Raw genomic sequence first — 275,122 nt, 5'->3', positions numbered from 1 at the left:
TTATGGCCCCTGAAATAGTAAAAAAATGCACTTTTTCACCTAATTATGTGCCTAGCTCAAAAAGTATTAGATGTAAATTCAGGAAACCTTGCTGGAATCTTTATCGTGATGTGACCTTGCAAACTTGGCTTTCTTCTTGAGAATCTTAGCTCTTATTACAGAGTTATGGCCCTTGAAATAGCCAAAATAGTGGATTTTTTGTTTTGTGATGCTCATAGCTCAAAAAGTGTAGGGCCTAGAATAATGAGTCCTTTTCATAAAATGTTTGTTGAGGCTGTACCCCATTTAGACTGCAAACATTTGAATTATTGCCCCTTATTTGTGACAAATGTACCAATGTGGGGGGCACACCCTGTGTCCTACAGACACATTCTAGTTGTTGATTTTGCTCCCTTGTGTAATTTGTCAGTCAATGAAAGCCACTGATACAAATTACTGGTTCCTATTCTGCGTTTAGCACATATAAAGACTGGTTACAGGCACACACTGGTCAAACTGCGCCTTTGGGCAATTCGAACACGTGTGAAGCAACTAGGCCAACACATGTACTTCAATGTCTGCAATTGTCCAGCAGCTTTACAACTAAGCTGCAGTCAAAGGAGATCAAGTTTGTTTTGGGTCAGGTACCCAAAGGTCAAATACTGTAATAGTCCTGTATATGGTGTGTTAAGGTTTATGGTAATTTCATCTTCTTAACTATTACCTTTATCATCATCAATAAAATCTGTAAGATGATCGTTTGGAAGCAATTAGCAACCAACCAAGCAAAATAATAGCAGACTCGGTTTGATCGAGACTGTTCTTGAGAGGTAATATAATGTGCAACACCCCTCAAGCCCCCTAGCACTGTCTTAAGCCTTGCACTAGGTGTGGAAGACATCTGCTAAAGGTCACTGAGGACAGATATTTTAATAGTGTTTGTTAAAGCTTCATAGCATAGTTCTCATTTTCTTTGTCAAGCACCTAGACTGTGTCAAGCAATACTTGTGGTCCTACATATGTCATGTGAGTTGGCCTTAAATATTTGGGTCATTTGAAACCCTAGATCAACTGCATTTTACTTATTTCTTTGCAACCTTGAGTGAACAGTGTTTTCTTATCTTGTTTACTTCTATCTAACTGTTGTCATTTTTTTTCTCACATGGGACTGGTCTTAGTGAGTGGGAAGAGATTTTGTTTGTTTTAGAACTATTTATATAACTACATATTACTTCTTATTATAATATATCCATCCCTTCTACCATTCAGCTGCACACTCAGCCACTGACGCATCTTGGTTTAAGTTTTGCCTGCTTGGTAACTGTTGCATCATTGCATGTATTTAGTCACCAAAGCTTCTGAAGTACCCTGGTAAGATGACTTTTGCTTTAGTTTTAATTACACAGGTTTTTTTAGCTCACCTGTCACAAAGTGACAAGGTGAGCTTTTGTGATCGCGCGGTGTCCGTCGTCCGTCCGTCCGTGCGTCCGTCCGTCCGTCCGTCCGTAAACTTTTGCTTGTGACCACTCTAGAGGTCACATTTTTCATGGGATCTTTATGAAAGTTGGTCAGAATGTTCATCTTGATGATATCTAGGTCAAGTTCGAAACTGGGTCACGTGCCATCAAAAACTAGGTCAGTAGGTCTAAAAATAGAAAAACCTTGTGACCTCTCTAGAGGCCATATATTTCACAAGATCTTCATGAAAATTGGACAGAATGTTCACTTTCATGATATCTAGGTCAAGTTCGAAACTGGGCCACGTGCCGTCAAAAACTAGGTCAGTAGGTCTAAAAATAGAAAAACCTTGTGACCTCTCTAGAGGCCATATATTTCACAAGATCTTCATGAAAATTGGTCAGAACGTTCATCTTGATGATATCTAGGTCAAGTTCGAAACTGGGTCACATGCCATCAAAAACTAGGTCAGTAGGTCAAATAATAGAAAAACCTTGTGACCTCTCTAAAGGCCATATTTTTCATGGGATCTGTATGAAAGTTGGTCTGAATGTTCATCTTGATGATATCTAGGTCAAGTTCAAAACTGGGTCATGTGCGGTCAAAAACTAGGTCAGTAGGTCTAAAAATAGAAAAACCTTGTGTCCTCTCTAGAGGCCATATATTTCATGAGATCTTCATGAAAATTAATCAGAATGTTTACCTTGATGATATCTAGGTCAAGTTCGAAAGTGGGTCACGTGCCATCAAAAACTAGGTCAGTAGGTCAAATAATAGAAAAACCTTGTGACCTCTCTAGAGGCCATATTTTTCATGGGATCTGTATGAAAGTTGGTCTGAATGTTCATCTTGGTGATATCTAGGTCAAGTTCGAAAGTGGGTCACATGCCATCAAAAACTAGGTCAGTAGGTCAAATAATAGAAAAACCTTGTGACCTCTCTAGAGGCCATATTTTTCATGGGATCTGTATGAAAATTGGTCTGAATGTTCATCTTGATGATATCTAGGTCAGGTTTGAGACAGGGTCATGTGCGGTCAAAAACTAGGTCAGTAGGTCTAAAAATAGAAAAACCTTGTGACCTCTCTAGAGGCCATCCTTGTGAATGGATCTCCATAAAAATTGGTCAGAATGTACATCTTGATAATATCTAGGTCAAGTTTGAAACTGGGTCACGTGCCATAAAAAACTAGGTCAGTAGGTCAAATAATAAAAAAACCTTGTGACCTCTCTAGAGGCCATATTTTTCATGGGATCTGTATGCAAGTTGGTCTGAATGTTCATGTTGATGATATCTAGGTCAAGTTTGAAACTGGGTCAACTGCGGTCAAAAACTAGGTCAGTAGGTCTAAAATTATTAAAATTTTTTGACCTCTCTAGAGGCCATATTTTTCAATGGATCTTCATGAAAATTGACCTGAATGTTCACCTTGATAATATCTAGGTCAATTTTAAAACTGGGTCACATGCGGTCAAAAACTAGGCCAGTAGGTATAAAAATAGAAAAACCTTGTGACCTCTCTAGAGGCCATATTTTTCATGAGATCTTCATGAAAATTAGTGAGAATGTTCACCTTGATGATATCTAGATAAAGTTCAAAACAGGGTCACATACCTTCGAAAACTAGGTCAATAGGTCAAATAATAGAAAAACCTTGTGACCTCTCTAGAGACCATATTTTTAAATGGATCTTCATGAAAATTGGTCAGAATTTTTATCTTGATAATATCTAGGTTAAGTTCAAAACTGGGTCACATGAGCTCAAAAACTAGGTCACTATGTCAGATAAGAGAAAAGACGACGTCATACTCAAAACTGGGTCATGTGGGAAGAGGTGAGCGATTCAGGACCATCATGGTCCTCTTGTTTGTTTTTAGCACGGCTCAGGTGAGTTATTGTAATCGCTCAATGTCCAGCATCTGTCGTCAACATTTAGCTTGTGTATGCAATAGAGGCTGTATTTTTCAACTGATCTTCATAAAATTTAGTCAGAATGATTACCTTGATGAAATCTAGGTCGAGTTTGTGAATGGGTCATCTGGGGTCAAAAACTAGGTCACTAGGTCAAATCAAAGAATAACCTTGTGTATGCGATAGAGGCTGTATTTTTCAATCGATCTTCATGAAATTTGGTCAGAATGATTGCCTTGAAGAAATCTAAGTCAAGTTTGAATATGGATTATCTGGGGTCAAAATTTAGGTCACTAGGTCAAATCAAAGAAAACCCTTGTGTATGAGATAGAGGCTGTATTTTTCAATTGATCTTCATGAAATTTGGTCAGAATGATTGCCTTGATGAAATCTAGGTCAAGTTTGATAATGGGTCATCTGGGCAAAAAACTAGGTCACAAGGTCATATCAAAGAAAATACTTGTTTAAACTCAAGAGACCACATTTTTGGTCAAGTCCTAATGAAAATTGGCCAGAATATTAATTTTGTTTCCATGAAATCACTCGGTCAAACATGTTTACACTGTTAGGGTGTGTTTCTCAGGTGAGCGACCTAGGGCCATCTTGGCCCGCTTGTTTGTTTTTGTGCACCCCCCCCCCCTCCCCATGAGTGGTGGGGGCATATAGATTTGGTCTTGTCCGTTCATACGTCCGTGCCTCTAAACTGGGTTTTGGGGCCATTTTAGTAGCCCAAAGGTGAATAGGGGCCTTTTATAAACAAGGGGCCATGGCCGTTTGATTTTTGCTGTAAATGAATAAGGGCCTCAGGGGAGGTAAAAAATGTGTTTTCAAGATATGGCCCATTACACAATGTGTCTGAAACTAGGGGGCGGGGGGTATCCTTAAGGGGCCTTTTTGGTTGTTCAGCAGGTTATTTGGGGCCGTTGTTGGCCCCTTAAAAATGGCTTTTTGGCTGTTGGCCCACAAACCTAAAGAAGTGGACCGTCCGTCCGTCTGAAGTTCATGACGCACCTAGCTCAAAAAGTATTTGATATAAATTGATGAAACCTTGCATGAGTCTTTATCATGATATGAACTTGCTCACCTCCTATTTTTCCTCTGGCTCCGCCCCCTATTTTCAGTTATGGCCCCTGAAATAGTCAAAAATGCACATTTTTTCACCTTGTGATGCACCTAGTTCAAACAGTATTTAATATAAATGATTGAAAACTTGCATCAATCTTTATCATGATATAAATTTGCACACCTCTATTTTTTGGTTGGCTCCACCCCCTATTTTTAAAGTTATGGCCCCTGAAATAGTAAAAAAATGCACATTTTCACCTAATTATGTGCCTAGCTCAAAAAGTATTTGATGTAAATTTATGAAACCTTGCTTTGGTCTTTATCATTATGTGTCCTTGCACACTCTGCATTCTTCCTGAGAATCTTGGCATTTATTACAACGTTATGGCCCTTGAAATAGCCAAAATAGTGGATTTTTTGTTTGTGATGCTCATAGCTCAAAAAGTATATGGCCTATTAGAATAATGAATCCTTTTCATAAAATGTTTGTTGAGGCTATACCCCATTAGGACTGCAAACATTTGAATTATTTCCCCATATTTGTGACAAATGTATCAGTGGGGGGCACATTCTGTGTCCTACAGACACATTCTAGTTTGTTGTTTTTTTGTTTGTTTTTAGCTCACCTGTCACATAGTGACAAGGTGAGCTTTTGTGATCACGCAGCGTCCGTTGTCCGTGCCTCCGTCCGTCTGTAAACTTTTGCTTGTGACCACTCTAGAGGTCACATTTTTCATGGGATCTTTATGAAAATTGGTCAGAATGTTCATCTTGATGATATCTAGTTCAAGTTCGAAACTGGGTCATGTGCCATCAAAAACTAGGTCAGTAGGTCTAAAAATAGAAAAACCTTGTGACTTCTCTAGAGGCCATATATTTCAAAAGATCTTCATGAAAATTGGTCAGAATGTTAAACTTGATGATATCTAGGTCAAGTTCGAAACTGGGTCACGTGCCATCAAAAACTAGGTCAGTAGGTCTAAAAAAAGAAAAACCTTGTGACCTCTCTAGAGGCCATATATTTCACAAGATCTTCATGAAAATTGGTCAGAACATTCTCCTTGATGATATCTAGGCCATGTTCGAAACTGGGTCATGTGCCGTCAAAAACTAGGTCAGTAGGTTTAAAAATAGAAAAACCTTGTGACCTCTCTAGAGGCCATATATTTCAAAAGATCTTCATGAAAATTGGTCAGAATGTTCATCTTGATGATATCTAGGTCAAGTTCGAAACTGGGTCACGTGCCATCAAAAACTAGGTCAGTAGGTCTAAAAATAGAAAAACCTTGTGACCTCTCTAGAGGCCATATATTTCACAAGATCTTCATGAAAATTGGTCAGAACATTCTCCTTGTTGATATCTAGGCCAAGTTCGAAACTGGGTCATGTGCCGTCAAAAACTAGGTCAGTAGGTCTTAAAATAGAAAAACCTTGTGACCTCTCTAGAGGCCATATATTTCAAAAGATCTTCATGATAATTGGTCAGAATGTTCATCTTGATGATATCTAGGTCAAGTTCGAAACTGGGTCACGTGCCATCAAAAACTAGGTCAGTAGGTCTAAAAATAGGAAAACCTTGTGACCTCTCTAGAGGCCATATATTTCACAAGATCCTCATGAAAATTGGTCAGAACATTCTCCTTGATGATATCTAGGCCAAGTTCGAAACTGGGTCACGTGTCATCAAAACCTAGGTCAGTAGGTCAAATAATAGAAAAACCTTGTGACCTCTCTAAAGGCCATATTTTTCATGGGATTTGTATGAAAGATGGTCTGAATGTTCATCTTGATCATATCTAGGCCAAGTTTGAAACTGGGTCACGTGCGTTCAAAAACTAGGTCAGTAGGTCTAAAAATAGAAAAACCTTGTGACCTCTCTAAAGGCCATATATTTCATGAGATCTTCATGAAAATTGGTCAGAATGTTCACCTTGATGATATCTAGGTCAAGTTCGAAAGTGTGTCACGTGCCATCAAAAACTAGGCCAGTATGTCAAAAAATAGAAAAACATTGTGACCTCTCTAGAGGCCATATTTTTCATGGGATCTGTATGAAAGTTGGTCTGAATTTTCATCTTGATGATATCCAGGTCAAATTCAAAAGTGGGTCACGTGCCTTCAAAAACTAGGTCAGTAGGTCAAATAATAGAAAAACCTTGTGACCTCTCTAAAGGCCATATTTCTCATGGGATCTGTATGGAAGTTAATCTGAATGTTCATCTTGATGATATCTAGGTCAAGTTCGAAAGTGGGTCATGTGCGGTCAAAAACTAGGTCAGTAGGTCTAAAAATAGAAAAACCTTGTGGCCTCTCTAGAGGCCATACTTGTGAATGGATCTCCATAAATATTGGTCAGAATGTTCATCTGATGATTTCTAGATCAAGTTCGAAAGTGGGTCACATGCCATCAAAAAGTAGGTCAGATAATGAAAAAAAACGCTGTGACCTCTCTAGAGGCCATGTTTTTCGTGGGATCTGTATGAAAGTTGGTCTGAATGTTTATCTTGATGATATATAGGTCAAGTTTGAAACTGGGTCAACTGCGATCAAAAACTAGGTCAGTAGGTCTTGAAATAGAAAAACGTTGTGACCTCTCTAAAGGCCATACCCTAGAATGGATCTTCATGAAAATTGGTCAGAATGTTCACCTTGATGATGTCTAGGTCAAGTTTGAAACTGGGTCACGTGCCTTAAAAAACTAGGTCAGTAGGTCAAATAATAAAAAAACCTTGTGACCTCTCTGGGGCCATACTTTTCATGGGATCTGTATGAAAGTTGGTCTGAATGTTCACCTTGATGATATCTAGGTCAAGTTTGAAACTGGGTCACGTGCGGTCAAAAACTAGGCCAGTAGGTATAAAAATAGAAAAACCTTGTGACCTCTCTAGAGGCCATATTTTTCATGAGATCTTCATGAAAATTAGTGAGAATGTTCATCTTGATGATATCTAGATAAAATTCAAAACAGGGTCACGTACCGTCGAAAACTAGGTCAATAGGTCAAATAATAGAAAAACCTTGTGACCTCTCTAGAGACCATATTTTTCAATGGATCTTCATGAAAATTGGTCAGAATTTTTATCTTGATAATATCTAGGTCAGATTCAAAACTGGGTCACATTAGCTCAAAAACTAGGTCACTATGTCAAATAATAGAAAAAAATACGTCATACTCAAAAGTGGGTCATGTGGGAAGAGGTGAGCGATTCAGGACCATCATGGTCCTCTTGTTTTTATTTAGAGAATTGGTATACATTTTTAGTTGTATATTTGGTATATGTTTTAAATGCAACTAACTATCAGGCTGTATCTCAGTAAAAATAGTATATATTGGATTGAAACTTTATTAAGGTAATTCTGCACATTTGGATCAAATTTTTTCTACAATGTAGAATTTGATTATTATGGCCTTCGAATTTTCAGAACTTCAGAATATACTTAGAAAATTTGGCAAATGAAAAAGATAGTGTCGTGTGCTAGATTTTAAGATCACCTAAGCACATAGTGCTCATGGTGAGCTATTGTGATTAGGCTGTGTCCGTCGTGCGTGCATCCATCTGTCATTAACAATGACATCTCCTCCAAAACCACTGAATGGATTTTCATGAAAGTTGGCGTGGATGTTCCTTGGTTGGTCCACTACCAAAGTTTTTCAAATGGTTCCATTGGGTTGCACAATCATATAGGGGCCGCCAGAGCTAAAAATAGAAAAATCTTCGAACGACATCTCCTAAACCAATGGTCCGATTTTGAAATAATTTCACACAAATGGTCATTATGTCACCCTCTACCGAGATGATTCAAATTATACTGCTTCGTCAAAAAAACATGGCCGCCAGGGGGCGTGGTCACTTTTCCCTATATGTATATAGTTGAAATTTAAAAAGCTTCTTGTATAAGACTGTTAGCCCGATTTTAAAATAATTTATACATATTGCCCTTGTGTGACCTTCTACAAATAGTGTTTAAAGTTTTCTTATTCGTCAAAAAACATGGCCGCCAGAGGTCATTTTAATCAACAATTTCTATAAACAACTTCTCCAAAACCACTGAATGGATTTTGATGAAACTTGACACAAATGATCTCTGGATAGGCGTCTTTCAAAGTTGTTCAAAGGGTTCTGTTTCGTTGTACATTATGGGTATTTTTGGGTAAAAATAGGTTGTCAGCTATCAGACTTTAAAAGTATTTTTCTCTAGAGGTTTGATATTTGCCATGTGATATAAGGGTTTGACTCTCTACAATAGTTGTCCAAAACTGGCCACACCCCAGTGATATTTGGCATGTGATATCAGAGTTGAACTGTCTACCGTAATTGTTCAAATTATTGCCGTAGCATCAGAAATGTGTGTGACATGCATATAATATAGGCTAACATAGAAGAAACCTAACTCTGTACTTGTATAAACTCAAGAGACAACATTTTTTTTCCAATCTTAATGAAAATTGGCCAGAATATTTGTTTCCATGAAATCACTAGGTCAAACATGTTTACACTGCTATGGTGTGTTTCTCAGGTGAGCGACCTAGGGCCATGTTGGCCCTCTTGTTTAATAATCTCCCTTTTTAGCTTACCTGAGCAATGCTCAGGTGAGCTTTTCTGATCGCTTGATGTCCGGCGTCTGTCGTCTGTCAACATTTAGCTTGTGTATATGATAGAGGCTGTATTTTTCAACTGATCTTCATGAAATTTGGTCAGAATTATTACCTTGATGAAATCTAGCCGATTTCGAAAATGGGTCATCTGGGGTCAAAAACTAGGTCACTAGGTCAAGTCAAGGAAAAACCTTGTGTATGCGATAGAGGCTGTATTTTTCAATTTATCTCATGAATTTTGGCCAGAATGATTACCTGGATGAAATCTAGGCCGAGTTCGAAAATGGGTCATCTGGGATCAAAAACTAGGTCACTAGGTCAAATCAAAGAAAAATCTTGTGTATGCAATAGAGGCTGTACTTTTCAACTGATCTTCATGAATTTTAGTCAGAATGATTGCCTTGATGAAATCTAGGTAAATTTTGAATATGGGTCATCTGGGATCAAAAAGTAGGTCACTAGGTCAAATCAAAGAAAAACATTGTGTATGCAGTAGGGGCTGCATTTTACACCGGATCTTTATGAAATTTTATCAGAATGTTTGTCTGTATGAAATCTAGGTCAAGTTTGTGTATGGGTCATCTAGGTTCAAAAATTAGGTCACCTGGTCAAATTAAAGAAAAACCTTGTGTACGCAATAGGGGCTGCATTTTACACTGGATATTCATAAAATTTAGTCAGATTGATTGCCTTGATAAAATCTAGTTCAAATAAGAATATGGGTCATCTGGGGTCAAAGACTAGTTCACAAGGTCAAATCAAAGAAAAACCTTGTGTATGCAATAGAGACTGTATTTTTCGTATTTTTCAATTGATCTTCATGAAATTTGGTCAGAATGATAGCTTTGATGAAATGAAGGTCAATGGTTTATCTGGGGTCAAAAACTAGGTCGCTAGGACAAATCAAAGAAAAACGTTTTGTATGTGATAGAGGCTATATTTTTCAACTGAGGTTCATGAAATCTGGTCAGAATGATTGCCGTGATCAAATCTAGATCAAGTTCGAATGTAGGTCATCTTGGCTCAGAAACAAGGTCACTAGGTCAAATTGAAGAAAATACTTGTTTACATTTAAGAGACCACATTTTTGGTCCAATCTTAATGCAAATTGTCCAGAATATTTGTTTCCATGAAATCATTAGGTCAAACATGTTTACACTGTTACGGTGTGTTTCTCAGGTGAGCGGCCTAGGGCCATCTTGGCCCTCTTGTTTGAAAACCTTGTCCGAGGCATAACTCGAATACCATGTTAGGAATTGACAACCTCAGTGACTGAAAAGCACCTTATGCAACAGTAATTTCGGTGAGCGTCCATTGGTGTTACCGATCGCCTTGCTTCCGGTGCGAGCAATAGCATTAGAAAGCTGACTCGAACAAATTAATGTAATATATACACCCAGAGATTCTTCCTAAATGAAAGTTGTTTGTCTTTGCGTACATATAACTGGTTGATGATGTACCAGTAACATGTGTGGCAACGTTAAATGTCGCAACGCCGCTAAATGTCGCAACCACCGTTAAATGTCGCAAGGTTGACGTTAAATGTCGCAACCACCGCTAAATGTCGCAAAATCGTCTGCCGCTAAATGTCGCACCTTTAACATTAAATGTCGCAAAAATTTGCCCACCGTTATATGTCGCAACACCAACGCTAAATGTCGCACAGTATAATAAGGTAAGTTAAACAGTCTTTACAACTTAGAGATAAGACTGGGTAATGCATGCTTGATTTGGGAAGGGCTGAATTGACCTTTCACTCTAATCTGCACGTTTGCTTTTCAGTGGTTCCGCATCATACATACGTTATATATTTCATATCTAAAGGTTTGAGCACTAAGATGGTACTCGCCACAGTACTAGATTTATTTCAGGTCTGAACTATGTAATTCTGTGTAGTCCTGTTTAGCTCATGAGACATTAAGCTCGCGCTCCGTATTGTCGCGCGTTGTATCGCATGTCTTTAGTCGACCTGAATTTCGTTACACAGGCCGGGGACCAGAAATTGTTGATGGAGGGAGGGAGGGAGTGTGTGTGTGTGGGGGGGGGGGGGGGGGGGGGGGGCACCAGTTTAAAACAAAAGCATCACCGGCGACGTGCGGTAGGTACGGGGTTCCTCTGTCCGTATTTGTGGGAAAGTTTTTTTATATACAGGTATGAAATGTTGGCCTGTGGTGCATTTTTGTCTATTTTTTAGGTACGTACTAGAGGGGCACTCCTCTTATTTTAGGTGGTTAGGATCTATTCGCATTAACAATTTTGAAATACAAGTATGGAATGCCGGACTTTAATTGCATGTTTTGTTCAAAATTTCGGTGTATGGGAGGGATTATCCCTGTCATTTTCGAGGGCTCAGGGTTTCTCCCCGGGAAAGTTTGAAAAACAAGTATAAAATGGTTGCCTCTGGTGCATTTTTTTCTTAATTTTAAGGTACTGGAGGGGTACTCCCCCCCCCCCCCCCCCCCCCATTTTAAGAGGTCAATGGTTCTTCCCCCTGGGGAATTTTGAAATATAAGTATAATTTTTTTGGGGTCTACATTTTGTGAAAATATTATTTCCAAAATAGTTGTGTGCAGCTTTGATGAGTATAAGTCACTAGTAAGTCAACAAGGGTTGGGTTTGGGGTGGGGGGAATCGGCTCGGGCAACAATCCAGGCCTGTTATACAACTGGATGTTCAACTACGCGACAGGAAGACTGTGTGTTGTACCAGCTGTAGAAAACGAAGATTTTCTATTAATCAGCCATGGGTTCTATTTCTTTGTTTGGAGGTTTACATTTAAAGTCATAAGGTAACTATCAAGCTTCAATGGCAGAGAAAGATCCAATGTGGCCCTCTGTACATTCTTTCAGGTAAAGCGGGAATTTTGATATTATTTTACTTTTAGTCTCTTAAGATTGTTTGGTTTAGTCTCATTCCCCTCATTATCCTACTTTTCCGCCTACCCACACATAACCCCTTCTCTCCCCCTCCCCCCTTCAAAAATGTAAATATTTATATTTTCTATTAATTGTCTTGGTGCTGTGTGTTTGTGTCTTAGATTTCTGTGTCGTTATTCACCCCGTTCCCCACCCATACACAACCCCCACAAATATACAACAGTATTACCAAATCGTATTTAGTTAGAAGAAACCTCAGAATATTTCTGTCCTAAAACACTGGCCCTATTACAAAATAATTTCACAAATAGTTTTCTTGCGCGACTGTTCAAGCAAGGTGTGGAACTCAGGTGAGCGATCTAGGGCCAACAAGGCCCTCTTGTTGCTATACGTAACAGCACTTATCATTAAAATAATTATTTGTATTACATAAACCTGTTAATTTTACTTCCCTCAGAAAAGTAAATATACACAAGGAATTGAATAGTGTCAAAAAGGAAGTGCGACATTTAGCGTTGGTGTTGCGACATATAACGGTGGGCAAATTTTTGCGACATTTAACGTTAAAAGTGCGACATTTAGCGGCAGACGATTTTGCGACATTTAGCGGTGGTTGCGACATTTAACGTCAACCTTGCGACATTTAACGGTGGTTGCGACATTTAGCGGCGTTGCGACATTTAACGTTGCCACAAAGTGTACTTCACAGATCTTTCAGTCTCTGTTATGTTGAAAATTGGCATAATAAACGAGCCGCTGACTAGCTTTTTCTAGTGTAAAATATACGGTGTTCCGTCTGGACCATCGATAGTTTTAATCCCGAACCCCATATCTCGAAACTACGGTGATGAGAGCCGAAAACACGATGGTGACAGTCGAAATAACAATAGTGAAAACGCAAAACTACGGTGGTTGTAGGGTAGTAAAGCTTTAGGTGTAATGACTCAAAAGACCAAATTCTCGGGCTACATTGCAGTGCTAACCCCTAAAATATTTTGTTTTTTTCTTCATCATCAATGATGATTATTACATTCCTAGACTTACTCTGGTTCCCGTCGTACTATGCATTTTAGTACGAAAGTGATCCAGAATAGAGCAGATACTGTAGGCATGAAAGTAGTCTTTATGTATCAATCCAACTCGCCCCCCCCCCCCCCCCCAGTCAACTCGTCCCTATTTAGGTCATTTCGTCCCTCAAATTTGGTCATTTCGCGGCCCCTCCCCCACCTCCCTTGAAATATTCGATCAACTCGACCCCGTTTTGGTCCTCTTATGTAACCCTAGCGAAGATGATAAACAATATTTAACTGCCGTTCTGATAATTTTAATTTTAACCAGAGAACAACTTATTACCTGTTATCCATTTATTCTTTGTTGTACTTTTGTCTTAATGATTTGTTTTGCTTTATTCCAATTTCAGTGATTCTTCTATTGTTTACTAATGACTGCCCTGGGTCGGATTTTATACTCTCATACATTACTTACCAAAACTGCAGATTCATTTTGTTTATGAAAAGGAAGATGTATATGCAAATGTATGGACTGCAGCCGAATCTGATGCTTATTTTAAGTAAATTGGACCAATTGATGGTCTGAAACGACAGTTACGGCGTATAATTTGCATCTAAAAACATTCTTCTTTGCATTATCGGTGCAATCAATCCAATTGTACTGCAAAATTACTCTTAAAACCGTCAATTTTATAGCAAGTTTGACAAGTTCTTTTGCTGAATGAGTGAATTTAGGGTTACAGGGGATAGGTTTGAAACGTTTCCGTCCTGATTTAAAGTACAAATGGGACAAATTCTTTGTATCTTTGGAACCTTGACAGATACTATTTCCTGCCCAAAGTGTGCACTAAGAAAAATCCATTATTAATAATACCATGTACATCCATTGATATCGTCTAATACTTTTATTAAGTCAGTTATCAGTTGCAATATTTACGCTTGTAAAATTATTGGCACATCTTAAAACATCTAGAACAGTTGTGAAAACCTTGGTGTCAAGCCCCGATCTCACATTCCCGGTGACAGCCCCGGTTCCTCCCGGTAAACATTAGCCGGTATACCTGGACGAACATTGACTTTTTTTTGCAAAAATGTAAGTTGGACCTCATATCTCCGACTGTGTCCCGGTAAACTCCCGATAATGAAGCAGAATCTACACTTTGATCCGGATTTAGTCCCGGTTTGACACCAGATATCCACGGTGATTGTCCGGCGTAAACCCGATTGATCCCGGTGTAATCCCGAGTGCCCCGATGATCGCAGGTAGCATTCCGCCATAGCCCAGCTGTGAGCCGGTGACACACCGGCTCCTACCGGTGCTTACTCGGTAGCATATAAAACAGGACGCAAGTCGATCCCGAAAAGTTATCTTGTAGTCACTTGAAGCCAAACATCATAGATCTACCGAAGACAAAGAAACCTGCCAGAAAACTGCCACCAGTGAGAAGCCAAGCTGACGACGACTCTACTGAGAAGCAAACACAGAGCCCAACGAACGAAGACTGCTGGAAGGCAAAAACCTCCCTCCCCAAATAGGATTTTCACAGTGTTTTTATATAGGCTACTATATAGAGGATATTTGTTTGTTTTGAGTGAATATGGAATATATCTCGCTGAGAAGTGAGAAAATTTCAAATATTTTCACGTGTGAAAATTTTCAGTTCGAGGTGAGATATATTCCATATTCACGAAAAACAAACAAATTTTCTTTTTATTTTATGCTTAATTACGTTGAGAGTTGCATTTTGCAAAAAATTTTAATCTCGGCGCGGAAAACAGACGCGCGTAAACAGACATGACGTCAGACGTGTTGTGACGTTAGAAAGACGCACACAACATAAAGTTCCATTTTATTTTATTTTTTGCTGCATAACGTGAAATTCTCATTAAATTAAATAATTTGAATCGAGAAACATACTATAAAGAACGAAGTGCGACTACAATTTTCATCCTGTTCAAAGTTTAAGCAAATAATTTAAAATTTATACACAATGTACAAGTAGATCAGTATTTGATATGCAGTGAGTGATATGGATTATATCTCACTGATAAAACAGTATTTCATCAGTTAGCATAAAATAAATCATCATATTACATAATGTCACCGCAACTTCACCGTCTGTTACCATCTTAGATCCGTGACCTCACCTTCTGTCACCGTCGTGTGGCCGGAATTAGCCGGCACACACCTGGTTTAACCCGGACAGTCCGTTGTGGAAAGGGGTTCTACCGGACTCAGCCGGCGGTTTGCCGGCATTTTCCGGCTATAACCGGGAGTTAATCAGCGAATAAACCTGGGCTTACCGTAACTTTCCCTAACCCCACCGGTACAAGACGTAATCTGGTTCCCTGTCCAATATTGGTTCCCATTCAAAATGGCTTCCAATTATTCGAAGTTCGCAGGGGACCAGTCTATACAAGACGGAGCCATACCGTGCTTTGCCTGCGCCATGCCGTCCAGGGGCCGGAGTTCGCCTCAGCTCTACCGTGTATAAAGTGATTGCCAGTGACCCCGGATTACTACGGAATATCACGGTAGACACACGGTGGATATCCGGTGTTACCCCGGAAATTGCCGGCATTACGCCGATGTTGCACGGAATATGCCGGTTTTGGCCATCGTTCCCGGTGATTCCCGGTTGCATTTAACATTTTAAAACAACCGGGGCCGTTTGCCGGTTCAACAAGGTTCATCAAGGATCTTCCCGGACGTTCACGGAATCGTCAAGGTTGTACGCCGGTTGAACAAGGTTTATCCTGGACCACTGAACCGGGATAAACCGGGAGACCAAACCGTGACAGTTAGATGAACAAATTAATTAATTGTAAGTTACTTCCGTAAACGAATTGACATCACAGTTAGGATATCGCCACGGAGACCAATGGCATATTCTTGGAATCATAGCTATTGTTGGCAAAATCTGTTGTCAGCTATGCAAGGCGCGGGTTTTACCAATGGTCACACTGATAATATCAATTTTTTTTAAGATGTCTTAAAATGTTTCAGTCAAAACACATTGAATTACGGACCTGAACCACAAACAAGTGCTTTCTCTGTTGTTTCTATTTCAAGGCATCTGTATGGTATTTAAAGCGGTCAGTTTTTTGTTCTTGATTTATTCATGGATTACCCTCAAGGGTATTCTGACATGAAAATTAAATGCTTCTTTCATATATTTCAAGTCTTATTAATTCGGCCATAAAGCTAGTGTCGTCATAGCATATAATAAAGTAATACTAAAATGGAAGTATTTATTACAAATTCAAATTGATTTATTTTCTAGGATATCATAGTCTGTCTGGCGTAAATGATATATGATAAAAATGTAAAGCAGATGACAGTTAAATCTTAAATTGTCATGTCAGCTTTCAAAATATATATATGTATGTCTAATGCTGACCCCTTGAGAATGGATTTTATGATCAACTTAAAATGACAGAATAAAAGCTAAATCTTAGAAGGCGAATATGCTAGAAAGGTCTAACTTACAAAATAGACAGTCTGGATTGGGTAGCTAACTGCTGAAATATGCTGTACAGATGAGTGCATTTTACTAATAAATAATAAACTGAGGAGATGAGAAAAATGGGAATATGCACTATCTTGAAATTACTGTTATGGTAGGGTTTTGAGACGCACTGAACTTAAAATAGAAAAGGCAGCTATTAACATCTTCAAAAAAAAAAGGTGTTTTTATATGTTTTTACTGTTTATACCCTGGTTATAATTATGTTGTTTTTTTTTTTACTTTTGACAATTGCCATGTACGTAGGGCCTACACTTCAGGGTCATATTTCAGTATCTTTGCTCGTTCATGTCTTTGTACAGAATATCTAAAAACGACACACAATACTAATGGATTCTGTCGTACATATATGTACATTTTTATAATCCACCAAAACTGAGAATTAATATATAAAGATGAAATATCTGGTTTGGAATGTTTTGAGGTTGTATTATTTGTTTTGTTTTAAGTATTCGATTTATCTTCTGCCAACAGGTTAGCTGTTTATATCCGGAGAAAATGCAATCTTGGCTATTTATATCCACACGAGTTTATTTATTTGAGTGAAATATTTATTTGGTACTGCAATATAACACTATTTTACCATTTTAGAAACATCTTCTTTTGGATAAACATAAAGCCAGACATAACATTTTAAATGATAAATTTTAATTAGAACACTATGGTGATTTTAGCGAGGGAAGAGTCCAGGGACGCAGAGTTTCTAGTGAGTGGATGGTGGTGGCAGTGGCATGCTCACCCACAACCACTCGGAAAACTGTATGCAAGTATTCCTCATTTGGTTAATTCTAAGGTATTTTCGAGACTGTTCAAACAATATCATCAGATAAAGAATCAATTTTATCAAGTTGATAGCTTTTTAACTGGCAATTAATTCTACTACTGATGTAAAGTTCTCCTCGTGAAGCGAGTAACTTATATGTTTCTATAAAAAGTGTATGGTCGCAAAGACACAAAAAATCAGCATACTGAATTCTAGTTTTCTGCAGTTTTGTCTCGTTTTTTCTAATGATTTGATTGTCTGCTATATAACCAGCAATATCAATGCTTCAAGTTTGAGTTATTTTGCCTTATACATGTATATATATGCATGTTACATTATATATTATGCATGTGATAAAACAGTTTGAACTCGTGTAACATTTGTCTGGAGAGGACTGACCGCTAATGAAAGAACTTTGGGCCTAACCCATTTGCCTTTGTTATCTCGGACCTGTTTTCTCTCAGTGTTTTCATGTATATATAGCAAGAAGCTATGATTTTAAGTTAATGACCTCTCTTCCTTACCTATCACCTAGTATATAATATAATCATACAGGTAGTTCATTTTTACTTTCAATCTGTGTAATACAAGTAGATTAGAGATACTTTTGTGCTTTTAATAACGGACTGGTCACTAGACCCAGACCGGAAAGAAAATGCTATTTTACATTTTATACACTACATCCCCACCAGTGCATTTTCTACGAGAACCGTTGCATCCAACGGGAAAAAATACTAACCCATGCCTTAAGAGTTAGGCCAATGGGTACTATGCGTATCAAACATGGGTAATTTATCTTCGATTTTTGTGCACCAGTCATATTTTCTCAATGTTTCTTATCGCAGAGACATTCCATGTAATTTATTACGTTAGAGAAGAAAACTTGAATATAACCTTCCATTATGACATCATTGGGACAAAGTGCGAAACGTTTGCAGTCCCTTTATCAAAAAGGCATCTTGGGGTATAAAGTCAGCTTTCATAGTTGTTCAAACTTGTTCTAGTTGGCTCTGTTTTTAGCTCACCTGAGCAATGCTCAAAATGCTCAGGTGAGTTTTTGTGACCGCTCAATGTCCGGTGTCCGTCGTCTGTCTGTCAACATTTAGCTTGTGTATGCGATAGAGGCTGTATTTTTCAATTGATCTTCATGAAATTTGGTCAGAATGATTGCCTTGATGAAATCTAGGTCAGGTTCGAATATGAGTTATCTGGAGTCAAAAACTAGGTGACTAGGTCGTATCAAAGAAAAACCTTGTGTATGCAATAGGGACTGCATTTTACGCCAGATATTCATGAAATTTGATCCGAATGTTTGTCTGGATGAAATTTAGGTAAAGTTTGAATATGGGTCATCTAGGGTCAGAACTAGGTCATCCGGTCAAATTGTGTACGCAATAGGGGCTGCATTTTACACTAGATACTCATAAAACTTAGTCAGAATAATTGCCTTGATGAAATTAGGTCAAATTTGAACATTGGTCATCTTGGGTCAAAAACTAGGTCACTAGGTTAAATCAAGGAAAACGTTGTGTATGCGATAGACGCATATTTTGCAAATGATCTTAATGAAATTTGTCAGAATGATTGCCTCGATGAAATCTAGGGCAATTCGAATATTGGTCATCTTGGGTCAAAAACTAGGTCACTAGGTCAAATCAAAGAAAAACATTGTGTATGCAACAGGGACTGCATTTTACTCTGAATCTTCGTGCAATTAAGTCAGAATGGTTGCTTTGATGAAATCTATGTCATGTTTTATAATTGATAATCGTAGTTGAACAACTAGGTCAATAGGTCAAATCAAAGAAAAACCTTGTGTATGCAATAGGGACTGCATTTTACACCGGATCTTCATGAGGTTTAATCAGAATGTTTTTCTGGATGAGTTCTAGGTCAAGTTTGAATATAGGTCATCTGTGTTCAAAAACTAGGTCACTTGGTCAAATCAAAGAAAAACCTATTGTACGTAATAGGGACTGCATTGTACACTGGTTATTCATTAAATTTAGTCAGAATGGCTGCCTTGATGAAATCTATGTCAAGTTTGAATATTGGTGATCTTGGGTCAAAAACTAGGTCGCAAGGTGAAATCAAAGAAAAACCTTGTGTATGCAATAGGAACTGCATTTTACACTAGATCTTCATGAATTTGTATTGTTGACCTCTGTGTCAAGTTTGAATCTGGGTCATGTTGGGTTAAAAACTAGGTCATCCAGTCAAATCAAAGGAAAAGCTTTATAACACTCTAGGGGCCACATCTGTTATTCTCTCTTCATAAAACTTGGTCAGAATGTTTTTATAATAAAGTCTTGGATGATTTCGAATCAATCTGAGTCACGTGGGGCCAAAAACTAGGTCATTAGGTCAAATAAAAGGAAAATCTTGTATACACTCTAGAGGCCACTTTTTGCTCCAATATTCCCGAAACTTTGTCAGAATGCTTGTTTTTATGGAATCTTGGATAAGCACGAATCTGGGTCATGTGGGTTCAAAAACTAGGTCACTAGGTCAAATCAAAGAAAATACTTGTTTACACTCAAGAGACCACATTTTTGGTCCAATCTTAATGAAAATTAGTCAGAATATTTGTTTCTATGAAATCGCTAGGTCAGACATGTTTACACAGTTATGGTGTGTTTCTCAGGTGAGCGACCTAGGGTCATCTTGGCCCTCTCGTTGTTAACGAGCTCGATTGTCACCAAGAGAGATTTGAGCCCACACACCACTGAAAGTCAAAGCATTTTCAGAGAAGATAATTATGCTTTTTGTGTGTGCGTCAGAGAGCAACGTCTATAGAATATGGAAATGCCGCAAATTTAACGCCAGTCTGTGTTTCAGTAGTCACTACATTTCTGTGTGTGAGCGAACAAGCCTCCTCGAGTGATTTATTGAGATGATATTTGTGGTCTGTAAGTTTGGATCAAATGGTCAAAGTTCAAGGTATCAGAGACTATGAAACTTAAAAGGTAACTTTAACGGGTCTATGGCCACCTGTACAAATACTTTGAGCGTGTTTTGCTATTTTTGCTATTAATATTGGCTGTGGCAAGTAGATGTCCTAAACTGTTTTGGGATCGGTAGGTTGAAAGTCAATGTCATAGTGACCTTTAAACTCAAATTATTTCCACTCAGTGGCTGGAGATGACGTTTTAAAAGAACACTTTTGTCCGAAGTCGGGTCAACGGTCGCTGTCAAAGTCGGGTCAACGGTCGCTGTCAATGTCACCCGCGGCTGACTGGTTGTTGTTTGAGATGCATCTCTTTTACTTTGTGGTGGTTTTCTTGGAAAGGCATTTTATGTATGGCTCGGCAAGTAAGTTTAATGTCCTTATTGTCGTATTTTTATTGTGGTGCAATCATAGTCGTGTGGTATTTGCTGTTTGAGTATGCAGGCAGTATATTTATAGAGGTGATGATTAAAACTCTGAAAATAAAGTGATCTGTCAAGACTGCTAGGTTATACACATATCGCAAATATGCCATTTTTATATCTAATACACCAAACTGTCCCCTAGTTCTGTTTGGATAGGCGCATCACTGCGGCCTTTAGTGTTTTGATGCAATGGGGTTCTGTCTCAATCAATGTGCAATTGCGTTGACCTCTTTCGTACTTGTTTATGTTATTGAAAAGAATCTTATGATTATGTGTAATGTTACATTTATATTACATTTTGACAAGTTTTTGTTGCTTAGCAACTATGGACACATTAATATTTTATCCTTTAGCCTGCTAAATTTCTAAAATGGACTGGTCCATCATTCAATTTTAGCAATACCATTTATTATTCGGAGGGGTGTTCACTAATAAAAATTTACTGACTGAATAGCGGACAGTGCAGATCATTATCGGCCTGCACGGAACTTCAGTCTTTAACCTATTTTAGATTTTGCATTATTTTAACATTCTGCCGATGTTCCCTTATTTGGAATCAATAGCATAGACACGTATGACATTATCTCATGAAACTGTTCGTTATCATAATAAACGTTATCATAAAATGGTGAAAATGTAAACGAATAGAAGGCGTTGTCCTGCAAATGAATTTAAACGAGACCATTTGAATTTCCAACGTCTCACATTCTAATGTAGGAAATAATTTAGTCTTAACATATCTCCTACAAAACAACAACACTATTGTGCATTTGGCGAGTAGCATTTATTTGGGGAAGAAGATGGCACAAAAAAACAGGAGTTGACAAACAAAATACATTTTGATTGATGTACATTCCAATACATATGTAAGTGTAAATAACATACCTTATAAACAAAAATTCTTTTATAATGTTGCTGTTGTATGCCGAGTACCAAATATATCCGTCACTGAAATACCAGAGCCGCACAGGTAAACAAATCATTTTATGGACAAATAAAACCTGTACCCGTGGCAAGTGCTAAGCTATTTCTCGGGATAAAGGATGTCGGGATATTCTCATCCTAAGGCACTACCACACGACGTTAATTTAAAACTTGTGTACATGATATTTAATCATGTTCTTTATACTTACACAAATAAGCTGTTTCTTAAAACAAAAAATCTGACTAAGAAAGTATTCAAGTACTATATTTATACAAATAACCTGTTTCTTAAAACACAAAAAGTCTTACCAAAAGTATTTGAGTACTATATTTATACAAATAAGCTGTTTCTTAAAACACAAACGCAAAAGAACCTGACCGGGAGTCCAGGACTGTTTCAGTATTATACTGATACGAATAAGCGATTTCTTAAAACACAAACACAAAAACTTGACCAGAAGTATTCAATTACTTATATGTACTATTGAATTTGAATGCAACTTCGAAGTAGTCCCCAGGAAGTACTCGTTAGAACTGACCACAGACACACCCTGAGCGTATTTATACCCCGTATACTGGTGGGAAACAAAGCTAGTCGAGCTTGTTTTGGTAAACCGTTACGTTAAAACAACTGTGCTCTACGGTGGTACAGAGGTGACATGCAGTACTCTTTTTTTTTTTAAATTGCACTTCTCTTTTTATGTCGTTCCCACGAGATACTAACTCGAGGGAACGACTTAGTATCATAAGTATGTCATGGTAACGAGTTACTAATTAAGTCGTTGGAACGACATAAAAAAGAGAAGTGCATTTTTTTAAAAAGTATTACATTTATTTAATTTAGTAAAGTAGTAGCGCAATAAAAAAAGTAGTGTAATAAAAAAAGAATAGTGCAATAAAAAGAGTAGTGAATGCTAGCTATGTCGAGGGAACGAATTAGTAACTTGTGGGAACGAGTTAGCTATGTCGTGGGAACGGCTTGCTATCTCGTTCCCACGACATAGTTATTCATTCCCACGACATAGCTAACCCGTTACCACGACATAGCTATTACGCATGTTACGCAAAATTTGATTGGTTGACTCACTCGTGGGAACGAAATAGCTATGTCGTGGTAACGACTTACTATGTCGTGGGAACGAAATAGTAACTCGTTCCCACGACATAGCTAACTCGTTTCCACGAGTTACTAAGTCGTTCTCTCGACATAGCAACAAAGCACTACTCTTTTAATAGTACTATTCTTTTTTTTTATTACACTACTCTTTTTTATTGCGCTACTCTTTATTTTATTACAATACCTTTTTTTTAAATTGCACTTCCCTTTTTTATGTCGTTCCCGGGACTTAATAACTCGTTACCACGACATACTAAGTCGTTCCCTCGAGTTAGAATCTCGTGAGAACGACACAAAAAAGAGAAGTGCAAATAAAGAAGGAGTAGTGCATGTCACCTCTACGGAAGCATGGAGGGGACATCGGATTTTTTTATATTTTAATTTATGTCGTGGCCACGAGATATAAGTAAGAAAAATGCAAAAAACAATTTCTTAAATAGTGGCCACGAAATATAACTAAGAAAAAAACGATTTCTTAATTCGTGGTCACGAAATATAACTAAGAAAACTGAAACAAAAACAATTTGCTAGTTCTTGGCCACGAAATATAAGTAAGAAAAAACGATTTATAACTAAGAAAAAAACGAAAAACAAAAACTGTTATCTCGTGGCCACGAGATATAACAAAGAAAAAAAAAAACGAATGGTTCTGCCTTTCGACCAGTGTAGATAAAAAACGATTTCTTAATTCGTGGCCACGAAATATAAGTAAGAAAAAAAAAACGATTTTTGTTAATTCGTGGCCAAGAAATATAACTAAGAAAAAAACAAAAAAGATTTTTGGTAATTCGTTGCCACGGAATATAAGTATGTAAAAACGAAAAACGAAATACTCTTTTATATTTCGTGGCCACGAATTAGCAAAAATCGCTTTTTTTCGCTTTTTTTTTTGTTTTTTATTAGTTATATTTCGTGGCCACGATATATTTCGTGGCCACGAATTAGCAAAAATCTTTTTTTTTTTGTTTTTTTTTTCTTACTTATATTTCGTGGCCACGAATTAAGAAATCGTTTTTTATCTACACTGGTCGAAAGGCAGAACCATTCGTCTCCAGCATGATATGGGTTAAAGTTACTATCACTAATGTGAAAATCGTGTCCCGCGAACATTCGGTGTATTCCATATATGTATGATTTCGTAGATATGGCTCTATTGTCACATATTCTTGAACTTAGGTTAATAGAAAATGTATGTGTACGATAATGCTGTACTGGTCATAGCGTACACATGCTAGGTCAGAATTCTGTCCGAGAGGAAAATAAAGTGATCTGTCAAAGTTACCTATATTTCTTAATGATTTTGTAGTTATAGTTAGGTATTTTAATAATTATTAGTCCCCAACTAATTCAGTTAGTGTTTAGGGACTACTGATGTGCACCTTATACATTGAAGCCTTTCCGCCAGCATTTTCCCGTTTTTGTCCAGTCCGTAACTTTGCCATGCATGCTTTGCTGATTTTACAAAAATAATTTAGCCCAAACATTTCTTGTTTAAAATGGTTCTGGCTTCACATGACAACTGTGCCATTTTTCAACAGGTTATTAGAAAATTATATCATGGGGAAGTGGCAAAATTAATATTCGAATGGATTTATTTCTGAAATAATGATTCCAACGTTTCATAGTTCATTCGGTAATTCCTCTTTTTGTAGGGAGATACTAACTTGAGTATACAAGTAAATACAACATTATCATGGGTCATTTAGCTGGACAAGGTGCATTCCTGTAAACACAATCTGTAAAAAGATCATTTGGAAGCAAAGCAGACTAATAGCAGATTCGGTTCAATTGAGTCTGTCCACGAGAGGTAATGAAATACAATTGTATGGCACGCCTCTCACGCCCCCTAGCACCGGCTTAAGCAGAACTCTATTACACATTAATTGAATAAACTCCATGGTAAAAAAGGACCAGAAAATATAACAACACTGACTGACCCAAGTACGGGCTGCCGCTGTTGTGATAGTTGATAAAATCTGTAAAAAGATCCTTTGGAAGCAAAGAATGCATTCAAGTAGAATAATAGCAGACTAAACATTATTCCTCTGAGGCTATAGCAAAATCTGTTCGTTGTTCTGTTTTATTTACGCTTAGCCTAGTAAAATATTTAATATCTGTATATTGCTGTATGGCGCCCAGTGCCGAAATTACCCTGTAAACATGAAGTCATTGGGCCAACGACGAAAAACCGTCAAAGGATAATCGTTGTTGGGCCAATATTGGCCCAACAATGATTAATAAGTATTGTAAATACAGCTGTTGGGCCAACGTTGAACCAACGTTGAATTTCATTCACAGATATCTCTGCATTGGCCCAATATAGATTTTCAGAGAAAGACTTATACAGAGAAAACATCGTTGGCCCAACGTTGGCCCAACGTTGGCCGATTAAAAATAATAATATAATAATTATATATTTTACAGGTGAATATTTTATCACAAGCTCCTACAGGTATACACGTTGTGTACGTGTAACATGCAATATTTAATTAATAATTAAATACTTTTCTGCACCAATTCGTAATCAGTTAAATCTGGGCTAATTAAACCTAAAATTTATCTGCAGCCGTAATGACATTTTGAACTATTTCAAATCTACTACTTTGAAAAAGAAAGTTAAAAAAGAAGAAAAAAAACACTACTAACTCTATAACAAATATCTAATTTTATACATGTTTACAATAAATCTGTTGAGTATTCCAGAACATGAACTCTCGTTAACCCGGGTTATGTAAGAAATCCCAGAAAATGTGGTTGATTTTGCTCTCTAGGCCAGATTTCTAGCTGCATATATGTGAAGTAAAGGAAACTGTTTTACATGTGATAGATCTAGATTTAACAAAAACCCGGTCTACCAGCTATAAACTGTAAGTAGAAGTTTTTGAATATATTTTATAAAGTTGTGGAATCAAGTAAACAGAGAATTTCTTAATCCTGTATGCAAGTAATATCCATGTGACTTAAACATACGTTAAATACTTTTATCTAAAGCCGGCGGATGGCACTTGTGTTGAGTATTAAATTCTTTAAATAAAATAACTCATATTCTCGTTAATTCTAACATATTTTTCTCGGTTAAATACAGACAAAAATAAATTTCATACATTTTACGCAAGTTTATATCCAGAGGTTTATGTGCATTTCTTTTGTTATATTGTTAATTGGTTTAATCAACATTATGATTTTTTACAGGGTGCTGTTCAAGAAAGTAATAATGGAGTGCCTAGCATTGTGGTGCACAAGAAAAAACAAGAAGAAAAAAGGAAAGCAGCAACTTCAGTGAGAAAAGAAAACAATTAAACAGAACTTGGATATATAATGAGTTAATATACAGACAGTTATTCATTTTTAAATTAGTGGGATTTAATAAGTGACTGTTAAAGAAACATATTTAGATTTATAAAAGGCTGGAATCAATAATTGACATGTTGTAGTGATGAAATATTCTGTTATATTTCTTCAGGAAAATTGCAAACAAACTTTAAATAACTGTTAGATTTCTTTTTGTTAAAGTTTAACAAAATCACAACTATTTGAAAATAAAATACTTACTAAATAGTGTTAGTTTTAGTCTTTTTTTCAGTTTCGTAATCGTTGGGATAGCGTTGGCCCAACGCTGGACCAACCATGATAGACGAAAAAATACTGTTGGCCCAATGGAGGGCCAACGATAAGTGCAGGATACCAGTTGTTGGCCCAACGGAGGGCCAACGATATGTGTAGGATTCCAGTCGTTGGGCCAACGGTGTACCAACCGTTGGGCCAACGTTGCGCCAATTAGCAAAATGGCGTTGGGCCAACGTTGGAAATCTTCGTTGGGCCAACGAAGAGTCTGCCGTTGGCCCAACGTTGGGCCAACGCATGTCTGCTATCTGGGTTACATAACGCTAGCTTTGTCATCCTTTTTCTAACACAGGATCATCAGTCACTATTGCTCTCAACGTTGTGCTGGTCCTACTCTTGATAACATTTTTCTGTTTTCATCCATACTGGTAGGTCTGCTGAAAATCGTGGCTGTATTAACATGTTCATTCCACAATTACTATATAGTTTAGGTAATGTTGCCAAAATAAGAAGTGGGTATTAAACTTTGACTTTGTGCCTTAACTTGTATAAAGTTCGAACGATACAAACTCTTGAGTCTGTGATATGAGTTTCCACGGAGCCACCAAGTCAGTTATACACGCCTCGGAGTGTGAAGGGTGACATTTTTACCACGTGTATTATTGTTACAGGTCATAGTTAGGTCATATTTCTTTGTGTTGCTATTGCTTATTCCGCTTTTACGATACCAGTGTATGTATATACCTTCCATAGACGACGCGAGTTTTAGCTCATCTGAGCATGCACGAAGTGCTCAAGGTGAGCTATGACCGGTCATTGTCCGGCGTCCGCCGTCCGTCAACATTTGCCTTGTTCACACTCTAGAGAGAGACCACAGTTTTGATTCAATCTTTATGAAACTTGGTCAGAATATTTGTCTTCATGCTCTCTAGGTCAAGTTTGACACTTGGTCATGTGGGATCAATAACTAGGTCAGTAGGCCAGATCAAAGGAAAATGTTGTTAATACTCTAGAGTCCAACGTTTAAGTTTGAAACTCATGAGAATTGGTCAAAATGTTTTGATAACCTCTAGGTCAATTTTTAATCTGGGTCAAAAACTAGGTCACTAGGTCAAATCAAAGAAAAAGCTTGTAACACTCTAGAAGTCACATTTATGACTATATGACCCTATCTTCGTTTATTTTAGTGATCTTCAGGCCAAATTAAATGGGGTCAAAAACTAGATCACTAGGCCAGATCAAAGGAAAATCTTGTAATCATTCTAGAGTCAACATTTTAAGTTTGAAGCTAATGAGAATTTGTCAAAATATTTGTCTTGATGACCTCTAGGTCAAGTTAGAATCTGTCTTGTGGCGTCATAAACTAGGCCACCCGATCAAAAATCAAAGAACTCTTGTGTATCCAATAGGGGCTTCATTTAACATAGGATCTTCTTGAAATTTGATCAAAATGTTTGTCGTGATGAAATCTAGGTAGAGTTTGAATATGGGTCATCTTCTGTCATAAACCGTGTCACCTGGTCGAATCAAAGAAAAACCTTGTGTATTCAATAGGAGCTGTATTTTTCACTGAATATCTGAAGACTTTATTCAGAATATTTGTCTTGATGAAATCTAGGTCAAATTAGAATATGGGTTGTCTGGGGTCAAAAGCAAGGTCATTCGGTCAAATCAAAGAAAGACTTGTGTGCAATAGGGGCTGCATTTTTCACTGGATATTTGTGAGATTCGATAAGAATAGTTTTCTTGATCAAATTTAGGAAAAGTTTGAATATAGGTCATCTTGGGTCAAAAACTAGGTCACTCTGTCAAATGAAAGGAAAACTTGGGTGTTTGCAATAGGGGCTGCATTCTGATGTACATGACACTTGGTCAGAATGTTTGTCTCTATGAAATCTCGGATGAGTTTTTATCTTGGTCACGTGGGTTCAAAAATAGGCCATACAAGGTCAAATCAAAGTAAAAGCTTTTTTACCCTCTAGAAGTCACATTTTTGCTGCAATCTTTACTAACTTTTGTCAGAAATTCAGAATGTTTGCCTCTATGGAATCCTAGATGAGTTCTCATCCGGGTCAAGTGGGTTCAAAAATTAGATCACTAGGTCAAATCAAAGAAAATGCTTGTTTGCACTCAAGAGGCTTCATTTTTGCTCCAATCTTAATGAAAATTTGTTAGAATATTTTGTATCTATGAAATCTCAGACGGGATAAAAATTGGATCAGGTAGGGTCACTAGGCCAAATCAAAGAAAAATTATGTTTACACTCTAGATGCCACATTTGTGCTCCAATCTTTTTGAAACTTGGTCAGAATGTTTATCTCATTGAAACTCTGCTGATCAAAATGAGTAGTCAATTCTTTATGGTCATATTCATATAAGGTTATGTATCTGAGCAATTCTTTCCTTCAAAAAGTTTACGAGGAGTTGAACACACAAAATTTCTTCACTGTGGCTAATTGTGTGAAAGTAAGAAAGAAAAAACAGCCACAGAAAAAAAAGTCTATAATTTATGGTCATCTTCACATCAAGGACCTTCTTCTTGGAATTTCCTTTCATTAGTGTTTGAGTAGTTCGACACACAAGATTTTTCTCTATATTCTATACAGCAAACATAGTCACAGCAAAAGTTCGTTCCTTTATGGTCGGTCATCTTCACATCAAGTTTGTTAATCTGTGAAAGTTTGAAGCAAATCAGACTGATAGTGTGCGAGGAGTTGGACACGCGAGATTTCGGAACAGTACCTACACTATATACCCTCAACATTAAAGTGGGGGCATAAAAAAGACATACTATTATTTATGTATAGACTTCATCTTATTATGGTAAAGCAATACATGAGGCGGAAAGAGGCACTTTGCCAGAATATCAAATAAACAAACACACGAGAATTCTGATAGATCTTTATTAAGCGGATTGAAACATTCAAAGATTATGTAAATTCAAATAAGAAAACCAAGAAAAAACATGTGTAAGTTTAAAAAGCATTTGGTATAATGAATATTTGGAAATTATAAAGCTGATCTCCACACATGTGTAAAATATACTAATTAAATGTCGACTAAGTCATTTATCTTAAAACTAATATACGTCAGTAGACATAAATTACACACCCAAGTTGCATAATTTGCTGTTTGTAATTCACAAGCTTAAATTAAAATTACACATAGGTGTTATTCTGAAGTTGTCATATTTTATTTCTGCTATAAGTTATATGATAGTTTTTACCACAAGTGTCTAATTAATTTCCTCACTTCAAACAAAACTGACACGTATCTGGACGAAAGGTGTAATAAAATTGGAGAGGTTATACTTTGGACAATGGCGTTCATTATTTTTACGATTTCGCCAAGTAGAGACGTTCACACAGTTAGCGCCAAGTCACAGAACAGTTTTCGACCTGCGAAAATAACTCATCTTTCTGAAACTTTACACCAGTTAGGAACATCACGTGTTTCCGTGATCTGTATCCCGCATAGCCGTCCAGCGGTCTTTTTTTTAGAAACACAGACTACGGAGACAAGCCTAATATGGGTACGCATGCGTGTAAGTATACCCTTGCTAATTCGTGCAAAATGTCCAGCAATTTACTAAATTAATTGCAAAAATAGAACTTACACGTGCTTAAAGAAAATCAGAACAAAAATATGTGCAAACGAAAGATACTTTGAAAATCTCGCTGGATTAAAGCTTATAAACACAGAAGTAAATTAAAGCATCATATTGAACGGAGAGCGCGTTAACAAGGTAGACCATCCCCCACAACAGCTGCCGACCAGCGGCGGTTTTTTCTTTAAAAAAGCTTTGTAGGAAATTATCGACAAATTGAAAACACGAAACCCATTTTAACGCGGTCAAACAGATAGCGCCATTTTGTCTGTTACAAAGTACTGACGTCTTCTACTGGACATCTCCCTTTCCTTGCATACAAAGCGGTCCAGCCCCTCTGTATCGGGTAAGTGATTTCAAATCCAGTTGTAACATTCAGTTTGTTTGGTCAATGATAGTAATACTTTTTGATGTTTGATTAATCAAACCATATTAATTTCCTCTGCAAATCGTTTCAACTATTTTGTTATAGTGTAATGCCGACCCGCGACAAAACCTAAACCCCACCACCCCCACCCCCGAAATATCGGTACTTGATAACGTCCTTCTTCAGAACATTTGTAATCCTTTACCTGGACCGGCCGTTATAAAAGAAACAAAAGCTCATCGAAGGGTCAATGCATAGGAAACTAAAAGGTTTTGTAATTTAATATACACAAACGCTTACCGACCAGCGGTTAATATAACTTAATATATCACCTTGCGAAATTAAAAAGCTATGGATAACGCGAAATTAGAAAAGCTTTTCGTTTGCAATTATGCCTGTCCAAATTGTAACGCCTCTCCAATTTATGCCGAAAATATACATAAACACACAAATGCTAAACACAAAGTATGAATAACAAACACATGAAGCATTAACAGCAAACACAACGGTTGGATAAACGACTCGTGCACTTGGCCAGCAAATACACATTGAGTTATTGAAAATGTCAAAATTCTCCCTAAAAAGCACACATGCTAACATTAAAATGCAAGTCTTAAACATTCATGTGCCTGGATATTGCAATCATGCAGTCGGCAATCAACTTCATTTCCCCACCGACCAGCAGTGAAGAAACAATTCGACAGAAACAAAAACACAAATCCATCAGAATGTCCTAAATAGAAGTGCTCGCAAATAATGAAAAGTTAATGAAAAACACCACTGCTAAACACCAAACACAAAACACTACGAATGATTATATAACCTAACTACTTAATAAACGGCGACCAGCGCCAAAAATGAAGTTCCGGTAAGAAAGTAATAAAACAAAGTAAATTTAAATCAAGTATCATACTCCAGCGTTAGATAATTAAGCTACAATACACGGATATTTACAGTAATTAGACCTATTCAATCTAAGCACAACGTAAAATACGCTATCATTGAAAAAGTACTAAACACATTTCTTTACTCTTTGCTGGCTTGTAAAGCCAGCACATCTACACATCGTCTTATTACATAGTTCGCTGCAAAGGCACACTTTATATAAAGCACATATCTTTTTGTAAACTGTTTTTTCTTCACAATATCACTTCAGAGAAAAAACTTCTCGTACTGCCCCTATAATATGCTAACTGGCTTAAAATACGTCCCGCGCATAAGTAAAATTTTCATGAACCAGCATGATCAAATGTTTAAATTAACCGATTTCCCGCCGAAAGTATCTGACGTCTTTGGTGAGGATGAGTGTGATGATGGTGACGTATGAGAGCTATTAACAGGGAGGGTGTCTATCCTCTTCTGCCCGCAGAACAGGAAGTAAACCAGGACACCATCAGAAGCGTTGGCTTGACTGTTTCCTGGCCAGCAGGAGTCAACAGGGACGCTCCAAAATGACGACATGGCAATATGCCATACACAAAAATGATTGTAAGTAACACTTACACAGGAAGCCTACTGGGTGGTTTTATGAGATTTGGAACTTTGGGTACCTGAAGTCAGAAACGATCATTATATTCAGTTTATTTCAGCCTTAAAGCCTAGCAGGTAGATCTACTCATATATTTATTTATGTTTACCGTATGCATACGTAACTAACACAGAAAAATCATACAGAGGATTTTAAGATTTTTTTAAAAGTTATCTCTGAGAAACGGAAAACTTTAAAATCAACTTACCACATGGTTCCCAAGATTGCTGCAGGAGTTTCTTTAGATGAAAGAGTTCATCCTCCTCGTTAATCTTCAGTTCACAAGGCATGGTCTCGATGTCGGCCAGCGACATATCCAGCGACATACTGATCGGTTCGAGTAACCAGCTATCGGGTTCTAGGATATCATCTCGACCTTCGTAGCCTGGTGATGTGGAACCCGGACTCATCTCGCTATACATCCGGTCCAGTGAGTTCTGTTTGAGGCAAGGAGTTGAATCAAATGAGCATGATACAGGGGATGATTCAGCCACGCTGCCTGTATGTGATTGTGGTGATGCAACTGGGGAGATCGACTCGATAGAGTATGCTGGAGACAACATGTTGGTATCCGGACCAGCGGTATCAACAAGTCCCAACAACTCTTCGAGATCGGTACATTCTTCAAGAGTAAGCTCCTCTTTGATGTTGCATGTACCTTGCGGCAAACGCTGCATGACTGGGGGAGGTGATTGTGACGTCATTATGAGACTCTGTGCTGGCACGCGTTGTTTTTCGACTGCACTTTGTATGGCTGGTTCTGGAGAGCGGGGCTCCAATTTGATTTGAATATAGGTCTCTTTCACTGTTGGTCGAAGATCGTCGAAGAAAGAGTCAACAAACGTAGCATCGATAACTGGCAAGTTCTTCTTTTTGTTTGACGCAACGTTTGTTTGTTTTGTGACCGGCGTCTCAGAAATGGTCTGGTTCTGCTTCAGTTCGTTCAGTCTGCCCATGACGTATGACGTTAGCTGCTTTATTTCCTGTGTTTCTTGTTTCACTGGGGCTGCTGAGATCAATGGCTTCGGAGAATTTGCCGGCGATGGATCCGGAGTTAGGTAACAATCTGGTATGGAGATCTCGGGGACTACTTGCTCCAGAGTGCAAGTTGGGGCCAGTTTCTGCACAACTGCTGGTGTTCCAACAGGAGCAATAGCATTTACCAGCATGGCCTTCTTCTGTCTGATAGCATGAACTGGGTCAATAGGAGCAGATTGGTAGACCATTGGTAAGGTATCGCCGCCGTAAACTGGAATGCCATTATCAGCGTTCAGCACGTCATTCGTGTTGCTTCTGAAAACGTTTACGTTCATCACGTAATGTGTCTGACCAGATGAGAAATCTGGGAATCGTCCCTCTGGACTTTCGCTTGAAACGACCCTTGGGATTTTGTTTGGCTTGCATGAGGAAATGAAGTTTTCTTGCAGCTTTCTTTTAAGTGCTTTTATTGTGCTCGTGTGTCCGTGTGGCGGTTGCTGACCCATGTCATCAAGGCCAGAAAGACCGTACTTGTGTTGTTGCTGTTGTGGATAGTCACTAGAACTAGGCCGAGGAGTTCCGAACTGGTATCTTTGCTGATCAGGGTAGTACGCCTGTTGAGGATGTTGTTGTTGCATAAATGCCTGTGCTTGGTGACGACCTAACATTTCTGGATCGACCATTTGTTGGAAGTGGTGGAAATGATGTCCACCAAAGAATATATCCGGTGCCCTTGCGGCATACAAGGCAAACAGCTGACCTTGAATCTTAAATTGTTTCGCCTCTTCTTCACTGAAATAATACAAAAAGAAAAAATAGTTTGGATATATTAAATGTAATATGTAAGGAATGTAATACTATAAATGTAATGTCTAGAAAAATGACATTTTATGACCAGAGATAATATTTTCTTCATAAAAATATTTTTGGTTTTCAAGGTGGAAACAGGAGGCTTATTGTTTCTGAAATTCATAATTTTTTGGCTCACCTGACAACTTGATTAATGCAGACGATAACAGGATCGTCACTGTTGGAAACAAGCGCCTGTCTAACATGCATCACAATGTTGACCCAGATGACCTCATTTGTATTTGTGAGCATGCGCACTGTCATCATACATCCCATCTCATGGCGAGATTTTATCACTGTAAACAGAATGGAATAAAATATGCAAGATGTGGAGAAAAACATTAGTGAAAATTGTTTTCAAACGAATATCTATTTTAAGTGACGTTAATGCTACAGCACTGTTAAACTTGTAAAAGATTCGGGGAAAAGTAGCACAAATGTTTATGCAGATAATCGTCAAATCATACAACATAACGCTAGATAAAGGCTATGAGTCTGAGGTACTCACACTGAATATGTTTTGCCCTTGCTTCTGTTAGATCTTCAGGATGAAGCATAGAATACCACGACTTATTTTCAATCTGATCATTCCTTATGCCAAGATGAAACTCTCCCCTGAAAGCCAAATTACATTTGTAATTAACACGACATAATTCAATTATCATAATTCATTCTTATATACGTATTTCAACATAACTAATAACCTAATTAACTAATACTCGTTAATTAATTGATACACTTGATATTTTTATCAATTCGATCAGTGTCAAAATATTGTCATTGAATATATTATATTTGAAATATCAACAAATTATGTGAACATACGTTTCTGTCATTTCAATGAAGGACATGTCAAGTTTGTGTACACTCCTGAACACTGTGGTGTTGTTTTGGATGAGACTTTCTTTAACGTCTGGAGTGATCAACGGTGTACAGAGCGCCATAAACACGTACTGCTCGGGAACACCAGCCTCTTTCTGGCCTACTGGCACGAAATGACCTTTCACATGCATGACCTGCAAGTAAATATAATGACAGTTATTTCAAGGCCCTTGCTTACATATTTTGTTCTTTTGAATCATGCTAAGCTATAACATGCTTCACCAACGACGTCATACTAGATGGTCCCTTTTTACCGCGACAGTTCACATTTTATACGAATACACAGAAGTTGTATCTGTGCACGTCTTCCAATTAAGATATCTTTAGACCTCTAGTTGGCACATTGCTATAATTTGTCTCTGTGCAGTGCTCATTCTTTATGACTCGTGAAATTTATCTAATCTAGGGCGTAGTGGCATCAATTTAACTCATTATTTTGATATATATATCATTAATTCTGCATTCTTTTGTTACAGAACAGAAGGGATGGTAGCTGATTAGGATAATTAATGATGACGTCATTTTCCAGGTGCCGTAGTGTATGTTTCAATATCTTCCGGGAGGCTGTTTTTCTGACAGAAAAGCGATAATTACGAGTGTGGTCTACAGTCTGAGCAAATAAATAAATAAGACAACATAATTAATGGTGTATGGAGTGACTACTTTAATAGACGTGCGATTTTTCTACGTCCCTTTGTTTTATTTATCATTTTATTTACACACAAACAGTGACATTGTCACCTAGATTATAAACGTTGATTATAAATGAAACTGGTCTTTTATGTTGACATTCATTTTCCGCGTATGTAAGCATTGTGGCCTGGTTGCTAGGTATGACGTAAAACTAGAAAGTTAATATTTCCGGTTGTGGTGGAAAGTGTATTATTTTCCGAGTCATTTTATATTGTTAAAGCTGTATGCACTGTGGTTTTATGTTGAATGCATAATTAACTCTGTAAATGAGATTATGACAGTTTTCCGCCTGAGGCAATACGTACATTTTTATTTTTTATTGTGTCTGCATTAGTGTTTGTTAGAAGAAACCTTCGCGGACACACGTCATTTCATCTTTTTTTTAAATTCGTTAGATCTGAAAGATACCCTTACTGAATTTGTTTCCCAATTAACAGCCTCACTCTTGAATTTTCCCCCAATTAACAGCCTCGCTCTCTTATCTCGGCTAAAACGCACTTGTTTTTAATGTGACATGAAGGTTTATTTGGCATTCGCGGTTTACTAGCAAGTTTATTAATGAACTTTAAACACTTCCATTCCTCTAACGAGTTCCCAAAAATTCTACATGTACAATTCCCTCTACAATATGATGTATTATTCTGTGACAAGCGATATATCTTCATTACATTATACCAACCTGTGTTAGTGTTTTATGGCGCTGCATCTGTCAGATTTGTCAGCCATTTGACAGATGACTTTATGGCAGACGAAACTTGTAGGTAAATACTGAAGGACGTTAGATGTTTAATAGAAAAAAAAAAGATTGTGTTTCCTATCTTCCTATGACTGCCATTAAAATTATCCATAACCCGGTCATTGTTTCGGAAATAAGTTTTCAGAATATTGTACAAGTTTTAAGGCGTGTGTCAATTGTTTTTGAATTGAATATTCCATTTTAGGAAATTACAAACAAAAAAAATTAAATTCTGTTGAAGTCCAGGTAGTGGTCTATATTATTCAGAAGCAGTGCTATGCGATATGTACAGAAGTTCAGTACCTCGTTAAACATGCGGCAAAACTTTTTAATGTTTGGCTCTACCTTATATCAATATATTGATTTATATTTTATTGATTTATATTTAACAATTACGATTTATAATATCTGTTTCTAAGAGTTTGATACTGTGATGTTTCTCTGCAGGCATGCCCCTTTAATTTTGACGATAGTTTTTTTCTCTAACATATATTTTTCCTAACATACAATACAAGCCTTGTTCATTGAAAAAGCGGTTATGTGATTACTTGTGTAAACAAATAGTTGCGGAAATGAACTCTTCAAGTACAGCTATTATCGCGCACATTGTTTGGAGTTATTTTATCACTTCTATTTCACTTGCTGTATCTTTCTATCATTCCTAGAAAACTATTAAAGAATAATACAATACAGTACAAGTAGTACTTCAATGAGATGATGGCGAAGACTTTATGTGAGCGCTGGATGTATTAATTTTCTGGCAGTCACTCAGAAAATGTAACTGAGGTGAAACAGTGCTAGGAATCGATGGTAAACTTGGCAACTGTATAGGGTAAATGTTGCCAGGGAGACAAAAGGTGCGTACTCCGCGACTACTGACTAGACGCTCTGGCTATACTAGTTATCAAACGATAATTAATGTAAGATGTATGTATTTATCAGTGGAACTTCTTCAAACAAAGAAAAACCGCCCATATGGGACTTAACAGTTTTCCATGGTCAATACAAAATTACAATATATGTTACTCTATGGATTTCCGAGTCAACAATACAAGCGATTAAATGCCCATATTACTGTATCTTGGTGCTGCAGATTAGTGACCACCTCATTTGTATTTTTTATTGTCTTTACACCAGTCATTATCATACATAATAAACTGTTTCGCTTCTATTTTTTTTATTATATTTATTATATTTTATTCATTAAACTCATATATTTTATTAACCCTTAATGTGTCAACAAAACAGTTGTAAAGTTTCTATTAGGATTAAGTTCCAGAATATAAAGCTGGTCGCACTTTATCAGTTAGAGAAATAAACCTCAGTCTGTCTGCAAAAAAAATGATTATCTCTCGGCCGACAATAAAAAACGCACTATCTCTCGGAAATAGAGCAAAAACGCATTACCTATCAGGTTATATAACAAAAACGCACTATTTATTAAGCAGAACGATGATATAAAACTGTTGTACTGTTTGTCAATATTTTCCCTCAAAGCTAAATCCTACGCATTTTCTATAACGCACCTTTATTAATTACAAACTGTACTTGCTGCAGGTAGTTTGTATCAGGAACAGCCTTGGTAAATAATTAATATTATAAAGGTTGTACGAAATCTGGAAAAATGTCAAAAGTTGGATTTTCCCAGACAATCTACAATATGAGTCAAACAAGATGGTAGACAATATTTACCTGACTGTATAAATGAAGATGAATTTAAGTGTTCCATTTACTGCTAATAAGGTATAAATGCAATGCCGGGAAGGAAACAAATGTGTCCACTATTTTAGAATTTCTGTACAGAAAACTGGTTTCCTTATTCAAATGCATTTTGTCTTTTATTAACACCTTGCATGGATTTCTCGGCCACATTTTACGGAAAAACTGCTGTACGTGTATACAGAAACTGTTCGAGATAGACATGTAATGTAGTCATACATCATTGTACTGTGGGAAAGAAAACATCTTGCATTTTGGCAACAGATGTTTTCACTCGCAGCATATCATATAAATCCGCCTGCCAAATAGTCCTTATCTTAAAAAACTGCTGTGTGTGTCGCACAATTGTTAAATGTTTAACTTCTTGAAGATTATTTCTTGGAATGTTTGCATGTTCCGAAGTCTGCTAGTTTTTTCTTTCACACATGTGGCGGATTATAAACACATAGGCCTATTATTCAATGGTACGTCATTATTCTGACAGCTGTAGTAATAGTAACTTACCCATACATCTCAATTATTTGCATTTAAAACGAATTATGTCTACTAACTTTGTGTTCAATGAACTCATTTCCATTTTTATATCAAAGTTTTTGTTTATAAATCAATTGAGACTGTGTAAAACATGTAAGATCATTTTATATTTTAACCAATTTGCCACATCGGGGAGTTCTCCCACTTACATACTTCGTTTGATTGTCTATTTGTCAAGTTTAGTTTCAAGTTCATTGATTAAAGTCATGGCCCTTTAAGGGCATCTGACAACAACAACCAGCAATTTTCGCAATGAGAACGAAATACTAAAGGACGAAGAAATTTTCACTGAAATAGGTAAATTAGTCAAAACATGCAATAAAAGGAAAAAAAGTTTGCCCGCTGTCACTCAAGATAACTCCCATATTGTATCAAACATAAAAGGTAAGGGTAGATTTCCCGGATGCACAGAACACCCCAAACACAGCCACAGAGCCATCACGATCATAAAATGTCATTTTATATAAACGTATATGATCAAATCGTAGTGACCATTTATTTTACGTGAACTCGCAATCCTATGGCACGTTGTTTGACGCAGTTCATGTAGAGGACAGTCACACGTGAAACCTTGCTCTAAAATAGAAGACGTAACATAATGTTTACCTTAACGTCTCCAAATCCTCCCTGTCTTTTGAGTGTTCTGGACATATTCATGCGACAGAAGAACGAGATCTTTCTGTTTTGGTGGCCTTCAGTGGTAGCAACACCATGTAGCAACTGTGCCTGCACAGTGCCATGGTCTCGTTTGTCCACAATGTCAAAAAGACTATCACCCTGTGTCTTCATGTCAACCTGCAGGACATAGCAAAATTCGCTGAAATGTGTCACTATTAGATGCATTCTGGGTCTAAAGACGTAGGGCCACAAAAAGAACATATGATCAATACAATAAAATATCTTTTATAAACGACCTGCGATAAGGAAACTTGCACATAATAAAGAAACAAACTCGAAACAAAAGTTTTTTTTTCTGCCTAATTATAAGAAAAAAAGACATTTACCATCGAATGTCCGAGGTATTCCGTAACATTTTCCGAAATGTAGACCAGCTTTCCATCCCGTGTTGTTACAAGAATGAACCCCGTCAGTGCCTGAAACCAATCAAAAGCTATCGTGTATATTAGCACATTTATGGAATAATCTGGGTTAACCATTTTTAACAGACTAATAGCTAATCTAGTTATTGATATGTTTAGTTATGTTTACGGCCTTTTTAAACTGTAGGCGTAAAGCAGAATAAACGGGTCACACTGTAAAACCGTGATCATATTCATATATTTTTCATATTTGTATTCAATGTACTTCTTAAATGAATGCGTTATTCGTAAAGCGTAGATAGATCTTTTAAATCTGTTTAAATATTCTAAAGCGACTAGCGTCCTGTGGACTGCTTTCTTAACGACAGTGCACACAGATTCCTATACAAATATAGTAATATCATTCATTTACTATGCCCCACAGAGCGTCAAATATACGTTTTCTACTAAGCCTATTTTTTCCCAGGGACGCATTCGCACTGAACCGTGCAAGCAAATGAAATAACGTCATAAACCTAAAAATAAATCTATTTTATTCGCACAACGCAATTTATGCGCTAATGGATTGAAAATATGCGATCTAGACGATAAAATTGAAGTGGGAGCGTTGAATTCGTCATTTTAATGACTTTAAAACAGATGGTTGCGTATGTTTTAATTTACATGAAGTAGACAATGTTCACTAACTGATGCAGACGACTGCAATAAAGTCGTTAAAGCTGTCAAGACCAAAATATTTGACGTTTTCCGACCTACATATTGTACAAATGATGTATATTATGTAGATAATACAACTGGAATGATAATCGAGCTAGATCTGTATCATTTAAAAGGGTTATTTTATATTTTCTAACACTTGTAAACAAGTTTTGTTATTGTCCATATCACGATAAGTTTTATGACAAACCAGATTGTAATAATAATATTTTTCTCAAAATAACTATAAAAATAACAAGAAATGGACTTTGTCGCCAAACCACTTAGAAATATCAATGAAAATCAATGTCATAGTCTACATGCTAGTAGTATGCACATAAATAAACCAGTATTAAAACTTAGTTCTCTACAATCATATTGATAGGCGCTTAGTCAGCACTTACTCATTGAATCTTGATATCTTTTGCGAATCAAATGTACACAATCAGGTGATGGCCATAAAATGTCAAAACTGCCATCCTAACAGTGATTTATACACCACCTTTGTCTGGTTATGGTATCCATAAATATCTTAATTTTGTTTCAGTATAGTACTTCTATGTTTAAAAAATTACCGTGCTGATTAAAATGTATTATAATAATCCCTTGAAAGCCTTACTGACGTGAAAGCTAAACTGAAGACGGCTGTCATATTTGAATATGAACTTATTAAATATGAATGATTGACGTAACACCTTTAAAATACTGTATGCGTAACTGTCATGTGTGTATATGGTTACAAGTATACCCGTAAATTGTGAAATATGATACAGTTAAAAACTCTGTGGTCGGGTTGAAGCATGTTGAATATTTTAGAGGGAAAACGCATAGTTCGTCCTGACTTGAACTATAAACGATTTTTTTTTCATAACTATTCGTCATTTATTAGTTTCATGTTTGTCCTCTTAGTTTATTTTCATATGCCTCTTGGACTGCTAATCAATAAACTATTCAAACTATTCATGTTTTTCTTATTAAAGTCACATTTCTAATTGTGTTCACAGCGGTAGCTAAAGCCACAGAGCGACTTTTGTCGCATGTTTAATACTCTTGAGAAAAAGAGGGAAGGAATATTAACTCCAGGAAAACGTTTCATGTTATTGTCTTAGCAATACAACTGAGAATTTGAAATTTCCAATGAATTTCGTATAAACAATAAACATAAATGGTAGAAAATTGTGTGACATTTCCAAATATAGCAGATTATCTTATTTAAAAAGAACAATTGTCATCATATTACCATATATGGCTAATATGTTGTTGTATCGTGATAGTATTGAATCACAATTTTTTTCTACAAATTGCAAAATATCCAAACACTGTACTCAGCTTTATCGGAAATGCAGAATTATTAACCCATATTTACTAGTATAAATAGTGACAGTGGGTTACCGCAACCTTGTAGGAACAACTGTTAATAATTAAAAAAACATTTTTGCTACTTACCGACGAAAATTCGCAAGGCACTTCAATTGAGCAACGATTTGTAGGGAGCACTGGAAAAAAATGTAAGCATTTTTAACAATTGTTTAATTGCTAATCTCCGATCTGTAACTGCCTACTATAAATTTGCAATTTTTTAAGTATGTACTCTAAAACATCAAACATACCTTACTACATGTCAAGAATAAGATATCATGCCTTTAAGGAAAAGGTCAAGAGTGGAGGCTGAGAAAGGAAAAAGATACTACTGTCCTGGACATAAATGACACCATATATGACATTATGTTAAACACAATATACTCGTACGATATCTTGTTAAATGCAGCGATTACATCAGAAGTTAAACTTCCTTATAAACATCCTGTTTCGGTGTGTTTCAACTTTAATTTTAATAGCGCATTTCCACTCAGAAATATTTATTTCAATATAAACAAATATCTGTAGTAGTTACTGTTTCTCAGGGAGAAAATGTTTTCATACATTTCAGGAAGTTTATACATGAAACTATTGAAATCACAAGACCGTTAGGAGTTTAAGATCTAGGTTATGCAAATGGGATGGGTATGGATAATTTGAAGTCTTTATTGACGAAAGGCGGCAGACTAAGTTTCATTTTCGGATCACATTCTGTTGGAAGGCCTCTCAATTTACACATATAAGACTGAGAAATTTAGACACAAGGGGGTTCTGTTACGTACCCGGGCATCATAACTCCCTTGTGTAAAATATAAACGAACTATTTACCCATTTATTAGTATACAAAAATAACATATCAAAATATAATTAACATATAACTTACTTTTCTGTAGTATATTACATTTCCTTATGTAGACACAACTGAGGGACATAATTTGCAGTTGGGAGAGTCTTTGTCTTGCCGACTCCGGCAGGGGAAGTAAGTCCCTCATTGTCCCTATCTCTCCATTGATTTGATCTCTACGCTGTTTTGAGGCCCCTTTGTTCGACCTGAAGTTAAAATATATATGAGTTATTATTATCTCTGCGATAATGAATTCAAACCTTTGTGATATTTAAACATGCCAACATATCGTTGATTATCACCACTGTATCATATCCATCGGTTTTGCCTTCATTCAGACATCTAGCAGAATAGAGATTCCAATGGAGTTATTTCATTTACGTCATCAAATATCCAAGCAATTTGGACTATTTGAAAACTTGATCGCTCGTAATTAGAATAAATCTGAACGCTCGTAGTGGAATGCCGAAGAAAGAATGGAAGAGAACTTAAGATATTCAGTTATATAATAAACTTCATTGCTCGTAAAACATAAAATACATCATAATTCATTCTTCATATATCTTTCTTTGAAAAATACGTGTCCGTCTCAACTGAGAGTGAATCTATACAATGTTTGTTTGAATGTTTTAAGATTGAAAAGTTGACAGGCTGCTCATGAGGCATTAAACATGTAGCGTCTAAAATTAACTTGCGCATGTACTCAGTGATTTATAATTTCCATGACTATTCCTTAATTTACATACAAAATGTAAAATGATGAACGTCAGATTGACAACCTTCTCAACAGAATTGAAATAATCGTGTAATATCTTTATTAACTGCACACCTACACGATAAGATATATTTGTAAGTTTTCGCGGAAAACGGGTCATATGCACACTGCAGCGCAGACTTTTCCTGGAATGCCGACTGAAGCGAGACTTGGCAGAAATGTCTAGACATATTTAGTCATTTAAAGTTGTAGGCTTCTGAACATTTTCACATTTCCATTTAAATAAATTACATAATATATATTATATATGAGCCGAGCCATGAGAAAACCAACATAATGGGTTTGCGACCAGCATGGATCCAGACCAGCCTGCGCATCCGCGCAGTCTGGTCAGGATCCATGCTGTTCGCTTTTAAAGCCTATTGGAATCGGAGAAACTGTTAGCGAACAGCATGGATCCTGACCAGACTGCGCGGATGCGCAGGCTGGTCTGGATCCATGCTGGTCGCAAACCCACTATGTTGGTTTTCTCATGGCACGGCTCATATATAAAACAGTGGTGGCTTGTACATATTCGTACAGATATCAAATAACAAGTTATGTATCTGTACAGAATTAAAGCCACCTGGCTCATTTTTGAAATAAATAAAATAAATATTCTGTTCAGTTTCTGACCTGTTCTTAAAAAAAGACTCAACATTAAGTCATGCTACAATAGTCACAGAGTTAAGGTACCTTGAAATCAGTTGTATAGCATTAAGCATTGCGAATTGTGCAGTAACTGAGCGTATGAACAAATGCTCGCAGAGATTTAAAAAAAAAAAAAAAGAATACAAAAATTAGGTAACGGTATGAGAATAGCTTGACCGCAAACAGATGGTTTTGTATCAAATTTAAATCTTATCAAATTGAATTCCTTGGTCGCCTGAACACTCCTCGTCTTTGTTGTAAAGTTGAGCAATGAAAATAACCCTGACCTGTATCAGATAACCCGTTTAAACACACTCTCAGAGGACACAACGATCATCTCATGTAAAGAACGTCAACCAAAAGCGACATTGCAATACATTTTTTACTAAATTGAAAGTTATTAGAAAATTTGAAAATATTTGAAAGCAAAAGGAGTACAGAATTAGTTAAGTAATTCTGTCTAATTTTTTTTAAGAAGAATTGTCTGGATTCATGACTTTCAGAAACAAACAGAGTTTGAATAAGTCTAAAACACCAAATAACGATCTTAATTACAAGAGAACATTCAAAAACAGTTATATGTTTAAAAATGCAATCTGTCTGTAAACTCACCCCTGCAAATCCATCCTAGCAAAAGTCAGTCAAAGAAGTGAACTAGTTAATATAACACCTCATTAATGGGGTGATCATGATATGTCAAGACATCTCAAGTACCTATGTCATAAATGTACAAGATGATTTGATGCTGCAAATAAAAAACGCCGCGGGGAAAAAACCCAACACTATTCGCCTAGTAGCAAATATCACTTGTGCAATCTGGCATTTATATTCTTCGCATACATTATGCGCTACATATGTCCTAACCCATTTTTCCAGATTAATTTATTGCATTCTTATGAAAGTGAGTCTAGAAACGTAAGACATTTTCACCGAGCTCAAACACTTTCCCATCGTAATTTGTATGAAAAACACATGTTTAAACACTTTAATTGTACCCTGAGTGAGGTCTACAGTCATGCTATTTATAGCAAACGATCTTTTTTTCGCACAAAGATATAGGTTAAACATTTGGTTTGAATCGACAAAATTATGGCTGGATTAACTGGATGGTAAAAAGTGCAACTATTATACAAACTATCATGATTAAAAATCTATTAAATTTATTTTCACAAAATTAATTTTTTGCGACCTTTTCTGTTCTGGCATGGTCCGTATAATCAAAATTAAGGAAAAGTCAGATTAAATCAAGGAGAGGTAAAAGTGGTTGACCCAGTTTAGACTGATTATTTTGGGTCAGGGATCAGCATATACACTGTAGATAAGAGAGTTTCGAGTTCAAATCAAGTTAAAGCTGGAAAAGGAATGGCACTAGTACATGAATAAAATTAAAAACACAATTATCCATTAACTACACGGCTTAATTGTTCAAAATACAATACTTAAACCTAACGAATAAGTAATGATTGTACTTGAACAAATTCATATCTTCTGGAAAAATATTAACTGTGTAGTTATAAATGAATATATCAAAATGACAGCAGTAAAATATTATATAGTACAATATATATTGCAATAAATTCATACCACTTTGAGATAGAAATAATATATTCAACGAGTATACAAACTCTAATCATAAAAATGTACCGGCACTGCCGCAGTGTTATTCTACGTTAAAGACATGTCAGCATGTTGAAAAACTACATATTTCCCGTAAATTAAGATAAGGTAGCCTGGAAATCTCGGCTAGAAACAAGAATATAATTACGCGGTATTAATCATCCGCCGACGCCCAGTCATTTCCCTACAAGTAGTCCGGTCACCGTTAATGGCTGCCATCTTGATATACGTATCTACCTTTAACATCGAATTTCAAAGTTAAATAATAAACAAAATAGACCATACCTCTCCAAGTCTAAAAGAGCCAGCTCTTCTATTGGACCTGGTGCCATTTTTCATCAAGATTTAACACATATAATACACAAAAATAAAATAAAAATGTCACAATTTACAGCGGACCAGCCGCTGTGTATAATATCCTGCTACCGTTTAAGCGAACTAGTTCGTCCGGAGTTATTGTTAGAGTCGATTGACGTATTTCATTTGCGTAATCGTCATGTGACATAGAAACAGCCATTTTATTGGCTAACGGCTGTCATGTGGTTTATCTCACCTGTTCATCTTTTGAATGAATTATTGATTATAGTAAACGGAGTGCAAATAAGTGTTTATATTTTTCTTAATTAACCAGTTTAACCGCTGTCAAAATTATTCAAGGGTGGACTTGTTGTTTACGCTCGTACTTATATTCGTTTTAGAAAAAATACAGCCGCGTTGTCACATATACAACACAAATGTAAACAGTTTATATTACAACTGGGTCTTAATACACCCAGATTACTCTATTGCGCATTGACCCAAATTTATAGGTGCATTAATAAAGACTTGTCATTATAAGTATATCTTACTGAAATATTTACGTTTGTGAGACTTGAGCGGACAAAATGCCCTAACAGCAAATTATGATATTTCTGACCGAACAGTAATTATAAGTAAAACATGTTGTCATTAGAACATATATTATCAGTAACATATATTATCATTAGCATATATATTATCAGAAGAACCCATTTTATCAGTAGAACATATATTATCAGAGGAACATAATTATGTTATCAGTATATCATAATTATTTTATCACGTATTAAATTAGGTCTTCCTGGTAACATATATTATCATAAGAACATATATAATCAGTAGAACATATATTACCACTTGAAAATATATTACCAGTAGAACCTATTTTATGAGTATACATATATCATGAGAGGAACATAATTATGTCATCAGTATATTCATATTTTATCAGTAGAAATTGAAATTATATCGTCAGTAGAACATATATCATCAGTAAACCATATGGGCCGTTCCATGACAAAACCTACAATAGCGAGAAAAATTGAATAATGTATACTATCAGCGAAAGATATATTATCAGTAGAACATGTTTATTATTAGCAGCAGTATCATCAGTACATAAATATAATAGCAGTAGAGTACAAAATATCAGTAGACTATGAAGAACATGTGTTATCAGCAAAACATATCAAGGAACATTTATAATTAGAAAAATAAATGTTTTCAGTTGAATATACATTATCAGTAGAATATTATACTGTCAGTAGAACATATTTAATCAGTAGATTACGCATAATCAGTAGAACATGTATTATTAGATTATATACTACAAGTAGATTATATACGATGGGTAAGAGTAGAACTTGTATTATCAGTAGAACATATGATATAAGTAGAACATATACTGTCAGTAGTACATATATTAAAAGAAGAACATATCTTATCTGTAGTACATATATTATCAGTAGAACATATATTATCTTTAGAACATATATTATCTTTAGAACATATCTTATCTGTAGAACATTAATTATCAGTAGAACATATATTATCAGTAGTACATATATTATCTGTAAAACATATATTATAAATAGAACATATGTTATCTGTAGAACATATATTATCTGTAGAACATATTTTGTCAGTAGAACATATATTATCAGTAGAATATATATCATAAGTAGGACATATAATATCTGTAGAACATATATTATCAGTAGAACATAAATATATCATCAGTAGAACATATATTATCAGTAGAACATATATTATTTGTAGAACATATATAATCAGTAGAACATTTATTATCAGTAAAACATTTATTATCTGTAGAAAATATGTTATTAGAAGAACATATATTAGCTGTAGTACATATATTATCAGTAGAACATATATTATCTGTAGAAAATATGTTATTAGAAAAATATATATTATCAGTAGTACATGTATTATCAGTAGAACCTATATTATCTGTAGAAAATTTGTTATCAGAAGAGAATATATTATCAGTAGAACATATATTATCTGTAGAAAATATGTTATTAGAAAAATATATATTATCAGTAGTACATATATTATCAGTAGAACATATATTATCTGTAGAAAATTTGTTATCAGAAGAGAATATATTATCAGTAGAACATATGTTATATTATCATTACAACATATGTTATAAGTATAATATATGTTATCAGTAGAAATCATAATATCAATTGAACATATATTGTAGTAGAAATATATTATCAGAAGAACATGTATTATCAGTAGAACAAATATTTCAGTAGAACAATAGGAGAAATGTTAGCAACAGAACAGATATTAACTGTATATAACATATTATCAGTAGTACATATATTGTCAGTAGAACATATATTATCTGTAGAACATATATTATCAGTAGAACATATATTATCTGTAGAAACTATGTTATTAGAAGAACATATATTATTAGAAGAACATATACTATCTGTAGTAAAGATGTTATTAGAAGAACATATATTATCAGTAGTACATGTATTATCAGTAGTACATATATTATTTGTAGAAAATGTGTTATTAGCAGAACATATATTATCAGTAGAACACGTATTATCATAATAATATATGTTATCAGTAGAAATCATAATATCAATAGAACATAATATTGTAATAGAAATATATTATCAGATGAACATATGTTATCAGTAGAACATACATTATCAGTAGAACATATATTGTTTGTTGAACAATAGAAGAAATGTTAGTAACAGAACAGATATTAGCTGTATATTACATATTATCAGTAGACCATGTAGAATATGTGTTATTAGAAAAATATATATCATCAGTAAAGTATATTTCATTAGAATAGTTCGTTATTAGAAGACTGTATATTATCAGTAGAACATAGATAATCTGAAGAACATGTATTATTAGAAGAATATGTATCATTAACAGAATGTATATCATCCGTAGAAAATTATTCCCAGAAAAATATATATTATTAGTAGAATATCTACTTTCAGTAGAACATTTATATTTGGTAGAACACGTTTTATCAGAAGAACATATATTATTAGTAGAAACAGATGCCATAAGTAGATAATGTACTTCGAGTAGATAACATACTATGAGTGTAGAACACATAATATCACCAGGACTATATTATTATCTGCAGAACATATATGACCAATAGACCACACTTTATAAAAAAAGGTATTATCAGGAGAACATATGTTATCAGTAGAAAATATTTAATCAGTCGAACAGATGTTATCAGTAGAACTTTATACCATCGGTTGAACATATATAATAAGTAGAACATACGTTATCACCAGAACATATGTCGTAAGTAGGACAAAATCTATATAATGAACATATATTATCACTAGTACATAAGTTTATCAGCAGAATATTATCAATACATATATTCTAACAGTAGAGCATATATTATCAGTATCTAGACGTTACCATCAGAACGTATTATTAGCTGAAGCATATAAATTGCAAGTAGAACATATATTATCATTATAACATATATGTTTCGGTAGATCTATATTATAAGTAAAACTTATATTATCAGTAAAACATAACTTTATAATAGATCAAATGTTATCAGTAGAACATATATTATCGGTAGACATTTGTAATCAGTACAGCATATGTTATCAGTAGCTCTTGAACCATCAGTAGATATATGTTATCAGTAGAACATATATTGTCATTATAACTTACATTATCAGTAGAAGTTATGCTATCAGTAGAATATATACTGTCAGTGGCACATATGTTATCAGTAGAACATATATTGTCATTATAACTTACATTATCAGTAGAAGTTATGCTATCAGTAGAATATATACTGTCAGTAGCACATATGTTATCAGTAGAACATATCATTGGTTGAGCATAGTCCTATACTTTCAGCAGAACATACTTAATCAGTAGAACATATGCTATCAGTAGAACGTATGTTTTCATTAGATTATATATTTTCAGTACATTTTACAATGTATATTATCAGTAGAGCATATATAATCAGTTGAACATATATACTCATATAGGATACACATATGATGCATCCACAGTACTAATGTCCCTTTTAATAAAGTTGACTATTATTATTACATCTCTCTTTTGTCTACAATGTTAAATCCCATTACCCGAAAAAGAGATTTTTTGGCTATCAAAAACATGTTCAACCTTTTTGACACGTGACCAAGCGAAAGTGACTGTCAGGTCATGTGACCGCGCTGATATTTTGAATGTCATATAAGGGCAATTAACTGCTTAAATTTTTTAGCCATATGATTGTCTCCCTTGTACACATATAGTAGTTACGTCACTATTCAATGTGTACACAGGCGATTACCGCGCTAAAGATTAAACTGTCAATTAAAAGAATTAAAACATTTTTAAATATTTTTGTGTACTAAATTTTGTTCGGTATAATAAAATAAATATTAAATGGCAGCATGTGAGACATTGATATTATCAACCCTCGAAACAAAATGTCACCACTAGGCTTTCGCCTCGGGTGACATTTTGCCCCCGGGTTGACAATATCAGTGTCACACGCGTTGCCATATGATATCTATATAATGTAAAATAAGTGTTCTGAATGTTTTAATGTATTCATATATGATTATGCTTACAGGCGCACATATAAACAGTGTTTATAATAAATTGTTTATTCATATCAAGATCTGAAAATAAAGATCATACTGTTAATGAAATAAGGTGACTTAGACTTATATGCCTGAAGTGCTTTTATGTATATATGTTTATTGTATTCACTCGCCAGTCTAATAAGTATCTTACATGTCGATCCGTGAAGGATAGGGTTTTTCCCAACATTAGAGAGAGTGAGTAATGAGAAACGTAGTGTTATCTTATCTTATATCATAATACTTACTGAAATCAAGTTTTGACTATCCTATCTGTTGCATATAGACAGTCATACAATATACAACTATCTGCCTTTTAAACAGTCAATGGCTAAAATTATTCAACAGATGGAAATGAGTATTGACTCTTATTAGAAAACTACTGACCGAGACGAAGTAGAGGTTAATAGTTTACTGATGAGAGTCAATAGTCATTTTTCGAGGCTGAATAATTCTAATGCATTGACCAATTTAAAGGTAGAAGAATGTTTTGTTATATTGAAAGACAGTAAATAGTTTAACACAGGAAGAACATTTTATGTTGTTCGGCGCAACCGTGCTTTTTTGCGGTGACTTTGCAATATTTCCGTTACATGACTGGCAATACAGAGAAAGAATACATTTTTTCTCGTTTCCAAGATAAATCCGGATTCAACTGGGTAAGTGGTAACTAGTTCAAACTCCAGGGGTAAATAGTCATTTTGGAAGTTAGTAGCTCATTTTGTTGAACCTCTTTCATTCTTCTTTTCATCCAGATTACAGCACTTATAGTGATATATAATAATACAAACTATGGACAGGTGATTTATACATAATGTAAATATCTACGATTATCACATAATTATCGGAAATCTACAAAGAAGAATCACAAATCTATTTAGTATATATATAATAGCGCTTACATATACTGCTGAATATATGAATGACCTTTAACCCCGGGAAAATGCCGACAGGAAGGAGAAAAATACAGACAAATCTGTCTGTCATGACCTACATTAGAACAGTCAAAATGTTATTTACGAGTGGTCCTTATTCACAGGCTAACATACACTGCATGTTCAACTGGGAAATAAAACATACGCTCTTTAAAAACAGGATGTCTATGTTCAAAGGTGGACTTTGAAAAGGTGTTACAGTAATAATACAGATAAGCTTCAGTTTTAATTACCACTCCAAGAGATGGTCAAATGTAGTTTATAGGAAATTTAGTTTTATAAAGGCATGTATCAAATTATTTTAATTTTAATTTGAGTTTCTGTTGGCCGGACTATTATACGTGTACAACTTTTCACCGACTGCATCAAATTTGTCATACTAATTCACATCATATGTCGATATTATGTACAGACACTTTCAACTGAGGTATGTGTACTGATTTTTAACGTTAGACAGCGACAAAAACATCATAAATGTATTACTATGCATAATATTGTATAATTATATCTTATTCAAATGTCATTAAATTTTGCAATCTTTCAAAATAAAAAGGTTAAAACAAGACATGTTAATTGCATTTATTTGCTCAATAAAAGTAATTATTTGCAATTTAAATCGTCATTCTTCATGAGACAGATATATTTGAATGAAATAGATAATTAGTAAAAAGTGTAGTTCATTATAATTTTTGTCATGAATAAATTTTTAAAACTCAAATATTCATTGGAGTTTTTTACAATCTCGGCGACTAATACTTCGTCTTTGTTAAATGAAGTCTTATATATATATATAAGATGCTTTATTATAAAACCAGTATTTAACATTATCTCGTTGGTCCGCAGCACGTCAAACGTTTCGGGTTTTCCCCTAATATATTTATAATCTAAATATAGATATCACCAAAAGACAGTAATTGGTGAAAAATTAACATAATTAATTTAATGATGTTTACTAAGTTTTATTTCACTGCACTAGAAGGTCATGGACCACAGTGTGGTGCAGATATATCATATACATGTCAAAATTCTGAACATATGTGTCAAAATTCAGAACATACAATTTCTAACCAAATTAATCATATCAAACTCGTCGGCATTGATGTTAAAAAGGGTTGTTTTTCTCCGTGACTATTTGATAAACGACATTGTGTCTGAAATCATTAGTCCTCCACCTCTGATTCATGTGGGGAAGTTGGCAGTTACTTGCGGAGAACAGGTTTGTACTGGTACAGAATCCAGGAACACTGGTTAGGTTAACTGCCCGCCGTTACATGACTGAAATACTGTTGAAAAACGGCGTAAAACCCAAAACAAACAAACAAAGTTAAAAAGGGTTGAACAACAAACATGTTTATCTCAAATTCAGAAACAAGATAAAAGACATTCATAAGTGATTTTTTGACAAAACTGTATTCACATTGTTACTGCAGATAGGTGGGGACTTGATAAGATCAATATTTGCTCGAAATTAAACGGTTACGACAATTCAGTATCTATAAAATGCTTCTTGAACTGCTTTATTATTTAATGCATGCATGATAAATCGAAAATTGCTACTTGCATAGGTCCTTGTACTCGAAAATCATGAACAAACAAGGTCGACAAGAATTACGGTTCTTTTATGTTTACAATTCGGCACATAGATACAACACATGCTCGGCAAATATATCACTACTGGTTTAAAGAAAATAATGGTAATATGATACGAGTGTAATGGATTCATATAAACACTTAATTCTATTTTCCTACTGTTACTGCGTTTTTTTTTTTTGTTTTTTGTTGGTTTTTTTTGTATATTTCATGCAAATGACAATACGAATGTTAGTGATATAATAGTATAGCTGGAAAGACTCTTGCTAGAGTGTTACTCAACTGACTGATACTTCACTTAGAAGATGGTCTACTACCAAAGAGCCAGTGTGGCTTCCGCGCAAACCGCAGAACTGTCGATATTGTGTTTGCAGCCCCCAACTTCAAGAACAGCCAGGAACAGCATCAGGACCTATACACGACGTTCGTTGACCTGACCTAGGCATTTGATACTGTAAGCAGAGAAGGTCTCTGGAAAATAATGTCCAAGTTTAGATGCCCTGATCGTCTTAGTAGGTCCGTTCCATGATAGTATGATAGCACGAGTGCTAGATGATAGAGAAGCATTCAATGACTTTCTTGTGAGCAACGGAGTCAAGCAAGGATGTGTGCTGGCCCCTGCTCTATTTAGTTTGATGTTCTCCGTTACGCTGACCGACGCCTTTAGTCATGAAGACGCAGGATAAGGCATCAGATATCGGACTGATGGCAAACTTTTCAATATGCGGCGACTGAAAGCTGTTACGAATGTGAAGGAAACCATTATCCGTCATCTGCTGTTTGCCGACTGTGCCATAAGTGTAACAACAGAGCATGACATGCAGCAAAGTGTCGACCTTTTCTCTAGGGCATGTGACAACTTCGGGCTTACCATAAGCACAAAGAAGACCGAAGTGCTTCACCAACCTATAACTTTCGAACCCAACATACAAGTGAATGATGCAAAGTTGCAAGACGTCAACAAGTTTACTTACCTGGGTAACACCATGTCGAGAGCAGTGCACATAGATGATGAAATTGACCGTCGGATAGCAAAAGCAAGTGCTGCGTTTGGAAGACTACAACCCTTATTATAGAAACGTCGCGGCAAAGATAAGTGTCTACAGGACTGTCGCCATCACTACATTGTTATATGCTTGCGAAACATGAACAGTGTATACCAGACACGTCAAGCGACTGAACCACTTTCACATGACTTGTCTTCGCAAGCTGATGAACATCAAGTTGCAAGACAAAATCCTAGACGCCGAGGTATTCACTCGAGCTGAACTCCCCTCAATATATGCCATCCTTCAGCGATCACGTACGTTGGACAGGTCACATCTACTGCACGCCAGATACAAGGATCCCCAAACAATTTCTGTTTGGTGAGCTAACTGTTAGGTGGCCAGAGGAAACGCTTCAAGGACAGCCTGAAAGCATCCCTGAAGACACTTGGCATTGACATAGACACACGCGAGGAATTGGCAAAAGATCGCACAACATCGAGAACTGCAGTATGGACAGGAGCAAGAAACGCAGAGACGGCACGGTTGGAGGAGTCCAAGAGGAGACGTACGCTTCGTAAGATTAGGTCAGCGAGCACCTCAACTACAGACACCGTACACAAATGCCCGACCTGTGGGAGGTACTTTCGTGCCTGAACTGGCCTGACGAGTCACCTCGGACACACCGAACCCTGTCAACTACGTAGAGTCTGATTGCATGGTCATCTTCGCTGAACGATGGACGAACATTCATACTGACAGTATATATATATTTTACTTAAATGCACAATGAAAGAAAATATAAAAGGGAAATTATCCAAGAGCAACTGTTTACAAAAAAAAAACAACGTAATACTTCAATGAAACTTTTTGCACTGGATAATTAGTTTAGGGACTGAGTTATTTTTTTTTATTCGGTAATCTGTTACTGCCCTACAACAATATAATGTTCTGCACGCAGGGAGAGCACAGATCGTGAGTTCGATCCCCGGGCGAGGTAAATGTTCTCCGTGACGATTTGTTAAAACTTAAAAGACATTGTGTTTGAAATCATTCGTCCTCCATCTCTGATTCATATGAGGAAGCTAGCAGTTTCTTGCGGAGAACAGGTTTGAACTGGTAAAGAATCCAGGAACACTGGTTAGGTTAATTAACTACCCGACGTTACATAACTGAAATACTGTTGAAGAAACGGCGTTAAACTCAAAGCAAAGCATAATAATTCATCGGAATCATACTATTCACTAGTATAAATGATACAGTTTGTGTCTACAATGCAGTTATGTGTTCATTTGATAAACTTAGAGCATCATGACGATTTGATAGAAGATATTGTATTCGCTCTCTACCACTGATTCATGCGGAAAAGTTTGCAATTCATTGCAGAGACCAGGTTAGTATTGATACGGCAGCATAAGTCTAGATTAAGAGACTAAAAAACTGGCTACAGGCCTACTTTAAATAGATTTACATAGGCTTTATGTCTAGTGTTCTGAGTCCCAACGATTACCCTAATCTTCTAAATCTTCGCAGTGCACTTCATTTTGCTGAACAAACTTTGTAACACACATTCATCCTTTTTCTCTATCGAGTACACGGGTTTCTTTCAGGTTTTGGTGGTTGAATGACATCACTGTCTGCTAAGTATTTTTTTCTATAGATTTCTCAAAAAACAGGCAACATTTTTAAATATGAATTATTTTAACAATAGCCGAAAGTTGTTTTTTTTTACGAAGCTATATTAATTCTCTGATATTTTATTCATTTTTATGACAGGAAATAGGTATACCCAGGCATAAACTTTTGACCAATAAGCATATCAAACAACCACAAGAGCCACTCAAGTTCCCCCATTAACTTTCGCCGAGCGCTTGTATTTATACGTCTGTAACTAAAGTCAAGTTGCTATGCCTATCCTACTACAATGCTTCTTCCGTTGTTTCAGTGATGACACTCATTTATGCATAAATGACTACCTGAAGTTTGTTTTATATATTTTTATTTCATTTTTTTATTTTGGCACACATCCTTAATGTTTATTTCGGTTTTTATATCATTACGAAGAGGTATGTTTGCACAACCATGAACTGTTTGATGTGTTACTATGCAAATACTAGACAGTTTCTTAGTAATATAATATTCACTCGATTGTATGCACACATTTCTTTTATGGCTGATCAAGTCGTGAGTGGGTTTCAGATTTGACTTTGATGTTTGATAGTGTTGCCAAGTAGAACCTAATCTTACATTTAATAATTATAATAATTAATAAACAATTCTTACATATGGAACTTCTTTTAAATGGAACTTTTGGCTACATTTTTGGAGAAGAATTGTTCTCAGATGATATGGATTTGAATTTAACGAAAAGTAGTTCTATGAATTTCTACACTTCTGTTACTGCTCGTCAACCACAACATTATGTAAACATAGGACCATATTGGGTGAAAAGTCAGGGGATTTTTTGAAGTTGCCTTTTTGCTTACAACAATATAATATATTTAGTTGTTGTCCGCGTTAAAACTTTTTTGTTTTTACTCTTTATTTACTTTAGCTCTACTTTACACATGGTTGAGTCTGGTTTGCGACTTTATGTATATAAAATTGATGTCCCTAAGCCCCTTTAATAACTGTTCGACGACGATGAATGCCCCCACCCCCACACCCTCCCCCTCACTTCTTAGATAGCAATGTAGCATTATACAATTTAGAATACAGACTTTATTGATAACATTAACTAAAAGTGAATTACTATACTTCAATTTAAAGACAAAAACATCCTTAATCCAAATAAAAGCACCTTGATGTTACGAAATCAAATGAAACCAAATCAGCAGAGGAAGTCAGAGTTGTTTTATTTTACACTGTTTATGTAAAATGTAAAAACATTGCTGATTATCACCACGTTAGAGGTATGTTACCACGAAAACCACTTCTCAACGCAAACATGATACAACCTCGCGAACAAGTAGAAATCCTGTATAGTGTTATATACATAAAGTATTTCATTTGTTACAGTTCCTATGTGGTATCTATATAATTGAATTATTTAAACGTTACTAATATTGGAACGATAATTGTTGCTTGATAGAACGTCTCTTAAAGGGCCATTCTTTCCGAAGGACCAATGGCTCTTACTTAGGTGCATGCAATGTGGCCTTAATTGTGTCACTGTAGTATTTGTTATTATTTCATTGTTATGATTGTCATTATAATTGTTCTTTAAACAACCATTGTCATTTTATCTTAAGAAAGATGATAATTATCTTTGTCAAATGTATGGTCATCAGCAAATACATTTATTTCTTTACATTTAGAGTGTAAATGCTTTGCTGTCATGTCTGTGAAAATAATGCCAAGCATAAATCCTGTCTTTCGAGATATATTTGGCCTAAAATAAAAAACAACGTTTGTTTACCTTACGGCGTACAACCCCAAAATACTTTATCGCAAGATCTAGTAATTTTTTTTCTTCCAATTATTTTTTTTTAGATTTGTATAGTTTTAGGATAAAATTAAACGGAAATAAAACTCGTATAATTCACCTTGTTGCTGCATTAACAAATCATACTGAACACGTCTTTTACCCTTATTTATAGAGATTATTTTAGTTGATTACGCGACTTCAGTTTGTTTTGAGCTGCGAGGCTCCCTTGTCATTCGCTCCTAAGTACTGGGCACAGTAAAATATGCTACGAGGTGTCCTTTATGGATTTATACTGTACTACATTAAAATAAAAATAACATCCAGTCCACATAAGATATCACATTTATACATTGCAAGATAATGGGGAGAAACGTTATTACTTGAGAATAATAATATATAACACCATGTTTTCTAATTCTAAATCTTTATATATGAAATATTCCTTGACCAGCCGATAAAGATTTTACTTTTAGTCAACATTTAACATTTAATAACATTTTTAACTGACACAAGCTTTTGCCATCGTTTTGGCCTGTTCGGCCGTAAGTTAACGAAACCTGTCTTTTGCGTTTAAGCATTGTTCACTGATAAGATTGTAAGAAGCCTTTAAATGTGTAAATGTGAGTTATCTTATCTTATCTTATCTTATCTTATCTTATCATCTTATCTTATCTTATCTTATCTTATCTTATCTTATCTTATCTTATATTTTATCTTATCTTATATTATCTTATCTTATCTGCTTGTATTTTAAACTGAGGTTTCGGAAATTGTTTGGTAACCTTTACCTTGTAAGTGGATAAAACTTCACACAGTTAAAGAGAAACTGAGTAAAACTTCAGTGTGCAAACGGGTCTCTTTCATTTCGTAAGAACTGCCATCTTTTAAGTTTTAACGTTTAAACATGAAAAAACGACAATTCAATATACTCATATATTTGTTTTTGTTGTGATTCGCCATTTTTCAGACGGAGCATGCTCGGTACGTAACCTGGACCTGTAACGTTTACCAGGAGCCCGTTCGTTTTGCCTTACCAGTCTGGATGGTGCGATGACACTTCGCGATGCCCTTCTCCTAAATCCTACACATATAGTGTACTGACACCTCGGATTGACCCTATTTGTATGTTTTATTTAATGCAATCGGGCACTAAAGAGTTTATCTCAAACGGGAATTATTGTATTCTGGCATGATGAAAAAAGGGAAAGTATGAGTTCGACAGGCCTCAAACGCGTTTAAACCCAAAGTAGTTCCATTTACTGAGGTTACTGTCCATTCTAAGGCGGTGTCCCTATTTTCAACATGATTTTTATCCGTACTGATTTTTAGGTTATGTATGTTGCCTGGTGTGTTGTTGTTGTTGTTGTTATTTCCCTCTCCCTTTTTATTCCCCTCAGTCAACATTCTGTCAGTTATATTTTTCCAGTCCAGTTTCTATGTGAGGGTGACTTGCATTTAGGTGTGTGGCCCTGGCTGTGAATTCGATGATTCAAAGAAGTGTCTCTTACGTCATTCATTACAACATAAATAAATTAATTTACACATTTAATTTTCTATAAGGAAGGAATATACAGCGCGACAGAAAGCGTTTAAATGCTTCCAAAAAATATAATAACGTGCATGATCAACTGAAATTCACAATGTGTAACGATGGTAAAACCAAGAAATCTGAAAACACTGTGATACCCAACAAAATTACTTACAACATTGAATATCAAATGGAATGATATGTTATATCTTAAAAAATAACCCAGGTTCGCAAACCTAGTCGATCCTAGTTGAACCTAGTTGAAATTACAGAATCTTTGTGCTTTTTATACTCTGATTATAACTTATTGTATAGCTAAATCAAAGGCTGTCAATTACAGATGGAAGCAGTACCTCATGTAAAGCGAAAAGACGCAATGAAATGATGTCATACATAGAAATAATCCCATTTCTCAAAGATATGATAAGAAGAAAAGGTCAAGAATGTGCATAGCGATGTATCTAAATAGTCATGTAATATCTACGCATTTCTTAGATAATAAAATAGGGAACCTTACTTGTATACATTATTTTATTAAAAACCTGACTGTTCCTAACTTTTTGTATTTTTTTTATGATAAACTGTCTAACTCGTTCGTTGGATGTTTATGCGATAGTGACTCAAACCGATTAAATCATTTAAATTCAAGCTACTACATTAAAACCGTAATGAGCCATGGCCTTAAAACACAAGGTGAGTACAAACTAATTAAGTAACGATTAACGTAATGTGTGTCATAACCATGCTCTGTGTATTGTGGTAAAATTAAATTGAACCAGTTGTGTCTTATAATAAATTACAAGGCTAGACCACAAACGATTTCATTTTCAATCTTATTGTTCTTCATTCTGTGAAAGCTAGTAACCGCATTGCCCTTATTTATCATTACGTGAATAATTTAATGTTTGTACCTACATATTTTTCGGCGACGCCGTCTAAATTCGTTTTCGTTACTTATGCCACGTGACTTCAGATTGCAAATCAAACTACTTGATAACGCATTATAGATAATTTATCAAAATGGAAGATTTATGCAACCCTCTGTCTGATTGGACGAGAGTGTCAAATTCTTTCACTGTGTTGACTGTGCTACGCTGAGTGAAATGTAGACAAAGCGTTTATCCTAAACGACGCTGTTCACAGTTTTAAAGCTAACTTTGGCTCAGTATATTTAGCAAGAATATTGATATATCTCAAAATGGTAAGTAAGTTTAATAAATAAGATAAGATAAAAACCTGTTCAAATACCAACATATATCAAATTAAAGAAAGAGCTGAATACGGTCAGCGTATCACATGAATAAGGTTGTGATAAGAATCTTTTATGTAGAGAAGTGCTTTTTAAAAGATTTTCCTTGTTACAATTGTCGTCTGTATATGAAAAGGTTTCTTGCTTTTGTGACTTATTCAGATTGCATATTAAAATGAGTACTTGTTTGCTTTGATATATTTGTTATAAATTATTTAACTGATATATTATATATGAATATTTTTCTTTAGTATGGTATGCAAATATTGAACTCAGTTGAAATCTGTTTCATTATATATATGTTATATAATGACTGAATCTCATTACACTGAAATGAAGGTACGCTGCATATAGTTTATCTATGTGATATGACTACGGTCAAACTTTGTTTATGAAACAGAAATATTGAAATAATTACAATTGTATGTTTTGCTTGACCTTCACTTTTTTATAGGTGTGACGTCATTGTCCAAAGATTCATGAATAGCGAATATGTATTTGTTAAAGCGGGATCAGTTGGCCTATTTTAGAAATAAATAAAAATAATAAATAAAAAATCCTTTAATTAATTTTTTCTCATGTATTCTAATCAAACTTGATTTGTAGCATCTTTATTAGGCCCGCAGCCAACTTTGTTCAGCTGTGACATTTGACCCCATTTAGGGGCTGCTAGAGCTAAAACTAGAAATGCCTTTATACAGCGTCTCATGAACAGCTTGGTGGATCTTTGTCATACTTGGTCTGGAGCTTCATTATAAGGTCCTCTTCCAAATTTATTTATATAGGATCTTGGGCCCTATTAGGGACCACTATAGCTAAAAGTAGATATGCCTTTCTTCGCATTAACCACTAAAACGTAATGGATTTTTATCAAACTCGATGTGTAACAATATCGTAAGGTCTCCTGTTATTTTGTTACAAATGGGGATAGGGACCAATTTAGCTAAAAATATAAACACGTTTAATGACCTCTTCTCATGAACCGCTTAATGAATCTTCATCAAACTACTGCTGTAATTATTCGTCTAAGGATAAACGAAACAAAATTGCAACCTTAGAAACCTTTGCGAAAGATTAAAAGAGAACCATTTAAATTGTTAAAGCGCGGTGTTTAGTTTTGCAATTTGAAAAATGTTAGATGAAAGATGAATGTTAGATGAAAAATTCATAAACTTCTTTCCTTATTACAATTCGCCGACCATCATTTTTAAAGATATTTCTTGTTTTGCTCTACTTTTGCCATATTTAAACTGTTCTGTTATTGGATGGCTCATATTGACCCTAAAAGCACTTCTTTTCTTATGACCTCTTCATGACCTCTTGAAATTCATTAGTTACTCATGTAATTGGTTGGACACTTTAGTGAATTTCACCAAGTTATTCTGCTCTCTCCTCTTTACCTTTAATCTTGTTTAATCTTGAGTTGTCTTTCTCGGTTGCCAGCATGGATAAGGAATTATCTGAATAAAGAATACGGATTTGCATTGACAGTTATATAATATTTTTATTAAAAATTCACTAGAAAAACAAGTTAAAATTATATATACTTTCCTACTGCCTATCTTGGTAGCTCACTGCTCAGCCGAGATAGAAAGAAGATAAATTAATTCAAGTTTTGAAATAATTGGGAAAATTTCACAAGGATTATTTGGTCAGATACTATGACGTCATGGCGTTTGAATATTTCAAATTATATCTTTCGAACAGTCATTATAGTAAACTTTGAGTAAATCTTTCAAAATCAGTATTTTCACGACACAGAACTATTTTGTGTAATATCTATATGCAATATGTTCTTCTCTTCAGCTTGGTTTAATATTTCAATATTGAGTTTTAAAAGTCCTTACTTTTTGTAAGTGTTGTTTCTAACCTAGATGAAAGATCTCTTTGGAAACTATTCCATCGATCTTTTTTAATTACGTGCAATGTATCGTTAAGGCTGTATGAATGTGAAAGTAGAAAAATACAATATTTTGGTATATTTAGTGACTTGCTTATTACATTTGTCAGAATAATTTGTATATTTGATATATTGACAACCTGCTGGAGTTACTTCCCTCTTAATGAATAAACTTATATAAATGTAAATAAGAACAAACATAGGGACGGGAGCCAGTCTAATTTGGACCGATCAGAAACAAGTTCTATAAATAGCACGTCTGCTAGGATATGAGTAGATAGATAGATGACAGTGAGCTCATTCTGTATCCAGCGACCGAAGGAGACACATCGAGGTTTCAACTATTAATGTATCCCAGTACCTTGATAAGGAAGTTATTGCAACCACACTGTCAGGGCGGATAAATTATTAAACAAGAAATATCTTTAAAAATGATGGTCGGCGAATTGTAATAAGGAAAAAAGTTAATGAATTTTTCATCTAACATTCATCTTTCATCTAACATTTTTCAAATTGCAAAACTAAACACCGCACTTTAACAATTTAAATGGTTCTCTTTTAATTTTTCGCAAAGGTTACGTAGGGTTGCAATTTTATTTCGTTTATCCTTAGACAAATAATTACAGCAGTAGTTTGATGAAGATTCATGAAGCGGTTCATGAGAAGAGGTCATTAAACGTGTTTATATTTTTAGCTAAATTGGTCCCTATCCCCATTTGGTTGCGTGCCTAATAAAGATGCTACAAATCAAGTTTGATTAGAATACATGAGAAAAAATTAATTAAAGGATTTTTTAAATTTATTATTATTTATTTCTAAAATAGGCTAACTGATCCCGCTTTAACAAATGCATATCCGCTGTTCATGAATCTTTGGACAATGACGTCACACCTATAAAAAAGTGAAGGTCAAGCAAAACATACAATTGTAATTATTTCAATATTTCTGTTTCATAAACAAAGTTTGACCGTAGTCATATCACATAGATAAACTGTATGCAGCGTACCTTCGTTTCAGTGTAATGAGATTCAGTCATTATATAGCATATATATAATGAAACAGATTTCAACTGAGTTCAATATTTGCATACCATACTAAAGAAAAATATTCATATATAATAAATCAGTTAAATAATTTATAACAAATATATCAAAGCAAACAAGTACTCATTTTAATATGCAGTCTGAATAAGTCACAAAAGCAAGAAACCTTTTCATATACAGACGACAATTGTAACAAGAAAAATCTTTTAAAAAGCACTTCTCTACATAAAAGACTCTTATCACACCCTTATTCATGTGATACGCAGACCGTATTCAGCTCTTTCTTTAATTTGATATATGTTGGTATTTTAACAGGTTTATATCATATTTATTAAACTTACTTATCATTTTGAGATATATCAATATTCTTGCTAAATATACTGAGCCAAAGTTACGTTTAAAACTGTGAACAGCGTCGTTTAGGATAAACGCTTTGTCTACATTTCACTCAGCGTAGCACAATCAACAGAGTGAAAGAAATTGACACTCTCGTCCAATCAGGAAGAGTGTTGCATAAATCTTCCATTTTGATAAATTATCTATAATGCGTTATCAAGTAGTTTGATTTGCAAACTGAAGTCACGTGGCAAAGGTAACGAAAACGAATTTAGACGGCGTCGCCGAAAAAGATGTTCCTAGACTAAAGAAGAGTTGAAGAATTTCAACAAGGTTTCGAGATATAGGGCCAGCGCATAGGAGTTTCACAGACCCAGAGTTTGGTAATCTACTGAGATAGTAGGAGAGTTCCAGCTTATAGACGGTTCAGCGTTATTGGCGAAGTACAGCCAAGGCATTGGGGATATACCTATACGGTAGCTGAATGCTACATGTGATAGCATATAGGCGCTGAGCATCCTGGAGTCAGGGCAATCATATAGAGTTGTGACTTCAATTAAAAGGACAGAGGCCGAGCATCTATGCGATAGGACTCGTATGCTGTTGATTCAAAGACATCGTCAGACGGGAACTTCAATACAAAGACCAGTCAAGTATAGTCTCCAGCCTATAGCAGTTTGAGCTAATTATTATTAATTGAAGATGTTTAGTTTGAAACATTTAGTGATTTGCCTGATCCCTGAAATTATCTAGCTCATAATCGAAATCATTTACGAATCATTCGTACACGAATCATTTAGGCAAGGTAGCCAGAGGAAAATTCTATATATATGAGATATTGTCTCACCAGCTATACGTTTTAACAAAGGACATTCTATTTCGTTTGTCAGCTAGTCTTAGACATACTCACTATTTCGTTTGTCAGCTAGTCTTAGACATACTCACTATTTCGTTTGTCAGCTAGTCTTAGACATACTCACTATTTCGTTTGTCAGCTAGTCTTAGACATACTCACTATTTCGTTTGTCAGCTAGTCTTAGACATACTCAACTTAGGGATAGGACCCATTTTATTGTTCAAGATACTATAAAAGGCGTAGGCACTTCCCTGGGTCATATAACTCGTATCCTGACAACATTACTTTACAGACTTTTACAACCCCCTCTTTCATTGGATAAGGACTCCTCATGACCACCTGTGTAATAAAAACACATTCTATATCCACTTTAGAGGTAGTTTCATTTAGATATTAGATGAAATGTAAAATCTGTTTATAAATAGCTCTGTCTCCACGGGTTTTAACAACATTTGTCACCATTATTTACCAGATTTTACAGTATAATTGTTTTATACTTAGACATAGATGGTTTTTTACACTAACATGTGTTTTCCGCATTTTCTACTATTCGTTCATTTATATATAACGGAAATATGCGTCACTTAAACCCCTGTAATCAAGGTTAAACTTTGGTAGCTTGAGTATCAGTACTTGTGTATATTTTCCATCAAAACATTTGAACGTTTGTGAAAATTATACATAATTGCACATAGCAAATTTACAGTGGGATTGTTGCATAAAATAGTTCTATAAATTGTCGAATTATACAAATATTGACTTCTGACGTCTGAATAATAATATGTTATCTTCATCATAGTTTTCGCCGCTATTTTAACGTTAAGCAAATGGAATTCAGCAGTTGACATGAACACTAAATAGTGGTAAATACCACACAAGACGTAATACCTACAACATTTACGGAAGAATGCAGTGGTAATTGACATATTGTACGACAAACAAAGCGAAATTGCTAAAAAAGTAATATATGATAAAAACATATAAAAATGTTCATATAGAGTCATGGCAATTCCCCACACACGGTAGCTGTTGACAATATAACAACTGTATACGACAAGTGCAGACATCAGAGAACATTAAGCTGTCAATAACAGATGGAATACAAACATACATTAACTAACGCAAAAACAAGTAAAATGACAAACACAACAACAGCAACAACGACAAAATAAAAACACTAAGGGCACATTTCTGATGGCGACAGGATCAACAAGCCTGCTACACGACACTATCCTTCACGACGTAGATGTGCGAGAGGTTTGCATAGTATAGATAAATGGTTGCTGCAAACCCATTTAATGTATCCTTGCATACCTCTGAAGTTATCACAAGAGTCAAAAGTTTACGTGAAATTGCATAACTGTTTGTGGAAACATGGTAACAACTTTAAGTAGAGACCTCAGTAACCATGGCATTCCTATTTGATTGTCTTCATATATTTAGAAAAAGCATTTGTCCGCATAAACATTATCCCATTGAAACGGAAGATTAAGAAAAATCAATATAATAGCTTTACCATCATTATTTTTCAACCATCTCATTCTCTTTTTCTAGAAAAGATAGCCGTTGTAAGGACAGCAATCGAATAGGAAAAGCAACTTTTGAAACAATTCACTCAGACTCAGACTCAGTCTGTGCTCAGACCGTATGTTTTGTTCATAGGAGATAACTCCTGAGGTTATTCAAATTTTGTATAATTATGTCCCTTTTCATCTCAAAACATACGATCAGAGCCAAGATTGATGAAGTCAGAATATATAAAAGAATTATTTTTTCTAAATAAAACATAAAATATTTAGTCTGTAGCCAGACTAGATAATCAGAGCCGAAACTGATGAAGTCAGAATATATAAAAGAATTATTTTTTCTAAAAAAAATAATATATTTAGTCGGTAGCCAGACTAGATAATCAGAGCCAAAACTGATGAAGTCAGAATATATAAAAGAGAAAAAAAGATTATCTAGTCGGTAGCCAGACTAAATCAGACTATACAGTATATGTATAGATGTTGACATACACACAAATTACAAAGACCAAGAGTTCCCTTAATGCCTCTGTTTCAGACATTCTCATACAACAGACCTTCCAATGGAAACATCTGAGTACTCGCGAGGGGCATGATCCTAAGTTGGCCACAGGCTCAACAAGGGAAATATCGTCTGCACATATACTAATGACTGCGTTGCAAAAGTAAACCTTTACAGCAAACAGGGATCCTTAGGCAATGCTAAAAAAACGTCTGGGCACAAGTATTGATGCGAGCCATTCAACGAATATTTGAATATTTGAGTCTAAATTAATGATTTTAAAAAAGCTCACTGAAAAGCCTTAACCTATATCATACACACTTAACATACGGGAGTGACCAGTTTCATCCGAAGTTCGAGAGTGCAGAATCAGGCTGCTAGCTCGTAATGAAGGAAAGAGGACAGTATTGGTCAGAGATAAACTGTATAATTATTAACTTCACCATGGCTATTGACAGGAATTTTCAGAAAAGTGTGGAATTGGCATATTATCGCCTTTCAAGGCCATTTTTGTATAATTATGATATTACCTTCTGAAGCAAAACATTGGAGCGAAGTGCGGATAATTTTGTTCAAGACGGGTATGAATGTGACCGAATCTTAACCTACTAAAAGCAAGAGGACATGATAGCGTGCTCCAAATCTGTAAAACTAAGCTAAGACACGGTAGTGAGATCACTGAAACAGAGAGTAATTTTATAATTTAGAATGAACATGGTAGTTTTGATTGTCATCCTAACAATTCAAGTTAATATGATCATTATGAATGAAATAGTTTTCTTTGAAACATATGCGTGATTATTCACAGTATGGTAACGTCTCGATTTCTGTGACGCGAGATGCGGCAACAGTGCGACATTTTAGAAAAACCGGAGCTGTTTTGAGCGATATATTTTATCTATTATGCAGGATGAAACCTGATCGAAAATCTATTGGCAATACATGTATTATCAATTCATCTGGCAAAAAACTGGCCGATTTATGTCTTAGCAATGATTTAATCAAAACGCCTAAAAACACTAATTGTGGCTGCAATTTCTTCTAATCAATTTATAAGATATCATAAAAAAAAATGACATCCGAGGAATTCTTACAAAAGATTAGAAAACGACGACTATTTGTATTTTTTGCCCAGTAAACTTTGACATTACTTGACTAGTACTCAAAGTGATATTAAATTAATGTCTAAAATAAATATGGTTTTGTCCTCGCAGAATAATTCTCCGCATTACGAATGCAGAAAACCATATTATATTTCTACGAAGAAAACCTGTCTATTTAATAAAGTTTGATATTGAGACTATGAAAATAGCTACGGAAATGCAAAAGATGTCTACTAATAGTAGTGAAAAGTTAAATAAATATTTTAAATAACATTTATATATAGCAGATAAGTGTGGTTTAATTGACAGATGCCGTTTGAAATGGCCTCCACCTTAATATTTCTTATTGTAGAACTTTATACAAATATAGTAAACACTCTTTGTCGTCCTGTATAAACAATGATGTGTTTGCTGATTATATCTATATAAGAAAGGCAACAATAAAGTTTAAATTCCAAGTTAACAGTAAGTGCAATTTCTGCATCGTTAAAACACTTCAAATATTGACTAAAGCTGTCACTAAATGTGAAACATACCTTCAGGTAAAGCCTTATTTGAATCTTTGTTATGGTAATATTTTGTTTCTTTTTTCATAGAACAGAACAAAACAGAACATATAATTATTAGTCATAAGCATATAACAGCTTATATCATCGACATATACGTAAACAATTACATACTGCATGACATAAGTAATACATAGACAAATCATACATTTTCATGGAATTAAAAACAAAACATAATACATAAACAAAGAAACAAAAAGCAAAAGCACAAAAAGCACCAAAGCGAGAATCCACATAATAATACAGATACAGGTATTGTACATTCTCTCGAAACTGAGACTGTCTGAATTTAAACGCTTTGATAACTTAATAAGGACACTTAAGATTTTAGTTTAGTAATTCAACGAATTTCATAACTCTCGGATGTCTGTAGTAGTAAGTATTAATATAAATCCAAGGAGGACCACTGTACAATGTGCATTTTATGATAAAATGAAATTCGTCCTCAATGTCATTGGGGTCACAGAGGACACATTTCCTTTGTTTTCTTGGCACTACTTCGTTGCCATATCTGGATTTCTCAATCAGTAAGTTGTGAGCTCCTAAGCGAACTTTCGCCATTCCGATATAGGCCTATACATGTCTTTTAGCCTCTGTTAAGAACAATATAGTCTACTTATCAATGCACCTTTTATGCTCATTCTGGGAGATAATCTATATTTATGAAAGAGTTATGTACAGTTCTTGTGCTTTTAATGAAAATACAAAACAATTGGAAAGAGAGATAATTTTGAATAAAAAAGCAGTCAGAGTTATGTGATTTGTTACATCAACTTCCTCATGAGGCAACATGTTTATGTAAATTTCCTATATAAAAAACCTTCATTGGTTTATGACCTATTCTATGAAAACGATATTTTTGAAAGTCCGAACGGAGTTCATATAGAAATGTATTTGAGGTGTGTATTATTGAATTATGGGCACCAACACAGTACACGTTATACGGGGTCAAAGAGGACTTCCAATCTCCTTTATATCATAAATAAAATATGAGGTATCAATACGGCATAGAATCAAAACTTGTGTACCTGCTGGAATCGCAATCAATTATTCAGACTATATTGATCGCCTCTAACGATCATTTACGTTTCTTATAAATGCATTTCTATATACTGTAAAATCATATAATTTCGTGGGCATAATATTTCGTGGTTTTGGTTAAAACGGCAATTTCGTGGGGATATGAATTCGTGGATTTCAAATTTTGAACATAAAATGAATGGGATTTTTACTTGTTCGTTGGGATTAAATATCGTGGACTGACTCAATCATGAAATCCACGAAAACTAGTCTCCCAGGAATATTAATGATTTCACAATAAATAGCTCACGTATTACCTGTCTGGCTCATTATTGAAAATATATCTTTTCTTTTAAAAGTATTCCGCTATCAATATTTAATGAAAGCAATAAACAGACAGTTACATATCATTTTCTATAATAGTGAATCACACCTTTTATTATAATACTAGTATTTTGTTTTCTAAAATATTTGTTTTCCCACACCAACCCATTGCAACTAAAATAGTGTGCGTGGTATTAATGTGACATGTTGTTATGTAAACACAATACAAAAATCAATTGAATTAAACGCTTGCTTGAAATCTACAAACAGCATTTTCAACATAGCAGAGAAACAATAAAGGTCATAGATACAAAGGTTTAATGATCTTGATGAGCTTGTATGGCTCCTCTGCACGGAATGGTTGCCAAGACCCACGAAACAAAAACAAAGAAAGGTTGATCTCACTGACCGCAAAGTTGATCAAGGCATGACTTATTGAAAAACACCATATATCTAGGTGATCAAACTTTATATTGCCTTAGATTGCAGTGTGACAGATAGGTATTTTAAGCAAACCGTACACTGAGTTTAGATTTGTGCTTGACCTTCTTTACGATATGTGGGTTGTGTTCAAAGCATTCAGAGATGTACTTTTACCTTTAAACTTTTGGGATATCAAAATATGTGAATTTACTTAAATGGTTTCAGAACATAAAATTATGTGAATAGTTAAGGCAAATAGACCTTTAGACGTTATGTACGAAGCTGATATATGATAAGATTGTTTCATGGCAGTATACATTTTTTTCGAGTTTCAACTGACTTACAGCACTACGACTATAAATAACTAGTGCCAGTGTTGTTGTTGTTTTTTTTGTGTGTGTTTTTGTTGTTGTCTTTTTTTTTCACAAGTAGATTTAGCTGAGAAGTGTAATTGACATTTCTGCTTACGAAATTAACATTACCAGGGAAACGAGTTAGCTATTATACGCTATTGAAAGGTATTAACCATCCTCAGAAATATAAACACATGTACTTAGCTTCTATTTTCAAAATGTTTATTAATAAAATATGAAAATATATGTCAAATGCTGATAAAACTGAAAAACTGAAACCCTATTCATTCAGTATCAGATGCAACCTTAAACATAGTCAAAAGTTTAATGGAAAATATACGAAATGGTAAAATCCTTGTGTTCAATGATGTAAGAAATAACTGAAGGACTATAGAAAACCTTTGATGGCAAGAACGAGTTTATGACACTCGCATATCCGGCTGAAATATATTAGTTAGATTGAAGTAAAAATAAATGTACTGAAACATTCACTAATCAATATCCCGTCGTTTACGTAACAGTTCCATAATATTTTATGTAAGAGTCCATTAATTTTTATCACATTACACAATCTTTTCTGCTTTAGATTTGCTCATACTTCTCAAGCGCATGTTCACGGTGAGGATGCGTACACCGGATATTCACCATTTAGTGATAAGGTATTTTCCGAAAACGTGTTTATTTTTCGTCATCAAGGTAAGTAAAACACCAATTTACTATTGTATTATACTACTATAAAAGAAAAGAACGTTATTTTTAATAACTAGAAACTGTGTATATCATGCCATGAATATACTGCCACTTTAGATACCCTACAGTTTGCCGGGTTGTAGTGATGAGTATAGCCAGTCTATCCCTCTGATCCGTGACACTCCGTGCAAAGCATGGTTGTAAATTATTTAAATACATACATGTACACTGCTGACTAGTGTACAAATTAAACCAATTACAGCTAATGCGGTCTCAATCAAATCCAGTCTGCAATATTCACTATTAGCCTTGTCCGCGGTGCTTCCGAGGGATCTACTTTTTAGGTTTTGTTAATATATTATGTAATTATTAAGTTATTATAGTATATATGTTTTTCAAGAATTTAACAAAGCAGTTGATAATTTTAGGTTTTATTTATCAATAATATCCTTTGTAAATTCTTGTCCGGACTGTAACTCTGCCATCCATCAAGGAATTTTGAAATAGTTTAGCATAAATATTAACCTTAATGAGACCACGTTTCACGTGTAATACTCAGACCCCTAGCTACAAGGTCAAGGTCACATTTAGAAGTCAAACGTTAATAGGGTCTGTTTCGTGTCCGGTTCGTAACTTTGCCATTCATCAACAGGTTTTGAAATAACTTAGCATTAATGTTTATCTTAATAGAGATTTTCAACTTACTTCGACGCGGACTGCGGACAGCGGACTGCGTACTTACAGTAGGGGTTTTCTCAAAATATTTAAAGGTTCGCAAGAAAAAAGATACTTATGGTATATATGTTTCTTTTACCTATATGTGTAGTTACTTTTGCCTTCTTTGTAGAAATTAGTGTAGTGTGATTTAATTATCTGCTATATACAATACATACGTTTGAAAATATATGGATAGTGAACAGGCTACATTTAACACATGTAATCGCAATTTTCAGATGTGACAGTCATACTCTATTATTTTTAGTTCATGTCAGAGTTAAACGAGTCGGCTACATAAATGTCTACATGTAGGATGTCTCTAGATTCAGCTTAATACAGGTACTCTGTCGCATTTTACTTGCCTTTAGCATGTCCTTCAAATATCCGTATGCTTTAACATTTTGTTTTGATATTGAGACATTTCTTCTGCGCGACGCTAACGACTTCGAATCCCCAGTGCAACGATAATACTTCACCTTAATATGTTCATGCATTAAAAAAGTCAACTTGAAACATGGATTTGAAGATAACGGCGATTCCTGTAAAAAACAACAGTTTGGGTTTAATTTGTGTCCGTCCATACGGTTCCTAGACTTGTATTTCCTAGCAACAACATAAGAAAAAGGCAGTACAAAATATTATTGTGAAAAAAAATTGATACATTTTGAATAAAACAAACGTCCGTTTAATTTTTGTTGCATAGTATAAATACCGTGTTCTCGTAGACTTCTGTACTGAAAAAGTCATTGTTTGTCATTAATTTTGATAACTGTAAAATGTTACATAAAATCATGAGAAAGTTAATGAAATATCTTAAATGATTTAGTTCAACACTTTGTCAAAACATACGGGAAGTTCTCATACATGCATCTTTTATCCCTGTCGAAACGAGATCCGATATATTACCATAATTTAGCAGCAACATCCTGAATTAGTTATGTATCAGCATGTTTGAAAATTAAAAAAAAAGAATATCCACTTCATATTAACATAATCTGATATCAGATTTTGAAAAATGATCAAGGCAGACTCGATCTTGATTACTGAGATCACGCCAAGACTGAATTCCTGAATTCCTGGGCTTCTGTTTTCAAAACATTTCGGGTCTCAGTTGAGTTTGTTAATGAAACATTGGCATTGATATCAATATTGCATGTTAAAATTTAAGATTTAAATTCATGACTATTTTCAAGTGACTATTCAGTATGGATTGTCAGTCTCAACTGGAATTTCATCTTTAAGTACCATCAAAATTAGCTGTCATCATTTCAATGTAAAACCCAGCTGAGACCGAAAGTTGTTTTGCGAAGAAAGGGCCTGTGAAGCGTCAAAGGTCAAAATTTCGATCATATTCCAAAAAGGTTTTATGGCCAGTAAATGCATAGAATTGTCAACGAGATTATATTTTTGAATTAGTCAACTCCTATGACGCCATTTGAGCAATTCTGTGTGGTCATTTGATACAACAAGCTTTGAAGTCGAGACTAGCCTTTTATCATTATTTACAAAGCCTTTTTAGTCGATCACATGCAAAAAAGGGGTATGTGTAGATACTTGTCTTCAGGGAACTTGAACAAAGATTTAAACTCATGAAAACTCAAGGTCTATATTGGTTTAAAAAATCATTATGTAGCCATCATGAATATCATGGTAGGGTGACCGGGAATACTGAATGAATTCAGTATCGTATAAATTTGAATTTGTAGGGTTTGAAATGGTTAAGAATACATAATAACACGCGCGGCATATTTTTACCGCGATGCATTACAATGTCACGCATCGTACCGTGCATATTCAAAATTGTGCGTCGTACAATAGCATTTCAGCGTCGCGCGTGCTATAATACGAAAGCTCATGCTCCATATACACTATATTCATTTTTGATACTAGTACCAAAAATCTTGTTGTGATCCCCTACCGTAAGGGTCGGTGAACCTCTTGCGGCGCAGGGGAAGAGTGTCTTTCTCCTCACCAGGTCATTGGTTCAAATTCTGGTTTATAGGGTATGTTGATCGTTGAATCAACAGCAGTTTTCACTGCTAGCGAATACTAGCTAGAACCTCACGAAATTGACAGCAAGCATATAAATAAATTGCAGCACTTCAAATAAAAAAGAAGTTTGCGATACAGATCTTGTTCATAAATACGGTAGTCGAAAGGTTTGAATATATGCATTAATCAAAAAGCGATATAAAGGTAAAAGGGTGAACAATTTTAAAAATGCCCCCACACTGTTAAGAAAATATATTGGTAATTCATATACAATAAAACGGATATTGATAATCTTATAGCTGTCTTTTCTCAGATATTTTAAATGAAAACCGTATTACGGCATTAGAACCGGATGCTAAATATGCAACTGTTCAGTTATGCATAACTTCCTCATATACAGTTGGAGAAAACCCCCATAGTAAGTCCGTAGTCCGTGGTCCGCAGTACGCGTCGAAGTAAGCTGAAAATCTCTAATGAGACGATGTGTCGTGGTCAAGACCCAGACCCCTAGCTCCAATGTCAAGGTCAGACTTAGAGTTCAAATGTTAACAGGATCTGTTTTTGTGTCCGGTCCATATTTCTGCCATCCATGAAGGGATTTTGAAATATCTTGGCATAAATGGTAACCATAATCAGACAAGTGTCATACGCAAGACTCAGATCCCTTGCTCCAAGGTCATGGTCATACTTAGAAGTCATAGGTTAATAGGATCGTTTTCGTGTCCGGTATATATCTCTGTTATCCATGATGGGATTTTGAAACAACTTGGCATAAATGTTTACCATGATGAGGCAATGTGTTACGCACAAAACCCAGACCCCTAGCTCCAAGATCAAGTTTACACTTAGAAGTCAAGTCAAAGGTTAATAGGGTCTGTTTAATGTCCGGTTCGTAACTCTGTCATTCATCAAGGAATTTCGAAATTACTTGACATAAATATTCCCCATAACGAGAAAACGTGTCATGCATAACAACCAGACCACTAGCTAGCTCTAAGGACAAGGTCACATTTAGAGGTTAACGGTACATGGTGTGTTTCTTGTCCGTTCCATAACTCTTCCATCGATGAAGAGATTTTAAAATAACATGGCATAAACGTTCCCTATATTGAGATAACGTGTCAGACACAAGCCCAAGACCCCTAGCTTCAAGGTCAAAGTCACACTTAGAAGTCAAAAGTTAACATTGTATGTTTCTTGTCCGGTCAATAACTCTGCCATTCATCAGAAATTATTTGTCAAAATTCTTCCCTATGACGAGTTGGTGTGCCATACTCAAGACCCAGACCCTAGCTCCAAGGTCAAGGTTACCTTCGGAGAACTTGTTTAATCTGGTTGCAAAATGAGTCATACCTAAACTATTCTGGCATATTTTGCGCAGACAACTGTAGCATTATTGGGCACACTTCGGGGGAGTTTGTCACTAATAGTGCCAGCTCTTGTTTGAGCTTCAATTCTAAATACTTAGTATATTTTGAGAGTTATATATACTTGTATTTTTCCATATAAAATGTCAAGGTCAGTAGTAGCTATTGTCAAGTTACCTTAAAGACACACCAAAATAACTGTTCTTTTGTATTTCCATGATGGTAATTATACATTTTTTTTTGCATTGAGAAATGGGAAATAACAAGTATCTAGTTACAATTTGACAGTAACAGATATAAGGCTAAGACAATGTATTTAATGTCTAAATATATTATTCAATTAATGTAGTAGTATGCACGGTACTTCATGTATTAAGGTGAGTTTAGACCACACTTTGTTTCTAGAGTGTACAATAGTTGTTATTCTATGTTTATAGAACTATACTGAGAAGACAATGACTGAATAAGTTTGCAGATGAAGTTTTGAAAACAGGGCCTAGATTGTCTACCTGTCATCTTGTAGAATAGTTGTATTATACCAGTATTACCAGAATTATTTGCACCAAGTTCGTGTGGGAGGAAAAAGTAGACCACTAGGTATTGGTGGGTCTTTAACACTTCTAATTTCTTGAATACTGATGGATAAAAATAAATGCTATAGGCTATGCTTAACGGTTAATGCGAATACGATACTGTTACACACCGATAGCCACACGAGAACTACATGCAGATATAGACTTGCCACAGTTCGCTACTGCGAAAATATAAAGTGGTAATATTGAACTGGGAATTCATGGCATGGATCTCACAAGAGTAAAATGAGTCAATCTTAAGTAGAAATGCTAAAATTTGTGATATAATGGCAACTTTATCATCTGATAAATGCAGGTCGGGGACACGTTTCTCCCGATATCGTCACTTATTGTCTTGTGATAAAAATTCTGAATCAATTGATTTATTTAGTTACATACAAAGAAAAAATGTGCAAAATTTCAGCTTTGTAAATGTTCAAATGACGAAGAAATCGATGATAAATGAGCGTCGATGGTGTACAGTGTATTGCAAATATATGTACTGTGTATTGACCTGTATCACATTTTACTGTACTGTGTATTGTTTACATTATCACTGAGTTTTATAGAATTTATCTTACAAAATGTAAATTATCATTTCCTTTTCAAAGAACAAAACACTAATTTCTTTAGCCCTGAAGATACATGATGCTTTTACATTGATATTTATAGCGTTTACTCTGTTGTAATTCATATAATAAGCTCTAAACGTAACTCATAGTCACCATAGTGGAACAATGGGCAATATTTTTTGCTTACCAGTTGTAAATGTATATATATTCCATTCTTCCACTGAGCATAGCTTAAGTTGATATTACACGAATTATCTCAAAAACAGTTAAAGGTATATTTTAAAATTTTGCATTGGGATGCCAGTAAGACTTACTTTCAATATCTTGCATAAAAGCCCGGCCCTACTAACATTGTGATTTTTTTTCGTTGCAAATTCAACTTGTTTATGTGTTTTTATGGCTTGCTCGATGAACGAATTTAAGTCCACTGTATGTCATTTTGTTGAACACCACCCAAATGACGAGAATATTATAGTATGCTAACGACCGAAACCGCAAAAAAGTAAATTACAAGATAGCACCTGACATATGCAGAGAAAAAAGCAGAAAATATACTATTGATTCAGAAAATATTGACATATACGTGTTTCAAAAAGGAACCCGCTTACAGAAAGAACCAATTTGCAACAGAAAGAAACCTTTGATTTGGGCAAATGGTGAGGAGCCTGTTCATTGATGGCAGTGCAAATGTATGCTACCTACCACGCCATCTAGCAGAACTCAACATTTACACAATACTACCAGTACAAAAATATAATCTAGAGACACATACACGGCGGTGTACATGGATTGAACTTTCAATGTTACACAGAGACAGACAAGGTTTTCGGAGAGTATTGTTATACAGTCTATAAAAGAATTTGACGAAATAGATGGATGAATAAATGGCTTTAATCAGTTTGTTTGCTAAGAAACGTTTTCTTTACCTAATTTTATAGTTTCCTTTATTTCTTGACGTCGCAAAATGTTTTCATCGACAACTTAGTTAATATGAAGAATAGTGAAGACTGCAAGTTGTTTCGAAAAGCAGGCTTATAACTCTTCCAATGATTTTACAATTATACAACTGCTTGCATAACAGAGACTGCATTTCTGAAGCTAAATTAAGAGGAAAGATAAAAGCAAGACAGACGAATACTTATTGACAATAAAAGAGCAGCTAGTAACTGCATAAATTTTATGAGTGTATATTACTTCCACATAAGACTTGGCATTGATACTGAAATAGGTTCTGTTGTGACAGATTAATTTTACCAAACATTATTTGACAAGCAATATTGTAAAAGCCATGTTTTACTTTGATAAAGAACAAATAGTCATGTATATTGAAATATTTATTAAACAAATTCGAAACGTAAACATAAATTCATAAAATAGCAAAGATCATAATAAGATAGTAGAAGAACCCTATAAGATTTGTCTTTCGTTTTAATCCTTTCCACCAACTGTACTTGTAATATTAGTATATAAATATAGTTATGCTATATTGTTGGGAATAAATATGTATAAACCAAAGATCATAAACATTTTACATTCAACAGTTTCATGAAAAATTCGGAATGATCTTCAAGTCAGTTCCCGATCACTTGTTATAGTTCGAATAAAATCTGGAAAGTAGATCCCTCGAAAGCACCGAGAACAAGGCAAACAGTGAAAATTGCAGACTCGGTTTGATTGAGTCTGTTCATGAGCAAATGGAAAATGCAACACTGCCCACGCCCCCTAGCACCGGCTTAAGCAGTATTCAATCTTCAAATCTAAATGAATTGAAATCTATGATCGAAGTTGACCTTGACAATAAATATACTATTTTGGTCAACAGGGAAGTTGATCACATAAAGGTGATAACGAACTGTTTGCATAGAAATGACATATATCTTGCAAATAAAGTGTGCAAAATATATTTCGAGAATAACACATGGCACTGTTTCCTCCTACTTTTAAAACAAATTTTTCAGTGCATATGACACCCATTTTGTTTCGTATGAAGGAAGTGGTGAGCTAATTATCTTTTAGAACAATGCATTTAAATTAAAGCCCTTACGACCTTGACATTTGCACTATTGACACCATAATCGATAAAAGTTGTCTATTGGCCAATGTTGATGTCTCTTTGTAGTAAGAAGGCAAAAGGATAACATATTTTCATGTTTGCTCTTCTTATAAGGGGAGACCTTTTCCGCACTTATCGTCATCATATCCTGTGTTACATTATTATAAAACTTCAAGGCTGAACTTGTGGCTGGATCTTTACGCGGCAATTGCTAGTCTTTAGACAGTTTCTCGGAGTGACTATTGGCATGCCGCTGTAATTGTAAGTTGTAATATCAGTGTTTAAACTGGTGCTTGTGATTTTGGCTGTGAAGTCTAATGTCACCTGCAAACAGAAAAAGACATTCCATCATTCGGGCCAATGGAATTACATACTTTGTCTATCTAATGACCATAAATGCTGAAAATATGCACATTTTTCAATATCAATACTCAGTACACACACCTGCAATACACAGTACAAATATAACTTTGAAAAATCAATACACTGTACACTATCGACGCTCATTTATCACCGATTTCTCCGTGATTTGAACATTTACAAAGCTGAAATTTGGACATTTTTTCTTTGTATGTAACTAAATAAATCGTACGGTTCAGATTTTCCCCACAATGCAAATAGGTTATGGTATCGGGACAAATGTGTTTACGGCATATGCATTTATCAAATGATAAACTAGTCATTTTATCACAAATTTTAGCATTTCTACTTAAGATTGACTCATTTTACGCTTGTGAGAGCATATACACAGTATCTAGTTATGACAAATAATGTAGTAGTATAATATTATAGTAAATCGGGGTTTTACTTACCTTGTTGACGAAAAATAATCACCTTTTCGGAAAATACCTTATCACTTAATGGCAATATCCGGTGTACGCATCCTCACCGTGATGTTGTTGCGGTGGAATGTGAGAGGTCGGCGCAACTACCTCTTCAAGTTCTAAACTGAAGTGACGTCGCCGGTGTTATAATACGGAAAGACCCAAAATAAAGCACAGAGATATCGAGAAAGAGACACGCCACTTTAGTCAGGAGGAATGGGGGACAAGGTTATTCCTTCGGGATATTTACCACATCTCTTTCAAGTCTGTGTTAATATCGCCACGCTTGACGGTAGTACTTTAATAACGACTTGATGGTATACAAGTGAAGATATTTGCGTTGCTGTTATTAGAGAGGGACACCTATAATGGAACTGGTATATTTCAACATTTACAGGGCTTTTCCAATACTGACATCACCCCTGAAGGTTGTCTTTGACCCTGGATATCAAAGGGTTTTATTGTCAGCCCCAATGTGACCTTAATATTTTCACAGATGCAGTTATTCGAATTGTTTTTATTGTAGTTTTCTTTCAGGTACTTGAGTTAGAAATGTTTAACATTTAGCCTGCTGGCGGCAAGTGATTCTGCCTTTGCGACCAGCGCAGACCAAGATCAGCCTGTACATCGTGCAGACTTATCATGGTCTGCACTGTTCGCTATTCATTCAGTAAGTTTTCAGTGAACACCCCTTTGAATAATAAATGGTACTGCCCAAACTGAATGATGGACCAATCCATTTTAGAAAGGTTTAACAAATAATCATATTCCTGGCGAAACGTCAGATCTTTTTGTTCTTTTTGCTGCAACAAAGTAAATAATTAGTTAATACAAGTAATATGCAACATTTTGGTAAAGTAACTCGGTGGTCACATATAGCAAAATCAAGTACAAATAATTATGTTGACGAACCTAGTAAATATACCTTAACATAAATACGGTACAAACAAATGTATTTTCTTTTCTTATTCATCATGATTTTGACATTAGGCCTACGCTGTTTTTGACTTGAGATTGAGGTCACGTTTTTCTTATGTGATGCTTTAAATCAAGATCTTTCTCCGAGAATTTTTATTTTCATTAACTCAACATACAATGAACCCCGTGAAAATTACGCTTCCTCGAAGGAAGTCACGATATTGAGAAGTTCTTTTCCTTATTTACTCTCGGCTCAATATTTATTTGATTCGTATATATTGTCAACGGTATTCTTATTTAAATTTATTGTCGCATAATCAAGGGCGTGGGAAGTTTAACTGCGTCTTTAGTAGGTGACTGCCCTGCTGTTTGTCTTAAGCTGCGTCTGTAGAAGTTTAAGTCAGGGCGCTGCTAAAGCTGTGTCTGTAGTGTCTTAAGTGCTTCGAGATCCGTGAGTGAGCTAGCTGGATTACTTTCTTACATAAAATAATTTTACACCCCAGGCGAGTTTTTTAAACCACAAACCCGTCACTGGGTTTATAGTTAGATACAAATAAATGAATTGAATTCGTATACTTTCAAGACTCAAAAGATATTACAAGGACACAGATCCAATAGAAATAACCGCGTTTCAAGAACGGAGCGTCTCAAAACAAAACAGTACAGATATGTACATGTAGATGGATATGTACATGTAGATGATGGGTATCCACACAAAAAATGTAGTGAAACAAATAGACAACATTGACAAAATAGATAGGTCACAGTTATTAACCGCAAGGGAGAATGAAAAATTCACATGGAGAGTTCAAAGCGGTAACACTATACTCGCGCCTTCATTCTTAATACCTACATGTCCGAAATACATTACGGTTAAATTAAAAGTTATCGCCACCAGCCGAATTTCCTAAAACGAGTAAAAATAAAAATGACTCGATAACTAAAATTAAAAATTTCTTAAGTAAATAAATATAAACCATATACTTAATACATGTTCAGAAGGCAAAGTAGGAAACGAAACAACATTAGGACCCCAACGAAATAGGACAGAAGACAAAAATCAAAGCAGTTCAGACCCAGTTGGCTTTAGGAACTTCTGGACATTATTATATTCGTGACAAATTACAGCTCTTAGAATGATGGGAAATTAGCTCCACTCAATCACATAGATCATTATGGCTTTAATATCATACCGTGCACAACATGAGCAATTAAGCTTAAGTGCGTATTATATATCAGTACATTTAATAAACAGTGGACAACCTATACATAAGATAATAGGTAAGGGTAGATTTCTCGGAAGCACGGAGCACTAAAAACACAGCCTCAGAGCAACACATTTGCATAGTAGGCCCACAGCAAAAAGAAACTGTAACGGAAAAATATTACAGACCGGTTGCTTCAAAAATCTAACAAGTACAAATAAATTTATGCCAAATATAGATAGAGGTGGGAGGAAGTGGTAAGGGGTGGAAAGGGGGTGGGGGAGGAGGTTGAAGGGGAAAGTAGAACAAGGATGAATATACAAAGTGAAAGCCACGTTCCTTAATCACAGTAACACTACAACGTAAACCGAAATAGCGCAGACATTCAAGTATCAAAGCTAAACCACAACAACACCCAACTAACTAACATTCATGATTTTTATTAATGTGAAAATGGAGAAACGGTTTGCAACGTATTCTGTAGAGCACGTTTAAACGTGGACATGTGCATGAAAAGAGTGCTATATAAATGTGGTATAATATTACTAATACTAATAATAACAATAAGAATAATCAATGTACAGTGTTAAACACGTAGATAAAACTAAAACAAACATATATACACATTTAAAGTGTTTAAGTGACCCTAGGATAAAACACTGTTCTATGCTATGATATGAAAAGAAGAAAGTATTGGTCAGTTTACGAAATGTTGTACAAAGAAGTGGGTTTTTAGCAGGCTTTTGAAAGCAGCTAGCGTGTAAGCTTCCCTGATCTTGACGGGAAGGGAGTTCCAAAGCTTTGGAGCAGTGAACGAAAAGTTCCGATTGCCATACATCACGGTTTTAGTTTTTGGCATAACAAGTGACAGCGTGTTTTGTGATCTTATGTTTCATACCGGTTTATACACATCTATCATATCCCTTATACATTGTGTAGAGCCTTAAAGATGTAGGTCAGAACCTTGTACTGCACTTTGTATTTTAGTGGCAACCAATGGAACTCCTTCAGAACTGGTGTTATATGATTGCGACGGGCTGCCCTAGTGATAACGCGAGCTGCCGTGTTCTGAACATGTTGCAACTTGTCAATGTGCAGTTTGGAGTACAACTTAAATATAACTTAACAAGGGATTACAGCCTAGTAGCCTAACCGTGAATTAACCAAGCTATTGAGAAGCGTCATAGTAACATCACTGGTAAGATACCGTCTGATGTGAACTTTTCTGCGTAGTTGTGCATATCCAGTCCTGCACACAGAGTTGACTTGTTGTTCCATATCCATACAGTTATGGAATACTGCAACACGTTTCGTAACCCATTTTGTGAATTTTATCACAGTCACCAACTGTTATCGAGTCGTCCTTTGCTGAGCCCAAGTTAGAAGTTTCATTCAGTATATATGCACATGATGTACGTCAAATGATGACGACTTGTCAGTCGGAACAAACGCGTACCTAGATTTCATTCTTAGACTTCCTGTCTAAGACTTAGATTAAAGTAGCAATATGATTATTTGGACTTAAAGAAATACGAGAATCAACAATGTATAGAATATAATATATCAAAGCTGTTAATGTACTAGAATCAGCATTCTAACGACGACACTCATTTATCAATAACATTTTGATGGATTCCACAATCATCAAAATCAATATCTGGCGTAATTATGTTAAAAGGTTGAAAGAATTCTTAATCCACTTAAAACTAATCAAGTTATTTCGGCATTTTCTAGATTGTCAGAATTTCAGAGACTCGTGTATATCTTTACTATAGAAAGTAGAAAGAGTTGTTAGCTTTTATAAGAAAGTGTCTTTTCATTTACCATGATACTAAAAAGATCAACATAATATATACAACAATTTAACAGTTTATGTATCTACCTCCGGCACTAAGCATTTTTCTTTTCTTTTCTTTGTTTATTAGAATCCTCTAAATTTACTCTTTCACATTAAAATTGTTACATCACCATTTAGCTAACACGCGATCGCTGGTTTGTTCAATTCATGTACAGTGAAATGTATCAGATATTCACTATGGCCAGTGAAAACTTTCTAAAGACTGATTTGAAAAATATGGACCTCATGAAGTATTTCATAATTAGAGTCTATGGGAAAATCATAACTTTCATAACATTTTCGCGAATAGAAATTTTTCTACAATGTAGATTTTGATGAAACTTCTCAGAGTTGTGAATAAAGACATGTCCTATAATTTGATGAAATAAAATGCATAGGTCCGTGTGCTTATTTTTAAGATATTTGACCATGATTAAAGAGAACCGGACATTTCACGCTAATTTTAAGACATTATTTTGAATTATTTAACGTGTCATATGTTTTAGTACCATATTTTGACTTTAGAAATATATCAACAGTGTCAATGTAATAAATTTACTCACAGGTTGCGATTAATTCATAAAATGATTTTCATTTCCGTACTTCGAATCCAGGCTTTATTCTTCGTTTTCCGGATAAATGACGTTACGCCATCATATTGATAGCTATTGCTTTTTACACACCCGAAGGGACTTATTATGTCATGACACCAGTGTCCGTTTGTCTGCCCGTCCGTTCGATAGCAATTTCGTGTTTATAACTATCAAACCCCTTGAAGGATTTCGAAGAAACTTGACACAAATGTTCACCACATCGAGAAGACGTGCAGAGCGCATGTTTCGGATAGCTCGCTTCGAGATCAAGGTCACACTTAGTGGGTCAAACGTTATATGACTTTGTTTTGTGTCCGCTCTGTAACTCTTGAACTGCTTGAAGGATTTTAAAGAAACTTGGCACAAATGTTCACCACATCGAGACGACATGCAGAGCTCATGTTTCGGATGGCTCGCTTTAAGGTCAAGGTCACACTTAGGGGGTCAAAGGTCATACCTTCGGGCGTATATTGCTTCGCATTGCGGCACTATTGTCTTGATTATTTACATACCAGTGAATAAAATTTGAAGCCATCGTCGTCTCGTATTTAAGATTGGTAGACCTGTACAGATTTATAATTCAGCTTGGTAGTCCCCACTTGGAATAGATAAAACAAGTTATTAGCAGTCTAGCCCGCGGCATGTGTCAGGGATCCAGTCTTCTGGAACAGTACCATTATAGGGAATAACTTAGCACTGAACACTTGTCTGAATATCATTTTTAACCGGATATCCAAACAAGACTGCTAAGGCAGTTATCTAGCCAGCTATCTACTGAGCCACTGTTTCTATGGGTGGCAGAATTTTTTGCATAAAAATATTGCAGTTCTGTTTATATACAGAAATCGGAAGTTTACAGAAATATTCCAAGACATTTAAATTTTATCTTACAGATACGGACATCACAATGAAAAAATAACGTTGAATTAACTTACCAGTTCCATGCAAATTCAGGTGACCCTGGGAATAGATCCTGTCGTTCCATGTTTTATGCGTTCCTTTTTAACTTCACGTGATATTTTTTGTGGCGGTGTGTATTTTGTGTACCTTCTTATTGTCTTACAATTGAATGAATGAGACGAATTTACACAAAATCTATTTTAATGTCTATTTTACAGTTCCATCACTGGCATAAATTCATTTCAAGAAGTTCTATATTGATCACCGAAATTAGTAACGTATCGTTATATCATTGTTTATGTTTTATTTTACGTCACTCTCCCCTTCTTTGAACTCAAATGTCGAAGTTCTTTTTTTAACAGCACGTTTTATGTCAAAATGTTCGTTTCTATACTAATTACAGGACAGTTGAGCCTGCTTGACATCTTATGTCCCTTCAATCTACTCGTCCAAACACTTGAATATATCTTATATTTAACTGCAGTGCAAGCATATGCAATTAATTTTCAAATAAATCTAGTCCTCTCATTCTTGTCTTCTTGCTCTAGAGATTTCTTAGAAAATGATTTTTATGTCTCCTCACCACCTACATATATTATACTCGTTTATTGAAACCAGTTTAAACCCTGCTGTTTCATTAAACTAAATTTGTCTCCACCCACAAGTCTACAAAACATATAGATATAATATAACAACACTATTTTCGTTCAAGAATTTAGCAGTTTCCCTAGAAACAGAACATAATGGATATATTGAGACAAAAGAATGAATGAAACTTTGAATCGAGTACTATAAGATCATGCCATAGATGTTTTATTTGAGATCACTGAACAATAGGCTATCGCCCTTTTAATTGTTACGCGAGCCAATCAATAAACCACTTTCTTTTTTCACTAGCTTTATGCCTTGGGAAGCTGTTACGAAATTTAATGTTAACAAGAGGGTCATGATGACCCTAGATCGCTCACCTGTTAAACTTAGCCTAGGAATCATCAAGATGAAAATTCTTACCAAGTTTCATGAAGACAGGGTCAAAAATATGGCCTCTAGAGTGTTAACAAGCTTTTCCTTTGATCTGACCTGCTGACCTAGTTTTCGACTCCATATGACCCAGACTTTGATCAAGTTTCACAGTGAAGATAGGGTCATAAGTGTGGCCTCTGGGGTGTTAAAAAGCTTTTCCTTTGAATTGAGCTGGTGACCTAGTTTTTGACCCACATGACCCAGTTTCTAACTTGGTCTAAAAAAATAGAAAAGTTTACTCTAGAACTCATGGTGGAATCTTGCGGTTTTCGAAATGAACCGAGATCTTATTGTGACTTAGGTTGTGTATAAGTGTAGTTCAAATCGAATGTAAAATGTCACTTCTATCATTTTCACAAAGTAAAAATTAAATTTTGACTCTTTCAGGGTTCAATCAGGGGCCGTAACTCCAGAACCTATGATTGGATCTGACAGATTCATCATGGAATCCAACATCTATAGTTGTTAAAGATATTTTGCAAGTTTGCATCAAATCAAACCATAAATGCAGTCTTTATATGATTGCAAAAGCCAAAATAGCAATTTTTGGCCCTTTAGTTTATACATAATTTATTTTAGGCCGATTGTGAAGGAAGTTCTACAACTTATATTGATCACTCTCAACACATCATTCCTGATGGAATCCACCGCCACGAGGGTATGCGAGAAGAGGCCAGTTTTCCTTTTAATACTGAGCGCCAAGCAAAGGAGCTACTGGTACTATTTTTCACGTCTTTGGTATGACGCGGACGGGGATTGAACCCACGACCTCCAGCACTCGAAGTGGACGCTCTACCACTAGGCTATCGAAGTGGTTTAAGGGGCCATAACTATGGAACCAATGACAGGATCTGAACAGTTACCGAAAGGAACCGAGATACTATGCCAATAAAAGTTGTATGCAAGTCTGATTCAAATTCACTGCAAAATGTGGCATCTGTCGTGTTCGCAAGCCAAAATAGCAAATTTTGGCCCTTTAAGGGGCCATAATTCTAGAACCCATGATGGGATCTTGTAAGTTTTCGAAAGGAACCAAGATATCATGCCAATATAGGTTGTGTGCAAGTTTGATTAAAATTGATTGCAAAATGTGGTCTCTATCGTGTTCACAAGAAATTGTGGACGGACATACGACGGGTGATCACAAAAGCTCACCTTGTCAATATGTGACAGGTGAGCTAAAAATATGACTAAAAGATACCTTGTGTTGGCATATTTGTATTTTAAGAGAACAGAATACATTTTCAAATTCATATCATACATAAAGGTATACCAGTATACAATCCAGTTTAACCATTTTAATAACATAAATAATCATATGAAAATAATTTTGATATCGATCATCATTATCATGACTTATTTGGCTACAACAACAACCTTAACCTCAAAGAATGTATGAATTTACATTACTGTACTGCATTTCTTATTAAAGGTAACCTCGCACCTTAACATACTTAACGTCAACGTTTTTTTTTACAGATAATCTGAATGAAACTTCATAAATTGGTGTCTAACCAAAAACTATAAAATTGAGTATATTTTTAAAACAAAGGAAAAGCTGAATATCACCAGTTGAATCAGTTAGTAAATATCCCATTTAGTAAAACTTTAGATACCATAACTAAATTCTCTTAGTGTCATAATTCTGTTCGTTGTATCATCCACTTTTTTCTGAAGTAACAAACAAAATTTGCTCCACTGTATTGTTTATTCGCTGGAGAATGAAAGTATACTTTTTCAAAAATCAAAATATGTCATTCCCCTGGCATCTAAGACTTTCAAATCAAAATGAAAAAAATATATATGCATGATCAGCTGTCTTCTTATAAGGATGAGGCGAACTGCCTGTTGTAATATAGTTGAAATATGATAGTATACAATTATTGTTTTTAAATGTGATCGATAATTACTTGGTGAAATTTCCCCGTTGGTTTAAATAGAATATTATAATCATATTCCACAGTTATTTGATAGCTTAAGCAAAAGCGCTGTTTTTTTCTGCGTCTGTAATAGTTTTCACAGCTGCCGTTTTCGCTGTCAAAGTAAAGGACAAGGTGCTTATTGACATTTCTGTTCTAGCTTAACGATATAATAATAAACAAGTGATAATGATTCGCTCACCTATCCCCACATGGCCCAGTTTTGAACTGAGTATGACGTCGTTATTTCTATTATTTGACACAGTGACCTAGATATCATCAAGATAAAAAATTCTGACCAATTTTCATGAAGATCCATTGAAAAATATGATTTCTAGAGAGGTCACAAGGTTTTTCTATTTTTAGACCTACTGACTTTGTTTTTGACCGCACGTGACCCAGTTTCGAATCTGACCTTAGATATCATCAAGCTGAACATTCTGATCAATTTTCATGAAGATCTCTTAAAAATATGGCCTCTAGAGAGGTCACAAGGTTTTTCTATTTTTAGACCTACTGACCTAGTTATTAACCGCACGTGACCCAGTTAAGAACCTGACCTAGATAACATCAAGGTGAACATTCCGACTAATTTTCATAAAGATCCCATGAAAAATATGACCTCTAGAGAGCTCACAAAGTTTTTCTATTTTTAGACCTACTGACCTAGTTTTTGACCGCACATGACCCAGTTTCAAACTTGACCTAGATATCATCAAGGTGAACATTCTGACCAATTTTCATGAAGATCTCATGAAAAATATAGCTTCTAGAGAGGTCACAAGGTTTTTCTATTTTTAGACCTACTGACCTAGTTCTTGATAGCACGTGAACCCAGTTTCAAACTTGACCTAGATATCATCAAGATGAACATTCTGACCAACTTTCATAAAGATCCCATGAAAAATATGGCCTCTAGAGATGTCACAAAGGTTTTCTAGGTATCATATATTGAACTAGGTATCATCAAATTGAACATTCTGACCAATTTTCATGAAGATCCATTGAGAAATATGGCCTCTAGAGAGGTCACAAGGTTTTTCTATTTTTAGACCTACTGACCTAGTTTTTAACCCCACGTAACCCAGTTTCGAACTTGACCTAGATATCATCAAGATGAACATTCTGACCAACTTTCATAAAGATCCCACGAAAAATGTGACCTCTATAGTGGTCACAAGCAAAAGTTTACGCACGCACGCACGGACGCCACGCGATCACAAAAGCTCACCTTGTCACTTTGTGACAGGTGAGCTAAAAATGGAACAAAAGGTCACCACAATTTCAGAGAATGTCCATCATTTTGTATTTTTTGTCTTCAACAATTAAGAAATATAATTTTAAAATAACCTACATATGCAAATGAAAGAAAATTTGCTTGGGCCCCCAAAAAGCTAAATACAAGTGTCCTATCACTTGGGACTACAGGCTTTAAGTGTGTTTGCTTGTGGCATATTTATATTTTTATGATGTTGTTATTCTATATTATATCCCATTTAACACTGACTATGCAACCGACAGGAATTTATTTTGAATTGATAAACCATGTTTGCGCTCATTTTCGGATTATTTTAGTAGGATATAAGACGTTTCTAATATTGAATTTAGAAGTATAAAACTGATCTATCAGAAGTCACATTTTTTACAGAACTAACATTACTATTAAGGGATTTTTTTTGCATTTTTTTGCTGCTTTGGAGATTGTAACCGAGGCAGCTGCCTTGGTGTGCCCGAGTATGGATACGGGACTGCTAATAATACCCGTTCCCCCTTGTATTTCTTAGTTCAGCCAAAAAAGCTAGCATTAATTATAAATCTTGTTTGGTGGCACTTGTATAGCATACAGGCTTTAATGTATTTCAAACAAGAGCTGTCCGTAAGACAACATGCTCTGTTACAACCCTCGACTTTTCTCAGTGCTTGACTCTGAATTGGAGCTTTGCCAGTAAAAACCTTAATAAAACTTTAAACAAATAATTCTAAGTTAAAAAGAGGCATAACTCTGTCAACATTCAAATCAGAGTTCTGAGGATTGTTTCTTCTGGTGTAGACTTTGATAATAAATATCTAATTTAAGTCAAGTCAATAGCTTTGATAGTAACAGCGATATCTGAATTTATCAAAAACTTCAATCCAAAAATCCTTAGTTAAAAGAGACATAATTCTGTCAAAATTCACATCATAGTTATGGGGATTGTTTCTCCTGGTGTAGACTTTGATAGTAAATAACTATTTTAAGATTCAAGTCAATAGCTTTGATAGAAACAGAGATATCTGTCCTTATCAAAAACTTTAACCAAAGGTGACGGCGACGCCAGGGCGGGTGCAATAGCTCTACCTTTTCTTCCAAAAGTCAAGCTAACAACGGTACCAAAATAGAGCCACTGGAGTTTGTATAATTCAACACTGAATATCGCAGATATTAAAATGACCAGTTACTGATACCAGTTATGAGAGCTGTTTATGACCAAATCTGTTCCATTTGTTTTTTTTCCTTTTTATTCAGTTTTATTAAATTCATTGTGGAAAGACACAAAATTTATGTAAGATCACTTTCATCAAACGTTCTCCTTGATTTAAGGTTAATTAAACCAACGTCTTCTGAATTTGAAACGATCTTGAATATTAGTAGAGAAGTACAAAAATATGACATTAGATATCTATGAAAAGTTTCATATTTAAAACTACTTGGCATATACTATTTTGTAATTAAATGCAAAATCAGGCCAGGTATTCGTTTGATGTCTTCCGATTATAAGAGAATTCTATTCAAACAGATGAGAAATGTCACATGAAAATCTTTTGTTGATGATAAATTTAAAACCAATAAAGTTATTTGAAGATATTACGCTATTTTGAAAATCTGAAACCTTCCTATAACCCACTCTATGCATTCTTAAGGATGATGTATAAATTTCATTAAGTAATAAAAAGAACTCAAGCAGGAAACCCATTATAGAAGTCATGAAGCAAAAAGTGCTTTTATTTCCTTGACTGGAACTGGGTTGGTATCTTACTGTATGTGTTTGTATATATACTGTATGTATGTGTTATTTAACGATGTACATGTTGTGCAAGTTAATAAAGATTCTGTTCTGTTCTGTTATTTTGTAAAATTCTTCTAGATTCTTCACAAGCTAGTATACCCATGTCCACAACGTGTTCAAAAAGGAAATGGCCATACCTTTATGAGGCCTGGGTCATTTATCATATTCGGCTAGGGCTGTATTCACATACCATTTAATCTGGGGTCTGGGTCATGTGCATATTGAATCAAAATGAAATGTTAATATCATTGTTGACCAAAGCCAACATCTCTAGTTTATTCACGATTGTGAAGTTAACCTGGACAGACATGTTACATGGTACAAACCATGGGAATAAAACACCAATACAAGAACAAGTCTTTCAGTTATGTAACAGCGGGTAGTTAACCTAACCAGTGTTCATGGATTCTGTACCAGTACAAACCTGTTCTCTGCAAATAATGTCAACTTCCTCAAATGAATTAGAGGTGGAGGATAAATGATTTCAGAAACAATGTTTTCTATTAAGTCGTTCCGAAGAACATACGCCCCGCCTGAGGATCAAACTCATGACCCAGAGACCTGTAGATCTGCGCTCTCTCTATTGAGCTAAGTGGGCAGGTTGAACATATCTGAAGACTGGTTCACCAAACAACTTCTAAACTGATGTATAAATGTCAATCTACTACCATTCAATTGTTCTTAAAGAGACTATCCATTATGCTTACATGTCAAATGTACCTACATGGTAAAGTCAAAATGTACCCCCAAAAAGAATGTATAGAAACTACTATCTATTCCATTTAGGTCAAAATGACTGCAATGATTTAGTATTATTTACAGTTGCAATTCAATGACATTTAATCACTGTCACAATAAGTCAAGATAAATTTAAAATGTAAGTGTAGATTTCCTAAAACTACAGAATAAGCATATGCCATTGTCATTTACACTTGCCTCGAATTTTTGCTAGACTGTTGCCATACCATCTTATCTACAAAATATCATGTAATTTATCTGGAACAGTACTTTGATAAAAGGTGCACACATGTACAAAGTGAAATCAGGGGATACATATGACCGAAACTAATTGCAATATAAATTAGTTTAACAAACTATGGAGTCAGAGTGAAAGTGATCTTAGTGCACATTGATAAAGTATCACATAGAGGTCACAACCATCTAAATAGTTTTCCCTATATATTCTATATAAAACTGACATTTTTTAAAGAGCTTCCAAACATAGCTAGACCCATTTCAGAGAACAAATCCTAACCTCATTTTAAAGAGTTATGATAAAACTGATATAAAATGAAGAGAAAAGTAGGGATCATGTATCTTCTAAGAGAAATTTCTCTGGTCACATTTGCTTACTGTAAACTGACATCAAAATCACACTGCTGTGACCTGGAAGTACTACTCATACTACAAATGAGATTCACTTCACCAAATACAACCTGCTCTCACATTTTTCCTACCAAAATGTCACAAATACATCCACAATGAAATTTAAACAGAAACTAGGTTTAATTTTGACCACTGTTGCCATGCCAAGTGAAAAATTAGTGTTCAAATACCTGGCAGCCATAACGCGACTAGACCAGATGGCTCCCACGCTGGTTCCTTTAGTATAGTCAGGCCTAGAACAGTTTTTCTCTAACTTCACAGTACACTTTCATTCCAGTACAATAATTGTCTTTGTCATTTTTGTAGATCCCAGTTTGCCAGCAAAAATAAGTTACCTTTGAAACACGAAAATAACTTCATTTTGCTTGCAACCTTATTGATGTTAAACAGTTTACTTTTCTTGAACATTCATTAATTTTTGCAGAAATATACTAAATATATTAAAGAAGATATAAAACAAGAGGTGTCTGTAAGACAGCGCGCTCAACTTTTCTCAGTGCTTGACTCTGAATTAGAGCTTTGCCAGTAAAATCTTTATCAAAAAGTTTAACCAAAAAAATCTAAGTTAAAAAGGGGCATAACTCTGTCAAAATTCAAACCAGAGTTATGGGGTTTGTTTCTCCTGGTGTAGACTTTGATAGTAAATAACTATTTTAAGTTTTAAATCAATAGCTTTGATAGTAACAAAGATATTTGATGTTATCAAAAAGTTTAACCAAAAATTCTAAGTAAAAAAGGGGCATAACTCTGTCAAAATTCAATCAGAGTTATGGGAATTGTTTCTCCTGGTGCAGACTTTGATAGTAAATAACTACTTTAAATTTCAAGTCAATAGCTTTGATAGTAACAGAGATAATTGACTTTATCAAAAACTTTAACCAAACATTCTAAGTCAAAAAGGGGCATAACTCTATCAAAATTCAAATCAGAGTTATTGGGATCGTTTCTCCTGGTGTAGACTTTGATAGTAAATAATATTTTAAATTTCAAGTCAATAGCTTTGATAGTAACAGAGATATTTAATTTTATCAAAAACTTTAACCAACGGTGACTCCGGCGCAAGTGCAATAGCTCTACTTTTTCTTCGAAAAGAGCTTAAAAGTATAAATACTGATCTAAACAAGAGCACCGCCTTGCGGGTGCAGACACTCATCTGATTTTTTTGTCTGTATAATAGATTTTCTAAGTCCAAGAGGGGCCATAATTCTTGCAAGAAGCAATGTAGAGTTACAGTACTTGCTGTGCAGTCAGCTTTTAATGGCAAATAACTGCTCCAAGTTTTAAAACAATGGCTTTGACTGTTAAGGAGAAACGTTGACTTAAACGCAAAACTTAACCAAGAAATCTGATATTTTCTAAGTCCAAAAGGGGCCATTATTCTTGCAAAAAGCAGGATATGTTTCTTGCTGTACGAGTCAGCTTTTGATGGTAAACAAGTGTTACAAGTTTTAAAGCAATAGCTTTGATAGTTTAAGAGAAAAACTGACCTAAACACAAAACATAATCAAGAAATCTGATTTTCAAGTCCAAAAGGGGCCATAATTCTTGCAAAAAGCAATGTAGAGTTACAGTACTTGCTGTGCAGAGTCAGCATTTAATGGCAAATAACTGCTTCAAGTTTTAAAGCAATAGCTTTGACAGTTAAGGAGAAAAAATGACCTAAATGCAAAACTTAACCAAGAAATCTTACGTTTTATTAGTCCAAAAGGGGCCATAATTCTTGCAAAAAGCAGGATGGAGTTATGTTTCTTGCTGTACAGAGTCAGCTATTGATGGTGAACAAGTGTTGCAAGATTTAAAGCAATTGCTTTGATTATTTAGGACAAAAGCTGACCTAAACATAAAACTTAACCATGTCAACTCAAACGCTGATCAAGTGATGACAATTCCCCCCCCCCAAAAATCAGATGAGCTAAAAAAAGATTTCAACATAAACTTGTCTGATGGAGTTATTAAAAGAACTATTTTATAGTAAATTGTCTGGCAGAGCTGTAATTAACGGAACTATTTCTATCTATCAGAATGTCTCGAAGAGCTAGAAGCAATAGAACACTAAAGTCTTGTGTGGTGGAGCTATAATTAATAGAACACTTGATAGAGCAATGTCTCATGGAGCTATAATGAATAGAACAATTATTGATAGAGCATACTGTCTCGTGGAGCTTTAATTAATTGAACAATTGATAGAGCATACTGTCTCGTGGAGCTTTAATTAATTGAACAATTGATAGAGCACACGGTCTCGTGGAGCTATTATTAATAGAACACTGAACAATTCATAGAGCACACTGTCTTGTGGAGCTTTAATTAACTGAACACTTCATAGAGCACACTGTCTCGTGGAGCTTTAATTAACTGAACAATTCATAGAGTACACTGACTCGTGGAGCTTTAATTAATTGAACCATTGATAGAGCACACTGTCTTGTGGAGCTTTAATTAATTGTACGATTGATAGAGCACACTGTCTCGTGGAGCTTTAATTAATTGTACAATTGATAGAGCACACTGTCTCGTGGAGCTTTAATTAATTGAACAATTGATAGAGCACATTGTAACGTGCAGCTTTAATTAATTGAACAATTGATAGAGCATACTGTCTCGTGGAGCTTTAATTAATTGAACAATTGATAGAGTACACTGTCTCGTGGAGCTTTAATTAATTAAACAATTGATAGAGCACATTGTAACGTGCAGCTTTAATTAATTGAACAATTGATAGAGCATACTATCTCGTGGAGCTTTAATTAATTGAACAATTGATAGAGTACACTGTCTCGTGGAGCTTTAATTAATTAAACAATTGATAGAGCATACTCTCTCCTGGAGCTTTAATTAATTGAACAATTGATAGAGCACACACTGTTTCCTGGAGCTTAAATTAACTGAACAATTGATAGAGCACATTGTAACGTGCAGCTTTAATTAATTGAACAATTGATAGAGCATACTGTCTCGTGGAGCTTTAATTAATTGAACAATTGATAGAGCATACTCTCTCCTGGAGCTATAATTAATTGTACAATTGATAGAGCACACTGTCTCGTGCAGCTTTAATTAATTGAACAATTGATAGAGCACATTGTAACGTGCAGCTTTAATAAATGGAACAATTGATAGAGCTTACTGTCTTGTGGAGCTTTAATTAATTGAACAATTGATAGAGTACACTGTCTCGTGGAGCTTTAATTAATTGAACAATTGACAGAGCATACTCTCTCCTGGATTTAATTAATTGAACAATTGATAGAGCACACTGTCTTGTGGAGCTTTAATTAATTGAACAATTGATAGAGCACACTGTCTCGTGGAGCTTTAATTAATTGAACAATTGATAGAGTATACTCTCTCGTGGAGCTTTAATTAATTGAACAATTGATAGAGCACACTCTCTCGTGGAGCTTTAATTAATTGAACAATTGATAGAGCACACTGTCTCGTGGAGCTTTAATTAATTGAACAGTTGATAGAGCACACTGTCTCGTGGAGCTTTAATTAATTGAACAATTGATAGAGCACACTGTCTCGTGGAGCTTTAATTAATTGAACAATTGATAGAGCACACTGTCTCGTGGAGCTTTAATTAATTGAACAATTGATAGAGCACACTGTCTCGTGGAGCTTTAATTAATTGAACAATTGATAGAGCACACTGTCTCGTGGAGCTTTAATTAATTGAACAATTGATAGAGCCCACTGTCTCGTGGAGCTTTAATTAATTGAACAATTGATAAAGTGTACTGTCTTGCGGAGCTTTAATTAATTGAACAATTGATAGAGCACACTGTCTCCTGAAGCTATAATTAATTGTACAATTGATAGAACACACTGTCATGTAGAGCTATTATTAACAGAACAATTGATAGAGTACACTGTCTGGTGGAGCCACAATTAATAGAACAATTGATAGAGTACACTGTCTGGTGGAGCCACAATTAATAGAACAATTGATAGAGTACACTATCTGGTGGAGCCACAATTAATAGAACAATTGATAGAGGCTAGAGCACACTGTTTGGTGGAGCTATTATTAATAAACAATTTACAGAACAATCTTGCATATTTATTCCATACATATCACTAACTATGTTATTAAATCTAATAGTAATATCTCTAAATATGAGTAACTTTTCACTATTTTGTTTATTTTATCTACAAAACATGTGTTCAACCCGAAATGGTAATACCTTTTGTTTTCTCATTTATGAGCTAAAACTTCAGATTAGTTACTTCAGTTCACCTTCGCAATATCCACCATTTTCCTCCTACACAGACAATATAAGATCTCTCAGGACAAACTCACTTTTTCCCCACAAGGAGAAGGTTCACTTTTGCCTAAAAATGGCCTAAGTACTGAAAATCTCTAAATGGAGAAAATTCAGAGTTTTCTTCCATCAAGAAGTATTGTTTTATCAAAATGCATTCAATATTTTACTATTTATTCATTATCGAAGAAAATATCTGATGCAATTGAAAAAACATTAATTTAACATTACGGGTATGGGAATTCTCCATTTTTATGTGAATTTTTTAACAAATCAGAAATTTTCAATATGGGCACAGCTGTCGACCATAACCAAAAAATGACCATAAATTCTGTAAAAGAAGCTTGATCTATGAGCAAAGTATTTTTATGGTCCATGACTGTGCTCACAATTAAAAACATTCCCATCCGACCTAAATATGGCGGCAAAAACTGCCCATTTTCTAAAAAATCTGTGGTTTCAGCAATATTCAGTGACATCTTTTGAACAAAGTAATTAATCTGTTTCAAAAAAGCTAAATTCACTATAGAAGACATACAATCTGGTAGCAAATAATTTATATTCTTTTCATTTATTACTAATTTGAAAATTTTCTGAATTGTGTAGGCCATATAAAGCTTAAGTGATCCTTGTATTTTTTTGTCAACATCTCTTTTGATAGACTTGTTCCAACTGACATGACATATTCCATCTAAGTCAAAAACAGTCCCAGTCTATTGCATCTCAACAGGTATTACCTCATATATATTCTCTTGTCCCTGCTCACAAAGGGTAGAAATAGCCAATATCAAGGTCTGCTTCTGCTAAAAAGACCTGGACCCCATTGTTCTTGTCAACATGACAAGATCATACTGGGGTAAATGCATTTTACTGTCGAAGTCTATATCAGCTAAACTCTAAGAACACATTTTTCTTTGGCAACAAGATTTGATTTCCCCTTTGTGATAAAAACATCACCAGTATCACAATACATTTCAGCTAAAACCCTCTGAACGGTTGAGCACCCATTACTTCTGCCAAGTGACTCGATCTGCCTCTTCAGATAAATAATTGCAAGTGTCACAGTCTACTTCAGTAAAACTCTCTGAACCCCATTGCTTCTACCAACATGACTTGATCTCCCCTCTGGGGTAAAGGCATCATCAGTGTCACAGTCTATTGTCCCATGGCTCAGTCTAGGCTTCTCACTGTTGGAAAAGATAAAAACCCAAAAAGGTTTATTTAAATCTAGGAAATGTAGTTACAGTAAAAGAGGATGAAACAATACTAGCCTAACAACCTATTACTGAGATACGGATTACCTGTTTCCAGTTACTGTAAATGAGGATGAAACAATACTAGCCTAACAACCTATTACTGAGATACGGATTACCTGTTTCCAGTTACTGTAAATGAGGATGAAACAATACTAGCCTAACAAGAGGGACATGATGACCCTGGATCGCTCACCTGAGTAATATGAGCTACATGTATCAAATGTCAAACTGATGCTAAAATATTAAGAAAGTAGGTCAGTAGGTCACATTCATGGTCACTGAAAGTCAGTTTTAAGATAAGTGTGCAAAACTGTACATGTCAACCAAATTTCAAGGCTGTATCTTAAACAAAAGGGTCATAATGACCCTGGATCGCTCACCCGAGTAATATGAGCTACATGTTTCAAATGTCAAACTGACCATTTTTAGACATTTTTTGGAAGATTTTCCGATGTACAATCAAGTAACCCCTGGGGCGGGCCAATTTTACCCAGGGGGTCATGATTTGAACAAAGTTTGTAGAAGTCTACTAGGCAAAGTAACATATCAAATATCTAAGATTTAGGCCTTCTGGTTTATTTTTAGCAAATTTATGAAGATTTCCCTTTGTACAATCAAGTAACTCCTGGGTCCTGGGGCGGGGGCAATTTGACCCGGGGGGGGGGGGGGGGGCGGTCAAGATTTGAACAAATTTTGTAGAGGTCCACTAGGCAATGCTAAATGTGAAATATCTAAGCTCTAGGCCTTCTGGTTCATTTTTAGAAAATTTTTGAAGATTTTCTATGTAAAATCAAGTGACCCCTCGGGCGGTCTATTTTGACCCCAGAGGTCATGATTTGAACAAATTTTGTAGATGTCCACTAGGCAATGCTACCTGTGAAATATCTAAGCTCTAGGCCTTCTAGTTTACTTTTAGAAAATTTTGAAGATTTTTCTATGTACAACCAAGTAACCCCATGGGGCGGGGTCAATTTTGACCCCGGGGATCATGATTTGAACAAATATTGTAGAAGTCTACTAGGCAATGCTACATGTCAAATATCTTAAGATCTAGGCCTTCTGGTTTATTTTTAAGAATTTTTTTGAAGATTTTTCTATGTAAAATCAAGTGACCCATGGGGCAGGGTCAATTTTGATCCCGGGGATCATGATTTGAACAAATTTTGTAGAGGTCCACTAGGCAATGCTACATGTCAAATATCTAAGCTCTAGGCCTTCTGGTTTATTTTTAGAACATTTTTGAAGATTTTCCTATGTAAAATCAAGTGACCCCTGGGGCGGGGTCAATTTCGACCCAGGGGTCACGATTTGAACAATTTTAGTAGAGGTCCACTAGGCAATGCTACATGTCAAATATCTAAGCTCTAGGGCTTCTGGTTTTTGAGAAGAAGATTTTTGAAGATTTTCCTATGTAAACACGAGAGACCTGGGGCGGGGTCCATTTTGACCCCGGGGTCATGATTTGAACAAATTTGGTAGAGATCCACTAGGCAATGCTTCACACCAAATATCTAAGCTCTAGGGCTTCTAGTTTTTGAGAAGAAGATTTTTTAAGTTTTTCCTTTCGGTTGCCATGGCAACCAGAGTTCTGCATGGAATTCAATTCTTTGAACAATTTTTGTAGAGCTTCACCCAAGGAACATTCCTGTGAAGTTTGGATGAAACTGGCCTAGCGGTTTATGAGGAATTGTCGTTTAAAGTAAAAGATTACGGACGGACAACTGACGAAGGACGATTGACGATGGACGACGGAAGCCGGACGGTGAGTGATCAGAATAGCTCACCCTGTGCCTTTGGCTCTGGTGAGCTAAAAAAAAGAAAGTAGGTCGGGGCGGGGCATCTTTTCACCCCAAGGGCATAATTCGTACAATCTTGTTAGAAATGAACTAGGAAATGATAACACATAATTTATATATATGTCTATGTAAAACTTGGGACACCCTGGGTGGGGCCTCTTTTCAACTAAGGGGCATAATTTGAATAATCTTGGTAGAGGACCACTAGGCAATGCAACATAGCAAATATCAAAAGCCTAGGCCTTCCAGTTTCAGACAAGAAGATTTTTAAAGTTTTTTCTATATAAGTATATGTAAAACTATGGACCCCCAGGGAAGGGCCTCTTTTCACCCCAGGGTAATAATTTGAACAATCTTGGTAGAGGACCATAAGGCAATGCTACATACAAAACATCAAAGGTTTAGGTCTTGTGGTTTCAGACAAGAAGATTTTCAAAGTCATTTCATATACAAGTCTATATAAACCATGTAACCCTGGCCTGATAATTTGGACTAACTTGGTAGAGGACCATTAGATGATGCCACATACCAAATATCAAAGCCCTAGCTACTGTGGTTTTGGACAAGAATATTTTTAAAGTTTTTCCTTTTGGTTGCCAAGGCAACCAGAGTTCTGCATGGATTTCAATTCTTTAGGCGATTTTGATAGGGGGCATCCAAGGATCATTTCTGTGAAGTTTAGTGTAAATCTGCCCTGTGGTTTTGAAGAAGATTTTTGAAATTTACAAATAGCCATATAGGGGAAATAAGCCCTGCCACCTGGCGTCCATGTTTTTTACTGAAACAGAATGGTGTAAGCAATTTTGGTAGAGGGTCACCTAGAGATCATTTCTACAAAATATTTTTGAAATCCGGCTAACAGTTTCTGACAAGAAGATTTTCAAAGCTTTTCCTTTTGGTTGCCATGGCAACCAGAATTCTGCATGGAATTGAATTCTTCGGGCAATTTTAAAAGGGGGCCACCAAAGGATCATTCCTGTGAAGTTTGGTGTAAATCTGCCCAGTGGTTCTGAAGAAGAATATTTTTTTACAAATTGTTGACACATGACGCACGACGGACATCGAATGGTTACAAAAGCTCACCTTGAGTCTTTGGCCCAGGTGAGCTAACAACCTATTACTGAGATATGGATTACCTGTCTCCCAGTCTATTATGACAAAAAGAGAGACTGTAAATATTTAAATTACTGCAAATCTGAAATTAAAAACAGATTTAAGGGAAAAGCAATGTTGTTCTAATTTTTAGTCTGTCATGTCTAATTAAGTCATTTAAGGTATTGAAACAAGAGGGTCATGATGACCCTGAATCGCTCACCTGAGTAATATGAGCTACATGTTTCAAATGTCAAACTGATGAATTTTAGAAAGTTTTTGGAAGATTTTCCGATGTACAATCAAGTAACCCCTGGGGCGGGGCCAATTTTTCCCACAAAGTTTGTAGAAGTCTACCAGGCAATGTTACATATCAAATATCTAAGATCTAGGCCTTCTGGTTTATTTTTAGCAAATTTATGAAGATTTCCCTATGTACAATCAAGTAACCCCTGGGGGTCATTTTGACTATGGGGATTCAAGATTTGAACAAATTTTTTAGAGGTCCACTAGGCCATGCTACATGTCAAACATCTAAGCTCTAGGCCTTCTGGTTTATTTTTAGAAAATTTTGAAGCCATCATTTTTCCATGTACAATCAATGGGGCGGGGTCAATTTGAACCCGGGGGTCATGATTTGAATAAATTTTGTAGAAGTCTACTAGGCAATGCTATATGTCAAATATCTAAGATCTAGGCCTTCTGGTTTATTTTTAGAAAATTTTTGAAGATTTTCCTATGTAAAATCAAGTGACCCCTGGGGCGGGGTCAATTTTGATCCCGGGGGTCATGATCTGAACAAATTTTGTAGAGGTTCATTAGGCAATGCTACAGGTTAAACATCTAAGCTCTTGGCCTTCTGGTTTATTTTTAGAAAATTTTTAAGATTTTCCTATGTAAAATCAAGTGATCCCTGGGGCGGGGGTCAAGATTTGAACAAATTTTGTAGAGGTCCACTAGGCAATGCTACATGTAATATATATCTAAGCTCTAGGCCTTCTGGTTTATTTTTTAATTTTTTTTTAAAGATTTTCCTATAGAAATATATGTAAAATCAAGTGACCCCTGGTGCAGTGCCAATTTTGACCCCTGGGTCATGATTTAAACAATTTTTGTAGAGGTCCACTAGGCAATGCTACATGTCAAATATCTAGGCTCTAGGGCTTCTGGTTTTTGAGAAGAAGATTTTTAAAGATTTTCCTATGTAAAATCATATGACCCCTCGGGCAGGGTCAATTTTGACCCCTGGGTCATGATTTGAATAAATTTGGTAGAGGTCCACTAGGCAATGCTTCACACCAAATATCTAAGCTCTAGGGCTTCTGGTTTTTGAGAGGAAGATTTTTAAAGTTTTTCCTTTTGGTTGCCATGGCAACTAGAGTTCTGCATGGAATTCAATTCTTTGAATAATTTTTGTAGAGCTTCACCCAAGGAACATTCCTGTGATGTTTGGATGAAATTGGCCTAGCGGTTTATGAGGAATTGTCGTTTAAAGTAAAAGTTTATGGACAACGGACGGTGAGTAATCACAATAGCTCACCCTGAGCCTTTGGCTCATGTGAGCTAATAAAAAAAGAAGATAAAGTTATGAATATTGCAATATTTGATCAAAGTTTCAGCCACTTTGTTTCCATGACAACACAACACAAAAGTGCTGATTAATGTGTTAAGATCTGGACTGTATGTTGTTAATGATGAAAATCATTTTTCCATTTTTTCGAAATAGAACAGAAAAAATTATCACGTTTTACATCTTAATCTCGTGAAACAACAGAAAATTATCTTTAATTATTACAGTGTAATTGACTTAATATGTAATTCAGCAGTCAGTACATGATGTCATGAACTCTTAACTGGCTGCTTTCTTGGTTAGAATAACTGCGGTAAAAATATTCACAGAAAATATTACTTCCTTTATGGTCATTTGCATATCAAACTTGTTCATCTGAAAAAGGTTGAAGCAAATCAGGCTAATAGTATAGGAGGAGTTGGAAACACAAGATTTTTCTCTTTATTCCATATAGCAAAACTATCAAAGGGCCATAACTGTGGTGAAAATAGTCATAGAAAGAATTCCTTCCAACATGGTCATTTGCACATCTAGCTTGTTCATCTGTGAAGGTTTGACGGCAATCAGGCTAATAGTGTGGGAGGAGCATGACACGCAAAATTTCGGGACATACGGACAGCAGCAACACTATATGCCATCCATATAAATGTGTGGGGGCATGAAAAATTACTCTGCTTGTATATTCCTAAATACCCTAGTTTGAGGTGAACACTACCACATTTTGCAATTTTGAACAATTCAAGTGCCATAACTCTGGATATACTTGACTGAACTGACTGGTAATCAAAGTTTCTTAGATTTAACTGAAGATACACATTCTCAAGTTTAATTCCAAAGCAAAATTACCTAATTATTGAGTAGACATTAATTCTGCTTGCAAATGGGTGAAACATACATCCTATGTCTTTAAAACATGCATATTAAAATCCGATGAAAATTTTTATACAGAGAAAGTTGAATTAAATATCCTTAATACTACAGTGTGCTGTTACTAGCTCATAAAAATCTCACATAACTTCAAACAGCCATCAAAATTATGAGGTTTTGTTCCCTTTAGTTAAAATATAAAATATCTGAGAATAACTTTCAACTGGATTAAAAACAAGAGCTGTCCGTAAGACAGCCAAGCTCGACTATTCGAAATATTGTCCCAGAAGCAGGAAAATATTACCCAAAAAGGTTAAATATCAAAAGAGTTGTAAGTTCAAAAGGGGGCATAATTTGACCAAAATGCATATCAGTTATGGGACTTGCTGCTATCAACTAGTTTTATAACCCCGAAGGCACATGTGAAGCTTCAATTCAATTACTGCATTAGTTTTGGAGATAGAAACTCGCATGTAAAACTTTAACCAGAATTTTCTAAGTCCAAAAGGGGGCATAATTTGCCCAAAATACATGCCAGAGTTATGGGACTTGACCCAGTGAGGTTGGTAATTGATCTAGAAAAAGAAAAAATAAGTTTCAAATCTATATGCCTTTTAGTAATTGCTGTATGTACATGCACGCAAAACTTTAACCAGGATTTTCTAAGTCCAAAAAGGGGAATAATTTGCTCAAAATACATGTAAGAGTTATGGGACTTCATCCAGTGAGGTAAGTAATTGATCTAGAAAAAGAAAAAATAAGTTTCAAATCTATATGCCTTTTAGTAATAACTATATGTACTTGCACGCAAAACTTTAACCAGAATTTGCTAAGTTCAAAAGGGGGCATAATTTGGCAAAAATGAAAGTCAGAGTTATGGGACTTGATGCTATCAACTAGTTTTATAACCCCGAAGACACATGTGAAGTTTCAAATCAATATCTGCATTAATTTTGGAGATAGTAACTTGCATATAAAACTTTAACCAAAATTTTCTAAGTCTAAAAGGGGGCATAATTTGCTCAAAATACATGTCAGAGTTATGGGACTTGACCTAGTGAGGTTGGTAATTGATCTAGAAAAAGAAAAAATAAGTTTCAAATCTATATGCCTTTTAGAAATAGCTGTATGTACTTGCACGCAAAACTTTAACCAGAATTTTCTAAGTCCAAAAGGGGGCATAATTTGGCCAAAATGAAGGTCAGAGTTATGGGACTTGCTGCTATCAACTAGTTTTATAACCCCAAAGACACATGTGAAGTTTCAAATCAATGTCTGCATTAGTTTTGGAGATAGTAACTTTTACATGCAAGTTACTAAGTCCAAAAGGGGGCATAATTTGCTCAAAATACATGTCAGAGTTATGGGACTTGACCCAGAGAGGTTGGTAATTGACCTAGAAAAAGAAAAAATAAGTTTCACAGCTATATGCCTTTAATTGATGGCTGTATGTACTTGCATGCAAAAACTTAACCAAGGTGTGACGCCGACGCCGACGCCAGGGTGAGTAGAATAGCTAGACTATTCTTCGAATAGTCGAGCTAATAAAAAGGCTTGAATTTTTATCATTTTGCTGTGTGACTCCAATAAAGATTATGCAATCATTCACAGATGTTATCAAACCCATAAAGCAATTTGATGTGGTCGTGGAAAACTAAAATTGAGATACCAAATGAAATTATGAAAACTTTACCAATTGACAAAACTTTTAGTCACTCTTGCCTGAGGAAGAGACAAAATAATAGCTTTAATTCAAAGTTTCCCAAATTATAGCAAATTGGCAAAACACTGAAATAGGATTTTGTGAATTTTCTTCCACCAAAAAATTAATGATTTTATTAGGAAAGGAAATTGCCATTTTAAATCCAAAAATGGTTCTTTGTGTAATGGTTTATATTGTGTTCTTGATCCTGAACCCACTGACACCATATATATATATCATCTAATAACAGTTTTAACAGAAAATGAGCTATAGGTCTTGCAGATCTGAAACCACTGAGAGGAAGAACTCAAAGACCACCAAATACAAAGTTATATATCCTCATATTGGAAATGAGGATTATGTCAAGAATAAAGTTACCTTTTCTTGTGTGAAAACTTGGCAAACATATCTTTCAGATTCTGCTGCTTGCCACTTGTATCCTGACTGGATGATGAAGACTTCTTTGACCGCCTGGACAAACCAGAAACTTTGCAACCAGGTTTTGCCTTCCCTGAAGGAAGAAGTTTCAATTAGACAGAAACTGTAGGAGTTCCATACACAAAATTCTAACACAGTTGTAATATTTCGAAGTCCAAAAGAAGGACCATACCTCCTGAAAACAATAACTGTCTAACGTCAGATTTAAGCCAGAGTTATAAAACTTGCCATACAAGGTCGTCTGGTGATTCCAAGGATGTGTGGAGAACCTGAAAACACTTGATCATGTAGTTCCTGCTTACATGCAAACCTTTCACAGACTTTCTATGTTATGAGGGATTTTTTATGTAAACAAGAGCCATGTCAGACATGGCTAATCCCCCCACCGGGCAGCTGTATTTGCGAATGGAATGTTAATTTTGTGGTTGTTTAGTAATCATTGTAAGTCTTTTGTTTTTTAAAGTCCACAAAAAAACTCCTTACTAGGTAGAGATACCTTATATATAATAAAATTAATAAAATACACCTAAAACTGGAGAGTAACATCTATGCTGTACCACAGAAAAGTGGTCTTGTTTTTTCCCTAGGGTCAATTATAAAAATGTTACAATATAAGTTATTTATAGTAACAACTAAGGGAAGTTAATCTTTTAAAAAAAAAAAAAAAAAAAAAAAAATTGCAAGTCCACACAAAAATCTTTATCAGGAAGAGACTGGTCAAAATACACCTCAAAATTGGATTTAGCATGTTTGTTGTACTACAGAAAAGTGGTCTCGATTTTTCCCTACGACTAGTAATGAAAAAGTTACAATAAAAGCCTTTAAAGTAACAACAAAGGGAAGTAATTCTAAAGAAGGGAACTGCGCATGACACTTCGTCTCATGATGGTGTATAATTGTGCCAAGTTACATCAAAATCCCTCTATGCATGAAGAAGAAATGCTTCAGACAAAGTCATTCTTGTATCTGACCTTTGGCTTCTAAGTGTGACCTTGACCTTAGGCCTAGTGACCTGGATCTTGCGCATGACACTCCGTCTCGTGGTGGTGAACATTTGTGCCAAGTTATATCAAAATCCCTCAATGCATGAAGAAGAAATGCTCCGGACAAGGTTTTAATTCTTGTATCCTTTGACCTCTAAGTGTGACCTTGACCTTAGACCTAGGGACCTGGTTCCTGCGTATGACACTCCGCCTTGTGGTGGTAAACATTTGTGCCAAGATATATCAAAATCCCTCCATGCATGAAGAAGATATGCTCCGGACAAATTTTTTTAAGAAAATATGATAAAGGGGAATAACTCAAAAAATAGGCAAGGTAGAGTTATTGTTCTTGCACACTGCACTTCCTCCCAATGTGTTCTATCAGTGTATGAAGTTTGAAGAAAATCCCTCCAGTACTTTTGGGGTTATGCTCCGGACAAAATGTTTTAAGAAAATATGATAAAGGGGAATAACTCAAAAAATAGGCAAGGTAGAGTTATTGTTCTTGCACACTGCACTTCCTCCCAATGTGTTCTATCAGTGTATGAAGTTTGAAGAAAATCCCTCCAGTACTTTTGGAGTTATGCTCCGGACAAAATTTTTTAAGAAAATAAGATAAAGGGGAATAACTCAAAAAATAGGCAAGGTAGAGTTATTGTTCTTGCACACTGCACTTCCTCCCAATGTGTTCTATCAGTGTATGAAGTTTGAAGAAAATCCCTCATGTACTTTTGGAGTTATGGTCCGGACAAAGATCGTTGCGGACGCACGGACGGACGGACGGACGCACGGACGGAGAGCATTTCTAATATCCCCTTCACCTTTGGTGGGGGGATAATAAAGGCTTGATCTATGTTACTTGCCCTGTGCCATCTTCTCATGATGCCAAAGACCTGTGTTAAGTTTGAAAGCATTTGGCCTAGCAGTTTTTGAAAGACCTGCTTACATGCATATCTTTAGCCAGAAGTTCGAAGGTTAAAAGGGACATAACTTTGACCAAAATAAAAGATAGATTTGCCCTGTGAGGTCAACTCCTCAAGCAAATGAATGCATTTGGCCTAGTAATTTTAGAGAAACATACTTACAGGCATAACTGTTTTTTGACATGTACCTAAAGTCAAAGGAAGGGAGACAACAAAAGCTCTATTTGAAAAAATTTACAAAGCTGAGCTAAAATGTAGCATCTAGTGTTAACAAGGGTTATTTAACCTTAGGAGCTAGTCTTTGACTTCTTGTAACCCAGTTTTGAACATTACCTGATTCCACAGACAAATATTTTGACAGTGTTCAGGTAGAAAATATGGCCCTATGAGGTTAATAAGGGTTTTTTTTCTATGATTTGACATAGTGGCCTAGTTTCTGACACTAGATAACCCAGTTTCTACTTTGTCCAAGATTTTCTTACAACACTTTGACCAAGTTTCATTAAGATTGGATCAAAACTCCCCGTCCAGGCACTGGAAATTTCTGAGATGCTCCTGAGTGTCTCCCTGGACCCATCTAACTAAGAGGCCTGTACGGGTTCTTCCCAGGAAAGACGGCTTCGTGTGTATCAGTGCTAAACACCGTTAAAGAACCAGACTGTCTATTTGCAAAGAGCTAGGCTAAGTTAGCCGGACAGGCCTGTATCTAAAAAGGATTTCTCTCTATCTGTTCTGGGGGCTTTATCTCACTCTGTCCCTCTGGTGAGATCGCTCTGTATCTGTACTAGTAGAGGATGAATTTCGCGCCCTGTGTGGCTGCGTTTGCGCTATGTAAAGCGCCTTTGAAAGTGTTTATCATAAAAAGGGCGCTATATAAATCTGGTATAATAATAATAATAATAATAATAATAATAACTGTGACCTCCAGATTTTTAACACTTAAAATGCTGATGATACACGAAAACGTACAGGGTGATCACAATAGCTCACCTTGAGCTCTTTGGACTCAGAGGAGCTTAAACAAGAGCTGTTACAGGAGACAGCGCGCTCAACTATTTTGAAGCTGGATAGTGAAACTGGGCACATCTGAGAAGGCTGCAGCTGTCACTGGAGTGTTTAATGACTCCAATGTGGATGAAGATATTGCAAAATAGCTTGAGTCTGTTTCAAAAGTATTAAGTGATTAGAAAGATAAAGCGTATCAAAACATTAAATAAGTATAATTTTAAGCAAAAAGTAGGCATAATTCATGAAATATTGGTGCAAGAGTGATGCACCTTGTGTCATATGATGTGGGTGATGATGTGGAACAACTATTTTAAGTCTGAATCAATTAAATCCATTTAGTAGTAACTGAGATATAGTGAAAATGCAACAAAATTAACCTTAAATTCTAAGTATCAAAGGCCTGAAGGGCCCCGAGTCGGCTAATGATTGATGTACTGACCGTATAGTCTACCAGTTTCAGTTTGTTTTTAGTTTTTTTCCCCAACTAAAGAGAGATTTTGTTACAATAAATGAAATGAACATTCGGTTGATGCCTAGTAAAATTTTGATTGACATTATACAAGTATTTAAACCCTTTGGCAATATATTTCTCTAAAATTGAAGAGTGGTTCGCAGAAATAAAAATGTTGCTTTAAATTGCAGTCAGATTTTGAAATGGGCATTGCGGCAGGTGGTAAAAGGGCAAATGTATCAAACTGTAAAGTGGCAATATGGGGGAAGGGTGTGGGAGGATACCCCCTCCTGCAAGTAGGGTTTGGAGTATCACCACAAGAAATTTTTGAATATGTAGACCCTTGATACAGCCTTTGGTGCGATTTTAACTGAAAATCTTACGTTTCAATTTCTAAATATTACCTAGATTCTTTCTAGTATTACAATATCCAAAGTATGACTGTCACTTCATCTTTTTACTTTCAGATCATGGCTCAGGACTAGAATATGAGTCTGATATAGATTATATGTAGGTGTTATAAAAATAAATTCTAGAATCATTTCTGTTACAATAATATCTATCATGTCTGTTACTTGAATGTTAAAATTTCATAGCACAGCTCGATATTTACCCAAAATATTATATCCGGATACGATTACATTTTTTTCCAGTTTCAACAATATGTTTTACAAACTGTGATGATACGAAGACATTTAGCAGCAATTGGCAGTATCTGACATTGAAGTTTATGGTTAAATTACCTCTTATTTAAATCTTTTCATAAAAAAGGTGTTTCGTTTCGTCAAACAGCCAAACATAGACGATCTACTTTCGATTTCAAAAACTAAAAATACAATTTAATGTTTCGCCGATTTGTTTATTTCTCGAAAAATAAGAAATAAAATCATTTTTAATATCAGTAGTAATAAAACAAACCAGTAAGAGCTTCTTCTTCCAATAATTTATCCGTTTACTAACTGCAAAATTCAACCCACGCAAAGTCGTAAAGGCGTTGTTATAAACAGGTCACGCATGTTCGCCGACAAGTGTCCAGAATGTAGTTAGGATTCATCCGTGAAGTCTCGCCGAATAATTAACGTACTGCACATATCTTATTCGGGTCATTTAAAATGAAGCTGTCATAATTTAATTTCATCGATGTGGTAAACTCTTTGATAAGAGACATTCTAATGCTTTGAGAGGTACCCACTCAATAAAACACTAGCAGTATGTTCTGGAACTATATTTTGTCTTTCGCTGGATGTTACGCAAGCTTGGTAAGCCTGCGCAATTCATAAAATGCACAGCGCAATAAATTTGTTATTTGCGCAATGATTTTAAAGATTATTTTTTTGAAACGGACAGGGTAACAAATGGATAATTTGGCTAATAAGTTAATATGCAGTTTTTATTTGAATTTGTGAACATCATATTTGCTATTTTGTGACAAAAGGGAATAAAATTCGTCACCATAATCATATGCGCAAATGTATTACCAAATCCCGCAGAATCGTTATGCACGTTTATGCTTAATGAGCTACCACGGAAGAAAATACGTGGCTTTATTCGAGTATTGCACAATTAAAAGTCATAAATATGACAGATTACATCGTATATTGGTCTTAGCAAATAGGATTGACATCAAAGGCCTGAATGGCCTGAGTCGGCTAATGATTGATGTACTGACAGTATAGTCTACCAGTTTCAGTTTGTTTTTAGTTTTTTTCTTAAAATTTCATAACACAGCTCGATATTTACCCAAAATATTATATCCGGATACGATTACACTTTTCTCTAGTTTGAACAATATATTTTACAAATTGTGATGATACGAAGACATTTAGCAGCAATTGGCAGTATCTGACATTGAAGTTTACGGTTAAATTACCTCTTATTTAAATCTTTTCATAAAAAAGTTGTTTCTTTTCGCCAAACATAGACGATCTACTTTCGATTTCAAAAACTACAAGAAAATACAATTTAATGTTTCGCCGATTTGTTTATTTCTCGAAAAATAAGAATTAAAATCATTTTTAATATCTGTAGTAACTAAACAAACCAGTAAGAGCTTCTTCTTCCGATAATTTATCCGTTTACTGACTGCAAAATTCATGTGTGTGTGTAGAAACCCACGCAAAGTTTATAGAAATACGATGCGTGTATACGTTCAATGTGGGAGAATTAAGGCTGATCGGGATCGACTATGTTACCTAACGAATCCAGACGATTCAGATTTTGTTTTTAAAGAAGCATTGTGTGCATTTCTGTAATTTTATATACGTTTAGAAATTATTAGACATGCGTATTTGCATTATTTCTATACGTAATTTACGCTAATACGCATCTTATCTGGAGCCCTGTGGAACTATTTTTTGTCTTTCGCTGGATGTTACGCAAGCTTTGTAAGCCTGCGCAATTCATAAAATGCACATTTATGCTTAATGAGTTACATTCGAGTATTGCACAATTACAAGTCATAAATATGACAGATTACATCGTATATTGGTCATAGCAAAGGGAATTCACGCAACTTAACTTCATTCTTGCAGTGAACTGTTTGAAGTTTGAGAAATCTAATGGAACTACATCGCTTCACTGTGTTATTTGGTCCATTTAGACTTAGAGAATCGCTGGATAGCAAGGACTCGTCAAAACGATTACATCGTTTAGCCGACTCAATAAATGAACTTCATTCGATCAATGATCTCTTTGAAATTAGAGACAATCTAATGGAACTACATCACTTCGCTGTGTTGTGAGGCCATTTAAGAATGAGAAATCGGGCGATAGCAAGGACTCGTCAAACGCTTGAAAGCGTTTAGCCGACTCAAAAAGGGGGCATAATTCATGAAAAAATGGTGCAAGAGTTATGGACCTTGTGCCATATGATGTGAGTGATGATGTCAAACAATGGTTTTAAGTTTGAATCAAATCCATTTAGCAATAACGGAGATAGAGTGCAAGTGCACCAAAACTTTAACCTGAAATTCTAAGTAAAAAAGGGCACAATTCAGGAAAAATTTGCACCAGAGTTATGAATCTTGTGTCATATGATGTGGGTGATGATGTCAAACAATTGTTTTAAGTTTGAATCAAATCCATTTAGTAATAACGGAGATAGAGTGAAAGTGCACCAAAACTTTAACCTGAAATTCTAAGTAAAAAGGGGGCATAATTCATTAAAAATTGCACCAGAGTTATGAACCTTGTGCCATATGATGTGGGTGATGATGTGGAACAACTATTCTAAGTTTGAATCAAATCCAATTAGTTATAACTGAGATAGAGTGAAAGTGCACCAAAACTTTAACCTGAAATTTGAAGTAAAAAGGAGGCATAATTCATGAAATATTGGTGCCAGAGTTAAGGACCTTGTGTCATATGATGTTGGTGATGATGTGGAACAATTATTTTAAATCTGAATCAAATCCATTAGTAACAAGAGCCATGTCAGACATGGCTAATCCCCCCACCGGGCATATCATAATTGAAGGATGTGGTCCGCATCAGGGGTTTTAAGATGTGGAAGAAAGAATAAGTCAGTAGTGAGGTGGGTTACTGCTAAATTTTATTAATTTTCATGAAGAGTATAACTATGATGTTTTTCTATATGGCTACTGTAAAAAGAAGGAATGGAAAGCTAACAGGGAACAAGAGTGCCAGAATGTCACAATATATGCCCGTCAAAGCAAATTTCTTTACTCTAGCAGCTGTATTTGCAAATGGAATGTTAATTTTGTGGTTGTTTAGTAATCATTGTAAGTCTTTTGTTTTTTAAAGTCCACAAAAAAACTCCTTACTAGGTAGAGATACCTTATATATAATAAAATTAATAAAATACACCTAAAACTGGAGAGTAACATCTATGATGTACCACAGAAAAGTGGTCTTGTTTTTTCCCTAGGGTCAATTATAAAAATGTTACAATATAAGTTATTTATAGTAACAACTAAGGGAAGTTAATCTTTAAAAAAAAAAAAAAAAAAAAAAAAAAAAATTGCAAGTCCACAAAAAAATCTTTATCAGGAAGAGACTGGTCAAAATACACCTCAAAATTGGATTTAGCATGTTTGTTGTACTACAGAAAAGTGGTCTCGATTTTTCCCTACGACTAGTAATGAAAAAGTTACAATAAAAGCTATTTAAAGTAACAACAAAAGGAAGTAATTCTAAAGAAGGGAACTGCGCATGACACTTCATCTCATGATGGTGTATAATTGTGCCAAGTTACATCAAAATCCCTCCATGCATGAAGAAGAAATGCTTCGGACAAAGTCATTCTTGTATCTGACCTTTGGCCTCTAAGTGTGACCTTGACCTTAGGCCTAGTGACCTGGATCTTGCGCATGACACTCCGTCTCGTGGTGGTAAACATTTGTGCCAAGTTATATCAAAATCCCTCAATGCATGAAGAAGAAATGCTCCGGACAAGGTTTTTATTCTTGTATCCTTTGACCTCTAAGTGTGACCTTGACCTTAGACCTAGGGACCTAGTTCTTGCGTATGACACTCCGCATCGTGGTGGTAAACATTTGTGCCAAGATATATCAAAATCCCTCCATGCATGAAGAAGATATGCTCCGGACAAATTTCTTTAAGAAAATATGATAAAGGGGAATAACTCAAAAAATAGGCAAGGTAGAGTTATTGTTCTTGCACACTGCACTTCCTCCCAATGTGTTCTATAAGTGTATGAAGTTTGAAGAAAATCCCTCCAGTACTTTTGGGGTTATGCTCCGGACAAAATGTTTTAAGAAAATATGATAAAGGGGAATAACTCAAAAAATAGGCAAGGTAGAGTTATTGTTCTTGCACACTGCACTTCCTCCCAATGTGTTCTATCAGTGTATGAAGTTTGAAGAAAATCCCTCCAGTACTTTTGGAGTTATGCTCCGGACAAATTTTTTTAAGAAAATAAGATAAAGGGGAATAACTCAAAAAATAGGCAAGGTAGAGTTATTGTTCTTGCACACTGCACTTCCTCCCAATGTGTTCTATCAGTGTATGAAGTTTGAAGAAAATCCCTCAAGTACTTTTGGAGTTATGCTCCGGACAAATATCGTTGCGGACGCACGGACGGACGGACGGACGCACGGACGGAGAGCATTTCTAATATCCCCTTCACCTTTGGTGGGGGGATAAATAACTGAGATGGAGTGAAAGTGCACCAAAGCCTTAACCTGAAATTCTAAGTAAACAGGGGGGATAATTCATGAAATACTGGTGTGAGAGTTATGGCCCTTATGCCATATACATCATGTGTGTGATGATGAGGAATAACTTTTTGAAATTTGAAACAAATCCATCAAGTAATTACAGAGATAATGAGAAAAAAGAGAAAGTGTAAAAAAACTTTAACCAAGGTGGGGACGCGCAAGGACGACAACGCCGTGGTGATTAGGATAGCTCTCCATATACTTCGTATTGTCAAGCTAAAAACTTTAACAGTGACAAGGAAAAGATGAAATAATTGACTTGCCTTTGTTCAGTTTGGATGAAATGCCGACAGCCTGCAAAAACAGAAATCAGCATTATTATTTAAATAACTGTTTGTAATCACACAGGCACAAAAAAATTTCAATTTTCTTAACTTTAAAGTGTTATTTAAGCGCTGTTTGTTTCATTGGGTTACAAGTCACTAATAATTTATTAAAGACACAATGCTGGTTATATGACAACTTTCCAAGTTTTCATGGTGAAAGAAAAGAACCAAGGAATCCATGTGGGCAGTATTGCAGAAACAGATAGGTGCCTGGATAGCACCACCAATATTCCACAAACCAGCTGGATGGCTTCCACAAATGATATAAGGGGCAGTTTTAAGTGATTCGAAGTTAACGACGACTTAACATACTTAGATAAGGCACCCCCTTTTGAACAAGAGCTGTCGGAGGACAGCAATGCTTGACTATTCAACAGCCTTGTCAATTTAATGAATATAGAAACTCGAAAAAGGGGCATAATTTTGTAAAATTGCAAAACAGGGTTAAGAAGCCTGTAAAATGCATATCAGCTCATGACAATGGACAAGTGGGTGAAGTTTCAATCCTTTTCTGTTAGTAGGTACTGAGATATTAGCTTACATACAAAAACTTAACCAAAAACAGCTAAGTCAAAAACAGGGGCATAATTTTGTAAAAATGCAAAGTAGAGCTATGGAACCTGTGCACTGCATGTCAGATCATCACAGTGAACAAGTGCATTAAATTTCAATTATCCATTTCCATTAGTGGCTACTGAAATACCAGCTTACATATAAAACCTTAACAAAAAATTTCTATGTTGAAAAAGGGGCATAACTTTGTAAAAAAGTAAAACAGAGTTATGGAACCTGTGCAATGTATGTCAGTTTATCACAGTAAATAAGTGTGTGAAGTTGCAATCCATTCCCACAAGAGGTTACTGAGATACCAGCTTACATAAAAAAACTTAACCAAATCGACGCATGGGTGAGTCCAATAGCTCTACCTATTCTTTGAATAGTCGAGCTAAAAATTGTAAGTATTGTTTTACCTTCTAGTAAGTGATAGTACTGTTAAAATTACTTCAACATTTAAGGGTTTAACACATAAAACAATAGTCTACTAATGGGATTAACCCTTCCCATGCTAAATTTTTACAAGCAAATTTGATAAATTGGTATCCCTCACCGAAAGGGTTTGTGGTGAGGAACAGCAAAACTGTATATCCAGCAAAAAGTTATGGATGTTAATAAGAGGCAAATAATTTCATTAGTCAAAATCAATTTAACAGAAAATGATTGCTATTTTTGGGTGGGTGTGTTGGGGGGTGGGGGGGGGGGGGCAGGGGGGGTGTCTGGGTGAGGGTACAAAACATCATATGTTGATTATAAATATTGATGGAAAATTAAAAAAAAAAAAAAAATGGCGGGGGGGGGGGGGGGGCAGGGTTATGCATGCTTGGGGGGATGGGCATGACTGGGTGGTGACCAGGTGTGGGTACACAACTTCACATGTTTATAATAAATGTTCATGGAAAAGAATGAAAGTTTAATGAAATTCTACCAATTGTTGGTTTGTTATGTACAAATCTGTAGATTTTTAAACAATTAAAGGGCAATAACTCTAAGGAAAATTGACCAATAAAAAAAAAAATGACAGGCATCATCGAAGTATGTTGGTTCATATTTATTTCAAGTTTCATGAAATTCTACCAGCTTGTTACTGAGAAATTGCTGCAGACATGGATTTTTCATTAAATCAAGGGCAATAACTCTAAGGGAAATTGACCAATCAAAAAAAAAAAACTTGACGGGCATCATTGCAGTATGTTGGTGCATGTTTATTTCAAGTTTTATGAAATTCTACATGATAGTTACTGAGAAATGGCTGCGGACAGACATTTTTGGGTATTTTTCATTAAATCAAGGGCAATAACTCTAAGGAAAATAGACCAATCAAATAAAAAACTTGACGGGCATCATCGCAGTATGTTGGTTCATGTTTATTTCAAGTTTCATGAAATTCTACCAGCTAGTTACTGAGATATGGCTGTGGACGGACGCACGCACGGATGCACGGACGTGACGGACGGACAATGCCATTTTAATACCCCCCTCCCGATTTCATCGGCGGGGGATAATAATGAACTTGTCCATATTTCAATTTGGATAGTACCATTAACTGTTAAAAGGGGTGCTTATCAAAAAGATACTGACTGAATGGCGAACAGTGCAGATCTTGATCAGACTGCATGGATGTGCAGGCTGATAATGATCTACACTGGTCACAAAGGCAGAATCAATCGTGTCCAGCATGATACGGGTTAAGTATTTCTAGGCATAAAAGATTTTATCAACACAATCTGTTAGTGATATCTACAATGTATATAACTAGACAAACAACACTGTTTCCCTAACAAATAAATATATCAGAATTCTTTTAATAACCTATTAAGGCCAGAGTTTTTTTTATCTTTCGTTTTACGGGAGATTTTTGAAAAATGAGCAGGGGGAGGAGGGAATAAAAATAAAAATAAAAAGCTTGAAAGTGAGCATCTCGGAAAAAAATAAAAATAAAATAGAATTTTCTAAGATTTTTTTTATTTTGATGAACTTTCGTTTCAAGTTTTGTTTACTTGTGTTTGTGTCCAGTATTTGATATTGTGATGTATTGTTATGTTTTAAGACTATAAAAGCCATTTATACAGGATGAACATTGAATAAAATTTTCATGCATGCTTGTGAATAAACTGCTTCAGGCACTGTAACTCACACAGGCAAGTCTTTAAAATTCAGAAAGCTTGTTTTACTTAATTTAAGTGGAAGACAAAAATTATTTTATCTGTTACAACAGCCACAGTAAATTTCAGTGACAGCAAGTAGAGACTAAACACGTCTGATATAAAGTGGCTTCGTAGTGTAGTAGTTTTGGTGGTTTGGTTTGCTTGCATCTTCTGCTGTGTAACCTCTGCTTTTTATACATAATATTTACTTATTGTATCTTTCACCAATATCATCTTTAACGAGCTAACTTTACAGTTTATGCCAGCTCATAATATACTGGATTTTATCAGCAAAATAAAGTATTTAATAACTTTGAATAACAGTCACAGTGCAGAGGGCAAGATTTTTTTTTTTTCAGTGATGAAAAACGAAAGATAATCTAGCAAAAAGTAATCTAAAAATTTACCTCATTTAACTCTGTAATTTGCACCTTTTTATAATACGCTTAGATCAAGTACTGAAGTTGCTTCTGTAATTTGCACCTTTTTATACTAGTCTACACTAAGTTCAAGTACTGAAGTTGCATCACTTTTTATCAAAATATTGTCTCCAATAAAAAGTATTCTTTATTATTCTTTATACACTTATGAATTCTATTGAAGTTACAAAAGAAATGGACCATTTGTCTGAGATTTTGCCAACACTACCAGCTGCTTTATGCCAGACAGTCCCAAGCCTGTGTAAAGTGTGAGGGGGTCACCATTGAAATAAAAATGTAAAAAAAATCTGCTGTTACAAACATTTATTTGTTCTGCAAACAACTAATGTTTTGAATAAAATTTAATGTCAAAGCACCTTTGATATTGTATTGCCTTTCTATGGCAAACTTGTAAGTTGAATCTATTGAAAACAAAATGTGAGTAAGACAATCTTTAGACAATTTAATACTTTTAATACTGTCACTTTTATGAAAGGAGTATTATGTACAATAGTATTATTTCCCGAAAAATATATATTTTGAAGTGTCTAAAAATATTTGGACATAATCATCGTCCATCCACCCATGTAGAAAGAGAGAAACAAGAGCTGTCTCCATAGGATGACAGTTGCCCCCGATAGCACTTTGAATGAATAGTTATGGCCGATGTTAAGAGTTTAGGACCTTTGACCTACGGAACTGGGTCTTGCGCACGACATGTCGTCTTACTGTGTCACACATTCATGCTTAGTTATTTTAAAATCCATGCATGAATGACAATGATATGGACCAGACACGCCCATCAATGCACTATCATGAAAAATGACCTTTAATGTCTAAGTGTGACCTTGACCTTTCAGCTACGGACCTGGGTCTTGCGTGCGACATGTTTTCTTACTGTGGTACACATTCATGCCAAGTTATTTGAAAATCCATCCATCGATGACAAAGATATGGACTGGACACGCCCATCAATGCACTATCCTTTAACGTCTAAGTGTGACCTTGACCTTTCAGCTACGGACCTTGGTCTTGCGCGCAACACATCGTCTTACTGTGGTACACATTCATGCCAAGTTATTTGAAAATCCATCCATCGATGACAAAGATATGGTTCGGACACGCCCATCAATGCACTATCCTTTAACGTCTAAGTGTGACCTTGACCTTTGAGCTACGGACCTGGGTCTTGCGCGCGACACGTCGTCTTACTGTGGTACACATTCATGCCAAGTTATTTGAAAATCCATCCATCGATGACAAAGATATGGACCGGACACGCCCATCAATGCACTATCCTTTAATGTCTAAGTGTGAACTTGACCTTTGAGCTACGGACCTGGGTCTTGCGCGCGACACGTCGTCTTACTGTGGTAAACATTCATATCAAGTTATTTGAAAATCCATCCATCGATGACAAAGATATGGACCGGACACGAAAATTGCGGACAGACTGACAGACCGACAGACGGACAGACAAAAACTATATGCCTCCCTTCGGGGGCATAAAAAAACGTTAAAGATTATCGGTAATTATTCAGCGATAAACTAAGTAATGTTGACCTTGTTTTCATGATCAATTTACACCCCCTCTAAGAGCTAAAAGAAGTGTGTCAGTATCTTGACAACTGAAGCGGAGATCAAAGCGGTATTTTTGCTCGAGATTGTCATGGCATTACGTCATGTTTTCGCGCCATGTGACATATCACTGTATGATCGTACCGCATCGGTTCTTAAAATTGCTGAGAAATAGAAATCAATAAAAAATTTCTTCTTTAATTTGTTATCAAAAGCGAATGTGCTATATCCCGTATAAAAGGTAAATGTCTCAAACGATAGTTACTATAGTGGATATCCTACCTCTGTGACCTATTTGCCCTCAAGGAATTTACATTATTGTTTGACAAGAAAAACTTTTAAATTGTTGGTCAAAAAATACATGTACAAAGATTCATTTAAAACTTATTAAAAACCGCAGTGACATCACATTGCTTTATTTTAAAATCGCATTTCTACTTACGTTCACGAGGTCACGTAACCTATTCTGCCGCCCTAGCCAAAAATCGTCTTACTCCATGTATTGTAATCGCAGCCGCTTTTTCATTATTTAAGATTTTTTTATTCTGTTTTTTGTACTTTCTAGTCAAAAGTCTGAATTTTAAGCCCATAGTATTCATCATTTATTTACTTTTAGAAAGAAATAAGTAACTAAGATCGCGCTGTTTGAATTTTTACAAATGAATATATGAACATTCGACCGTTTTTATAGAATTTTGCCTACATTTTTGTCGACATCTTATTAAAATCATTATAGAATTCAAAAAGTATTATTTCTCAAGGTGTGTTGAAAACTTGAAGCGAAAATATTAAAAAATGAATGCACTACGCACCGTTTTTGTGTACGTGTCGATGTACATTAGATGTTACGATAGGTCACACGTGCTTGTGGAATGGAAAATTACCGGCATGACGTTTTGATATCTTTACGATTCGCGGGTAAATTCCAGTCAATCCAGGTAGCGACTGAACCATCTCAAAGTTTGTTGACGTTTTGTAGATGTAAATTCTGAATTTTGGTAAAGTAAGGACGTAAAAAAAACACTCGCCCGATCGGTCGAGTACACAGCGAGGTCCACTCGTCCTACTCAGACTTAACTCGCCAATGCGAGCAGGTGAGTGGAATTTTACACCCTGCTAATGCCGATAGATGTACGGCAAAACACGATATTTTGCACGCGTTAAACTCCCTTCCTGTGAAATTACGTCCAGGTGAAAATACACTAATTTTATTTTCTTTGGGGCTGTAAACAACCGACCGGCGGAAAAAATAAAATAAAACTCGGGAAAATGAATTTTAATTTTATTCCACTTTTGCAATATTTAGGACCGGCGCTCCCGTAAAACGAAAAATAAAAAACTCTGGCCTAATAAAAAAAAAAATACCTCTGGAATAGGAGTGGGAAGTTGAAACTCTGAAAACGTTTCATCATCAGAGTCAATCAAGACAACAGAATGTTTTCCTGTGTTATTTCTCCCATCTTCACGCCTCTCATCACATTGCTGGCCATAAATACCTGTAGAATTTTCATTTCTTTCATTCATTTCAGCATTATTTTTTACCTCATCAGCAGAAATCTGAGAATCTGTGTAATTACTTGGTTTAAAATAGATGCTCAGCCCTGATTTACTGTTGTTTTTATCATCATTTATGGAGCTGGTGTCAGTTACAATGGAGGCGTCATTTTGCTGGCTGTCTGCCCTAGAATGAGATAGCTCACATTCAGTTTCTCCCAGGTAAAAATCACTGAGACAATCTGAATCAATACTGTAAGGGTAGCTACTCAGAGGTGCAGAATTGTCACTTCCAGTTGCCATGGATTCATCATCAAGGGAAGTAATGTTTTCAATTTCAACAGATTCAGTATCCTTAGAGTTACCTGCCTTGTCAGTCTTTTTCAGAAATGTTTCCAAATTACTTTCAGATACAACTTTCTTGAATGGCTTTTTCACATCTCTGGAAGTTTTATTTGACAATGAGATATTGTCTGAGCTACTGGCTCTATTAAATTTAAATTTGGACCAATTAAATGCTGAGCCTCCCTGTGGAGAAAACTTTGGTGATCTGTTTGTTACTGCTTTGGAGAACTTAAAATGTTGCCTAGGAACTTCTGTGATAGATACAGAACTGTCATCATGTACTTCCGATTTTTTTCTTCTGAAATCTTCTTTGACAGCATTTACAATTTTTATGTCTGTTTTTGAAGGACTATTTGATGTCGCGGGAGAATAAACATTTGCTGTATTGGAATGAACAGGCTTGTACTGTGACAATAAATAGTTCTCTTCCCTATCTCTTGCTGGTGAACTGGTCTGACTCTCACTCTTCTCATTTCTCTCATCGTCTGCCTTAACATTACTTGCAAAAAATCTACAAATAAATGGACACTTTTCACAAAACGTATCGTATGCTAATACAGCATCTTCTAAATAAAAGGTCAACATACTAACAAAGAATATAATTCATAGCTTTATATCAAATAATTCATGAAGACATTATGAAGTTTGATTATGTCTGGAAATCTATAATAGGTAAATGCTTTCAAATGCTAATAACTGTATTTCATATATTTGATTTTATTTTCAAATTGGTAAGGAAATATAAATAAAAACAGAACAAAATATCATATTAAAGGGAGGTAACTAATAAAAAGAAAAAGTTAATTCTACTATTGGTCAATGCAGAGCTGCACTACATAATTATCAACCTAATGTTTTTATAACCATAGTAAGTAATGCTGCATTTACCTATATAGACCATTAAGTAATAATTTGTGTCTGGGTTTTCATTCTACATGTCTCAATTGTTAATAGCTTTTTATATCAATACCAATCATACCTAACATAATTTCATTTTTAAATTAGTGGGAAAACTGATACAAAAACATAATTATGTATTGTACTTTATCATATAAAAGAAAGGTAATTTCATGTACAAACAAAACAAGAAATATCTTTAAACAAGAGGGCCCTGAAGGCCCTGTATCGCTCACCTGAAGAAAGTAGGTCAGTAGGTCACATTCATGGTCACTGGAGTCAGTTTTAAGATCGGTGTGCAAAACTGTACATTCATGAAGATACAGTCATAAATGTGGCCTCTAGAGTGTTAACAAGCTTTCCCTTTGATTTGACTTGGTGACCTAGATTTTGACCCCAGATGACCCAATATCAAACTTGTCCAAGATTTTATTGAGAGTAACATTCTGACCAAGTTTCAATAAGATTGGGCCAAAATTGTGCCCTTTAAAGTGTTAACAATCAAATTGTTGACGACGACGGACGAGGGACGGACACAGGGCGATCACAAAAGCTCACCTTTGAGCACTTTGTGCTCAGGTGAGCTAAAAAGATATAATTCCGCATTAGTCAATGCACACTTTAACACTTAAAGCTACAAAACGTGCATGCATGCACTCTGCATTTTTACATACAATCAGGTATTTATAAAGCGAAACAAAATGAAGTTTTTAAAGTAAAATTTTCAGATTTTTTTTATGTAGAACATATTTTACAGAACACATATTTCACATCATAATTATATTAATCATAACCTAGGGAATTTTGACAAAAAAAGACTAGAACGGTGGGGCTGAAATGACCATTTTTGAAATTGTCAAGGGATACAAAATGACCAAAATGGGGCAAGTTGACTGGGGGAAGAGTTGACTAGGGGACGAGTTGACTGTAAATCGTTTACAGGAAAGCACTCCGTATCAGAGTGGCAGAGTTGAACTCTACCGCAGGGGATTCAGGTTTATGACGTTTTATATTTCCACAGGAGCCTTGCAATGGATTATACTGTCTAACAATACTATCAGAGCACCTGCACTTTATCTATTCCATTCGGAAACATGTGGAATTTTTCATCCAATAATTAAAATGTACAGTTTTAATCAGCTGTTAAATGACCTTCACCCAATATATAAACAGGAAGTAAAGATGAAGTTAACTTGGATGCCTGTGATCTTGACCCTTGCAACTGACACAATGACTTGGAATGATGAATATTTAAGCCAAGTTATTTAAATATACAACCGTGCATTTAAAAGTTACAGACCAGATAAAAACAAGGAATCGGTAAAACCGCATGATGCTTCCTCATGCATGTGCTTGTCCCAATATAGGGAATAACATATTAGAAACAATGGCCTCTACCATTTTGTGAAGTGTCAATGAAATACCATTAATACTTTTCAAGTAATGCTCAGGACAAGCCTTATTTTGTATAATAAAGGGAGATAATTCAAAAACTAGGTAAGGCAGAATTATGATTTTTTACCACTGCACTTTGTCTCAATGGCCTCTATGATTATGTGAAGTTTCAATCAATTGCCATTAATACTTTTCAAGTTATACTCCGTACAAAAGTGTGACGGCCGGACAGACGGAAGGACAGACAAAGCGGCAACTATATGCTTGTCTTTTGGGGAGCATAAAAGTTACCAACTAAATACGTGTCCATAGGACACAGGTGCCTCCCATTCCTGTCACTGTACATGGTTAAACATTTTTAAGATGTTTGCAACACACACTTTTAAGAACTTTATGTGTATTTTTCACATAGTGAAGGACCATAACTCTGGCCTAGCTGAGTAAAATCCCAAAGAGAACACCCAGTGCAAAATTTCATAGGCTATAAAACAATCCTCTAATGTTTTATGACTCTAGGTCAAGTACATTTTGACATACATGCAGCACAAACTTTTATTTTTTGACTAAATAAGGACCATAACTCTGGTCTTGCAGTGAAAAAAAAAACTCAAACAAATTCACATGCTGGATAACAGTCCTACATGATTTCATGACTCATGACTCTGGGTGATTTTTTTAAAGATATATGCAACACAAGCACTTTATGTGTATTTTTCACATAGTCAATGACCTTAACTCCAGTCTGGTCGAGAGAAATCCCAAACAGAACACCAGGTGCACAACTTCACATGCTATATAACAATCCCCTAATGTTTTATGACTCTTAAGTCAAATACTTTTTGAGATACATGTGACACAAACTTGTATCCCATTTATGCATATTTTTGACCATCAAGGGCCATAACTCAGATCTGACTGATAAAAATCCAGAACAAAATCCCATGTGCACAATTTCACATGCTGAATAATATTCCTGTGTTTCATGACCCTATGTTATATACTTTTTGAGATATATGCAACACAACTTTTGTGCCTTTTCATGCATATTTTTTACTAAGTCAAGGGCCATAACTCTGGTCTGAACGTGTGAGGTCCAAATTAAAACCCTGGTGCACTGCTTCCTGTGCTAAATAACAATCATGCAAGGTTTGATAACTCTGGTTCAAATACTTCTTGATATATGAATGACACAAATTGGGACAGATGGATGGACAAGGGCAACTCTAAAATTTTGGGGGGTATTGCCCTAAAATTTTGGGGGCACAAAAATGTTCTATCTCAAAAGGTGACCTTAACTTTGGAGCTAGGGTCTTGCTCATGACAAGTTAAGTCGTCCTGGGGAAATCTGTGCCAGTAATTCCTTGATGAATGGCAGAGTTATGGACCGGACAAGAAACAGACCATGTTAACCTTTGACTTCAAAGTGTGACCTTGACATTGGAGCTTAAGGTCTGGGTCTTGTGCAAGACACATCAACTTATTATTGGGAACATTTGTGCCTAGTAATTTTAAAATCCCTTGATGAATGGCAGAATTATGGACAATACAAGAAACAGACCATGTCAACCTTTAACCTCTATGTGTGACCTTGACCTTAGAGCTAGGGGTCTGCGTCTTGCACAAGACAAGTCGTCTCATTATGGGGAACATTTACGCCAAATAATTTCAAAATCCCTTGATGAATGGCATAGTTATGAACAGGACACTAAACAGACACTTTTAATCTTTGACCTCTAGAGACCTTGACCTTAGAGCTAGGGGTCTTGGTCTTGCACATGATTACGCCAAGTTATTTAAAAATCCCTTCATGGATGGCAGAGTTATCATATGGACCGGGCACGAAGTGTGACAGACGGAAGGACAGACACAGCCTATTTCTATGCCCCCCTTTTTTTCTTCGAAAAAGGCAGGGGACAAGTATTTTATAGGAAAATACAGCTATTTTGGGAAAGGTTAGACAGCCTGTATTCGGCTGTAAAAAATAGCAAAAAAAAAAAAAAAGAGAATCACTGATATTCCAATTTTTATGATGAAACACATGAGTAAAACCAGAGGAATTTCAAGTAAACTATTATTTAAAGGCTAATAATGCCGTTATTTGAAATGCGGCTGCAACATTTTCTGCCATGAATACAAAAACTATTAATATGTTGTTACATCCTATTTTCAATAACTATCTTCTCTTAATTTGAGCCGCGCCATGAGAAAACCAACATAGTGGCTTTGGCGACCGGCATGGATCCAGACCAGCCTGCGCATCTGCGCAGTCTGGTCAGGATCCATGCTGTTCGCTAACGGTTTCTAAAATTGTAATAGGCTTTGAAAGCGAACAGCATGGATCCTGACCAGACTGCGCGGATGTGCAGGCTGGTATGGATCCATGCTGGTCGCAAAGCTACTATGTTGGTTTTCTCTTGGCGCTGCTAATTTGTCAAAGGTTTGAATATTGATGAATATAGCAGAAAGTTTATTTGAATTTATTATTATTATTGAAAATATTTTGGTTACCTCCCTTTGTTGCTGTAACTGTAAATGTTCATGTGCAGTATTAATAATAGCACTATTTTGACCATGTAATTGTGCATATCATCTATTTGGACAGCTGTTTCATGTGTTTTTAACATAAAATTTAAAGTCTTAAGGAACTTCAAGTTAAATGTAATATCAATTGATCCTGGCTTAGAAGGAACATCATTAATGAGACCTAAGTTACTTGAAATTAATTCACAAGAAGATGTTCAATCATCAAAGCTATATCTAGATCATACTTTATTGACAAACCTGCTTTTTAATTCTTTCTGCTTTGGTGCATTTAGATTAAATCTGAATCTCTTTGAAGGCGATTTGCTGGCAAAAATATTTCTCCGTGGTGATACCATGTTTTCTTTTTCAACATCATTATCCATATCATTTTCAGTTTCAACTTTAACCTCTGGATGTGCCTCAGACAGGGAGTTGAAAAACTGTGGACTATTTTTAAGACCAGATTTGGTTTCCTCCTCTGCTGTACCTTCATCCTGATCTAGAAAATAACAGCTTTAAAATTAAAAACAAAAAGAGGGCAACTGAAGTCCTAAGTCACTACATGACCTTGACCTCTTGACTTTGAATATATGATGCTGATATATAAGTGTAAATAAATTCTTTCCCATGAAATGTTGTTTCATGAAATTTATATATGTGTATAGTACAAATTTTTACTACAAAATCCTTTAATTTCAATACTGGTACTTGATAGATATGACCCTGATAAAAGAGGCAGCCAAGCCGACACTGAACAAATTTGAGAAAGGTTTATCCACAGATAATTCTGATATAAGTTAGGTGAATATCCTACATACAGTGCAGGAGAAGTCAGAAGAACAGTTATTCTATTTTTAGCACTAGTTAACCATAAGTGCTATGCAGCCCATTAAAAAAAACAACAAGAGGGCCATGATGGCCCTATATCGCTCACCTGAGTACCATTGCTCTTAAAGATAAGATCAAGTTTTGACATAGATCACATAGGCATATTATATAAATATTGCATTTCTGAGAAGGTGATATGAAAAATGTTCACCGCGAGATATATGAATATTGACCGAGGCACCAGCCGAGGTCTCTATTCATATTTCGAGGGGTGAACATTTTTCATATCACCCTCTCAGGAATGCAATATTCATTTTATTATACCGAAAGCTTATAAGGGTCAAAGCATTTACTGGAAAATCAACATAATAATTTATTTAACATTAAAAAGTAATTACTAACCAAATAATGAAGACAGAATTAAAGAGTCTTTACTTGTTAGGACTCATAATTTTTGGCGACTTTGCTGTAATAAGATTTTTTTTGATAGATTTAGTCGAGACGATTACATATCGCTGACATCTAGCTATATTTATTCTAATATTTCAACATTGCGTCAAACAGTAGCATTCGAAAAACAGCGATAACTTTCTTCTTTCTAAATGAAACATATTAGTGTGAGTACTCATTTTCTTAGTTAGATCATTTCCAAACTTACTGTTGTAGTCTCGATTCAATATTTGATGAAAAATTGTTTTCGAAATATTTTGCACGTAGCTTAAAAAAGAAAATAATCAATGCGAAAATATCAATTTCTCAACGGGTGATATGAAACAATAATATCACATGCGCAGAAAAACAAAATAACGCTGTTGCGCGTGTGATATGAAATTATGGATCATATCACCTGCGCAGAAATTGAAAATAATGATTTTGCGCATGTGATATAAAATCACTGGGGAATATGATATATTATTCAAGTTGAACTAATGGGAAATTTGCATTGGACATTTATGTGAGGTATAATAAACATTAAATATCATCAGGATAAATATTTTCTTATAATGGTCCCTTTTGACCTATGGGTCCTGTACTAGTCAGGGCCAATCTCCATACCAAGTTTGAGAGTCCTAGGCTCAAGTGCTGCATTTTTGTACTGGCATGACTATTCCTTACCCTGGAAGACTTAAACAAGAGGGCCATGATGGCCCTATATCGCTCACCTGTTATCATTGCACTTGAGGACAAGAAGGTCCTCAGAAAAAATATCTAAGTCCAAAGGACAGTAACAACAAAGGGAAGAAATTTAACCGAAAAGAAAAAAAAAATTCTTACAAGGTACAGATATGTCAAAATACACCTAAAAATTGGAGGTACCATCCATATTGTACCACAGAAAAGTGGTCTCGGATTTCCCTATGGCCAATAATAAAAAAGTTACTAAAAATAAGCTATTTATAGTAACGTAAAAGGGAAGTAATAAAAAAAAAAAAATATTGTAAGTGACCAAAAGAAGGATCTGCCAAATAAATCTGTTGACATAAATGAAATTTCAGATCAGTATCTTTATTAGTTACGGAGATATACCCATTTTAATTTGAAATAAAGGGAGGTAATTTGACATAAAATCAGTCCATAGTTATCTACCCTGATTGGCTCAGTCCAACTAATGACAATAATGAAATTTCAAATAAGTCCTATAAGTACTAACTGATATAAATCCTTTTTGATTACAATCAGGGGAGGTAATCAATATATAAAATAACTCTGGAACCTACGATTGGATCTGATTTGTCATGGAATCCAAGATTTATTGTTGTTGAAGATATTTTGGAAGTTTGTATCAAATAAAACCATAAATGAAGTCTCTATATGGCTGCAAAAACCAAAATAGCCAATTCTGGACCTTTAAGGGGCCATAACTCTGGAACCCATGATGGAATCTGGCCAGTTCAAGAAAAGAACCAAGATCTTGTGGTGATACAAGTTGTGTGCAAGTTTGGTTAAAATAAAATCATAAATGAAGCTGCTATTGTGCAGACAAGGTCAAAATAGCCAATTTTGGCCCTTTCAAGGGCCATAACTCTGGAACCCATTATGAGATCTGGCTGGTTCGACAAAAGAATCAAGATCTTATAGTGACACAAGTTTTGTGCAAGTTTGATTAAATTCAAATCATAAATGGAGCTGCTATTGTGCAGGCAAGATCAAAATAGCTAATTCTGGCCCTTTCAGGGGCCATCATTCTGGAACCCATAAAGGAATCTGGCCAGTTCAAAAAAGGAACCAAGATCTTATGGTGATACAAGTTATGTGCAAATTTGGTTAAAATCAAATCATAAATGAAGCTGCTATTGTGCAGACAAGGTCAAAATAGCTAATTTTGGCCCTTTCAGTGGCCATAACTCTGGAACACATAATGGGATCTGGCTGGTTCAAGAAAGGAACCAAGATCTTATGGTGACACAAATTTTGTGTAAGTTTGATTAAATTCAAATCATAAATGAAGCTGCTATTGTGCAGACAAGGTCAAAATAGCTAATTTTGGCCCTTTCAGGGGCCATAACTCTGGAACCCATAAAAGGATCTAGCCAGTTCAAGGAAGGAACTGAGATCTTGTGATATAAGTTGTGTGCAAGTTTGGTTAAAATAAAATCATAAATGAAACCACTATTGTGCAGACAAGAAATTGTTGACGCACGCACGGACGGACTGACGATGGACGAAGGGTGATCACAAAAGCTCACCTTGTCACTATGTGACAGGTGAGCTAAAACCATTTAAAACCAATCTCATTAGATGCTGCTGAGGTATATTCATTTACATAAAATAAAGGGAGGTAATTTGTTATAAATTCAGTCAAAAGTTATCTACCCTGATTGTCCGAGTCCATCTGATGGCATAAATGACATTTCAAATCAGAATCTTCATTGGTTACTGAGATACACCCATTTTAATTTGAAACAAAGGGAGGTAATTTGATATAAAATCAGTCCATAGTTATCGACCCTGATTGTCTCAGTCCAACTAATGACAACAATGAAATTTCAAATGAGTCCTATAAATACTTACTGAGATAAATCCATTTTTATTAAAATCAGGGGAGATAATCATGCATTAGTATATGCATGTAGAAGATACAGAGTACAAGCCTTTACAACAATATATTAGAAAAGTAAGTAAAAGTAGAAATTTCTTACCATGGAAGACATAAATAACGTTCCAAACCAATCTCATTAGAAGCTGCTAGGTATATTCATTTACATAAAAAATAAAGGGAGGTAATTTGTCATAAATTCAGTCAATATGTAACTTCACTGATTGTCCAAGTCCATCTGATGGCATAAATGAAATTTTAGATCAGTATCTTTATTAGTTACGGAGATATACCAATTTTAATTTGAAGTAAAGGGAGGTAATTTGACATAAAATCAGTCCATAGTTATCTACCCTGAATGTCGGAGTCCAACTAATGACAATAATGAAATTTCAAATGAGTGCTATAAGTACTTACTGATATAAATCCATTTTGATTAAAATCAGGGGAGGTAATCAGATATAAAGTAACTCCAGAACCTATAATTGGATCTGACAGATTCATCATGGAATCCAAGATTTATTGTTGTTGAAGATATTTTGCAAGTTTGTATCAAATCAAACCATAAATGAAGTCTCTATACGGCTGCAAAAGCCAAAATAGCAAATTTCAGACCTTTAAAGGGCCATAACTCTGGAACCCATGATGGGATCTGGCCAGTTTTTGAAAGGAACCAAGATATTATGCCAGTACAAGTTGTGTGCAAGTTTGATTAAAGTTGATTGCAAAATGTTGTCTCTTATCGTGTTCACAAGCCAAAAATAGCAAATTTTGGCCCTTTAAGAGACAATAACTCTGAAACTCATGATGGGATCTGGCCAGTTTCCGAAAGAAACCAAGATATTATGCTAATACAAGTTGTGTGCAAGTTTGATTAAAGTTGATTGCAAAATGTGGTATCTATCTTGTTCACAAGCCAAATATAGCAAATTTTGGCCCTTTAAGGGGCCATAACTCTTGAACCCATGATGGGATCTAGCCAGTTTTCGAAAGGAACCAAGATATTATGCCAATACAAGTTGTGTGCAAGTAGGGTTGGATATCGTTAAGGACGAAGCGGTCAGATACCGATACCAACGAAACAATATGGTATTTTTAACGATACCGATACCGATACCATGCTTTGTAGAACATCACATAAGCAGTGATTTGCTTAGTATTATATACACCTATGTAAGTAGATATACATGAAAATTTGCTGTGATAAATAAACATTTTAAGTCTGTTAATGGAATGTTGTATTATTAGATTATGAAAGAGTAAAAAATAAACATATCTTACACACTAGTTTTCCAAAATAAAAATCAAGAGTAGATACCTCGCTCACTATGCAATTTAAATCTATGAATACACTCACTGTAGTAATGCTTTTAAAGCTCAGTACTGTCTAGAACTGTTAAACTGAACACTTATTAGCTTTCAAATTACCCCTCTACGAAGTCAGACTCATTTTCACTCATGATAATCTTCGACTAGGTTGACTAGTAATGTTTTTAATGTGAAACACTTTGCAACACATTTTAAATTAAACAATAACCTTCAAAACACTTGAAACAACCAACATTCCAACAATAACATTATTTCTAATGGTTCGCGAAAACCGATTATTTGTTTACGTAGGTTACAGCTTAGTCTCGTAACTTTTTATTTACATAATTTTTTTCATTAGCTTTAAAAGAATACTACAAAGAAAAATAGTGTCGTATATTTTGAAATGAAGTCTGGTTTACGTTGTTTAAAGTGAGGGGAAAAGAAGTATTTCAGGTAATATTTAGCATACGAAACTATTCGCATGGTTAGCTCTCCATGTCAAGGGAGGTTACTCGGAGCGGTATCACAGTAAACAATGTCGATCGTGTTATTACGCTATTTGCTTATATTTCTGCTTTATTTTGCCGCAGATTTTGTAAGAATTTTGTTTTTACTTATATGGAAATACCGAAATAGGAACCGGTTCTTTTACGAAACGGTATATACCGGTACTTTTCGAAGTGGTTAATCGGTATTGTACTGATACCGGGAACCGGTATCCAACCCGATGTGCAATTCTGATTAAAGTTGATTGCAAAATGTGGTCTCTATCATGTTCACAAGCCAAAAATGGCAATTTTTGGCCCTTTAAGGGGCCATAACTCTGCAATCCATAATGAGATTTGGCCAGTTTTCGAAAGGAACGTTATTTTGAATTCATTTAACATTGTAAATAATGTAGATCTAAACTTTGTATACATTTTACCGCCTTTTTACGCAACGTTGTTTAACGACGTCACGTCCGTTGTTTTTATTGGTATTCTTTGAAGGCTTAACGCCGAAACGTTGGAAGTTAATAATTATCTATGAACAAATGCTACACGTGTTGTTGTTGATTTTTCCTGTTTATTAGTGACTCTAGGTCAAATACTTTTGGAGCTACTCGTGACACAACATTAAAATGACAAATTTTTAACTGAGTTAGGGGCCATAACTCCTACATGACTAAATAAATCCAGACGCGAAACCCCAGGTGCACAACTGCACATGCTGACCTACATTCCCGTAAACTTTGGTGACTCTAGGTCAAATACTTTTGGAGTTATGCGCGACACAACATTAAAATGACCAATTTTTTACTAAGTCTGGGGCCATAACTCCAACACAACTGAATGAATCCAGATGCAAAACCCCAGGGGCACAACTATACTTGCTGACCAACATTCCTGTAAAGTTTTGTGACTCTACATCAAATACTTTTGGAGCTAGGCACGACACAACACTAAAATGACCCAATTTTTACAAAGTCAGGGGCCACAACTCCTACACGACTGAATGAATCAGGGGCCACAACTCCTACACGACTGAATGAATCTGGACGAGAAACCCCAGGTGCACAACTACACATTCTGACCAACATTCCTGTTAAGTTTTGTGACTCTACGTCAAATACTTTTGGAGGTAGGCGCGACACAACATTCTCGGACAGACGGACGGACAAGGGCAAATCTATATGCTCCCTGCCCCCCCCCCCCCCCCAAAAGTGGGGGCATAAAAATGTGGTCTCTATCGTGGTCACAAAGAAATTGTGGACGGACGGACGAAGGGCGATCACAAAAGCTCACCCTGTTACTATGTGACAGGTGAGCTAAAAAGCGGAATGTCCATACAAAGATGCTTCTATCAGTTTTGGATACCATTTACGATATCTTTCATAAAAAGAATTAAGTTTTTGCATACAGGTGAATAAAACCATTTATATGAACTCAATATAGATCAATCCCAGGATGCTGTGGACCAAGTCTGGTTTACATCTTTTAAGCATGTAATGAGAAGTTGTTTAAAGTTTGTTTCCTATTCTGAGCTCCTGTTGCCTTTAAATGAAGTTAAACAACAGCTGTCTGTAAGACAGCCAATGCTTAACTAGTCGAATTGTTGTTCCAGAAGCAGGAATATTACCCTAAATGTTAAAATATCTAAAGAGTTTCAATCCGATATCTGCATTAGTTTTGAAGATAGTAACTTGCTTGTATAACTTTAACCAGGATGTTCTAAGTCCAAAAGGGGGCATAATTTGGCCAAAATGCATGTCAGAGTTATGGGACTTGATGCTATCACCTAGTTTTATAACCCCAAAGACAAATGTGAAGTTTAAAGTTTTTGAGATAGTAATTTGCACACAAAACTTTAACCAGGATATTTTAAGTCCAAAAGGCGGCATAATTTGCCCAAAATACATGTCAGAGTTATGTGGCTTGACCCAGTGAGGTTGGTAATTGACCTACAAAAAGAAACAAGAGGCTCATGATGACCCTGGATCACTCACCTGAGTAATATGAGCCACATGTTTAAAATGGCAAACTGATGCTAAAATATTAAGAAGATAGGTCAGTAGGTCATATTCATTGTAACTGAAAGTCAGTTTTAAGATCGGTGTGCATAACTGTACATTTCATCCAAATTTCAAGGCTGTATCTTAAAAAACAAGAAAGTAGGTGAGTAGGTCAAGGTCACAGTCAAGTGATCCCTAATCGCTTGGGGTCAGGTAATTATAATTAAACAGTCTAGGAAATATGATCTGATAATTTCTGAAGTATTTTTCCTATATAACTCATAATTATAACAAGTGACCACCAGGGCGAGGTCCCTTTTCACCCTCAACAGCATAATTTGAACAAACTATCTAGAGATCCACCAGGTAATGCTACATACCAAATATCAAAGGCCTAGGCCTTGAACTTTCAGACAAGAAGATCTTTATTTTTTTTCCTATATAAGTCTATGCTAAACTTGGTACCCCCAGGGCAGGGCCTCTTTTCACCCTAGGGACATAATTTGAACAATTTGGTAGAGAAACACTAGGAAAGGCAATGTACTTAATATCAAAAGCCTAGGCCTTGTAGTTTCAGGCAAGAAGATTTTTAAAGTTTTTTTCCCTATATAATTCTATGTAAAACTTGAGACCCCCGGGACAGGGCCTCTTTTCACCCCAGGAGCATAATTTGAAAAATTTTGGTAGAGAACCACAAGGCAATGCTACATAAAAATATCAAAGGCCTAGGTCTTGTGGTTTTAGACCAGAAGATTTTTAAAGTTTTTACTATATAAGTCTATGTAAAACTTGTCACCCCCCAGGGCGGGGCCTCTTTTCAGCCTAGGGGCATAATTCGAACAATCTTGATAGAGGACCATAAGATGATGTCACATGCCAAACATCAAGGCTCTACGCCTTGCGGTTTTGGATAAGATTTTTAAAGTTTTCTTTTGGTTGCCATGGCAACCAGAGTTCTGCATGGAATTAAATTCTTTGAATAATTTTGAAAAGGGACCATCCAAGGATCATTCCTGTGAAGTTTGGTGTAATTCTGCCCAGTGGTTTTCTAGAAGAAGATTTTTTTAGAAAATGTTGACGGACACACGTCGCACGATGGACATTGATCGGTCACAAAAGCTCATCAAGAGCCTTTGGCTCAGGTGAGCTAAAAATAAGTGTCAAAGCTATATGCCTTAAAGTAATAGCTATTATGTACTTGCATGCAAAACTTTAAAACAGAAGGGGGCATAATTTGGCCAAAATGCATGTTAGAGTTATGGGGCTTGATGCTATCACCTAGTTTTATTACCCCTAAGGCACAGGTGAAGTTTCAATTCAATATCTGTATAGTTTTGAAGATAGTAACTATCATGTAAAACTTTAACCAGGATTTTCCAAGTTCAAATGAGGGCATAATTTGGCCAAAATGCAGGTCATAGTTATGGGACTTGACGCGATCACCTAATATTATAACTCCGAAGACACTTGTGAAGTTTCAATTCAAAATCTGCAATAGTTTTGGAGATAGTAACTTGCATGTAAAACTTTAACCAGGATTTTCTAAGTCCAAAAGGGGGCATAATTTGGCCAAAATACATGTCAGAGTTATGGGACTTGACCTAGTGAGGTTGGTAATTGACCTAGAAAAAGAAAAATGAAATTTCAAAGCTATATGCCTTTAAATGATAGCCATATGTACTTGCATGCAAAACTTTAACTAAGGTGTAACGCATACGCTGATGACGACACCAGGTTGAGTAGAATAGCTAGACTATTCTTTGAAAAACTATCTGAACAAGTGTTATTTAATAAACTACATGTAGTAATTTTTCAAGATTTTAAATATGAAATTTTGGGTCTAGTATACCTATAGTGAGATAGATATATAAGAACTAAACTCTATCCTTTAACAATATATCTTACAATGTCTAATTTACAGGCAAAGCCCTCACAATTTGTCCTCAATATAGAAGACCATACCTTCCACTTCTTCTTTCGAAGCAAAAATGAATCTATGTAAATCATCATCAATATCATCCATTTTTTGTTTCTTCTTCACTGGAGAATGATATATATCATATAACTCTGTGTCAGATTTCACTGCTTTAGAATCCTCAACTGTAAAATTTGATGTATTATACATAACACATATGCAATCTGATTAATATAGTGAGTTGAAAAAAGCGTAAACAGTTCTACAACTCCATCTATTAGAAGAAGGAAAAGGCCTCAAATTGAAATTTCAAAACAAATACATGTAGTTACGTCTACAGAATATCAAAAACCCATATCATTTCAGTTAGTTTTTCTGCATATTTTATTGACAACACAGTTCAAAGATTTTCTGCATATCTTACTGACTACACATTACATAGATTTTCTGCATACTTTACTGACTACACAGTACACAGATTTTCTGCATATTTTACTGACTACACATTACATAAATTTTCTGCCTATTTTACTGACTACACATTTCATAGATTTTCTGCCTATTTTACTGACTCCACAGTACACATATTTTCTGTATATTTTACTGACTACACAGTACACAAATTTTCTGCCTATTTTACTGACTACACAGTAAATAGATTTTCTGCCTATTTTACTGACTACACAGTACATAAATTTTCTGCCTATTTTACTGACTACACAGTACAAAGATTTACTGAATTTTTTACTAACTGCATGTGTGTTTTTACAAATAAATACTGCTTAGAAACTACCTGTTTTCCTACATTTTCGTTTTTTAATTTAAATTATACACATAAATGTTTGGTATTGAAGCCTACTGTAATTCACCACTGGTAATCCATATGGGTTACTCCCCTAGAAGACTGTTAGTAATTTTAGTGGAAGGATAGTGCAAGAAGACGAGCTTCCAAGGTGTAAAGCACCAATACAGGGAACTTAGAGTAGTGGGGGATAAAACAGCCCTGGTTTCACTGTCAGACAATGTTAACCACTGGACTGCACTAAGGATATAGAAATTTGCATGCATGATTTTTTATCAGATGATAACAACAATGAGTGCAATGGAGTGAAAACTTAACGACAACAAGATTTACTGACATTACCGTGTCTAGGATTTTAGGGTTTATATCAGTAGGGAGTCTTATACCAATTCTGGCAGTAACTAATCAAACTACATTCCCAAATTTCTCCACAGGATACAATAACGATGGCTACTGTTTCTTATGTTTTTGTTTAACATTATCTTAGGGCTGTTCCAGGAAAAAAGGCCTGGGGGGGGGGGGGGGGGGGGCGGAAGGGGTACCTTTTTATTTCTCTAGGTGGGGGGTATTTTTGGTATTTAAATTTCCTTGGTTGGGGGATGTAATTGGTATTTTAATTCTGTTGGTGGGGGTATTTTGCATACTAAAACATATAAAAATGTTTCTCGAGATTTTCTATGCAAGTATATTTTTATCACGGACAATAATGCGAATTCGATATTTATTAATTTGATTGACGTTTTCTTACGCTCAGGGAAAAATGCCGGTATACAGTACACGAAATGTACGGAATAGCCTGGTACGCCTAAAGTGCGCAATGGAGGTAAAGTGCGCAATGGAACCATTTTTTTTATTTTAGGAAAATTATCTATTTAAAGGAAATGTCATTGGAATGGCAATTAAATGATAATAGATAAAAAGGAAACACAGATACAGTTATTAGCATTGGCGAGTTTGTCAGAATAGTACGAATGGACTACTCGACCGATCTGGCGAGTGGTTTTTACGTTGTAACTTTACCAAATTCAGAAATTACATCAGGCAAAATTACCTGGATTGACTGGAATTTACCCGCGAATCATAAAGATATCAAAACGTCATGCTGGTAATTTTCCATTCCACGAGCACGTGCGCCCTATCATAATATCTAATTTACGTCGCCGTTACTTTTGTTTATTGACATGTACACAAAAAAAGCATGTAGTGCATTCATTTTTTAATATAATCGCTTCAAGTTTTCAACACCGCTTGAGAACTAATACAGTTTGAATTCTATAACAATTTTAATAAGATATCGACAGAAATGTAGGCAAAATTCTTTAAAAATGATCAAATTTTCATATCATGATTAGTAAAATTTCAAACAGCGCGATCTTGATTATTTATTTCTTTCTTAAAGTAAATAAACGATACATACTATGGTAATTAAATTCAGACTTTTGATCAGAAAGTACAAAAAACACAATTAAAAAATCTTAAATAATGAAAAAGCGGCAGCAATTTAAAAACATGGAGTAAAATGATTTTTGGCAAACAGATTTCTGTTAGTGCGGCAGAATGGGTTACGTGACTTCATGAACGTAAATAGAAATGTGGTTTTAAAATAAAGCAGTATGATGTTGTTGCAGTTTTTAATAAGTTTGAAATGATTCTCAAACAATAATGTAAATTCCTTGAGGGCAAATAGGTCACAGAGGTAGGACATCCACTATCATCGTTCACGGTTTGACACATTTACATGTCAGTTTATTCGGGATATTGCACATTCCCTTTTAAAAAAAATAAAGAAAAAACTTTTTTTATTGATTTCCTCTCAACAATTTAAGGAACCGAGAAAATACGAACAGATAGTGATGTGTCACATGGCGCGAAAACATGACGTAATGCCATGACAATCTCGGGCAACTATACCGCTTTGATCTCCACTTCAGATGCCATAATAACCGACACAGTTCTTTTAGCTCTTGAGGGGGTGTTAACTGATGATGAAAACAAGGCAACAATTACTTAGTTTATCAACAGAATAATTACCGATAATTGTTAATGTTTTTTTTCCGCTTTCAACACGGGTCGGGTGGATGATGATTATTGTGTCCATATTTTGGGACACTTTTCAAAATAATTATTTTTCTTGAAAACAGATTGCCTACAGTTCTTCCATTCTTAGCTCCACTATTCGGAGAATAGGGGGGCTATACTACTCACCCCAGCGTCGGCGTCAGCGTGACCCTTCTTGGTTCAAGTTTTTCGGCAACCTTTGTTTTTCTGTCATATCTTTGTTACTATTGCTTATATCTTACTGTAACTTTACATAACCATTGTCCAGCATACAAACAAAGTATGTATAGGGACTGGGCACATTATACCCAAGGTCAAGGTCACCAAGGTCTTATACTTAGGTTATTTTTAAGGTTAAAGTTTTTCAGCAACCTTTTTTTTTTGTCATATCTTTGTTACTATTGCTTATATCTTACTGTAACTTTATATAACCATTGTCCAGCATACAAACAAAGTATGTGTAGGGGATGGGCCCATTATTTCCAAGGTCAAGGTCACCAAGGTGTTATACTTAGGTTATTTTTAAGGTTAAATTTTTTTGGCAACCTTTGTTTTTCTGTCATATCTTTGTTACTTTTGCTTGTATCATACTGTAAGTTTACATAAACATTATCCAGCATACAAACGAAGTATGTATAGGGGCTGGGCCCATTATACCCAAGGTCAAGGTCACCAAGGAGTTATATTTTGAATTATTTTCATGTTAAATTTTTTCTTAAGCTTTGTTTATAGACATATCTTTGGTACTTTAAAAGATAATGACTTGAAATTAAAAGTATTTGTTTATAATCATCTGCATGAGTGGCTACATACCATATAACTCTAATTGTGTTTTTGACAGAACTATGCCCCTTTTGTACTTAAACCTTTTTGCAATCTTTGCTTTCTGGATACTACTTTAATGCAATACAAGATAAAGACTTGAAATTTAAAATCTATCTTTATCATCATCATCTGCATGTGTGGTAACAATCCCCATAACTCTGATTTGTATTTTTGACTGAATTATGCCCCTTTTATTTTTTACAAACTTCGTTTTCTGGACATAACTTTGTTACTATATAAGATAAGGGCTTGAAACTCAAAATATATCTTTATCATCATCATCTGGATGTGATGTAACAATCCTAATAACTCAAATTGATGTATTTGATGGAATTATGCCCCTTGGTGTATCTTCCTTTTAAAGTAGATGTCTCTTAATATTCAGACATATATTCATTTTACTGTCAAATCCCCGAATAGTGGAGCGCGCTGTCTTACGGACAGCTCTTGTTAATTATTTAAGAAATAAGTCCTGTTTCTTTGAGTCATATGAAGCTATGATGTCTACAACATCACAATTTATGTGATAGAATGGGAGGTCCACTAAAGTCTGAGCAGGTCTGGTAGATTTTAGCAGTTGGTGGACCTGCTGGCAACTGCTGAAAAAAGTTAAGGTCGAGGCCTGGTTTGTGTCGGAGGATGGGAGTCTAGTACTGGTACTTCCCAGGAACGATGGCTAGGAAATTACCCGTCTGTATATGAGAGAAAAATTGTTGAGAACGGGCGTAAAACCTGAAACAAACAGAGTCTCAACCCTGACAAGACTCGAACCCACGATCTCTGCGTCAGTAGGCAGATGCTCTGTACCATGATGGGATGTCCTTAGAACCCCAGTTGTGAAACATCACCATGTTGTAGGTGTCAGAATACTGTTATAGAATATAAATAATGGCAAAAATGCACCTAATGGTGAAATAAGTAGGTTGAATTCAACAACACATCAGTGCAATTACTTTGTCATACAAGTCAAGAAATTATGTTTGATATCTTTTCTTGACCTTATATTCATAAAATGAATTTATTTACATAGTTATTGACATGTAAAAAATACAAATGAAAACATCTTGACTCGAAATTCACACAGATCCAATAATTAAAATTCTGTGGGTAGGGGGTATCAAAGCAATAAAAATTCTGTTGGTGGTCCCCCAAAAACAAAATTCTATAGGTGGTCCCCTAAAAATTGGAGCTTGTTCCTACCCCCCCAAGCCTTTTTTCCTGAAACAGCCCTTATCTCAAAATGCTGTTTTTTTTTTAATTTTACGGTTTTATACAAACATACCTTCTCTGACCCTCTTGTGAGGGCTTCGTTTTTTAAAATTTGCCTTCACAGATATTTCTTTGCCTTTCAGATTGGGCCTGTCTGGTAACTGGGTCTCATGTAAAGCAGCTTTTGGTTTCACTCTGTAGTTCCTGTCCCATATACTCAACATGTGTAACATTTCGGGCTTCTTCTTTACATATTTTGGCTGCAAAACCGAGAAAAGACCTTATAATGACGCTAGAGACTAATTTTGATAAAGATCCATCAAGCGTTTCATGACAGATTTTTCTATTTTTAGCTCTAGAGGCCCCTTAATGGGGCCAAGTGCCCCATCTGAACAAGTTTGGGAGAGAAACTTACAATTCTGATTAAGATCCATCAAGCTGTTCATGAGAAAAGGTCATTTAAAGGTATTTCTATTTCTAGCTCTAGTGGTCCCTACATGAGGCCAAGCATCCGCATTTGAGCAAAATTGGCAGGAGACCGTAAAATGATGCTACAAACACCAAGAACGATGAAGATCCATTCAGTGCTTCATGAGGAGGTCATTTAAAGGTCTTTCTATTTTTAACTATAGCGGCCCATTAAAACAGCCAACCGCCCAGATTTGAACAAGGTTGGTTGAGGACCTTACAATGATGCTACAAATCAAACTTGATAAAGATCCATAAAGCAGTTCATGAGAAAGTCATTTAAAGGCAGTTCTATTTTCAGCTCTAGTGGCCCAACAAAAGGGGCCAATCATATCCATTTGAGAAGAGGACCTTATAATGATGCTACAGACCAAGTCTGATGAAGATCCATTCATCATTTCACGAGAAGAAGTTGTTTCAGTTCATGTCAAGTTGTTTAAAGGTATACAGTTGAATATCGTTACCTCGATATCGTTTAGCTCGATACTCCGGTTAGCACGATGTGTTTGAGTCGGTCCCGATTTTTCCCTATTTATTTTAATGTAATTATTTATCATTACCTCGATATGATTAGCTCGATATTTTGTTTAGCTCGATGAGATTTTTCAGTCCAGTCAACTTACCTATACTGTTTTTACACCTGGTTTTGTCGATATCACACCTGGTCAAAAAATATCCATGTGATTTGTAAGGTGTGAAAATCAACCTATTGTTGTCCGGCGATGTATTAATCATACTTAAGTTAGTCTGTGTGTTTGTTTTGTTTGTTATTTAATCTTTAATCCAATATAAATGTCATGAAGTTATTTAACTCCCAATAATTAGTCTTATAAAACAAGGAAGTATAAAATAAAATTTATTTTATAATTCTTTGTATAAAAGCAGGAAAGCTGTTTTCCAATGTAACAAGTAATTTGGATGAAATAATTTCTGTTTGACGGAGTAAAAATCTGCCATTTAGGATTGAGTAACAGTATGCGTATTTAACAGGCAAATTTTCGTTACCGAAGCACAGTCAAAATGACTACTCAAGTAAGAACATTATCGCTGCATTCAGACTAGTTTAGTGAAGGAATAAAATGTTAATATTTAAATGTATATTTTGAAAAATTAAAATGTTGTATGTATGTATTTAAATAAATTAAGATGCTTTGTTTGTCAATAAGATTAATATCGTATTTACATTTTATATCATTTCTTTCCCCTTTCAAACCCTCTGGAAAAAGCATTGGATATAATGACAATATAGACGTCGGACAAAAGAACAAAGTAGTTCCAGATATCGCCGATTTCGTTACGTCGAACTTCGGATACGTCGATGCAATTTTTACAGTCCCTTGAATATCGAGGTAACGGTATTCGACTGTATATATTTTTAGTTTTAGTGGCCCCTAGAAGGGGCTAATCATCTCAATTCATACAAACTGATGAGAGGCCCTAGTAATGATTCTACAGACCAAGTTTGATGAAGATCCATCAAGCATTTCATGACAAGTTGCTTAAAGATTTTCTATTGTAACAGTTATCTTAGTTTTAGGGATCAAGGTGAACCATTTGAACAAACTTTATAGAGGTTCATACCAGGATAATACTGACCAAGTTTGGTGCAACCTCGACCAGTAATTTCAGGGGACATGTTTATGTAATAAAAATGTTGATGCAGGATGATGAACAACGAAACATCCACCAATACAAACAGCTCACTCTAAACAAAGTTCAGGTGAGCTAAAATGGCTATCATTTTGCAGAAATGTAAGCTTGACAAATGGTCATCTAATGATGCCAAAGATGTTTGAGAAACATGCTTACAAAACTTTCACGAAAGACTAAAAGGTTTGGTTTCACAAAAATGAAAGTATGAGACATGGAATCAATACTTTTAAACTTAACAAAGTCACAGCGATACAGCAAAATGAAGTATTAAGACCCTACTGTGTACTTATTAAGTTATCACCAATTCCACTCTTCGGGTCTGGCTGACAGATACTAGCAAACCATGAGTCCCCTGTGGTGAAACACCAGCAGGTTGGGGAATTCTTAGTACCCACCAAACTTGAAATTCTTACCACAAAAGTATCTGGATCAAATGATGCAAACATTTCACCAGAGTAAATATTGACATTTCCTAGAGCTATCTGCAAGGCTTTCTTTGATGGGATATGAGCACCAGCATAGGACAGCTCATCAGGATTTACATCCTCTTGGTATGGATTGAGAGGAACCAGCCTTCTCTGCAGGGGGTCAAACACAAACTGATAGAGAAATGTGTTGTTTGCGGCAACAAATCCATCAATATATTCCTGAGGTACTGATATATTTGACTTGAGGTAGGTCGGCAATTTCTTCAGCAGCTGAAAAATAATGCGAGTATAATAAAATAGGTTAAGACATATTGTAGAATCTGGAATCTTCACAAGGCACTTTTTTTTTTCCTTTTATTTTGCCGACTGTCTGTCTTCGTGAAAATGTTGATTTGTGAAAATGATATAATTGTTACAAACTATCAACAGTCTATATATTTAACAAGTCGGCTATGTACCAAAGATTTTCTACCACACAAACCATTTCAAGGTTCAAATATAGCAAACTTTAGCCTCGCTAAAATATATGATTTTATAGCATACATTTAGTTTGGCATGCAACTTTGCAACATTATATAAAAGTAGAACCACAAGAAATACCCATTAATGTAACCTGTCCTACCTGCTCTATATCCGGTTGCCTGGCAATTTTGAAAACTTTGTTAGCTCTTACAAGTCCTATACCAGACAATGATGGCAGGTAATCACAACCAGATAAAATACACATGTACCGGAACTTGTCAAACTGGTAATGACCACCCTGTATCGCAGTGACTTCGTTCAACCTTTTACGTTCAATCAGAATACCATTACCAGCATGGTCCATCTTGAACAACACCTGGAGAGAACATGGAGGGAAAAGATCCATTAGTAAAACTTACAATAATTCTACTTCATTACAGTAACCGAAATATTAGTTTATAGCCTGGACAGTTTCTTTTAGTGAGAGTAGTTTACATTTACCAGAATGGAAAAAAAAAACTGAGATGAAAATCAGTAATAGACTAACAAGAGCTGTCACAGGAGACAGCATGCTCGACTATTTCGATGCTGGATAGTGAAACTGGGCACATCTGAGGAAACTAGAGCTGTCACTGGAGTGTTTAATGACTCCAATTGTGGAAGAAGATATTGCACAATAGATGCTCAGTCTGTGTCAAAAATATCAACTTAAAGTAATAAGAGTGGTAAAGATAAAATGTATCAAAACACTATATAAGTATATCCTAAGCAAAAAGGGACATAATTCATTAAATATTGGTGCCAGAGTTGTGCAGCTTGTGTCATATAGTGTGGGTGATGATGTTGAACAACTATTTTAAGTATGAATCAAATCCATTCAGTAATAACAGAGACAGAGTGAAAGTGCATCAAAACTTTAACCAAAATTCTAAGTAAAAAGGGGAATAATTCTAAAAAAATTGGCCCAGAGTTATGCACCTTGCATCATATGATAAGGGTAATGATGTTGAACAATTTTTAAGTTGAATCAAATCCATTCAGTAATAACAGAGACAAGTGAAAGTGCATCAAAACTTTAACCAAAATTCTAAGTAAAAAGGGGGAATAATTATAAAAAAATTGGGCCAGAGTTATGCACCTTGAGTCATATGGTGAGGGTAATGATGTTGAACAATATTTTAAGTATGAATCAATCCATTCAGTAATAACAGAGACTAGAGTGAAAGTGCATCAAAACTTTAACCAAAATTCTAAGTAAAAAGGGGAATAAATTCTAAAAAAATTGTGCCCAGAGTTATGCACTTGTTCATATGATAGGGTAATGATGTTGAACAATTGTTTAAGTTTGAATCAAATCCATTCAGTAATAACAGAGGTAGAGTGAAAGTGACAAAACTTTAACCTGAAATTCTAAGTAAAAAGGGGAATAATTCATAGAAAAATTGTGCCAGAGTTATGCATCTTGTGTCATATGATGTGGGTGATGATGTTGAACAACTATTTTAAGTTTGAATCAAATCCATTCAGTAATAACAGAGGTAGAGTGAAAGTGTACCAAAACTTTAACCTGAAATTCTAAGTAAAAAGGGGGAATAATTCATGAAAAAATGGTGCCAGAGTTATGCATCTTGTGTCATATAATGTGGGTGATGATGCTGAACAACTATTTTAAGTTTGAATCAAATCCATTCAGTAATAACAGAGGTAGAATGAAAGTGTACCAAAACTTTAACCTGAAATTCTAAGTAAAAAGGGGGAATAATTCATGAAAAAATGGTGACAGAGTTATGCACCTTGTGTCATATGATGTGGGTGATGATGTTGAACAACTATTTTAAGTTTGAATCAAATCCATTCAGTAATAACAGAGATAGAGTGAAAGTGCATCAAAACTTTAACCTGAAAATCTAAGTGAAAAGGGGGGATAATTCGTGAAATATTGGTGCCAGAGTTATGGTCCTTATGTCAGATGATGTGGATGATGATGAGGAATAAGTATTTCAAGTTTGAATCAAATCCATCAAGTAATTACAGAGATATGTTGAAACAAGAGCACCGCCTTGCGGGTGCTGACGCTCATCTGATTTTTTTTGTATAATAGAAATATTGTCCTACCCATGATTTTCTAAGTCTAAAAAGGGCCATCATTCTTGCAAAAAGCAGGATAGAGTTATGTTTCTTGATGTACAGTGTCCACTTATGATGGTGAAAAACTGTTGCAAGTTTTAAAGCAATAGCTTTGATAGTTTATAAGAAAAGTTGACTTAAACATAATACTCAACCAAGAAAATGATTTTCTAAGTCCAAAAGGGGCAATAATTATTGCAAAAAGCAGGATGGAGTTATGTTGCTTGCTGTACAGGGTCAGCTTATGATGGTGAACAAGTGTTGCAAGTTTCAAAGCAATAGCTTTGATAGTTTAAGAGAAAAAATTGACCTAAACATAAAACTTAACCAAGAAATCTGATATTTTCTAAGTCCAAAAAGGGCCATAAATCTTGCAAAAAGCAGGACGGACTTATGTTTCTTGCTGTACAGGGTCAACTTATGATGATGGTGAACAAGTGTTGCAAGTTTTAAAGCAATAGCTTTGATAGTTTAGGATAAAAGCTGACCTAAACATAAAACTTAACCAAGAAAACTGATTTTCTAAGTCCAAAAGGGGCAATAAATCCTGCAAAAAGCAAGATGGAGTTATGTTTCTTGATGTACAGGGTCAGCTTATGATGGTGAACAAGTATTCCAAGTTTCAAAGCAATATCTTTGATAGTTTAGGAGAAAAGTTGACCTAAACATAAAACTTAACCAAGAAATCTGATATTTTCTAAGTACAAAAGGGGCCATAAATCTTGCAAAAAGCAAGATGGAGTTATGTTTCTTGCTATACAGGGTCAGCTTATGATGGTGAACAAGTATTCCAAGTTTCAAAGCAATAGCTTTGATAGTTTAGGAGAAAAGCTGACCTAAACATAAAACTTAACCAGGCAACGCCGACGCAGACGCCGACGCCGACGCCGACAACCGCTCAAGTGATGACAATAACTCATCATTTTTTTTCAAAAAATCAGATGAGCTAAAAAGAGAAAGGGCACCAAAACTTTAACCAAGGTGGGGACGCGGAAAGACGCCGACGCCGGGGCGAGTAGGATCTAGCTCTCCTTATACTTCGTATAGTCGAGCTAAAAACCACAGGAGGGACTTGACTGCATTCATTCTTTTATGTTCATTGAAATATTTTGATAACAAGGGCTGTCCATATGACAGCAAGCTCATCCTTTCTCAGTGCTTGACTCTGAATTAGATGTCAGTAAAAACTTTATAAAACTTTAACCAAAAAAATCTAAGTTAAAAAGGGGGATAACTGTCAAAATTCAAATCAGAGTTATGGGGATTGTTTCTCCTGGTGCAGACTTTGATAGTAAATAACTACTTTAAGTTTCAAGTCAATAGCTTTGATAGTAACAGAGATATTTGACTATCAAAAACTTTAACCAACAGCAACACTGATGCTGGGGCGAATGCAATAGCTCTACTTTTTCTTTGAAAAGTGGAGCTAAAAATTAATTCTGGACTTTACTGTTTAGAGAGTAACGAACATGCCACAATATGACATCATTACTTTCTGTATCTTTCTTACCGTTCATTGTGTAAACTGTTGTTTATCCCAGAATATACATGGCTTGGTCTTTTTCTTTAAATCATACTGAGTCATGTTAGAACGTAGTGTTAAACCCATTATAAGAAAGCAAGCCCTTTCTTGTAATTTTGAATCAGTATAAAGATACACAAACCTTTTCACATCCAAAGAGTAAGAGATCTGAATCCTCTGTAATGATGACCTGAGCTACACCAATCTTGTTGAGGTAGGCTAACTGGGCATCAGCTTCATACGGGGCCACTATACAATCTACACCTCGTTCTCGGCAAGTCTGAAGGTAACGTTATAAAGTGAAATGTTCTACATTCAGTAAGTATAAATAATCTACAGTTGAATATTGTTACCTCGATATCGGTTAGCTCGATACTCCGGTTAGCACGATGTGTTTTAGTCGGTCCCGATTTTCCCCTATATATTCTAATGTAATTATTCATCATTACCTCGATATGATTAGCTCGATATTTTGTTTAGCTCGATGAGATTTTTCAGTCCTGTCAACTTACCTGTAATGTTTTTACACCTGGTTTCGTCGATATTAAAGCGTGTCAAAAATATCCATGATATCTGTAAGGTGTGAAAAGCAACTTATTGTTGTCTGGTGATGTATTTATCATAATCAAGTTAGTGTGCTTGTTATTTAATCTTTAATCCAATTCAAAGGTTAGGAAGTTTGCATTCAATTCCTAATAATTAGTCTTATAAAAGAGCGTGCAACTTGTTTTCCAATATAACAACTAATTTGGATGAAATGTTTTTCTGTATCTGCCATTTAGGAATGAGTAACAATATGCGTATTACACAGGCAAATTTTCGTTATCGAAGCACAGTCAAAATGACTACTCAACTAGGAACATTACAGCTGCATTCAGACTTGTTTATGGAAGGAATAAAATGCTAATGTTTACAAGTATATTTTGAAAAATTTAAAACTTAAATGTATGTATTTACTATTTAATTAAGATGTTTATTTGTCAATAAAATTAAAATCGTATTTACGTTATATTATTTCTTTCCCCTTTCAAACCCTCGGAAAAAATCATTGGATATAGTGACAATATAGACGTCCGACACAACTACAAAGTTGTCCCAGATAGTCGATATCGTTACGTCGAACTTCGGATACGTCGAAGCAATTTTTACAGTCCCTTGAATATTGAGGTAACGGTATTCGAATGTATTTGTGTGTAGTACATGGAGTTTGTGCTAGATACTATGTTATATTATTCTTATTGTCCTATTTTAAAATTTATCAAGCAAACACTGACAGTTCATTGTCACAAAAGGGATAACTAAAATTCTCCAGTATTGAATTAAGGGTCTTAGGCAATCCAAACATAAAACGTGATACGGCTAGGAACTACATTAGTTGCTTCAGTGAGCCTGGGAGCTCTAGCTGTTGGTGCCGGAGTGAGCCTGAGATCTCTAGCTGTTGGTGCCTGAGTGAGCCTGGGAGCTCTAGCTGTTGGTGCCTTAGTGAGCAGTCAGTGAGTCTAGGAGCTCTAGCTGTTTTGTGCTTGAGTGAGCAGTCAGTGAGCCTGGGAGCTCTAGCTGTTGGTGCCTGAGTGAGCAGTCAGTGAGCCTGGGGGCTATGGTTGTGGGTGCCTGAGTGAGCAGTCAGTAAGCCTGGGGGCTCTAGCTGTTGGTGCCTGAGTGAGCAGTCAGTGAGCCTGAGAGCTCTAGCTGTTGGTGCCTGAGTGAGCAGTCAGTCTGGGAGCTCTAGCCGTTGGAGCCTGAGTGAGCAGTCAGTGAGCCTGGGAGCTCTAGCTGTTGGTGCCTGAGTGAGCAGTCAGTGAGCCTGGGAGCTCTAGCTGTTGGTGCCTGAGTGAGCAGTCAGTGAGCCTGAGACCTTAAGCGGTTGGTGCCTGAGTGAGCAGTGTTTCACTGTATCAAACTAAGCCATTTTAACTGTTTTGAATAACTGAACAAAGTTTAATGACAGAACAACTTTGGCTGTAATACAGTTTAAAACAGTATCATTAAATATAATAATTCAAAACCTGAAGGAATCTGTTATGCCAAAATCTGAATGCTGAAATTTTACTAGTCCTATACTGTGAAATCATTAATTTTTGCGGGGGACTAATTTTCATGTATTTCATGGTACTGTCAATCCTACCAAACAAGTAAAATTCCCATTCATTTTATGTTCAAAAGTTGAAATCCACAAATTCATATCCCCACCAAATAATCGTTTTGACCAAAACCACGAAATTTCATGCCCACGAAATTAAATGATTTCACAGTATGTAGTGCATGCCTTCAGAAAATTTATCAAAATCCAAACCAACTCAATTGTAAAACAAAATAATTTTAGATTTGATTAAAAAAATGTAGTTTTCACAAAAAAGAACAAAAAACAAGAGGGTCATGATGACCCTGGATCGCTCACCTGGGTTATATGAGCTACATGTTTCAAATGTCAAACTGATGCTAAAATATTAAGGAAGTAGGTCAGTATGTCACATTCATGGTCACTGAAAGTCAGTTTTAAGATCAGTGTGCAAAACTGTACATGTCATCCAAATTTCAAAGCTGTATCTTAGAAAACAAAAAAAGGTCAGTAGGTCACATATTGGTCACTGAAAGTCAATTTTAAGATTGGTGTGTTAAACTATATGTCTGTACATGTCATCCAAATTTCAAGGCTGTCACTTAAAAGACAAGAAAGTAGGTCAGCAGGTCACATTCATGGTCACTGAGAGTCAGTTTTAAGATTGGTGTGCAAAACTGTACATGTCATCAAAATTTCAAGGCTGTATTTTAAAACAAGAGGACCATGATGGCAGGGCTTGACACTAACACTGGTCCGCTGGTCCAAGGCCAGTGAAAAGCAACAAGGACCAGTGAAATATTTGGAGGACCAGTAACTGTTTCATTTAAAAATTTAGTGGAAACTGCTCTTCGGACCAGTGGCCCAAAATAGTTAGTGTCTAGCCCTGGATGGTCCTGAATCGCTCACCTGTCCCCATATGACCCAGTTCTGAAATGAGTAGGACATCGTTTTTTCTATTATTTGACATAGTGACCTAGTTTTTGAGCTCATGTGACCCAGTTTTGAAGCTGACCTTGATATCATCAAGATGAACATTCAGACCAACTTTCATACAGATCCCATGAAAAATATGGCCTCTAAAGAGGTCACAAGGTTTTTTATTATTTGACCTACTGACCTAGTTATTGACGGCATGTGACCCAGTTTCGAACTTGACCTAGGTATCATCAAGGTGAACATTCTGACCAATTTTCATCAAGATCCATTCAAAAGTATGGCCTCTAGACAGGTCACAAGGTTTTTCTATTTTTAGACCTTCTGACCTAGTTTTTGACTGCAGTTGACCCAGTTTCGAACTTGACCTAGATATCATCAAGATGAACATTCAGACCAACTTTCATAAAGATCCCATGAAAAATATGGCCTCTAGAGAGGTCACAAGGTTTTTTATTATTTGACCTACTGACCTAGTTTTTGAAGGCACTTGACCTAGATATCATCAAGGTGAACATTCTGACCAATTTTTATGAAGATCGATTCACAAGTATGGCCTCTAGAGAGGTCACAAGGTTTTTCTATTTTTAGACCTACTGACCTAGTTTTTGACAGCACGTGACCCAGTTTCGAATCTGACCCAGATATTATCAAGATAAACATTCAGATTAACTTTCATACAGATCCCATGAAAAATATGGCCTCTAGAGAGGTCACAAGATTTTTCTATTATTTGACCTACTGGCCTAGTTTTTGAAGGCACGTGACCCAGTTTCGAACTTGACCTAGATATCATCAAGATGAGCATTCTGACCAATTTTCATGAACATCTTGTGAAAAATATGGCCTCTAGAGAGGTCACAAGGTTTTTCTATTTTTAGACCTTCTGACCTAGTTTTTGATCGCATGTGACCCAGTTTCGAACTTGACCTAGATATCATCAAGATGAACATTCAGACAAACTTTCATACAGATCCCATGAAAAATATGGCATCTAGACAGGTCACAAAGTTTTTCTATTATTTGACCTACTGACCTAGTTTTTGACAGCACCTGACCCAGTTTCAAACCTGACCTAGATATCATCAAGATGAACATTCTGACCAATTTTCATGAAGATCTTATGAAAAATATGGCCTCTAGAGAGGTCTCAAGGTTTTTCTATTTTTAGACCTACTGACCTACTTTTTGACCGCACGTGACCCAGTTTCGAACTTGACCTAGATATCATCAAGGTAAACATTCTGACCAATTTTCATGAAGATCTTGTGAAAAATATGGCCTCTAGAGAGGTCACAAGGTTTTTATATTTTTAGACCTACTGACCTAGTTTTTGATGGCACATGACCCAGTTTCGAACTTGACCTAGATATCATCAAGGTGAACATTCTGACCAATTTTCATAAAGACCCCATGAAAAATGTGACCTCTAGAGTGGTCACAAGCAAAAGTTTACGCACTCACGAACAGAGGGACGCATGGTTGGACAACGGACGCTGCGTGATCACAAAAGCTCACCTTGTCACTTTGTGACAGGTGAACTAAAAACAAAAAAGTAGGTCAGTAAGTTAAATTCGTTGTCACTGAAAGTCAGTTTTAAGACTGGAGTGCACAACAGTACATGTCATCTAAATTTCAAGGCTGTATCTTTAAAAACAAGGAAGTAGGTCAGTAGGTCAAGGTCACAGTCGAGTGACCCCCCTAATCACTTTGGGTCATCAGGTAATTATAATTAAACAGTCTAGGAAATATGACCTGATAATTTTTGAAGTATTTTTTCCTATATAACTCATATAACAAGTGACCCCAGGGCAGGGCCTCTTTTCACCCCAGGGGCATAATTAGAACAATCTTGTTAGAGGTCAACTAGGCAATGATACATACAAACTAGAGCTGCTTTTGAGAAAAGCGCATATCTCCCACAGCTGCCTAATCATCTAAATACTAAGTCAGTCTTTACTACAAATATACCTCTGAAGAGTAAAAAGGCTGATTTTTGGTAATTTAAGGACCATAATTTCGAAGTGCCTGGACCGATATGGCTAGTTATTGAATCGGCCGAGGACTTATGGGCAAACACATTTTGTTCAAGTCTGGTGGAGATCGGATGAGAAATGTTTGACTTAGTGCGCGGACAAGAGTAAAAAGGCCTATTTTCGTTAATTCAAGGGCCATAATTCCAAAGTGCCTGGGCCGATTTGGCCGCTTACTGAACTTGGCCGAGGACTTATGGTCAAACAAATTTTCTTCAAGTCTGGTGAAGATCGGATGAGAAATGTTCGACTTAGAGCGCGGACAGGAGTAAAAAGGCCAATTTTCGGTAATTCAAGGGCCATAATTCTGAAGTGCCTTGGCCGATTTGGCTAGTTATCTAAGTTGGCCGAGGAATTATGGTGAAGATTGGATGAGAAATGTTCAACTTAAGAGTGCGGACATGAGTAAAAAGGCTGATTTCCGGTAATTCAATGGCCATAACTCCAAAGTGCTTGAGCTGATTTGGCTAGTTATCGAACTTGGCCGAGGGTTTAAGTTTGGTGAAGATCAGATGAGAAATGCTCGACTTAGAGTGCGGACAAGACTTGTGACAGACAGACTGGAGTAAATCAATATGTCTCCCACACTACTGTGTGGTGGGAGACATAAATATCAAAGGCCTAGGCCTGAACTTTCAGACAAGAAGATTTTTAAAGTTTTTTCCTATATAAGTCTATGTAAAACTTGGGACCCCCAGGACAGGGCCTCTTTTCAACCCAGGGGCATAATTAGAACAATTTTGGTAGTAGACCACTAGATAATGCAACATACCAAATATCAATAGCCTAGGCCTTGCAGTTTCAGGCAAGAAGATTTTTAGTTTTTTCCTATATGTCTATGTTAAACTTGGGACCCCCTGGGTGGGGCATCTTTTCAACTTAGGGGCATAATTTGAATAATCTTGGTAGAGGATCACTAGGCAATGCAACATACCAAATATTAAAAGCCTGGGCCTTGCAGTTTCAGACAAGAAGATTTTTAAAGTTTTTTCCTATATAAGTCTATGTAAAACTAGGGACCCCTGCGGCAGGGCCTCTTTTCGTCCCAGGGTAATAATTGAAGATTAATCTTGGTAGAGGATCACAAGGCAATGCTACATACCAAATATCAAAGGCCTAGGCCTTGTGGTTTCAGACAAGAAGATTTTTTAAGTTTTTTCCTATATAACTCTATGTAAAATTTGGGACCCCCAGGTCGGGGCCTCTTTTCAACCCAGGGGCATAATTTGCACTCTCTTCATAGAGGATCTTTAGATGATGTCACAAGCAAAATACTGAGGCTCCATGCCTTGCGGTTTTTGACAAGAAGATTTTTAAAGTTTTTTCCTATATAAGTCTATATGTAAAACTTGGGACCCCTGGGGCGGGGCCTCTTTTCAACCCAGGGGCATAATTTGAACAATTTTTTTATACAGGACCATTAGATGATGTCACATGCCAAATATCAAGGCTCTATGCCTTGCGGTTTTGGACAAGAAGATTTTTAAAGTTTTTCCTTTCGGTTGCCATGGCAACCAGAGTTCTGCCTGGAATTAAATTCTTTGAAAAATTTTGAAAGGGGACCATCCAACGATCATTCCTGTGAAGTTTGGTGTAATTCTGCCTAGTGGTTTTCAAGAAGAAGATTTATTTATAAAATGTTGACGGACGCACAACGGACATTGAGCGGTCACAATAGCTAAAAGCAACTTACAAATTCCCCTTGAAACTTACAATTAAAATGAACTAACTTCTAACTGTATTATATGAAATGATACTAGCTCAATCTGATTTATTATTCACCTTACTTCTTAATAATTTCCCAGAGAACAAAAACTTTCCTTACATTCATCAGTTCCAGTGCCATTTCGGGGGTTATATCAATACACCTCTGTAAACATTCCCTAGCCTCTGCACGCTTTCCCTCTCGTAAAAATTGGGCTGCCTTCTTCTTGTTCAGTTCTCGCTTTCTAAGAAAATCAAAGTTCATATTCAACAAGCAATACTGATATGGAGAAAGGCTAAAACGCACAACTCTGGACTCATTGTTTTTTGCAGGGACTTTTTGTTTTAAAAAATATGAGTTCTTGACCTCAAAACTAGGAAATTCAAATTATTCACATCACAACATTGGTGGAGTATAAAAGACCACTGACCACTGACAGGATATCTTCATACTGTCAGTACCATCACAAATGTTTATATTGCAGAATCAAACCAACTTCTTTGTAATTTTGATTCTGCAGCTATAAAGACCTAATATCCCAGTCACATTACTCTTACTACTAATATAACAAGTTTCTTAGAAAAACAAAATAATCAAAATTAACTCACTCTCTTCTAGACTTTTCAACATTCTTCTTTGATGGCAAATGGCAGCCATCAAAAACTAACACTGGCTTGATATTCTTTGACAGCAAGTTATTTATGAACTTCATGCAGTAATACACATACCTGAAACATGACAAGAAATGAACTTCATTGAAAAAAAGAAAAACCTTTCTGGTGATCTTTTGTTAAACTACTATCAGTGTTTTATTGTAAACAGTCTATCTATGCAAAATTAACATATGCATAATTAAGCAACCCTTGATATATATACCTGATTTAGCATCCCATATATGCCTAATTTAGCAACCCAAGTTATGCCCTTTTTTGTAGAAACCTCAGTTATTCCTAATTTAGCACCCCTAGATACGCATAATTTAGCAACCCCTGATAAGCTTAATTTTAGCAACCATAAACAAGAGGGTTATGATGACCCTGAATTGCTCACCTGAGTAATATGAACCACATGTTTAAAATGGCAAACTGATGCTAAAATATTAGTAAGTAGGTCAGTAGGTCATATTCATGGTCACTGAAAGTTAGTTTTAAGATCGGTGTGCAAAACTGTACATGTCATCACAATTTCAAGGCTGTATCTTAAAAAACAAGAAAGATGGTCAGTAGGTCAAGGTCACAGTCAGGTGACCCCTAATCACTTGGGGTAATCAGGTAATTATAATTAGGCAGTCTAGGAAATATGATCTGATAATTTTTGAAGTATTTATTCCTATATAACTCATATAACAAGTGACCCCCAGGGCATGGCCTCTTTTCACCCCAGGGGCATAATTTTGGCAATCTTGTTAGAGATCCACTAGGCAATGCTACATACCAAATATCAAAGGCCTAGGCCTTGAACTTTCAGACAAGAAGATTTTTTTCCCCTATAGATATGTCTATGTTAAATCTAGGACTCCCAAGGTCAGGGTCAAGTTTTTTCTATAGATGTATTAAGTCTATGTAAAACTTGAGACACCCCTGGGCAGGAGGGAGAAGAGTTTTAAAGTTTTTTCCTATATAAGTATATGTAAAACTTGAGACCCCCCAGGGCAGGGCCTCTTTTCACCCCAGGGTTATAATTTGAACAATTTTGTTAGAGGACCACAAGGTAATGCCACATACCAAATATTGAAGGCCTAGGTCTTGTGGTTTTTAAAGATTTTTCCTATATAATTCAATGTAAAAATTGTGACCCCCGGGGCAGGGCCTCTTTTCACCCCAGGGGCATAATTTGAACAATCTTCATAGAGGACCATTAGATGATGTCACATGCCAAATATCAAGGCTCTATGCCTTGCGGTTTTGGACAAGAAGATTTTTAAGAGTTCTGCATGGAATGAAATTCTTTGAACAATTTTGAAAGGGGGCCACCCAAGGATCATTCCTGTGAAGCTTGGTGTAATTCTGCCTAATGGTTTTCAAGAAGAAGATTTTGTTAGAAAATCTTGACGGACGGACGAAGTACGAATGAATGACGACGTACATTGAGCAGCCACAGAAACTCACCATGAGCCTTTGGCTCAGGTGAGCTAAAAATGCTTAATTTGCAACCCAAGATCTGACTATTTTAGCAACCCTAGATATGACTCATTTAGCATTCACTGATATCATGCCTAATTGGCAACCCCTGATATGCCAGATTTAGCAATCCCAGATATGCCTATTTTACTAACCCCAGATACGCCTAATTTAGCAACCTTTGATAAGCCTAACTTAGCAACTTAGCAACCCCTGATGCCTAATTTAGCAACCCTTGATATACATAATTTTGCAACCCCCTATTTACCAACTATTTAGCAACCACGGATAATCAAGTCAGTTGGAGACATGTTAATACCTCGAGACAAAGGCATCTTCATGTAAACAGAAAGGATCTACAATTTCCAATAATCCAAAATGTAAATTTTAACTAGAGCTATCACTAAAGGTGATGAATGTACCCCCCGCATGCACTGACACAGTACATTGCAATTTGACGCACACAAGATTGCATAATTATGTGGACTGTATATATATAGACTGTATGTATACAGTATCGTAACAAAAAACAAAGTCCCATAACTATGCAGAATATTTATCTAAAAGAATGTAACATGCACCATGCACAACTAGGGTTGGTACTGATCACTTGTGTGAAGTTTCATTAAATTGTGTGCAAGGGTTTGGTAGATTAGGCACGCACAAGATTGCATATGCAGACTGTATGTACATAGTATGTTAACAAGAAACAAAGTCCCATAACTCTGCAATTTTTGTTGCTGAAAGAACCTAACATGCCCCGTGCACAACTACTGTTGTTACTGATCACTTGTGTGAAGTTTCATTAAATTGTGTCAAGGGGATGAGGAGAGATGGTGCGCACAAGATTGTGTCTAAGTATATAGTATAGTAACAAAAAAACAAAGTCCCATTACTCTGCAATTTTTTTTTCTGAAAGTACGGAACATGCCCCATGCACAACTACTGTTGTTACTGATCACTTGTGTGAAGTTTCATTAAATTGTGTCAAGGAGATGAGGAGAGATGGTGTGCACAAGATTGTGTCTATGTATATAGTATAGTAACAAAAAAACAAAGTCCCAAAACTCTGCAAAAAAATTTTCTAAAAGAACCTAACATGCCCCATGCACAACTACTGTTGGTACTGATCACTTTGTGAAGTTTCATTAAATTCTGTCAAGGGGATAAGGAGAGATGGTGCGCACAAGATTGTGTCTATGTATATAGTATAGTAACAAAAAAACAAAGTCCCATAACTCTGCAAAAAATTTTTCTAAAAGAACCTAACATACCTCATGTACAACTACTGTTGGTACTGATCACTTGTGTGAAGTTTCATTAAATTGTGTCAAGGGGATGAGGAGAGATGGTGCGCACAAGATTGTGTCTATGTATATAGTATAGTAACAAAAAAAAACAAAGTCCCATAACTCTGCAAATTTTTTTTCTAAAAGAACCTAACATGCCCCATGCACAACTACTGTTGGTACTGATCACTTGTGTGAAGTTTCATTAAATTGTGTCAAGGGGATGAGGAGAGATGGTGCGCACAAGATTGTGTCTATGTTTATAGTACAGTAACAAAAAAACAAATTCCCATAACTCTGCAAATTTTTTTTCTAAAAGAACCTAACATGCCCCATGCACAACTACTGTTGGTACTGATCACTTGTGTGAAGTTTCATTCAATTCTGTCAAGGGGATAAGGAGAGATGGTGCGCACAAGATTGCGTCTAGGGACAGACAGACAGACGGACAGACAGACAGACAGACAACCTGAAACCAGTATACCCCCCCTTACAACTTTGTTGTCGGGGGGTACAATAACATTCAAGTAATATTTATCCAAATATTCTAATACTGATACAAGTTAAAGCAATAAACATACAGGAAATGTTTTATTTCTGGCCAGGTTTATCTCCTTGTATCAAATAATTATAAATGCTTAAAGAGCATTCTCTTTTTATACTATTGTTGTTTCACATAATTCTTGGAAACCATGTACACAGCACTTCACAACTTTCATTAGTTCTGTAAGAAATTCAAGCGAGCTGCAGTCTAGACCAAGACCTTCAGCCAAGACTTCCCAACTGGCCATCAGAAAAGGGAAAGGGCACAACATACTCACTGGTCAGTTTTTTCCCCTAATGCAAGCTTTTCTGCACAGGAAAAAGCTCCTTTATGAAGCCAACAGTAGGCATCTATTGCAACTGTACATCCTGCAAACTGTGCTACATTGACTGGCTGATGGATCTTCTTCAAGAACGGCAATAATCCTTGAATACCCATTCTGTAAACACATGGAATGTACAATAATCAATATTTCAATTAATCATGTGACACCAGGAATGAATTATACTGTCAATAGTCAGTGAATGTCTTGAAATAACAACAAGGAAAGTGATAACTCTCAACATTGTATGACAAATACCCCCTTAAAATACTTAACAGAACAGGCCTTTTCCCCTGAAAATCTACTTCCAGTATAAGGAAGCAGCCCCAAATAAAAAAAAGTCCATTTTTCCCCCAGTTATTAACTTTGTAACAAGTGGGCCATAGTGGCCCTAATTTTCTCACCTGGCCTTGTCTAATACACCTAAGAATAAACATATGACTGAAATATGAATGGTAATATCTGTGTTATGCTTACAGATATATAACAGGTCAAATGCCTTCATTTGAACAGATCTGAGTGAGGACCTGAGTGAGGATCTGAGTGAGGACCTTACAATGGTTTGGTGGAGATCCATCAAGTGGTTCACGAGAAGAAGGCTTCAAGAAGCCATTGTAAGGTGTTTATTTTTTTCTCTCGAGTGAGGACCTTACAATGATTCTATATGCCAAGTTTGGTGGAGATCCAAGAGGTGGTTCATGTTTTTCTATTTTTAGCTCTTACGGGCCCTTAAAAGGATACTTGGAAAACAAATTGAGAGAGTACAATACAATGATGCTACAATTCATGACAAGTTGTTTAAAGGATATTATGTTAACATCTACCTGCCCATAAAAGGGGCCAAGTGCCCCTATTTGAACAAAACTGAGAGGACCATACAAAGATGCAACAGATCAAGTTTGATGAAGATCCTTCATGCGTTTCATGAGAAGAAGGTAAGTTTTTTTTATTTTTCGCTGCAGTGGTCCCTAAAAGGGGCAAAGTGACCAATTCAAACAACTTTGAGAGAGGACATTATAATGATTCTACAAATCTAGCAATTTGTCAGGAGAAGTTATTTAAAGGTATTTCTATTTTTAGCTCTGCTGCCCCCATTTGAACAAAACTGTGAGAGGATGATACACAATCAAGCTGTTCATGAGAAGAAGTTGTTTAAGGGTATATCTATTTTTGAGCTCTTGTGGCCCCTTACAGGTGCAATGTGCCACTATTTGAACAAATTGAGAAAGATCCTTAAGTCCGTATGTTGAACATACCTTTTTCTTAAGTTTTAAGATGCAATAATGTTTCTATACAGATAGAGAAATAACAGATTTGCTTTGATACCTCAAACTTTTATTTACTAACCAGTAATCATTCAATGATTAGAATATTGACCAATTTTAACCTAGTGTCTATTCTAGGACCTGAAAGGGGCAAGGTGAAGTTGAATCAAAGAGACACTTTTTAGCGGGCCATTGCAAGAGAAAGGGCAATCATTTCAGCTTTCATTATAGTCAGATATTCGTTATTTCTTTCACGAAATAATCAGGTTCAATATTAATCGGTAAAAACCAAATAGGACTTTGTCCCTCAAATATTGAATCAGACAATCAGTCACGCGCTTAAATCTCTTGACCAGTCCTAATAACATTGCCTCAATTACTATTTAAATATTAGACAATACCATTTATTTCATACATCATTCTATAGAACTGTAAGAGTGGTAATAGAACCTTATATCTTGTGAAAAATTGATAGAGCATTTTGCAGTGCACATTTTATCCATTTTGGACACCAAAAAGATCTGAAAATTTTAAGTTTGGCTTTGTTGATTATCATTTAAACTTTCAGAATGTTTAAGCAGGCTCATAGTTAGCACAGTAAGCAACTTTTGTAAGATAAAATAATAATTAAAACTCAAAAGAACTTTAATTTTCCTATTATTTGGACGACCAGAATGGGAGGCAAACCGTCTCAAACGAATTATTTTGTTTATAGCAAGCTGGAAAAGCAGGCTCAAAAAATCAAGCTTTATGATAATGCAAGTATACTTTCACACTTGGTGAAGGATTTTAAAAGTTTCATCGGAAGTTGTTAAAAAGCGCACCCTAGCTGACAGGTCTTGACAAGAGTACTTCTCTCCGCAGTGAACTTCATTTGGTTGCTGAAAATTATTAATAACTCAAAATCAGAAGCGAACTGGTAATGACGTCACCGTGACACCGGCTTCCAATAAATTTTGCAACGTATGATATTCGCTGTTACAGGTATGATGACACTAAATGTAGACTTCCTTTTCAAAATGAATAGTCTCTCGCAAAGAGCTATAAAAAACAAGAGCTGTCCGTAAGACAGCGCGCTCCACTATTCGGTGAATGACAGTAAAATGAATATATGTCTGAATAAGAGACCTCTACTTTAAAAGGAAGATACACCAAGGGGCAAAATTCCATCAAATACACAAATTTGAGTTATTAAGATTGTTACAACACATGCAGATGATGGTGATAAAGATATATTTTGAGTTTCAAGTCATTATCTTATATAGTACCAAAGTTATGTCCAGAAAATGAAGTTTGTCGAAATTTAAGTATAAAAGGGGCATAATTCGGTAAAAAATACAAATCAGAGTTATGGGGATTGTAACCACACATGCAGATGATGATGATAAAGATACATTTTAAGTTTCAAGTCTTTAGCTTATATTGCATTAAAGTAATATCTAGAAAGCGAAGACTGCAAAAAAAGTTTAAGTACAAAAGGGACACAATGCTGTTAAAAACACAATTAAGAGTTATGGGGTATGTAGCCACACATGCAGATGATTATAAACAAATACTTTTAATTTCAAATCATTATCTTTTAAAGTACCAAAGATATGTCTATAAACGAAGCTTTCGAAAAAATTTAACATGAAAATAATTCCAAGTATAACTCCTTGGTGACCTTGACCTCAGGTATAATGGGCCCAGCCCCTGCATATACTTTGTTTGTATGCTGGACAATATTTATGTGAACTTACAGTATGATATATGCAAAAGTAACAAAGATATGACAGAAAAACAAAGGTTGCCAAAAAACTTTAACCTTAAAAATAACCTAAGTATAACACCTTGGTGACCTTGACCTTGGTTATAATGAGCCCAGTCCCTATACATACTTTGTTTGTATGCTGGGCAATGTTTATGTAAAGTTACAGTAAGATATATGCAATAGTTACAAAGATATGACAGAAATACTTTAACCTTAAAAATAATCTAAGTATAACACCTTGGTGACCTTGACCTTGGGTATAATGGGCCCAGTCCCTACACATACTTTGTTTGTATGCTGGGCAATGTTTATGTGAAGTTACAGTAAGATATACGCAATAGTAACAAAGATATGACAGAAAAACAAAGGTTGCCAAAAAACTTTAACCTTAAAAATAATCTAAGTATAACACCTTGGTGACCTTGACCTTGGGTATAATGGGCTCAGCCCCTACACATACTTTGTTTGTATACTGGACAATGTTTATGTGAAGTTACAGTAGGAGATAAGCAATAGTAACAAAGATATGACAGAAAAACAAAGGTTGCCAAAAAACTTTAACCTTAAAAATAACCTAAGTATAACATCTTGGTGACCTTGACCTTGGGTATAATGGGCTCAGCCCCTACACATATATTGTTTGTATACTGGACAATGTTTATGTGAAGTTACAGTAAGATATAAGCAATAGTAACAAAGATATGACAGAAAAACAAAGGTTGCCGAAAAACTTTAACCAAGAAGGGTCACGCCGACGCCAGGCCGAGTAGTATAGCCCCCCTATTCTCTGAATAGTGGAGCTAATAAATAGGTCGGTAACTTGAAAGGCATATAGAGTAAATCTTGACAACATCACGTGGGAACTGAATGAGATCTCGTTTTACCGGTGTGCGAACAGGCAGTGCTCATAAGGGTAAAATTTTGTGTCATACGTGATAAACCTTCTATCAGATTGTTTGATTATAATGATAATAGTGTTTTTTAATGTTATTAGTATTTTCTACATGGGGAAGGAATGAATTTATGACTGGAAGTCTGAGAAATCAACAGCTGTTGTTTGAACACTGGACCAGATTCGGTCATATCGCAACTTCGCAAGTGTAATATTTCAGTAAGCGTCTGTTGATTTGATCACTAGTGATCAAGTCAGCAAACGCTTCAATAAGATAATGCAGTGACATGCGCTTACATATTATTATCTCCTGTTGCTGTTCTGTGTATTTTATATACTTCTTTGGTTCTCGCAAATGCTTTTGAGTTACAAGTTAGTAGTTTCTTTGTTACATGTAAATGTTTATACGGAATTGATCCTACCCATTTTCAACAACTGAACAATCTTGGTAGAGGGTCACACAAGGACCATTTGTGTAAAATTATTCTAAATCAGGCAAGCAGTTTCACAATATTTCATTCTGGATAGCGGACGTATTCCTGGTTTTTATCACTTCGTTTGGCAGCTGAAATCGCCCGGGATAACTGAAATATTTCGCTCGTAGAGACTTGTATTGTGTATTTCAAAGCAATTTATGGGGTCAGTTTAGTACTTATAGAAGGCTTTAAATGTTTCGAAGGTGCGATCATGCAGGTAGTGGCTGCAAGTGTATAAACTCAGATTTTGGAATGTTCTACAAGTTTGCAGAGTAGCTTCCCATATCGTTACGCTCGTATAGTTCACCTTTTCAATGTACAGGCCCGGTTCCAGGGCCGGGCCAAGGGGGCTCGTGCCCCCCTACCAGTTGCCTGGGATGTGACCTATACTTATCAAAGATGCACCCAACTATTTCGGCAAAGGAATAATATTCTCTCAAAATTTAGACCCAGAAATGCAGCAAAGGCCACCATTTCATACCTATATTTCAAAATATTCCAGGGGGAGTGCCCCCCTGACCCCCCCCCCCCCTAAAATGAAGGGCGCACTCAGTAAATGCCCGAGGCCACCATTAGGCCACCTGTATTTCAAAAAATTTCAGTGGGGAGACATCCCTGACCTTCTAACATGTGCAGAAGTCCCCGCTCCCATACCTACCCACTCTCGGCGCTATGCGCATCGGCATCTTTGTTCTAGACTGGTGCCAACCCGCCCCCCCCCCCTGCAGTCAAATATTTCTGGATCCAGGCCTGTGACCCCCCCTATAATGTAGGAAGTGTCTAGCCGTCCGGTAACCGGACGCCTAGCCTGCATTCTAGTCGTCCGGTTACCCGGACAGCTAGCAAATCCTCAGGGAATTTTCTAGTCGTCCAGTAATTGATTTCCTAATGAATAAGACATGCTTTTATATAGTTTTAATGTTATTTACTTAAGATATCAATACTTATCTGCAAACAAAATTTTGTGTGAATACATATTATACAGATTTACAATAAATCACTGCATTATTCAGCCGATAAAATGGAAGTTTGCCGAACTCAATAATGGCAAAATCGACGTGACGTCACTTATCAAAATCTGTTCATCTGGAGTCTTTTATGGGATCGTAATTTTTAAATTGTAACAACCTTTTCACTGGATTTTCAAAATTAAAACAGTTTTGAAATACTTTCAATTTTCATATTTTAGTATTCAAATATTTTTTAATGAGTAACTGTTTTAAATGACATCTAATTTCAAAAACGGCAGTGTGATGTTCAAAACTTTAAGAAAAACAATAGTTAACAAGAGCTGTCTCCGTAGGATGACACATGCCCCTGATGGCACTTTGAATGAATAGTTATGGCCAATGTTAGAGTTTAGGACCTTTGACCTACGGAGCTGGGTCTTGCACGCGACACATCGTCTTACTGTGTCACACATTCATGCATAGTTATTTTAAAATCCATGCATGAATGACAAAGATAAGGACCGGACATGCCCATCAATGCACTATCATGAATACAAATCATGATCTTTAACGTCTAAGTGTGACCTTCATGCAACTTTTGAAACCATCATGATACAAAGATAGGACCGGACGACCTTTGACCTACGGACCTGGGTCTTGCGCACTGCACGTCGTCTTACTGTGGTACACATTCATGCCAAGTTATTTGAAAATCCATCCATCGATGACAAAGATATGGACCGGACACGCCCATCAATGCACTATCCTTTAACGTCTAAATGTGACCTTGACCTTTGAGCTATGGACCTGGGTCTTGCACACTGCACGTCGTCTTACTGTGGTACACATTCATGCCAAGTTATTTGAAAATCCATCCATCGATTACAAAGATATGGACCGGACACGAAAATTGCGGACAGACCGACAGACGGTTCTTAAACTATATGCCTCCCTTCGGGGGCATAAAAATATATATAGATTTGTGTTTTAATAATTAAAGTTTAGGCCGATAGAAAAACATCACTTTTTACAAAAATAGCATAAAATATTATGGACGTTCGGCAATCAATGTTTTATCATTTCTAAAAATAGAATATCAACGGCTTTGTAAACAATCACAATCTCTTGCGTTTAATCGACTGAAAAATCAGATAAGTACTGATATTTTAAGTAAATAACATTTAAAACTATATAAAATCATTACTTATTCATTAAAAAATCAATTACCGGACGACTAGAAAATCCCGAGGACTGGTAGTCGTCCGGTAACCGGACGACTAGAATGCAGGCTAGGCGTCCGGTTACCGGACGGCTAGACACTTCCTATAATGTAAGGAGTGTCCCACCAGTAAATGCACCAGAGGCCACCATTTCATACCCGTTTTTTAAAAATTTCTCCCTATGAGGAGAGTAACCCCTCCATTACCTCAAAATGCACCAGAGGCCACCATTTCCAGGGGGAGAGCATCTTTGTTCTAGACTGCTGTGCCACTCCCCCCCCTGTCAGCCCCCCATCCCGTCTAACAACATATGCATCCCCACTCCTATACTCAGATCCTCACTCCCTGTAATTACTATAAGTACTCTTACTTCCCAGCCACCATAGTACTTTGGAATACCCTTCCAGTACAACTTGTGCAAGCCCCCACCCTGAATCAGTTTAAACAGGGTGTGACCAAACTTGTACACAATGCTTAACATGATAGACCTGTTTTTAAACTGCTTTTATCTGTAAATCCTTCTTGTTTTTAACACTATTAACTGTATTTATAATTTATACTGCAATACACACCGTGTATTACTTTTATCCTTCTATCCAATCTACTTTTAACTTCTTGTACAGGCGCGCAGCTGCACATAATACTCGCAGAGAGGAGCGCTGCAGTATAAATAGATAGACTGGTGCCCCCCCCCCCACCCCCTGGACATGAGCCTGATGTATATGATACTGTGACCGGATTTTTGATCATCGATTTTCTTTCATTTGACTAGATCTACATATAAAAAGTATATTTGTGTGAAAATAGGGATTTTTTATATTAAACAAAAAATTTACACTGGACCCGTGCCTGTGCCAGTAAAATTTCGTTGTCGCGAAATTGCGTGACAATCCGATTTTCAAGCCTTCTTCTGTATCATTTGCTTATCAAAGTATACTTGCATTGTTTGAGAGCATTATATAATTGTCCATGAAGATGACTGACTTTGCATATGAATATATATTCATATTTCAGCGTATTACTTACTCGAAATTAATTTTTAGTTTTCGCGGTTTTGTGTACGGCTTAGTTTCGAATGACAATTCGGAATTTATTCGAGGCAGACATCTGAAATGTAAGATTTCACAATAAAATGAATACCAATTTAACGATTTTTTAAAATTTTTCCTATGGGTAATCATTTACCCCGAAATACAAGGCAATTTAGGTGAGGTCTGCAGTAGAGCTCCACCCCCCTGTAAAGCCCCATGGCGTTAACAAATTCACATCACCATCCATTTACTCAGATCTGGATCTTAATTACAAAGTACCTACTCCGACATCCAACGTTTAAGACCTTCATACAAACCTTGTGAACACTTCAGTTTTAGAACGGGTTGAACAAACTTGTACCAATGTTAACAGTGCTGGTTTAAACGATCTGTCCTTCGTGTTTTTACACTATAAAGTATTTATAATTTTATATAATACAAGTATTATCTTTAATCTTCTTCCATTATTTAAGCTTACTTACGGCGCGCAGCTGCAATTATCAAGATAGAAATAATGTTGTTGCCCCCTCAGTTGAGTGTGTATATGATACTGTCCTTTTTGTCAGATTTTTTGCATTGATAATTTTTAATATAAAAAGTATTTGTTGAAATGGCAATTTTTAAACAGAAAAATTTACATGGCTTCCGTGCCCTGTGCCCATACAAATTTGTTGTCGGAATTTGGTGACAATCCTTTTGTTTTCTGTCAGATGTTATGAGTATATTATTTTTGAGACTATAATTGTCCTATAATGATGTATTTGATAGAGAATAAAATGCTTTCAGTCTGATACTATCGCAATAATTTAGTTGCTTTAGGAAAGGCTATTTAACCATTTTTTGTAATTAAATTTACAAAATTATGAATAAAAGATTTTTTTGACTTTAACATTTTCATTTACACGAAAAATCTGATAAGGGGTAATAATTCCCAAAATCGAAGGACAACCACCAAGGCTATTTTTACTATTGATCTTTGTATGGTTAGCATGGACAAGCTTGTAAGTAAGTTTACTCAATTCAAAGAAAATATTAATTTGTGTCAGAAGCGATGAGCAAAATCTGACCAATTAAATAAGGCAATTTTTTCAATAAAATGATTTGTCACTTTGGACGTTTAATCGAACTACTCCGACTTATACAGTTTATACAGCCACTCAGCGACAGTAAGCTTGTCTATTTTGACCTTGTGACACAGACACTTGGAGGTAAAGCCTCCTTCCTGTCTCCATCCCTGCCAATTTATCAGCCAATATTTTAAGTCTTGTAAAACACACTGAGCATACATCTCAAACATTATCGTTGGAAGCCCTTGAGCCGTCCCTTCCCTTAACCCGTTACCATGTTTAATTTTGACTTTTATCTCCCGAGATCTATCACAGCGCGTGTGCAAACTGTGGAAAAACTTTTTACTTCCATTTTTTCTTGGAAGAAGATGATGAATAACCAAAGAGCTATAAAAATAAATAGATTGGCAACTTGAAAGGCACATAGAGCAAATCTCGCCAACCTCCCGTGACAAAAAAACGAGATCTCGTTTACCGGAAAGGCGCTTTCTCCACGCGCCATTTTGTATGCGAAAGCAATTATTCATCGGTAAAATAATTATCACCGTATGACCACGCTTCTTTCGATGGCAAAAAAAAAAACGTGTACTTCGTGTCTTAAGACCATTTCAAATTAAACTAATTTTGTTTTAGAAGCTAACATGTATTTTAAATGTAGTTTTAAAGGTACAAATTGTAACTCCATGCTCGCCGATGTTTGTTTTTAGTAAGATAACGCCGAATCACGCACTGACACGAGCTCACGCGAGATTACAGCAAGTTGCCATTCTGTGTATTTTATACTTCTTTGGAATAACCAATAATATCTGTGATATCAAAGCTGTGTTAATATATTATGTGCTGTTTAAATTCAATGTATGTGATAATTGTGTCAATGTGATGTATATATTTACACGAATAAATCTATCTATCTATCTATCTAATTATGCAGAGAAAACATAAATTATTAGCATAATTTCATTTTGAATCAACTAAAACTTACTTTTTATTCTCATCCTCCAAAGATTTATCGAAGATTCTTTGTAATAAAAGCTTATTTTTCTGGATAAAATTTATGTCTGCTTTGTTTACATTTCCTCAATGAAAGTCCCGTGATGTGACAAATAACTTGGTGTGACGTCACAAGGGCATTCCAAAATGGCCAATATTTAAATGACATGTGCTGTTTTTCTGTTAGTTTCTTTTTATAATTTGGAAAACTATTCTGAAAATATTGCATGGATTGAAAGGAATAGGAACATTTATTAAGGTAAGATTAAAATTTTCCTAAGGCAAGTGTTATAGATTTTAAATACATTTTTGCTGGAAATCATTAAAGGGATGGCTCATGGGCTCCCGAGGATAATTTGGATTTATGTTTTGTTACAAATTCAACATGTTTTAACCGTTAGCCTGCTGGCAAGTGATTTTGCCTTTGCGACCAGTGCAGACCTAGTCCAAATAATTTGATGTCAAAACTGATTCTGTGATATTTTCCTGATAGGTCATAATCCCTCTCTTTACGTCAAAACCAATAAGAACCTTTTCTGTGGTGATATTAGATTTAGGTAAAAACACGGTCAGGCAATATATTTACACGATGAAATCATAAAACAAAATAAAACTGAATCATTTCATGGTTTAAACATAACAGTAAAACACGTAAATAAAGTGTAAACACTGTATATGTTTCATTTTGGCTACCTCGCTGAATAAGTGAATTTACACGTCCGCCACTCAGTACACACTGATAGTTCTATAAATAAACGTCGGACTTCAATATTTTACGATTTTGACATTTCATATAGTCCGACGTTTTATCGAAATTATAAATTTCCCGGTAGAGCGTTTCGCAAAATATCTTGTGGAAGGTTTTACAAGTTCACAGTGGAAGTGACTGAAAAGCGATAACTAAATACCAACAACGGACAAAGAAACCTATTTTATATGCACACCAATTGAACGTCTTACTGAAAATATTGAAGATCTGTCCGCACTCTCAAAGTGAAATTTACATCCATGCCCTTCCGCAACCCAACACGAAACTGTCAAATCTTCTTTATTATAAAGAATAATTTTAGAGGAAAAAATATTCTCACGGTCGGCTTTGAAAAAAAAAGCAACCCGTTACTAATGTATTGTCTATGTAGTATGCATATGTTTATAATCGATGGGTGTAACCAGCATTTATTGGTTGTAATTTAATTAAACGTTATTTCAATAAATTATTAGTTCATATCAAAGCAGTTTGAAAGGCTAGTCCACATGTATTCGGCAGTTTCCATGCGTAAAATAACGGCCACAGATATTTCACTAGTGCCGTAGGCTAAACGTATTTTTCGTCTAAGCATGTATGATTGATTCTGTGTAATGTGTCAGGGAAGTGATTGGAGGTGCAGTTTTAGTTACGGTAAACCAGTATATCACGTGTTTGAGAGTTTTCCTACATTACACTCCAATAAAATAAGGTCGAAATTTGTGCTATGCAAACCGCTGTCATTCGATTAAACTTGACACAGGGACATGTTGAACGTCCAAATATTAAAAGGCCCCCTGTGCAAGTTTAATGATATTGAACTATACACGCTGACAGTGCGATTGGTCGTTATCGATCACGTGACATGAATTGGAACCATGTTGTTTAAAACAGTGACAAACTCGTCTTTTACCTTTTATTCATATAAACATCAGTTGAATGGAAGGAAAAAAATGGATATTCTTTCCAGGTATCTTAAAATTTCACTAATATTTTTGTTTTTTAATAGATAAAATGCGATTTAAAAATCGCCGCGTCTCCGCTCAGGAATCGTCGCAGAAGGCTCAACACAGAAAAGGTTCTATGTTGTACGTGGAGGAAAGATATTGACCTATGCAAAAATTATCACAGTATCGTGGCTCACATACAATTAGTTGGACTAGTGCAGACCATGATCAGCCTGCACATCCATGCAGGCTGGTCATGGTCTGCACTGTTCGCTATCCAGTCAGTAAATTTTCAGTGGACATCCCTTTGAATAATAAGGCCTAAAAAAATTCTTTGTTTCCGGTAACATGCTCAACAAGAAATATCTTTTAAAAAGATGGTCGGCAAATTTTATTAAGACAATAAGTTTATGAGGTTTTCATATCATTTGTGTTATTCTATTATCTATCTAACATTTTGAAAATAGCAAAACTAAACACAACACTTAAACAATTTAAATGGTTCTCTTTTAATTTTTCACAAAGGTCTCGTAACGGTGCAATATTGTTTCGTTTTTTTTTCTATGTCGAATAATTACAGCAGTGGTCTTGAAGTCACTTCTCTACCTAGAAGACATTAATTGATTGGCTAATCACACCCTCATTCATGTGATATGCAGGCGGTATTCAGCTCTCCCTGTAAATTGATACATATTGGTATTTGAACAGTTTTCTATTACATTTATTAAACTTTCTTATCATTTTAGATATATCAATATTCTTGCTAAATATACTGAGCGAAGCGTAGCTTTAAAACTGTAAACAGCGTCATTAAACACTCCTTGTCTGACATTTCACTTAGCGTTGCACAATCAGGAGAGTGAAAGTCAAGAACAATCTTTAAAAAAGATTGTCGGCTAATTGTAATAAGACAAGAAGTGTATGAGGTTTACAAATCGTGTCATTCTGACATCTGTCTAACATTTTGCAAATAGCAAAACCAAACACCACACTTAACAACAATTTAAATGGTTCTCTTTAAAATGTTCACAAAGGTTTCCTAATGTTCAATTTTGTTTCGTTTATTTTACGACAAATAATTACAGCAGCGGTCTGGAAGGCACTTCTCTACATAGAAGACTCTAATCACACCCTTATTCATGTGATACGCAGGCCGTATTCAGCTCTTTCTGTAAATTGATATATGTTGGTATTTGAACAGGTTTTTATCATATTTATTAAACATACTTATCATTTTTAGATATATCAATATTCTTGCTAAATATACTGAGCGAAACTTAGCTTTAAAACTGTGAACAGCGTCATTTAGCATAAATGCTTTGTCTACATTTCACCCAGCGTAGCACAATCAGCAGAGTGAAACAAATAGACACTCTCGTCCAGTCAGGCAGAGTGTTGCATAAATCGTTCATTTTGATAAATTATCTATAATGCGTTATCGAGTAGTCTGATTTGCAAACTGAAATCACGTGGCATGGTCACGAATTCGTTCTTAATATGGCATTTGCCGTAAAAAATTATATAGGGTAGGTAGGTTGGAAATTTTTTTTTTTTGGAATTTTTTTAGCTCACCTGTCACGAAGTGACAAGGTGAGTTTTTGTGATCGCGCAGCGTCCATCGTCCGTCCGTCCGTGCATAAACTTTTCCTTGTGACATCTCTAGAGGTCACAGTTTTCATGGGATCTTTATGAAAATGGGTCAGAATGTTCATCTTGGTAAATTCTAGGTCAAGTTTGAAACTGGGTCACGTGCCGTCAAAAACTAGGTCAGTAGGTCTAAAAATAGAAAAACCTTATGACCTCTCTAGAGGCCATATATTTCACAAGATCTTCATGGAAGTTGGTCAGAATGTTCTGATATCTAGTTCAAGTTCGAAACTGGGTCATGTGCGGTCAAAAACTAGGTCAGTAGGTCTAAAAATAGAAAAACCTTGTGACCTCTCTAGAGGCCATATATTTCACAAGATCTTCATGGAAGTTGGTCAGAATGTTCACCTTGATGATATCTAGTTCAAGTTCGAAACTGGGTCACGTGCGGTCAAAAACTAGGTCAGTAGGTCTAAAAATAGAAAAACCTTGTGACCTCTCTAGAGGCCACATATTTCACAAGATCTTCATGAAAATTTGTCAGAATGTTCACCTTGATGATATCTAGATCAAGTTCGAAACGGGTCACGTGCCATCAAAAACTAGGTCAGTAGGTCAAATAATAGAAAAACCTTGTGACCTCTCTAAAGGCCATATTTTTCAATGGATCTGTATGAAAGTTGGTCTGAATGTTCATCATGATGATATCTAGGTCAAGTTCGAAACTGGGTCATGTGCCGTCAAAAACTAGGTCAGTAGGTCTAAAAATAGTAAAACCTTGTGACCTCTCTAGAGGCCATATATTTCATGAGATCTTCATGAAAATTAGTGAGAATGTTCACCTTGATGATATCTAGGTCAAGTTCGAAAGTGGGTCACATGCCATCTGAAACTAGGTCAGTAGGTCAAATAATAGAAAAACCTTGTGACCTCTCTAGAGGCCATATTTTGTATGGGATCTGTATGAAAGTTGGTCTGAATGTTCATCTTGATGATATCTAGGTCAAGTTTGAAAGAAGGTCACGTGCCGTCAAAAACTAGGTCAGTAGGTCAAATAATAGAAAAACCTTGTGACCTCTCTAAAGGCCATATTTTTCATGGGATCTGTATGAAAGTTGGTCTGAATGTTCATCTTGATGATATCTAGGCCAAGTTCGAAACAGGGTCATGTGCCGTCAAAAACTAGGTCAGTAGGTCTAAAAATAGAAAAACCTTGTGACCTCTCTAGAGGCCATCGTGTGAATGGATCTCCATAAAAGTTGGTCAGAATGTTCATCTTGATGATATCTAGGTCAAGTTCGAAAGTGGGTCAGGTGCTGTCAAAAACTAGGTCAGTAGGTCAGATAATAAAAAAACGTTGTGACGTCTCTAGAGGCCATATTTTTCATGGGATCTGTATGAAAGTTGGTCAGAATGTTTATCTTGGTGATATATAGGTCAAGTTTGAAACAGGGTCAACTGCGATCAAAAATTAGGTCAGTAGGTATTGAAATAGAAAAACCTTATGACCTCTCTAGAGGCCATACACTTGAATGGATCTTCATGAAAATTGGTAAGAATGTTCACCTTGATGATATCTAGGTCAAGTTTGAAACTGGGTCATGTGCCATCAAAAACTAGGTCAGTAGGTCAAATAATTAAAAAAGAACTTGTGACCTCTCTAGAGGCCATACTTTTCATGGGATCTGTATGAAAGTTGGCCTGAATGTTCATCTTGATGATATCTAGGTCAAGTTTGAAACCGGGTCAACTGTGGTCAAAAACTAGGTCACTAGGTTTTAAATTATTTAAATCTTTTGACCTCTCTAGAGGCCATATTTTTCAATGGATCTTCATGAAAATTGATCTGAGTGTTCACCTTGATGATATCTAGGTCATTTTCAAAACTGGGTCACATGCGGTCAAAAACTAGGCTAGTAGGTATAAAAATAGAAAAACCTTGTGACCTCTCTAGAGGCCATATTTTTCATGAGATCTTCATGAAAATTAGTGAGAATGTTCACCTTGATGATATCTAGTTAAAGTTCAAAACAGGGTCACGTACCTTCGAAAACTAGGTCACTATGTCAAATAATAGAAAAAACGACGTCATATTCAAAACTGGGTCATGTGGGAAGAGGTGAGCGATTCAGGACCATCATGGTCCTCTTGTTTATTAAGGGGGACTTTTCGGAAATAATTTTTGTGTCAAAAAATGAATACAAATAAGGGAGTTATACTTTTAGAGCATCAGTAAGTTGATTTCTAACATAAAAAGTGCAGTTTTGCAACTTTTTGTCAAAAAGTTGAGAACAGTTTTCTTCAAGGCAATTAACATTTAGGGTCAGGCCAAAAATTTAGGGTAGGTCGGGATACTGGAAACAAACATTTTTTATTTTTTTATGCCCAAGTGGTACTGCACAAATTGAAAGATGGACCAGTCCATTTCAGAAATTTATCAGGGTGAAGGTTAAAGTAATGATATGCTAGTCTCAGGATACAATACATATTGGGATACAGATGCAACAATACGGTGTATTGTGATATGCATTGGATACCATAAGTAAGGCGCATTCATGTAACAAAATGAAATAAAAATCAATGTTCCTACACTTGGAAAGTACTTAAAATTTGGCTTCAAAGTTAAAAAAAAATGTTTGTGTGAATTTCAATTACATTATTCTAGTCACAGAAAGTGTCTGTAATAATATTATGTTTCTAAAGTCTGGGTTTTGAAAGATACAAGTAAAATTACGTGGATTTAAGGAAATTACTGAAAGTAAGATACTTTTTAAAGCTAGGTGACTAAGTCAAAAAGAGAATGTAATTATGTAGCCAATATAATATAAATCCCTACTGCTTTGTAAATAGTAAGTAATAATAAATTACTATCATTAGTATCAATTGAAATAAACAGAATCAGAATGTCGGTCATACGCAATGGGCAGTGTAGTTGGAATGAATTCCTATAATCAGTCATAATTGATCAAGTTTTAAGTTTAATATTCACTCTTTTAAACAATTGCAGTATAAAGCTTCGTTGAAGAAAGTGTTTTATTAATGAAAATATAAAAGAATTGTGTTTCATTATAAAGACTAAACCATCATAAAATCAATGTTTATAGTACATATTTTCAGCCACGAATGACCTGGAAGGTACAATTCCTACAGCAGACAGTAAATCAATGCCTGGATCAGCATATGGTGTAAAAAATCGTGGAAAAGCATCCCAGTTTCTGGACAGTAAAGGGTTTGGTTGGTTGCTGGAGGAGGAGGACATGGATCAGGAAGATCTGGAACCACTACTGTAAGATCATTTAGTTGTACTGTGTAACACAGTCTTCTGTGAATGAAAATACTAGATGGAAAGTTATAAAACTGAGGAATGGAGACCAGTCTGTGTATTCTGTTTTGCCATTAATCTGTTATAAAATTGATCTAAGAAACAACTTTTTGAGACTGGTCTTCAAACAGAATTACAACCTTGAACCCTGCCCTACATATGTTTTTAGCTCACCAGTCACGAAGTGACAAGGTGAGCCATTGTGACCGCTTGATGTCCGTCATCCATCAACAATTTCTAAAAAAATCTTCTTCTTAAAAACCACTGGGCAGAATTACACCAAACTTCATAGGAATGATCCTTGGGTGGTCCCCTTTCAAAATTTTTCAAAGAATTAAATTACATTACAGAAATCTGGTTGCCATGGCAACCGAAAGGAAAAACTTAAAAAATCTTCTTGTCCAAAACCGCAGGTCATACGGCTTTGATATTTGGTATGCGGCATCATCTAGTGGTCCTCTACCAAGATTTTTCAAATTATCCCCCTAGGGTCAAATATGGCCCCGCCCTGGGGGTCGCATGGTTTACATAGACTTATATAGGGAAAATTTTGAAAATCTTCTTGTCCAAAACCACAAGGCATAGAGCCTTGATATTTAGCATATGACATCATCTAATGGTCCTCTATTTAGATTGTTCAAATTATGCCCCTAGGGTGAAAAGAGGCCCCGCCCCGGGTGTCCTAAATTTTACATAGACATATATAGGAAAAACATTTAAAAATCTTCTTGTCTGAAACCACAATATCTAAGCCTTTGATATTTGGTATGTAGCATTGCCTTGTGGCCCTCTACCAAAATTGTTCAAATTATGCCCCTTGGGTGAAAGGAGGCCCTGCCCCCAAGCTTTGCATAGTCCTGTATAGAAATTTTTTATGCCCCCGAAGGGAGGCATATAGTTTTTGAACCGTCTGTCTGTCAGTCTGTCCGTCTGTCGGTCTGTCTGCATTTTTCGTGTCCGGTCCATATCTTTGTCATCGATGGATGGATTTTCAAATAACTTGGCATGAATGTGTACCACAGTAAGACGACGTGTTGCACGCAAGACCCAGGTCCGTAGCTCAAAGGTCAAGGTCACACTTAGACATTAAAGGTTATTGCATTGATGGGCGTGTCCGGTCCATATCTTTGTCATCGATGGATGGATTTTCAAATAACTTGGCATGAATGTGTACCACAGTAAGACGACATGTCACGCGCAAGACCCAGGTCCGTAGCTCAAAGGTCAAGGTCACACTTAGACATTAAGGGTTATTGCATTGATGGGCGTGTCCGGTCCATATCTTTGTCATCGATGGATGGATTTTCAAATAACTTGGCATGAATGTGTACCACAGTAAGACGACGTGTCGCGCGCAAGACCCAGGTCCGTATCTCAAAGGTCAAGGTCACACTTAGACATTAAGGGATAGTGCATTGATGGGCGTGTCCGGTCCATATCTTTGTCATCGATGGATGGATTTTCAAATAACTTGGCATGAATGTGTACCACAGTAAGACGACGTGTCATGCGCAAGACTCAGGTCCGTAGCTCAAAGGTCAAGGTCACACTTAGATGTTGAAGGTCTTTTTTCATGATAGTGCATTGATGGGTGTGTCCGGTCCATATCTTTGTCATTCATGCATGGATTTTAAAATAACCCGTCCCTAGATTTACCACCTAATGCCACTCTTTGCCACTTATTTCCATGAAAAACGGGTGGCAGTTGGTGGAAATAGGTGGCATTAGTTGGCGTTTGGTGTAATTCAGCTCTTTTTTCACCTAAGTGGTAAATTTGCCACCAAAAGCCACCTTATTTTGGTGGCATTTAGGTGACATTAGGTGTAAATTTGAACATAGTTTTTCATTATGGTGGTAGAAAGGTGTAAATTGGTGGAAAGTAGAACATAGCTTTTTTTCATGGTGGAAATCGAGTGGCGTTTAGTGGAAAATAGGGACTTAGCAAATTTTCTTGGTGGCGAATAGGTGGGAAAAAAACTTAGAAATTTTTGTGATGTTTGATTTAAAAGAGAACTGTAAGACATTGGATTACCCTGTACAAAAATCTTCACATGGACTCAGGTTGGAATCAAGGTATAATGGACACTAAACTTCAAACTTCAGGCCTAATTGACACGGAACCTGACTTTGCTAAAACTGCACATTGACAACAGCTCGTAGAACACAAAATGCTCCCCGCCCCCACTTGATGCATTCAGTAACTGTACAAGAAACAGAAATCATTTGGTCACTGTGCACTGAACGTTTGATGTACTACCTTTAAATCAATAATTACTGGCCATTTACCAGTCATAAGTGACTTCTGTAACCCACCCGCTTAGCTCAGTAGGTAGAGCGTTGGTCTACAGATCGCGGGGTCGCGAGTTCGATCCTCGGGCGGGGCATATGTTCTCCGTGATTATTTGATAAACGACATTGTGTCTGAAATCATTAGTCCTCCACCTCTGATACATGTGGGGAAGTTGGCAGTTACATGCAGAGAACAGGTTTGTACTGGTACAGAATCCAGGAACACTGGTTAGGTTAACTGCCCGCCGTTATATGACTGAAATACTGTTGAAAAACGGCGTTAAACCCAAATCAAACAAACAAAACAAAAAAGTTACTTCTGTATCAAATGTGATCTTAGACCAAAGCATTCTCTAGTTATTGGGCAAAAAAAGTTCTAGTGTTCTGGGTCAATGTGACTTAGACCTTTGACCATTGACTGACCTCAAAATCAGTAGGGGTCCTCTGCCGGTCATGATCAACCTCCCTATGTATTTTCATGATCCTAGGTCAAAGAGTTCTCAAATTAACATCCGGAAACAGCTTAACTGTTCCAGCTCACTGTGACCTTGACCTTTGACCTACTGAACTAAAAATCTACAGGAGTTATCTGCTAGCTATGTTCAACCTTCCCATTCACTTTCATGATCCTAGGCTCAAGATTATTAGAGTTATCATCTGGAAACTGTTTTAACTGTTCCAGGGCGCTGTGATTTTGACCTACTGGCCTCCAAGTCAATATGGGTCACTGCTGGTCATGACCAACCTACATATAAAGTTTCATGATCTTAGGCCCAAGCATTCTTGAGTTATCATCCGGAAACCAATTGGTCAACATACCAAATGACCGACAGACTGACCAACATCTGCAAAACAGTATACCCAGGCCCCGTTTTCAAAGGGTTTCATTAAAATGAGAATAAGTCTATGCTGACACTAGCTGGACAAAAATAATATTCAGAATGGTATACAGAAAATTTTAATTTTCGTTCTTTTGTGAGACAGAATATTTATTGCTTATTATAGCTTTGCATTATTATTATATTCAATGAACGACAGAAAAGGTGGAAAATAGGTGGCAACTAGTGGAAATTGGCTGTACTAGCTGATTCTGAAAAGATCATTTTTAAATGTGTCTGCAGTGTATTATTTCTGCATGAGTGAAAGTTGGTTAAAGATAAGATTAATGATAGATCAAGTTACAAGCTCCCACACTAATGTATAGAAACAACCCCAGGTGGAATTTGGGTTAGTTACGATTTATATATGCAGGCAAACATCAGGTCAGATGCAAAGAAATAGTTCTTGCCTATTCTCTTCATTAATTGAAAAAAAGAAGTGTTTATAAAAAGGATGTTTTTACAATAGCTTTTCAACTTAAGGATTTGACACCTTCTTTAGCTGACCAAGAAAGTGTATGTGTGGAATCAATTTATATGTGTAGTAATAACAAAATTTGAAATCTGGCATTTGATGAGTCAGCCTGGGAGAAACTGGAAACACATTGTGAGAGGTAACAATATTATACTGTTTATTTTTTTTTAATTATTACTGTCTTTAACATTGTCTTAATTATTTACTCTTAACAAATACCTGAATTTGAAACAACTTTTACCAAACTGCTTTGAATTAAAGTCATCAAATCTCCTTTTATGTCTTAGGAAGTTTGGCAGATGGATAAATGCCAGATATATTTTCTGGAATATAGCTCAATCATATTTATAACACTGTTTGTAAAATTGTATCATTTTGTAATTATTTACATTATTGATTAGCACTTAGGATACAATATGTACTTTAAACTGTTCATACCAGGTACCTTCTGTGAAAAAAGTGCAACTTTGTGACATGATATGCCTGCCTGACTGTATATACCTGAGCAGCATACAGCTTATTACTGCATAAAAGAAACATATCAAGATAATTTTGAATCAGGTAAATATTATATGTTTTTATAAAAGCTAATGTTTAAATAACCCTTAATTTTTAAAGAAATACACCAATTAATAGAAATTCCTGGCATATTATATGATAAATATTAATTATAAATGTGATGAAAAACCCAAGTGCTATTATTACCTTTTGCCAAAGGCGGAGGGATATTATTTTTGGCGGTGTCCTTTCTTTTTTAGCTCATCTGATTTTTTGAAAAAAAATGATGAGTTATTGTCATCACTTGAGCGGTTGTCGGCGTCGGCGTCTGCGTCGACGTTGCCTGGTTAAGTTTTATGTTTAGGTCAGCTTTTCTCCTAAACTATCAAAGCTATTGCTTTGAAACTTGGAAGACTTGTTCACCATCATAAGCTGACCCTGTATAGCAAGAAACATAACTCCATCTTGCTTTTTGCAAGATTTATGGCCCCTTTTGTACTTAGAAAATATCAGATTTCTTGGTTAAGTTTTATGTTTAGGTCAACTTTTCTCCTAAACTATCAAAGCTATTGCTTTGAAACTTGGAATACTTGTTCACCATCATAAGCAGACCCTGTACATCAAGAAACATAACTCCATCTTGCTTTTTGCAAGAATTATTGCCCCTTTTGGACTTAGAAAATCAGTTTTCTTGGTTAAGTTTTATGTTTAGGTCAGCTTTTATCCTAAACTATCAAAGCTATTGCTTTAAAACTTGCAACACTTGTTCACCATCATAAGCTGACCCTGTACAGCAAGAAACATAACTCCATCCTGCTTTTTGCAAGATTTATGGCCCCTTTTGGACTTAAAAAATATCAGATTTCTTGGTTAAGTTTTATGTTTAGGTCAACTTTTTCTCTTAAACTATCAAAGCTATTGCTTTGAAACTTGCAACACTTGTTCACCATCATAAGCTGACCCTGTACAGCAAGCAACATAACTCCATCCTGCTTTTTGCAATAATTATTGCCCCTTTTGGACTTAGAAAATCATTTTCTTGGTTGAGTATTATGTTTAAGGCAACTTTTCTCATAAACTATCAAAGCTATTGCTTTAAAACTTGCAATAGTTTTTCACAATCATAAGTGGACACTGTACATCAAGAAACATAACTCTGTCCTGCTTTTTGCAAGAATGATGGCCCTTTTTAGACTTAGAAAATCATGGGTAGGACAATATTTCTATTATACAAAAAAAATCAGATGAGCGTCAGCACCCGCAAGGCGGTGCTCTTGTTATCTGTCGGATTAACTGAAAATGCTTGTAATTGGAAAAATATTTTTATAGCTTTGTCTATAGAATCACTAAACCTCATGTATTTATTATAAGCTCATTAACACTGCTTAACACTGCTCAATTATTTACCTAGTAAAAGAAGTATTTCCCCTTGATTTGGTAAAAAATAGGGATTTTTCCTGCATCTATTGATGGATCTTCATGAAACTTTATAAAAATGTAGATCACTACAGGACAGCATTGCATGTGCAATTTCCATCAGGATCACTTCAGTAACCAAAGTTATTGCCATTTAATTGTTTTTCAATCCATAAATTCCTACATAACAAGTAATCCATTGATAAATATTCATGAAATTTGACACAAGTGTAAATCACTTAGAGCAATGGTGCTTCCACATCTTTAATCAATTCTCAAGTTCTTGTTATTGATTCAAGATGCATATATTTCCACATAACAATGTAACCGTTTGAGTGAATAGAATTTTTTCTACAATGTAGATTTTGAAGAAACTTCTCACAGTTATAATAAAGATGTTGCATATTACTGTGAAATCATTTTTATTCGCGTAGGTCGAATTTTCGCGTATTTCGCGCTAGAACTGATGTGTGAATTTAAGACCGCGCTGTTATTATTTTTTAATTAATTTATTTTTTCATTTATAAATTGAAAATGTGCGAATTAAAGCCCGCGTGAAACAGTCCTTTTTACGTTTGCTTGAAATTTCATGCCAGCGAATTTAAATGATTTCACAATATTTGACATAGATTAAGTTTGTAGAGTTCTTTGTTATGTCAGTGAGTTACAGTTTAGTCTTTCGATTTCATATATTTTCTAAAGGAAATTTACAATTTTCTGCAAAATTATTCAGAATGTTAGAAAAATATATCTATTAATTGATGACATTGTATGGTTTGCTGCTACAGATTGTGTGCTGGAAAAATGGCCTTACATCCAAAGGAGTGAAATTTGGAGAGTCATTCGCCATCTACTTAAGCCATCCTGGAATATGAAAAAATAAGACTGCATTGACAACATCCTGATCCTCGTGTTCAGACCTTTTGTGATTTCTTGTGAAGAGTCTTTGATTTTTCATAAAAATAAAAAATATATTAATATAATTTGATTTTTGCTTACTACTGAGTTTTTTCAGATTCAGCAGGTGCAGACGATTTCCACTAGTTGCCACATATTTTCCTGCTATTGCCAGCTATTTGGTGGCATTTAGTGGAAAATAGGACTGCCACCATAGTGGCGTTTTGGTGAAATTTTGTCTGCTTACTGCCACCTGTTAGGTGGCGATTGGTGGAAGTAAGTGGTGTTTAGTGGAAAATATTTTTACACCATAATGGTGGCATTTTAGTGGTAATTTGTCTAAATACTCCACTTACTGCCACCATGAAGGTGGCTATTGGTGGAATTAAGTGGCAAACAAATTTTCCACCATAATGGTGGCATATTGGTGTAAAACTGTCTAAATACTCCACCTATTGCCACCTAAAGGTGTACACAAGTGGAAAGAGGTGGAATTTAGTGGAAAACGGGTTTGCACTGTCCTGTTCATTTTTTCACCATTTTGGTGGCATTTTAGGTGGCATTTTGGTGGAAAATTGTCTAAATACTCCACCATTGAAAAGGGTGGCATTATAGTGGCAAATCTAGGGACGGGAACTACGCATAAACGTGTGACACAGTAAGACGACATGTCGCACGCAAGACCCAGCTCCGTAGGTCAAAGGTCCTAAACTCGAACATCGGCCATAACTATTCATTTAAAGTGCCATCGGGGGCATGTGTCATCCTATGGAGACAGCTCTTGTTTTAAAATCTTCTTGCCTGAAAGTATAAGGTCTAGGCCTTTGATATTTGGTATGTAGCATTGCCTAGTGGTCCTTTAACAAGATTGTTCAAATTATGCCCCTTGGGTGAAAAGAGGCCCAGCTCGGGGTTACTCATTATATGAGTTATGTAGGAAATAATACTTAAAAAATTGTCTGATCATATTTCCTAGACTGTTTACTTAAAATTACCTGATGACCCAAAGTTGGGGTCGTTGGACTGTGACCTTGACCTACTGACCTACTTTCTTGTTAATTTGGATGACATAATATACAGTTTTGCACACCAATCTTAAAACTGACTTTCAGTGACAGTGAATGTTACCTACTGACCTACTTTTTAATAGTTTAGCATCAGTTTGACATTTGAAACATGTAGCTCATGTTACTCAGGTGAGCGATCCAGGATCATCATGACCCTCTTGTTTTTTTATTAGTCACTGGTGAAGCTTCAGGTAGGCACATTATGCACACGTATAGAAGACCTGTTATCCAATACAGACTAAACATAAGGTCAACAATATTTCAGACTGTACCGCAAGATATCTATGCTTACATATAAGTTTTAACAAAGCAGCACAACAACTCTGGCAGTAAAAAAAGCTTCTAAAGGCAAAAAGCAGTTAGGAAGCTTTTGCTATTTTAGTAAATTGTAACAATCAGTTCCATCGGCTTTGTTTTTGAAAGACATGCAGTCTGCTAATAATATACATGTTTTCTGAAATTTTCTGAAAATGTATGAGGACAAAATGTATGTCATGTATCATGCAAGTGTATTTTAATGATACTAAATGAATACGACACTTCTTGAATTTTGGATTTTTTTTCATTTTGTGGCCTCAAGTGTATTTCTATAGTCAGTTAAGTCCTATTTTAGATATATACTTTAATTTTATCGTCGGGTAATTAAAAGTACAAGAAAACGCAATGAAAATGAAATTTCATACATTTTGTTCAAAAGTTATGTATTTCATATCATTGGCAGTGAAGAGCTTGACATAGACTTGAAGGATATCTACTACAAGTTGAGATGTGTGCTGTTCCCTCTACCACAGCTTGGGTTTAACCGACACATTGTGAGAGAGAATCCAGATTTCTGGGGACCACTTGTTGTCATCTTGTTGTACTCTCTTGTTTCTTTGTATGGACAATTTAGGGTAAACATTTTCTGTTTTCAAGTAATTTTGTATAACCTGTGTGTAGTGATTTACAATCATAGTTAAAATTTCTGTATGCACAGTTACCATAAATACCTTTCTTGCTTATAAAATAACTTTTTGGAGATTTATTTGTCATTTATCCTGTTATGATATGTGTAATTTGAAAAAAGAGCATTTTGCTTTGAGTTAAAAAAAGACAATGGATAGGGTTTCTTGGAGCAGTAATCTCAACCATCTAGGTGTTGGTTTTAGTCCTAGGTAGATCCAAGGAACCACTTTAGACCCCTTGTATACGAGAATGATAAGTCGATGGTAGTATCATTAGTAACTTTCAGTTCAAACAATAGTTAGAGCTGATGGACTTATCTGTGCATCGGCTTTAGCATCAGCGTCTGTGTCCCTATTTGGTTAAGTTTTTGTATGTAAGCTGGTATCTGACAGTAAACACTTGTGGGAATTGATTTAAACTTCACATACTGTGATAAACTGACTTACACTTAACAGGTTCCATAACTTTATTTTGCTTTTTTACAAAAATATGCCCCTTTTTTGACTAAGCAACCCACCCGCTTAGCTCAATAGGGAGAGCACAGATCTGTGGATCGCGGGGTCGTGAGTTCGTTTCCTGGGTGGTCCTATGTTCTCCTTGATGAGTTGATAAGAGACTTGTGTCTGAAATCATTCGTCCTCCACCTCTGATTTATGTGGGGAAGTTGGCAGTTACTTGCGGAGAACAGGTTTGTACTGGTACAGAATCCAGGAACTCTGGTTAAGTTAACTGCCATTACATAACTGAAGTACTGTTGAAAAATGGCGTTAAACCCAAAACAAATAAACAAATTTTTTGACTTAGCAATTTTGGTTCAGTCTTTGAATGTAAGCTGGTATCTCAGTACCCACAAATGGGAATGGTTGAAACTTCACACACTTGTTCACTGTGATGATCTGACATTGCACAGGTTCCATAATTCTTCTTTGTATTTTCTCAAAATTATGCCCCGTTATTCATTCATTTGTCAAGTCTGTAGAATAGTCTTTGCTGTCCTCCAACAGTTTTTGTTTAAAAAAAATTCTCCCTTTTTAATTGTGCTAAATCTTTTATACTAAGGAGAATGACATTAAAACCATTGAAGAAAATTTAATAGCACTTGTTTACTTTATTTTCACCATTTTTATAACATTTTATGTTTTAAGATCTTTTTGTCTTGAAATATAGTTAATAGTAGTTAAGACGATACGGTAAGTATTATTTACTACCATTTAAACTTTTAAAACAATACTTTAAGGGCGGAGATGGGGGTATGAATCACCCTTAGCGATAGCTGTAGATAGAGTTATGTGACAATATTTTCATATTTGCAGCACACAGATAATTACTTTTCACCTATTGTTGCAGGTTGTATCATGGATCATTACTATTTGGATATTTGGATCACTCATTATTTTCATGTTGGCAAGAGTGTTAGGTGGAGAGGTAAGTCAAATGCTATTGATTGATGTCTCTGCATTGTCAAGAATTAAAAGGGAGATTTTATGATTTTAGAATTTTCACCTCATTTTGTTGCCTTTAGTTGAGATGGGGAATTATACATATTCAGAACAATTTAGCTTTTTTGAGATGAACAAATGAAAATTGTTGAAATTCCATTTTCATATTCTGCTCGAAAAAATTATAAAACAAGATATTACCGGTAGATTTTACAGATAAGCATGTGAAGTTGTAAGCTTTATAATTTTCCCTCATTGACTTTAATTTGACTGAGAAATTGAAGTTTTGTTACTTATTCACAGAAGAATCCTACCCTCTCATACATCACACTTACCTTACTTGATGTTAAATGTTTTCAGGTTTCATATTCACAGTGCCTAGGTGTTGTGGGATATTCTGTGTTGCCATTGGTTATTACTGCGCTGATTCTGCCATTGTTTAAAGCATTTCATTACGTTGCTCTTTTATTAAAGGTGAGAAAAAATGTTTCTTACAGTTCATTTACTATTTCTTCAGAGTTCTGTTTTATCCTACCTGTTTTGTTAAGCTAAGAGAGCAAAAAATATCGCATTTGATTCCCTGGACTGAAGAAAATGAATTTTAAATTATCTGTCCTCCACAAGTTGCAGGACAGTTGTTAATGCATCAGATTCTGTACACAGAAGATGATGCTTCTGAAATTACTTGTTTTCCACAAAAGATAAATACGGGAACTTTGTCAGTTATTTGCAGTCCAAAACAAGTTGATATTGGTAGGAAATCCAGGAACATTGGTCAGCTCTTGTCTAACCTAGTAGTGTTGAAATGGCGTTAAATATCAAATGCACAGTGTGTTAAGTACACTTGATATCTGTACCTTTAAAGAATTCCGAAGGACATCTGAAAACTGACTTTGCAATAAAGGTCAGTTGATAACAAAGGTGTATTTTTCCCATAAAAAACTATAATGAAAATTGACTGAAAAAACAATGATTTCTGATTGGTCAGATAAAAAATATGAAGTACAAGACGGTTGACCGTATCAGTTTTATTGGCTGAATTTTATTCGCTCACCTGTCACATAGTGACAAGGTCAGCTTTTGTGATCACCCTTCATTATGGACGGGTGGACAGATTAGCTCAGTGGTTTGCACGCTAGCTTTCCAATCCAGAGGTCCGGGGTTCGATCCCCGACAGATGCCTCAGGAATTTTCAGAAATGCTTTTCAGTGTTTCCCACCCAACTAGAGGTGTGTACTGGTCAGAAACCCAGGCAATCCTCGCGTGTACTGGTGCTATACACCGGGCACGTTAAAGAACCAAGGGGTCTATTCAAAAAGAGCTAGGGTCTGGTACCCGGATTCCCTTGTATCTCAATATCTGTCTCTTCAACTAGTCTGCACCTGTCAGACACTTGTAAATAATGGTGGTGATAGTGTAAATATGTAAATAATGGCGAAGGTGATATATGGTGAATGATTCATTGATTACGCATCAGTGCGGTTCTCCTACGAAGGATGGAAAGGATTAATACATAACATATGGCCCCTTAAAGGGCCAAAATTTGCTATTTTTGGCTTGTTAACACAATAGAGACCACATTTTGCAATTGATTTAAATCAAACTTGCACATAACTTGTATTGGCATAATATCTTGGTTCCTTTCAAAAACTGGCCAGATCCCATCATGGGTTATAGCCTCTTAAAGGGCCAAAATTTGCTATTTTGGCTTTTACAGCCATATAGAGACTTCATTTATGGTTTGATTTGGTTCAAACTTGCAAAATATCTTGAATAACAATAGGTCTTGGATTCCATGATGAATCGGTCAGATCCAATTATAGGTTTCAGAGTTACAGCCCCTGATTGACCCCTAAAAGAGACAAATTTGTTCATTTTTACCTTGTGAACATGATAGAAGTGACATTTTACATTGGATTTTAACCACACTTACACACAACTTAATTCACAATAAGGTCTCGATTCCTTTCAAAAACGGGCTAGATTCCTTAATGAGTTCTTGAGTTACTGGCCCTGAAAGGGGCAAAATTTACTATTTTGGCCCTTTCAGCCATATAGAGTTTCATTTATGCCTTGATTTGATACAAACTTGCACAGAATGTTTATCTTGATGATTTCTAGGCCAGATTAGAAACTGGGTCACGTGGGGTCAAAATCTAGGTCACCAGGTCAAATCAATGGAAAAGCTTGTTAACACCCTAGAGGCCACATTTATGACCACATCTTCATGAAACTTGGTCAGAATGTTTATCTTGCTGATTCCTATGCCAGATTTAAAACTGGGTCATATGGGGTCAAAAATTAGGTCACCAGGTCAAATCAAAGGAAAAGCTTGTTAACACTCTTGAGGCCACATTTATGACCTTATCTTCATGAAACTTGGTAAAAATGTTTATCTAGATGATTCCTAGGCCATGTTCGAAACTCGTTCATGTGGGGTCTAAAACTAGGTCATCACTCAAATCAAAGGAAAAGCTTGTTAACACTGTAGAGGCCCTATTTATGACCCTATCTTCATGAAACTTGGTCAGAATGTGTATCTTGATGATTCCAAGGCCAAGTTTAACAGGTGAGCCATATAGGGTCATCAGTGACCCTCTTGTTAGGATACAGTAATACCTCGAAAAATATGCTTCAATGAATTTCTACATTGTAGAACAGTATTTGTTTCAAACATGCAGAACTGCCTTTCAGTTCAGTCAAATTTGAAATGGAACCATTTAAAGCCAATTTATAGGTTTCATTTTCGGTAAAAAGTGGATTTTGACAGTGAAGACAGCCTTTGGTGATAAAGACCATTTTTAGGTCTTCATAGTCAGGTTGTTATATATAAAACTGTTTTTTATTTATGCTTTCAGTTGCTTGGAGTATTATGGGCAGCATTCAGTGCGGGATCGTTGCTGTGTGTACAGGAACTTCAACAGAAACGACCATTGTTACTGTACCCAATATTTTTACTGTATATTTACTTTTTCTCATTGTATACTGGAGCATGAAAGAATCTCACACAAGGAATCAAGCTCAGACAAATGCAACACCTTTGGATTTGTTCTGTATTTATGTGAATTATGGTAACCTTTGATTGAGATTTCAAATGAGTTGTCATAAGAGAATTAATAGTAAAACACCCAATGTTGTGTTCATTTTAATTCTTCATGGAAGACTGCACTTTTGTTTAGAAAGACATTTTATAGATACATTTGTGCATAATAATTATTAAAGAAAGACTTAAAACCAACATTAAAACTGCAGGAAATGAATACAGTTAGGCATATTACCATGGTCTAAAGTTAGGTACTTGACATTTGAGTTAAAAGATACTGCTGGTTTATTAAAAATAAGGGTGCACTTGTAACGGAATTTGAATAAAATCCTGTTTCAATTTCTAGGGCTTAAAATTAAAGCTTAAATAATTCTGCAGGAAGGTAATCCACAGCAGGTAGAATTGGCAAGCTCATAATGACAGTATATACAGTTACAATATATATATATATTATTAGTTAAGCTCGAGCCTGATATGGATTTTCGAGACAGCGTATATCCCGTATCCTGTCAACAACAAGCAGTGTAACGATTTTATCTTGCCGACTACCCTTTACTTACATGCTATAATCAACACATTTTGTAAATTAACAAAGCTACTTACTGTGCAGACTGGAATCCTACAAATCAATTGTTTGGTCATCACTAGTTGATTTACACCAGCCATAAAATGCACAATGACCTGTGTTTTGGTTAAATCAAAAAACACAAAAGCTCATTTACACAGGTTATGAACTGGTTTAGATTAGAAACACTAAAAAACTTCTTGTTCCATCCTTTCGAAAGTTACCAGATATCACGATGTCATAAATGTCTTGATACTTCGGCTTTCATCCCGTTTCCTGATAAATCATTTATCTTGCACGTAGATTAAATGATCTTACAACAAACTGCTGAGTAACAAATATGTCAATTCCTTTATTTCACGATGATTTAACTATTTAACTTCCAAAACAAGATTTCAACGTCCGTGTATTCCATACAGAGTTATTCCGCTTTTACGGCTAACTTTTGTCAAACTTCATGAGCCTCAACTTAAGTAGCATGAAATTGGCAAGAAAACACTAAATTTACTCTCGGAAATGATACTATCACTGGAGCTAATAAATAATCTGGCTTGATTCAATTAAGCCAGCAGTGTGGCAGCCATTTTGTTTTAATCAGAATTCATATCTGAAATATACTAGCAGGATATGGAATATACCCTGTCTCCACGTGACGTCTATTGACAAATAGAAATGCAAGAAACTTGTAGGAGGCAAGATAAATATATGTACATGAGGGATTATATAGTATATTTGTAGATGAAATTTAGTTTTGTTCATGCCATATTTCATCAAAAAATGTTTTCTGTAATTCATATACCAGTGGGTGTGTAAAGAAAATTAATTGTTAAATGATAGAATTTTTCAATCATGTGACATTGTATAAACTGTTTTATCAATTTCTATAGATTTTCATTTAAACTTTGATTTTCTTCAAATAAATATTTTCAGTCATTATCCATAACATATTGTCACATAAGCGCAAAAAGTGCATTGACATGTAGAAGCACTTGTCCACTTTTTGCATTCAGGTGATGAGTGATGATAATGTACATAATGCTGGCAAATCATGTCTCTTTAAAATTTTTACAAGTTTACAACTTCAGGGTAAATTAAGTCTTACTTTGAAATTACAGAAAGGCCAAAACTATTTAAACAGTTTTCCTTGTTTATGTTTTTTTTTTATATTAAGTTTATTGATACAGAATTGTTTGCTTAATGAACTATTAGATTGTTCCTCAGATTTTACCCTGTTTCACTATTCTGTATTGAAAAGATCCAGCCTTATCTAATCTTAAACTCTGGTTAAATACATTGGCAATCTGCAGCTTTTTCTGTTTGGGAATTTATCTTTTAATCTTTACCAGTTCAGAAAATTATTTGCAAATGAGAGAGACATTGAACAAACAAAGTTGTCCCAATTTTTTTTTTCTCAGCATTTCTCAAAACAGTTTTATGAGTATTATCAAATGCAAATAATGAAGGATATGAAAAATTTGAATTAGACTTCTAAAGAATGCCTTAATTACGTTGTTTGACCTAGATGGCATCCCTGTTCAAAGGAAAATGCTCTTTGAACCTTTTAAAAAAATGGAAGAATTATTTTTTAATACTGTGAAATCATTAAAATTCGCTGACATGAAATTTCGCGCAAACGTGAAATAGGACTGTTTCGCGCGGGCTTTAATTCGCGCATTTTCAGTTTTAGTAATAAAAAAATAAAATTAAAAAATAATAATAGCGCGGTCTTAAATTCGCGCATTGGTCCTAGCGCGAAATATGCAAAAATTTGTCCTACGCGAAATAAAATTACTTCACAGTATGGCTAGAGTTAACACTAGTTTTTTAGCTCCACTATTCGGAGAATAGGGGGGCTATACTACTCGCCCAAGCGTCGGCCTTGGCGTGACCCTTCTTGGTTTAAGTTTTTCGGCAACCTTTGTTTTTCTGTCATATCTTTGTTACTATTGCTTATATCTTACTGTAACTTCACATAACATTGTCCAGTGTACAAACAATGTATGTGTAGGGGCTGAGCCAATTATACCCAAGGTCAAGGTCACCAAGCTGTTATACTTAAGTTATTTTTAAGGTTAAAGTTTTTCGGCAACCTTTGTTTTTCTGTCATATCTTTGTAACTATTGCTTATATCTTACTGTAACTTCACATAAACATTGTCCAGTATGCAAACAAAATATGTACAGGGACTGGGCCCATTTTATCCAAGGTCAAGGTCACCAAGGTCTTATACTTAGGTTATTTTTAAGGTTAAAGTTTTTCGGCAACCTTTGTTTTTCTGTCATATCATTGTTACTTTTGCCTATACCTTACTGGAAGTTCTTATAAACATTGTCCAGTATGCAAACAAAATATGTGTAGGGGCTGAGCCCATTATACCCAGGTTCAAGGTCACCAAGCTGTTATACATAGGTTTTTTATAAGGTTAAAGTTTTTCGGCAACTTTTGTTTTTCTGTCATATCTTTGTTACTTTTGCTTATACCTTACTGGAAGTTCTCATAAACATTGTCCAGCATGCAAACATAGTATATGCAGGGGCTGGGCCCATTATACTCAAGGTCAAGGTCACCAAGGAATTATACTTGGAATTATTTTCATGTTAAATTTTTTCGAAAGCTTTATTAATAGACATATCCTTGGTACTTTAAAAGATAATGACTTGAAATTAAAAATATTTGTTTATAATCATCATCTGCATTCGTGGTTACATACCCCATAACTCTAGTTGTATTTTTTACAGAACTATGCCCCTTTTGTACTTAAACTTTTTTTTGCAATCTTTGCTTTCTGGATATTACTTTAATGCAATATAAGATAAAGACTTGAAACTTAAAATGTATCTTTATCACCATCATCTGCATAAGTGGTGACAATCCCCATAACTCTGATTTGTATTTTTTGACCAAATTATGCCCCTTTTATACTTTTCTTTTTTTAACAAACTTCGTTTTCTGGACATAACTTTGGTACTATATAAGATAATGACTTGAAACTGAAAATATATCTTTACCATTGTCATCTGCACTTGTTTTAACAATCCTAATAACTCTAATTTGTGTATTTGATGGAATTATGCCCCTTGGTGTATCTTCTTTTTATAGTGGAGGTCTCTTATTCAGACATATTTTCATTTTACTGTCAAATCCCCGAATAGTGGAGCGCGCTGTTTTACAGACAGCTCTTGTTAATTGATCCTATTAACCAATTATTATTGTATTCTTTTGTGCAAGGTTTTTGTTATTTGTCATATTGAAAATTCTACAGTTTCTGTTGAACATGCACTAAAACAGATTTGATATTTGCATTCATAAAACGTGGTTTTATGGGCACCATAAAAATACTAAAGACTGCATCAGTAAACCACATACTTCAGATCATTCAACTGACTGATAGAATGGAAACTATTTATAGAATGGAAACTATTTTCACTTTAAGATGTAGAAGTTATGTCTTCCAAAGACTGACAGTATGAATTCTTCTGACAATAAAAAGACAATATTTATATTTCATATTGTACATATTAAAACATGCTGTGATAATAAATGTAACATTGTACAGAGGCTTTGTTTGCTTTTAACATCTCTGGAATAAATATGTCCAAACATACATTTGAACTTGTTTTCCGAGTGTAATCTATATGTTGTCTTGAATATTGTCTTAAAATAGTTACGTCGCCTCTAAATTTTGTGGAGACTGGTGCTGTTAGTCAGGTTATTACAAATTGTGTCTATATCTTTTACTCCCTTGATACTTGAACAACTGTTGGCCATAATCAGAGGATATACAGAAGGCAACTTTCAGCCATGTGTTTCAAGGTCAGTGTCATACAAAAGGTCAAAAGTCAAAAGGTAGGTAAGTGTTTCCTGTCTGCTCGTTATCATTTAAACTTTGCCAAAATGAGATGACTTGCAGAACACAAGTTTCAAGGTCAAAAGTTATACTGTGAAAAGACAATAGGCAGTATTTTGTGTCTTCATATCTTTTCATCTCTTGTTTGCCATAACAAGACAACCTGAAGAACAAAATTTCAGCCATGTTGGTTCAAGGTTAAGGTCAAACAGTGAGATCAAAGGTCAAAAGACAAGGTTTTGTTAGCTCAATATCATGAACCCCTTGAAAGGATTTTACTTTCAGTCCTGTTGATTCCAGGTCAAGGTTGTATGAATTCAGAGTTCAGATAGGCAGTTTTTAAAGTCCACATAAAATCTCTTCATCAATTTATGTCCAGCCCGCTTGCAGTCAACCGGGCATAGTCTTCGTATTGACTGATGTACCTGCTATCTTGTCTGGACTAAACGTTCATATAGACAGCTTCCATACCTCGTTTTTATTTCGATGTAAATGAAATGTGGAACCAAAATTTGTAGTCATGTTTGGCGCCATATAACCTATACTGTGTTGGTGCCCGTAAAACCCAAATAAATCATATAGACAGCATGATGTATGCACAATCGATGTCTCTTGCTCAAAGGTCAATGTCGCAGTAAGAGGCAAAAGGCCATGCCTGATCTTGTCCAGACTGTAAATTAAGACAGTCATGTAGTTTTCCTTTTTATAAAAAATGCAGAAATATTTGCTTCAGTGAGACAGCATGTTACATGCAAGACTCAGACCACTATCTCAAAGATCGAATCGGCACATTAGGGTCAAGGGTCATGTCTAATCTTGTTGGCACTGTAATTTTGACTGCATGGATCAATCTTAGTAAGTAGCATAAATGTTTGCTTTGACATGTTTTTTTGTGTGCAAGACCTAGACTTGATAGTCGTCTCTGAAGTCCAGATCACACTTTGTATGTTCTGCAGGAGCGACAGGTGACGGTGCATGTAATTGGAACATGGGTTCCGTATACAACCTTAGGTGACACAATTACCAACCCCAATGGATCAATGAGTTGAGGGTATGAATGTAACACAAAGGGCCAATAGATCTACTGTCCGATCCACTGTATTTAGTTAGACTATTCAAAGAATAGTCCACCTATTCTACTCACACTGGCGTTGGCGTCACACCTTGGTTAAAGATTTGCATGCAAGTACGTAATTATGGCTATCATTTAAAGACATATAGCTTTGAAACTTATTTATTCTTTTTCTAGGTCAATAACCAACCTCACTGGGTCAAGTCACATAACTCTGACATGTATTTTAGCCAAATTATGCCCCCTTTTGGACTTAAAAAATTCTTGTTAAAGTTTTACAGGCATGTTACTACATGTATCTCCAAAACTAATGCAGATATTGAATTGAAACTCCACAGATGTCTTCAAGGTTATAAAACTAGGTGATAGCATCAAGTCCCATAACTCTGACATGCATTTTGGCCAATCAGTTATGCCCCCTTTTGGACTTAGAAAATCCTGGTCAAAGTTTTGTGTACAAATACATATAGCTATTACTTAAAGGCATATAGCTTTGAAACTATTTTTTTCTTTTTCTAGGTCAATTTCCAAACTCACTTAGTAAAGTCCCATAACTCTGACATGTATTTTGGGCAAATTATGTCCCCTTTTGGACTTACAAAATCTTGGTTTAAGTTTTGCGTACATATAGTTATTACTTAAAGGCATATAGCTTTGAAACTTATTTTTTCTTTTTCTAGGTCAATTAACAACCTTACTGGGTCAAGTCCCATAACTCTGACATGTATTTTGGCCAAATTATGCCCCATTTTGGACTTAGAAAATCCTGGTTAAAGTTTTGCGTTCAAGTTACTATCTTCAAAACAAATGCAGATATTGAATTGAAACTTCACACATGTCTTCGGGGGTTATAAAACTAGGTGACAGCACAAAGTCCCGTAACTCTGACATGCATTTTTGCCAAATTATGTCCCCTTTTGAACTTAAAACTTCTGGTTAAAATTTTGCATGCAAGTTACTAACTCCAAAACTAATGCAGGTACTGGATTGAAACTATTTTAACATTTAGGGTAATAATTCCCTGTTTCTGGGACAACAATTTGATCAGTCGAGCATTGACTGTCTTAGGGACAGCTCGTTCTTTGATTTCTCTTCAAGACAATACCATTGACATCTTACATCACTCTTAAAAAAACTTTGAGGGTAGTAATTGGAACATTTTTAATTTTAAAAAAATCTGAATTATATATAGCTGGGCATTTTCATCAAAAAAGGATTTTGATGGAGTTATTTTCAATTGCAAATTTCTGCCATTTTTGACACCAGTTTTTTTTGAATTCCATTTTGACTTCATATTGAGAATGGATTGTTGGATATCTTTGTGTAAAAGCAACATTTCCTTGCAAAAATTTTGTAAAATTTTCAAAATTGTGATTTTGCCCAACTTTACAATGAGAAAAATACATTTCTGGTAATAAACAAAAGATATTTGTGGTGTCTAAATTATAATGCTTGGAATGGTCCTTGGATCTCTCTACATTTATTCAGTTAAAAATCTTGAAATGTTTTAAAACCCATGAACATGAGCAAAGAATGACAGCACATTTGAAATATTTAGTTCCTCACTGTTGCAAGTACAAGCCTTATCAACTTCCATTTTCAACATTTATGCTATCCAGCTGACTTGTAAGGTGTGTATGGTTTTTGCCCTAACAATGTACGCATGTGTGTACAGATTTCCTACCAATGTACGTGTCTGTTCGAGACTTCCACCTAGCTAAGCCATTGTCGATTTTTAAACTTTTATGTAAGTAAAATGGAATATGAAAAATAAGTAAACAACATTTTTCTGCCTTACATATTTTATTTCAATAATTTTTTTCTGCTAAACAAGCCTGAAATATCTAACCTATCTAACACAACCTATACTACAGGTACCATTAGATGGTTGTATACTACCACACTATACTGGTACCCATAAATATACTGGTACCCTTACTTAAATATACTGGTACCCTGTTGAATATAATTATCTGAGAATGTTACATCATCTTCATTGTTTTCTATGGACTATTCTAACACGACCTATTCTGCAACCAGAGGTCTAACGTGGTTTCCCCGATAGAACTCTGCACATTTTGCCTATATTGTGGTTTGGTCCATTACAGGTTAAAAGTTCAGCCATCCAGCGTCGTTTCGCTTTGTCACAAACATGTAGCGAACAATCAAAATCGTCCTGAAAGCGGACGCAGCCTTTCTCGATGCCGACTTACGAGAAATATTATTTTCTTCAGGTAAATTTCTAAACATCGAATAACAGAATAAAATCTTTGTTAATCGCAATCGTGAATATCGCCTTATCATCGTTAGCAACTACATTTAATATTGTTTTAATTTCCAATCGCGTCAAATAGTGCGAACATTGATGCATGAAACTTTCGTAGTAATTTATACACTGTGCGCATGCTCACAAATTAACGACAGCAATAAAATCAGAGATCGTCTCGGGATTTGTACGAACATCTGATGGATAAAAAATGAACACGACTGCTTATCCCTGTCAACAAAGAAGACTAAAACTGAGTGGTATTTTGCCAAACACAAAATTGGAGAGATATCTTCAATGATATTAATTAACCCTAAAAACATGTTAAAGAAATTAAATTAAAGTGACTGCCCCATAGAAAACCAACAATGGTTTGCAACCAGCATGGATCCAGACCAGCCTGCCATCCGCGCAGTCTGGTCAGGATCTATGGTGTTTGCTATTAGTTTCTCTAATTCCATTAGGCTTTGAAAGTGAACAGCATGGATCCAGACCAGACTGTGTGGATGCGCAGGCTGGTCTGGATCCATGCTGGTCGCAAAGCCACTATGTTGGTTTTCTCATGGCACGGCTCATATCTCAAACAGTGATTTGCTCTTGAATAAAATCATTGTCTGTTGAGATTCCTATTATCCTGATATAATTCCTTCACATCTGAACTCCAAATAATGATTTTATTCAACAACAAATCTCTAAAATGAGATACGAAATTTCTTAATTTCTTTATCAGAATGAAACTGTTTTAGAAAATTTTATAGCTAGCTGTGGCAGCAGACTGCCTCCACAGTGAGTTGAGAATGCAATAACTAAATTTAAAGAAAATGGACCAAGTCAGGATCACATTCTGTTAAATAAAGTAAATGAATCTGGAGCAGACCTAACTGGGTCAGGTGAGCAAAAAATCTTCTATTTCAATTCTTTACAGATTTCATCAAAGGTATATTTCCAAAACATCAGACTTGAATTGGTGGAGATTTTAATGGAAATCAAACAATGTTATCTACCTAAAACATTCCAAAATAAATTTTTTAACAATCTTAGAATGTGTACATTTTGTATATTTAAATGCAACATATATCAAAATGCTACTACACCCACAAAAACAAAATATATCAGCCGTGCCATGAGAAAACCAACATAGTGGCTTTGCGACCAGCATTGATCCGGACCAGCCTACGAATCCACGCAGTCTGGTCAGGATCCATGCTGTTCGCTTTCAAAGCCTATTATAATTAGAGAAACCGTTAGCAAACAGCATGGATCCTGACCAGACTGGTCTGGATCCATGCTGGTTGCAAAGCCACTATGTTGGTTTTCTCATGGCACGGCTCAAATATTTGTATATATGTTAACAATAATAAATAAAATAGACTAATGGTGAAAACAATAGTATCTATATCACAGCTTTCAGTAAAGTGTAAACAATAAGTGAAATATAAACATCACTGCACAAAAATCACAAAATAATATGAAATTACCACATAATCAAGATGAATGTAGTTTACATTTTTAAACTGAGATGGTGGAAGGAGTTGCAAAAAAGTGCAAAAGTCTATCTCAATATGTGGTCCAAAGCAATAACACCTTGCTTAATGAAGACATTTACAATATGAAAACTTAAAAAGATGCCAGAAAAGCAAGCTGCAGACGTTTCATATCAAATTTTATTGAATTTCATATTTAATAAGGTTTTCTAATATAACTGTATTGTACAAATCAAATTTCATTCCTGCATACAATTTAAAATATATTTAACTAAATAATTAATTCATTACAGATTCTTTGATTAACTATGTTACAAATCAATTTAAACAGCTATTATAAATCGCCAACACATTTGAGCTGCACCATGAGAAAACCAACATAATGCAATAGCGACCAGCATGGATCGAGACCAGCCTGCGCATTCGCACAGTCTGGTCAGGATCCAAGCTGTTCGCTAACTGTTTCTCTAATTACAATAGGCTTTGAAAGCCAACAGCATGGATCCTGACCAGACTGCTGGTCTCGATCCATGCTGGTCGCAAATGCACTATGTTGGTTTTCTCATGGTGTGGCTCCTTTATAGAAAATAATATATGTCATTCATTTATCACATTTATGAAAAGCAAGTTTGTATTACAATAACAACCTCATAAACAAGTTGCTCTCCTGTGTAACACACCATAACACTGTAAACATGTTTTACCTAGTGATTTCATGGAGACAAATATTCTGAACAATTTTCATTAAGATTGGACGTTGCCTCTTGAGTGTAAACAAGCAATTTCTTTGATTTGACCTAGTTTTTTTTACCCCACATGACCCTGATTAGAACGTGTCAAAATTTTCATGAAAACATTCTGACCAAGTTTCAGAAAGATTGAAGCAAAAGTGGCATTTAGAGTGTATACAAGCTTTTCCTATGATTTGACCTAGTGACCTAGTTTTTGACCCCAAGTGACCCTGATTTAAAATCATCAAAGACTTCATGATAACAAACATTCTGACCAAAATTTATGAAGATAGAATCAAAAATGTGCCCCCTAGGGTGTAAACAAGCTTATTCTTTGATTTGACCTAGTGACATAGTTTTTGACCCCACATGACCCAGATAAAAATTCATTCGATATTTCATACAGACAAACATTCTGACCAAGTTTCATGCACATCAAATGAACAAGAGTGTTAACAAGCTTTTCCTTTGATCTGACTTGGTGACCTAGTTTTTTACCCCATATGACCCAGTTTCAAATCTGGCCTAGAAATCATCAAGATAAACATTATGACCAAGATTCATGAAGACAGGGTCATAAATGTGGCCTCTAGGTTGTTAACAAGCTTTTCCTTTGATCTGGCATGATGACCTAGTTTTTGATGCGACATGACTCAGTTTCGATCCAGGCCTACAGATCATTAAGATAATCATTCTGTACAAGTTTGTATCAAATCAAAGCATAAATGAAACCTCTATATGACTGAAAGGACCCAAAAAGAAAATTCTGCCCCTTTCAGGGCCAGTAACTCTAGAATCCATGATGGAATCTAGCTGGTTTTCAAAGGGAACCGAGATCTTATTGTGACTCAAGTTGTGTGTAAGTGTGGTTAAAATCAAATATAAAATGTCACTTCTATCATGTTCACAAGGTAAAAATTACCAAACTTTGGCTCTTTTAGGGGTCAATCAGGGGCCATAACTCTGGAACCTACATGTATGAGTGGATCTGACAGATTCATCATGGAATCTAAGATTTATTGTTGTTGAAGATATTTTGCAAATTTGTATCAAACCAAACCATAAATGAAGTCTCTATATTGTTGCAAAAACCAAAATAGCAAATTTTAGCCCTTTAAGGGGCCATAACTCTGCAACCAATGATGGGATCTGGCCAGTTTTCGAAAGGAACTGAGATATTATGCCAACACAAATTGTGTGCAAGTTTGATTAAAGTTGATTGCAAAATGTGGTCTCTATCGTGTTCACAAGCCAAACAAGAAGCTGCATTCAATAAACGCTTGATGCCCCCGGTGGCATCCTTGTCGATACAAAGCAACTTAAGTCCAAAATGAGGTCAAGTTCAAGGTCAAGGTCAAACTGAGGTCAGGTGATGTCTGAAGATGAGGAATGGTAACAGGTTACACCTGCATTAGTATCAAGTCATTCTAGTAAGGGGTATTGATGCTAGACATAACGGTCCCATTTGGTTAACCTCGTACGGACGGACGAACGAACAAACGAACGGACGGACAGGACAATCACTATATGCCTCCCGCATCAGTAGATGCCAGGGGCATAAAAATGGCAAATTTTGTCCCTTTAAGGGGCCATAACTCTGGAACTCATGACAGGACCTGGCCAGTTTTCAAAAGGAACCGAGATATCAAGCCCATACAAATTGTGTGCAAGTTTGATTAAAATCAAATACAAAATGTGGTCTCTTATCATGTTCACAAGCCAAACAAGAGGACCATGATGGTCCTGAATCGCTCACCTCTTCCCACATGACCCAGTTTTGAGTATGAAGTCGTTTTTTCTATTATTTGACAAATGACCTAGTTTTGATCCATGTGACCAGTTTTTGAACTGACCTAGATATTATCAAGATAAAAATTCTGACCAATTTTCAAGAAGATCCATTGAAAACTATGGTCTCTAGAGAGTCACAAGGTTTTCTATTATTTGACCTATTGACCTAGTTTTCAAAGGTACGTGACCCTGTTTTGAATTTATCTAGATATCATATCAAGGTCAACATTCCACTAATTTTCATGAAGATCTCATGAAAAATATGGCCTCTAGAGAGGTCACAAGGTTTTCTATTTTTATACCTACGGCCTAGTTTTTGACCGCACGTGACCCAGTTTCGAAACTTACCTAATATCATCAAGGTGAACATTCAGATCAAATTTTCATGAAGATCCATTGAAAAATATGGCCTCTAGAGAGGTCAAAAGATTTTCTAATTTTAGACCTACTGACCAGTTTTTGACCGCAGTTGACCCAGTTTCAAACTTGACCTAGATATCATCAAGATGAACATTCAGACCAACTTTCATACAGATCCCATGAAAAGTATGGCCTCTAGAGAGGTCACAAGGTTTTTTTATTATTTGACCTACTGACCTAGCTTTTTAAGGCACGTGACCCAGTTTCAAACTTGACCTAGATATCATCAAGGTGAACATTCTGACCAATTTTTATGGAGATCCATTCATAAGTATGGCCTCTAGAGAGGTCACAAGGTTTTTCTATTTTTAGACCTACTGACCTAGTTTTTGACCGCACATGACCCTGTTTCGAACTTGACCTAGATATCATCAAGATGAATATTCAGACCAACTTTCATACAGATCCCATGAAAATATGGCATTTAGAGAGGTCACAAGGTTTTCTATTATTTGACCTACTGACCTAGTTTTTGAGGGCACGTGACCCACTTTCAAAACTGACCTAGATATCATCAAGATGAACATTCAGACCAACTTTCATACAGATCCCATGAAAAATATGGCCTCTAGAGAGGTCACAAGGTTTTTCTATTATTTGACCTACTGACCTAGTTTTTGATGGCACGTGACCCACTTTCGAACTTGACCTAGATATCATCAAGGTGAACATTCTGACCAATTTTCATGAAGATCTCATGAAATATATGGCCTCTAGAGAGGTCACAAGGTTTTTCTATTTTTAGACCTACTGACCTAGTTTTTGACTGCACGTGACCCAGTTTCGAACTAGATCTAGGTATCATCAAGATGAACATTCTGACCAACTTTCATACAGATCCCATGAAAAATGTGGCCTTTAGAGAGGTCACAAGGTTTTTCTATTAATTGACCTACTGACCTAGTTTTTGACGGCACATGACCCAGTTTCGAACTTGACCTAGATATCATCAAGATGAACGTTCTGACCAATTTTCATGAAGATCTTGTGAAATATATGGCCTCTAGAGAGGTCACAAGGTTTTTCTATTTTTAGACCTACTGACCTAGTTTTTGAAGGCAGGTAACCCAGTTTCGAACTTGACCTAGATATCATCAAGGTGAACATTCTGACCAATTTTCATGAAGATCTTGTGAAATATATGGCCTCTAGAGAGGTCACAAGGTTTTTCTATTTTTAGACCTACTGACTTAGTTTTTGAAGGCACGTGACCCAGTTTCGAACTTGACCTAGATATCATCAAGATGAACATTCTGACCAACTTTCATAAAGATCCCATGAAAAATGTGACCTCTAGAGTGGTCACAAGCAAAAGTTTACAGAGGCACGCACGCACGGACGCACGCACGCACGGACGACGGACACCGCGCGATCACAAAAGCTCACCTTGTCACTTTGTGACAGGTGAGCTAAAAATGGCAAATTTTGTCCCTTTAAGGGGCCATAACTCTGGAACTCATGATGGGATCTGGCCAGTTTTCGAAAGGAACCAAGATATTATGCCCATACAAGTTGTGTGCAAGTTTGATTAAAATCAAAAACAAAATATAGTCTCTATCGTGTTCACAAGGAAATTGTGAACAGACGACGGACGGACGAAGGGTGATCACAATTTATTATCAAATCTATATTTAAAGTAATTTCCATTAGTCTTTAGAAACACAGAAACACGATGTGTAAAAACATCAAACTGTCTAGGAGCCAACCACCTTCAACAATGATGTCATAATGTTATGACATCACAAAATACAACATTCCACATAATTAATGAATCATAACACAAGAAACAAAGAGGAAACATCACATTTGACTTTTTCGGTAATGGATAGTGAAATAGGGCATATCTGAGGAAACTCCAAACTATCACTAGACTGATTCTCACATGATGTGGGTGATGATGTAGAACAAGTGAACTCTAAGTCTGCATAAAATATGGAGGTGGTCATGGACCTCTTAATTATGTGTACTTTACATTAAGCACATTACAGTCGATATTCACTGTCAACACTAGAGTAGATAGTTGTAACACTAATTTACAGTCATCACTTTCAAAGTTTTAATGCTCATCCATCAGCAGTGCTTTTTAGAAAAATGCAGAGGGTAAAGAAATCAACAAGAAAGATTCAAACAGTTAAATGTATACATCTCACGACAGGATTCTTTGATAACTGATAGAGAATCCTTGTCATCAGACAGTCCTAGCAAAACAAACCCAATCCTTTTGCCAACTTTGTCCACTTTGCAACCTTCCAAATTTCTAATAGCTCTACTAATACTTGTTTGTTACAATTTGTTGGTCAATCCAACATAAACACTATCCCAAACAAGATACGTGGATATCAGCATTTTGAGGTATGTTGCAGTTTCCCGGAGACACCCTAGCACGGATGAAATACAGGCAGATGATGTGTGATTTATTCTCGCTATGGCTGGGCATATCTAGATGTGTGATTTATTCTCGCTATGGCTAGGCATATCTAGATGGGCAGAATATGACTAAGTTGTTAAGAAAATCCTAACTAATGCTGCACAGTGATCAACTTCATATTGAATTTTGGATTACTGTCACCACTGCACAAACTTACAGCAACAACTAACTTTTATTCCTTTCGTGAACAAGGTCAACATACCAGTTTTCGAAGGAACAAATTCACACGAATACACCATCCATTTACCTTGACTACATTCGCTGGCCATTCAATAAGAGCAGTTTCTGCCACTAATCCCAATACCTAAACCCTCATGTCTGTTGTTACTGTCCGGATGCCCACTAAACCCCCATGTCTGTTGTTACTGTCCAGATGCCCACTAAACCCCCATGTCTGTTGTTACTGTCCAGATGCCCACTAAACCCCCATGTCTGTTGTTACTGTCCAGATGCCCACTAAACCCCCATGTCTGTTGTTACTGTCCAGATGCCCACTAAACCCCCATGTCTGTTGTTACTGTCCAGATGCCCACTAAACCCCCATGTCTGTTGTTACTGTCCGGATGCCCATATTACTAAGATAGTAAAGAACAAGCCCAGCATCATATGTCCCAATGACTTGCCTTCAAAAGTCTGTCAGTGAATCAACAACCATGCCATCCAAAAGATAAAGCAGGGGAAGGGAGTATAATTAACCTGTACATCCCAAACTACTGCACATATTTTTAGTCTCTTACAGAATGATCAGCCTTTTACAGAATAAACAGACAGAATAAATCTACATCTTTTAGCATAACCATGCATTTATGTTCTTCACTATTTTGTGATTCCTACATGATTACTAGTTATGTATCCTAAATGAAACATGGTGTCAGTTCAATTTGGCCACTATTATCATCATTTATATTATTATCATTATACCAATTTTATCATTATTTGAAGACAATAATAAAACATAATTATGGAATTAGGAAGAATTACCTCTCCCATCAATGGACCGGAAATCAACAAATTTGACTTAAGCGTTTAAAAAATTTGAGTGTCACTCAAACTTCATGTATACTTGACCTCTGAAGAAAAAAATCTGAGCTTTAACAAATTTCAATTTATTACTGTGGGCTGATGACCACTGGAAAGACATTCACTCCACATGGCAGGATATATATTAAGAATACTCCAAAAAGCTAATTATGTATTTTACAAGATTTAGAGTATATGTTCAGCCAAAGCTGAAACAAAATACGTACACATGCTTCATAGAAATTCAACATGTAGGTGATAAAAATGAAGCATATGGAAAGGTTTAAAAAGCTTTAACACAAAGACAAATATAAGCTTATTTTGATTCTAAAAGTCAGGCTACAAGTTGACTCTAATTCGAGGGGACAGGCATTAACTGTATTCATGACACTGACACAGATTTAAACTGGTGACCATAATTTCGAGCTAAAAAATTCTATATTCAACAGTACACTGGACTGATGAAACTATAGTTTTGTTCCCTGTTTTGATTCAAATCAATGGCTGAATCAGACTTTTACCTATACAGCAGAGGATGAAAACACCTTCTGAAGTTTCCTTGTGTGCATCTTGGCCATCACACATCTAAAGTTCCTAACACTACACAGACTATCTTCTGTCATCTCCCATACATTTGTACCCAGGTCAAGTCTACACACCGCATTATAGGACCTCTGTGAAGTCAGATCTTCATCATATTCTGGTGTACCACAAGCATACATCGCACCACTGATCACACATAGACCAACATTAAACATGTCTACCGGAAGTTCTGGTCCCAGTCGCCACTGGTTGGACTCTATATTATAGATCTCAACTGTTCTTAACACTTCTCTGTTGATGGTATAAGAAGCATGTGAGTATATCTGTCCTCCAGCAACATAGATTTCTCCGTCAAGCAGACACGCACCAAAGTTGAATCTTGGTGTAAGCATTCCGGCAAGAGACGTCCACTCCTCAGTCTCTGGGTTGTATCTATAGCCATTCAAACAGAATGTTTATCTTCAATTTTAAGCAATTACATATTATATTTTCAATTTTAATTATATGAAGTAGCACACTAATGACTATGTAAATAATTTGAAAAATAAAGATCCATCTTGTACAATGTAAGTGATTACGGAAGAACTCCTATATTTATATACAATCATCATGTATAGAGATTTTGCAATCACAAATTACGTATTTCAACATAAATGTAACAATTGGACATTTGACAAAGCCTAGAAAAGCAAACCCAAAAATCAAAATAGCATAACTTTTATAAGAGATAAAATTTGTTGCATACCAGTGACCTTTGCCCCAAACTTTTAGAGCATGCATAGTGATGTGAAGGGTAACTGCAACCTTCAGCCGAGAATGTTGCAACACCTAATTTTCTTGGTTGGGTATAATGTCACACTGACACAATTATAGATAATTTGGCAACTTCTCAGCCTTTGAAGGTGAAGACCCAAGGTGTCCCTCAGGACATTATTTCAAACACAAGCAGGCACCTAGTAGAACCGCCAAACTTATGTATGCCAAATTGATGGCTAACATGAAAAAATTCTACACAATGCCACAGCAGTAAGAGCAAGTGATTCAAAGTCAGTCGCCTTAATTAGTCAGCCACGGATGTCATAAGAAAACTTAAACAGGAACGTAAAAAGAAATAATGAGAGATATTTCCACGAGTTTTTTTAATGCCATACCTTATCAGGCTATTGTGAGCACCCACTCCAGTACGTCCTCCTAGTAGATATATATTTTCCTTATATACTACTGAGGCGAGATCAACAAGTGTTGTAGGTAGCATGCCTTGATAATTCCATCTATTCCTCTCAATGTCATACACTTCAATGATTTCTGTTGGATGCTTGTTTTCTGTTAAGCCTCCGAAACAATAGATCTTTCCGTTCAAGCTGGCAAGAGTAAAGTTTGACTTAGGAAACAGCATCGGTGATTTTGCGAGCCACTCATTATGATCCATATCATACTGATAGAAGTCTTTCTGTACAATATATTCCTTGTATTCCAGTTCCTCAAAAGAGTCATCTTCGGAATCTTCAAACAAGTGATGATATATATAGTTACCACCTCCTGAAACATAAGCAAGTTCTACATAAAAAAGTATGACTAAGGTATAAGTAACAGGGGTCAAGTTAATAATAATTCTGTATTCCTTCAGATGATAATTCAATGTTACTAAAACCAAAGAAATAGTACACAAGAGAATTCTATTACTAACTGTTTTCTAGCAAAATCACATATTACTCTGATCAACTTATCAAATGCCTAGAGACTTTACGGAACTTGTCATAAAATTTACCTGGCATGAACTTTCCTCATTTTGGTCACAATGAATACAAGTCGGGATATGGCTACTTGTGTGGATATAAATTTGTGGATTTCAGATTTTGAATTTAATCCTTAGCATGCTAAATTTCTAAAATGAACTTGTCCATCATTCAATTTAGGTAGAACCACTTATTATTCAAAGGAGTGTTCACTTGCAGGCTGATCTTGGTCTGCACTGGCCTCAAAGGCAAAATCACTTGCCACCAGCAGGCTAAAGGTTAAGACAAACAGGAATTTTACCTGTTTGATGGGATTTAATTTTGTGGATTACCTCACCTACAAAGTCCATGAAAATTAGTCACCCATGAATATTTATAATTTCACAGTAGATATCATTAAGTGGGAAAAAATGCTTTAACAGATAATTTTAAGGTATAACAAAGAACTGTCGTAACTTGTTCTTTAAATTGAAACAGTTATGACAGCTTTCCATTCATCCCTCAAACTGAGATATTGCAAGATATTGCTTTAGGTTCTTATTAGAGTTTCAGATCTTTTTTGATTTATAGATCTATGCAAAAACACAGCAATCAGTGTTCAAAATTCGCGGTAGTCCGATAGCCTGTAGCTACCGAATTTCAGCTTGGGCTACCAATTTTACGCAGACACAAGCCCGACCAGGCTACCGAATTTTCCTAATGTGATTTTAAATAAAACATGCTAGTAATTAAATGCATATAGCATCATGATTTCATACTAACTCCATTACAAACGCTTATTGTTCAAGAATGCATCACAAATCGTCAAGACTGAGGAAAGCTTATTGAATTATTGCCTTTTGCACTCGCACTCGCAAAGTGTCAAAGAAGTAACCGCAGCGCTAACTGGCTGAATACAACCACCTCTGTTGTAATGGATAATCTGATCTGCTTTCACACTTCTCGCGAAAATCTCACATGTACCTGAAGTAGGCGGAGCTTAAAATATGCTATCAGTGTGTGTATGTGTGTGTGTGTGTATTCGACACTCATTTTCACATCAGGCAAATTGTCAACAGTCCAATTAGTGGTAATTGGCTAGTGCGGATCCTAAAAAATTGGGCGTTTGAGGTAAGATTTTGTTTGGCAAGGAGTGACATGTCTGATGATCTGGGACTCTGGCGATGCTGATCTGGACTGAAGTATTCAGAGTTAAAATTGTTCGAAAACATGGCAAACATAAATGTCTTTTCTTATTCCTTCAAACATGCACAGATGTCTGTAAAACAAAATGTTATATGGTTCAAAAATTAAATATTTTATGGTGTTAAAGTTCGGGCTAGTGAAATTGGTGTTGGACTTGGAAAATTTCCTATCTGGTAGCCCAAACCGGCATGTGGATTCAATCCTGAATTTTGTACACGGAACAATAATTAATCAATTGCTTTATGTCTCAAACTGTTGATTTAATGGTTCATAAAAAAATTAATAGTGTCATTTTAAGAGGTCCCTTGAATTTAATGCATTGAAATGAGCCAGAGCTGTGAGGGTAAACTTGTAACTGAAATGTTTTGTCAAAACTTCTTTATAGTGGCAGTATGAGCTAACCATATAGTCATGTTAATAATGCTGTATATAGAAAAACATCATATGTACCAGTGCGTATAATTAATGAATGGAAGCATCGGACCTGAAAATGTATGATTACCAAATATTTACTTTAGTGTGTTTGCATACTGCAACAGGTGATACTGTAGAACCCCTCTAATCCAAACAGCCTTCTAAACAGAGTAAATGTTTGGTTTTGGGGTTTTTAGGGAGTTTTGGTTTACAAGGGTTTTGTCAGTGGAATGTGTATATTTGTGTAATATGTTATATAAATAGTTATAAATAAATAAAAACTACCAACATTTCGTTTAAATCATGACCTTGTTACTAGTATGTTACTGTATGAAACAACTCTATTCAAGTTTTTATAGATATATATGCTACCAAACAGAGAAAATTCTGGTAATCATGATAAATGGCAAGTGCCACAGTTTTGATTACCTTTAAAATTGAAATGTAATTTCATGCTGATAAATAGAGATTTGGTACCAGAATAGAGGAATTCTCATTAACAGGGGTATTTTTCTAACAAAGTATGGAGGCCAAATTTCTGGACCACAAAACTCTTTGTTTAGAGGGATTTCCAGTATTCAAGGATTCTGGTTTAGAGGGGTTTTACTGTAATATGTTACAACAATATGGATTACCAGACTTACACACTTATCATGTAACTTGCTCTGATGAAATTAAGATTTATTTATACAACACTTTTTTTGGAGGTTGTGGCATAAAGCTTTAGCCTGCTGACAGCAAATGGTTTTGCCTTTGATCATGGTCTGCATTGTTCGCTATTCAGTCAGTAAATTTTCAGTGAACATCCCTTTGAATAACAAGAGCTGTCCGTAAGACAGCCAAGCTCGACTATTCAAAATGTTGTCCCAGAGGCAGGAAAATATTACCTAAAAAGGTAAAATATCAAAAGAGTTTTAAGTTCAAAAGGGGGAATAATTTGACCAAAATGCATATCAGTTATGGGACTTGCTGCTATCAACTAGTTTCATAACCCCTAAGGCACATGTGAAGTTTCAATTCAATATCTGCATTAGTTTTGGAGAAAGAAACTCGCATGTAAAACTTTAACCAGAATTTTCAAAGTCCAAAAGGGGGCATAATTTGCCCAAAATACACGCCAGAGTTATGGAACTTGATCCAGTGAGGTGAGTAATTGATCTAGAAAAAATAAGTTTCAAATCTATATGCCTTTTAGTAATAGCTGTATGTACTTGCACGCAAAACTTTAACCAGAATTTGCTAAATCCAAAAGGGGGCATAATTTGGCCAAAATGAAGGTCAGAGCTATGGGACTTGCTGCTATCAACTAGTTTTATAACCCCGAAGACACATGTGAAGTTTCAAATCAATATATGCATTAGTTTTGGAGATAATAACTTGCAGGTAAAACTTTAACAAAAAATTTTTAAGTCTAAAAGGGGGCATAATTTGCTAAAAATACATGTCAGAATTATGGGTCTTGACCCAGTGAGGTTGGTAATTGATCTAGAAAAAGAAAAAATAAGTTTCAAATCTATATGACTTTTAGAAATAGCTGTATGTACTTGCACGCAAAACTTTAACAAGAATTTTCTAAGTCCAAAAGGGGCATAATTTGGCCAAAATGAAAGTCAGGGTTATGGGACTTGCTGATATCAACAAGTTTTATAACCCCGAAGACACATGTGAAGTTTCAAATCAATATCTGCATTAGTTTTGGAGATAGTAAATTGCATGTAAAACTTGAACCAAAATTTTCTAAGTCCAAAAGGGGGCATAATTTGCTCAAAATACATGTCAGAGTTATGGGACTTGACCCAGAGATGTTGGTAATTGACCTAGAAAAAGAAAAAATAAGTTTCAAAGCTATATGCCTTTAATTGATGGCTGTATGTACTTGCATGCAAAAACTTAACCAAGGTGTGACGCCGACGCCGACGCCAGGGTGAGTAGAATAGCTAGACTATTCTTCAAATAGTTGAGCTAACAAGAGCTACTACCCGAATTGAATGATGGACCAGTCCATTTTATAAGTTTAGCAGGGTAAAGGTTACTGTAATCCATGAACTGGCAGGATTGTAATACAGTTAGCAAATGTCCTCCTTCATCTGGCTTAATCATTTTGTCCATAAAATTACAAAAAACAAGAGGGCCATGAAGGCCCTGTATCGCTCACCTGACCTATTGACCTAAAGATCATCAAGATTAACATTCTGACCAAGTTTCATTAAGATATGGTCATAAATGTGGCCTCTGAAGTGTTAACTAGCTTTTCCTTTGATCTGACCCTGTGACCTAGTTTTTGACCCAACATGACCCAGATTCGAACTTGACCTAAAGATCATCAAGTTTAACATTCTGACTAAGTTTCAAGAAGATATAGTCTTAAATGTAGCCTCTAGAGTGTTAACAAGCTTTCCCTTTGATTTGACCCCGTGACCTAGTTTTTGACCCAACATGACCCAGATTCGAACTTGACCTAAAGATCATCAAGTTTAACATTCTGACTAAGTTTCATGAAGATACAGTCATAAATGTGGCCTCTAGAGTGTTAATAAACTTTACCTTTGATTTGATCTAGTGACCTAGTTTTTGACCCAAGCTGACCCAGATTTAAACTTGACCTAAAGATCATCAAGATTAACATTCTGACCAAGTTTCATTATGATATGGTCATAAATGTGGCGTCTACAGTGTTAACTAGCTTTTCCTTTGATTTGACCGGGTGAACTAGTTTTTGATCCTACATGACCCAGATTCAAATGGACCTTAAGATCATCAATATTAACCTTCTGACCAAGTTTCATGAAGATATAGTCATAAATGCAGCCTCTACAGTGTTAACAAGCTTTTCCTTTGATTTGACCTGGTGACCTAGTTTTTTACCCCAGATGACCCAATATCAAACTCGTCCAAGACTTTATTTAGGATAACACTCTGACCAAGTTTCATTAAGATTGGGCCAAAATTGTGACCTCTAGAGTGTTAACAAGCTTTTCCTTTTATTTGACCTGGTGACCTAGTTTTTGATCCCAGGTGACCCAATATCGAACTTCTCCAAGATTTTATTAAGGGTAACATTCTGACCAAGTTTCATTAAGATTGGACCAAAAATGTGACCTCTAGAGTGTTAACAGTCAAATTGTTGACGACGGACGCACGGACAGACGCACGGACGCCGGTTGATCACTAAAGCTCTCCTTTGAGCACTTCGTGCTCAGGTGAGCTAAAAAACTTACCTGCAAATATTAGGTTGTTTTCAGTTACAACACAAGCAATGTCTTCACAATCATAGGTATCCAGTTTCCTCGGCTCTGGGAATTCCTCAATATAGAAACATTCTTGCGAGACTGGGTTATAACAGTTAATACAAGGACGTACAGTCGTCAGCTCCACACCTCCCATGATGAGTAGGCAACCTTCTGGGTAGTACATACCAGACCTAAGACTCAAACTGAAGTCTCTATTCCCTACATATGTGCCCGGATTTGTTTCATAATCTTTAAGATCTTGGATATATTCCTTACATTTCTGACATGTTCTCACCAATTTGTGCCTAGATAGTACTTCCTTTACGTAACTACTACTAACCAGACCAATTCTAACCATTTGTAACAATTCACAGAAGAAACCTTTTCGTGACTGAAAGTCATGAGCTATCCAGGAAATAACAGCGTCTAGTACAATTTCTTCTTTTTCTACATTTAGTTCATCAGACATAACTATCTCAGCTAGTTTGTTAAATGTCAATGACAAAAACTCTTCACTCTCGCAAACATCAACAAAATTCTTTTCAATGAATTCTCTTGCTTTAATTTTTAATGCCGTACAGTTGTGGATTTCTGCTATGAAGTTAATACCAATACAGTTATGAATATCTAGCTGTGTTTCCATAAATTTGGCACAGGCTCGTTGAACTGGCAGTATCTGAAACAAAGTTGCAGCACTCAGTAAGTTTTGTGCATTACTTCTTGTTATTTTCACCTTCCCTGTATAAGCATATTCAATAACATCTTTCACTGACCTAGAATCAACTTCAAACAATTCAATCCTATCCTTTTTACTTTCAGCCATTTCTAATGTAAACATCAGTTTAAAGTATGGACTAGTTGCCGCCAATACGTTCTTGTGGCATGAAAATTCGAGACTTCCTACACATAATGTGACATCTTTGAGAAGATCCTCATCATAAAGTTTCTTCATTTCTTTCAGTAGTACCGATTCATGTGCGTCATTTTTGAAGTGTATGAAACTAGTTGTACAGCTCATCCTAGACATGTCCTGACTGATCTCGTTGAGGTCCTCCTCTGCCATGACTTACTAGAAAGAGAAAACACAGTGTGATTACTAACAGAACTAGATATGTGTTCATAGGACACAGGTGCCCCCATTCCTGTCACTGTACCTGGTTTCATGACTCCAGGTGAAATATTTTAAGATATTTGCAACACAAACTTTTGAAGAACTTTATGTGTATATTTCACTAAGTAAAAGACAACAACACTGGCCTAGCTAATAAAAACTACAACTCCCAAGTGACATAACTTTTTTTTCTTTTCTTTTCCCTTCTCTTTCCTTTTTTCTTGCCTTCCAAAAATCTTTGCATAATATTCGTATTGAAACTGATGTGATTTTGATTTGAAACAGGTTTAGTTTATGTTTGACTATGTATATCATTGACAATGTGTATGAAATTGTATGTCATATTTATGTTATGCAAAGGAAAATAACAGACTGGCAGATGGACAAGTGCAACACTAAGGGCTCTAAAATTCTGGGAGCACAACAAACAAGAGCTGTCTCCGTAGGATGACACATGCCCCCGATGGCACTTTGAATGAATAGTTATGGCCGATGTTAGAGTTTGGGACCTTTGACCTACGGACCTGGGTCTTGCGCGCGACACATCGTCTTACTGTGTCACACATTCATGCATAGTTATTTTAAAATCCATGCATGAATGACAAAGATATAGACCGGACATGCCCATCAATGCACTATCATGAAAAATGATCTTTAACGTCTAAGTGTGACCTTGACCTTTGAGCTACGGACCTGGGTCTTGCGTGTGACACGTCGTCTTATTGTGGTACACATTCATGCCAAGTTATTTGAAAATCCATCCATCGATGACAAAGATATGGACCGGACACACCCATCAATGCACTATCCTTTAACGTCTAAGTGTGACCTTGACCTTTGAGCTACGGACCTGGGTCTTGCGCACTGCACGTCATCTTACTGTGGTACACATTCGTGCCAAGTTATTTGAAAATCCATCCATCGATGACAAAGATATGGACCGGACACGCCCATCAATGCACTATCCTTTAACGTCTAAGTGTGACCTTGACCTTTGAGCTACGGACCTGGGTCTTGCGCACTGCACGTCGTCTTACTGTGGTACACATTCATGCCAAGTTATTTGAAAATCCATCCATCGATGACAAAGATATGGACCGGACACGCCCATCAATGCACTATCTTTTAACGTCTAAGTGTGACCTTGACCTTTGAGCTACGGACCTGGGTCTTGCGCACTGCACGTCGTCTTACTGTGGTACACATTCATGCCAAGTTATTTGAAAATCCATCCATTGATGACAAAGATATGGACCGGACACGAAAATTGCCGACAGACCGACAGACGGTTCAAAAACTATATGCCTCCCTTTGGGGGCATAAAAATCTGCCCTAAAAGTAAGACTTGAAAAGCGGGCCTGGCAGTATTTACAGAAAGATAGACTGATTATACAAACCAGTGTAACAGACCGATGTACAAAATCACACACAGCCAGTTCAAACAATGTACGGTATGAAAGAGAACAATGTACGGTATATGAAGGAGAACAACGTACAGTATGAAGGAGAAGAATGTATGGTATGAAAGAGAACAATGTACCGTATGAACGAGAATAATGTATGGTATGAAAGAGAACAATGTACGGTATGAAAGAGAACAATGTATGATATGAAAGAGAACAAGAGGACCATGATGGTCCTGAATCGCTCACCTCTTCCCACATGACCCAGTTTTGAGTATGACGTCGTTTTTTCTCTTATTTGACATAGTGACCTAGTTTTTGAACTCATGTAACCCAGTTTTGAACTTGACCTAGATATTATCAAGATAAAAATTCTGACCAATTTTCATGAAGATCCATTGAAAAGTATGGTCTCTAGAGAGGTCACAAGGTTTCTCTATTATTTGACCTACTGACCTAGTTTTCAAAGGTACGTGACCCTGTTTTAAACTTTACCTAGATATCATCAAGGTGAACATTCTCACTAATTTTCATGAAGATCTCGAGAAAAATATGGTCTCTAGAGAGGTCACAAGGTTTTTCTATTTTTATACCTACTGGCCTAGTTTTTGACCGCACGTGACCCAGTTTCGAAACTGACCTAGATATCATCAAGTGAATCAATTTTCATGAAGATCCATTGAAAAATATGGCCTCCAGAGAGGTCAAAAGATTTTAATAATTTTTGACTTACTGACCTAGTTTTTGACTGCAGTTGACCCAGTTTCAAACATGACCTAGATATCATCAAGATGAACATTCAGACCAAAGTTCATATAGATCCCATGAAAAGTATGGCCTCTAGAGAGGTCACAAGGTTTTTTTATTATTTGACCTCCTGACCTAGTTTTTTATGGCACGTGACCCAGTTTCAAATCTGACCTAGATATCATCAAGGTGAACATTCTGACCAATTTTTATGGAGATCTTGTGAAATATATGGCCTCTAGAGAGGTCACAATGTTTTTCTATTTTTAGACCTACTGACCTAGTTTTTGATGGCATGTGACCCAGTTTCGAATTTGACCTAGATATATCATCAAGGTGAACATTCAGACCAACTTTCATAAAGATCCCATGAAAAATGTGACCTCTAGAGTGATCACAAGCAAAAGTTTACGGACGCACGGACGGACGACGGACACCGCACGATCACAAAAGCTCACCTTGTCATTTTGTGACAGGTGAGCTAAAAATATACGGTATGAACGAGAACAATGTACGGTATGAAAGAGAACAATATAAGGTATGAACAAGAAAAATGTATGGTATGAACGAGAACAATGTACGGTATGAAAGAGAACAATGTACGGTATTAACGATAACAATGTACGGTATGAACGAGAACAATGTACGGTATAAATGAGAACAATGTACGGTATGAACGAGAACAATATACGGTATGAAAGAGAACAATGTACGGTATGAAAGAGCAGGGCTTGAGCTAGGGAGCGACTTGAGCGAAATAGTTGCTTTGTAGCTCCCCACTTCGCTCTAATCTAACATCAAAGCGAAATTAAAGTCGCCCGATTTTTTATCCACACTTCTCCAGTTATCCGCTATAGGCCTGTTGACACTTGACTGTAATACACGATGGCATAATTTAAGCTCCGCCTACTTCAGATTACCGAGAAGTGCAACGTGACACTTGTTTGGTAAACCGACTGTTGATAAACAAAGCAGTAGGGATTTATATTACCGGTACATTAGCTTACACATTCTTTTTTGACCTTTAGAAAGTATCTTACCTTGACTGGCTCGAGTAATTTCCTTAAATCCACTTAATTTTACTAGTATTTTTCAAAGCCCAGACTTTAGAAACATAATATTATCACTGACACTTTCTGTGCCTAAAATACCGTAAGGCCTAAAAAAAAAATCGTTTGTTTCCAGTGACATGGCCAAAAAAAATAGGGTAGGTAGGTAGGCATTTTTTTTTTTTTTTTAACCTAACACTATCGCAGTTTCAAACAGGGAGATTATAAACATGCATCCTATTGTTATGTTTGATTTACATGTACACCCGAATGTACAATGACTTTGATGATGTTTTAGCAATATAAAATGCCATTTTATTGTGTATTTAAATATTATGAGATAAATATTTGCTTTACATGTTTGCGTTTTGTTGTTGTTGTTTTTTTATTTCCAGATTTATAAGCCCATCCGATTAGCTCAAGGTAGAGCAGTCGATCTACGGATCAAGTGGTCATAGGATCGTTGTGTCCTATAATTCATGTGGAGATGTGGAGAAGTTGGCAATTACTTGTGGAGAACATGGTTTATATTTAATTAAACGTGAAACTTGAATGAAATCTTGCTGTGGATTCTCTCTTTAAATAATATAATTTTAATATTGAATATTATTCAACAACCAACATTTATATTTCAAACTTAAACCAAGTAAAAGCACACTGGCCAGGAATATGATTTGCATCTTTGATCTGCACTGAGATTAATACCATCACCCCCTACCCCAATCTAAAATTCTGGATTAACTGGAAATGCCAGACAATGAAGTTTTGACTGGTATGCCCAAATTGTGAATTATTAAAGCTGCAAGTGGTTGTTCAACGTCTTACTACTACTATAAATCCCATCTAAAACCTGACTTTTCAAGCCTCTGCAGGCCTCGACCTTAACTTTTTTCAGCAGGTCCACCAACTGCAAAAATCTAGTAGACCTGCTCAGACTTTAGTGGACCTCCAAACGTCATAACTTCAATTGACTCAAAGAAACAGGGCTTATTTCTAAAATAATTAAAAATGGAAGACTAGCAATCTGTTATCCCGAAAAATAATTATTTTGTAAAGTGTCCCAAAAAATGTCCCAAAATATGGACACAATAATCATCATCCACCCCACGTCGATCCCTGTTGAAAGTGAAAAAAAAAATTAACAATTATCGGTAATTATTCTGATGATAAACTAAGTAATTAGCAAAGTGTTTTCATCATCAATAAACACCCCCTCAAAGAGCTAAAAGAAGTGTGTCAGTTATTATGGCATCTGAAGTGGAGATCAAAGCGGTATAGTTGCCCGAGATTGTCACGGCATTACGTCATGTTTTCGCACCATGTGACAAATCACTGTCTAATCGTACTTTCTTGATTCCTTAAATTGTTGAGAAGAAATCAATAAAAAAGTTTTTTCATTATCTTTTTTTTTAAAATGAAAAGAGAACAATGTGCGGTATGAACGAGAACAGTGTACGGTATGAAAGAGAACAATGTACGGTATGAACGAGAACAATGTACGGTATGAAAGAGAACAATGTACGGTATGAACAAGAACAATGTACGGTAGTCAGTGTACCCGGTTTTGCACACATTTCCTAAGAACACCTTCCTATCTAGCTAAAAATGATTAAATTTGAATTTACCTCTATATGTTTTAATAAACACACTTATTTCGGTTTGAAACGCTTAGTGTACTTGATTCGGATAACATATTTTGACCAGTTCTTGCATTTAAGTGTACCCGGTTTCGCACACCCTGATATTTATAGAACTCAGTGATAACAATGCAGTTACTCAACAGAAAAATATTAATTAACTTTTTAACCATTAATATAATTCAATTTAAACATGTATTTTCCAATAAAACATCAGAAACTGAAATTTAAAAGCAGTTATGAAAGTGAAAGCTAGGTACCAAACCCTGTTTTTACTTCTAAACGCAGAAAAGGCTAAAACAACTGAATACATGAAACAAAACTAAAACAATAGAAGCTGTTGAGTCACAAACGACCCCCACAAGTCTAATTATTCGATTAAGTTCTCTGTTTTAATAAAAACGTAAAGCAAACAATCAAGTTGAAGGCATTTTGCAGGTTGGGAGAACTTCAATAACTGTTGAAATAGTTTTCATTTAGGTAAAGTAGTAGGCAAATACTTACCTGTATGATGGAATAGTGATTTTTCAATTTATTTTGCACCTTGTTGTTGTTTGCATAGTCATTATTTTCATGAAACTTAATATTTTTCAGCTGACCTACTGGTCTCCATTGATATTGTTTTCGTCTGCACTGTAGTGCTCGCGTACGGTCTGTTACGGCCTACGGGGCGATAGCCTGAACCCGGAACACAGCAAGAGTGATTTCCCTTGGCGCGGGCAGCACGAAAAGACATTGCTGGTGTTGCTAGTCAATATTATTTGGCTATTGTCCCGAACAGCATAAAGTACAGACTGATTCCACCTGGTAAGTTTCCCACAGTTACAATATTGGTGGCAGCAGTTCATTTAGAGCCCATATTTCGCCGACCAATAAATCGCTACCCGAACTTCTATTTTTAGGCTTGGCCAACTTGCCAGTCTAAAAACGGTTGTGACTTGTGTTGGAAAAAGGACCGGGTGAGGCGTAATTGAATTAAGTCGATTACGTTCTAGGTTGAGAACACTTATTTAAGTGTAATAGGTTGAATAATTGAAAAATTATTCGACATTTCCAGACAGTTTGTTGGGACTTATACCATCGGAAATCCCTATAGTTGGCATTGTAGTATACCTTGGTTGAAGTTTAAGGATCCTTAAAAGAAATTTTTTGGGTCAATCTGGAATTGAAATAATTAAATTTATTTCTGATTTTGTTGTTATTTTGATTTTTATCAAAGATGTCACAACAAAAGAGTCCAGAAGGTAAGTCAGTTACATCTGGTATTAGTGCACAAGTGGTTTCAATTAATTTTGCTACCCTTGAGCAATTGAGAATGATACCTGGAATTAATAAAAAATTGCCAGTGCAATTTTGTCGGTGCGTGAAGCGACGGGGAACATAACCCCGGAAGTCTTGTCCGTGTTGTGTCGTAAGAAATTTACGGAGTCTGAGCTGGGTTGAATTGATTTTACCCAGAATAAACTATGGCCACTTCAAGACAGTGATAAGGAGCCTGAGGCTAGAAAAGAGCCCAGTGCTTGGTCACAAATTAAGACCGGAAATACTCTAGCTAGGCCTGGGGACTTGATCACCCCTAGACCCAGAATGCATGCTGTATCTTCTGGTATGCACAGGCCATTTTTAAAAACTCCAGCTGAATTCCTTGGGACACCAGTATCGGGCAGGAAGAGGGTATCGTTATCAGAAACGAAACTAAATATCAACCTTGGTAAAGGTAGCACTTCTTTTGGTGATGATGGTAATGCCAATGCAAGTAGGCCATCATCAGATGGGGGAGTGGGAGCCAATTATAGTCAGCTGGCAAAGAAATTAAGTTCTTTGCAAAAGCATTTGACATTTGATGGTAAGGGCAGCTGGGAAGCTTTTGATTTAAAGTTTACCAGATATGCTGAAGCATGCAGATGGTCAGATGCTGAGAAATTTGAGGGCTTGTGCTGGTGTCTTACTGGCAAGGCTATGGACTATTATGTACTGATACATGATAGTGGTGAGGTGAACTCTTACCAGGGTTTACATAGTAAGCTTGAGGCGCGGTTTGGTGAGCACAAGTTGCCAGCTGCGGCTCAATTACAATTTCAACAGGCTTGCCAGGAAGAGGGCGAGTCGTTAGATGATTTTGCAGACCGGCTTTTGACACTTGCAGCAAGAGCATTCAGAGGCCTGCCAGATTCATTTGTGACTAATCAAGTCATAAGTCGTTTCTGTCAGGGCCTGTTAGATAAGGATGCAGGCCACCATGTGTTTATGCTTGATCCTACGAGTATCCAACAGGCCAAGCAGGTAGTCCGTAAATACCAACAGGCACACATGGCTATATTTGGTATGTCAAAGCACCAACCTAAGTTGTTCGAAGAGGAGGAATGGTGCGAAGAGGAGGAACATGTTTTTGCAGTGGGAGAAATGGCCGGTAGCACACAAGGGGCACCAGATAATAGGACTGTCATGGAGGCACTTAAGCAATTAGAGCTTAAATTTGATGAAGTCATGACAGTCAGATCCAGTAGAGGTGAATCTGGTGACCTACCATAGAGGCTTTATAAAAGCAAAATCTGTTTTATGCTTTGACAGGCAAACTTCGGTTTGAGTGGCGGGGAGAGTGAGTCAGAGCTTTTGAAGTTTTGATAAGAGGCTATGATGCAACTGCCAGGGTTAGCCTTGCCGACGGGGATAAATAAGTTGATACTTGACACCAATGCATTGAATAATTTGAACAGTGCATTGGTACCATAGGTCCAGGTCGGCAAGGAGAAGGTCATTGCATATGGTAGTTATGGTAGTTATGTTCTTATTCGGTAAACTGTATTGTACGGAATGACCACTTAAGTTTAAGGTGATTCATGGGGTTCCAAGAGCCTCAAGGTTAACTGGTGAGACGGTGGCCGGAGGAGCTGTCTCGGTTGAATATTGTGCTGCAGCACGGGGTAGGTGGTGAGCATGATAAAGCTAAGGCAATGTCTTGAATGCCGGTTGGAGGCATTGCAATGAGTATCATGCTGGGACACGACTGGAGCAGTTACCTTGTGGCAGGTGTAATTACTGTTAAGAAGACAACGAAAGTTGGGGTCCTTAAACCTTGTAGACGACGCAGTGCCGTTGGTCATAGGGGACACCGAAGCTTCCATCATAGAGCGTTTGAGGGACCTAGGACCAACAAGGGCATGGGTACGACTGTCTACGGGTTTCTTAATGTAGACGACGCAGTGCCATTGGTAAAGGGGTTACCTGGAGGTTACATCACAGAGCATCCGGGGAAACTGAGACCAACATTGGCATGGGTACGACTGACTACGGGTATCACGAGGGAACCACAGATGACACCGAGGGTAAGAGTGGCAAGCCAATCCTTACAATAGTAGTCTCAGATGCCGGATGACCCTTCTGAGAAAAGTAGCCTACCAGATGCTGGTATGGATTTAGACTACTATGAGGTAGTAAGCTTCTTTGTGGTAGATATGTTTAAACATGCTGTTGTAAACATGAACATGGTGACCACAAGGAGGGTTGTGACTGAGGCTGTTTAGGGCCTCGGTAATCGGTAATACAGTCACGTCTGGACAGTCAGTTCAGTGCCTACTGTAGGACAACCAAGTTCACAGTCTGAGGTCCTATCCCCGGAAAGGACAAACAAAAGACTTGCCGTGCTTAAGGGTGCGACAGGTACCTCTATCTCTACAAAGGGTCTGGGGTCTAGCCTTCAGAATTCCATCTCGGTACCGGATCAAGGAGCTCTGAGGGATAAAATTGGACTGTGAAGTTGGTGGTTCTTAGTGGTGGAGCTGAGTGAAGTGTTGAAACAGGATGAGAAATTGCTGTATGTTTTGGATTGGTAATGAGAAAGGACAGATCCGGCATGGTCCGATCTGTTTCTTGCCAGTCCAGTAGCTGAGTCAAATCGGTAAAACAGGGAACAATTTCTTCTGTTAGATTGTGTTTTATGTTAGTGTGACTAAGGTCAAGATGGCATTCATCTTGGTATGCTGAAAAGTCTGAAGGAGGAAGCTATTGAACTCAGTCATGGCTTAACTTCTTTGGGACATCGGACTAAGAAACAGATTAGTCCGGTGAAGCCTCGTCCTAGAGACCCTTGACGAGGAACGTATGGCCTCACACAGTTTTACTAGGATAGGGCAGGCACCGCAAGGCCCTGTCACAGAGGAGACTTAAGCTCTGCTTGGACTAGCAGTAAGGTTACCTAGGCCCCCACTGTTAGGCAAAGCTCAGGTAGTGAGGTTGGGGTCAGCCGTCTGTTTGACTAAAGGTTGTTTATTAGTAAGTGTTCGGCTGCTGACCATTCTTGGAGTACGAACAGTTCTTATGATAGCACTGACTATCTATAGAAGAACTGAGTCTGTTTAGGGCCATAGGGGCTGATCTGGTGCACTATGGATGCGGAGATCCATGGTCGCCGGTAGCAGTGGTATTGTGGCTGAAGTGACACAATACTAGTACTGGTTAAACCCAGGAACATCTCATATTTATGAGCAAGAGACCATGGTCTACTTCCATGGTGTAGGGACTACCTCCTTTCAATAGGACGGGGAGGAGTGTAGTGCTCGCGTACGGTCTGTTACGGCCTACGGGGCAATAGCCTGAACCCGGAACACAGCAAGAGTGATTTCCCTTGGCGCGGGCAGCACGAAAAGACATTGCTGGTGTTGCTAGTCAATATTATTTGGCTATTGTCCTGAACAGCATAAAGTACAGACTGATTCCACCTGGTAAGTTTCCCACAGTTACAATAGCACTTACCAGAACGAGGCTCCAGTGGGGAAGGACCCCTTGTGTCAAATTATGTAGGGAATAACCCACTTTCGTGAAATAATAACAAAGAATTGTTGAATTTTCTGCTTAATTCTCACAAAGTACATGAATTTACTGGGTGTGCGAAACCGCGTACAGTGCGAAACCGGGTACACTGACTCTTATGAAAGAGACTGAATCATATGCTTCGCAGGTCTTTGACACAATGGGCAAAATTTTGTTCAATACTGAAGCTTTTTTCATGTAGCATTATTCATATCAGATTCATACAAAAATACTGAACATCATTATATTGTTTACTTAATTTAAAAATGAAGATGTATGGCAACCTATCCGAAAACAATCTATCCGAAATTTACGTTTACACGCTTGATAACTCATCAAATCCAACAGCAGAAATAAGTAATCACATGAATACAGTATATTACAATTTCATGAAAATTTACTTCTGCAAATCTAGTAACAGATTAAATGGTCAGTTGCTGATTTTAAAGCAATTTTCTTTCTGTTTACTGCAACATCGGATTGGTTACGGTGTTTCATTATAACCACAAGTCGTGAGAATAATATGTTGGTTTACGGTCAAAGTGAATCAACTTATTTCCCATCCTACATTGTAATATTGTAAAATGTGGGATTCGCAGGTTAATGCTAGTAAGACAAAAGTTGTTGTCTTCAGCAGGTCGAAGCGAAGGAGTAAAAGTATAAATTTTCCTATGATAACAGCGAACTTGTCATTTTAGATGAATGTTCCTATCTTGGTGTACAATTCAGTTATAATGGGAAACAGGCTACTCTATCTTCCGTCGCGACCGTATCAAGCAGGCAGGCGGAGGGGTCTTCATTGCAATAAGAAACTGTATCACAGTCCAAAAAATGCCCGAATTTCAGTCCGAGTGTGAGGACTTTTGGGTAAAGTTAGACCTGGTAGGTAGTAAGTCCCTAGTTACTGGTGCTTATTACAAGCCACATGAATTAGACATTGACAGTTTCGCAGAATTTACTAAATCCCTTGTGTGGCAATTGGTCTGCTGATGCGTCAAGTGTGGTGTGCTGTGTGTTGTGTGTTTGTCACCTTCCGCTTTAAGCCTCCACCGCTGGCTAGCCTTCTGGTGAAAAAGGAGCCGAGTGCGTAAGTCTTCCCTGCCAGTACATAGCCTCTCTGCAGACAAGCCCTTTTGCAGTGCCTCCGAGTTGGCGCCACACGGTAACTGAGCACCTTGCGGCCTCAGGCAGAACTGCAGGGGACTCGGAGGAGGTCTGCCTCCAGACATGTGGCATGCCAGGCCCACCGGTGTGTGGACACGCCCTGATGCCTATGAACAGACCCCCAGCTATGGGACAAATAGCTCCTGTGTTCCCAGGATAGTATTTTAACTCGGAACTAAGGGTGAGGTAACCCCGAAAGAAACCTAGAGAGTTGAAGACAGAGGTGCTGGGCCATTGGCACTCTCTTAACGAACCACAGCACCATGCAATATCGCTATGACTACACAGCCATCCGGTATTCAAAAATGTGGTGCTGAATCTCTGAGGTCCCTCGAGGGGGATTCAGTGCCGGGCTCTGAGCCTCGACAGAGTCCACCCACAGCTACTGGGGGTCTCTCCTTCAATCCACAACATGCAAAGAGAAGAAGGAGGAACATACCAAGAAGAAGAACCAATTCGCATCAACCTTTCAGGCTGATGCATTGGAATGCGGAGGGTGTCTTCAACAAGAAAGCTGAACTTGAGCATATCCTCCATGAGAAAGATATCAATGTCTGTTGCATTCAGGAAACTCACCTACAGCCAGAGAAATCCTTCAAAGTCAGAGGATACCAGTGTTTCCTCTGTGACAGAATTGGCAGACGAAAAGGAGGCATCATGACATTGGTCAGAAACAACATCAGCGCTGTCCAGACCAACACGCATATGGATGACTCCGAGTTCCAAGTTCTGAGCCTCAGAAAGAACGAGTTCAGTTTGAAACTTGTGAACTCTTCTAGAAGATTCATCGTGATCTGGTTGCTATCCCAATTGTAGATTACCTTACCCCAATGACCCGGTGTGTCCGCTATGGCCATTCCCTAAGTTATAGATTAATTTCTTATTTCCGAGAACAGTGTACCATTGGAACCAACTTCCCCTCAGTGTCGCCCACCTCCCTACCCTACAGCAGTTCAGTGCTGCAGTTTGCAGCCTTGAACACGCCTCGCCCTAGTTATCCTGCAAACTCAAGTTTTAACCTTTTTATATCACAAAAGTTATTTTTTTTTTAGTTTCTTCCACTCTAAATTTTTATCACTATATTCTTTCTCTTTATGATTTTGACGCGCAAAACGTCTACGTTCCCGCAAGGGGTTTGACGTCTACGGAAGATAGATAGACAGAGGCTGATTCGGACCATGTATGGCTGATTCGGCCCAGGCTTCGAAAATATAAGTGAATTGAACAGTTCCAACTAAGTATTGGAAATTGGTACTGGAAATTTAAACTGAAGTATTCCACACCAACTGTTAAGTTATATTGCGAATTAGGTATTAAACAATATACATGTATTTGCTTATTAATACAAGGATATTATGTTACTGGAGTAAGCTATTGAATACAAAGGAAGACAAGATCTGTAAAATTTTGTATAGAACAATGTTAACTTTGCCGGAGACCTGTATTACTAGCTCTCCATGGATTGTATATGTTAGAAATTGTTTGAATGATCTGGGATTGTCAGAATACTTCAGACATCAAAACGTTGCAAATGTACTTCATTTTAAATAAGGCTTTGGTGAAAACAAAATTATATGATCAGTTATTGCAGTCCTTGAGCAGCACTGTTAACGATTTTTCAAAATGTTTAGTATACCGTATTTTTAGCACTGCTATGAGGAATACCTTGATATATTATCTACAAATCTAACAATATCACTATGTAGATTTCGTACCACAGACCACAGATTAGACGAGACCAATGGGAGACACTTTAAATCGAAATATACACTGCAGAATATCTAATATACATTTTTAACCAATCAGAGGCCCTGTGACTTGCTTTACTATGACCCAAATGACGGCGGACTGATATACAATACAAATTTTAGCTATATGTATATCCATTTACCGATGCGGCCGACAAAATAAACAAACATCTTCAAAATATTTTTTTTTGTGCTAAATAAATAAAACAAAACAAGGAAGAAAATCCAACAGGGAAAGCCACGTTCTAAAAACACAGCCTCCCAAAATGCGCACACGATCAACACACACACACACGCACGCACGCACACACACACACACACACACACAAGGACAAAACAAACAAATAAAGGAACACAGTGGGGCACCGCCTTAGAAAAGTCAGTAGCAAAACCACCACTGGGGAGCTCAAACCGGTTTATGGTGCACTCAACCTCACTCTTACCCCCACCATGTTCTAAAGTCACAGGACAGTGTAAATAAAAGTTATCCCCGCCAGGTGAAACCTTAACATACGCAAAGTCATAAGTCCTTCAGATCTATGTCCGTGATGAAACAAACAAAAACACATCTATCAACACATTTCATCTTTTGCATTGAAAATAAAACACAAAAAACAAACAGCTTTCTCTTACATCTCTGTTAGGATAGGATCAAAGAGTATAACTCCTTCTATTATAATTTCATTGTCGGTGTCAAAATAATTTAAGTTTCATATGGCAATGGAAATTCTACCGTCAGGAAGAAAGAACATTTTTACTTATTTTTGTTCAAGTCTATGGTGTAACATACAATATCGGCATCATTATACAAATATTAGATGTTCACGTTGATGCAACTGTAAACAATTTACCATTTCAAGTTCACAATATTTTCGTCGCGGTTCTGTGGCTATTTTGATTATAACCCAAGCTTTTTTTTTTTTTAATTTGTCTCTAGGTTAACAGTCTGTGGTGTTACTTTACCAAAAAGATGGTACACCAAGAAACTTTATATTATACGAAATTCAAAGTTAAAATATTTTATCAACCTTTTCTATTGGTATTTTACACATAAAAACACACATTTACTTCTCTATGAACACAATACTAGATTTTAATCTTATTTATAACCCTTATCATTTCACAAAGGACAAAGCTGCAGACAAATACACATAAGTTCCTATATATACACTATTCAGAAAGTTCATTTATATGTTTTATATTTAGTACAACTTTTAGCATTGCAGGTGAAACAGAACTGAAATCCAACAAGTACGGGTATACAAATGTAAATTACAAGTATTATTCAAATTACAGCAAGAAACATTTATCTGTGGACTGAGAGGTTATTGCTATTCCAACGACTGGAAATTTTGTCTCCTTCAAATATCTTTCAGTTTCTAGGTGGCCTCGATTATGCATCCTGATTTCGTCCGATCTGCACTCGTTTCAGCCGGGCTAGTTGCGCGCGCGCAAAATTCGGTACACCCGCGACACATTAGAAATTTCACGACGCATTTCGGTGTCGGGATTGCCCGGTGCTGTATGAATCGAGCCCACCTAGAAATCTGTCTTTGTTCATCACTAGATTCGACTGGAAAAAGTCGCAAAAACTACCTAGCTCATATAACATCAACTTAAATTTTGTACTAACCATTGTCATATTCTGGGAATACTAGTATAGCTTTTTTGATTTATAAACACAACATGCTTAGCTTTAACAAACATTTTTCAAGTTGCATATTAAGTAAATTTTATGTACCATTTTCATAATTTATATTGACTGATAAAGATGTTCTTATAAAACTATATAGAAAGGCTCTATTCTGCATTAGTCGTGGGGTAAAAATAATGCAAAATATGCAGTATTCAGTTCTTTGTCTTACCATGCTATTAATGAATTAATTAATGAGTTATATTACCCATATAGCTGTTCTTAAACCGATAATTTCTTGTTAATCTGGACTTATACCCGTTTGGCAAAATATTATAATTGTCAACAGTGACATTATTTTTCACTTTGTTCAATTTATTAAGACAGTCCTGTCACATCAACTAAATTATATTTTGCTTAAGCAATAATATTTCTCCTTTTGTGATTTGTCGTTGAATAAAATCATTGGAGTTCAGATGCGGAGGAATTATATCACGACGGCGCAAGTGACATAATAATACGCATCTGACCGACAAACAATGATTTTTGTCGAGCCCGCTTGCGGATGCGAAGACATATATATAGTTGTCCAAATGGCTGTTCGGTATATGTGCGTGCGTGTGTGTGTGCGTCCGTGCGTCCGTCCGGATTTGTTTGTCCGGACCATAACTTTGACAATCTTGATTATATTTGGCGTGAATGTTAATCTCAGTGAGACGGAGTGTCATGCGCAAACCCAAGTTCTTATCTCACAGGTCAAGGTCACAATTACAGGTCAAAGGTCAAATTCAAAAATGACTGTCCGGAGCATTTCTTCTTCATACATGGAGAGATTTTGATGTAATTTGGCATAATTGTTCACCATCATGAGGCGGAGTGTCATGCGCAAGACCCAGGTCCCTAGGTCTAAGGTCAAGGTCACACTTAGAGGTCAAAAGTCAGATATAAGAATGACTTTTTCTGGAGCATTTCTTTTTGATGCATAGAGGGATTTTGATGTAACTTGGCACAGTTGTTCATCATCATGAGGCGGAGTGTCAAGCGCAAGATATTAGAATTACTTCCCTTTGTTGTTACTATAAATAGCTTATATTCGTAACTTTTTTATTACTGGTCGTAGGGAAAAATCAAGACCACTTTTCTGTAGTACAACATGCAGGATTTGTTTGCTGGGGGGCCCAACCTGGGGTGGGTTCGGGAGGGGTATCCCCTCCCGATTGTGAATTTTTTTTTAATATGGCACATGAATAGATGCATTTTCCTGCTACCTGAAACACCTTTAAGGATGCATGAATGTATTATATATTTAAGGAAAAGTCTACTTTTTAATCATTTCATCAAGCCTTTTCAATGTATGTATGATTGTACAGTTACAGTGTATGGGCTTATTTTTCTGTATGATACCCAGTTGAAAAAAATGTTGAAGTTTTAAGATGATTATTAAGTAGACTAGCTCCTAGACTATGATGATTTTTTTTCACATTTTTATGATTTCATGTTATGAACTGAGCCAGTCTATATACTATGTCCAATATTACAATTTTAACATCAGTCCTCTTAGAAAATCTCTAGAATAGACTGGCTTTTGTCTCTATGAACATAAAAAAAATCATAGAAATATCGTAATTATCAGTCTAGTGGCTAGTCTAATTATTAAGGGTATCCTATTTGCAAAATGGCCAAATATTTTTAGATTTCCAACAAAACAAACGAAGTATTATGACAATTACTATTTACATCACAGATTTCAAATGACAATGAACTCTTAACTGTACCAGAGATCTATAAAAATAAATAGATGTGTATTTTATACTTCTTTGACTGTACAAACTATAACATCACAGCACATATTAAATGATATTTTTATGTATAAAACCCCTCATAAGTAACGAGTTTTAGATGCGTTTTGCAAGATTTACTGAGAAACTACTTTTAAAACTATGAGAGTTTTTAAGTAAGGTTATTGGACCCAAAAGAGTAAAATTGATCAAAGAGCTATAATTGATACAGTAGTTTCAAATTCATAATTGTTGTAAAATAAAAAGATAGGATAAATATCTATCAATTTAATAAATTTGGGGAATGTGCCTTAATGTAAAAACAAAATACAACCATCATAATGTTTCAATTTTCAGATTCATTTTATGATTTACTTAACAAAACCAACAATGTAATGATCATTTTATAACACTTCCAAAGAGAAAAAACATAATAGTTTCTCCACTACCCAATCAAGTACCGATCAAGCGATCAATGAAGCATGTGACATGCCTAGGGCTAATTTCCACTACTGGACACGGTTTTATGGCTCTTTAGCCTGTGTATTGCTGTCAAATCAAGCCAGTTGCGCTGGTGTATAAATTTGTTAAATGAGAGCCCCATAGTAATAAAAATCGTAACTAGCCAGCCAGCTGGGTGGGGGGGGGGGGGGGGCGGTTCCCCTGGCCCCCCACCTGGATACGTGCCTGACATGCATGTTACATCCAATTTTCAGGTGAATTTTGACCTATCTCTGCTGGTGAGGATTTTTGTGTGGACTTAGAATTTTTTTTTAAGATTTACGTCCCTTTGTTGTTACTTTAGATAATTTATATTGTAACTTTTTGCAATCTCTTTTTTTATTTGGCGTAAATGTTTGCCTCAAAGAGACAGGGAGTGTCTTGTGAAACTCCCAGTCCTTTTGACAGCTGGCGGGCTCGACATGTTGCCCGTGGGCATCTAGTATTGAAAAGCAGTCACTAAATTATATAATAAGATAAATCTTTTCAATTTTAATATTTCGCACGTCTTTGAAGAACTAGTTTGTGTAGTTTCTTTTCCAGCGCGCTGCTGTGACGTTTGACGCTATGATATACATTTACTTGTACTATATGATAATTGTGACATACAAACTGTCTACTTTGTCTGAAAAGGAAATTAAGTGGGGTCGTGATAGAATTAAAGATCTCTATTAAAATTGTCACAGGATTCTGTGAAGCTTCAAAAATAAATAACATAAAAAATGGGGTTGAACATAATGCAATTAAAGCATGGTCACGTGATGGAAACGCTAATATTGCGTAGGTAGACACCCAACCCATTTGCTTTTGTTACTTATTATGTATATGTGCTATGTATTATGTGTTCAGAAGCAATAAAATATGATTAAATCAGGTAGACATCAGAAAATATTGACGTTCACTTTCGTTTTACCAAACTGCTTCGACATAACTTTTGAATCAAATAAGGTAGTTTAAACCCACCCACAGTCATTCCTCTTCACTTTCAAACAATAAAGCTTATACTAGTATCTGGCATGAAAAGGGCTTTTACTAGGCATAATTATATTGACTACATTCGAGTGGACCACAGAGGCATATCCGGCGAATTACTACCTTCATGCCTAAAGCCGCCGTTTGAAAGACTAAAGCCGCCGTTTGAAAGACCTTTACCAAACATTAACCATTACCTTGTACGGAAATAGTAGAATGACAGGTGTATGAGAAAATCTAGGTTCCGTGTTGGAGTCAGGTGATAGTGGTCGACAAAAAAAACAATATTATACTCCAGCTAGCTCATTACTTGATGATATATAAACAGAAAAGAGTATTGAATTATACGGTGTTCTAGAGACATCCAATGGAGGTAGTGCGACATTTGGGCTACACGACTTGTTCCTCGTTTTATTATAGACATTTGTAGCAACAGCTCTCTGGACTCTCATTTTACAGTTCTATAGGATACGGGAGAAGATAACTGGGCATTCTTTCAGGTGACTCTCATTTAACTGGCTTTAATTCCTTGGCACAGTCTTTGCCCCAAGATTCCAGAGAGCAGATGTTTACCGTCCGTCCGTGAGTCGATGGTAAGTTAGACATTTGTGTTGTCAGCAAATTCGAGGGATTTACCTTTTTGCTGTATCAGTGATATCGTTTATGTATCAGAGGTAGACAGTGCCAAGGACCGAGTCCTGAGGAGTATCTGAAAGGAAAAACGTGACCAGCGAGCGTTACCTTTCATCCGTGCTGCTCTTCATAAACAGTTTAGTTTATATATAAGCTCATGATGATCAACGTTATAAATGTTTTTTTTTAAAAATCCATGACTATCCCATAACGTCTGTAAAATTGATCAGCTGGGTCTTGCAGCTTAGTTTTGATCTGAACACTTGTTTATTCCTACAATATGTGGGCTTCCGGCGAGCTTGACAGAAAATGAGACATATCTTTTTTCTAGGCATTGTCCCTCTTGACTGGAAAAGGTCAACGAGCGTCCCTGTTTACAAGAAAGGTCTTTATGTGGCTAAGACAAGGAATTGCCGGTATACGTGTCTCTGGTCTGCATTTAATCATGATAGAACAAGTCGCATAAACTTGTTTACAATCATTTCATAGTAATATGATTTAATATGAAATAAGGCAATGCCTCAATCGGGAATCCTCTGTTACCACAGAGGGATCGATTCCGTATTATGTTCTACCAATATCTGATGAAAACCTACTCATTCAAATTCAATGATAATGTGATTACGTACACACCGTAAACAATGGAATACAAAATATCCATCATGTGATGTTTCGTAAATGACTTACGGAATTTCAACTTTTTACTTCTTTATTTATTCATTTCATACAATCAAATAGCGGCTGTCATTGAAATCAAAGTTAATAGATAAAACAGTGTCAAAGTAAGCTCACTCCCTGAAAATATTGTCTACCTTGGAGCTAATCAGTTCAGCCGGGCAGTCTGCCAGGTTGAACACGTGTCCCCCTAGAAACCTGCTCTATCCTGCTCTGTTTTTGAAGACCTGCTCCAGTCCTACCTTTTAACCTCAAATTGTCACTGAAAAAGCGTGAAAATCCAGACTATGAACTTTGAAATAAAGTGTGGCGCGTGGCCGTTAACTGTTACGTATTGTAATCAGGGGATGCATGCACACAATAGAATTTGAATAGCCGCGGAGTAGGGCTTTAACCTGCCCGCCCGCCCGCTTAGCTCAATGCGTTGGTCTACGGATCGCGGGGTCGTGAGTTCGATCCTCGGGCAGGGCGTATGGTCTCCGTGACTATGTGATAAACGACATTGTGTGTGCAAACATTAGTCCTCCACCTCTGATTCATGCGGGGAAGTTGGCAGTTACTTGCGGAGAACAGGTTTGTACTGGTACAAAATCCAGGGACACTGGTTAGGTTAACTGCCCGCCGTTACATGACTAAAATACTGTTGAAAAACGGCGTTAAACCCAAAACAAAACAAACTGTTTTTAACCTATTTTTGATACAATCTGGATGGACAGGAATTAGGCGGAAGGCATAATCAATATCAGTTTTGCTAAATAATGTGCCGGGACCCAGATCAAGGAGCAGACGAACAGCATCGTCGAATGTACAGTACTGCACTGTCGCGAGGTTGGGATCGATGAAATCATTGACGGATTGACCTTTGGGGTAGCTAAGGTGATGAATAAGGCGATATTGACCTGGCGTTTTCTTAGGGACCAACCCTATAGGACTGATCCGAAACTGTTGGAAAGGTGGAGAGTTAAAGGGGCCGCAGATCCGGCCTTCCTCTATCTCTAGCTGAATTTTACTGAGTACTAGAGACGGATCGGCCATGCAGGATTTTAAATTTTGGGCGAAAGTGTCAAGTCGCGGACCAATAAAGCCAAGTTTGAAACCGTTGGTAAAACCTTGAATTAAATAATCGGCTAGATGGTAGGAAGTCAAGTATGATTTTAAAATTGAGACTCTTATTGGAGTAACTACTGAGGAATCATTTTTGGGCTTTCTGGTTATTGTGTTGGGTGTTGGAAGGCCTGGCTGGGACTGTAGGGTATTGAGCTGTATGTCCTGATCTGGCGGCTTGACCTTTGCTGGTGAAGGAACAGTTGTAAGCGGCATGGGGGCCTCTGCAGAAGCCACATGCATGAGGGATTGTGCATCTTGGGTTATGGCACTGAGTTCGTTTGTTGAAGGGCCAGCAGGTATTGTCGAGAAAGCGTCTGGCCCGGGGATTTGCGAAGCGGTTTGCACTTTTGGGTCGAAAGGAGGTGACCGAAGGTTGTTGAAAGGAAGTGCAAGCCATTAACCAGTATTCAGTGTGTATACGGTCCCATGGTAATTGAACAGATTCCCTTAACATTCTAAATTGTGTATCATAGAAAAGAAAGGCCAAGCCTGGTCTTCGTGTTGCGATGTCCCTGACTATTTCCCCATATTTCATCAGTTGAGGGGTTTCAAGGGGGTGTTTGACCGAATAGACAGCGGCAAAACGTAAAAAGGCCGTTGTCCAAGATTCAATATTCGTAATTTTTTTGGATTGCGAGTTTGGCGTAAGACTTAACTTTGATTGGGTATCCATCTGTAAGGTATACTGGATGGGTTGTTGAGTTGAAGTGGACGGAAGGAGGGCGGCCATATCTACAAATTTATGCTTCCATATCCGTTTCTGAATGGATTTTGTAATTTGGAAGAGGATGGATGAAGATACCGGTTGAACAAACTGGATGCCGTTACCTTCCATATGATTAATATTATTAACGTGATGATGAGCTACTGCTTCTATTGTTCTTGTGTCCTCCTCTAGGTCGGAAGCACTGTCTTCACTTGACTCGGTATCCATATCCAGTGGTTGTTCCATGATAGGTGCAGTGTTTGAGTTCACTGTGTTCGTATGAGAAGGGATTGGAGCCAGATCCTGATCTGTTTGTGCCGCGGAGAAAACAGGAATTTGTGAGGAATTCACAACGTTCATGCTTGTATCAGGGTTAGCTATACTGTTAAGTACTGGAGGGTGCCCATTGTTGCAGGAGAGAGTCACTCTTTCGTGGGTCGTGTTAATGTGTGCTGAAGTAGAGATAGCATTGTCCATACTCTGATTCGAAGGACTGACAGTGCTGTGTGCTATGCGCACTCTTGTTAAATGGTTGCCTGTTTTTGGCAGTTTTTGTTTCCGATTGGATTATAAGGAACACGTGACCTGATACTGGAAAATGATTGGATAATGTTAATTATGTATAGATATAGAATAGCTTGGGAAGGATTAACCGCCGTCCCGAATGAAAGTCGGTCCTCTCGGTTCCTACATACTCCATAAAATTTTTTATGTGAGCATAAAATTGCATTTATGTTTTTATTCTTTTCTCTCTTTGTCAGCTGACGCTTGTCAAAGTCTATGTCCTCGCAAGGGGTTTGACTGAATGGAAGATAGGTAGATACCTTGATATATTACCTACAAATCTAGCAATATCACTATGTAGATTTCGTACTACAAACCACAGACTCCCTGTTGAAAAATGCAGGTTCTTTGGCATTGAAAGTAAACGTAAACTAAAGTAAACTCATATCCACAGCTCTTCCAGTCTTGGTTATATTGAGTAGTTGCATAATAACCTGCTAAATTTCTATGATGAACTTGTTCATCTTACAAGTTTGACAGTACCATTAATTTAAATGGGGTGCTTACCAAAAAGATACTTGCTGAACAGCGAGCAATGCAGATCATGATCAGGCTGGTCGCAAAGGCAGAATCAGTCGTGTCCAGCATGGTAAGGGATAAGCAGGCCGATGACCAGCTTTTACGAGTTTCGGAAAGTTTAAAACAATGTCTTAAATCGTAAATATTTCATTACAGAATCTGATTAAAATGTTAAAAAATGTCCAGATTCCCTTTGTTGCGAATACGCTTGCATACATATAGAAATGGGCTATTTCGTGTCCAGTTATCCCGAGTTTATTGTATTCTTACTGACACTGTACAGATATCAGCTTACTTGTGCATAAATAATATATAATGAGACATAATGCTGGCATTAAAGTTTTTTTTTCGCACATCAGTCAGGCATCATATGTCAAATTTCGTTTGCAATTTGCAACGGATTTTTATTTCCCATGAACTTCATGTGAACTTGTAAATTAGACATATGATAGTACTATAATTTATTAAGCAGCGACAATTTGCAATGTTTCTAGCTATAACAAAATAAAACACATGCAGTGACTGTACTCAAAATTACTGATCATAATTCTTTGGTAGTGTAAACAACTGCAATGTCTAAATTTTGGAATTTTATAGTGTTAGGACTTATCTTGTATGTTGAAGCACAAGGTATAAATTTTGGCAGATATGTTGTTGTACAATGCATGTATTATTTAAAAATATTTCAACAACATTTAGACAGCATCAAAATTAACATATTTTTTATGATAAATTAAAATTATTTTGAACATTGAAAGACAATTTTTTGTTACATGATATGTTCTTTTAGAACTATTATTAGATACGAGATTCTATCTCGCATAGCTTTTCTTAATATAATAGTCACGGACTACTTTATCAAATAAGCAAATAAGCCGTTGCTGGCGGGTGTACAATATTTGCCACAAATCACGAAAAGTTCTAAACGGGAAAACAAAAATCGCTCACCATGGTCACTGCCACATGCATATACACCGTATTAATATATACGCATATTTAAAATACATGTATATCTGTTTTTTGTTGTTGTTGTTTTTGTTGTTGTTTTTTTCAAATGTAATTTAATGGTTTTCATTTTTTTTGGCGCTTAAGCAATATAAAGACTGAAAGTACATGGCGAGAGCAACCCTGTTGTCCAGGATGAGACTTTACACGTTGCACATGAACTAACGTCAACGTGTTGACTTCAATATTCCATATTATTACATACTCGTTTTTATTCCCCATTAAGTTACATTGGTACCAGAAACGTCAATATTTTTCCATACACTGACGCCTGAATTTCATATCGGGTGCGTGACGTAATTCAGTGTGTTGTTGCACTACTTTTTTCTTTTTAGTTCAGTATTGTCAATCCTGTTCAGGCTATTGAACATATTTATGATATTTAAATAATATCTATACGTGTAGATGCGTATGTAATAAAAAGGTTATTATCTTTGCATCGGGAAATATGCACTCGCTCTTCCTATACCAGTTAGATATACCCACCTTCATCTTGTATGTGCCATTAAATTTGAAAAAAAAATCGTTTTAAGATATAAGCTAAACAAAAGGTATTTTATTCAATTTAATGTAAAAAAATGATTGAGAATCTTTCTGAAGTTCGCATTTCCACAAGGTTGGAAGCGTGCGTTTGTTATATGTTGTGATATATTCTTTCGCTCCCGTTCTCAGTGTCAAAGCCAAAATTGAATGATCGTATCCTGAAGAAAGACACACCTACAATGAATAGAATTATGTTTACATTACCCATTTCAAATTCTCTTTACAGATGCAGCTGGCCGAATGTCACGCGACTGGCGGACTCAGTGGAAAGGATCGCCTTCTGGAATACCACGCGGGGGTAAGAAAGCTTAATGTGTATGGTATACCGAATGTTTCCTGGGCAGTTATTTTCGCCTTTGCGACTATTTGTCTTGATAAGTAAATATTTCAAAATCGTTAATTAAGTACACTTTTTTAAATAACACGAAATTAGGCCTAAACACATTGCTTGTCTGTTTTGAGAAATACTCATTTGTACTGAAACCTCACATTCAAAATATATCAGTATATGCTGTGGGTCCGGTCTCCTATTGTAAAGCTATTTTAAAGAAAAAATGGAGTATGAAATACATCCATCAATCTTGTGCTTTGTACCTTTTCTCATTGTCATCTATCTTTATGGTTATGGTTTCTTGGTTAAAATTGGTTAAAATCTTTGTTTAAGTCCACATTTTGACAAAAAAATATAAGAGCTACAGCGTTGAATCTCTGCGCACTTGTAAATCATCATTAGATGAGTAAGAAGACCAAGAACCATAACTCTTACATGCATTTTATTAGAATTTGTATTTAGAAAATCAGAACTAATCACTTTAACTATTTTCTTACATACTGTCCAACACTTGCAGGCGAGCGATGAAATCATCAAGCGTTGCTCTTGTTTTTGTTCTCCACTCACACTTAAAGACGATTCCTACATTATTATGCAGACCAAACAATAATATTTTGTCTTTTATGTAGGTGGAAGTGGCAGTGGAAGGCCGATACCATGTAATGTATAATATAAATTAATACTATTTTTATATTCTGATTTAAACCGAACTTCTACTTATTATGTAAGTATAGAACTTGTATGAATACATGCAAACAGTTTCATTAATTGGGCACCATTTTTCACTTACTTTAAATCATTCATAACTCAGTGAAATGAGGTAAAAACCATTTCATCTCGAGCAATCAATACTATTTAACAACTGATTATGTTGTTCCCATGCTCTGGATTTAACATTTTGATGAAGAAATTCCAGTACTCAGAGCAAACATTTACCTAGTGTAATTTTCGGCAGTGTCTCACTGCCTTCTTCAGCACTGACTGGCCGGTTATGGTAGGTCACGTGACGTAGGAAGGTCACATGATCGGAGGAGAGGTCCGTAGATACTAAGATTCTGACAAGTGAAAGTGGACTTATCAAACGCAAAGTCAAAGAGGCTATAGAAATAAAACAGCGGAGACCATCGCTCAATCGAGACGAGGGCCTGGAGCTTCCCCCCGGCTACGGACCTCTCCTCCGATCACGTGACCTTCCTACGTCACGTGACCTACCATAACCGGTCAGTCAGTGCTGAAGAAGGCAGAGACTCTGCCGAAAATTACACTAGGTAAATGTTTCTTCTGAGTACTGGAATTTCTTCATCAAAATACTATTTAAAGTTTATCTTGTGTAGGAATTTCTATTCGCTAATTTACTCTATCAAGAAGACACTATTTTCAAATATTTCACATATAATATCTCCATTCATATTTTAAAATCATGCTTAAAGTCATTAATTTCGAATGTTCTATGTAATAAGGATGATAAATCTAGAATGAGGATGTGATACAATAAAATCATCCTTAGATCTTTGTTGTTGTTTATTTTTGCATTGACCAAAATGGCAAACATTGACAGAATTTCACAAGATAATGATGAATTTAGAAGTAAGAATATCTTGACAATATTGTTAATAATGTGATGATTGAGTTCAATTTGTAGTTAAAACTAAAACAGCTGAATGTATAGCTGTGTTGCTGTGATGTAGTTCCTGTTTTCTTTATAATCAGTGATTCATATTTTGATGGTAATAACTATTCCTTTGAGCGATTTTATTAATTTCTAAAATCGGTAACATACATGAACAAAAAGTTTATTATGGTATGCCATTTTTTTCAGCATGGTGTCCCCCTAACACAAGATATTGCTTTGTGAATCCGTGTCAAGTAAGCAGGTGCCCGGCATTTCCAAGTGCAAGGTGCTTGTAAGTGTGTCTTCAATCCTTAAACTATTCAAGTAAAGTTTCAAAATTATCTTAAATATTTACTATTCGGCTGTGAAAATAACTTCATAATATTACTTAAATGCATGTTCTAGAAACTGTACAGAATATTTGATCGCTAAGGCGGGCTAAACGCAGCAGTAATTCTTAGGAAAGCTTTTCCCGTATGTGCGTGATAAAAAACATACACGAGTGCGCGCGCGTGTGTAATGTGTTGGTCGACCTTTTGACTGTAATTGAGCTACGTTGTTTCTATTCGACCACGGGTAAGCTAGTGTATACTGAGAATACTATGTAGGTGCTAAGGCCTCGTGATTTTTCTGTGTGGACTTTTATAATCTGAAGAGACATTGTTTACATTTCAATTTTACCACGGTACACCACTCACGTTCTTTGACCCAATGGTCAGTGTACATCTCCTTTACAGTAACTATTATTTAAATTTCAGCGGTTGTATTAGAATAAATCCTGTGCATGTAATATTTTTCAGAAATGACGATCCTTGTGATCCTGCATGCACGGGAAACTTTTATTTGCATGGGAGACTTATACCCGAATGGCTGTGTTACGAAGAGAGAGTATAATATGAAACAAGGATATATTGATTATTGATGACAGTGTTGCCATATAAATGTTGGTACCTGTTCTATCAAGAAAGAAAAGAACAGTCATGTTTTCAAATAAATCTGTTGGCTCCATTAATATTTATTGTGATGTAATGTACATGTAATTCATATAACCTTATGCACAATAAACGATCATTTGCGCTACAATAGCTTTCACGGTGTATACCCATATCGGATCCCTCTCTATACAAAATGAGAAAACGGATCCCTTTTCTGTTCGCGCACAGGACACTCTCTGTGCTAAACAATGAACTCCAACGTCAGTAAGCTCGGAAAATCAAATTTTTCGTCCTAAACACATTTTTGTGCATAAAAACACATGGCCCACGGAATGGCGTAGCTATATACCATTGCTTTTTTATTGTTACATTTGTTTTATCAGTTGACACAATTTTTCCTCACAGGATTCCTCTTGACTCTCTGCACACGACACAGGAACCCTCTTGACTTTCTGCACACGACACAGGAACCCTCTTGACTTTCTGCACACGACACAGGAACCCTCTTGACTTTCTGCACACGACACAGGAACCCTCTTGACTTTCTGCACACGACACAGGAACCCTCTTGACTTTCTGCACACGACACAGGAACCCTCTTGACTTTCTGCACACGACACAGGAACCCTCTTGGACACAATTATTTTTCTATCGGCACATGTGCCCTCTCAGTTTAACTTCAATGTTAGAGTTATGAAATGGTGTTCGTATTTAAAAACAAAACAATAAGTATAGGTCATTAGCTATACACAAGTTCTGCAGCGGAAATAGATTGTAAGACTTTAGGAGCGCAATATTCTTCCGCTAAAGAACGAGTGCATATTTACCGATGCAAAGCTATGGAATTCCACAAACGACAGCGTCTTGCTTACTGCGTACTGCGTACTGCTTACAGCCTACTGCTTACTTGGAATTCCATAAACGATAGCGTCCTGCTTACTGCCTACTGCGCACTAAGCAGTAGGCACTAAGTAGTGGGTAGTAGGCAGTAAGCAGTAGGTAGTAAATAGTAAGCAGGACGCAGTAGGCAGTGGGCAGTAAGCAGTCATTCGGAATGTTTTGATGTTTTTGTTATAAAATATGCACAGTAAGCAGTACGCAGTAAGCAGGACGCTGTCGTTTATGGAATTCCATACAAAGTTGATAACCTTATAATTACATACGCATACAATGTAATGTAACTGTACCAGATTTTTTTTCAATAGGCTAGTCTGAATAAGATTGACAATACTGAAGCAAAATGTTAATGCCACTACACACATTCAATTACGTCACGCATCCGATTAATAGAGTGCCAATTTCGAAAGATCTAGACAGGCTTGACAAATGTTTTGCTCTGTTACTTGCAGGAACGTTGCATATATGCATCAGCCCATTATTACTTAGGATAACTGTGCATAACCATTTATTACCAACAAAAACGCTGCAAACCCCCACTTTTAATCCCCAGTATAAAAGATCAATTATCATAATGTAAAACAGGCATATCCTTTAAATACGCAATGGAAAACCAGAAGGTACGGTAGGTAAACATAAACATGCTCTAATAAATATACATGTGTATAAAAAAGCGTAACAACCTATACAGACATGAATAATTTTGCAGAAGACAGATCAAGAAAAACGACATTTAGTACCCGACCAAAGAGGACTACCCGAGGGACAGTCGAGCGTTAGCGAGGTTTTTATCCAAGCTGTCCCGAGGGTTGAGAAAATAAATAAATAAATAAATAAATAAGATATCACAGAGTGATCTTGGCGCCCACCATTGAGCCATTTTTGAATGTTCAGAATTTCAAAACTAGCTCAAATCCTAAAAGTAGGTAACTAGATCTATGTCAAAACCCAGGTCATTGCAGTCCTTTGATCCAGTGACCTCTAATACCAACTGGTAGTTTTGACTTCATACAAGGTATATACCAAATATCAAAGTGATTGGTCAATAGATTTATATGATCAAGGTCAAAGTTCATTTCGGTACACAAAACTGGCATGTGGTCCATGCATGTGGTCCAAATTTGAAGGCTGCAGCTACAGAAATGTAAAAGTAGGTCACTAGGTCAAGATCAAGGTCAACTCATGTCAAAGCTAGTTCATCTAGCCACTACTAGTATAAAATCATATTAGAAATCAAAATAAACAAAGGGCCATAACCCAATTAAAAATTGTTGAACCAGTCTAATTTTCAGGGGAACACAACTAGGGTACCAAACTACCAACACATCATTCTGACAAAGTTTGGTCAAAATCCCCCAGTAGTTTCTGAGGAGATGCGATAACGGACGGAAATTTATGGTCACGTGAATAAACGATATGACCTCATGTCACCTGAACTGGAGCGATGATATTGATTGAGGCCGCGATCATATTGAATAGGACAAGTATTTGCACGATGGGGAAAATATTTCATGATGGACCTGTCAATTCTTTACTTATGGGTGAAACAGGTCTCATAAGCGTAAATACGACTAGCTTCTACTGATTATAAAACAGACCGTACGATTTGTTGTGAATCAACTGTTGTTGTACTTTTAGTAGTTCAACCGCCACCCTTGTTTAAGACCAACATTTAAAAAACACGTATTTTTTTCATCCTCAAGTAATAAGTAAGTAGACTCGCCCAGATTAATCAATCTAGACGCATAATCTACATAGAGCGCTTACTTCACCCGATTTACAATCGGAACATTTTCACGCGTTTCGGACTTTATCGTATGTTTAACATGGGATTTTTGAACCGTCCAAAGATGTTGGAAATGTTTGTCTCATTGTTTATATTTTTAATAAAAATGTTACTGCTTTCATTGTCTACCACTTTTTTCCACCCTTGCCTGAAAAAACAGTAATGAGTTTGTACACTGTTCAGACAATTGTGCTCTGTTGAAATTTAACCAAACACAAGTTTACCTGCATAAACAGAAAGCATGATATGTCACCATGCGCGGATCCAGATGGGGGGTGGGGACCGGGGGTCCGGACCCCCTCTGGAAAATCTTTAAAAAAGGAGAGAAGACAAGAAGGAAAGAAAATGTTTTTCGAAAAAGGCAACATTAGGACTGCATGTAAATTATATGCGGCTGCTGCTACATACGACCCCGACATAATTCATATTATTATCTAAAAGAAATTAAGAATTTTACCTTCAAGAAAGCTTGATTTTATCATTTTCGCAAATTTAACAGGTTACTCCATAAAACTGTCCCAGAATGCAAAAAATGAAGTGCCAAATTGCAAAATTTCCAGGGCGGATGGGGGGTGGGGGCAGGGGATCGGACCCCCTCTGAGAAAATTGGCTGTGTCCGTGCATGGTCACTATACCTGTCCAGTACTGGACATTATGGTAAACGCTTCATTTCTGCACAAATGACAATTTCGCAACTTCTGTCCGGTTTGTACAAATTTCTGGCCGCGATAAACCATTTGACTTGTTAGCTATTGCATAGTACTGCCCCAGAGGTCACGTAGCTTATAACGTAGAAAAGGTAGCTTATATATATATAGAAACCTAGCCTGGGAATCCAGACTGACAATTCAAAAATGTTTCCTAACCGCAGTGTCACATGTATAACTCCCGAAATTAAAGGCTTTTTTGATAAAGAACAATAACTTCTGCTAGCAATAATCCGCGGCTAAAAATAGACACGGAATTTCAACGGAAAAGTTTCCAAACATTTCCGGTCCATAGACAATACCAGTTTGTACCTCTGATAGCTTTTCCAGCAAGCTGTAACACTTTTCAAATATGTCAGAACAAACTTAAATGTTCGTCATGGCTATCAAATTGTAAGATATTATATTAATGCAACCCTAGTGATCTAAGAATGTTTCTGAATTTTCGACTACATTGTCTCGTTTTCGTTTCAAGCACGCAAAATATGACCACATGTTAATTAGGCTATTTATAGAAAATCGATAATCAGCAGTGATATGGATTTCCTCAGGCGTTGATACTGCCAATTAACACTAATTAGCGCAAATTTAGTGAGATGATTTATGAACAGGACAGTAATTTATGGATATAACTTGAACATTTACAGTTCATCGTTATATCAAGAACAAAATATACTAAAACATGCTTAGCAATACGAGAGTGAACAAAAATAAAAGAACATTCAGTTAAAATTCATTCGATATTGTTTGCAATGTGAACTGCCGTGAGAATCAAAGACATGCATGTTTTCTAAATAATATTCCCTCACGGATAATCTTCCTTCAGCAAATGTACAATATAAGATACTATATGTATGCATAGATACACATGTATTCGGTACAATTTTGTCTGACAAAACACGAATTATCAACGTGGAAACCCACAGGTCACCCAAGCTGACAAATGTTGCAAGCTCGCTTTGACTTAGTGGTGCTACTGTATCACGATTTCATCAACTTGTAAGCCCGTGAAAGTGGGCGCAGCGATGATACTTATACTCACCTTTTTGAAACGGCAATCTGTCAGACTGTAGCTAGTCGTCGGAATACAGATTTGACCAACTTAAAAATTGAATTGTTTCAAGACAGATTCTGCTCACTTCAGCTAAATTCATTCGAGTCGCACCATGAGAAAAACAACATAGTGCATTTGTGACCAGCATGGACCCAGATCAAACACTCTGGTCAGGATCCTTGCTGTTCGCTAACGGTTTCTCTAGTTGCAATAGGCTTTGAAAGCTTAAAGCATGGATTCTGACCAGACTGCGCGGATGCACATGCTGGTCTGGATCCATGCTGGTCGCAAACGAACTATGTTGGTTTTCTGGTGGTGCGTCTCAATATATCTGGATTGATACAAATATATGTATAAAGATTAAAACGGTTTCGTTTCGCCAGTTACCTATTTTTCGACGTTTTTCTCGGTCGGTTGTAAGTTTGTCTGACTTAATGTCCAGCATTTTTGCGAAGCCTGCTGTTATGTCTAGCGAACTTTTGAGTATAACAGATGGAGTGATAATTAATGCACTTCTAAAATACACTGGCTGCAGAACTGACATTCTGAGGTGCATTTGTGGTGCATGTTTGTGGTTTTCTTTAACAAAAGTCTCATGAAAACCACAGCTATCTGATACGGACTAAATCAGTGTGTATAATAATTCATGACAGACACTGCCCAAAAGCTTTAAAAAGAAATCATAAAAGCTGAATGATTTGGAGAAAAAGCTTGTATTATTTATTCATAGTAAAACATCTTCGATGTAATTTATGTTGTAGTTTTCGTCACATATAATCAAAAAGGATCAAAACTATTCGTTAAAGACTGAATCAGTGTGTATGTAAACAATGACTGGCAGTGAAAAAGGATTAATTTTGAAACCAAAGCCGAATATTAAAAAAAAAATGCAAAAAAGTTCTTATGGTATATTTTAACATTTCCTCAGTTGTCGCTTTCTTCTTTGTAATGTTTTAAACATTGATAGCAGCCACCATCAGCGCTTTGAGCGCTTTGATTTTTATCAGTTATCATGAAATGGACGCGTCCCCGCGTTTGCGCGGGAATCACGCCAGTGATGGTCAATGGTGACTACTGAGAAACCTGTTACGGAGGTTCTTTGGAAATTATTATTTTCGTGTGTCTGACGTCCCTAGACGTGTGTTACAAAACGGGTTGTAACAAAGCATGACTTTGGCGCCCTGAATGACTGACCACCAGTGACCAGTGTGTGTAAAGCACTTTTGAACGTGTTTATCATGGAAATTGTGCTATATACTATTAAAAAAAATAAGTGCGTACTATAATGTTATACAAAAATATTTTCTGTATTAAAACGTATTAAACATGTTATCGTTTGAGTTTTCATGCGGGATTTGTAACATGGTATGATAAGTGCTCTATATACACAATTAAAGTTGTATTAAAAATAGCTTTTTAAATGTGAGATGATCAACAGACATTTCCTTAGTAAGGTAAAATCATTAACACATGAAACATCAATGTCTTGTAAACGATTATTACTAATAAGAAAACCAGCTCCGACTGAGCCATGCTTGGCATTCTTGTGAAAATGCTAACTATGTAAACCAGCTCCGGCTGAGCCATGTTTGGCATTCCTGTGAAAATGTTCACTATGTAAACCAGCTCCGGCTGAGCCATGCTTGGCATTCCTGTGAATATGTTCACTATGTAAACCAGCTCCGGCTGAGCCATGCTTGGCATTCCTGTGAAAATGCTAACTATGTAAACCAGCTCCGGCTGAGCCATGCTTGGCATTCCTGTGAAAATGTTCACTATGTAAACCAGCTCCGGCTGAGCCATGCTTGGCATTCCTGTGAATATGTTCACTATGTAAACCAGCTCCGGCTGAGCCATGCTTGGCATTCCTGTGAAAATGTTCACTATGTAAACCAGCTCCGGCTGCTGCCGCTGTTTCAGGCATGTCTGTTTTGACCACGTCTATGTCCGCGACTTAAAGATAGATATTACCCCGAAGACAAGAAAAATAGTGTCTATAGATTATATTGCTCGCGATTTCCACCTTTCGTTCAATAAATTTATTATGAACAGTTACTCATTGTAATATATCAATGTAATATATCAATCATTAATATTTTCATAGTTTCACGATTAATTTTGATACCTGCTCGAAACCAGCAACATGACTATTCACTTTTGATTTTTTTTTAACTTGATATTAGTCCATATGAGGAATAGAACGTCTTGCATGGAACAGAATCAGATTTGATGATATGAGTACAACAGATTCTAGATTTGATGTTTTCGGAAGAAGAAAACGAATATTTACTTATAGCGTTTAAAAATTCATATGTACAAGAGAAAAGTTATTTAAACATCTCATGTCCAGAAATGAGACCGTGTTTTGAAGAGTATTGTCCCTTTTTTATTTTATTTTTATTCATGGCAGGAGGCCCGATAAATCTGACTAACCTTGGCAGGTATAATTATGTAAAGAGACTCGAGTATCCTCCCCTTCCCCACTCGTCTAACCTCTTCCCGTGTCAACATAAGAAGCCCATCTAGAAGGCTGAAATCCACAACGCGTTATCTATATTTATGTATCAATGAAAGAAACTGACTAGCCTTGGTATCTGTGAACCCATCGAGGAATACGACATGAACCCATCGAGGAATACGACATGAACCCATCCAGGAATACGACATGAACCCACCCAGGAATACGACATGAACCCATCGAGGAATACGACATGAACCCACCCAGGAATACGACATGAACCCATCGAGGAATACGACATGAACCCACCCAGGAATACGACATGAACCCATCGAGGAATACGACATGAACCATCGAGGAATACGACATGAACCCACCAGGAATACGACATGAACCCACCAGGAATACGACATGAACCCACGAGGAATACGACATGAACCCACCCAGATGACATGAACCCATCGAGGAATACGACATGAATCCATCAGGAATACGACATGAACCCATCTAGGAATACGACATGAACCCACTCAGGAATACGACATGAACCCACCAGGAATACGACATGAAACCACCAGGACATGAACCCACCCAGGAATACGACATGAACCCATCGAGGAATACGACATGAACCCATCGAGGAATACGACATGAACCCACTCAGGAATACGACATGAACCCACCCAGGAATCCGACATGAAATCATCGAGGAATACGACATGAACCCATCGAGGAATACGACATGAACCCACCCAGGAATACGACATGAACCCACCCAGGAATACGACATGAACCCATCGAGGAATACGACATGAACCCACCCAGGAATACGACATGAACCCATCGAGGAATACGACATGAACCCATCGAGGAATACGACATGAACCCACCCAGGAATACGACATGAACCCACCCAGGAATACGACATGAACCCATCGAGGAAAACGACATGAACCCACCCAGGAATACGACATGAACCCATCGAGGAATACGACATGAACCCACTCAGGAATACGACATGAACCCACCCAGGAATACGACATGAACCCACCCAGGAATACGACATGAACCCACGACATGAACCCACCCAGGAATACGACATGAACCCACCCAGGAATACGACATGAACCCACTCAGGAATACGACATGAACCCACCCAGGAATACGACATGAACCCACTCAGGAATACGACCACGGAATCACTGGACTTTCCTCTTCAAAGTGTTTATCGCTCAAAGAACTATGTCACTTTATTTCTGTACACAAACCATGCGGCAATATTTCAGAACGATGTTAAGTTTAGACATGACTGGTTACAGAGAGGTCAACTTTTTATGTATTTTCTGGCATTTGTTTACAATTTACTTTTTCATGAATACAAGTAGTCCTCAACAGAAAAGGTTACAGTTTATGAATCTGAAAACATCACCACCGTACTGTAACGACATTTATTCTGTCAGATTTTTTATTGTCTTTACTGTTAAAATATTCAAGTAGGTCTAAACATCTTGACGTCTTTATTAATGGCAAACATAATTTTATATGTAAATTTACCTACTTTAAATTTCAAAACAGAACATCAAAATATATTTTTATAAGGCAGAGTCTTATTTCCTCCGCATACACTGCATGTTTATTCTTTTGCTACGTAGCAATGAAAAAAGTCGCGTTTAGAAATATTTGCGCTATTATATTTATTTATTTAGCACTAGCTGATGGGCAGGGACAACCGAACCCTCGACAGTTTTCAGGTATGTAAAACATTTTAGAGTTGTTTGATGAAATTCAGTTAAGTCATTAACTTCAGAATGGAATAATTTTTCATACGGTACATATGATCGGCAACACCAACTGACCCCCTCGTTATGTAATGTATCTGTATAGTGTGCATATCGGGACAGTTTAATAAGGAAAATGCTATTATATTACTTTGATAGGAAATATATTATTCTTAAATATATAGCGATCGATTGTGTATGGTGGCATGACTAGGACACACACTTATTTTATATAGATCAAAATATATCGTCTGCTCAGGATCCGATGTCATGCACTCAAATAAGATGTCACACAAACGAAATAAAATGTGGCCAGGATTTTTATGAATAAATTAAGTGAGCAATGTTGGAATAAATGTCTCCAAAAATCATTAGCACCATAGATTTTTTTATATGTACTGGCGAAATTATATATTGTATTTACATTTATTTCAGCGTTTCAAGCAATAATTCCAGGTAATATGTTCTCACTATTACACGTTATATATATATCTGCATTATGATCTACTGTTTTATTCGCCAAATCCGTGCGCGGTAGCATCACTAATGAATTTCTTCCTTATCGTACATTGGTGAAGCATAGCTTATTATTTCAAATAAATAAATAAATAAATAAATCAATCAATCAATCAATCAATCAATCGATTGATCATAAGAAGATGTGAAAACGCTTTGAAGTTATGACAGTATCTGATGCTTATGATAGTTTATTCGTTTAATTTCATAGAAAAAGTAAAACGGAAATTAAAATACTTAGAATAAAAAAAATGTAATAATGTGTATGTCTTTATGATTTTTTCATGCCACTATTTCTAGATGTTTCCTACTGGTCCTACGGCAATAACGACCATGGTAAGTTTCACCTTTTTTATCCTCCTTTTAAAGATTTTGTTTCTTTACTTAGGGAAATTATATTTTCACCTTTTTCATATTTTTTCTTAATGTGTTTACACTGCCATTTTCATTTTGTTTCCTTTTTTACAAAGAATACAGCTGGCAGTATTAGATAGTCTATTTGGAATACAAGAATTACTATTATGAAGCACTAGAAAAACAATATGAAAATAGCCTACTATAGAAAAATGTTAAAGAGAATATCAAAGTTCAAATGGATAATGTATGCTTCTGTTTACAAGGGTTCCGTCCACTTACTAGCACCTGTATTTGTTCATAGGACAACTGTTTTGGCAAAGGTTGTTTCCAAACTCCTGTGCGGGTAGATTCCAATCCCCAGTTGACATTGCGACCAGTCGGACAATATATAACACGGATTTGAAAGAATTCGCCATATTCTACGACCCACCTTTACTTGGATCTAAGTTTGAAGTTCATAACAATGGTCATACAGGTACTACGTACTTTTTTTATAAACTTCAGGAACAGGCGACTGTAAAATTTCGGAATTTTATCATTTACTGAAACTGACGTGAAATTGTTACATTCAATCAAAAGCTATTTCAAAGGATTAATAAACTCTTTTAATAATGTTTAAGCTCACATGGTACATTTTTGTATATTCTTTTGTTTTCAAACATACTAGGCACTTGCATTAGGCCTATTCGCTTCGAAGTTACCTTTCATATTTACCCTTTCCGCCTTATTATTGTTAACACTTTCAACCAAAATGATTTTGACAACAGGGACGAATCACTTATTATTGATAGCTTTGATCGTCCTTTCTCTGTAGAGGAAATACGCAAGACAAATTTAAATTTAAATAGACATAAGAGCTGTGATGTTGACAAAAATGTGGCTGATTTCTTTATTGACTCGAAAGAATTTATATCACCTTATCTTGTTCAAATGTTCAATATTATTTATGATAAAGGGGGATATCCGTAAGCATGGAGTAAGGGAGCAATAGTTCCTATTTATAAAAAAGGTGACCATAAAATCCTTCTAATTTTAGAGGGATAACTCTTGTAAATGTTGTTGCTAAGATTTTTCTTATTCTAAGGGTTTGTCCTCAGACTTCCAGTGTTGCTGTTCTTGGTGAGCTTGGTTGTTTCCACCTTTCTGTTATATGTAAAGAGCGATCTCTAAAGTATTGGTTAAATATAATGAAAACTCCCCATTCACTTGTACACAAAATATTTATAGAACAATGTGATTTGTTAAATAACAATATTGAATCTACTTGGGCTTCAGCTGTTAAGAGGCAACTGGATATCTTAGGATAAAGTCATTTGAGCCGTGCCATGAGAAAACCTACATAGTGGGTTTTGCGACCAGCATGGATCCAGACCAGCCTGCGCATCCGCGCAGTCTGGTCAGGCTCCATGCTGTTCGCTTTTAAGCTTATTGGAATTGGAGAAACTATTAGCGAACAGCATGGATCCTGACCAGACTGCGCGGATGCGCAGACTGGTCTGGATCCATGCTGGTCGCAAAGCCACTATGTTGGTTTTCTCATGGCACGGCTCATTTGTAGAATAATCAGAACTATGATATTAATTATACGCCAATGTTAAAACAAAGTTTATGTGATCAGTATGTACAAAACTGGAATGATGTGAAAAGTAATCAGTCCAAATTGTTTTATTATAGAAAGTTTAAAACGGTGTACAAATATGAAAAATATTTAGATGTGGTAGATAATGATTTACATATAAAAAAAGAAATGTCTCGTTTTAGGCTTTGTTCTCATTATCTTGAAATTGAAAGTGGAAGATTTTCTGGAGTTGAAAGAAATTTACGTGTTTGTAAACTTTATACACAAAATGCTGTCCACTTTATAGGAATCTTCGTCAAAAGAATGGTATTGATCAGTCATTTGCATGTATAAATATATTTACTAAGACATTATCTTCAAGTGATAATAAAATTATTAGAAATACAGCCAAATATGTATATTATGCTATGTAATGAAGAAAGGAAAAACTTACAGATATTGCTGCTTCTTAATAATTGATATATATTTAGAACTTATATTTGTTTTAACTGTATATTTTGTGATATCTTGGCCATCCTTTTTATATTTGTAAATGGCCAAAGGTATATTGTATATGCCGATAAATCTGAAACTGTTAATACAACTTTAATTATACACGTGAACTTCTTAACATATACCACTGTGTGCTTTTGAAAGACCACTGTACATATTATAGCTTAAATACAGTTGTTATTGTCATGTTAAGTTGAAGTTAATACCGTGGGAGACTTCTACGTTACTAATGGTGGATTACAAAATTTGTACAAGACAGCTCAGTTTCATTTTCATTGGGGGAGCAACAATGGTCGAGGGTCAGAACATACAGTTGATGGTGAACGTGCCCCTATTGAGGTAAAAGTAGTCACGAGTTACTAAGAACATCAGATCTTGCTGTTTGTTTGTTTTTTCTTTTTGGTTTATTTAGATTGTTTAGAAGTTAAGGTAAGAAATGCTCTCTGCGACACCAATAATGCATTTTATCCTCCTAATGATCGTTGCTCTTGCGTATGCATCCAGTATTGACTCGCTACTATTGGAAAATTCCAGCATGAGCTGAAAAATACTTGAAACATCACAAAATGGTTGCAGATTGTGTCATGCATAAATGTAGATTAGATGTTAATTAATCAGAAGCCTAGAAATTGGAAACGGTCCTCTTTTCATGTAAGATTTCAATCGTAAAGAACACCACTGATAAAAAAGTCTTAAATGTCGAGAAAATGTACCAGAGGTTCTAACAAGAATTTACAGTAGACCCTAGGTACATGAAAATGTTTCATCATATACTTAATTCAAAGCTAGTTTAACTGCATTGATAGGTTTGCCGTATATCTCAACGACATAGTCTCTTGGATGCATCAGAACATGCATGAGCTCAATACTGACAAACTCAGGTCATTTTGTTTCACACAAATCACACAAAAATACCCGAAAATATCTGCGTGAAAGTAGGTTCCTCTCGGATTAAACCATCAATTTGTGTGAAGAATCTCGGTGCTAGAATGGATTCAAACATGGTCAAGACACAGCATATTAACTCTCTATGCAGAGCTAGTTATGCACAACTACGGTAAATAGGCCACATTAGGCAGTACATAACAGCTGATGCTACCAAGTCTCTTGTGAACTCTCTTGTTACGTCGAAAGACTACTGTAACTCGCTGCTATATGGAATTTCCAAAGATACACTGCAAAAAGTTCAATGTGAACAAAACAGCGGCCCGCATCATAACCAAGACTCCGCGTTACAATCACATCATACCAGTCTTGAGGGAGTTGCATTGGCTTCCGGTTCAGCAACGCATAGAGTTCAAAATCTTGACACTTACCTACAAAGTCATGCACAATGAATCTCCAAAGTACATTGTCGATATGCTGGACATATACAAGCGTCGTAGAGACTTAAGGTCGGCAAATGGCCCAGTATCTTTGGTTGTACCGAAGAGTCGAACGGTAAGGTATGGTGACAAAAGTTTCAGGCATGCAGTTCCACTCCAAAGCTTTCGAATACCCTCCCAGCAAGCATCAGAGATTCAAACTCACTGTCCGCGTTTAAAAAATCTTTGAAGATGTATCTCTTCCACACATGATATATATAAAATAACAATATCTGAAATACTGTTGAAAATGGCGTTAAACCAAAACCAAATAAATAAAGATAACAAAATCATGACAGGTTTGTTTCGTATTGAGAAAGGGATTGCTCCTCTTTATTAGTGTATGTAATATGAGTGTAGGACAAAATCCCCTGCGGACAAGACCCCCTTCGCTCAGTTTTGCATAGGCGGACAAAACCCCCTCCATCGTTTTTATAAAGAGGACAAAATCCCTTTTGCTGAATTTTTACAAGGAGGACAAAAACATCCATTTCAGGTTTTTTACGAGAGGACAAAACCCCCTTCGCTTTTTTCACAATGGGTGACAAAAGAAAACGCGAAGAGGGTTTTGTCCTCCTTGTAGAAGGGGGTGTTGTCCGCCTTGTAAAATTCTGCGAAGGGGGTTTTGTCCTTCTTTTGAAAAAGATGAAGGGGATTTTGTCCGCCTATGCAAAAATGAGTGAAGAGTGTTTTGTCCACAGGGGATTTTGTCCGGATCCCATGTAGTGTAATTAACGTTGAACATAATTTATGGATGATCTTGTTTTAATTACCATCCCTTGTAATCTTTTACCAATGTATTTACATGTATATATATGTATGTATGTATGTGTTCTTTATGTCTTTGTAAAGCACTTTTGAACGCACATATTTTGTATGAAAAGAGTGCTATATAAATGTGGTATAATAACAATAACAAAATAATGTCAACAGTAGGACACATTTGCCTGTTTTATTTTTACAGTAATTTGTGTCTAACTAAGCATATAGTTATGCAAAGTGGATTTTCTTTATAACGATAATGAACATTTGTCAAGTATGTCACTAAATAAATAGTAACACGACTCGTTTTACAATTAACTGGTACTTTAATAATTATATTCGTTGTGTTTTAGATGCACATTGTAAACTGGAACAGGGACAAATACAATAGTCCCGATGAAGCAGGAACACATCCAGATGGTCTTGCAGTATTTTCTATTTTGTTTAGAATAGCTAAAGAAGACAATCCGGCTTTGGAACCAATAATTAGAGTTCTACCAAAAGTGAGAGATCCTGGTAAAGAAGATATAACGTTTGCAATATTTTTCTACGGTGGCAGACATGTATTTCTACATACGATAATCATACAATTTTCATTAAAATGTTATGAAATTTCGAGAGAAAAAAAAAATACTTTTCCCGAAAAATTGAATAAACTTTCGTGCACTTAAGAGAATGTTTTAATGAAAATGTTGTATGCTTATCGAGACTATATGTCAAAATAGCGCTCAGTACTGCATAAAGATCTCTGTAAAGACGACTTCTGCTTTCATAAAAAAGAGTTTCGCAAAACCTTTTATTTCGTGAAAGCAAAGGCTTTGTAGCCATATTTCTGCAAACACTAAAACAGATAATTTTCGCGTAAATTTAAATCTTTCGCGATATGTTTTATTTTTTCTTAAGGATGATATTTTCAAGATTATCGTACGCAGAAAAAACAATGTTTTCAAGAAAATTCATTTTTTATGAAAACAAGCATGGTTTCGCAAACATTATCTTAATCATTTATCTTTATCGCATGCAGTAGTTGTCACAATCATGAAGTGTTTTTTTTTTTACTCAGTAGAGTTTGTTTTCATGAAGTTTTTAAATTTTTACGAAAACTATACGAATTTTCGTGAAAACTGTCAACTGCTTAAGACTGGATGCAGAAATATGCCGCCATATTTTTCCGGTAGTTTGTGTCTCTAGTTGACATGTATATGTTTTAACAAAAAGAGCAAAAGTAAGCTTTGAAAAGTGGCTATATGTATTTTTGATATATTATCAATATTACAAAGTATTTGTTATTTGTTGAATTACACTTAGATACTTTTTTTTGAAAACAAAATACATATTTTCTGTTGACAGATGATCACGTTTTAGTTACAATTCCGGCTGTTTCAATAAAAGAGTTCCTACCCAACTCACCTGACAGGTACTTCCGTTACAGCGGATCTCTGACCACACCTAACTGCTCTGAAACTGTTATTTGGACAGTGTTTGAACAAAAACAATACATTTCAGAAAGACAGGTGAGATATTTACAATCATTGGAAAGTTACCGAAACTGGATGGTCTAACCCCTCTAACAAAGAAAATGGTTCAATCATCTGCAAACTTCTGACTCGTGTGTCGTTTCCTAATCCACAGTACTTCAGATCATTCTACAGTCCTGTGTTTGGACGTCACAAAAGCAGGATGACTCCTTTCTTACTCATTTCTTTGATTTACAGTATTTCAATTTGATTAAAAATTTAAAATCTACAAAACCAGTATGCATATTAACCTTTAGCCTGCTGTCGGCAAGTGATACTGCCTTTGCGGCCAGTGCAGACCAAGATCAGTCAGTAAATTTTCATTGAACATCCCTTCAAATAGTAAATGACCCTGCCCAAATTGAATGAAGGGCCGGTCTATTATAGACTATTGTAGAAACTTGTTGATACCTACCTATGTAATCGTCTTGTAACATGAGACACATGGTACAGTATCAATTTAAATCATTTGTATTTTCAGTTGCACTATTTCCGCCAAATGCTTGCATCCTCTCTTCATCTTGAAACCAGGGAACATAGGCAGTCTATTCAAGGTCAACTTCAACAAAGTAAGTTTGTCGCGATAGATACAACTGTTCAAATACTCTGTGTCCTCGGTACATTTTTTTTAACATGAAAACACGTAACGATTATTCAGATAGCTATATGACTGCACACTTGTGCTAAAATGACGCTGACATCATTTAAATTTGAAAATCAGAACTTGAAAATAAGCTTGTGACCTTATTCGTGTCAGTATGACTAAATCCCGACTAAAATTGTTGGGTTTAACGTCGCACCGACACAATTATAGGTCATATGGCGACTTTACAGCTTTGATGGTGGAGGAAGACCCCAGGTGCCCCTCCGTGCATTATTTCATCACGAGCGGGTACCTGGATAGAACCAACGACCAACTGGATGGCTTCCTCACATGAAGAATTCAACGCCCTGAGTGAGGCTCGAACCCATATCGGTGAGGGGCTAGTAATTTGAAGTCGGCAACCTTAATCACTCGGCCACGGAGGCCCCTTAAAACCCAAATACATGTAAATCATGATAAGGGTGTGAACTTTTACGTCTTGCGTCTTGCTTGAGTTTCCTCAAGTTCGACAGCTTATGGATTTGCTGTAACACCACTTTTAGTTAGTCATCACTGATCGTGGCGTTCCTGATTTATGTTAGGTCAGTTTTCCTAAACTATCAAAGTATTGCTTTGAAACTTGGACACTTGTTCACCATCATAGCTGACCATGTACAGCAAGAAACATAACTCATCCTGCTTATCGCAAGATTTAGGTCCCTTTGTCTTAGAAAATATCAATTTCTGTTAAGTTTTATGTTTGGTCACTTTTCTCTCTAAACTTCACAAGTAATTGCTTTGAAACTTAGACACTTGTTCAAACATAAGCTGACCCTGTACTCAAGACATAACTCCATCCTGCTTTTGCAACGAATTATTGCCCCTTTTGGACTTAGAAAAATCGTTTTCCTTGTTAAGGTAGTTCTGCACGTTTGAAAAACCGAAGTGATGGCGTAACGTCATTTATCCGGAAAACTAGAATAAAGCCTGTTTCGGCGTACGGAAATGAATCTTTTATAAAAAATCGAACCTTGTGTAAATTTATTACAATGGCACTTTTTCTATATTCTAAAGTCAAAATATGATATTAAAACATAGGTACGTTAAATATTAAAAAATATTCTTAAAAATCACGTGAAAGTCCAGTTATCTTGTAATCATGGTCAAATATCTCAAAAATAACACACAGACTTACAGTTTATTTCACCAATAAGGCCGTGTGTATTTACAACTTGAGAAGTTTCATCAAAATCTACATTGTAGAAAAAAATCTATTCGGAAAATGTTATGAATTATGATTTTCCTAGACTCCCATTATGAATATTGCGTAAGTCCAAATTTTTCAAATCAGTCTAGCAAAAATCAAGCACACGACCCTATCTTTATATTTGCTGAATTCCTGTAATTCTGAAGTTTGAAAAATTGAGTTAATCAAATTCGTACTTGTAGAAAAAGTTCGATCCAAACGTGCAGAACTACCTTAAGTTTTATGTTTAGGTCAGCTTTTCTCCTAAACTACCAAAGCTATTGCTTTAAAACTTGCAACTCTTGTTCACCATCATAAGCTAATCCTGTACAGCAAGAAACATAACTCCATCCTGCTTTTTGCAAGATTTATGGCCCTTTGTGGACTTAGAAAATATTAGATATCTTGGTTAAGTTTTATGTTTAGGTCAACTTTTTTTCTTAAACTATCAAAGCTATTGCTTTGAAACTTGCAACACTTGTACACCAACATAAGCTGACCCTGTACATCAAGAAACATAACTCCATCCTGCTTTTTGCAATAATTATTGCCCCTTTTTGGACTTAGAAAATCAGTTTTCTTGGTTGAGTATTATGTTTAAGTCAGCTTTTCTTATAAACTATCAAACCTATTGCTTTAAAACTTGCAACAGTTTTTCACCATCATAAGCGAACGCTGTACGTCAAGAAACATAACTCTATCCTGCTTTTTGCAAGAATGATGACCCTTTTTAGACTTAGAAAATCATGGGTAGGACAATATTTCTATTATACAAAAAAAAAATAAGATGAGCGTCAGCACCCGCATGGCGGTGCTCTTGTTTTGAATATGACATCCCATTGTACAAGAAACATAATAACAGTCGTGTAGAACACTAAGAACATTAACATATTGTGGCACCGCTAAATATCGCAACCACTGTTAAATATTGATTAGATCATCAGTCGCTATATGTCGTACCTTTGGACCTAGAACTAACATACTTTTCTGAACTGCTTGTTTGTTCAATGATGCCTCTGGCGTCCTATTTTAGGTCAAGTAACATTAATGTCGCACGACATGTTGCCCCTCGTATCGCATATCAAGCTTTGTGTTTCGTACAGTCGAACGTTGTTTCGCATGTCATATGTCGGTCAAGGTCAACACACAACAAGGAGTATAACAATACGACACGGCGCTCGACAAACGATACAATATTGTATAGTATGACACGACATCGCGACATTACTAGTATGTCGCGCGTCGGGTTGCATTGTCGCGCATTGTGTCTTATTGTCGTGTCGCATTATCGTGATGTATCATCTGTTAGGTCGGCGCTAGACTTCAAGCTGTGAAACTCAAGTGATCAATCTAGGGCCATTATAACTATCCCGTTTAAAGGTAAAATTATCTCGAGCGCTCTACATGTTATCTCGAGTGCACGACATCTTATCTCGAGAGATATCATCCTAGTGGTAGAGCGCCCGCTTCAGTAAATGCTGCTAGAAGATATATTTTGTCATAGGAAAATGTATGATATATGTGACATCAAAAGGCTTTGCCACCGAGGGATCGCACCACAATATTTTGAAAGACAATCAATGGAAAACTGATGCACATGTGAGTAAAGCTAACTGCACCGATCTTGAAAACGTCCGTGCCTGTACATACAAGAGACTTATACCGGTTCGTAAACAGTGTTCCTGTACCGGTGAAGTTGTAGAAAACGAATGAATGCCTATTAAGTGATCATGGGTTCTATTTGTGTTGGAATTTTACAGTTAATGTCACTATCCAGCTTTACTCTAGGAAGATCCTATGTACTCCTCCGTGCATTATTTAAAGCACCCGCGGGTACCTTGATATTTTTTTTTACTTTTAGTTTCTTGACTTTGTCACTTAGTATCACATCATCATCCTCCTTGCCGAAATTATGACTCTCACTCCTCCACTCCACACACAAATTACCACCCTCCTTCCTAAAAGACTTGTTTAAAATTACTGTATCAACATTCAACCCCTAAACCACGCATACCCCATCCCTCGAATACACAATGTCATTACCAGCCCATATGTATTAAGTGGAAACTTTAAAATCTCCCTGTCAAAAACACTGTCCTTATTTTAAAATAATTTCAAAATTATTTTTCTTCCAAGACCCTCTATTAAAACTATTCGAAGAATTGATTGAAGAATGGGGTAAAAATATTTCCATAGATTTTCAGACAAAAGAAAAAAATGGATTAAACAAAAAATGTTCCTGTATTTGTGGATTTCGATTAGTCTTGCACTAAATGGCAATGTGTAACCATGACGGCAAATATGTTAAGTTATATGTTAGACAAAATATGGACTTGTATGAAAAATTTAACTAATTTCCAAGTCCAAAAGGGTCATAATTCAGTCAAAATAGTTGACAGAGCCATGTACACTTGCCTACAGATGGAAATCATGTTGATATACTAGTGTTAAAAGTTTCAAAGCCACAGTTCAAATAGTTTTGACAAAAAATTTTAAGTCCAAAAAGGGCCACAATTCAGCCAAAATAGTTGTCAGAGTTATGTACTCTTGCCTACAGATGAAAATCATAATGATAAACAAGTGTTTAAAGTTTAAAAGCCATGTCAAATAGTCTTGACAAAACATGGACATATACGAAAAAAGAACCAATTTCCAAGTTCAAAAATGGCCATAATTCAGCCAAAAAAGATGACAGAGTTATGTACTCTTGCCTATTGATAGAGACTATAATACTGAACAAGATATAAAAGTTTCAAAGCCATATGTCAAACACTTTACACAAAATATAAACTGGTACGAAAAACTTAACCAAGATTTCTAAGTCAGAACGGGCCATAATTCAGCCAAGATGCTAGATGGAGTTATGTACTCTTGCCTACAACTGGACATGGTGATGGTAAACAAGTGTTGAAAGTTTCAAAGCTTTATCTCAAAAGACTTTGTCAAAATTAGACTGGTACGAAAAAACTCTTAACCCAAGATTTCCTAAGTCAGAAAGTGGGCCATAATTCAACCAAAATCCGTTAGTGAAGTTTTATGTTACTCTTGCCTACAACTGGACAGGGTGATGGTAAACAAGTGTTGAAAGTTTCAAAGCTTTATCTCAAAAGACTTTGTCAAAATATGAACTGGTACGAAAAACTTAACCAAGATTTCTAAGTCAAAAGGGGCCATAATTCAGTCAAAATGCTTGATAGAGTTATGTACTCTTGCCTATAACTGGACATGGTGATGGTAAACAAGTGTTGAAAGTTTCAAAGCTTTATCTCGAAAGACTTTGTCAAAATGTGGACTGGTACGAAATACTTAACCGGGGTGTGACGCCGACGCCGACACCGACGCGGTGGTGAGTAGGATAGCTCTACTTATTCTTCGAATAGTCGAGCTAATAAAAGTAAAAATACACGATGGACTGTTAATGTATTTCTTAATTCTAATTAGGCAGTGCGAAATTTAACCTTGATGTTGCGACATAACCAGTGGACAAATTCTTGCGACATTTAGTGCCACACATATTATTACGGTTATTTATGGCAACACCTACATTTTGTTTTACAGGTCAAGGAAGAGAATGGAGAACATTACTGACAGATAATTACCGGCCTGTTCATGATCTGCATGGCCGGACAGTATATAGGAGTTTTAGAAGCCTTGCACCCCAGTCAGATGAAAACTGCAATGTTAATATTGCGCTTGATGTTAAACTGCATGTATAGGAACAGAAAGAGAAAAGTATGTTCGTTTAAGTAAACTGCGACTAGATATTAAATACATTAAATTATAGATTATTAAAGCATGTGAAAATGGATTTTTGATGCCCTTAAATTGTTATGAATAGACTGACCCTGTTAATTTTCCTTCCGAAAGTATAACATGTATACATATTGTACAGCATAAACATAATAAATAATGTAAAATGAAATAATCCTTGTTACCGCCAAAAAACAGTAACCCTTGAACCGGATATGCTTATCCGCATCTACAACCTGTGCTTTTTTTGCATACCGTATTATACGATTAATAAGATAAAGAAAGCAAACCGAAATAGATCTAATTTCTTTGAAATGAATGTCAATAAACAGAAATGACATCATGACTTTGCAAAGACGCACAACAAGAGTTACGGTTTAGTTTTATCATTTGTACCATAACTTTATGTATTTTTTGTGAAACATACTATAAACAAGAGGGCCATGATGGCCCTATAAATCGCTCAGCAGAGTTAATCTGGCCTACTGACCTAGTTTTTGACCTCACATGACCAAGAGTTGAACTTGACCTAAAGATCATCAAGACAAACATTCTGATTAAATTTCAGAAAGATTTGGTTACAACTGTGGCCTCTTAGTGTTCACAAGCTTTTCCTTTGATTTGACCGGGTGACCTATTTTTTGACCCCACATGAACCAGATTCGAACTTGACCTAGAAATGATTAAGACAAACATTCTGACCCAGTTTCATATAGATTGAGTTACAACTGTGGCCTCTAAAAAATGTGTTCACAAGCTTTTCTTTTGATTTGACCAGGTGACCTAGTTTTTGACCCCACATAACCCAGTTTCGAACTTGACTTAGAGATAATCAAGACTAACATTCTGACCAAGTTTCATAAAGACTGGGTCTTCAATGTGGTCTCTAGAGTGTTCACAAGCTTTTCCTTTGATCTACTGTTCTAGTTTATGACCCCACATGACCCAGTTTCGAACTTGACCTAGAGATCATCAAGGCTAACATTCTGACCAAGTTTCATAAGGAATGGTTCAAAAATAAGGTTTCTAGAGTGTTCACAAGCTTTTCCTTTGATCTGACCTACTGACCTAGTTTTTGACCGCACATGACCAAGATTCACAACTGGCCTAGGGATCATCAAGACTAACATTCTGACCAAGTTTTATAAAGATTAGGTCACAAATGTGGTCGCTAGGATGTTCACAAGCTCTTCTTTTGATCTGACCTACTGACCTAGTTTTTTATTCCACATGACCCAGTTTCGAATCAGACCTAGAAATTATCAAGATTAACATTCTGACAAAGTTTCATAAAGATTGGGTCAAAAATGTGGGTTCTAGAGTGTTCATAAGCTTTTCCTTTGATCTGACCTACTAACCTAGTTCTTGACCCCACATAACCCAGTTTCGAACTTGACCTAGAGATCATCAAGACTAACATTCTGACCAAGTTCCATAAAGATTGGGTCATCAATGTGGTCTCTAAAGTGTTCACAAGCTTTTCCTTTGATCTAACTACTGTTCTGGTTTTTGGCCACACATGGCCCAGTTTCGAATTTGACCTAGAGATCATCAAGGCTAACATTCTGACCAAGTTTAATAAAGACTGGGTCAAAAATGTGGTCTCTTAGAGTGTTCACAAGCTTTTCCTTTGATCTGACCTACTGACCTAGTTTTTGATCCCACATGACCAAGATTCACAATTGGCCTAGGGATCATCAAGACTAACATTCTGACCAAGTTTCATAAAGATTGGGTCACAAATGTGGTCTCTAGAGTGTTCACAAGCTTTTTCGTTGATCTAATCTACTGACCTAGTTTTTGACTCCACATGACCCAGTTTCGAATTTGGCCTAGAAATTATCAAGACTAACATTTTGACCAAGTTTCATAAAGACTGGGTCATCAAAGTGGTCGCTAGAGTGTTCACAAGCTTTTCCTTTGATCTGACCTACTTACCTAGTTTTTGACCCCACATAACCCAGTTTCGAATTTGGCCTAGACATTATCAAGATTAACATTTTGACCAAGTTTCATAAAGATTGGGTGAAAAATGTGGTCTCTAGGGTGTTCACAAGCTTTTCCTTTGATCTGATCTACTGTTCAAGTTTTTTGACACCACATGACCCAGTTTCGAACTTGACCTAAAGATCATCAAGGCTAACATTCTGAGATTGGGTCACAAATGTGGTCTCTATAGTGTTCACAAGCTTTTCCTTAGATCTGACCTAGTTTTTGACCTCACATGAGCCAGTTTCGAACCTGACCTAGAGGTTATCAGGACTAACATTCTGACCAAGTTTCATAAAGATTGGGTCAAAAATGTGGTCTCTAGAGTGTTCACAAGCTTTTCCTTTCATCTGACCTAATGACCTAGTTTTTGACCCCACATAACCCAGTTTCGAACTTGACCTAGAGATCATCAAGACTAATATTCTGTAGAAGTTTCATAAAGATTGGGTCATCATTGTGGTCTCAAGAGTGTTCACAAACTTTTCCTTTGATCTGACTACTGTTCTAGTTTTTGACCCCGCATGACCCGGTTTCAAACCTGACCTAGAGATCATCAAGGCTAACATTCTGACCAAGTTTCATAAAGACTGGGTCAAAAATGTGGTCTCTAGAGTGTTCACAAGCTTTACCTTTGATCTGACCTACTGACCTAGTTTTTGACCCCACATGATCCAGTTTCAAACTTTAACTAGACACCACCAAGGCTAACATTCTGACCAAGTTTCATAAAGATTGGGTCAAAAATGTGGTTTCTAGAGTGTTCACAAGCTTTTCCTTTGATCTGACCTACTGACCTAGTTTTTGACCCCACATGACCAAGATTCACAATTGGCCTAGGGATCATCGACTAACATTCTGACCAAGTTTCATAAAGATTGGGTCAGAAATGTGGTCTCTAGAGTGTTAACAAGCTTTTCCTTTGATCTGACCTACTGACCTAGTTTTTGATTCCACATGACCCAACTTCGAATTAGACCTAGAGATTATCAAGACTAACATTTTGACCAAGTTTCATAAAGATTGGGTCAAAAATGTGGTCTCTAGAGTGTTCACAAGCTTTTCCTTTGATCTGACCTACTGACCTAGTTTTTGACCCCACATGACCAAGATTCACAATTGGCCTAGGGATCATCGACTAACATTCTGACCAAGTTTCGGAAAGATTGGGTCAGAAATGTGGTCTCTAAAGTGTTCACAAGCTTTTCCTTTGATCTGACTACTATTTTAGTTTTTGACCCCACATAACCCAGTTTCGTACCTGACCTTGAGATCATCAAGGCTAACATTCTGACCAAGTTTCATAAAGATTGGGTCAAAAATGTGGTCTTTAAGAGTGTTCGCAAGCTTTTCCTTTGATCTGACCTACTGACCTAGTTTTTGATCCCACATGACCAAGATTCATACCTTTTCCTAGGGATCATCAAGATTAACATTCTGATCAAGTTTCATAAAGATTGGCTCACAAATGTGGTCGCTAGAGTGTTCACAAGCTTTTCCTGTGATCTGACCTACTGACCTAGTTTATGATTGCACTTGACCCAGTTTCGAATTAGACCTAGAGATATTCAAGACTAACATTCTGACCAAGTTTCATAAAGATTGGGTCAAAAATGTGGTCTCTAGAGTGTTCACAAGCTTTGCCTTTGATCTGACCTATTAACCTAGTTTTTGACCCCTCATCACCCAGTTTCGAACCTGACCTAGACATTATCAAGATTAATATTTTGACCAAGTGCCCCCTCCACGACATGCACGTACCGGGAAGCTCGGAGAAGGCAGCTAGAGTGTTCACAAGCTTTTCCTTTGATCTGACCTACTGTTCAAGTTTTTTGAAACCACATGACCCAGTTTCAAACCTGACCTAAAGATCATCAAGGCTAACATTTTGACCACGTTTCATAAAGATTGGGTCAAAATGTGGTCTCTATAGTGTTCACAAGCTTTTCCTTTGATCTGACCTACTGACCTAGTTTTTGACCCACATGACCCAGTTTCGAACCTGACCTAGAGGTCGTCAAGGCTAACATTCTGACCAAGTTTCATAAAGATTGGGTCACAAATGTGGTCTCTATAGTGTTCACAAGCTTTTCCTTTGATCTGACCTACTTTTTGACCTCACATGACCCAGTTTCGAATATGACCTAGACATCATCGAGACAAACTTTCTGACCAAGTTTCATAAAGATTGGGTCACAAATGTGGTCGCTAGTGTTCACAAGCTTTTCCTTTGATCTTACCTACTGACCTAGATTTTTATTTCCACATGACCCAGTTTCGAATTAGACCTAGAGATTATCAAGACTAACATTGTGACAAAATTTCATAAAGATTGGGTGAAAAATGTGGTCTCTAGTGTTCACAAGCTTTTCCTTTGACCTGACCTAATAACCTAGTTTTTGACCCCACATGACCCAGTTTCGAACTTGACCTAGAAATCATCAAGACTAATATTCTGACCAAGTTTCATAAAGATTGGGTCATCAATGTGGTCTCTAGAGTGTTCACAAGCTTTTAGTTTGATCTGACTACTTACCTAGTTTTTAACCCAACATGACCCAGTTTCGACCTAGACCTAGAGATCATGAAGGCTAACATTCTGATCAAGTTTCAGAAAGATTGGGTCCCAAATGTGGTCCCTAGAGTGTAAACCAAGCTTTTTCCTATGATCTGACCTAGCTTACCTAGTTTTTGACCCCCGCATGATTCAGTTTCAATTTTAAACCTAGAGTTCTCAAGAACAACATTTTGACCATGTTTCAAAAAGAATTGGTCAAAAATGTGGTCTCAAGATTGTCCACAAGGCTTATCCTTTGATGTAAGCTACAGACCTATTTTATGACCCACAAGACCCAGTTTCGAACTGACCTAGAGATCACCAAGGCTAACATTCGGAACCAAGAATCATAAGATTGGGTCACAAAATGTTGAACACTATAGATGTTTCACCACAAATTATTCCTTTGTCTAACCCTACTGACCTATTTTTGACCACACATTACCAGTTTCGAAACAGACCTAAGATCATCAAGACTAACATTCTGACCAAATTTTGCATAAAGATTGGTTCAAAAATGTGGTCTTCTAGAGTGGTCACAAAGCTTTTCCATTGATCTGATCTACTGACCTAGTTTATTTGACCCCCCCACATGACCAAGAACTCACACATTGGCCAAGGGATCAAGAAGACTAATCTTCTGACCAAGTTCATAAAGATTGGAGACCAAAAAGAGGTCGCTAGAGTATGTGTGTATGTATTGGTTTGTTTATAGTCGCCACCGGTTGATACCATATGGGCGACTGTTGCTGCAATTATTCCCTCTTCCTCTTCGTACATCGTCTTTTCATCACTCCCTTTAAAAAACATCATTTAAGTATCATCGTAGTTATGTGTCATCTGTTGTGTGTATCATCGTTAGTTATGTTGTGCCATTTCATATGTTAGGATTCTGCGTAATAAGCTGAAATATGCGTAGTAATGGTTGTAGTCTGCGAGATTTAAATTCTTCCTACAGTTCAGATCTCCTTTCCTATTCTTGCAATATAGAACGTTCGCATTCCGGAATGCATCCTCGCTGCCATGATCTTTGGTAGTCCCCTCGGTCGTCCACATCATTAGTCGTCTTCAGCACTCAGAATTATCGGCAAGCCTCACATCGTTGGCCTGTCACCAAAGCAGACCGCAATTTGGTTGGCGAAATGCGACAATTTCAGCCAAAGTCGACCGGAGCTGACGTCCTATCAGTGCCCCAGTTTCCGAGTCCCCTCTTGAGCGAATCCGCTGCCATTGGTCGCGCCGGGTATACGTCAGAGCCGCAAGAGCGCAACAGCCACACGGTTCATACAACCCGGCAAGCACAGTTTAAAAACAAGATAAAAGCAGGATAAAATCATGCTGTCGAAACGTATTATCCAAGCAGGGTGCAACTCTTTAGGTTCTCAAGTTGTGCGGCGGCTCACCAAGTAGACCAACGGGGACGAAACGACGTGAACATATCCGGAAGGATCATCCGGTTGAATTGATTGTTCCCTTATTTAATGGCCACACACCCCTGTTTAAGATTCAATGGACGCTAACAAGGTCGACAATATACAGACAAAATACAATGACACAGATAGCGCCAAATGTGCCCCCACCACAAGACATTGTCACGAACCGTAAGCTCGGAGAAGGGCAGCTAAAGTGTTCACAAAAAGCATTTCCTTTGATCAGACCTACTGACCTAGTTTTTGATAATCAACAAGACCCTGTTCAAAATAGCCTAGAGATTATCAAGACTAACTATCTGACAAAGTTTCAAAAAGAATGGGTCAAAAATTGGTCTCTAGAGCGTTCACCAGCTTAACCATTGATCTTGACCTACTAACCAAGAATTTGACCCCACATGACCCAGTTTCGAATCTGAAACTTACCAAATCATCACGACTAACATTTATGGCTATTGATTCAAAAAGTTTATGGAGCCATCAAAGTTGGTCACTAGAGATGTTCACAGCATACCTTTGATCTGACCTAATGTACAATGTTTTTGACCGCACATAGACCTAGTTTTTACGAACTTGACCTAAAGATCATCACGGCTAACATTCTGGACCAAGTATCATAAAGAGTTGGTCACAACATGTGGTCTATTAGAGTGTTCACAAGCGTTTCATTGAAAATCTGACCTACTGAGTGACTAGATTTTGATATGACCCCGCATGAATCATATTCGAAACCTGGACCTATTAGAGATCATCAAGACTAACATTTTGAACCAAAGTTTCATAAAGGATTGGGGTCAAAAATGGGTCTCTATAGTGTCACAAACTTTTCCTTTGATCTGACCCTATGACCTAGTTTTTGACCCCACATGAACCAAGATTACACCAACAGGACTAGCGATCATCAAGACTAACATTGCTGACTAAGATTATCAAAATAATTGGGTCACAAATGTGGTCGTTAGTGTTCACCAAAGCCCTTCCTTTGAGCTGACCAACTGACCTAGTTTATTGATTTTCCACATGACCCAACCAGTTTTCAAAAAAAGACAAGAGATTATCACGCTGAAATACTGACCTAAGTATTCATAAAGAATGGTCAAAAGTGAGGGTCTCAAGAAGTAGTTCACAAAGCTTTTCCTTGATCTGACCTACTAACACTAGCTTTTGACCCCACAGACCCAGTTTCAAACCTGACCATAAGAAATCATAAAGCTCAACATTAGACCATGGTTTTTCATAACGATTGGGCATAAATGAGTCCTCTAAGTGTTTCACAAACTTTTCCTTTGATCAGACCTACAGCTTACCTAGTTTTTGACCGCACATGACAAGATTCACAACTGGCCTAGGTATCTATCAGACTACCACTTCTGACCAAGTCCATAAAGTTGGGTCACAAGTGTGGTCGCTCAGTGCACAAAATCTTTCCTTTTGATCTGACTCTACTAACCAGTTTTCGACCCAACATAACCCAGTCGAACTTGGACCTAAGATCAACAAGACTATAACATTCTGACAGAGTCCATAAGAATTGTGTCCACAAATGTTGGACGCTAGAGTGTGCACGGAAGCTTTCCTTTTGATCTGATTCTACAGACCTACGTTTATTGTTCCACATGATCCAGTTTCGGGATTAGACCTAGATTTCATCAAGTCTAACAATCGACAGTATCATAAAGATGGTTCAAAAATGTGGGTCCTAGAGTGTTCACAAGCTCTTCCTTTGATCTGACCTACTAACCTAGTATTTTGACCCACTTGACCCCATTTTCGAATCTGAACCTAGAAATCAAGACTAACATTTTGACCATGTTTGATAAAGATTGGGCCATAAATGTGGTCTCTAGAGTGTTCACCAGCTTTAAGTTTGATCTGACCTACTGTTAATTTTTTGACCCCACATGACCCAGTTTCGAACTTTACCTAGAGATCATCCAGGCTAACATTCTGATCAAGTTTCATAAAGATTTGGTCACAAATGTAGTCTCTAGAGTGTTCACAAGCTTTTCATTTGATCTGACCTGCTGACCTAGTTTTTGACCCCACATGATCCAGTTTCAAATTTTACCTAGAGATAATCAAGACTAACATTTTGACCATGTTTCATAAAGATTAGGTGAAAAATGTGGTCTATAGAGTGTTCAACAGCACTACCTTTGATCTAAACCTACTGACCTAGTTTATGGACGGCCACATGACCCATTATCTAACATGACACTAAAGATCTCAAGCTAACTATCTGACCAAGTTTTAACAAGATTGTGTCACAAATGTGGTCTACAGAGTGTTCAAAAGCATTTCCTTATGATCTGACATACTGACCTAGTTTTTGACCTCACATAATCCAGTTTCGAAACCGACCTAAAGATCATCAAGACTAATATTCTGATTTAAGTTCATACAGATTGGGTCAAAAAATGTGGTCCTAGAGTGTTTCACAAGCTTTTGCCCTTTTGATCGACCTACTGACCTAGATTTTAGACGCCACAAGTCCCAAGAATCAAAAGAATGCTGACCTAAAGATCATTAAGACAAACATTCTGGACAAAAGTTTCATAAAGATTAGGTCAAAAATGAGGTCTCTAGAGTTTTCACAACCATTCCCTTTGATCTGACCTACAGACCTAGTCGTATTGACCCCCCAATGACCCCAGTATTCAGAATTTATTTAGAGATCATCAAGAACAATAATCTGACCAAGTTTCATAAAGACTGGGTCACAAATGAGGTCTCTAGAGTGTTCAACCAAGCATTTCTCTGATCTGACATACAGTTCAAGTTGTTTGACCGCACATGACCCAGTTCCGAACTGACCATAAAGATCATACAGGAAGGCTAACATTCACTGACGCAAGTTTCTAAAGATTTGGGTCACAAATGTGGTCTCTAGAGTATCCCAAACATTACCTTTTATCTACCCTAATCTGACCTAGTATTTTGAACCCAAATATACAGTTTCAAACCTGACCTAGATGATCATCAAGTCTAACAATTTGACCAAGTTTCATAAAGATAGGGATTAAAAAATGTGGTCGCCGAGTGTTCACATGCTTTTCTATAGATCTGACCTACTGACCTAGTTTTTGACCCCACAAACCAAAAATCAAACTTGGCCTAGGGAATCATCAAGACTAACATCAGAACCAATTATACAAAGATGTTTGGGTCAATACAAGTGTCGCAAGAGTGTTCACAAGCTTTTCCATGAACTGACCTACTGACTAGTTTTGATTCCACATGAACAGTTTACAACTAGACCAAGAGATTATCAAGCCTAACATTCTGACAAGTTTTCATTCAAATGGGTCAAAAATGTGGTTCTCTAGAGTGTTCACAAGCTTTCCTTTTGACTGACCTACTAACAAAGATTTTGACCCACAAATACCCAGTCTCGAACCTGACCTAGAAATTACACGATCACCATTTTGGACCAAGATTCATAAAGATCGTGAAAAAAAAGTGGACTCAAGAGTATTCAAAAGCCATTTCCCTTTGATCTGTCCATCTGTATCAAGTTTATCCCCCCACATGAAACCCAGTTTCTAACTTGACCTAAAGATCAACAAGGCTAACATTCTGACCAATTTCATATAACGCTAGTGACACAAATGTGGTACCTCAGGAGTGTTCACCACAAGCTTTTCATTTTGATCCAGACCTACAGCCCTAGTTTTTGACACCCCACATGAACAAGTTTTCACACATTACCTATAGAATACATCAAGCCTAACACTTTGACCAGTTTCATAAAGATTTGGTCAAAAATGTGTCTCCTATAATTCACAAGCTTATTCCTTGATTCAGACCTAACTGCCTAGTATTTTGACGCGCCACATGACCAGTTTTCAATCAAAAACATTACTATAGGAGATTATCAAGACTAAAATTCTATACGAAGTGTCATAACGATTGGTCACAATGTGTGTCGTGATCACGAAACTTTATCCTTTGATCTGACCTACTGACCTAGTTTTTTGACACCCACAAAGATTCAGTTACACAAACTGCTCTAAAGAACCTGAGACTAACATTCTGACCAATTACACATAAAGATTGGGTCAAAAATGGGTCTATAGAGAGTTCACCAAGCTTTCATTTGATCTGACCTATTGAACCTAGTTTTTGATTTCCAAACAAATTCCCATTTTTCGAACTAGACCTAGAAATATATCAATACTAACAAATTGATAATGCTTCATAAAGTTTTGGGCCAAAAATGTAGGTCTCTAAGAGTGTATCACAAGCATTTTTCCTTTGATCTGACCTACAACCTGACCTAGTTTTTTTGACTCCCACACCCCCTGATCCGGTTTCAAACATGACCTAAAGATCAACAAAACTAACATTTTGACCAGGTTTCATAAAGAAAGGGTCCAAAAATGTGGTCGATAGAGTGTTCACCAACATTTCCTTAGATCTGACCTACTGCCCTAGATTTTGATCTAACCTACGCCAGTTTCGAATCAGACCTAAAAATTATCAAAGAGTACCATTTTGACAATGTTTCATAAAGTATGGACCATAAATTATGGACTCTAGAACGTTTCACAAGCTTTTCCATTGATCTGACCTACTGATCACGATATTTGACCGCAACAAGACCCGAGTAACGAACTTTACCTAAATATCAACAAGTCTAACCTACTGGACCAAGTTTCATAAAAGAATTGGTCACCAATGAGGTTTCTCTCTCTAAAGTGTTCACGAGCGCTTTTGATTTCATCTGACACACTGACCTAAAGTGATTGAACCCACAAGAGTTACAGTTTCAAACCTGACCTCGTGATCAACGACTATATGACAAATTTGACCAAGTTACATAAAGATTGGGACACAAATGTGTCGCTAGGTGTTCACTATGCTTTTTCCTTTGATCTGACCGTACAGACCTAGTTATTAGAACTCCACATGACCAAAAATTCACACTTGGCCTACTGTGACAACAGACTAACAACAGACCAAGTTTTCATAATGAATGGGTCACAAATGAGGTCCGCTGAGTGTTTCACAAGCTTTCCTTTGATCTGAGACCTAACTGACCTAGTTATTTTATTCACAAGCAAGACCCAGTTTCGAATTAGACCTAAGAGGAGATTATCAAGCCAAAAATTCAGACAAGTTTCCATAAAGAAGGTCACAAATGTGGTTCTCTCTCTAAGAGAGTTCCATTTCAACACAAAAAGCTTTTCCCTTGATCAGACACTACTATACCTAGAGTTATTGATCCCCCACATGATCCAGATACTCGAACCTGCCCAGAAATCCCAAGACTAACATATTGAACCATGTTTACATAAATGATATGGGATTTGGCCATACAATAGGTCTTTTTGAGGTGTATTCACATCAAGCTTTTAGATCCTTTGAATCAGACCTACGTTCAAAGTTTCTTGACACGACCCCCACAAGATCCAGTTTCAGAACTTGACCAAGAGCTCATCAAGGACAAACATATTTTGGACCAAGAATACATAAAGATTGGGTCAAAAATAGTGGGTCCTCTTCTAGAGTGGATCACAGTCACATACATAAATCAATCCGACAAGCTTATTTTTCCAATGACAGCCTACAGACCTATATCATGACCCCACATGCCCATAACGACAATTAGACCTCGAGATTACATAAAGACAATAAAAAACTGACCCAAGTTTCATAAAGAAGGGTACACAAATGTGGTGCTCTAGAGTGTTACACTACATCTTTTCCATTGATCTGACCCACCTAGACCTAGTTTAATATAATATACCCCACGAAGATCCAGTATGAAGGATGACCCAAAAGATCATCCAAGTGTAAGATTCTACCAAGATTCATAAAGATAGGTCAAAAATTGAGGACTCTATAGTGTTCACAAGCTTTAATCCTTTGATCTGACCTCCTGCCGCCCTGCCCGTAGTATGTGACCCCACATGTAAACCCATTCCAAATTATTAAGAAATTATCAATAACTAATATTCTGACCAAGATTCAAAAAGAATAGGTCACACATGTGGTGTCTAGAGTGATCACAAGTATTAAGCCCTTTGAGCTGACCTACTGACCTAGTTTTGAACCCAACATTAAATGACTCCAGATTCCAAAAACATGATCTAAAGATTAAGAAGACAAACATTCTGACTCAAGTTTCATACAGATGGGTCAAAATGTGGTCTATTGAGTGTTCACAAGCTTTTCCTTAAGATCTGACCATACTACCCAAGATTTTGATTCCACTGAACCCAGTACGAACTCACTCTAGAAATTATCAATGACTACAATATTTGTATTGCCATCATAAAGGTTTGGGCCCACAATGTGGTCTCTAGACTGGTACACCCAGAATTCCTTTGATCTGACCACAGACCTAGTTTATGACCCCACATGATCCATTTTTTCAAACTTGACCTAAAATCAACAAAAACTAACATTTTGACCAGGTTCATAAGATTGGGGCTTGTCAAAAATGTGGTCTCATATAAGAGTGTTCACCACAAGCTTTCTTTGATCTGACCTACAGACCCTAGTATTTGATTTCCACATGACCCATTTTCCGAATCAAACCTAAATATTAACAGAGTAACATATTGATAAATGTATTCATAAAGTTTGGACCATAAATGGTGGACTCTAGCAGATCAACAAGCATTTCCTTTGAACTGACCTACTGTACAAGTTTTTAGACCGCACATGACCCAAATTCGAACTTGAACCTAAAGATCATCAAGGCTAAACATTCTGACCACTTTTCATAAAGAAAGGGGTCAACAAAAGTGGTTTCTAAAGTGATCACGAAGCTTTACATAAGATCTGACCTACTGACCTAGTGGTATGAACCCCCACAATATACCAGTTTCGAACCTGACCAAAGTGAACAATCGTCTACATTTTGACCAAGTTTCATAAAGATTGGGTCAAACAAGTGTCGCTAGGTACACTGAAGCAAATGGCCTTTGATCTGACCTACAGACCTAGAAATATTTGACTCCACATATACCAAAATTCCTCCTTGGCCCTAGGATCCACACGACTAACCACTGACCAAGTATTACATAGATTTATGGGTCACAAATGTGGTCGCAATCGTGTTCACAAGCTTTTCCTTAGATCTAGACCTACTGACCCTAGTTATTTTATTCCACATGACCCAGTATCGAATTAGACCCTAGAAATATCAAGCCTAAAATTCAGACAAATTATATCAAATAAAAGGGTTCAAACATGTAGGACGCAGAAGTAATTGTGTAATTAATGGTTTGTTTATAAGGTCGCCACCGGTTGATGACCATATGGGCGACTGTTGCTGCAATTATTTTCCCCTCATCCTCTTCGAACATCGACTTTTCAACACTGACTCCCTATAAAAAAAACATCCTTTAAGTATCACGTATTATTGTTTCATAGTTTGTGTGTAATCATCGTAGAATAAATGTGGGGTGCCTTCTTATGTATGGATTCTGCGTAGATACATGGTGAAAATCTGCGTAGTAAAAAGTGTAGTCTGCGTGTATATCTATCCTACAGTACAGAACTCCTTCCTTTTCTGGCAATAATCGAACGTATCTCATCCGGACAGCAAAATCGCATCCCTCTGGATCCCGCTGGCCATGAACTGTGTAGTTCCCCCCCCTCGGTCTTCCACATCATTAGTTCGTCCTTCAGCACTCATAAACGTCAAGCCAGTTCACATCGTTGCCGTCAGACCAAAGCAGACCGCATATTGTTGGCGATAATAAGCGACAATTTTCAAGCAAATCGACGACCAAGTCGACCGGAGCTGACTCCTTCAGAGCCAGAGGTATTTATCGAGTACCCTCTTGATTCGAATTAATCCGCTGCCATTGGTCAGTTCTGCCGGGGTAATACGTCAAGAGCCGCAAGAGCGCAACAGCCACAACCGTACATACCAACCCCGGCAAGCACAGATAAAAACAAATAAAAGCAGGATAACATCAAAGCATGCTGTCGACGGAGATATCCGGATCCACAGGAGGGCAACTCTTTAGGTTCTCACTTAAAGTTCTCAAGTTGTGGCGCGCTCACCATGTAGACCAACACGAAACGACGTGTAACATATCGGAAGGATGCATACCGGTTGATTGTAGTTCCCAATTTTTATGCCACATCATCCCCGGTTTTAAGAGTCATGTGACGGCTAACTAGGTCGACAAAATACAGACAATAAAACATGACACAGTTAGCGCCATAAAGTGCCCCCTCCACGACATGCACGTACCGGAAGCACGGATAAGGCAAGCTAGAGTTGTTCACAAGCATTTCCTTTATCTGACCTACCTCTGACCCTAGTTTTTGATACACCAATACCCGTTTCAAAATAGCCTATAGATTATCAAGGCCTAACATTACATGACAAAGTTTCATAAAGATTTGGACATTAATATGTGGTCTCATAGACGTTCACAAGCTTTTCCTATGATCAAATCCTGACCTACTAACCAATTATAGAATTGACCCCCACATGACCAGTTTCGTATCTGATTACAAATCATCACAGACAAGACATTTTGGCTATGTTTTCTTAAAGTTAGTGGTTGGGCCATCAATAGTGGTCTCTAGAGGTTACATCACACCAAGCATTTTATATGACCGCCCACATGACCAGTATCGAATCTGACTTACACATCATCAAGACTAAATTTTGGCTTATGTTTTCATAAAGTTTGGGCATACAATGATGTCGTCTAAGTGTTCACAACATTTCCATTAGATCTGACCTACTGATCAAGTTTTTTGACCTCACATGACATAGTTTCGAACTTGACCTAAAGATCATCAAGGCTAACATACTGGACCAAGTTTTCAAAAGATAGGGTCACAAATGTGGACTATAGAGATTCACCACAAAACGCCAAGCGTTTTCAATCGATCTGACCTACTGACCTAGTTTTTGACCCCCGCATGAATCAGTATCGACACCTGAACCTAGAGAGATCATCAAGACTAACATTTTGCGACCAGTTCATAAAAGAAAGGGTAATTCAAAAATGGGTCTCAAGAGTGTTCACAAGCTTTTCCATTGAACTGACCTAGAACCAGAGTTTTTGACGACCCACATGACCAAGGAATCACAACACGTCAAAGCGAATCATGCAAGAACTAACATTCTGACTAAGTTTCATAATAATTGGGTCACAAATGTGGTCGTTAGTGTTCACAAGCCCTTCCTTTGATCTGACCTACTGACCTAGTTTTTTGATTCCACATGACCCAGATTCAAAAAATACATAGAGATTATTCCAAGCTTAACATTCTATACCCAGTTTCATCATAAAGATTGGGTACAAAAGTGTGGTCTCTATAGTGTTCACAAAGCTTTTCCTTTGAATCAGACCAACAAACCTAGCTTTTTGACCCGACAAGACCCAAGTTTCAAACCTGACCTAGAAAATCATAAAAGGATCAACATTTGACCATGTTTCATAACGATTGGGCCAAAAAATGTGGTCTCTAGAGGTTCACAATCTTTTCTTTGATCTGACCTACTGACCTAGTTTATTAGACGCGCACATGCTCAAGATTACAACAGGCCTAGGATCATACAAGACTAACAACCATACCGAGTTCCATAAAGGTTGGGTCACAAATGTGAGGTCGCAAGCGTGCATCAAAATCTTTTCTATCCATAGATTCTGACCTACTAACCTAGTTTTCGACCCCAACATACACCCATCTTCGAACAATGACCTAGAGATCATCATAGACTAACATTCTGGACCAACGAGTCATAAAATAATAGGGTCACAAATGTGGTCGCTAGAGTGTGCACACGCGATTTTTCCTTTGATCTGACTACTGACCTAGTTTATTGATTCCCACATGATTCCCATTTCGAATTAGACCTAGATTTTAACAAGTCAACATTCTGACCGTTTCATACAGATTGGACAAAAATTGTGGTCTCTATAGTGTTCACACGCTCTTCCTTTGATCTGACCTACTAACCTAGTTTTTGACCCACATGACCCAGATATCGAAACTGACCTATAAATAAGACAAAAACATATTGACTCATGTAATAAAAAGATGGGCCATTGAAAATGAAGGATCTCTAGAGTGTCACCAGCTTTAAATTGATCAGAACCTACAGTAAATATTTTGACTCCCACATGACCCAGTTTCGAACTTTACCCAAGAGAACAACCGGCTAACTATTCGACCAAGTTACCTAAAGATTAGGTCACAAATGTAGACACTAGAGTGTTCCACAAGCTTTTCATTTGATCTGCCCTGCTGACCTAGATTTAGACTCCCCACATAGATCCAGTTTCAAATTTTACGACCAATGAGATAATCAAGACCTAACATTTTGACCATGATATCAAATCAAGATTAGGTGACAAAAGTGGTCTATAACTATAGAGTGTTCACAAGCTATACCTTTGATCAAACCTACGTGACCTAAGTTTTTGACCCACATGACCCAGTTTCGAACTTGACCAAAAGATCATCAAGGCTAACAATCAGCCCAAGTTAATACAGATTTATTTTGGTCTCAAAAGTTGTCTACAAGAGTGTTTACAAAAAAGCTTTTCCTTTGATCTGACATACTGACCTAGTATTAGACACTCACATAATCCAGGTTTCGAAAAAACCCGACCTAAAGATCAACAAGACTAATATTCTGATTACGTTTGCATAAAGATTGGGTACAAAAATGTGGTCTCTAGATTGTTCCACAAGCTTTTCCATTGATCTGACCTACTGACCTAGTTTTTTGGACGCCACATGACAAGATTCAAAGCTGACCCAAAAGATCATTAAGAACTAACATTCTGACAAAAGTTTCATAAAGATTAGGTCAAAAAATGTGGTCTCTTAGAGTGTTCACCAACCTTTCCCTTGATACTGACCTACTGACCAGAGTTATTGACGGGCCCATCATGACCCCGTTTTATCAAATTTAATTAATGAGATCATCAAGACTAGGATATTCTGGACCAAGTTTCATAAAGACAATAGTGTCACAAATGTGTCTCTAGAGTGAATCACAGTAAGCTTTCCCCTCAGAAACTGACATACAGTTCAAGATGGTTTTTGACCGCACATGACCCAGTTTCGAACTTGACCTAATAAGATCATCAAGGCGAACATTCTGATCCAAGTAACATAAAGAAGGGTCACAAATTAGGTCTCTAGAGTGTTCACAAACATTTTCATTTGATCTGACTGACCCTACAGACCCAAGTTTTTGAACGAAAACGCCACAAGATACAGTATCAAAACCTGAACCTAGAGATCATCCAGTCTAACATTTTGGGACCAAGTTTTCCATAAAGATAGGTTAAAAAAAGTGTCGCGTCGAGTGTTCACGATGCTTTTCCATTTCCTTTGATCTGACCTCCTGACACCTAGCAGTTTTTGACCCCACAAGACCAAAAATTCAAACTGGGCCTAGGGAACATCAAGACTAACAACAGACCAAGATATCACATGTTTTGGTCAAACAAGTGGTCGCTAGAGTTGTTCACAAGCTTTAACCCTTTGATCATGACCACTGAAGCAAAGTATAAATTTGATTTCCACATGATCCGTTGTCGGAACTAGACCTAGAATTATCAAGCCTAACATTGCTGACAAAGTTCATCAAGAAAGGTCAAAAATAGGTCTCTTAGATTGTTCACGCCAAACTTTCCTTTGATCTGACACAACAAACCATTTATTGATCCCCCCCCTCCAACATACCCTGTCCTCAACCTTACCTAGAAATTATCAAGATCAACATTTTGACCATGTTTCATAAAGATCGTGAAAAAATGTGGTCTCTAGAGTATTCAAAAGCTTTTCCTTTGATCTGTCCTACTGTTCAAGTTTTTTGACCCCACATGACCCAGTTTCGAACTTGACCTAAAGATCATCAAGGCTAACATTCTGACCAAGTTTCATAACGATTGGGTCACAAATGTGGTCTCTGGAGTGTTCACAAGCTTTTCATTTGATCTGACCTACTGACCTAGTTTTTGACCCCACATGATCTAGTTTCAAACTTTACCTAGAGATCATCAAGACTATCACTTTGACCAGTTTCATAAAGATTGGGTCAAAAATGTGGTCTCTATAGTGTTCACAAGCTTTTCCTTTGATCTGACCTACTGCCCTAGTTTTTGACCCCACATGACCCAGTTTCAAACTTTATTTAGAGATTATCAAGACTAATATTCTGACGAAGTTTCATAAAGATTGGGTCACAAATGTGGTGTCGTGTTCACAAGCTTTTCCTTTGATCTGACCTACTGACCTAGTTTTTGACCCCACATGATTCAGTTTCAAAACTGATCTAAAGATCATGAAGACTAACATTCTGACCAAGTTTCATAAAGATTGGGTCAAAAATGTGGTCTATAGAGTGTTCACAAGCTTTTCATTTGATCTGCCCTACTGACCTTTTTTTTGATTCCAATTTCCAGTTTCGAACTAGACCTAAAAATTATCAAGACTAACATTTGATAATGTTCAAAGTTTGGGCCCATAAATGTGGTTTAGGTTTTACACTTTTCCTTTGATTGACCTATGCCCTAGTTTTTGACCCCACATGATCCGGTTCAAACAGACCAAAAGATCAAAAACTAACTTTTGACCAGGTTTA

At 36.3% G+C, this 275,122-nt stretch overlaps 5 protein-coding genes and 1 long non-coding RNA gene across 10 annotated transcripts; 3 read left to right on the top strand and 3 right to left on the bottom strand.

Moving 5' to 3' along the window:
• Nucleotides 1-29,050: 29,050 nt before the first annotated feature.
• Nucleotides 29,051-45,467, bottom strand: LOC123526135 (uncharacterized). Its single transcript, XM_045305152.2, has 10 exons — nucleotides 45,303-45,467; nucleotides 42,035-42,201; nucleotides 41,239-41,288; nucleotides 39,061-39,150; nucleotides 38,663-38,851; nucleotides 34,318-34,508; nucleotides 34,001-34,107; nucleotides 33,632-33,788; nucleotides 31,874-33,435; nucleotides 29,051-31,687 (listed from the first exon to the last, which is right to left on the bottom strand). The coding sequence occupies exons 1-10, from the start codon at nucleotides 45,347-45,349 to the stop codon at nucleotides 31,650-31,652; spliced, it is 2,598 nt and encodes an 865-aa protein (XP_045161087.1). The 5' UTR covers nucleotides 45,350-45,467; the 3' UTR covers nucleotides 29,051-31,649.
• A 49,825-nt stretch (nucleotides 45,468-95,292) lies between these two features.
• LOC123526144 (exonuclease 1-like) lies at nucleotides 95,293-164,234 on the bottom strand. Its single transcript, XM_045305165.2, has 14 exons — nucleotides 164,194-164,234; nucleotides 156,570-156,731; nucleotides 152,948-153,067; nucleotides 152,460-152,583; nucleotides 145,749-145,886; nucleotides 142,118-142,333; nucleotides 141,481-141,765; nucleotides 139,020-139,206; nucleotides 134,100-134,237; nucleotides 124,729-124,969; nucleotides 119,182-120,166; nucleotides 113,055-113,085; nucleotides 104,169-104,301; nucleotides 95,293-96,694 (listed from the first exon to the last, which is right to left on the bottom strand). Exons 2-14 carry the CDS (start codon nucleotides 156,728-156,730, stop codon nucleotides 96,574-96,576), a joined length of 2,880 nt encoding a protein of 959 aa, XP_045161100.2. The 5' UTR covers nucleotide 156,731; nucleotides 164,194-164,234; the 3' UTR covers nucleotides 95,293-96,573.
• Nucleotides 148,575-219,789, bottom strand: LOC123526158 (kelch-like protein 28). 3 transcript variants are annotated; one of them, XR_008366722.1, is made up of 4 exons: nucleotides 208,524-210,066; nucleotides 203,122-203,509; nucleotides 198,612-202,402; nucleotides 148,575-149,096 (listed from the first exon to the last, which is right to left on the bottom strand). XR_008366722.1 is itself a non-coding variant. In XM_045305191.2 (4 exons), the coding sequence occupies exons 2-4, from the start codon at nucleotides 209,596-209,598 to the stop codon at nucleotides 201,949-201,951; spliced, it is 1,917 nt and encodes a 638-aa protein (XP_045161126.2). In that variant the 5' UTR covers nucleotides 209,599-209,604; nucleotides 219,693-219,789; the 3' UTR covers nucleotides 197,875-201,948. The 3 variants fall into 3 exon arrangements, 2 of the variants coding, with proteins under 2 accessions (XP_045161126.2, XP_045161142.2); XM_045305191.2 differs by lacking the exon at nucleotides 148,575-149,096 and adding an exon at nucleotides 219,693-219,789 and having other exon boundaries at nucleotides 197,875-202,402; nucleotides 208,524-209,604; XM_045305207.2 differs by lacking the exon at nucleotides 148,575-149,096 and adding an exon at nucleotides 219,693-219,786 and having other exon boundaries at nucleotides 197,875-202,402; nucleotides 208,524-209,600.
• Nucleotides 172,614-235,789, top strand: LOC123526151 (protein YIPF4-like). Of its 3 annotated transcripts, XM_053521489.1 has the most exons (8): nucleotides 172,614-172,820; nucleotides 181,098-181,269; nucleotides 182,669-182,746; nucleotides 183,121-183,234; nucleotides 233,066-233,137; nucleotides 233,800-233,829; nucleotides 234,990-235,074; nucleotides 235,583-235,789. In XM_053521489.1, the coding sequence occupies exons 1-7, from the start codon at nucleotides 172,699-172,701 to the stop codon at nucleotides 235,023-235,025; spliced, it is 624 nt and encodes a 207-aa protein (XP_053377464.1). In that variant the 5' UTR covers nucleotides 172,614-172,698; the 3' UTR covers nucleotides 235,026-235,074; nucleotides 235,583-235,789. The 3 variants fall into 3 exon arrangements, 2 of the variants coding, with proteins under 2 accessions (XP_053377464.1, XP_053377460.1); XR_008366725.1 differs by lacking the exons at nucleotides 233,066-233,137; nucleotides 233,800-233,829; nucleotides 234,990-235,074; nucleotides 235,583-235,789 and adding exons at nucleotides 185,619-188,265; nucleotides 188,440-189,921 and having other exon boundaries at nucleotides 172,621-172,820; XM_053521485.1 differs by lacking the exons at nucleotides 233,066-233,137; nucleotides 233,800-233,829; nucleotides 234,990-235,074; nucleotides 235,583-235,789 and adding an exon at nucleotides 185,619-189,921 and having other exon boundaries at nucleotides 172,621-172,820.
• LOC128547886 (uncharacterized) lies at nucleotides 174,720-179,400 on the top strand. The gene is made up of 2 exons (XR_008366744.1): nucleotides 174,720-177,059; nucleotides 179,201-179,400. It is a non-coding gene; the product is annotated as an uncharacterized LOC128547886 (long non-coding RNA).
• Nucleotides 235,790-244,216: 8,427 nt separating the features above from the next.
• LOC123526172 (carbonic anhydrase 1-like) lies at nucleotides 244,217-256,949 on the top strand. The gene is made up of 9 exons (XM_045305219.2): nucleotides 244,217-244,370; nucleotides 244,833-244,853; nucleotides 245,214-245,249; nucleotides 245,572-245,745; nucleotides 247,535-247,680; nucleotides 249,821-249,983; nucleotides 250,818-250,981; nucleotides 251,466-251,553; nucleotides 256,372-256,949. Exons 1-9 carry the CDS (start codon nucleotides 244,274-244,276, stop codon nucleotides 256,527-256,529), a joined length of 1,047 nt encoding a protein of 348 aa, XP_045161154.2. The 5' UTR covers nucleotides 244,217-244,273; the 3' UTR covers nucleotides 256,530-256,949.
• Nucleotides 256,950-275,122: the final 18,173 nt, after the last annotated feature.

Source organism: Mercenaria mercenaria, chromosome 1 (genome assembly GCF_021730395.1).
Source record: "Mercenaria mercenaria strain notata chromosome 1, MADL_Memer_1, whole genome shotgun sequence".
Taxonomy (NCBI): Eukaryota; Metazoa; Mollusca; class Bivalvia; order Venerida; family Veneridae; genus Mercenaria; species Mercenaria mercenaria.
Note: the sequence above shows the minus strand (reverse complement) of the source record. Positions and strands in the feature narration are given on the sequence as shown.

Excerpts from the sequence above, each read along its gene's own strand:
- LOC123526151 (XM_053521489.1), top strand. The coding sequence starts at position 172,699 with ATGCCTGGATCAGCATATGGTGTAAAAAATCGTGGAAAAGCATCCCAG. Across the intron at positions 172,821-181,097 it reads GAAGATCTGGAACCACTACT|TGAAGAGCTTGACATAGACT; the intron begins GTAAGATCATTT and ends TATCATTGGCAG. Across the intron at positions 233,830-234,989 it reads CAGTGGAAGGCCGATACCAT|CATGGTGTCCCCCTAACACA; the intron begins GTAATGTATAAT and ends CATTTTTTTCAG.
- LOC123526158 (XM_045305191.2), bottom strand. The coding sequence starts at position 209,598 with ATGGCAGAGGAGGACCTCAACGAGATCAGTCAGGACATGTCTAGGATG. Across the intron at positions 203,510-208,523 it reads AAACAACCTAATATTTGCAG|GAGGTGGTAACTATATATAT; the intron begins GTAAGTTTTTTA and ends CTTATGTTTCAG. Across the intron at positions 202,403-203,121 it reads GCTCACAATAGCCTGATAAG|ATACAACCCAGAGACTGAGG; the intron begins GTATGGCATTAA and ends GAATGGCTATAG.
- LOC123526144 (XM_045305165.2), bottom strand. The coding sequence starts at position 156,730 with ATGGGTATTCAAGGATTATTGCCGTTCTTGAAGAAGATCCATCAGCCA. Across the intron at positions 153,068-156,569 it reads TTAGGGGAAAAAACTGACCA|GTATGTGTATTACTGCATGA; the intron begins GTGAGTATGTTG and ends GTCATGTTTCAG. Across the intron at positions 96,695-104,168 it reads AAGTTTTCACACAAGAAAAG|TGAGAAGCCTAGACTGAGCC; the intron begins GTAACTTTATTC and ends CTTTTCCAACAG.
- LOC123526172 (XM_045305219.2), top strand. The coding sequence starts at position 244,274 with ATGAAAAAAGTCGCGTTTAGAAATATTTGCGCTATTATATTTATTTAT. Across the intron at positions 244,854-245,213 it reads GTTTCAAGCAATAATTCCAG|ATGTTTCCTACTGGTCCTAC; the intron begins GTAATATGTTCT and ends CACTATTTCTAG. Across the intron at positions 245,250-245,571 it reads CTACGGCAATAACGACCATG|GACAACTGTTTTGGCAAAGG; the intron begins GTAAGTTTCACC and ends ATTTGTTCATAG.
- LOC123526135 (XM_045305152.2), bottom strand. The coding sequence starts at position 45,349 with ATGGCACCAGGTCCAATAGAAGAGCTGGCTCTTTTAGACTTGGAGAG. Across the intron at positions 39,151-41,238 it reads TGCCTTGCGAATTTTCGTCG|GCACTGACGGGGTTCATTCT; the intron begins GTAAGTAGCAAA and ends GATTGGTTTCAG. Across the intron at positions 31,688-31,873 it reads GCAATCTTGGGAACCATGTG|GTACCCAAAGTTCCAAATCT; the intron begins GTAAGTTGATTT and ends TTCTGACTTCAG.